Here is a 286,365-nt window from a genome sequence, read left to right on the forward strand (position 1 = left end):
TCACAACAGTACTACAGCTAAGAGATTGACTTTGGCCTCTGGGGTTGCAGTAGGATTTTTGTGGACTGTCATTCTATCCAAGGCTAAGATCAGCCCTGTGTTTCTGGGATAGTCTCTAGCTTGCTGTGACTCTCATCAGGATAAGTGACTTCCTGACAACAGATGGATGTATGGTGCTCATTTTGAGTAAGGTTAAGCATAACGATGACCAATTACAAGTTTGACAAGGTGTCTTTAAACTGTCCAGGCATACATGTACCCTGCAACAGATTGGCATCCCAACTCATGGTGTAGCCCTGCCTTAATTCTATTTTGCATTCATGTATTCTTTGGCAAATGGCAAGCTATTGAAATGACAATCTTATTTTGGGGGAGTCCAGGCAAGAGGGGTAGTGGGGTGGATGGATGACGTAGTAGAAGAGTATGAATAGCTCAGTAAAACTACAGGTGTAAAAAAGGTAACCTGAGAATTGCTAAAGCATGATTTGCTGCTCTTCCTACACATGTTTGCTATATCTGTTTACCAGTAACACATGCATTGATTGAATATCTATCTCAGTCCGGCAGTAGCCCACTTGTGTGTCATGTTTTAGAAATAAATTCATCTCAGAAAGCAAGATAAGACAAGGGAGTGCATTTTAATCACACCAGAGTTTATTTGGATTTCTAGACATGTTCAGATTTTGAGCAAAATTGTAAAGAATAGTCAGAGATTTATTACTAGAGCAGGACAGCTGGGAAGACCTTGTGAGGAAATTCTTCTGTCTGACTTGAGTCAGTTTCACAGTAGGAACGTAGGGAACATTCAGCCTCCCGATTAGTTTAGTGTAGTTTTGGATTGTCCCAGGTTGTGAAGTTCAGGATGATGTGCTCTTTTGGCTGTGGAATGTAGCACCCGACTCCTGGAAAGACAAGGTGAGTAAACAAACAGATGTGCTTAATTTAGTTATATCGAAGCACAGAGACAAGCTAGCCCTGGTGCAGGGATAAGCATGAATTAAAACAGGAACTCAGCTGGACAGAATTCGCAAGGCATGGATTTCATAGCTGTTGCCATTAGAGACTTGCATCATCTTCCCTCTACATCACAGTCACATTCTAAGTTTGTCATTGTTTTACTGGAAACCAAAGCAGGTTAATTTCCAAACTTGCAACATTTGTGATGAGAACAATCTATGCACCAGTTTGCCTGACTGAAATCAACTTGACATTGATCATTCAGAGCGAACATTTCTGATTCTTGGGTGGAGAATGACCAGTGCACAGAACGTCTTTGCCCTTATCCAGGACCCAGAATACTGTGGCAACAGATTTGTTTATTACCACACATTTATTGCTGATTTTCAATCAATTACAGTAACTTCACTGGTGACTCTTGAGTTCTTGTGGTAAGAATGTTTCTCTGCCCATGGTAACACACCCACATGAGCTCACTCGCCCTAAGGCTGTGGATGGGATCCTTTGGGCAAGTGGAGCTGTAATTCTCTAGGTGATGTGTTAAACACTTCATATGATTTTTTTTCTTCCAGTACCGTGAAGCTGAATTAGATAACCAGTTAATGAGGGGTAACAGTAACTATCCTGTGTTTTTGCTGGTATCTGCATTGGCGCTGATAGGTGTTCAGCATGCCAGTGTTTCTGCAACCAAGGAGAAGGCGGGAGAGTCAGAGAATTGAGGCAGTTGTATTGCATTACATGGAATCAGAACTGAAGACAAACATAAGAGAGGTTTCAAACAAGATGAGGCCATCTGGCCCACCTAGCCTGTTTGGTAGCAAATCCTTGACCCAAGAAACTCCTGCAGCCATTTCTTGAAAGAAGCCAGGATAGCGGCTTTAACAACATGGCTGGGTTGCTTGTTCCAGACTCCCACAGCCCTTGAGCTGAGCTCCTGTCCCTTGTCTTCCAGTCAGGACGAGGATGGCGCAGGGCTGTGGCAGGCCTGTCTCTCCCGGTTCTTTGACAGCTCCCACAGGGGTGTGATGGGATTCTCACAGTGACTCACCCCGGTCCAGAGGCGTGTTGGGGTACCTCAGCAGCTGCCAGTACGTGTGGGCCGTGTCGTTCCCAGCCACTCCGTTCACACTCACCAGGTAGGGGCCGTAGTTGATGTCATCCCTGGTCTCAAAGCTGCAGAAACAGACACAGCCTTGTGAGCTGAGCCCAGGCCATTAGCCCACAGCGACAGCTTCTGGCAATGACACAGGCAGCTGGAGAAAGAGCGTTAATTCATACTTCTTGACACAGCCAAGAAACTTCAGAGTGTAGGAAAAATGACCTGCGGTTTAGGCTTCATTCAGAATGGAAGTGTTTCGTATTGATGGAGTCTGCGAGCAGAATCTGTATGTTACTCTGTACCCATATAGTGGTAGCTGCTGTGAACTCCTGCTGAATTCACATGCTAAACTCTAACCTTCCAGCTTGCTTTAGCACAGGTGCTTTTCCCACGCTGTACTGAACTCCCATCTTCTGTTCTAACCTCCTGATGGGGACAGAATGTTTCTACTAAACTCCCTGATAAGAAAGGAATGTGTTAAGTGCTTTCTGAGCCCTGGAGTTTCTTGAGAAAGCTACCTCAAAGACAGGAGGAGAAGGGTGTAGAGAAAAGTGTATATATAAGCTGTCTAGAGCCAGATCCCCTTTGAGCTACGATAACTGCTATAGCTACTATGGTCCTTCTTGTGGTTCCTTGTATGCAAACAATAAAGCTTAGCTGGACGAACGGACACTTCAGGCTCGAATCTCTTGGTTTCTACAGTATAGAAGCTTCAAAGTTATGGTAAATGTAGGTTTGCAGTTCTGCAAAATTTAAATTGTACTCCAAAACTGCCTCTTTTTTTATCATGGAGGTTTTTCTAAAAAAAGAGGGTCCGTTTCTGAGACCAAAACCCATTTCTACAGGAGGGTGTACTGGAACAATGCAACTAAACTACTGTATCCAAAGGTACAGCAGCTGACTGACATAATTATCGCTGCATAGTTTGGAATCACACACTCCAGGATGGTATATAATACTAATATTGATATTCTGTTTCTCATTTACCTTATGTGCTAAATGTAACTAAAATTCTCATTTCATAATCAGTAGGTAATTTATTCCAGCCATGCACAATCGCTCATTTGTCACCATTTTTATTTTTCAGGCTCTTCCTGGTTTCTAGGACAAGCAATCAGAGAACACATTATTCCCCTCTGGAGAAACAACAGGTTATCATAAGACCTAAGTTTTCTGAATATATAGAGGCAGATATTGACAATGGTTTCCAACAGGGACTTGAACCCACAACCCACCAATATGAGTCCAGAGACTTGCTTAGTACTCTACACTGTCCTTTACACTTCATAGTACAGTACTCATCTAAAATGGGCAACGTGACCAAAGACTGGCCATTATTGACTAATTCTGCAGGGGAGCTGTTTCTGCTATATTGCTTTTGAGATACAGGGCTATATTATTGTTAAGAAATCTTTTAACTGCTGTCTGTAACTCCGCACCGATGTGGTGTCCTGACCTGAAATTAGAGTTGGCTTGTTGTATTCTCCACATCGCCCCAAGAAGAGAGCCCCTGTAGGGCACAGATCCTCTGAAGCACAGTGGAGCTTTCTGGTCTATAGCGTTCCACACTGACAACAGAATTGGCGACCACCCGCTAGATTCTGTGGGAAAAAGGACATTCAGTCACTACTCTCACTCCTGGGGACTCTTGCAGACACTCCAGGTTTGTGATTTTGATTTAGATTTAGATGTTAGAAATCATCTGTAAGGCAATTGTTAATACTTTATTACTGACACACAGCTTTTGAGTCCTAGACACTGATTAAAACATGCCTTATACAGGCTGTATTAGTGAAACATGAAGATCATTAGGCATTTATTATTAAACGTAAGAACAGTAGTTAAGTTGTATACAGAGATCGTTCATCATTTGCTAAGTGTTGGTTAGCTACTCACTGTTAATTTGCCTTTCCTGAATTGCTAACGCATGTCTTACAGGTGAGTCCAGTAGGGACTGTGCACTGTATTCTACAGCAAAGGATTACACCCCTTTTCATCGACTTTTGTTTCTTCTTTCTGCACGATGCACCTGTGGCAGCAAAATAAGCCTATTAGTTTGTGGGTTTTTTTTTAAAAAAGCTGCACATGTTCAGCAATCAACCTCAAGTTTCTTTTTATCTGTAATTGTTGCAATGTTTCCCTGCGTTGTACTTATAGAAAATGGTGATTAATACTGGCATTCGGGAATGTTTTCATCTGAAGACCTTTTTAGTGTTTCAACCTGCACTCCATTGATGGACAAAACAAAGGCATTCTTAAACTGGATAAGGAAATAGTCAGATAGAAAAACAAGAGAGTAAGAAAAAGAATGAGTGTAACAGTCCACACCCTTTCATAAGGCGGTTTCACAGAACTGCTCATATAAAAAGCTGTTAATACTGATGCTGTGTAGATAAGTATTAAGATTTTTTTCACAGCAGTACTGGCAGCAGAACCAAATTTTATCAGAGCGCACAAAAGAAAATGCAGTGTGAAATCAAGATTATGTATGCAGTAATTACTACCGAATGATGATTACTGGTTTGATTAAAGAGCTTGTACAGGGTGCAGTAGTTTTCATATCCATAGTCTGATTAATATACTATATGCTAAAGCACCTGCTTGGCAGGGGCTGGTATCTGGGATGTCTTACCTGGCTGAACCAGGAGCACTGGAACCAGCAGCAGCACTGTGGAGAGAATCATGGTCACAGCGAGAGCCATCCTGCTTGACGTCTCAGTCGAATACCTCCTGTGCTGGCTCACTGGGCTACTTACTGTATACCTCCTCTCCTGTAACAGATCTGGGGAAGGAGGAATGGGGTGGGGCCGAGCTTTCAGTACAGATTTAGCTGGTCAGAGAAAGCTATTTTGTTTTTGCTCTGATAGTCTCAAATCTCCCTTCACCTTCTTTAGAATGTCGTTTTAGTTTCCATAGTGTAATGTTTGTTCTTGGACCATTTAAGCTTTCCCAGCTTGTTCTCAGAAGCTTCCCTGTATGGATGCAATATCATCTTTTGAGCGCAGGGTTGCAGGATGCATTTCCTCGATCTGGATCGTTCAGGTTATCCGGTGGTCGCCTGAGGAGCCTGGTTTTTAATCTCATTGGCTTGGTGTGTCATCTCCCGGCACGCCCTTTAAAATCTAGGATACGCTCCAGCATGGCAGATGGGAGGTGGATGGTTCAAATCCAGGCTATGCCAGCAGTGCATGGGGGAATATATTCCTTTCAGTGTGATGGTGCCCTCAGTGGTTTACGATATGGGAAAAACCACCAGCACTTAAGCCAATACATTAATATGTATTAGTTTAATAATACATATGTATTAGTTTAATAATACATATTAATATGTATTAGTCTTTCTTTGGCCTCAGGGTAGCAGAGGTCTGAAGTAGACTGAAGTCCAGAGCAGGGATGACAGCAGCCATTTGCTCAAAGTCCTGCCTGTGCTTCTGGAATAAGCTCTTGCTTTGACCCTCACAGGGATAAATGGCTCACTGATGACAGCAGAACGGATGACTGTCTCCATTCCCCTGAGATACTTCTGCCCTTTGCACCTTTATGGCTATAACTTCCAGGCTTGCTAATCTGGCCCATGTCCTTTCCTTTCTTCAAGGTCACTAGAATCCTTGGACCTTAAAATGCGAGATCACTGACTACTGCTGTTCTGAACGATGTTTTGTTTTTCATATTCAGGCCATTTCCCTGTTTTTTCAAGGCCTAAACTGCTTTAGGTCTAATATTTCTGTTCTGTTTGACCTCAATTGGGATTCTCCAGCTCTTCTTACATCCATTCAATAGTCCTATTATTCTAATTCTTCCTTGTCTGTGTCAGGAGATTTTATGTCATAAAATATCATAAACATTTCTTTGGGCTTTAAAGGGTTTCTGTTATTGAATTGGAACAGTACAACCCTTTAACCTGAAACAGAACAAAAGATAATAAAGCCACCCTTGTCAGGTGAAATTTTTTCTTGTCCTTTCTTTCCAAGTTCCATCCATAAAACTTTTGAAGATATTTTTTGGATTTCTTCTGAATTGAAGGTTGAAGATATCTTCTGGAATATATATTTATATATTTGGATATATTGAAGATATCTTTTGGATTTGACCAGCCATAAGAGATTGGTGCTTTTTTCCTTCGTGCAAGTGCAAGTTTATTTTTATATTCTTGTCTCTGGAGAAATGTGTGCTTGAGGAAAATGTCTTTTAGACTCTGCTCCTCTGGGTTTGGAAGGGATTTATATCTAGATGGAAAAGGAAATAGCTGTGTGAACTAGCTAAGGCTAGGTTTGCTGTGGGAAAAGCTGTCTTGTACACGTGCTGAGTCTTTCAGTTTTCATTCCAGCCTGGCCTCTCATTGACTTGATTGGAATCTACTGTTTACTGAACTGGTCTTGATTAACACTTGTACCATTTTTATACTCGTGAAGATACAGTATAAAAATTACCTCAGTGGACTGTGGCCTTCAAGGACCAGGAATGAATATGACAGGTAACGAAAACGTATTGTTGCCAAACTGAAAAACCAATCAGCGCCTTCTGGGCAGGATAATTAAGTAACCCCACTTTCCTCCAGTGTTCTGAAGACATGCTGGCTGGCTTAATGGGTATAGGGAAGGCAGGTGTGTGCACATGTGTGGCACCATAGCAACAGTGTCAGCGCAGGCTTTCACTGGTTTTAACAGGCCTCTCTAAACTGTCCAGGTGTGCATGTACCTCCCAACAGATTGGCATCCCATCCATGGTGTAGTTCTGCCTTGTTCCCCATGATGCCCCAGTAGTGTCTTTATTACCAAAGCCCAGAAAGAAAAGATCTCTGCATGGGTGTGTACGAGCCTGAGAGGAACACGTGTGTGTCCCTTTTTATAAGAAAAGGAATGTAAGACACTTGTGTTCAGATTTTAAGCAAAGGCTGAAGCTTTGCTTTTCAGTATTTACAAGAAATGCATTTACTGTTCAGCAATACAAATAATTCTGTTTTGCTTGTATTGTTTTGCAAATGGAAAACTAGTGATGGTTGATCTTGTTTTTTGCTAGACTAGGCATAAATGGGTGGTTGGGTGGATGGAAAAGCTGGCAGAACATGAATAGTTCAATAAAACAATCTGCTGTACATAACATAAACAGTCTAAAACTCTGCAAATTGCAAAAGCAGCACATGCTACACTTCCTATGAATATATACCTATAACAGTAACGTGTGTACTGGCCATTAGGACATTAGATCTAACTTCTCCAGCAGTCCACCAGTCAGCACCAGTTAGCACAAGCACAAGACAAGACACGGCAGTGAGTTTTCATAATCATTCTCATACTTTATTGGGACACCTTCAGTGGTTTCATAAAATCATTCAGGATAGTAAAAGTTGTATTCCAGAGCAGGAAAGTCCTGGAAGACCCTGTCAGGAAATGCTTCCATCTCTAGCGAGTCGCTCTTGCAGCAGAGACTTAGGGGAAAGGTCTGACTCCCAGTTAGTTTATTCCAGTGGTCTCCTCTAATCCCAAGTTGTGAATCTCAGGATGATGTGCTCGTTTTCCTCTGGAATGTAGCACCCGACTCCTGGAAAGACAAGGTGAGTGAACAGACAGATGTGCTTAATTAAGTTATATCACAGCACAGAGACAAGCGAGCCCAGATGCAGGGAGAAGTATGAATTAAAACAGGAACTCAGCTGGACAGAATTCGCAAGGCATGGATTTCATAGCTGTTGTCACAGTGAAGAGACTTGCATCATCATTCCTCTACGTCACAGGCAAATTCTAATGTTGTCATCTGTTTTGCTGGAAGCCAAAGCAGGGTAATTTCCCAACTTTCCACATCTGCGATGAGAACTATCTATGCACCAGCTTGTCTGGCTGAAATCAACTTGACATTGATAATCGAAATCAAACACTGCTCATTCCTGGGTGTTGGGCTTATCCAGGACCCAGAATGCTATGGCTGCAGATTCATTTACTGAACATTTATTGCTGATTTTCGTTTGATTACAGTAATTTCACTGGTGGGTCTTGGGTTCTTGTGGTTAGAATCTTTCTCAGCCCGTGGTAACACACCTACGTGAACACACTCTCCCTAGGGCTGTGGATGAAGTCCTTTGGACAAGAGGAGCTGTAATTCCCTAGATTATGTGTCAAACACTTTACATTAATTAATTTTTTCTTCCAGTGCCATGAAGCTGAATTATATCACCTGTTAATGGGGGTAACAGTAACTGTCCTGTGTTTTAGCTGGTATCTGTATTGGCATTGATGCATATTCACCACACCAGCGTTTGTCCAACAGAAGACAAAGTGGAAGGAGGCGTGAGGTAATTACTTTTAATTAAATGTAATTAAAACTGAAGAAATGTTACAAACAACAGGGGGTCATTTTGTCCATCTAGCCTGTTCAGTAGTTAGCAAATAATTGACCAAGAATCTCCTGCAGCCATTTCTTGAAAGAAGCCAGGATAGCGGCTTTAACAACATGGCTGGGTTGCTTGTTCCAGACTCCCACAGCCCTTGAGCTGAGCTCCTGTCCCTTGTCTTCCAGTCAGGACAAGGATGGCGCAGGGCTGTGGCAGGCCTGTCTCTCCCGGTTCTTTGACAGGGGTGTGATGGGATTCTCACAGTGACTCACCCCGGTCCAGAGGCGTGTTGGGGTACCTCAGCAGCTGCCAGTACGTGTGGGCCGTGTCGTTCCCAGCCACTCCGTTCACACTCACCAGGTAGGGGCCATAGTTGATGTCATCCCTGGTCTCATACCTGCAGAAACAGCCATGACACAGCCTTGTATAGCTGAGCCCAGGCCATTAGCCCACAGCAACAGCTCCTGGTGTTAAATCATACTTCTTGACAAGGCCATGAAACTTCACAGTGCAGGAAAATGGCCTCTTTCAGAATGGAAGTGTTTGGTTTAGAAGCTTCAAAGTCGTGGTAAATGTAGGTTTGAGTTTCTTTAAAATTTAGATTGTACTCCTGAAGTGCCTCTTTTCTTATTACCGACCTGAAATTGGAGTTTTCTTGCTGAATTCTCCACATCGCCCCCAGGAGAACTCCCCTGTAGGGCACAGAGCTTTTGAAGTGCAGTGGAGGGGTGTTGTTGATGGTGTTCTCCACCGACAACTGAATCGGAGACCACTTGCTTCTTGCTTCGCTCGATTCTGGGAAGTAAGGACACTCAGTCATTGAAGGCGTGGGTCTTGATGCTGACTATGAAAGTGTTTTTCTTCTTGAGTATCTTTCCAACTCTATTCTCACTCCTGGGGACTCATGCAGGCACTTCAGGATTGTGAATTTTATAGATCTGGACATTGGGAGTCATCTGTAAGCCAGGTGTTTCTATTTTATTACTGACACACAGTGCTAGCAACTGACTAAAACTAAAACAGTACAGTAGGTTGTATTAGTGAATCATGAAGGTTATGTATTTAACATTTATTAACACAAAACAGTAAATCCGTACTGTACCTCTGTAAAGGGGCTGTTCAGCATTATTTGAGGTGGTAGTATGCCAGGAGTTGTTCCTGAATTGCTCACATGGTGAGTCCGTTAGGGACTGTGTATTCTACTTCAAAAATCTGCAGCTATTTTCAAAGACGTTGCTTTTGTTTTTGCATCCTTTACAATTCTCCTCTGGCAGCGAAACAAATCTTTTCTGTTCTTCCTCTTAGTGTCTTACAAAAAAGCTATACGTTTTCAACCTCTTATGTTTTTATCAGGAATTACCTACTCGTTCAATGTTTCTCTGTTTTTTTATTCAGAATGTCATGGGCTAAACTGGCATTTTCTCATGTTTTTGTCCTGCATGTCCTGATGGGCAACACAAAGAATTCTTAAACAGAATAATGAAATATATAGAGAAACAACAAGTTGAAAACTCATGTAACGAAAATTGAATTCCCATGTTATTATCTACTGTTATTCCAACGTCCACTCTCCAGTTGGTTCCAAAAGTCTAAATGCTCCCTCAAATGTGTCCTGTTTCACTTCTTGTCTGACAGAACTAAGGAAAGGGTGTTTTCTTAACCAAATAATTACTATCACTATGGTTACTTTTTCCAGCAGAGCATAATTGTCTCAGAGGGCACAAAAGAAAATGCAGCAAGACAAACATTATTGTATATAATACTAAAGAATGATGATTACTGGTTTGATTAATGAGCTGTACAGGGTAGTTATCATATACAGTACATAGTCTGATTAATATATGCTGAGGCACCTGCTAGAACTGTCTTACCTGCTTCAACCAGGAGCGCTGGAACCAGCAGCAGCACTGTGGAGAGGATCATGGTCATAGCGAGAGCCATCCTGCCTGACGTCTCAGTCGAATGCCTCCTGTGCTGGCTCACTGGGCTACTTATACCACTGCCAGTCTCCCTCTGGGTAAAGTTGATTCATTCCCACATGGTATGTGTGCCCTCTTCACCTATGTGAATTAGCCAGTATGCCTCCACATCTTATCCTTGTGTCAACACTATAAAGCACTTCAGTGGTTATTGGAACACCTGCCTAACACTCCTTTTAATTGTCCTCACTCTATTTAATTGTGATAAGTCGCACTTTGAGGTCTGATTTTGTATTCTTTTTCTTTTCTTGCGCTTTGTGTATGTTTTGGAGTAGTTTCCAGGAATCTTAGTCTGCAGGTTTTTATCACCTCGGATGAACAGCCTCGCCCTGTGCTGCCCAAGCATTTACCGACCTGTGCAAACACAAGGCGCAGGGGAGGCTGAGACGACAATGTCTCTATTGTTTGTCGTGTTTTTGCTCTTTGGTCTGTGATTCTGTTGCTCAACATACGGAACATCAAGGAACTTGAATTGTAACTTCCCTTCTCTACCTGCTAGTGTATCGACTTACAGAACTATGCAGTAAATTGTTGATTACCTATTTCTTTCCTTCTTAGTGATTTTTAAGTTATTTAACTTCTCTATTATTTTTTATGTGATGCCTGTTGAGATTCAATGTATTATTAATATTATTAGTAGTAGTAGTGTTCATTTTCCATTACATCAGTTCTCACAGAATGTACTGGAATATTTATCGGTATGTTTTAGAACCAGGGAGCTATGGCACTCATGTCTCAGCACTGTGGCAAACTAATTTGAACTGATATACTGCTAAAGCATTTCTTTTGATAGCTGACTTGAAGGTTTCTGTAATGGGTGCAGACTGGGGATGGGTGAGGGAGCCGGCTCGCAACTTTTATTGGGCGCTGTTATACAACTGCTGTCAGCAAGCCTCTCCAGCAGGCCTGAAGTCATCGTGAAGAGGTTGAGATGAAGGTAGAACTTCTCATCGCAGTCTCCTCTATGCTCTCTCACCACTCACGTGGCTGGCTAGCGAGTTACCTCCACAGCAACATATCTTCCTCCTTTTGGGGAAGGACCTGTCATTATACTGAACTTTAGCTTTTATGAAAATGTTTTTGTGTGTGTGTTGAGAGTACTGGTGCATCATTCAGGTGGAGCTGCACACTGGTGGTGGTGGAGGGGAGTCCCCATTACCTGTAAAGCACTTTTGGAATATCCAGAAAAGCGCTAAGTGTAAGCAATTATTATTATTAGCAGTAGTGTAGTAGCAGTAGAGTGATAACATTGTAAGATATTGGATAATAACAATATCCTGTGTAATAAAAGCTTAAAATTAACACATTGTCATTTTGCCCACAAAATGTTTAGAAGAAATTATGTGATTCACAAACTTGTGCTTGCTGGCTTTTTTGAGGACTCTTTTCCATTTTTTTTACTGCTCCAACCTAAAATATCTCTAAAGACTCCTTCATCTAGCAGTAATTACCTGCACTATTGTAATTGGAGATGTTTTCCCTTATGTTCGTTAGTGAGGATTCTGTCCATTGGAGGAGATTGATTTTAGATTTTAAATAGATGCAAAATTTTATATTTGATAAAAGAAAGCAAAAATACACAGTATCCTCCTAATAGTTTAGGTTTGCATTTATTTCTATGAGTTACATTTAAAGGCAACTCAATTGCCTTTATTTTTCTCCCATTACAAAGGGCTTTATCTGAAGCTGTTTATAATTTAAAGATTGATAAAAGGTCTGATGGATTTCAGACTCTGAGGACAGGAGTTAGGACTCCTGCTCTACAGGGGGATGGGCAACACTCTATGTAAATATCAAAGGATAAAGGCTCAGAGCATTGTGATTGCCCCTCTGGGAGACTTGTTGAGGATATTTTTACTGCACATCCTTCTCATTCCCCTGCAGAGGTGAATCTGCTAGATCTATTGTGTAAGAGATACTGTTACTCTCCCTATTCCTGATGCTATCACAGATAGATGTGCTCTGAGTCCTTAATGGTACCACTTACCAGGCAGGGATAATAAAAAAAAATAAGTACACAGACCTCACACAAACATCAGGCTGAAAAGGAAAGGAATTAAGTCAGTTCAGAACAGCCACTGCCCCCTGCGTCTCTCTCCTCTCTGATGGATGTTCTGCTCATTTGCAGAAAGTTGGGCGGATAGCAGCACTGTCATCCGGAACTGGGAGTGCCTGGGTCTCACTACTGCAAAACCTTGTCGTGCTCCAGCCATGGCCTGCTCCTGCTTCATCGCTGCTTTCTCGCCGGGTGAAAAGGTATTGTGTGTGGCTGCAAAATCAAATCTTCTGTCTCTCTGTCTGCATTTCTTCACGGGTGACTGTCTGCCTGCGTGTCCGTGGTTCATCTGCAATGCCCATGTCTGCTCATCCTCTTTAACACTGAACTCCTGAGATCGTTGGACAGGACCACAGCTTTTTAATGCTGTATTTTGTTGTTTTTTTTTCCCGAATGTAATTTGTAATTAGTGTGAATGGGATTTTCTCCCTTCCTGATCACAGTCGTATTGAATCATGCAAAACGGTTGTGTGGTAGAATCTAAATTGAAATCCATCAAAAAGGGCATATGACAAACCCCTGTTGTTGTGTTTATGTTGTGGTAAAAAACGACTTGTCAAAATATCTTGTGCAATACCAACAGCAGTTATCTGCGTTGCATAGTTAATTTTTTAGATGTGAAAATGCATGGGTGGGTGGGCGTATACAGTAAAGGGTATATTTCTATTTCTACACACTTTAAATCAATTGCATGTTCTCATAATTCATAAGATGTCAAACACTTTGTGACATCCTGGGTGAGACAGGACTTGCAGAGAGTTTAATTGGCTCTTCTTCCCTCGCAGCAATTGCTGAGACAGCTGACAGACTTTGGGGATGAATGTGGAGAATTAAGAGAATAGGCCCAGTGGTGACAAATTGCTTGGTAACTCTGTGTTTTTAAAGTCCCGTTGAAGATGTGCTGAAACACACCATTGACCTGTAGCAGGATCAGATCAGAGGTGCTCTTGAAAGAGAGCTTTTTGAAAAGAGTTGAGCTGCTACTGGAATTGTTGATGGGGGAAGGAGGTGGCACTTTTTCCTCCAGTTTGGACTGTGAGAGACTATACCATCACTAGAATTTGGCCTCAGGAAGTCTCATTTTCTTTTGTAAGCAGATGGAGAGTTTAAGGGTTAGTGGTTTGTCTATAAAGAATCCAGTTTTTCAGGGGCAGTTGGTATTGACGTTTTGAAAGCTGTTTTTCCCTTGAGTTGAATCATTTAAATCTGATATAGTTTGTTTTTCTTAGACTACGAAACGAGAGAGAATGTATAGACAGCCTAAGGTTAGCAGGACAATCGTCATGGTATTGTATGCTTCAAATATATCACATTCACGTGAAAGAGAGACTATCTATATTAGAGCTAAATGACATACAGTAATATGGCTCAGACCAGATTGGGGACAAATAACTTAGTTCACTTACCAGTGACCTAATGAAACTTTAATACATAAACTTGGTTTCAAATGGTTGCTTGCCTAGTCATTTCATTAATGATAATTTATAAGCGAGAGCATGTCCAGCAAAGGATATACAATGTACTGTATGGATTTTTTATTTTCCTTTGACATTATAGAGTACTTTGTGTTGGTGAGTGGTAAAACTTCTTAACTAACTACATCCTGGTTCCATACTGTAACACATTCAAATGGGAAAAGGTCCAAGGGAGGATGAATACTTTTGCAAGGCACTGTAATTCATTTCTGAGACCGGCGAGGAGATAGTAACGTGAAGTGGGCTCGGATCTCAGGAAAACCTCGGGACCAAGCTGGTAAAAGACCCTCTGTTGATGCGTCAGTCTCTGGGATTCTGTCTTGTCAGTGTTTCCTTACGCTAGGGTGACTTCCTTATCAGGAAATGTGTTCAGATTGAGAATTCTGGATTTAGACCACACCATATCAGCTTGTTTGTTGTCTTCTTATTCCTAGAGCTCTCAAGTAGAGGATTTCTGGTTTCTCTTTTTCTTGCCTGGTCGTGTCCCGGTCCTAATGTGAGCTCACTTGACTCTACTGTGCCAGTTTCGGCAGGATAGCTTAGTAGTTCCCGACTCTAGACCTCTTTAGTTCACACATGATCAACTTTAGTTTATCATAAACACTAAACCTAACCTGGATCAATTCAACACTCCATCCCAGTGAAAAGCTGTTTGTACCTTAAGGAAGACATAGACATAGCAGGATTCCTGCTGCCGAAGGATTGGAGTTGTCAGTTTCTGAGGTGCTTTTAACTCTATCCTTTAATATTAAATACCTATTTTATAGGCTTTTTGAAATAGTCTGGCAGAAAACTTCACCGCTTGTGCTCAGACTGCTGTTTTTTAAGTGGACCGAAGAAATGTTTTTATTCTCCAGCAGGTGTCGCTGTGCTGCCAGGAAAATGCAGTGATTTCCTGCGTACTGTACACTTTCGGAATTATTTAAATGCAAGCAGACGCTAAACAAAACACTTCTTCCTATACTGTAAGGTTATACAAAATTATACGTCCATCTAGGATTGTATAAAAGACGGCAATGTCTACCGTTAAAATTAGTTTATTTCCACGGATAGAGTCACATGCGTTGTGTTCTTGTTCAGGTATAAAAAACGAATACATTTTAGTGCTAGTGTTCTAGGCAGCATTTGAACTGTAAACACTGCTGGATATTTAATAGTGCCTCCTACAGGTGAGCTACACCTGTTAGATTAAAAATACCAATACAACAAACTATAGACCACCCTTCACACCCGCTAGAAAAGCCAAGTTTGATCCCCGTGCCACTCTGTGACGCATCTACTTTACTATCAAGCAAGACTTTAAAAACAAACGTTTTCAGACATCTCTGCTCATGGTGGATGGCTGGTCCTCATGAGCCCGGCAATGCTGCCGCTCGGTGCTTTTTTTCCCCCTCTTGTTAATTTTTTGCGGTTCTTTGATGTTGTCTCTCCTAGGTTTTGAGTCACACGATATTTAGGAGCACGTGTGTTAAATCCAATAGCTGCGAGGGCGAACTGTTTTTAAAAAATATCTTAATCTTTAAAAATATGTTCCTTACGTAGGAGATAATGCAGAAATGAGATTGCTAAAAACGTATTATTACTATACTTTTATATGGTTGTTGTTTGCTTGTTTGTTTACCGCAGGGTTCAAGAAACAAAGCTATTGAGACTAAGAGGTATATCGATTGGACATGTACAACAATGATAGCTCCAGTTATATTTTTCTTTTTCTTTTACAATTGCGCATGGTTTTGACTTTTGCATCGGTTTGTTCTTTCCGCATTTGCATGAGTTTTTTTTTAAGCCGGTTGCCTTGATTAAAAAAAGAAGCACGGCTCGATCTTCAGTTCCGCGGTTTCCTCTCGGATATTCCGACCGCGGTGGGTACCGACCGAGGCGAGGTAGCTTCGCAGTAGTGATGTGGAGGCGGCGCTTGAACGCGAGTTACCTCCGGCCCTCGACCGACAGTAACCCCGGCTCTGCAGCATCGGCGGCAGCAAAGCAGCTCAGCGACACAGGTGCAGGATGTACAGACAGAGCGCGGCTCCAGCTGCCAGATTCCCCTTTAGCGCACATGGATTGGGAAAGGATGATGAGGCATTTCGGAACGAAACGCATTACTTTACCTAGCTCAGCACGCATAGGCGTGTTTCGGATTGGATCTGATCCGTTCCTTTCTCTATTTTCTTCTCCTTTAAAGCACAATAAATATGTCCAGGTCAGCACAAATCGTTGCAATAAATGCACTACGAATGCAACATTATTTTAGCATAAGCTAATATATTTCACTGCGTTCCAGCTCTACTGAAGAAGATTCACAGGTAATATCCCACACGACACATTTTGTCGCTATAAACATGAGCCCCAATACAGAGAGCGCCGATAGCAGATACGGGTAATTGAGTTGCTGTTCCCACACACAGAAGCTGAAATGCTCACAGGTAAGACTTGTTTTTGGAGCTCCTCAGAAGCTGCTGTGGAGTTCTCAGACTTGGATATCAGGACTGTTTTATGAAGATGACTTTCTGGAACCGTTAGGAAAACCCGATGAAGAACTGATAGGGACTCCAGAGTGCTAATGGAGCCGTAATCAGATCCCCAAATATTTTTACTTTGATCTGAGTGAAAACAAATTGCAGCGAAGACGCTTGAGTGCTCGGAGTCTTTCTGCTCTGATCAGACGACAGAAAGACTGCGTGCGATCCCATGTGAAACAGGCATTCAAAAAGCACCAGACGAGTATTTAAGTCCTTTATGTGTAGTTCACTGAGAAGTGAATTGAGACCAAAGGGTATTTTAGCAGTGATGAGCTGGAGACCTACTGTACCAGGGCAGTGTGAGTGAAACATCTTGCTGAAGGCCAGCACAGCAGCATGCCTGCAACTGCAGACTAGGATTTCATGTCCCATTTTGGGTGTCTGCTCTTGCCAGCAGCCATATCACCCTGCAACTCACAACTGGCAGCCCACTGGAGCTCAGCAGATGTGAGCCTGGTCAGTACCTGGATGGGAGACCTCCTGGGAAAAACTAAGGTTGCTGATGGAAGTGGTGTTAATGGGGCCACCAGAGGGCGCCTACCCTGCGGCCTTTGTGGGTCCTAATGCCCCAGTATAGTGACGGGGACACTATACTGTTCAAAGGCGCCGTCCTTCGGAGGAGATGTAAAACCGAGGTCCTGACTCTCTATGGTAATTAAAAATCCCAGGGCGTTTCTCGAAAAGAGTAGGGGTGTAACCCCGGCATCCCAGCCAGATTTCCCATTGGCATTTACCAGTCATGGCCTCCTAATAATCCCCATCTATGAACTGGCTTCATCACTCTGCTCTCCCCACTGATGGCTGATGTGTGTTTAGTGTACTGGTGCCATTGCATCATCCAGGTGGGGCTGCACATTGGTTCTGGTGGAGGGGAGTCCCCATTACCTGTAAAGCTGTATACAGTAAGTGTAAGGAATTATTATTGTTATTTGAACCCACAGCCCTCTGGTCCAGAGCCCTAATAACTACCCTAGTGTATTTTAATGTTTAAGTGTGCATTCAGCACAACTGTCTTCATATCGGGCACCGATATAGCATCCCATACTGTAAATGACAAGTTTACAAGAGAGTGCTCGAAAGCTTTTGTGCAAATGCAAACTTTGCACCCCATCTGTCGTCTGTGAGCAAAATGTTATCATTCCAGCGCCACGCCCTCTTCAGGTTGCTCTGCACCTCCAGCCTAAATGTTTGCAGAAAATCGGAGGAATGCATTTGCCGCACGCGAAAGCGCGAGACAAAGAATGTGCAAAACGAAGATGGTGCCATGTCACGTACCGTATCGTTTCATTACTGAGAAATTATGCATGCGTTTTCCTCAGGGGGCTGAGAGCGCTCAGGGTGTTTGCCTCTCCCCCCTGTCTGTGGGGACTGAGATGAAACGGGAGTTTTTCAGCAGGGGTGGGTGGGTGTACTTTGAATTTCTGCTGATTTTGAACCACTTTTTTTTTTTGCTTTTCTCTGAAGTGCCTTGTCAGGAATAAAGTACTTTCGTAGCCACCTCCCAGCCTTCCTCTTCATTCCTCTGAGAGCGCTGGGTGAAGGATTTTACAGATTTTGTTTGACTTCCTCTTGCATTCGTTAACTGTGTAGTTACCTATAAAGGGCATCTGTGGATCACTGGTGAAAAATGGGGCAGCGCACAGTACCTGATGTATTTGCAACTGCAGGTACTGAAGGAGCTCCTTCGTATTAATTACTGCCCTTCACCACCTCTGGTCAGGGCAAAGTTTGAAGGGGTAGCCAACGTCTACATGTGTGGAATAACCCATTCAGAGCTTACCTTGAAAATCCCAGGCGTCTGAGAATATTTCTGTAAGTGAAAAGAATTTTGTGATTTGTGATCTGCTCATCTGGCAGATCCTATACGGTATATCTTTATTGTTATTTGCAGTCAAGTCTAATATCAGGCTCTCCGGCTCCTATAGTACAGCACCATGTTTGCAACAAAGTCTTTTCTGGGCTGTTTTGTATTCTCTATAGGTTTATGTCCTTCTAGAATCTGTGTAGTGCTTTTTATAGAAATAGCGTTAACATTTCTCCTGGTCGACTGCTTTGGATGCTATTCTGGTTGCCACCACTGCTGTCTGGAACGCTGGTATTATTTAAAAAAGGCTCCTCGAGTGGCTTGGGGTTTCAGTGTCTTGAAGCACACAAACAGGATGCAGTTGGAATGTCTAATGTGTTCAAAAGTCGTCGCGGAATCAGATTAACATTTAGAGCTAGTGTTCGAATCTTATAATGATGCACGACTGACTAAGATTATTGCAGTGCTGACTTCATGCTGCAGTATTGAAAGTACACTCAGCCTGTCGTCTGGCAGATGCTGAGGAAGGCTGCGTCTGGGAATGTTCTGCCCAGCTCTTCATCTGAGGCAAGCTTTGAGCTGGAGAGCCGTTTCTGGCTGAAGCAGATTGAATTCACACCCCAGTGGGGACTAAACCAAGCTTATTAAAAACCCTTCTTCTTTCTCCTTCGGCAGCTTGGGGATTTAAGGAGGAGTTTCCCCAGGATGAGCAGGTTAATTCCTCAGTGGAATTAGGCCTCTGTCAGCAACAACAGGTGCCGTTGCGCAGATCTCTTGGCCAGATTGAAAAGTACAGTATTATAAAGACTATCTGCATCGAGTTTAAATGAGGTTTGTTGTGGACTCGACTTCGTGGCTAGTGTATGGTAGTGGATTCTATGAATCCACGGACATTGTAATCGGTTTAGGTATTGATTACGTTTTTGGAAAAGTTTGAGGATTGAAGGCCATGCGTTGAAAAACTCTCATCTTCGATGGACACAGCTGGAATAGCCACAGGTCTCAGCTCTTCTCTAACGGGGCCACCTGCACAAGAGGGAACCTTTCAGGCTCAGAACGCACATCTTTGACAGGAACGGCTCCCGCTCGCGCTGGCGAGTGCTCTGCGGCGAGAAATGAGCTCGTCTGGTTCTGGCATATCGGCTTGTGCCCCTCCTTCTTGACAGGCTGACTTCCATGCATAAATGTCCCCGGTTGGGGGGAAAACACCTTTACAGGCCTTCCCCTGGAGTTTGAGAGAATGAAAGTCTGAATGACAGCATGAGCAAAACAGCCTTACTTGACTGTCTGGCTGGTGTTTCACATTCTGTGGGACGGGTTGTTTTAAGGAAAGTGAAAAAATTGATTAACTGCAGGCTGGTCTTGTTACACCACGCCCCCCAGAGGACTCGTCATTCCACCTCGCATTCCAGCACGGTTCCCAGTTAGCCCCATTTTCCCCAGCCTATTTAATGCTGTTTCACACTCTCCGCTGGGCTCAGTGTGAGGGTTTTCCCTGGCTAGAGCTACTTCCATTTTCGCTATAACTTACTACTTGGTTTTTGGCTTCCTGACCCTGGTTCCTTGACTACGGCTCCTGGTTTTGGTTTTGGTATTTTGGTTCTTGTTCTGGTTTCGACTCTCGGCTTCCTCATGGCTTACGGCTCTGCTTCTGGTTTTTGAACTTTTGCTTGTTTACCTTCGGCTTTCGGAACCTCGGATTGTTCCATCGACTACGCCTCTGGCGATCGCCCTGGTTTTCTGCATAGGGTCCTCACTACTACTTCCTAACAGGGCTGAGGCCATCCTATTACCTGACTCCCACTGCAAAGGACACTTCAGAACAAGGGCTTCCTTCAGTGACAGCCTCTTAAGGAGCTGTCCTTTCCCTGTCTTTGACCGGCAAAGGCTTGGATTTTCCCTGCAGGTGTCAGCGGGTTGAAGCTGAGTGGGTGTGTCACTTGTTGTTAAGGCCAAAACTTGCTCTGTCTTGGGGAGGAGAAGGAAAGGAACCCCCTTCACACTGGGGGTGTCCCCTCAGATGGATAGTCTTGGTGTGTTGCTGGTACTGTCCACAGAGTTCCTGGGGAATTCAACCCCAATGTACACAAAGAGTCTCCAATCGCATGACAGTCTGTGACTGTAGCTGGAGAGTCACGTCCCTGTTTTAAAGGTCCTGTACCTGATAAGATAACTTCTGAGGCTAGCAACTACAAAACAATTGCTCTTCAAAATGAGGGAGACTTCTCTCTGAACGGAGTGTTGCTTTGCTACAATACTTTTTTTTTAAATCAAATAAAGGTTACAAATAAGAGGAGATCATCTAGTCAGTCTGTTTGCTAGTAGATGGCAGCAGCCATATCACCCTGCAACTCACAACTGGCAGCCCACTGGAGCTCAGCAGATGTGAGCCTGGTCAGTACCTGGATGGGAGACCTCCTGGGAAAAACTAAGGTTGCTGCTGGAAGAGGTGTTAATGGGGCCAGCAGGGGGCGCTCACCCTGCAGTCCATGTGGGTCCTAATGCCCCAGTATAGTGACGGGGACACTATATTGTAAACAGGCGCCATCCTTCGGATGAGATGTAAAACCGAGGTCCTGACTCTCTATGGTAATTAAAAATCCCAGGGCGTTTCTCGAAAAGAGTAGGGGTGTAACCCCGGCGTCCTGGCCAAATTTCCCATTGGCCCTTACCAGTCATGGCCTCCTAATAATGTCTCCTGACCACTGATAGCTGATGTGTGGTGAGCGTTTTGGCGAACTATGGCTGCCGTCACATCATCCAGGTGTATGCTGCACATTGCTGGTGGTGGAGGGGATCCCCATTACCTGTAAAGCGCTTTGAGTGGAGTGTCCAGAAAAGCTCTATATAAGTGTAAGCAATTATAATTATAACTGAGCTCAGAGTTTTGGCTGCTTTTTCTTGAAATAACAATATGATTGGGTAGCTTGTTCTGGACTTCCATAACCTTTTTTTATTTTCCTAAAATAAATACTGTCTACACACGGACACACTCACACCAGGGCCAAATTGCACAGAAGCCATTTACCCTACCAGTATGTGTAACACAGTATACTGTATTTTCTAAGTGAACCTGCTAGTGACGCCCTACCCAGGGCCGGTGTGCGCTAGTGATGTCTGCAAGCCCGGGAGATAAGGCGACAGACTGACTCTCTGCTTCATGGCTGGGGTTTGTGGTGAGCGTTTTCGAGAGTGGAAATGACAGAGGGAGAGCACGAGAACAACAGTGAATCGATGCACGGAGGTGCTGAAGAGGTGCTGGAATAAAACTTCAAGCAGCGAATGTACCCAACGTTTAACGTGGCTGTTACTCCTGCGTCGCTCACAATAGGCGCCGGAGATCAAGTTGCTTTTGCTCAATAGAGTTCGTCAATTGCCCACAAGCCGATAGCGTTTCCTTTTTAAAAAAAATAAATCTCCACGCTGGGATTATTTCCATGAGATTTGTTGTTGTCACTGGAAGGGGGGCTGCTGGTTTTCGGATCAGAGTCGGCTACACTGCAGAAAAGCAAGCTCCGGAGGAAGGGAGGCAGAAGATACTGTCGCTTCACGCGTTGCTCTCCCCTGGAGCCGTACAAGGATGGTCGATTGCAGGCGTTGATCGCCGGACCTATTTCTGCTGTTTTCTTTCGTGGTTTCGTCCTCAATCACCAGCGTCTTTAGCTCCAGGAATGAGTCGGGACCTCGTTTTAATTCTGTAACGGCGGAGTGGTTTGTAGACAGCGGAGCGTGTCTGTCCGGTTTGCGCATCACCACACAGTAAGGTGTGTTCTCCTTATCTTGCGTGGTGTCATTGTTATGATTACAAAGACAGAAATATAGAGAATAGGAAATGATTTATGTAACAGTGCTTTAGTTTATCTGGGATGAGTAAAAGCGGTACCTGGGCACGTTTAGACTTAATGCAACCAGTATATTTTCTCGCCTTGTTTTTCTTACAGGATATGTTTTCATACGTTGGCATTGCACGGAATTTGTACATATTTATATATTTAGGAAATGGATGTGTAATCGTGTCCCAAACATAATTCTACTTTACATAATACTTTATTAATGGACCTACTTGTGTAGGGTATGCGTGCTGTTTTTCATTTTTCAAATAAGAACCGAGGAATGAGTTTTTCCTCTGTTTTTCTTTCGGGGGGTTTTGCTTACCTGTTACTGATGTGGACAAGTGCATTGTTAAAATAACCTGATTGCTTTTGCTCATTGGAAAAATGGTACAACAGGCACAACCCGCATCGGTCCTTGTACCGCGGGAAGCTTGGCGATGCGCATAGTTATGGGTTTGTCTGCGTCGGCTGCAGTTCAGGTTTAATTTTAAGGGGAGCTGCTGTCAGAGAGAGAGATTCAGGGTAACCCAGCCGACCAGGGGGTCGATCGTATTTTGAGTCAAAAGCAGCACCGGAGCTGGTAGCTCCTTCTCCGCCTTCTGTCTGTCTCCTGTGGAGGCAGTGCAGTCCATATGGGTATGAACATACATCCTAATTTGTTAGAATATAAACAGCTGGTAGGAAAGTCTGTAACTGTCATGAAGCTGGTGCTTTGCTGAATAGGTAGAATTGTGTACAGCTGCACTGGTACGTGTTATCCACATGAACAGTAATACAGATGAGTCAGCTGTGTTGGCTACCACAGCTCTTAATTTTGGTGAATGCCTACATAGTAATTATAGCAACGAAACCTGTAGTACGCTAATAGTAATAAGGATCATTGTTTGTACAGTATATCTGTGTGATGTGCTTCGCTGAATTTTTATGTTCTTATATTTTCCTGTGTTTTGTCCAACAACGGTCTATGTGAAGCATTTCAAAGCCATTCCTCTCATTCTCGTTTTACTTCTTGATTGTGTGGAAGACCAACCTGCAAAGATTGCCGTGTCAGTAAAGAGGAACTGTTTGAGCTCAAAGGCATAATCACAGCGCCAAGTGAGTCAATGAGCGCGACCGCTTCCTAACTACACTTTCGCTTCTCTGAAGGAATTAAGTAGGACCCAGTTGACATATTTAAATGGTGTTTTCATTCCAATTAGCCTTGCGCTCGGACTGCTCAGCTGTGTTAAGACACAGATTTAATATTTGTCATCCAAGCGGGTGGCTCTCCTGCTGTTGTTTTGTCTAGTGCTTCACCAATTTCTAGGTTTCACTCGTTGGAAATGCTGCCTACTGTAGTGGGCAGTGAAGGTGAGAATTAAGGTACTCCACTGGACGTTACCTTTCAAACATAAACCCCTCAATAGATGAGCTCCAGACGTGCCCTTTTGTAGGCCATGCCGCGGTCTTCCAATCCTTCCCAGCCCTGTGAGTCCTGTTGCTTTGAGTCTGCTGTTGTGTCTTCATCCTGCCAGCTGAGGACTTCTGGGTCTTAGCAAAGGTCTACTATCTCCGTCTCGCCAGCTCTCTCCCTAACATCATACGTCATATTAAAGCTGGCCCCCTTCCCCAGTGCTGTGGAACATTTTCCAGTGAATATTCCTTTCAGTGTTCTCGGTTCAGTGGAAGGGATCAGACCTCTGATTGAGCATCTCTACAATGCAGTGGGCCAAGCCAGAGGTTATTGTGTGTCGGCCCTGAATTGGTCTTGGGGTTGTGTTGCATGCAAATTACACTATATCACCTTGAAGGCGGCAGACTTTTGTTTCTTGCATGGCTCAACATGATTTCAAAAGGGGGAATCATGGATACTCCAGGAAAACCTGTGTGCGGTTGTTGAGGATTCACTGTGGTGTCATTCCTCCCCCCCGTCTCAGTCAGGCTGATCAGCTCTGGCAGCCTGTACATTGCCTTCTGTCATTACTGGAAGCTGGGATAAGCGTCTCAAGAACATTGTGTTACCCAGCTTTTGTTATCTGGAGTCCTCGATGCCAGCGCCTGTCCTTGCTGGGCTCTCTGATGATGCCGCGCAGCGAATCCACACAAAGCCGTGCTATTTTCATCCGAGACTGAGGCAGACCCGCTCCGGAGGACCTCGCGAGTGGATCTCCGGGCCCTCCGAAACAAGAGCAGGATCCCAGTGGAATTTCTTTTCCATCGAAGGCGTTTCTGGAAAGAAACGGCTGGATCCAGGAACTTCAAAGCGGCTTTGCTGACGAAACCGTCGCCCAACTTGGGCTGTCGCTCCCTCCTGCGTGAGAAGAACAGAGATCACGCCCCCGGCTGTATTTCATTTCACACCAGGGCTGCTCACACTACACTCAGTAGCCAGTGGTGCCCTCATATGAGCTCCAGGGATTAGTCTTTTTTTTTTTTTCTCCAGGTATCAAGCCATTTCCCTGCATCAGCACAACACTGCAGTCCTGGAGAAATAAGATCCGAGCTCTTAACAAAAGGGTTGAAATAAAAGAAATTCCACCGATCGTGCAAGAGAGGGTGAAAAGGAAGAAATGTGATCTGCACGGGCCTAATGTGCCCTGCTGGTGTAGCTTGAAGTGCAGCATCGTGGACATATATTTGAAGTCCTGCGTGTGAATAATAATGATAATTGCTTACACTGATATAGCGCTTTTCTGGACACTCCACTCAAAGCGCTTTACAGGTAATGGGGATCCCCTCCACCACCACCCATGTGCAGCCCCACCTGGATGATGCGACGGCAGCCATAGTGCGCCAGAACGCTCACCACACAGCAGCTCCCAGTGGGGAGGAGAGCTGAGTAATGAAGCCAATTCATAAATGGGAATTATTAGGAGGCCATGGCTGGTAAGGGCCAGTGAGAATTTGGCCAGGACGCCGGGGTTACACCCCTACTCTTTCGAGAGACGACCTGGGATTTTTAATGGCCACAGAGAGTCAGGACCTCGGTTTTACGTCTCATCCGAAGGACGGCGCCTGTTTACAGTATGGTGTCCCCGTCACTATACTGGGGCATTAGGACCCACATAGACCACAGGGTGAGTGCCCCCTGCTGGCCCCTTTAACACCTCTTCCAGCAGCAACCTTAGTTTTTCCCAGCAGGTCACCCATCCAGGTACTGACCAGGCTCACACCTGCTGAGCTTCAGTGGGCTGCCAGTTGTGAGTTGCAGGGTGATATGGCTGCTAATAGGATCTATTCACCAACCGAGCCTGTAATTCAGATTCACATGGAGCTGAACTGAGATCGGTAGCGACCCCGTTTGTGCTACAGTTGTGAGTTCCAGGTTTTCCCTGCCCCAGGTCCTGTGAGGCACGGAGGGGAGCAGGTCTACAAAATCTGAAAAGGTGTTGAGCAAACGCTCAGCTGAGATGCACTGCACCTGCTTTGTGCTTGAGCCAGGGTAAACCAGACGTGCGGATTCCTTTTCCTGCTCCTCATTTCGGTGGGTCACATCCCAAGAACGTGGTGCAAACCGGGCCGCTGTCTCTGTGAGCGTGTGTGGAGGTGGGGAGGGGATTAAGCTCCACTTCCGCTCGGAATTCACTGGGGAGTTGCACTGTCTCAGTCTTCCTAGCAACAGCTAGGGCTCACCCTCTCTCTTCAGCAGGCAGCGGCTGCTGGCAGGGCACAGGCTTCTCTGGCGGTAATGTGCCTCTCAGTGCCTCGCTATCTCTGGGGCTGGGACATGCATTCGTCCTGCCACAGCACCAGAGGGTAGAGCAAGGCTTGCTCTCAACTTAGACTGCCGTTTAAAAAGAGATTTAGGATTTGATTTGATAGATACTTTATTGATCCCGTGAGGGAAATTGCAGTGCAACAGCAGTTTAACACAGTCAACACAGCACAGTGTAACGAAGTGATACAATAATACAATACAATCGGTACAGTCAGTGAGAAGTGCACTAAGAAGAGTAACTCACAGTTCAGAATATACAAAGAACCAACCAGAACAGTACACAAAAAGTTGTATTGCACAATATAAATATAAATGTATTGCACAAGACCCTGGTATATATTGCACAAAAAGGGTTGTAAATAGGAAAAGCCAGATGTAGCAGACAGTTTACTGTTTAGTCCAAAACAGGTCAATGTTGCCCTTCGTTGTACAGTCTTATGGCAGAAGGCAAGAATGACCTCCTGTAGCGCTCCCTGTCGCACCGTGGTTGGATCATTTGCTTGGTGGCATTGCGGCCTCGCAGCACTGGGGTTCAATTCCAGATCTGGGGTGCCGTCTCTGTGGGGTATGTACAGCGTGTTGTCTCTGGGTTTCCTCAGGGGGGCTCTGCTCACCTCCCACAGTCCAAAGTCAGACTGGTAGATTAATTGATTTCTGGGAAAAATGGCCCTGGAGCGTGTCTGTGTTTGTGTGCGCTGTGATGGGCTGGCATCCCGCCTTATGCCCATTGCCAGGATAGACTCCAGCTCCCCCAGAACCCGGAATTGGATGAAGCTGTGAGAACATGGATGGGTTTGGTTTGCTGCACAGTGTAAAATGTTAAGTGCTGAGCTGTACTGTGTTCAGTAGCTTGGCATTTACACTGGTTGACACTGTGTTCACTGTCTCAGTGCTGGAATATCACAGTGCATGATGTCAGGGTCTGTCAGTAGCACAGTCCTTAAGGACAGAGGTGACTTCATCTTTATTACATTTATTTATAGGCCATTTTGCGGCAAACCCAGAGTGGAATTTAGCCAGGACGCTAGTCTTTGTATTAACCCTGCCCTTGCAAAGAATACCATGAGATTTGTAATCGTCAAGTAATCAGGACGGTAATTTAATGTTTAATCCAAAGGATGAAACTTCGTAAAGTCCAGTGTCCCTGGGTGCCACACTGGGCGATCTGTCTGGGAATTTCGGTCCAGATGGAAAAGCGTTGCCTATTGTCTGTTTTCTTCTAGAAGTCTCCCATCGCAGTACGTAATGTGTCTGGCCTAGTTTAGTTTCTGCGTTTTTAGGGAATCAGCTGAGTTCAGATCAGAAGCTGGTAAAACTGTACATAATCACTTTCTTTTTTTTGCAATAATAGTTAGTGGGTAAAGCACACTGATACCAGCGTGGCAAAAAATATTGAAATGACTTTGTCTTTCTTTAGTTGCAGTAAGGCATTGTTTGCCATGCTCTGTTTGTCTCTTTCCCTGCAGTAGGCCTGACAATAGAGTGTCTAGGCTGCTGGGTAGAGAGCTCACAGCACAGCAGGGTGAATATTTAGCCCTGAGTTGTAGATCCCTCAGGCCTCCTGTGTCTCTGTGTCTGCACCTGTCACTCAGACATCCAGCCAGCCTCTGGTATTGACACAGATGTTTGTTTTTCCTTGACATCGCCTGCAGTGTTGAACTACATTATGCCCTATTTGATACGTGCACACATGTTCTCAGAATATACAGTAGATATACTGTAGCAGAGGTGGAATTTAAGTAAGCAGAAGATCCAATATCTGCTCACATATTATAAGACAGGAGCTTTTTACAAGCCCGAACCGTTTGTGTTTGTTCATCTGCGAACGTCCCGTGTTATCTGAGAAATATGGTCAATTAAAATAAAAAGCACAAGCCCTGGTGGCCGATACATTTTATTTTTATCTCAAAAGCCATTAGCAAAATTAAGGTGCCACACAAATTTCCCACCGGGCTGTCAAAATCTGAATTTCTCCCTTAATGCAGTTGACAAATTTTCCTCTTCTCCATCTGCTATGTAATGGGGCTGCATCAAGTCACTCAAGAGGAGACTGCAGGTCAGTGGTGGATAAAGTGGCTCCCCTCCTTCATGTAAACTACTTTGAGGATAAAAACCGCCGTATAAATCCAAGCAATTTTATATTATGCTGTCGTTTTTACAGCAGAGTGGAAAAGACAGCTAGCCGTTTTTTTGTAATGGACCGATCTCTCTCTTTTTCCTTCCATGTTTCGCTTCTCAAAAATAAAACAGTTCATGCTGCAGACCCATTAAAAAGGTCAACTGAGCCAAGTCTCTTATGAAAACGTTTGATCAATGGTTAAGCACTTAAATGGCTCGTCTTGTTTCAAGACGAGAAGGGCTGAGCGCTCACAGCAGGGTTTTTTTTACCTTGAAGCATTAATTTAGCTGCCTGTCTGCTCTCCCACTTATTTCAAAACACTTTTCACTCAGGTGTGGCATTTGTTTCTCTTCTTTCGTTCGTCAAAGTTCAGTTTTGTGTGAGCAGCAGGATAACCAGGGCCAAGCGGAGAGCTATGTGTGGTTTCAGCCCACAGTTCAGATATTCAACGTTTTTAACTGCTGTCTTCAGCAGAAGAACAACCTGAGGTCAAACTATTAATATTCCCAGTAAGAAAACTGGCAATTTACTGCCCAGTGAACAGGGCCCTTCCTTCATCATACCGTGCTCTTTCTTTCTGACCATTGCGTGCTGTTTTAAACTTTTGTTATCATCTTGATGAATCCAGATTCAAAACACAGAGGCAGATTTTCAAATGGGACTGTATGAGCAATAAGGGGAGATAAAAAGTTGTATCCAGTTTCACCCAAGGAAGGGAAATACCTGGCTCTTGAAGAAAGTAATGTTGTGATTCTGTATTATAACAGTGTTTAATTCTGTCCACTTCTTTTCATTAATGGATTGAATCAGCTTGACTCCATCCTCATGCCGGCAAATGTGATTTGAATTAAATGAACTGGTGGTGCAGTGGTTAGCATTGCTACCTTGCAGCTCTAAATTGTTAATTCTGGACTGGGGGTGCTATCTGTGTGGAGTTTGTGTGTTCTCATCATATTCGTGTGAGTTTTCCCTGGGTGCTCTGGTTTCTTCCCATAGTCCAACAACATACTGGTAGGTTAGTTGCCCTCTGGAAAAATTGTGTGTCTAGTGTGCCCTGTGATGGACTGGTGTCCCTTCCAGGGTGTACCCTGCCTTTGTGCCGTTGTATGCTGGGTTAGAAAATGGATGGATGAAATGAACTCGGTGGAATGACATTGTCAATATGCCGTAGAAGTATAGACAGTATTTGCCTGGGGGAATGCAACAGTGTTCAAGACTTTTGTACATACGGATATCCAGATATCTAAAGCAAAATAGCTAAGGCATTCAGTATACTGGATTTGACTTTGTAAATTGATCTGACAAAGCTTTTTGTTATGTTTTCCCACAAAGAGTAACTGATCTTAAAATACAATACAATATTAAAAATGTAGCATTCCCACGAATGACCCGTTTTTCTCCCCGCCCCCCTCCAGGGAGTTGGTATGGCCGAGAAGTCGCTGGAGCCTGGCTCCGTCGGCATCCCCATGGAAGAGACCATATGTAACGGGGGTGCCCAGGAAGCACCACTGCTGACCAGCACTCACCTGAAGAAGGTGGAGAACCACATCACAGAGGCCCAGCGATTCTCCCACCTGCCCAAGCGCTCTGCTGTGGACGTGGAGTTCACCGAGCTGTCCTACTCTATCCGAGAGGGCCCCTTCTGGAGGAAGAGAGGTAGGGTGGCCTGTCTGTGTTTGTGCCTCCTTGTACTGCTTTGGAAATGCTTGGGATGAGAGTGATTGGAGGAGAAAGCGACTGGAGAACAGGAGTCAATCCTGAGCAGCTGTTTTTTTAATGAAAGTAGTTCTTGAATCAAAACCTGTGCAGCTCTTATTCCTGAAATAGAAAAGGGTATATTTTTTGTCCGAGACAGGAACAGAAATAGAGTGATATTTGAACAGTTAAAACCGCTGATTATTATAATAAATGTAGAAATAAATAGAAACCTGTTAAGCTTATTTTAATGAAAGGCACAGAGATCAGGTTAGTTTGAGCTGCACCTTTTTTAATTGTATATTTTTACAGGACAGGCTGCTCTCTGTTTCTGCCTTGGCTATTTTTGTATTTGCACTAGAATTGAAGTGCAAGATCTGCGCTTTCAGATTGTGGATTGAGTTTGAAGTTCTTACACGCAGAAGTGCTGAGGTGAAATTAGACTAATTCTGCCTAAAAATTCTGCCCGAATTTGTCTTTTTTATCTATTTCCCTTTGCTTTCAGCACGCTCGGCAAATCCACAGTTCTCTTGAGCAACGTTCGCAGGGAAGCAAGGTTTGATTAAAGAGCTCCCTTCGGCTGCAGAATGAGAAATTAATTAGGCCAGTGAGAACGTGGCTGCAGTTGTGCTCCTATACCTTTGTTGAGACTGAGAAGTTTATAGTCGGCTGGAATTATAGTGTATAATAAATGAGATTGGGAGAAATGTCTGTACAAAGAGGCACTAAATAATAAAAAAGCACGTGTAAGCAGATCAGGGATTCAAGAGTATGAGAACTGGGAAAAATTAATACTGAATACCTCTGATGCACTTCATCTGTTTGATTCTGTTTTCTGCAGAATTTATTGCACACTTCTTGATAAGTCAGAAAACAGTCTATCAACCCTCATGCATAAACTGAGTGAAGTAAAGAATATACCGGGCAATATGTTTTAGATCGCTTTATTATATTAAAGCTGAAGGGAATTTGGAGGCAGTTCCCACCACACACATGACAGTACCACACTCCTCTCACTATTATTGCTCAAACTGTAGAGTGTGGAATTGGCAACACGATACAGAGCTTCCTTTACCAGGAAAAAATTCTCAACAGATACAAAATTGCCAATTACAGAAGCAACCTGTGTCTATCTGCAGGAAAAATTGGAAAAAATGGCACGGAAGACTATTTTGTCATCATCATAATAATAATAAACAACTTTATTTTACATACCGCCCTATAAAGGTGACTTCTCAAAACGCTTTACGGAATGACAACAACAATAAAAAAAATGCAGAAGATAAGCAGGATAAGAATACACAGTTAGAGGAGACAGTAGATGGTGGTACTGAATACAGTAGGAGCAGAGGGGTGAAGAACGGAACCAGTTCAGTAAAAGCTCTTCTAAAGAAAAAGGTGTTGAGTCTGGATTTGAAGGAGTTTGGAAAAGGTGACGTTCTGATGTCCTTGGGGAGAGAGTTCCAGAGCTTGGGGGCATAACAGGAGAAGGCCCTGTCACCCATAGAGTGTTGACGGGCTTGGGGGACAGATAGGAGACCAAAATTAGAGGAGCGAAGGTTGTGAGGTGGGGAGTAGTGCGATAATAGCTCAGACAGGTACTGTGGTTCCAAGCCATGCAGAGCCTTATCGGTGAGCATGAGGATTTTAAAGTCCACACGAAACTTGACAGGAAGCCAGTGCAAGGACTCCAGGATAGAAGTAATGTGATCACTTGCACTAGACATTCTGGCTGCTGAATTTTGGACATACTTTGGGAGGAGACATATGTGTTAATTAGCTTTTCAGCCACAGTTAGTGATAACGTGGGGCGTAGTCTAGCAATATTTCTGAGGCGAAAGAAAGATGTTTTGAGAGTATGCTGCACAAGTGGGTTGAATGTCAAGCCTGAATCAAATATCACCCCAAGGTTTTTCAATTTAGACTGAAGCTCAAGTACAGTACCATCCACAGATAGGGTTATACAGTAGCATTGGATTTACAAAGTTGATGGGGGGTGCCAATAAGCATCCCTTCAGTCATGTCACAGTTAAGATGAAGGAAATTTTGAGTCATCCAAGTTTTTAAGCCGGAGATGCAATTGGACAGACTAGAGGCAGCCACAGCAGTGTCAGGTTTGGTATGGCTGTATATTTGAGTATCATCAGCATAGAAATGATAGTTGAGGCCATGTGATCTTCAAAGCTGACCAAGTGGAAACATGTAAATACTGAAAAGTAAGGGGCAGTTGTTTCAGTCGGCCATCGCTCATCGCTGATCACGTTTCCTTCCTCGGGGCACAGGACAGAGATGTGCAGAGTTGGGTTTCCTTCAGAACCGAGCTCTCTGGGCTGATTCCCCCTGCCTTGTCCTCCCTGCCCAAGCTGTACACCCACTGACCCACATTCTTCCCGGCTCAGTCCCGTGCCTCTCGTCCTTCTTGTGCTGCTCTCAGCAAATTCATTTCTGGCTTCAGTAAATAATTAATGACGGGCCCAGTATGCTGCTCTTACAAGTGCAACTCAGTCCTGGCCTTACAGCAAGGAGGAGCCGCGGTTAAGAGATCTGCACTTCACATGTTTATCCTGCGCTCTCTGAGCCTCGGTGAACCACTACCCACGGTTAAGAGCACAGCCTTTTTTTCCTGAAAGCGGACTCATCTCAAGTCAGAAATCGAAACCCAGCCTCACAGACCTCACCAATTTTTTTGGGTTTATGTTTTCTTTTATATTTCATTTTATATCGACCCCCTTTTGGAAAAAGGACACTCGTCTTTTTGGGTCGGCAAGCTCTCCTGCGCCTTATAGGCGAGTTAAAGCCGACCGGAGGAGCAGGGTTTCTCTCTGTAAAGTCTCTGCAAGCTTGTCTCTCACACGGAAAACTGCAGTTGTTGTTTTCATTTTCTTTTCTTCTTACTGCGTGAGTGCAAATTCCCCCCAGTGTGACCCACAGCACGCAGTTTCACTGTCAGGTAGCAAACTCAGAAGTCACAGGACACGATAGCATTCACTGCTTTTACCACTTCCTCTTTCTGTGTTTTGCGAACCCTAGTGAGCTTTGCCTGTCTGCCCTGAGGCTGACAGAAAACCTTCTTCTGCTAATACTTGCTTACTCTACATCTCTGTCTTAAATTTCTAAACCATGTTGCATCCCAACATACTGCTTTGAGATTTGAGAATGCTTTTGCTCACTGTGAAGAATAGCTACATAAAAATATCGATTGCCTTAACAATGAGCAGATTTGTAATTCACTAATAATAATAATAATTCACTTTCAGGCACAGTGTTTGTGTTGAGGCCTTTCTTGTTTTGATTCAAAGCATGGAGGAAAACAGCACACACATTTGCTGGAAAGGGTTTTCAGATATATCTTTCTTTTAGCATGTACAGTATCTGTACATTTTAGTCTGAATCTGAAACCTTGCTAGATGTGTCTTGCCAGCTCAACACAAAGAAAATAGATTTCCTCTGTGCTCTTGGTTTTCTTCAGTGATTTGATCTTTTTAAGGCTGAATGTCCCTGGCTTATTATAGTCGTCTAATAGGTTCTCTTGGGCCTGATTTGAATTTTCTATGCAGAAAGGTATGTCTTCACATTGACTGGCTGTACTAGGCCACCTTTAAGATGAACCGAACATTAACCTTAAATTAAAATACAAAATGGTTTATGGTTTCCTGGAAACTCCCACCTTACAAAGCAAGAACCACAGTTCTCTTTCTCTGTTTCATCCTTATAATGCAAAAAGGGTTACGTAATTATACATTTAAATGCCTTTACATCCTTCAAGAAATGTGCATTGTGCTTTTAAAGTAATACTAATACTAATACTTTCTTCTCAAAGTGGCTTTAAAGTAAGAACAGATGAGAAAATGAGAGGAGACAGCAGAATTACACATATAAAGGGTTTGGAATACAGTAATTGTAGGTTTCCAGAAACTGTTTTGAAGTGAATCTCATCATTTTCTTATTTTCTCGTGGCTCATTTGCCGATAGCACCTTTTGGGAACCCGTTCGTCTGTTGACATGGTGCATGACCCCAAAATTGCCCTGTAGGAGAGGTGGAGCCAGTAAGCAGGAGCGGTGTCTGGGAGTCACTGCGTCACCTCGAACTGGCACGATCCTGGCCCACTCACGCAGGCCCGCGCGCACCACCGGAGGGGTCCCAGTCACAGCGGGCAGGTGACCTGACCCAGACTTGACCTCACGGCAAGGAGTCGTCTGCGGCGTCAGCCAATCCGGCCAAAACTGGGTTTCTGAACTTTTCTGAAAAAGAAACCAAAAAACGAAATGGGAGATGCACCCCGTTTAATTGCTCCCTCAGAGATGAAGCCCTCTGCATCTGGATACCGCTGTGCTTCCCACACTGACATCCCCCTCCTTTCCAGGATAGTTCTTCCTTTGTTTCATTCTTCAAAAGAAAGAGAGCTGACTCTCCCTCTGAATCCCCTGGGTCTGCGCGCAGCCAGCCCTGCCTTTGAATCCTCAGGTCACCTTCAGCTCTTGGCACGTGGCTACATTAACCCTGCCCTGCCTCCCTCCTGCTCAGCCTTGAACATCTTGGAGCTTCTCTGCTCCCTGGGCAGGGCTGCAGGTGGGACAGCTGAGCAATAGCAGCCAGTCTCTAGATCTGCATGGCTCTGGTAGACACTACCACTGCAAATTCAACACAATCACCCATCCTCAGTTTTCTCGAGCTGTCAGCTTACCATCCAAAAACACTCACAGGCGTCCATCCATTTTCCAGTTTTCCACTTAAACATTTTAGCCAGTACAGGGTCACAGGCAATCTCCGAACCATCAACTGAAACATAATGAAAAGAGCACAAATGCACAGTGGCGAATGACAGACAAATGAAAGCAGTTAATCACACAGCAGAAATGCAAAGCTCTGAAGTACTCCCGCGTCCGGCAGCTAAAGGAGATAAATGGAGGGAAAGGGAACGCAAAACATGGCAAAAAGAAATCGCACTGCTAGGCTGAACAAGCTAAAGGCAGGTGGGTCTTGAGGAGATCCCAGAAGGTGATCAGAGGTGACGAAGTTCTGATGGTTCTGGGTATGTGGTTCCACAACGGGGCCACCAGAGAGGAGGATGAGAAGAGTGTGATCATTGCCCTGATGAAGCTTTTCTCAAACGTGTGGTGCCTGCTTTCGAGGAGTCTGAAGCAGGCAGTAGATGGAAAAAACAGTTCCCGTCGGCACAAGACGGTGAACCTGTGACTGCGAATGCCGCGGCCGCAACAGAGATCTTTTAAGGGCAAACGCTGCCCGTGAAATTGCTTACATTTTCGAAAATCCGTCTTCCATTTCATTAAGCACCCAGTAATTGCATCAGATTTAGTATTTATCTAATGACTGTCCGTTTGCAATTTTGAAAAGGTGCAAACTTTCAGATGCTAAGCGTTTAGTCCCGGGCTTGAACGCACTGCCTGGGCTGTCAGGGTCTCCACGCTGTTCCGCAGGGAGAGCGTGTGTCCACCTAGCTGATGACAGGGCTGCGAGAGCTGATTTTTCACAGCATCCTGACTGGGAGCTGTCTTCTCTCTGACGGGTTCAGGCCCATTTTGCATACAGGGCCGATGTGTGTGTGTGTGTGTGATGAACAGCTCTTGCTCTTTCCGGTAACTGTGCTGGCCGAGCAAGTCTGAGGTCATCAATAATTGACAAGACAAATGAATCCTGCAGCCTACCGTGGCAGGAAGTGGAGTTAATGACCGAGAGCTCTCAAAAGCTCCCGCACTCCACACTGCAGACTGGAAAGGCAATCAAATGTTGTTTTTCTTCATACTAGGAACGGTAGAATTCTGGGTCTTTGAATCACATCTGGGTAGACAGACAGTTTTGCGTCATGGTTTTTAGGATACACTTTTTTATCCATTATCCCTGTCTACTTCATCCTATAGATGGTCATGGCAAAAGATGCCAATTTATGTTTATGGAAAAATAGAAGTGCAGGTTTATACAAATAAATAGACATTTGTGACGTACGATTTTACCCTCAATGACAAAAAGGACAAGAAAAGGTCAAATCCTGTGAAAAGAATGTGGAAAAACCGTAAACATGAAATATGCTTTTTCAAGACATCTTTTAATCTAGTCAGATCAATGTAGTGATTAATGATCACATAACTGTGCAGCATATGGAAGCACAGCTTTCAGGAGATACGCTGTTGGGGCCACGGGAGGGCCATTAACAGACAGGTAATTGGTTTTTACAATGGGCTGAATCTTAGAGCCTGGAAAATAAGTTCCCGAGAAATTGGGCCAGATCCAAAACTCTCCACAGTAACTCGGAGGATCAGCAACTTTTACAGAGAATGAAGGATAAACAGACTTGGAAGTAGATTTTGATCGGGGCTTGATGTGCCAGGTGTCTTATAATGAGCACTCCCACAGAACAGGAGAGGGCAGATGTAAATCGAAACTAAGGGGCCACAGTAAGATGTGATCATGTCCATTTGTACGTGCATGCAGTTGTTGAACGATATGACTTTAAGGTGGTCTCTTGTTACTATCATCGTGACGCTATTTCAGTGGGAAACAAGCAAGGTTTTAGCCTTCCAGGGGTCTCCTGTTCAATTTGTATGTTTTAGTTGTCCTCATGCTTTGTTTTTTCCTGTATTTGGTTCGGATAGCAGGCTATCATCCATGGAAGGGGTCCAGCGCAGGCAGCTAGCCAGGCAGACAGTGCCAGACTGAGGCAGCAGCATCACAGTGGGGGTGGCAGAGACTCCTTACGTTTATATAGCGCTTTTCTGGACTCTCCACTCAAAACGCCCACCACCGCCAATGTGTAGCACCACTTGGACGATGAGCTAGTACCACACACCAGCTCTCAGTGGGGAGGAGAACACAGTGATGAAGCCAGTTCAGAGATGAGGATGATTAGGAGGCCAGGATTGGTAAAGGTCTTTTCGAGAAACACCATGGGATTTTTAATGACCACAGAGAGTCAGGATCTCGCTTTTACGTCTCATTCGATGGATGGCGTTGTTTTACAGTATAGTGTCCCCGTCACTATACTGGGGCATTAGGACCCACCAGACTGCAGTCTGAGTGCTTCTTACTGTCCTCAGGCTTAGCTTTCCTAGGAGGTCTCCCATCCAGGTACTGGCCAAGATCACACCTGCTGAGCTTCAGCGGGTGGCAGGGTGGAACAGCAGCTGGCTATAATAATAAACCTTTGAGTGAACCACCAGATCAAATGTATTTAGAGTAGGTCCTGATTTTTAAGGATGACGCAGAGGAGGTGATGTGTTTAAAGAAACACATTTTAAGGTTTTCTGGAGAGACGCCAGTCTTTCCCTTGGGCTTCCTTGTTAACATTTCCAGGAAAAGAGTTTTCTGTGACCACTGCAGAAGAGTGTGCCCTCGTGAGGGCTGGAGTCCCCTACAGCCTGTGAAATGAGATTTGCAAACCTGCAACCAGTGATTTAGAGCTGTAGAAACCTAAATAGAGTTGTTACTGAGCTACTGCCAAACATCTCACCCAGCTAAAGCTCTTAAACTGACATGATTTGGCTCCTTTTTGTGGTCTATTTAAACTCAATGTCTGCGTTTTACTACTTACTGCTTTTATCAATTGATATAAAGATCATACATTTTAATTATACAGTATATACTGATGGAAAAAAGAAACGCAACATTTTCTAGAATGAGAATACTATCATTATAGCTTATGTACTTTCACAAAAAGTTGTCAGTTTGTTTTAAGCCCTCTGACCAGCAGTACAGCTTGTGCAGTGAGGCATTGCAACTTTCCAATCACACGAAAGCTCATTAGGTGCACTTTTACCCAATGAGGTCCAGGTGGAACAATGCCTGATCAGGTGACCTTTAAAAAGGCCTTAATTTAAAGCTCAGGTCACTGCAAGAAAAAGGCCACACTTAATCAGTGTTCTGTGCATTCCATAATGCCTCGAATGTCACCAGAAGCAAGGGAGAGGGCCATTGGCATGCTGCAGGCACTATGGATTGTCCCAGCTGTAGAGAAGGTTACAGCAGACCGGCAGGGCAGATGACCGTCCAAGATCTGGTCACCCTTGAGTGACCACACCAGAGCAGGACCAACACACCAGACTGGTCCATCTGAGAGATCGTTTCAGATCTGCCACCCGTACTGCTAACCCAGGAGTTCCCAAACTATGATCCGTGGATCCCTGGAGATCTATGAAGCTACTCTGGTGGGTCCGTGGAAAACATAAATATGGCGAGGAATCGCATTTGAGGCTAAAAGTCTCATCTCCCCCATCTGACATCCTAACTTTGAATCCAGTGAGTCACCACCAGCCACCTCACTAATATACTGTAGACATTGTACACTCACACATAGGTACTGCAGTAGTTATTCGTTAAGCTAATGAATAAGAATGTCACATAAGTTGTGATGTGTACATTACAAATGTCTACTAGGTGCTGATTATGTTTTTGTTATTATGTTGGATTTCCATATGTAACCGTGTCTGTAGTGTTGCAGTGAATGAAATGATATTTTGGGGAGTTAAAGAGGACTCCACATGCTCAAAGTGGTGGACGAGAGCTACTCATCTCCCACCGCAGTGAAGAATATTTCTCTTTGTGGTACTGGAGTTTTTGTGCGTTTAGATTGTAATGGTCAAAAAATATCAGCATCTGTTCTCCGTCCTGACTGCCTCTGTCTCCCAGTCGGGTTTCCACTAACACGAAAGTGCTGGAATGGCTTATGTTAGCTACCAAGGCATAAAATAAAGATTATTCCTCTGGGAATATATTTTCGTTGACAGGGAGCAGTCCTTTGCAACATGCAGGAAAACAAATGAATTCACAGAAAACAGCCTTTGAAAATAGCAGGGTATGTTCAGTTCTGCTTCCTATTAGAAGAGATTAATTTGTTTTGTTTTCCTGTTTTGTTGTTTCGCTGCAATTCTGAGTTTTTGTTTTCCGTTACATGCAAACAAGGGCATAGCACTCCTGTCCACAGCTGGAAGCAAAAACATATATGCAAATCGGATATACAGTATATATGCAAATTATAATAGTAATAGTAATAATCCATCCATTCAATCCCAAACTTATAGACAGGGTGTAAGGCCAGCCTGCACTGTGATGGGCTCCCACACAAGCTGCAGAGACCACAAATAACCTAGCAACTGTGGTTAGAACATGCAAGCTCCACACTGAATGTACACCAGTCCAGAACCACATCCAGGACTGACGGATTGTGAGGCAGTAGTGCTCCCCTATCTCAGACACCACTGTGTCACCTACTGTAGCAGTAATAATAATGATTAGGAATAAAATCTCTCAGTGTTGGATTACAGCTTTTTCTTGCCTGAGGTCTGGTACTCCTGCCTAGGCAGGCAAAAAGCAGGTTGGAGGCCTGAGATTGGCGACGGTGGCAGTGGCTGTGGCTGATTAAAGGTTTGATGTTGGTCCAGCTGGCCAAGGGAGCTAACGTCACTCTGGGTGAGTGGGGAATGAACTGGGCTCTAGCCGGGGGTGAAGGTGACTCATGTTTTCTGTCAGTAGATTAAATCAGATCAGGATCAGCATATAGGTAGGTGGGATGTCGGATGTGTGACACACCGAGCGTGTTGTGTAAGAGCCCTTGTGACCACAAGCCGTGACGGGGGGAGGGCTGACACACAGGCCATCAGATCAAGGGTGATCCTGGTGCATCTGGGCGTGATCTGGAGGAGCAGAAACAGACGTCCTGATTACATCACCTCTACTTGGAAATGGAGTGGAAAGTTAGTCTGAGAGCAGACCTAGTGGATCTGTAGGGGGACTACAAAAGGTTTTTTTGCGTAGCTTCCAAATTTCACCAAAAAAAAAAAAAATGCAACTGATTTTCCAACGCAACGTCTATGAGTGAGGAAAATAGAAATTTTGATTCCAGTTTGATTTCACTGTTGTGTGGAGCTTGGGAGCAAAACACTTAATCAGTAAACAATATCAGTTCTGTAACTAACATGAAACAAACTCTCACTGTCTTCCTTCAATAATGGATATTTCTATTTAACATGTATGCTTTCAACACATCAGTCTTGAACACTGGACCATGCTGTATAGCTCTTCTGAGTCGATGATAATAAAATCCAACTGCATTGCAGTTAAGCCTGAAAGGAAACCCTCAGCATTGAATAATACCTCAGCAGGGCTCCCTGTCTGAGTCAGAGTTTAAGAGCTCTCTTGTACAAACACTAGATTTATATACATGCGCTGTATACCTCATATACTGTAGCAGCTTGCACCCTGTGTTATTCATATGTACATTGTGCTGAATTTAAAACAGTTGCGGTGTTGGTCTTTTTTTTTCCTTCGATTTGGAAGGTAGTGTATTTCTTGGGCTTGATTTTCACAATTGAGTGGGATATGTAGCACGAAAAGAAACGTTATCGCTTACAGCTGCAACACATTCACAATGTCAATATCCGCGAATGAAAACAAATTTCGACAGTGAAAGCCCCTGCTGGTAGCATGTGGGACCACAGCGTCCTGTTGCAGCACATACTGGGAACCTAATCTGGATGGGTTTTCATTCATTCCATTCGGAGGATAACCATTAAGGGACAGTTAAAACTTTCAAAACTCCACTGCTCCAAAGATGGAATACTTGCATTCTATTAATATACGCCCTTCGATCCATTTTCTAAATGCTTCATCGAAGTTTGGTCTTTGTGGGGGAGCCTTAGCCCACCCTGAATGGCACATAGAGACGCAAGCAAGGGCACACATTCACAGCAGGACCAGTTTTCCAAGAAGCCAATTAACCTCGTTATATACTGTATGGGCAGTGTGTATATACTATATATACTGTACCCTAGTTACTATACAGTATATAACCTAGTATCCCATCTTTGGACTGTTTGAGGAAACTGGAGCACCCAGAGGAAACTGACATAAACATGGGGAGAACATGCAAACTCCACGCAGACAGCACTCCAGGACCAGAATTGAACCCAGAACCCCTGAGCTGTGAGGATGCAATACTAACCAAATCGCTTCCACGCCGCCCATTAATATGCATTGCATCAAAAATTATTACAGCTAAAATAAACACTTTTAACTCTAAAGCACTTGTATTCCTAATTTTCCAAAATACAGGTTTAAGCAAGCACATTTAAGAAAATGCCCTAAATGTGACCTTGTTATGGAAGACCAGCTGGCTTTTAAAACACGTCTCAGCACCCTGGGGACTTAATTCAATCGAATACATGTAGCATGGTAGCCAAGAGCCAGACAAGTAAATTGCTGCAAGGTTACACGATTCCCTTAAAAAAATCCGCAATTAAGAAGCTCTGTGCAAAACTGGAGTGTGCCCGCTAGGACTAAAAATCCCACTCTGGAACTTGCATGGCCTTCCGGCCAGAAAATAATTTGAGCAATTTTATGAATTAGCAGCAATTTGCACCTTCGTGTGAAACAGATCTCGGCACTCCCAGTGAAGAGAGATTCTATAATGAGCGTTTCCAGTGGCAGACTCCAGCCTACAGGGAGCAAAGCCAGAAAGGGAAACAAGAGCAAGTGCGCTGAAGTCAGGAAAGGGATTTAGCAGCTTGAATGCTAGATAGCCCAGCACCAGCCGACAGCGACGGACCCTGGTAGACCCTTCACAGAACAGAGCCAGCCCAGCGCTCACGAGCAGATTGCTGAGCTGATCCAGGGACAGACTGGGGGGGGGAGGGCTGGATCGGAGATGTACCAGACGAAGATCAAGAGATCAGCGGGAGGCCGTGGAGAGCTGATCTGTTGTTTTCAGTGGGCGTAGGCTTGTTTTGAAACTTTGAAGAGAGGAACGTCGAGCATATGTAGAATTTCAAATGAGTAGCTATAGGGTTTTTTGGAGGAGGTGTTTTCTCACTTTGAGCCATGTGTTTTCCTTCTAAACGTTTTTTTCCCCTTGTATAGATTTAAAATGTAAAATTTGATTGGGAATATTTTCAAAGGGAGCATGTATGAGCACTTTTGTACTGGTACATGTGTTTTATTGATAGGCCTATGTGTTTGTGGCATGTACTGTATGTGTGAGGGCTTATCTAATGTCTCACATGAGCATCACAATCCCCTGAGAGCTGAATATGTGGGCCTGGATTTACCCTGAAGCTTATAGTGACAGCTGTGATGCAGATGACCTTGTGCACAGCATGAAATCAAACCCTGCCTAAAACAGGAACTTTTTCTTCATCTGTGAGGCCTTAATGGACCATTTCCCTGTCAATCAATCTAGGAGCTCAACCAACCAAAGCTGTGCTTTGAGGAGGGGCTTAGTCTGAAGGGCATTGACACAGAAAGGTTACAGGCATGAGGAGGAATGTAAATTGTCTGGTAGACTCTTACCGAAATGCTGCAGTTCAGGATTTTGTTTCAGAAATTCATATGTTGTAATTAACCTGTATTTAATTTGTGGTCCAGAATACATTACAATATGGTAGGATTTCATTATTAAATTGAGTGTAATTTGAAAATTATTATTATTGTGAGCCAGTGGTTATAGCTGGGGGACTAGGAGAGAGAGGGAGATAGTATGGTCAAGTAAGAGGCCAGAGACTTAGAGAAGGGAGCTGAGCTGAGTAAGACAGTGCACTGAAATGTCTTTTCTCGAGTTTTATACTGTAGGACACTGGCAGGAGGCATTAATCTCACGCGGGCATTCATATTGCTAGCAGCTCTTGCATCAATTGGGGAAGTAAATTTTGGCAGACATTGCTGGAAGAAAGGAAAGCAATGTTCACACCATGACCAAATGTGCATCATGTATCTTGAGTTGAGTACAGGGACAGAAGAGGACTGGAACAGAATGTTTTATACTAGTCAGTATTAACACAGTGTTTCCATGCAGGACTAGAATGGAGATATTCATTGTTTTTACCCAAGGTTAAACCCTGCAGATCCTCTTGCATTGTTTTGTATCAGTTATGTAGACGTTGGTGACGTTAAGCTGAGGGCCAAGCTTTCGTCACTTAAAAAAATCAGCTTGTAACATCCAAAACTCAGGTTTCTCTTTAAAAATATTTTAAATTCAAGGGACATATTGGCTGGGAAACAGCTGTCACCAGTTTCTTGTTCTGGTGTCAGGCTAGCCTCGCGAATCTCTTAAAACAGGGGTGGTGTCAAACAGAGTTTCGCAGAGATCCTGATGCCTTCCAGTTTTTGTTTTAGCCTTTGCAATTAACAAACCAATTAACAGAAATTCTTTGTTCAATATATACGGTTTTTCTTAATGTCTTTTACTCATAACATACAGTTCAGTTAAAGGTCCATCTACCTATCAAAGACTTCAGAGGAGCCTGGTAAGGAGTATTCCAGTTATGTGGCTTGTTAAAATAAATCGACCGGTTATGTAACTGAGAGTTTGGGTGGGGAACAACCCAGAAGAGACCAGGCCCTCCAAGAGCTGAGCTTGAGTTTCCTGGTCTGGAGGGTTGCCAGTCCTCAGGCTCCTCCATAAATTGATTCCCTATTTCCAGTCTTCTCTTTCTCCTGCCTCCCCTTAATTTTCCTCTCACTCCCCAGTCTCTCTTCCGCTGCGTCTCTCATGCTTTCCCGGGCCGAGCAGATCAATAAGAGGACACCGCCGGAGCCAAAAACTCTCTAATATCCAGTGAGAACCAGGGGGAGAACAGCGTCTCCCAGTATCTGTTGCTTAAATATTCTGGTAGGACAGCACAAGACTCAGCTTCAGAGGGGTGCTTTTAGGTGTTCCTGCTTCAAAATGGAAAAGCTCTTGTTGTTTCACTCGCACGCAGGCACCTGTGTCTGATTTTTCACATTAGAGATGCAGCGTAAACCTCTACGGCTCCAAGTGAGCGATCAAACAGAGCGTTATTCGCATTTATTTTCAGCCTCCCCACAAGACGGGTGTTCCGGAAGTGGCCTAACATGGCTGGTGGAGTGAATGAATGAGCCATAAAAACGGGTTTGGCTTGGTCGGTGTCGGCTTTTTCTGCTCTGTTGCCCGCCTTCAGAAACAAAATACAGAGACCACTTTAGAGCTCACAAATTCTAAATTTGTGTTCTTCAAAAGTCTGCTTATCTTGCAGTACTGTACATCTCTCTCTCTCTCTCATTGCCCACAGGTTACAAGGCTCTGCTGAAATGCCTGTCAGGAAAGTTCTGCAGCCGGGAGCTCATTGGCATCATGGGCCCCTCAGGAGCTGGCAAGTCCACCTTCATGAACATCCTGGCTGGATACAGGTGAGGAAGGTGTAGGAGGGAGGCTGCAACTGCATGAGAGAAACACTGGAGTGCCCAATCCAGATCCTGTAGACCACCTCCGGGTTTTTGTTCCAGCCGAGCTCACTGTTACACTTCTGAACCCCTAATGGACTGTTATCTTAAATAATAGGATCGGTTTGATTGCGTTCAGCTCTTAAACATGCCCTTATATTTCATACTGTAAGTAAAATAAAATCCCAAACAGCCTGAGTCGAAACAAAAACAACTTGCAAATATTCCAATCAAGCAACCTGTTAGTAGTTCAGGTGGGGAGCTGCATCAGCATGTGTAGGCTGCAAAGGATAAAAGTAATAGGTTTTTTCCACGCTGAAAAGAGAAGAAAGAAAACACAACGTTTCGGCCGTGTTCCTAAGCTACCTGTTAGTTCAATTCAGGCTTTGAGGTAACGATGCAGTCAGGCTCAGGTGGAATGAAAACCAGGTGTGTGTGTCCTCCAGGACAAGGATTGGGAGCCTTCAAAAAGGTTATTGTGGTAAAAGCAGAAGGGACTGCATAAAGGGATGTTAAATCATACACTGGTACAGTAATGCCAGGGCAAAGAAAAGGATATGCTGTTTGCATGGGAAAATTGACAATGAGATGCAAGAAATTGCTTCAGATTTGCCCATGTGAACATTCATAGACGCCTGCTTTTAATCTTGGAGATGATTTTTCACAGACTTGTTTTCTGTGAGTTTATCTGTCTTTCTGTGACTGTAGTAGTTCAGGTGGGTAGCTGCGTAAGCTGCAAAGGAACAAGTAATAGGTTTATTCTTAAGAAAGTAAACACGTTTCGGCTGTGGAGCCTTCTTCTTCTCCACACCTGAAGAAGGCTCCACAGCCGAAATGTTGTGTTTTCTTTCTTCCCTTTTCCCTGTCTGGGCCTGTTTGATTTTCTATGGGAGTGTTACCGTCTGTCGGTGTGTGAAGGCTCGGAGTGCCGCACAACTGATGCGGAGACAAAACCCAGGAAAATGGCCCAACAAAGAAACTAACTCCAGGCAAACAGGCGCTGTAGGGGATGTTCTCCTTCACACCTACAGTGGAAATGGCCTTTTCTAACAAACCAGAGGCCATCTTCTTTGGAATCAAAAAGTGTATTTGTTTTGGGGCAGTGAAAATGTGCAATATGGAGTATGGATTAGTAAATAAAAGTAGAATGAGAGTCAATGGCAAGTGCCCATGAATGCAGCAATACGAAAATGTGCTACACAGCCATTTTGGCAACTTGCTTCTTTCAAGAAGCTGCCAGATGAGATTGGATCCATTTGCTTCTTACTACTCAACAGGATAGATGGGCTGTGTTGCCTCTTCTGGAATTTAACCATTCCTATGTCTTGTCTTTTGTGTTAGAACTAGAAGCACATCCTTTCCTCTACTAACATGTCCCCCATCTGCTGCAGGGAAACGGGAATGAAGGGTCAGATCCTGGTCAATGGGAAGCAGCGAGACCTACGCACCTTCAGAAAGATGTCCTGTTACATCATGCAAGACGACATGCTGCTGCCGCATCTCACTGCACGGGAAGCCATGATGGTAAGAGCTCACTACGTGAGAAGTCATGACGGTAAGGGCTCCCTGTATGGGACGCCATGATGGTAAGGGCTCACTGTGTGGGAAGCCATGATGGTAAGGGCTCACTTCATAGGAAGCCATGATGGTAGGGGCTCACTCCACTGGAAGCCATGATGGTAAGGGCTCACTGTGTGGGAAGCCATGACGGTAAGGGCTCCCTGTATGGGACGCCATGATGGTAAGGGCTCCCTGTGTGGGACGCCATGATGGTAAGGGGTCACTGTGTAGGAAGCCATGATGGTAAGGGCTCACTGTGTGGGAACCCATGATGGTAAGGGCTCACATCATAGGAAGCCATGATGGTAGGGGCTCACTCCACTGGAAACCATGATGGTAAGGGCTCACTGCGTGGGAAGCCATGATGGTAAGGGCTTCCTGTGGAAGAATCCATGATGGTAAGGGCTCACTGTTGGAGAATCCATGATGGTGAGGGCTCACGTCAAGGGCTCGTATGCAAGCCAGCCCTGGGCAAAAATAGCAAGAGCAAAGCTGTAATTCTTTTTGTAATACTGTGGGGGTTTAAACACTTTGCAGAATAATACATGATTTGTTCATGCACACACATAATGGCTCCTTGTAATGACTACAGTCATTAGAACTAACAGTGATTGCCTCTCTTGCATCTTTGTATCATCCCTACTAGGAATACTTACAAAGCCAAGTTGCAATATTTATGGTTGTTTTGTTTATTATTTATGCTTCATTCTTTGCAGGCAAATGTATAGGACACACACAATCAAACACTACTGCTATTCTATTAGCAGTATTGGAGAACTTTGGAACTGCTTTTTAAATGTGCTTTCACATTTCACAAGAGCCCTCTAGTTGTAAGAATTGTTACTTTTTTGTGAGAAACAGTGAACCACCACTCAGTTTTGGAAAGATGCTTTACTTAATGCGTTTTAATATGCTCTCTGAGGAAAGGCCCACAGCATGCCCCAATATGATTGTGCAGAATGGTTGAAGTTGACTTCCATAGATTTTCATGCGTCATGGTCTTTTTGTCTTGAAGGTTTCAGTCAACTTGAAGCTAAACGAGACCATGGAAGTGAAAAAAGAGCTGGTAAGAACAACATTATGACAACCTATATGATGCCATTGTCTAGGTGGACACATGGCAGGAAAGAGTGGATTATTGTTGGACCAAGGCCATGCTGATCTAAACCCCACTGAGTAGAAACAGCCATGCAGAAGACCTGTTGCATAGCAGAAAGAGATTAATAGAGAAAAAGACGAGACGTTCTAGGGAGAATTTGGTCAGAGCCCTATATCCAGAAATGGATTGATAAAAGCTCCTGAAGATGATAATAACGAAAACCATCAAATAGTATCTGAATCAGTATTTTGAAAGGTTTAAACACAGCTAACTGTCAATCCTCCTGTCAGCCAAGATCTGGAAGAGAATGTAGTTCTATGAATGCTGTATGTGGCCTTGTAGCTTAGCTGTCTCCCACAAAAAGTTGACTTTTAATGTCTTTACATCTCAGATTTCTCATTTGTTTTTACCTATCCCATCTGTGGTTCTCTTATAAAGCATCATTTGTGAGTGATGTGCAAGCAGGCATTTGAGTCCCTTGAAAACTGCCTTGTGAAGATGAATGGGGCACATCAGGAGCTGGCCAGCTCTGCTCCAGCTGTGGCACCGTGTGTTTGGGGAGGTCTGGGTCTGGCAGTGAGGATGTGTCTGTTTGCCGACAGGTGAATGAGATCTTGACGGCCCTGGGGCTGCAGGAGTGCGCTCATACCCGCACCATCTCCCTGTCCGGTGGGCAGTGCAAGCGCCTGGCCATCGCGCTGGAGCTGGTCAACAACCCGCCAGTCATGTTCTTCGATGAGCCCACCAGGTACGCGAATCCTGTGGACACCAAGTCTCCTGAATCAAAATCATCAGCGGCCTGCGAGAGTAAAGACTTTGTGCAAAACTGTCCGAATGCTCTCATTGCTGCTGCTGAGACTCAATCCCGGTCACCTGTAGGGTCCGAGCTTGCACAGCACCGTTCTGAAAAGAACCTGGTGCTTTGCCACAGCAGAGTTTTACACAGTCTGGATTTCTGGGGAAGGGCGATATCACTTCTGTAACCTGCTAAGTACATGGGCTCTTCTGCATCTGCATCAATGTAGAAGAGGTTAATTCCATGCTGAAAATTGGGAAAGTGATGCTATGGAGCCTTCTTCATGTTGTAGGCTTCATCTGTAGCCATGATGCTGTGTTCATGTGGAAAGAGTGCGTTTTCTCTTTCTACATTTCAGCATGAAATTTGTAATGACAAGTGGCACTAGCAGTGGACCAGGAGTCGTAGGAAGAACCCACCTGCTGGGCGAGAGGCAGTTGAGATTCAGGCAAACTATGGGCAGCGACCTCAGACGGAGATATCAAGTGCAGTGCTGCACACAGGCAGGTGGGATGGTGGTGTAGAAGGCAGGGTTTCCAAGCTGAGTTCCCAGCTCAACAGCCAGGCAGGCAGGGATGGAGCTGCACAGCAAGGCAGCCATGCAGCAGTCTCAGAGCTTCAGGCGTGCCAATCAGGTGGGAAAGAGGCAGAAACTCCAAGTGGAAAGGTTAAGTAGGCTAGAGCCCGAAATAAGGAGAAGATAAGACAAGGTCGGTTGATCTGGGTCGCACAAGGGTATGAAGGTAACAAAGCAAGGGGAACCATGGTCAAGGGAACAAGCTTTGGAGATTCAAAGTCAAACTCTGTAATCAGAGTCCCAAGCAACTCTGTAATCAGAGTCCCAAGTCCGAGCAGCTCTTAAATTTCCCTGAATCACCTGGAGCGGCGAGATGGTAATTGCCCTCAGGTGATCTGGGTTTCTTGTCAATTGGTGTCCATGGCAATGAGCGCTGAGTGACAGGTGGGTGGAGCAGAGGTAGCTGCCATGCCAAAAAATGCATTTGTTTTGATTAATTAGAGATTCATTGATGTCAGACTCACCCCGGCTGCTGCTCTGCGAGGTTAATCTCTAATTAATCAAATCAAATGCATTTTTTATAGTGTTCATCCAGCCCTGGTATTGTAGAGAGCTTTCCAAATATGAATATCAAATATCACTAGTTAAAAATGCACATCTAAAAGACAAGCTTTCAGTTTCCATTTAAAAATAAACGTCCTAGAGTTTCTCCTGCGAATGTAAAGGACTTTCTAAAAATGGATCAGCATAACACCTAAAACTCTTTAAACAGTGCCAAGGTACAGCCGTGCTCTTGTTGAACAATCTGGTTCTGGTTAGATACATCCTGATCTGTAAAGCTCTACAGTATATATTATAATTAATACATTGAAGTCAACTGGAAAATGAACAAACAACCAAGGCAAAGACGCAACTACAGGAGTGGTGTGACCTAGGGAACAGGTATGGGTTACTAGCATGGCATCACCGCCCTGACAAATTTGGAGCCTACTGAGTTGGCTTACCAGCAAGCAAGGACTTACAGCTGTCAAGATCTTACAAAGGTATGAACCAGCTAACTCTGTGTCCTTCTGAGCCAGGCAGGTTTTGTTTTCAGAAATGTTTCTCAAGTGAGTCCAGAATGACATCCCGGGCTCTTAACACTTGAGGACAAAGAGTATCAAATGTTCTTCCAAGACGATCCTAGCATGGTTACGTTAGAATATTTAGCATTTAAGAGCAAATCAACAGTAACTCTGTTCTTGTCTGGGTTTAATTCTAACCCATTAAAAGCAGGTCCTTGATTAGATTTCAGTTAGACACACTGTGTGAAAAGACACTGCCATAGCGGTATGGGCTGGGAAACATGACTCCGAAACCTGGGATTCTGAATTGCTGCTTTCCTTGCATGAGCTCAGAAGGATGACTCATTGACATCTTTGTCTCTCTTGCCATCGCTCTCAGTGGTCTGGACAGCGCGTCGTGTTTCCAGGTGGTGTCCCTGATGAAGTCTCTGGCTCAGGGCGGACGCACCATCATCTGTACAATCCATCAGCCCAGCGCCAAGCTCTTCGAGATGTTCGACAAGGTAGGAGCCCAGTGCCCGATGACGACGTTCTAGTGGCCAAAGCTGTCTAGCGTAACGGTTTCACGAAGGGTTAAAAGAGTCCAAGCGAATGCAGTTGCACAGAATCCCCTACTCATACATACACTCGAGGAGACCTTTGGGCAGGCTAGAGAAACTTGACCAAATTAGAAAAACTTGTCTAAGCAGTAATTGGTATCAGTCTAGATAATGATGTTAATGGCAGTCTTTCTGTTTTGTTCTAGCTGTACATCCTGAGCCAAGGCCAGTGTATCTACAAGGGGCCTGTTCCACACCTCATCCCCTATCTGAAAAACTTGGGCCTCCACTGTCCCACCTACCACAACCCAGCGGACTTCAGTAAGTACCCCAGGACGCTATCCTTGTCATCGGCACAGACTTCCAGAGGGCTTTGAAGGAATTTCGTGTTCTGTCCTGTCTTCCTTCTGCTGTGTAATCAACGGCACTTTGGGGATGATCGGGCCTTGTCTAAGAGCGAACTCGAATGAGATAAAACCGTCAGTGATTTCCTGTGTGTCTCTGTCTCTCTCCCGGTCAGTCATCGAGGTGGCGTCGGGGGAGTATGGAGACCTGAACCCCGTGCTGTTTGAGGCGGTGCAGGGTGGGATGTGTGCCATGGGGGAGAAGAAGCCCTCCAGCGACAAGACTGGCACGGCCTCCTCCTCCTGCCCCTCGCAGTGCTTAAGCGTGAGTCCCGCTCCCACTGTCCCGACTTTCCACGTGGCGGCCATAGACCGCGTTCCGAAGATCGCGACTTGTTTAACGAGGCCCCTCCGTGGTCATTGTGTGTGGCGGTACCAGTAGACGGGAATGGTTGTGGTTCAGAAATGCGTGTACCTACTCAGTGAAGGGGGTTTCCTTGCCGGGGTTTCAATTGCACTCGAGACGCATTGCTTGAACCGGTTGGAAAAAAGTCAGTTGACTTTGCTCAGTAATGCCTCCTCTCCGCTCGATGTCGATGTGAAGGCGGAGGAAGGGAGCGCATTTGTTCATTTCCTACGCGTAGAGGTCTGTTCTTGTGGGAAAGTGAGGGGGAAATCCATTAAGAACTGATTCTCCATTAAATAAAAAAAAACGAGCATAACAATAATTATGATTTAAAAACTGATGAACGAATTGAATTTCAACAACTCGCAAATTCTTTTTTTGGAGCTTTAAAGTTCTTCTTTGACGTGTCTGTTCATCACACGGGGCTCGGACAGGAAAATCTCAGCCTCCGAACCGCCAAGACATGATGAACATCAGTGCTGGACCCAGATGTGAGCCATCTCACACGCTTACACAAGCTGTGGAAGATAACTAACCCCATCGGTGTCTTTCTCTGTCAGGATTCTGGCCACATAGAGAGCCACACCTTCGCCACCAGCACCCTGACCCAGTTCTGCATTCTCTTCAAGAGGACCTTCATCACTATCTGCAGGGACACGGTATGAACCCTGAACCTGTATTACTTTACCCTGTACGGTTCCCTTTTATCTTAATTTGGTCTTTTTAAAGCACTTTGAGGTGGAGTTCACTATGGAAAGGCCTCTCTCTGTCTTACAATATGGAATTTATAGTTTTCACTGCACAAGATGACTTACATTTGGCAGATTTTTACATTGAAAACTAATAGATATTAGTGTATATAAGTGCATATGATATGTATTGGTACACTGAAGGCCAAAGAGGAGAAAGTCTCAAGGGCTGACATGAAGAAATGTGCTCTGCTTAGTGAGGCTGTGAATCAGAAGCGTAATGCCTACATGTACATGAGGCCAGCGAGCCAGCTTTAACTGCGGGTGTGTGTGTCTTCTGTGAGTTCAGGTGTTGACGCACCTGAGAGTGATGTCACACATCAGCATCGGAGTGCTGATAGGACTGCTGTACCTCAACATCGGGAATGACGCCAGCAAGGTCTTCAACAACACAGGCTTCCTCTTCTTCTCCATGCTGTTTCTGATGTTCGCTGCTCTCATGCCCACTGTCCTCACCTGTAAGTTATCCTGGTGCTTGGTGTGGGGTGAGGAGTACTTGTGGAGACATGAGGGGGGTTTGAGGGAGGGAGATCTGAATCCTACAGCTGGAATCCTTTAGGGTTCAGGGTGTTCTGAATCCTACATGCTGTAATCCTTTAGGGTTCAGGGTGTTCTGAATCCTACATGCTGGGATCCTTTAGGATTATAGGTGTTCTGAATCCTGCACACTGGGATCCTTTAGGGTTCAGGGAGTTTTCTGAATTCTACACACTGGATCATTTAGGGTTCTGTTCGATGTTGTCCCCCATATTAAGGGAGTATAAGGTAGTGAGAGCCCAACGTACAGTTCTGGATCTCATGAGCACTTGTGGAGTTTAGTTGTTGCAGGGCTCATAAAAAAGAGAGAGGATGGAGAAGAATAGGCCAAGAGAACACCAAGGCTGCCCGTACAGTTTTTGTTTGCTTTAGTATCACTGTTATTATTGGCTTATTTGTCATTAGTAACAATGCAAAGTGTTCTTCTAGCTCTACAGATGATTTACAAAAACATGTTAAGATCGCTGTCTGTTGTTTGTACTGGAGACTCATACAAAACAAAATATCTTTAAATAATAATGACCACGACAATGACGATTCAGTCATGTGAAAGTTGTTGACTAGGGTGCACTCTAGTGGTGATGTGTGTGTCCTTGTGTCTCCACAGTTCCTCTGGAGATGTCGGTGTTTTTGAGAGAGCACCTCAACTACTGGTACAGCCTGAAGGCCTACTATCTGGCCAAGACGATGGCGGACATACCATTCCAGGTGAGCTCAGACATCAGAGACCTGTGAGCGTCAGGCTTGTAGCTGCTGCGCCCTTCGTTGCAAACCCTCTGGAAGCAAAAGGCTGGATCCTGGACTGCTTCCATAATGGGCCCGTTGATTGTTTGCCCATTCATTTCCAGACTCGTTGCAACCATTGATCCAGTAAATGCATTGATCTGTCCAGGCATTTTAAGAGCTTAAATTCCAAACTTTTTTTTTTACAAATTTGCAAGGAGATCATTAAGCTCTCCCTTAAACCGTATTCCGATAAAGTCGTAGAATTTTGTAGACCGTGCACATCTGGGTCTGTTCTCTGAGAAGTGTGCTCTGTTGTGCCCAGGTCATCTGCCCCATCATGTACTGCAGTATTGTGTACTGGATGACAGAGCAGCCCCCCGAAGCTGCCCGCTACCTGCTCTTCGTGGCTCTCTCTACCTCCACCGCCCTGGTGGCCCAGTCCCTGGGGCTCCTCATAGGGGCTGCCTCCACCTCCCTGCAGGTACTCACAGAGCGACGCCGCAGCCTCCGGCGCTGCACAACACGGAGCATTCAAGGGAGCAGGCACTAGCCACCTGCTGCTCTGCCTTTAACAAGATGTTAGAAATGCAGACACTGCCTTGACTGCTTACACAGCCTGGAGTTGTGCCGGACGGCATCCAGTGCCAGATGCAAAAACAGACAGGAATGTGGCGTTTTTGCCACAGTGAGTGTGGAAGAGATGGAAATTAGTCCAAATTTCAGTCATAATTAGGATCATATTTTTTATCTTGCATACAGTTACAGTATATGGCAGTATGTGCAAATCTCCTAAAAACAGACACAGCATTTGTACTCGGACTCTGGATTGCATGCCCTTTCTGTTCACAGAGAATGACAGAGAATGAAATGTATTTCCTGTATGATATCAGATGGTATAATTACTTATCTGTCTCCAGGTGGCAACATTCGTGGGGCCTGTCACTGCTATCCCCGTGCTGCTTTTCTCTGGCTTCTTTGTCAATTTTGACACCATTCCCAAATACTTGCAATGGAGCTCCTATGTCTCCTATGTCAGGTAAGAACAACTATACTGTATGTTTCAAAGGTAATGGCCAGGGGGATCTCTCGTATAGACGAATAGGCTCTTTTCTGTAGCATTGAAAGAAAAACGAGATGCGAAAAGGGATCATTAAAGAAGTGTTGATAAATGAGTGAAAGCAACATTATTTCTGAGTCGCAGGCCTACATCAATTTGTACATCTTAAAGCTCAGCGAGTGAAAAACGATGGTTAGAGAAGATGTTTGGTTGTCCCTTTTAAGGGATTGTTTTTGGTTTGTAACAATTCTGGCCTGGTTTTCCAAAACTGGAGCCACTGAGGCTGAGGCACAGAATGCTACTAGCCGGGTGTAAGACTTTTTCTCCTTTGACCCTGAGTATTAACAGTGCCCTCTTGTGGTAAGGATATGGGCATCATCCCTGACGTTACTGTACATTGCATATTTGATATTTTTCTGCCTGTCTAGACCATCTGTTTTTTTAATGGATTCTGGCCAAGAAGAGACCACAGAAAATTCTGTCACGCAAAGTCCCCCGTTGTGCAAACGACCACATCTTGTCAATATCGCTGTTTACTACTCTTTCTTGATGCATCGGCTTCTCATTGCTATTCTCACACTCCTCTGGGACTCCGTCTGTTTTCTCCACGACTCAGGTACGGGTTCGAGGGGGTGATCCTGTCCATCTATGGGATGAACCGCTCGGAGCTGGAGTGTCCCGGGAAAGTGTGTAAGTTCCAGAAGCCGGAGGAGGTCCTTCAGATGCTGGACGTAGAAGACGCCAAGTTGTACCTGGACTTCATAATCCTGGGCATCTTCTTCGTGGTCTTACGGCTCGCCACCTACCTGGTGTTGCGCTACAAGGTCAAGTCCGAGCGATAGGCAAGCCCCCTTTCTCCAGAACCTCTTTTAAGAAGCAGTCGAGCTGACGTCACAGTGGAAGAAATCTTCTTCTGACATTGCAAAAACGAACCATCCGAGGAGATACCAGAAGTGGGGACGTTCTTTTCCCTGCTACTATTGACTGGGCCGCAGCAGAGGTGTTTGCATGGGGGGGGGGGGTTTCGCACGCGTTCATGAGCGAGAGCTGAAATCAGACACGAGCTTTGTTCCTGGGCCTTTTGTTTTTAAAGGTACTTTGTTTTACAAGAACTCTATTTCCTGGTGGTCTCAGAAGAGATGAGACAATAAAACTGAAGACTATACTGTAAGTCCTCCAGACCTTTGATTTGCTTCCTGTTCTCAGCCAGAGGAAGAAGATCAGACTTTAAACATGTGATCAATATATTGACCTTTAACCTCTTGATGACCTATGGGAGGTAGCTCCTGTGCTGAGATCGCACAAGGAATTGTGAGACATGGAAAACCTAAAACAGATAGACATGACAAGTGTTGAAACTGGAAATGAAGACTTGGTAAAAGTATTTACCTCGCTGGAAAACCGAGCTACCGTTCTCCAAGAATCTTAGCTTTTATGGTTATGCCCCTGGGCCGGAATAATTCACACTCCCATTACTATTCTATCTACTAACCATGCACTTGGCCAATGGAAAGAATTATACAAAAGGAGCATAAAAGAAACAAAAGTATTTTTGGCATAAATTCCAGAAGGTTTGATGACAAATTATTATTAAATTATTTTAAACATTGGGAAGAGTTTTCACCTTTTGAGTGTCAGGCATATGTGGGAAGGACATTTAGAAAGGAACTTATTGGTATATTGTTTTTTTCATTCAATAATTTAAGTTAATGAACATTTGATTGCTTATTGAATAGTCTGGTTTTACCTTGAATTAATTATTTTTTTCAAAAAGGTGCCTGAATCCTATCACTTAAGTCTGGATTTCACACTCCATTCTGTATCAGATTACTAGACCATGAGTTTTATACAGTATGTAAATACCATTGTTTCTTTTTTCTGCATCTTGCACGTTTGTATTAATGCATAGGCAGTTCGCCTCAAAGAAGTGTGTGTGTATATACAACATATATACTATATGCACTCTTAATACAGGAATTATTCAGTTGACAGTATCTTCCATGGGACAGGAGACACTCCCAGCAGGACAAGGTTCGAACTACTGTAGAACGTGAACTGATCTGAGCTTTAACATTTGTCCGCGACGACTGTCACAGAACTGGCTCCACTTGTAGTCTTTGCCCTCTCCTCACATTCCCGGAGCCCCATGGGATATTTCCCCCCAAAAGGCCGACTATACTGCTGGTCTGGAAACACTGACAAAAATTGCAGTCTAGGTGGGACCCCAGGGTATTCACTGCAGCTTCAGTATTTCAATATGAGAAGGACCAGCCATGTTTGCTTGTGGGAGAGAAGCCCACTGTGTTGGGTACCTTTGCACTCTAATGGGCTAAACCTTGGTGTCTATGTAAAGCTCTGGATTCATATCCTGAAACTGGATTTTGTCATTCTAATAGTTACCTTCCTGTGTGTTTTTGTCTTGTTCACATACCGTTTGGGCTGGGTTTGCAGCGTGACGCCGCAACACGTCAGTTAAACCAAGCCTGGGGGAACTTTTCGTTTTCCAGGTCAACTCAAGTCTCCCCAGCCCTCTCTCCCTCCAGGGACTGTGTCACTTGCTCTCTCACCGAGAGCCGTAGGTTTGCTTGTGTGGCTTTTCAGAGTCCAGTTCTCCTGACCCTGAAAAAAAAACAAAAAACAGGCAACGTCTAATCAAAATGTTTTCAACACGGCAAAGATGAGACCGAGCTTGGGACAGAGAAACAGCGAGGCGGGGGGCTGGAATATTGATGTATAGTACCTGCCACATTGCAGTTCTGCATTTGTTGTGACAAATTGCCGTCCTTGCGTTTACAAATTCCTTCTGCAGGTCAGCTGGGCTAAAGTTTGTAATTCATGTGCCCAATTGTGACCTTATACAGTATATTGCATTGTATGGTCTCTCATTTGAATTTTTGAACTAGCCGGGTACTTCAGAAGGAAGCCGTTTCGTATTGAAAGAAATAGCTGTAAATATATTTTAGCATTTAAAAAAAAACAACCCCCGCTGAATCAAAGGGTTGTCACCCGAGTGCGGTGTTACAGCATGCTGGCGTCTTCACGAACTGGGATCCCAATTATGGGATAAACAAGAGAAGTGAGACTACCGGCAACGCTGGCATGAAATGGGAAAACCCGAGGGAGAAGATCAGTCGGAATTCTGTTCCTTACAGGAACGCACACTCGGATGTTTGTTGTTCCTGGAGATTCAACGTGTTCCTGCAAAGAAACTGAATGTGTATGACATGAAAACTAGTCAATTTTGGCTTGTATGTGTGTACAGTATATTCAATAGTAACAAAGACTGAAACTTCTGTGTGGGAGACTGCTGTTCCACTGTTATGGAGCAATCTGGGAGGACTGATCACCTTGTGAAATTCCTAACCCATGTCCTTCTACACTGTATATCTCTCAAACGTTCCTAAATGTGGATTCATTGTCACCTCAGCTCTCTACTCTGTACCACTCTATTGCAAAGCAATGCAAAATGTCTTGAATCCCAATAGACTCTGTTGCTATGAGATGAGTTCTGACTCTAACTATTGTACTTACTATGAATAATACTCATGCTGATAATATAATAATAACTGTACAGTAGCCTAAGTGTTATGCTGTAAAATGTAAATAGGCACTTTTTTTGTTTGCTGAAGTTTTCTTTTTTCCATGTTGGTTTTCGAACTATTTGCACGTTAGAGGAAACTGGATTTAGACAAAGAGAAAAGACGAAAAAGAACAACACAGCTGTGTCACTTTGCTGAGTAACTCATGCAGGAAAGGCATTCTGGGAAAATGGAGTATAGACCATGTTGCTGTAGTTTTCGGTCAGCGGATGCAAGCAAACTGTACAAAGCTTCTGGATTTTTGAAGGAAAAGTTTCACAAGCGAACCGTAGAAGACGAAGAGAAGCTGAACTCAGTGGGATGTAATAAAGTGGTCTCCTTTCCGAGGAAGTATGACATCTTGAGGGATCTGCTGGAGCTACTTCCTGATCTGCAGTGAAGGACAGCAGGCGTAGAGGAATTTAATATGGTAAAACAAGTCTCATCTTGTTTGGAACAGGCATGTACAGTGTCATCTGCAGCATTTTTACCACAACTGTGCATTATCCTTTATGCAGATGGTTTCCAATTTATATTAGTCAGTAACAAGGATATTCTCTTTCCTGGGAACAACTGTTTGATTTGCATACCCCATTCTTCATTTTTAATTGAATGAATTTCTCACAACATAACTTCAGAGCAGAACAGCGTTTGCACAAATGAGAAGGAGAGCCACGCAGACCGCTCTCTCGCATTTCAGGAAGTCCCTCTTAGAAAAAGCAGACTTACCGACACAGTTTCCCTTTTCTAAATTCTGTATCCGTAATGCTGGGAATCCCAGGAAACCAGTGGTCGCTGTGGTCCAATGAAGAGAATGGCAGTACTGGAAGAATGAGGCTCACCAGATGAACGAAGACGAACAGATATGAGATCTCGACTTACTGTAGTCTCAGAGTCAGCAGTTCTTTGGGTCTCTTCTGTGTGCCTTACAAAAGGGACCAATTTTCTACTCGCCCAGTAGATCTCAAAACTCATCAGGCTGAGACACAGCATGAAGAAGACCCAAATAAATTGCAAATGTACTTTTTTTACAGTTGGGAGCGTGTTTGTTTTGAGGGGAGGGGATGTGCAGTCCAAGATCTGCTTCGCCATGGATGGTCACTCCAGCTCTAGAACAAACATAGGGTCCCTTAGATGTTGCTTTGCCAACTAAATAGCAAATGAAGCTAATTTGCTGTGCGGAATTGGCTCCTCTCAGTACGTATGAATCCATTATTTAATAACACAAAACCTGCAGGCATGTCTGCTCTTCTGCAACACGTTTGGCCTGTGTTACTAAAGGTTCTGGCAATTTTGTTTGTAGAACAAGTGAGGGCTTTCCTGAAACTCGTGGAGTGTGTGCTCTGTTGATATTTATATATGTGTCTGTTACAGTATGTACAATCTCTCCCTCTCCAGCCTAGTCCTCAAAGAGTGAAAGCTGTAGAGACAGATAACAGTCCCCCTCCAATTGGCCATCATTGAGAGCTGTATTCTGTCACTGTATCTCAAGTTTGTATAAAGTCAAAACTGCTGTGTGATTAATTGCAGAGACCTGGAAAAGGGAAAAGAATGTAGCTCTGTCTCTTTGTTTGCACTGAGGAGTTTTTCCTAAAAGCCTTAGGCTTTATAGTGAATTTTTTGTTTCACAGGAAGGTTTTGAAATCATAAAATAATACAGCTGGTAAGTACACAGGTTAGGTTCACAGAACATAGCCTCAGGTTTCAGCAGGGATGTCAAAGTTTTAACTTTCAAGACTGTTAAAACGTGTGGTCATGCCTTTTCCAGCACGTATCACGAATTTGAGTGCATCTTTCTCCTGAATCGAGTTACTACCCGACTAGTCTGGTCATTTTGTTTTTGGATTCATAGTGAGTTTGTGCAGTAGAGTTCCATAGGAGAAGCTGTTATTCGAGCTGAGTCAACAGGCGAATGTGAGGCTCATTGGGAAGCACATGAAAACAATAGGACATAAGAAACTGAACTTTTTAAAGTGAAAGCACACTGAAGCAATCTTACTCCCACAGAGCGACTCCTTTTTTAAAATAAACACCATATGTGTGTCATAGTGTCATAATATGTAGTACCTTCCAAATTAACAGGTCACTGTGCGCATAAGTTCTATAAGAAACTCAGTCTTTGTATTTGTATTTGGGCTCCAGTTATGCTTTGTTAAGTAGATCTAGGCTAATTTCCAAACCTGCCACCATTGTTCCACCCCCAATAAAACATGAACCTGAACAATCAGTAGGACATTTAATGCCAAAGGTTTTATTTAGTGGTATATTTAAAAAAAACACCACCACCCTGCCATCTTGTGGCATTTGCCATTGTCAGTAGCGTTTACTTCTCTTGATTTTGTCTCATGTTTAGCCTAGAGTGTAAGAAGTCGCCAGACCTCGACCACCTATCTGCTCTTGAAAGGGTTTGACCAAAAAATGGTTTTGAAGCTTTTCTGTGTCCTATTTGATTTTGTTCTACTTATCGATGGGCCACTATTTTGGACTTTGTTTTTGCACTTTAGATGGAGGGCTTCGTAATGATGATTTCAGGGCTGCTTCCAGTTGGTGGGAGATTAAAGATATTTCAGTCTAAAAGGGACTAGACCATAAGATGTTTATGCAGGTCTACACATCTGGGTGATATATGGTTCCAAAACCAGACTGATTGTTGTCCTCTGTACCTTTTTGCCATTGTGATGAATGTAATCTGTTGAATGACATAATAAAAGATGGCAATTAGATCTGTTCACTGCAGGAATAAGAAGAGGAGCACTTTGACTACTCATTGCTCAGTCTTCACAGGACTTTTTATGCGCAGCAGCGTTTTCCAGATTTTAATTAGTCATTCATTTTTGTCTATCGCAGATTAAGTGGGACTGTTAATTAGTGCCATTTTCTTACACCCTTTCACAATAATAATAAAAAAGACAAATAATTGTGCATTTTAGGTCAACAAGTGGCAATGCATTTTAAAAGCACTTGTGATGTTTTCATTCTCACTGTAAGCAAATGCAAAGCACACACCCAGTTGAACAGATTAAACTATAACAACTGCAAGCATTAATGTGGATTACACCGCGCCCCCACACATACACACATTACCCATTACTGATTAGAGCAGGGGTCTCCAGCCAGGTCCCATACAGCCCCAGTTTAAAAGTATGGCTAAACATGTAAGATATACGGTAGATGAATCAAGTAAATAAATATGTTCAATTAAGTGATCTCTTGTCCTTGAGGGCTGAAGAGTATTTATATTTTAAATGGTCTCTAAATTACTCAATCTAATAAACCACATGCCATTCAGTATTCATGATGGAATTATTAAATGTCTCCTGAAACTGGTGATTTAATGGTGACCTACACAGCCTTCAGGACCAGGGCTGGAGACCCCTGGGCTTCACATTTGGTGTCAATCTGAGGGATTGACGTTGAAAAGGACATCTCCCCTTGCAACTGCACCTGCATTACCTGACACGGGCTTTGAGGTGACTGTGCTACATCAGCACATGCTACATCACCACATCGGATACCTGGTGCTGTGAGTGGGCTAGTGCACCTGTATCATTCTCTAGCGCGCTGTTAGCCGGGCCCCAAGCCACAAAATCTTCACTGCTGTAAAAGGCGTAGTAGATTTTTTTAAATCAGGTTTCATCTTTTTTTCCAGTCATCATGTTGCAAGATGTTCCTGTTGTATTCTGTTAACATGATTACTACTAATAAAAGCATATATTTATATTGTAGCAGCCTGTGCCATGTGTTTATATTGTAGCCTATTCCATACCCCCCCCCCCCAGTCCTGAAATGGACTGATCCTGTGCCCCTTGCCCTTTCCCCTTTGACCCGCCTTTGACCCCTCCTTTTAAAACCCTCTTTGTACCTTGGATTATACACAGGCAACACTTCTCTCTTCTCTTCGCCCTGCCTTCTCTGCCTCCACGAAGAACACGCCTATTGTAAATAAAAGGGCAATAAATTGTGAGAACGCCAGAACGACAGCCTCCCAGTCTCCCTTCTTCTGCTGCCTGCCTCCAACATGCTCAACGTCACATCGGGACAACACTTGTCTAGAAAGGAAACCCTGGGACCGAACAAGGGCTGGGATCGAATCCGTAGTACGGAGTGGTAGCGACGCGCTCGCCCACACCTGGAAGAGACGGTGGATTTTCCCGGTCGGGTATGGCCCGAGCACTCCAGGTTAGCAATAAATTCCCCTGTTGTAACCAGAGACAGTCTGATAACAGGACAGTTCAGAGAGCTGTTCAAAGGGCTGCGAGTCAGGAAGTCACAGGAGACAGCACCCACTCATGGGTGAACGACTGCTGAGATGGAAGTTGGCCAGTAATGCTATCGATGACCCCCCATTCAGGAGGCCTGTATCCTGGGGGTTGGACTTTCTATGGGGAGCCCGCGCCCAGCCGGATCTTCAGATGGCCTCCAAACAGTACCCCTGCATCAGGGTCTGACCTGCACTGGAGCTGACCACCGGCTGGCTGCGTGAGGGTACGTCTCCGGTGCCTCGCCGATGCCCCACCCTGACATGTTCGCAAGAAAGGGCTTAAGCCCCGAGCTCACCAGATGCATCGCCAAGTGTCTCCAGGCACCGGAGCCCAGCTCCCATCAATCAGGATGCCCCAGGAGTGACCACCGACAGGCACACCAGGGAGGACCATACTCAAGAGCCATAGGGGGAAGGTGTGCCAGGGACCTGACCCCCAGCCAAGGTGAGCGTCACCGGAGTCTTCTCCTGCAGTTCCAGCACATCTTCGCGTTGGCACCACAGGACTTCTGCAGTGCATTGACGCTGGGGATGCCCATCCCATCAGACAGCAGCCCTGCTGCCTGTCGGATCAGCGAAGACAGGCTCCCGAGACAGCCCTGGAGGAGACAGGGATAGTGAAATCTTCCAACAGCCCCTGAAGGTCGCAGATAGTAATGGTCGCCTTAGGAGATTCTGGTGGTTCTATGTCGACTACCGGAGCCTGAATGCTGCCACACAGAAAGACTCCTACCCAGCACCTTGTACTGAGGAATCCCTGGACCACCTGAAGGGGGCGTCCTGGTTCTCACCCCTAGAGCAGCTACTGGCACCAGACACCCAGCCCACTTACTCCCTGTGTGAGTAAGGGTGAGTGCCCCACCTGGGGAAGATGGCTAGACGTCCATCTTCTCTCAAAGCTTTCTGGGCTCAGTGCTCTGGACTCAGCATCCAGGACGGCATGTTAAAGCAGCGCTGGGTGCACCCCAACGTCAGGAGAGGAGGGGTGCAAGGTGGCCCATGTCCTCAGTGTCACGAAGACCCTATAACTGGGGGTGGGTCCAAAGAGACTTTGCAGACTTCTGTCTGCACTGTATTGCCTGCACTGCACTGCACGGAAGGGGCCTCAGACCCCATCCTGGGCCTCCCTGTACCCACGTCCCCTGGGGGCCCTGATGGAGATGGTCGCCATAGATGTCCTGGGTCCACCTGCAGCAACAGGTACAGTATGTGCTTCTGGAAAGGTGTCATTTTCCCCACTGGTCACAGGCTTAGGCTCTGCCAGACCAGAGTATGAGGTCTTACAGTAACTGTGGGGGAGGTTTTAATTTTCTGTCCGCAGATCAATTTCCTATGTGTGCTGATTTCACAACCTGTGTACCGTTCTGTCAGGGTGAGGGCTCCTGGTCTATGGTCTACAGGGCCGTCGCCAGAACAATTCGCCCAGGTGGGCATTTGGTTTTAACCGTGGGGGCGGGGGACCGGGGCGCCAGTTTGAGACATGTGACTCAGCGGGCACATACTGTAGTAACGATTTGTTCTGAGCTGGTCTGCGTTCAGGAGAGTGGAAATTTCCTTGTCATTTTTAATGCACGTTTCATGCTCCGTCCATACGGCCATGCGGGTTAAATGTTCCTTTGAAGTGGAGTGTTTATGAATCTCTCTCGCCGGCGGCGTGTTTCCAGTCAGTGGCATGGGCACTGTTGGACTTCCTACAGGGCTAGCAAACTGCTGCGTCGGCTTTGATGCTACAGTATACTCAAGCCGTTCTCGATTGTGGTACAACGAAGATAATAATAAACTTTATTTTATATAGCGCCTTTAAAGATGGCTTCTCAAAGCGCTTTACAGGATGATAACAACAATAAATAAGAAGAATACACAAGATAAAACACAATTACAATATATAGAGGAGACTGTGGATGGTGGTAGTAAGAAAAGCAGAGGGGTGAAGAATGGAACCAGTTAAGTAAAGGCTTTTCTGAAGAAGAGGGTTTTGAGTCTGGATTTGAAGGAGTTTAGAGAAGGTGACTCTCTGATATCCTTGGGCAGAGAGTTCCAGAGCTTGGGGACATAACAGGAGAAGGCCCTGTCACCCATACAATGTAGACGGGCTTGGGGGACAGTAAGGAGGGCAGAATTTGAAGAGCGGAGGTTGCAAGGTGGGGAGTAGGGCGATAAGAGTTCAGACAGGTACTGAGGTGCCAAGCCATGCAGAGCCTTATAGGTGAGCATGAGGATTTTAAAGTCCACATGGAATTTGACCGGAAGCCAGTGCAAGGACTCCAGGATAGGAGTAATGTGAACACTTGCACTAGACTTGGTCAGGATTCTGGCTGCTGAATTTTGGACAGTTTGTTCAGAGTAGACTTAGAAGATACAAATGAGCAATTCTGACCCTGAAACAGACGGGCAGGGTATCGATGTAGAACGACCCGGTTGGGTTTTTCCATCCCTGATTCATCAGGGGGCCGCGGCAGTGGTCCACAAATGACCGGACAGGAGTCTTTATTGGGTACACCTGCTCTGTCTTTAACAGCAAAATTAGCGTGTGCACTTCTGCCGCTGTCGACGTGGAGCACTTTTTCTTTTTCTTTTCCCCCACTTCTAGCCACCCCTTTTCTTATATTCATTATTTAGGCTACTGTTAGCCTAGCTTTCTGATGAACGAAATGAGATTAAAACAATTTCTGGCTACAAACCCGCCTTGTGTGCGTTGCATTATAAATCCCGTCCTGGAACCTCAGATGGGACACGGAGCCCAGCTGCGGGTTGTTGTTTTTTTCAGTCGTCATGACAGAAAAAGAAAATTTGAAATGTTAAGAGTAGTTACAGAAAATATTTTTCAATATTTCTAAAAAAAAATCAACGAAAACATTGTTTCCACGTTAATAGAAAATTATTTTCGGGGGGTAATCATTCTCTTTCTCCTCTTTATCCTGCCTTTCCTCCCTCCGTGGGAAGCACACCGGCTGTAAATAAAAGGGCAATAAATCTCCCCTGTGAACCAGAACAACCTCCTAGTCTCCTTTCTTCCACAGCCTCCCTCAAACACGCTCAACGCAATATGTTGTTTTGTTTTTATTAAGGTGCTGTAAATTGGATGGTGGAAATGATTCAGACTACAGTCCAGCAAAATAAAGGGAATGAAAATGATTTAACCCACTTCGGCCCATCTAAGAGTAGAAATATGTTTTACGCCCTACCGCTCTCGTTTTTTATCCAAAATCGCAGGTCAAACATCTATATTTTGTTTTTATCATTTAGCTTTCTGCTGAGGTTTTAAACGGTCGCAGGACGTCACTGCCAACACATGTAGATGTGTAAAACGGGGAGGGGCAAATCCACTGATACACGTTCGTGCAATGTAGCAAACAGGAAAGTTCAGGGAAAATACCGGTTATTATCGGTTTTTTATTAAAATAGCTACTGGCTGTTTAAGTGACAACGTCACTGCTGCTGTTAAACTGTATCCTAGCTGAAGACCCAAATCACTATCTCGGGTACTGTACCTTTTTTAATATAATCTTTCCTTTCTCTTAACAACACATGTGGGCATGTTAGTTTTCTTTGATCAGTGAAACGTTATAAAATGATGCCGCATTCACTTTTATTATTTTCTTCCTAAAGACACGGAATGGGCGCCTGGGTTAGTTTTTGTTGTCACCCGTTGCTCTTTTTTTTAGTACCGTTTTTGAAAACGGACACGTTTGCATGTCTGTGCTTGGCTTTGGCTTTGCAGAAAATGAGCAGGAGTTCAGTGTTTCTGTTTTTATTTTATTTTCGATTTCCAGCAGGGCTAAACAGTCTCTGAAAGGGTGTTGGGGGAATTTGGAGTAACTGAACTAGAAGGTAGCGCCTAAGTACAGTATGTGCTTGAATTACAGGGTTTAAGGTTGTGGTTTGATCAGTGAGGAAGGCAACACGATACTGTTTTTAGTGATGGTAAACTAAGCACATTCTCTGACCGGCATTGATTAATAAACAATGTAGAAGCTGCAAAGTAAATTCAAAATATTTAGATAAAAATCCTTGCTGAAAAAACTCCGAGCATTTTAATGTAGCGACGTGCGGTGATTGTGTGTAACATGAAGATTGCAAAAACATAAACATAAAATAGGAAACACTTCGTCTGAGTCAAGTATGTTGACATAACATTAGGCACTGTGGGGAAATAAAAAGGCAAATAATGTCAGTCGACATACATAATATTTTCATAGTTAAACCTTAGAATTTAATCAAGTGATGTCATGTTAAAAACTGTACTTGCTAGACCTCTTTTAGAATATTCTGGTCACAATAAGAGAAATAGGATATTTCTATCCTGTGCAGAGAAGAGAGACCATATGCTGATGCATCCCCAGACTCAAATGAATGTCCTATTATGAAAGGCTAAGAGAACTAAACTGTTTTAGTCTTGAACTGAGACGTCTTTGAAAGAACCCTGCGCAAAGGCCTCAAGGGTATCAACCCTAACCCCACCAAATTTAAAATTACAGTGAGAGATAAACCAGAGGACACAGAACCCAAGGTCAAGTGCATTCAGTTGAGAGCAGGTGACACTTCCTTACACAAAAGGTTTATGAATTTCTGTATTGTCATGGAAATGACTCTTCTTTTGATTTAAAAAAATTAAAATGGAAAAAAAAGATTTAAAAAAATCCTCTTATTGGTAAAATCTCACTTGCATAAATAAAGAGGCCTTGTCCTATTCTGCTGCAGGGACCAGAAAACTGTCAGCATACAAAAATCAGACTGTCAGAGGGAGCCACGGAAGTTCTCCATGGTCAATATGTTTCAGAACTTTCCGGAAACATTGCTAGTAAAAATGTAACTTTTTCCCCTCAAATGTGCATCAAATAACAAGGGGGGTTCTAGTGATTAAACTAGTGGCAAATCCAGTGACTTCACTTTTTTTTCTGAGGTTTTTGCTCTTTTGCTTTCGTGAGCAGAACTACACTGGATCACAAATTAATTTTGCTAACGTTTCTTGTGTTCTTTCGGAGGAAGGAAAGACCCACGAAGTCTGATCAGTCCAGAGGTTCAATGTATTAAAAATCACTCTATGCTATTTTTAGGACAGGAATTCTCTCCTGCCCCCTGAAATAACTGGCTTGTGGGAATACCTGTCAAGTCTCTGGGGCTTTGTGTGGTACAGCACTGCTCTGTTAAGTGTTTCATTACAGGGGCTCGGCCCCAGCTCCGAATCTGTTTTTTAACAGGACGGATTCTGCCGGATAGTGTCTGCGGAGGAAAAAATGGAATCCTGCAAAAAGGCTTGAAAGTTTCCTTATAAAAGGGATTCTAGCCCCCAAAATCCCTTACACCTCCAGCACAATATTTTGCAGAAAGCGGATAGGAATTCTGTCCGATCACTTAACACCTAGAAGTATCCTCTGCCGTAAATAATCCTGAAATCCTGTCCGGTCTGCAAGTTTCAAACTTGACGAGCAGTATACTGACAGTGCGATCAGGATCGTCAAAAATCACTGAAAGTCCCTGAAAACAGAGTTTTTTATTAAGAATTGTTGTGCTGTGGAAGGAAGCCTTCATGAAAGCTACCTAACTTGCTGATTGTAGGGGGCAGGGTGGTTTGTGATGGGCCGGTTTAATGAATAAAAAGGGTTTGGCAGTTGCTTGGCTGACTCTGTTGTATACCAAGTTTCTTCATCTTAATCTACATCCTTGCATTTCATATCACACTTTTCATCCTAAAGGATCCTGAAGTACTTTGCACTTGTAACGTTACACATAGGGGAGGATCCCTTCACAACTGAAGTGCATTTTCACTTCACCACCTGGGTGAAGCACAGTAGCCATTGTGCACCAGCATGCCCGCTGCACAAGAGATCAACAGAGGAGCGAGAAATTGCTTCACCAATCAATTAGTGGAATTAAGGGGCAACTTTAAGGAGGTGCGATTGTGCAAACGCAGAATGCAATTTAGCTAGCACACTGGGTTTAACAGTCCTTCTTGTGCAATCAGTGCCAATACTGAAAACTGAGGGGCAGAGCGGTGGCTCTGTGGCTAAGGATCTGCGCCTGTAGCTGGAAGGTTGCCGGTTCGTATCCCGCGGCTGGCAGAGGAATCCTGATCCGTTGGGCCCCTGAGCAAAGCCCTTAATCCCAGCTGCTCCAGGGGTGCTGTACAATGGCTGACCCTGTGCTCTGACCCCAGGCTTGTCTCCCTGCCTGTGTGTCTCGTGGAGAGCAAGCTGGGGCATGCGAAAAGGCAAATTCCTAATGCAAGAAATTGTATAAGGCTAATAAAGTGATGTGATCTTATCTTATCTTAAAACTTTAATAACCAAGTAAGACTTTGATTTAATGTCTGTATCTGTAAGACAGCACACCCTACAGTACAGTGCACCCCTGTCATCATACTGGATCTCCGGTGTGGAAATGTTGGTCCTGAGGACAGAGTGTAAATGTAAATTTTTGTTTGTTCTTCCTCAAACACCACCTATGGCATCTGAATTAACATATACATGATCAAAATCGATGCTTGTACAATGTACCTGTGTTTACTTACTGTTGTGTCGTGCACTGTGGTTCAGAATTCGTTAGCTCCTATTTCTCTTTGGTTCAACGCACTTGTTTGCTAATAGGACACGTATATGATAGACGAGGAATCAGCGCACATCAGAACAGTTTCTTTTACTGTTTGGGCTTTTATCATTAAAAAATGTTCCTTAATGTGTCTTTTGTAAATGCTTTTTTCATTTAAAAAGTTTTGAAAACCCTTCCTTCTACATCTGAAGCGATATGTAAGCATAGAAGTCTGCAGATATCAATCTTAATAGAACACGAGAGCAGAAGACAAAGTGTTATTTTGAGGGCCAGTTGTGAGGTGTTGTCAGTATCACGCGGTGTGTGTTGCGTGTATGTACCCTGTTTCATTTATCTCAAAGATCCCCGTTTCCTGACCAGGACCACACGCTGTTGAAGTAGAAGAGTTGCACAGCCTGCCTCTCAGAAGACAAATATGGGGGCCGAGACAGGGAATGCCTGAGTTTTGTTCGAGATGCAGCAAGGAGATGCTGCATTTTCTCTTGCATCTGATGCAGGGAGGTCAACGGTAATCATGTCCCCCCCAAAAAGATAGAAAATGCTCACTAAGCACAGCCCTTTCCTGGCAACTTTTCACAGAGACAGAGGGAGGCGCTTAGCGGGAGCAGAGAAGGAGGGCCTAGCGTAGTGGCGTGCAGGCCTGTCGCTCCGCAGTGGAATCCTGGGAGAGCAGAGGGAGTCTGGCGTCCCTCAGCGGAGAGGATAAGTGCAGGGAGACTGTGCTGCTTCTGGCTTCTCAATTCGCAGCTGCCGTCCTCTGGAGATCCGGATATGAGCCAGACTGTCAGCGGGCAGCCTGGCTCGTGGCTTGAGAGGTGATTTCACGCACAGGGATTCAATAATCCTGGAGCTGCAGCTGGGAAGCAGCAGCTGCTGTGTTAAGGGCGAGAACAGAGTGAGCTTCTCATAGCTGAGTAGTCTGGTTTTCTATGTAGAGGGAGAGGGTTTTGAGATTCTCATCGTCAGTGAGAGCGGGTTGAGGTTAAAGAAAAAGACTTCATTTTGACTTGCTTGTGAGGGTTTAGGGTTATGTTGGGGTTTTTTTTCTAACTCTTCTACAATAGTTTTGTTCAGCGTACGTTTTAACTGTTTTCAAAAGATCCGAGCTGTGCTTCCTGTAATGTCATTTCTAATATGGGACTGTAGAAATACCAGGTGAAAGAAAGCAAAAGGACGTCTTTGTTTCTTTAAATTTCAAAATTAAGCTTGCTTTTACTGTATACAATGTATTGCTGTATACAATATTAGGAGCTGTGATAACAGACCTTGTTTTCAGCACAGAGACTATTCATGTTGCTTTTAGGTATCAAATGCACAGTTTGTACAAAATTGTTATACACAGGTGCTCTGTCAATAAGAACTTGGCAGAGAGTTATAAACTCTTTTTTCTGTGGTCTGAAAGGTGCTGAGGATATGTATGTAAGTCTCCAATTTGTACATTTGAGCAAAATAGGTGCTGCATAATTCACGCTGAGATCACCTTGTTCTGTTAATTTTTAAAAAGCATTCAAAGCTGCTTATGTTGCAAGATGCACTTACTGTGATTAAGGTATGCTGGCAAGTCTAATATTTTAAGACCCGGAATTGTACTCTCTAAACCACCTCCCAGGCTGTGGAAAAATTGTTTAAAGCTTATGTATCCCACATCTGAAGGAATGAACTAGTTGGAGGTTTTGATTGTGTCCGCGTGGATGGCAGCAGTCATTGTTGTTGCCTGTCAGAACCTGACTTCTCCCAAAAAAGAGTGTTTAATCCTCAGGGTGATTAGAGCTAATCCCTGAGAATGAGCAATGAACTGTAAAATGTGCACTGGAAGAAACTAAGCTGCTACAGTGATAGGTGCTTCGTCTCCATTTGTGGTGTCTGAGTGAATCGGATTTTTAAATGCCAGTGGACAGCCTTTTAACAAAAACACATGCAGCTCGAAAGCAACTCTGTTTGAAAGGATCTTGTAGTCCTATACCCCCAAAAAAACTAGGCAATGCTAGACATGTTCAAAAAGATTAGGAATTAAGTGTTGTAATGCCCTTTGTAATGTAATTATTTAAAAAGTTGTCAGACAGGTCTGGATATTGTCATAGAGGACAGTTCAAATTTCAAGTTTTAGTGTCATATGTACAGTACAGTGCCTGAGTCCAATGAAATGCTTACTTTCATGTTTCTTCACACAACAAATGAACATGAAACAATAGTGTGTGTCAATAACATAGTCAATTTGGCAAATTGGCAGTGTAAAATAAAAGTAGGAGCATAATGCTTAAACATACGGTTAGCAGGACTATACACGAGATCAATACAGAACCCAATAGGAGCAATGGACGATACATTAGAAGGGTAACAACTGAAATCTTCAGAAGCATTCCATTAGCAGCAATGTGCAAAAAAACAAGTAGTATTGCGAGTTCAGAAAGCAGTAGGGTGTAATGTGAGGGTAAGAGGATTAAGAGGCGGTGTTCAGAAGTCTTATGACTATGAGATAGAAGCTTTTATGCTTCTCAGTCTTCTGCCAGAAGGAAGAAGAGAGAACAGTGCATACCCAGGGTGGATTTTAACCCTGAATTATATTGTTTGCCATCCTGAGACCGCGTGTGGTGCAGATGGTCTGGATGGAAGGGAGTTCTGTACCAGGGATGTGCTGGACTATCTCCACCACCTTCTGTGGTTTTCTGCGGACATGAGCTGAGCAGTTGACATAACAAAAACTGTCATGCATCCGGTGAGAACGCTTTCTGTTGTACATCTGTAGAAATTCGTAAGTGTTTGTGAAGACGTACTGAATCTCATGAGCTGCCTGAGGCAGCAGAGTTGCTGGAGTGCTTTTGTGATTACTTCATCCATGTGATGAGACCAGGTCAGATTGTTGGTGATGTAAATGCCCAGAAACTTGAAGCTGCTGACCATCTCCACAGCTTCCCCATTGATATAGACAGGGGTATGGCCTCCTCTTCCCTGCTTCCTGAAATGAACAACCAGTTCCTTAGTTTTGCTGACGTTAAGGGAGAGGTTGTTGTCCTGGCATCATACCACCAAGTCCTTAAAGGAGAACTGCAGTCCTAAATTCTATACCGGTTATTAAATTTTGGCAACAGAATAAATTAATTGACGGTATTGCAAAATTTGACAAATTCCGAAATAAGCACAAACTCATGTATTGGCCATACACGATTTCTTGCATTAGGAATTTGTCTTTTCGCATACCCCAATTTGCTCTCCATGAGACACACAGACGGGGAGAGAAGCTTGGGGTCAGAGCACAGGGTCAGCCATTTATACGGCGCCCCTAAGCAAGGCCCTTAAACCCCAACTGCTCCACGATTCCTCTCCGTACTGGACAGTCGCCATGCTGCCAAAAAACCCTGGTCTCGCCACGGACGAGAGCGAGAGTTTGTGCACATTGCGATGTGAAGTGGCCCTTCCTGCTCACTAGTCGCTGTAATGACTAATGTACATGCAAACAAGTAGAGGTTGTGCAACAGACATTTCACCGCAAACGTGTTCCAACGTGATCTGCATTAACAAGCAAGTTAACAAGTAAGTTGTATTTGTTGGCAAAACCGTCTCAAAGTCAAGAGCAGTATTTCTGTTGGATTAAGATGTATTCACAAGCCTGCTTCACTTTACCAGAAGTTTAGTTGCCTTTGGCGCTGCACATACCTGGAAATTGTCTATTTCGTAATGTAAAGTAGAGGTTTTACACGTTACTGTGTTTTACTTTCACTGTGGTTTGAAATGCTCTCATCAATGCCGATTCTTTCTAACCCCAGCATATAAAAATAGCGTTATAGTTCCCCTTTTACAGTGCCTTGCGAAAGTATTCGGCCCCCTTGAACTTTTCAACCTTTTGCCACATTTCAGGCTTCAAACATAAAGATATAAATTTTTTATTTTATGTGAAGAATCACCAACAAGTGGGACACAATTGTGAAGTGGAACGAAATCTATTGGATTTTTGAAACTTTTTTAACTAATAAAAAAATGAAAAGTGGGGCGTGCAAAAGTATTCGGCCCCCTTGCGTTAATACTTTGTAGAGCCACCTTTTGCTGCGATTACAGCTGCAAGTCGCTTGGGGTATGTCTCTATCAGTTTTGCACATCGAGAGACTGAAATTCTTGCCCATTCTTCCTTGCAAAACAGCTCGAGCTCAGTGAGGTTGGATGGAGAGCGTTTGTGAACAGCAGTTTTCAGCTCTTTCCACAGATTCTCGATTGGATTCAGGTCTGGACTTTGACTTGGCCATTCAAACACCTGGATACGTTTATTTGTGAACCATTCCTTTGTAGATTTTGCTGTATGTTTGGGATCATTGTCTTGTTGGAAGATAAATCTCCGTCCCAGTTTCAGGTCTTTTGCAGACTCCAACAGGTTTTCATCCAGAATGGTCCTGTATTTGGCTGCATCCATCTTCCCCTCAATTTTAACCATCTTCCCTGTCCCTGCTGAAGAAAAGCAGGCCCAAACCATGATGCTGCCACCACCATGTTTGACAGTGGGGATGGTGTGTTGAGGGTGATGAGCTGTGTTGCTTTTACGCCAAACATATCGTTTTGCATTGTGGCCAAAAAGTTCGATTTTGGTTTCATCTGACCAGAGCACCTTCTTCCACATGTTTGGGGTGTCTCCCAGGTGGCTTGTGGCAAACTTTAGACGAGACTTTTTATGGATATCTTTGAGAAATGGCTTTCTTCTTGCCACTCTTCCATAAAGGCCAGATTTGTGCAGTGTAAGACTGATTGTTGTCCTATGGACAGACTCTCCCACCTCAGCTGTAGTTCTCTGCAGTTCATCCAGAGTGATCATGGGCCTCTTGGCTGCATCTCTGATCAGTCTTCTCCTTGTCTGAGCTGAAAGTTTAGAGGGACGGCCAGGTCTTGGTAGATTTGCAGTGGTCTGATACTCCTTCCATTTCAAGATGATCGCTTGCACAGTGCTCCTTGGGATGTTTGAAGCTTGGGAAATCTTTTTGTATCCAAATCCGGCTTTAAACTTCTCCACAACAGTATTACGGACCTGCCTGGTGTGTTCCTTGGTCTTCATGATGCTCTCTGCGCTTTCAACAGAACCTTGAGACTATCACAGAGCAGGTGCATTTATACAGAGACTTGATTACACACAGGTGGATTCTATTTATCACCATCAGTCATTTAGGACAACATTGGATCATTCAGAGATCCTCGCTGAACTTCTGGAGTGAGTTTGCTGCACTGAAAGTAAAGGGGCCGAATAATTTTGCACGCCCCACTTTTCATTTTTTTATTAGTTAAAAAAGTTTCAAAAATCCAATAGATTTCGTTCCACTTCACAATTGTGTCCCACTTGTTGGTGATTCTTCACATAAAATAAAAAATTTATATCTTTATGTTTGAAGCCTGAAATGTGGCAAAAGGTTGAAAAGTTCAAGGGGGCCGAATACTTTCGCAAGGCACTGTACCTCTTTCTTGTACTCCGTTTCATCCCCGAGCCTCCAGTGGTGGTATAGAACGTAAAGATGGAGTTGAGGCTGTGTCTAGCCACACGATCATGAGTGAGCAGGGAGTGGAGCGAGGGACTGAGCACACAGCTCTGGGGGGCTCCTGTGTGGAGGATCAGAGTAGAGGAGATGTTGCTGTTCTCACAGATTGAGGTCTAGATGTCAGGAGGTCCAGGATCCAGTTACAGAGCAAAGTACTAAGGCCCAGCTCCAAGAGCTGGGTGACTAACTTGGATGGGATCATAGTACTAAATGCAGAACTGTAGTCTATGAATAGTAATCTGGGGTAGGTGTTTATATTGTCTAAATGAGCCAAAGCAGTGTGTAAGTGCTATCATGTCGGTATGCAAATTGAAGTTGATCAAGATTGTCCTTGTTAATGTGTCAATGTACACCATCACCAGCCTCTCAAAGCACTTCGTTAGTGTACTTAATGAAGGAACTTAAAACTTTTCTTGGACTAGATTTTCTTGGCTGCAGGGTAAATCTCCCCTTAATCCTGTTTCCTGGGTTGTTGCGCTTGGGAGTGGACTGTGACGATGTGCTCTCCCTGCAGGGGGCGGTAGTGAACTCAGCGGGACGTTGCAGCGCTGGTGGCGCACCCCAGGCACAGAGATGATGAGGAGCTGGGGTAGGGGGTGGCAGGACATCCTGTACAGAGATCATGTCTCTTTCTGGGGTCGAGGTAGGACGTTTCCCGTAGTTTCTGCCATTGGTTTAATTTCTCAGGCATTGCGTTCATTAAGTTGGAAAAAAAAAGTTGTTTATTCTTTGACGCAGGAGTGAAAGTGAGCAGCCGGTCCAGTAAAGTCTATATTCTGATTGATGGGAGACATGTGTCTACTATCCACCACAGGTGAGATAAAAACTTTCTCTCTTTCTTGTGAAGAGCCTTACAGGGTTTTACAAATCCTAGTATATGTTAACTATTTGTGTGCCGTGCTAAAAAATACTCCTAATGCTATGAAGTAGCAGAAATGACCCCTTTTAAATTCATCACCCCGGTGGTACAGATTTGGCCCGGTGGATTAGCAGGTCCTAGCTGAAGGATTTTGTTCTAGGCTTTGTAGGATGAACTTTCCTACTCTAGTTTCGTTTAGCCTGCAGCAGTTCTAAGACTTGGAACATGAAGGAACTTGAGTAATCTTAAGAGCTGCCACGTAACCCTTGAAAATTCCCCGTTGGAAGGTCTTTTCATAAAATACACGAATTTCCTGCTTTCTTCGTCTATAGACATCTGTGTCCCACAGGAGGACAGTGGAGCCGACAGAGAGACAGTCCTTATTTTCTCACTTCTGTGTCACAGATGAGGCCGTTCAGCTCTGGCACCTCTAATCCAGGTGAGCATGGGGCTCTGAGTAACTGCAAACATATGTGGAAAGCAAATCTCATGATCGCTCTCAGTCCTGACTTTTCACACTATTTCCTGTTGCTGTTGCTCCTCACACACCCTGGCTTCGTTGCTAAGTGTGCTGGCTGTGTTCATTTAGATTGTGGGAATGAGAACTGGGGTTGCACTGTAAGGGGATTCCACAGTAGCCGTAAGACCAGTCACACATTGACGGCACAGTGTGTTAGCTCAAATTTGTTAAACATGTGGACCAGGAGGATGTCTCGGGTCATTTTTCCTGCGTCGGATACCTAGGAAGATTCTAGGTTGGTTTTTCTTGCTCTCTAGTAAATGCACGTCATTTTTGGTCCATACAAAAATACAAGATGACCCTATTGAGAAAGTGCATCGGCTTGGATGCGTGCAGGAAAAAATGATATTTGCTTCCTGCTATTTCCAGCAGCACTTCAAAGATTCATTTGGCATGCAGAGAGCAATCTAACGCAGAGGTCACGATGTTTAGATCTTTTCACTTCAAGAGAAACTAGAGAAAGGTGGAAGTGGTTTGCATTTCCTGCCATCATATTTCCTGTTGTGCACGCAGACCCGATTCTGCTTCACAAGCAGAAGTTGACCCAGTGGTTCAGCCACCTACCAAAGGAGGAGAAGCAGTTTGGGGTGCTCTTCTCTCCGGAGAGCATGCACGTTGACCCCCTCATCTTGGAGAGGAACCCCAAGGAGAGCCAGAACGTCGACACTTGGATGAAGGACGTTGGAGTCAACGATTACCAGTCCTCCTTGACAACCGAGCGACTCTTTGATCCCGTCCCCGGGTCCTGCCCGGACCGCGGGCACAACGTCGTTCTCTACGGCGGCGTGGGGACCGGGAAGAGCATGGTGGTGCGCAAGCTGGTTCTGGACTGGTGCGGGGGGTCGGCGCTGTCCCAGTTCAAGGTGGTGATCCCTTTCTCCTGCGAGGACCTCTCCCTGCTGGGCCGGCCGGCCTCGCTCCGGCAGCTGGTGAGGAGGAAGTACCTGCACCTGCGCGACACCCCCCTGCTCAGCGGAGAGGGCGCCCTGGCCCGACAGGTGCTCTTCATCTTCAACAGCATGGAGCAGATGAAGCTGGACTTCCGCCTCTCCACCACCGAGCTCTGCGCTGACCCAGACGAGCCCCTCCCTGCCGGAACCATTTTGGTCAACCTGCTTCGCAAGTATCTCTTACCTGAAGTGAGTGGGCAGGATCAGTGCCCTGTGAATACCAGTCTCGAGGATGGCACGTGTTTTGCCGTTTTGTTACAAGACAATTTGAATTTGCAAAATCATGTTAGACTTTTGAAGCAATTTTTTCTAGCTTTAAGTGGCTAAGGAGTCTCATTTTCTCTATTGACCGACTCTAGGAAAATTGCATATTTAATTGCCTCTGGAAGTGGCGCAGTTTACAAAAAAAGGACTAAAAGCTTTAATCCTGCTTCTCCAGAGAGATTGGCTGTAGGTAAGCAGTAATCAGGTGGCTGTAGTTTGATCAGGTTGCTATGAAGAGTTCCTCTATAACCAGTTCCGATATTATTCTTTGCATATTTAGCATCTGAGACTTGTCAAAGAGGAAGCCGCAAATAAGTGCTCATGCTTACGTATAGTATGTTGTATGTAATCATAGTTGTGTGATTCTTCTGATTCTTCAGGCCAGCATTCTAGTCACCACCAGGCTTTCTGCCTTGGATCGCATCCCGGGAAAGTACGTGAACCGCTACGTGCAAATCTGCGGTTTTAACCACCCCGACCAGCAGAGGGCGTACTTCACCAGCCGGCTGCTGCACCAGGCCAGCGGGGAGCAGCCCAGCCAGGAGGCGGAGGCTCTGCTGCGTATGCTGTACCTCAATCTACAGAGCGAGAGCCAGCTGGCGGCCGCCTGCTTCCTACCGTCCTACTGCTGGCTCACCTGCGCCACGCTGCACTTCCTGCACTTCACAGACGCCAAGGCGCCCATCCGCACCCTCACCGGCATCTACACCAGCTTCCTGAGGCTCAACTTTGGTGGTGAGGTCCTGGAGGCAAGCAGCAGGCTAGGTGGGGCGGGGGGCTCAGAGGACCAGCAGGGCAGCTCCCTGATGTACTACGTGGCCCAGACGGTGGGCAAGCTAGCGTTCGACGGTGTCAACTACAAGCGCACGTGCTTCTCCGAAGAGGAGCTGGAGCAGTGGATTGGCGGCAAGACCAAGACCGACGAGGAGCTCCGGCAGCTGGCAGTTTTCCAGACCGACGTGCTGGACTTCTTCCTGGTGCCCTACGTGGGGAGCTCCCGGCCGGGGGAGGACGTGGGAGAGACCCGCTACGTGTTCGCCATCCCCGCCATGCAGGAGTACTTGGCGGCCCTCTACGTGGTGCTGGGCGAGAACAAGACGGTCCTGGAGAAACTGGGCAAGCAGGCCTCGGAGGCCATCGGGCAGGCCAGCGAGGACCTGACCAGCCTCCTCAACATCCTGTCCAAGTTCCTCCCCCTGAGGATCTTTGCCGTCTTCAACCTGCTCAAGATGTTTCCCAGCCTGTACCGCCGCGTCAGCGGGCACGGCAAGGGGCGGATCGCCCGGACCATGGCGGCGGAGATGTTCCGCAAGGAGGACCAGTTCAACGCCGACGTGCTGGACCAGGTGGAGCAGAGCGTCCTGGGGGTGCAGGGCCCCTTGCCGCAGGAGCGCCAGGAGAAGGAGGCCTTCGAGCTCTATCCCGTCTTCATGGGTGGCCTCCTCTCCTACGGGAACAGGGTGCTTCTGGACCAGCTGGGGTGCACCATCAAGAGCACCGCGGTGGCCCAGATCACCAGCACGCTGAAGAAGAACCTGGTGAAGGAGAGCCAGAAACACCAGCCCCCCGAGGAGATGATGGATCTGCTCTTCTTCCTCTACGAGTTCCAGAACCCGCGCTTCACGGCCGAGGTGCTGGGCTCCCTCAAAGCCATCAGCCTGGCCCGGGTACGCATGACCCCGCTCAAGTGCTACGTGCTGCGCTGCGTGTTGAGCTGCGCCCCCTCCAAGCACCTGCTGAAGGAGCTGGACCTGTCCTCCTGCCACCTGACCAAGGACCTGCTGGAGACCCTCGGCCCCTCCCTCCTGCGCGCCCGCAGCCTCAAGTGAGTAGAGGATCCGCTCACACACTGTCCCAGCAAGAATCAGCTGGTTTGCTCCACCAGTGAGCAACACCCTAATTGCCTTGACAACTGATTCTGGTTATTCTGGTTCAGTCCGTGTTTGACAATAAAACCAGGCAGGCTTTGTGTCGCGTGTGCAGCAAAAGATGAAAGTGCCGTGCGGTTTCAGAAACACTGCTTTATTTACTCTCCAGTGCTTTAACACCGCTGTATTTTAAAAGGTCATTCCAGCATTTTGCAGGTTGTTCTTTTCAGTTTGGAATATTAGGAAAAGCAAAACGAGGTCAGTGTTGGAATTCACGAATATACAGGCTCAGTATTTTTTTTTTTTGGTCCTTGCTAGCATTGCAGATGTCATCTGTCGAAGGAAATGGGGAGAACTCACTGGCCTTGGAATCTTTTTGTAAACATACAGAAACTCACTGGAACGTTTTTAAAAGAGAAAGCCAGCAACGTGATCAAAATCAAAAGGGGTGTGTAGGACGGGAAAAAGCAGTCCAACGAAGATAAGTTGGAACCTGAACGCAGTGCTTAACACTGTGTACAGGTGTCTCGCCTTTTTTTAAAACCTACGAGCCTAAGCAAAGTAGTAAACAGTCAGCACTAACATGGCTCTCTTCATTGTCATATGATCACACTGGACTGAACTTAAGATGCTTTTTCTGTTTTACTTTCTTGCATTTAAAACCGTATTTTTTATGTTTAGTATACATATAGAATACAGTATGTCAAATAAAAATGTCAGTGCAGAATACAAAACCTTGCGTTACACCTGCTGCCTGTGTACTTTATGTTACATAGCTTTTAAAATTTACTTTCATGATCTTAGGCATCTGTAAGTGTAATTTTGTTAATTCTTAATGAGCTTTACGCTGGAAACAGATCCGTAAAGCAGCCTGTGCAGAAACGCACAGTCGTACTGTGTTGAAGCTCAAAGAGTGTGCGTTGTGGAACTCAGAAGTGTGTGTTGTCCTGCCTTTGGTTACCCACAAGCCTGTGCTGGTGTTCTGATTTCCCGTCTGGCTCCAGTTTGCAGTTTAACAACCTGGGCCCAGACGCCTGCCCGCAGCTGAAGGAGCTCCTGTTGGACAGCCGCTGCCACATTCGAACCCTGCAGTAAGGCCTTCCTTCTTTTTACTTCCTTACGCAGCCGTTATGGGATAACCGGCGGGGAGGGTAGAGAAATGAACAGAGAAGTGGCATCTGAAACTGAAACAAATTTTCGGGATGCAGGTAGTCGTGGTCGATGTGATTCGAGCGAACACTTTCCACAGCATGCAGGAAATTTAAAATTCTCCAGGACTGAAGTCTTTTTCACTGTGAACACACTCGAAAGGCATTCTTTATGAGAATTTATGCAGTGCCCAGGAAATTAGGACATTTTTAGGGCCTATGAAGGAGGGAAACACTAGTGACTGACGAAAACAAGCTGAAACCACATACAGTACTTGCAATCGACTCTTGGTGCTCCAAATCAGTAATCATACGCTCTCCTAGTGGCTGTTCTAGAAACTAGAAGGATCGAAGTGATGGTCACTCCATCAATCACATGGTTTAGCATTCAAATAGTTTATGTCAGATCGACGTAATTCAATTGGCGTTGACCCCTCTTTCTTCACATTTCGGAGTGAAAGTGCCTAGGGCCCACGAACACCAAAATCCGGCCCTGAGTTGATAAAAATTCAGAATGCTCTTACAAGCAGAAAGAAAACGAAGAAGCCCACTAAATCTGACTTGAATTCATCCTTAGATTTCCCTGTTGATAATAAAGGTCTTAAGCCAACTCTGATCCTCACGGATGACTTATAGTAAATCGTCCGTGCCGGTGTGCTGCTTCAGTGCCGTTTCTAGAATTTGAGAACTGGAGAGAAACGGACGAGGCAGTCGCGCGTCTCTGTCGCCGCAGGCTGTGCGATAACTCCCTGCTGGAGCTGGGGGTGAGCTGCCTGCTGGAGGCGCTGTCCGGGAACCGCTCGCTGCGCCACCTCTCCCTGATGCACACCGGCATGGGGGACGGGGGCGCCAGGGAGCTGGCGGCTCGTCTGAGAGACAACAAGGGCCTCGAGGAGCTGAACGTGGCCTACAACGCCATCGGGGACAGCGCCGCGGTAAAGCTGGTGGACACCTGCCGGGAGCACCCCACCATCAACACTGTTCAGTGAGTACGCCCACCTGAGCACGGCGTTCAGGGAACAGAGCAGAGCCAGCCACACAGCGCACTGTATCGTTTCGCCTTCGAGTACCGGCAACACCACTTTCAATAATTAGTAGAGGCAGAAGTAGTTAGCGGAATAACCTCTACGTGAAACTGATTTGCAAAGAGTAACAATAGCTGGAAAATAAACTGAAATACATATTATAAACCTCTAAAGTGGTTCTGTTAAAAAAAACATAAGTACCCCTCCCTTATACAGTTTGTTAATTAATGAACTAAAGTATCACTTTGTTTTAGTTAATTGAAACGACTGATCAACTCAAACAACAGTAATCACAAACTTGTAGTTGCCAGGTAAAATGAATGACACAAATCCCTCCTCTGCTTCCGTTTATTCCGTGCTGAAAAGAGAAGAAAAGAAACACAACGTTTCAGCTGTGGAGCCTTCTTCGGGTGTAGGTTGAGGTGTGCCTTCAGACCCGAATAGGCACACACACAGCCGAAACTTTGTGTTTCTTTTCTTCTCTTTTCAGCACGGAATAAGCCTTTACTTGTTCCTTTGCGGCCTACGCATGCTCACGTAGCGACCTACTTGAAATATTTCTCTGAATAAATATAAATATCATTTTCTGGATGTGTGTAATAATGCCTTCCAATGGCTGTGGGAAACGCTCCCCTGCAGTTTCACTCCCATCCTCCAGGGGGCAGGAGAGGAGGGTGCCGTGCTTGAGCCTTGTCCTGTGTTGTTCCCCGCACAGCCTGTACCTGAACCAGCTGAGCGAGGCGGGGAAGCAGTCCCTGCACGCGCGGGCCCAGCGGGGCGAGGGGCCCAGCCGCCGGGTGAAGGTGCTGGCCTCGGTGACGGAGGGCGGGGAGCTCTCTGAGGACTGGCACCCTATCCTGGGCATCATCCGCCAAAACTGCACCTCCTGGGAGAGGCCGCGGGTGCGGGAGCAGCTGCTGCTCTTCCTGCGCGACCTGGAGGGGGGCCGGAGGCAGACGCGCAGCCTGGCGAAGAAGCTGTACTTCCGCAGGGTGGAGAGGGACGTCAAGCAGACGCTGCGCATGCTGGAGCGGGGCGCCCCCTAGTGGGCGGGGGTGGGCACTACAAGTCTATTGCCAGACTGACCATGCATGCCGACTCCCCTCGCATAGCTCAGCCAGCTTTCTGAATCAAACTGGATGCAGGAGGGTCCTTCTCCCTCTTTGACCAAGGACTGCTTCCTAACCTAATCAGATGCTCCTGGGAAATTAAATGGATTCCTTTAATTATTTAGAGTGCTCCTTAACTGGAGTCAAGGCTGCACAAAAGGGCAAATTCAATGATGCTGTTTCCTCTCCATAGCACTGCAAATGCTTAAGTCTGCTGTATGTTGCAGGAGCACAGCATTACAGTACTGAAAGGCTGCACAAACTGGATATGCAGTATCAAAGCCTTGTGCCTGCCTTCTTCATCTCAGGTGAATAATCTGTTGGCATCCATAGGACACAAAACGTGTAGCATAAGAATGTATGTAATAGTAGCATGTGCATTTTAAGCAGAAAATGGCATGATTTTATTTAAGGAAACTTAAAAAAACAGCCAGTGCCTTAAACCCTCACCTGGGACTGAGCCTATGCCTGACAGATTTCTTCCTCTGCTCCTCTCCCGTGGAATATGTCTCTACTGACACTGAGGATCAGAAGCATCTGTAATATTATCATCATCATCCTTAGAACTGCAATACTAGTGACCCAAAAGTATCAAATGGTCACAGATTTTTTTTTTGATGGGCTTCAGCCCCAGGTGATTAAATATTTGAGTGAGTCTGTATATTTCCAAGTTCTCAGTGGGACTCAGCAAACAGATGCTACTAACTGGGAGCACAGACATAAGCACATAGGAAGGGTGACGAGTGAGAGGGGTTCATTCTGAGCATCTGGCTCCATTTTTTATTATTGCCTTAATGATCCGAAGATCTCATCCAGTCATACTGGATGCGGCAAGATGGCTGGACAGCTTGCTCCAAACTCCTGCCCCCCTTTGTGTAAAAAGGGTGTTTTCAGATTTAAATGCTCTTCCTTGTAGTTTCTGTTGATGATTCCCACAATGACCGCATCTAAAGAATCCTCTTTTATCATTTACACATGTGGGCTTCAGTCCCTTTTATATATCTACAGGGTGACTTGGACCATACTGGTAAGTTGTAATCTTGTGTGTGGAAGCTGTCAAATCGGCACATATGTTTTTTGGGAGATAATTTGTTTTTTGCCTTGCTTTGCATCGAAGGAATCCTCTTTTCAGATGAATCCAGGTGGAACACGCCAGTTATGTACAGGAGGATGTGTCTGCTGCACCCTTTGACACTGCTGTGGTGTTGCATGTCTGTAATTGTCCCAAAGACTGCAGAAGCACTGTGCTGCTGGCTGGGAACAGGATGCACGGTGCCTTCGTGATGAAAAAATAACTGGAAATAAAGCAACATTGCACATTGGATAAATTCGCTTGAACCCGCTAGTAATATCATCGTTGTGCCCATTCAGAATGGAAAGATGTCTAGATGCCAAATTAACTCTGGATGTTTCTAAGCAGATCAGAGTCTTTTTGTAGGAGTGGTCTGGCTGTGTCCCGTGCAACATTGTTAAGGCTCAGGAAGGTAAACTGAAGGAGAACAAGTGTTTGTTACACGGACAAGAATGCATCCGTTTTTCACTCTATCTCTAGTTCTTGAATTAATTCCCTGACTTTCAGATCCTGGTTTTCTGTGCCCGGGTTGTGATGCTGGTGTGCTTCTGTAGATGGGGAATTCTGCTGCCTCCTGTCAGAGCAGGGCAGTGGCGTTCCCAGTCTCGCCACTGGAGGGCAGCAGTGGACGGAGCAGTTTGTGACATGCAAATACAGGTCTTCCAGCAGGATGTAATTGAAAATGACTGCAAGAAGAAAAAACTTTGTAGTCGCCAGGGTGTGGCTGAAAAGCAATAACATTCAAGAAATGAAACGTTATTTCTAATGTATTAATTATTTTTTTAATTGTTGTAACAATTACCATCAGAATCTACAGCTGCTGTAGAAAACAGTGTGTATTCGTATAAGTCCAGCAAAACCCAGGGTCTTTTGAACAAGTGCTGATGCCATGGGGAAAAAAGCATCTTTCTCTGGTATTTAATTCCTAATACCTTAACAGTCTAACAGTCATATAGTTTTATTCATTAACTGGCATCATTCTGATGTACCATATCACCTAATATCATTTATATTATTTAAAAGCAGTTTTTGTGGTTCTAATGGATAGTATTTTTTAATGAGCAATTACAAAAAATGAGACTGGACACAACGGTCAGTCTCACGTTTGACTGAATTCATATTTCTTACCAGGAGTGCCCTCTTGTGGCTAGCCTATGTATTGCACACTTGTGTCTACCGCACGTTTCTGGTTTACTTCCCATAGAAAGTTTTCCCTTAGCTTCAGAAATGCAACATAAAGCAATATCATTACTAATACAATCCTTTTGCTAAAATTAACGGGTTTTTTTTGTCTTACTTTTTTGTCTTCAAAAGTGTTTGGGTGTTTTTTGGAAACATTTGTTTTTAAAGAGCTGTAAGAGGCAATCATGAACTAACAGAATGTTTTTCTTGACCCTGAAAAGTGAACACAGGAATATCTGAGCTGTACCTTGTAGAATGTATTGAGCTGCAAGTTCAACAGGGCCTTAAAGACATTGCTAATGAAATATGTCAGAGCATGTGTGCTTTGTCATAGACTGTACATCGTCAGGGGAAAAACATTAGAAGGGTTTCTGTGTTTTTTTGTCTGATATTTGTTTTAACGTACATTAATAAAATATATTTGTGTTCCTTTTTGATGTGGGTGCTCATTTCTTCTTAGAGTTACAAGTGAAAGGGAGAGGTGGCAGAATTGGCCGACAGGCCCCGAGTTCAGTTCTGGATCAGGGTGCTTTCTGTGTGGAGTTTGCATGTTCTTCCTGTGCTCACCAGGGTTTTCTCTAGTTGCTCTGGTGTTCTCCCTCCTTCGTGCTGGCTACCTTCCCTAGTGTTTCTCGATTGCCCCTGTGCGGGCCAGGCTCTGTGCTGGACTGGCAACCTATCCACAGAGTTGTTCCTGTGCTTCTGGGATGGATTTGGGTTGGCGCATTCCTTGCTAGGAAGAAACGGCTTGCTGATTGTGGAGGGGGAGGTGAATCACTTCCTTCATGTTCAAGACCAAGAAGGCAGTCCCTTTAGCTTTCAGAGAGGCAGACAGCAGAACCAACTAGGAGGCCCCTTCTTCCAGGCCCAACCACGTGTGCAGGAAAGTGGAGAGTTTCAGTATTGTACGAAAACAAGAGGGTCACTGCCACCAACGGTTTCATTATAGATGGGAATTAAGCTCCTATTCAAGTGGCAAAGCATTTTCCTAGACTCATGCATGTGTGGTATGTTTGAGGCCTGAAAGAGTGCAGGGATTCATGTACAGTAACAGTTTACATTGCAGAGATCTATCTTACAGGTGCTCTCCTCTCTGGCTCCTGGTTTGTTTCTCCTTTGAAAATCTGGCACAGACGAGCACGGACATGTATTGCGTTTGCTGCTCGGCTAGAATACGTGACGTGACGTTAGGAGAACTCTAACCGGCTCCTCTGGTAGGGTGCAGTGACAGCTCTTTGTTGTGTACTTTACCCCTTAGGGGTGGTGCGGAGGCTCTGTGGCTAAGGATCTGCGCCTGTGGCTGGAAGGTTGCGGGTTCGTATCCAGCGGCCGGCAGAGGAATCCTACTCCATTGAGCCCCTGAGCAAGGCTCTTCACCCCAGCTGCTCCAGGGGCGCCGTATAAATGGCTGCCCCTGCGCTCTGACTCCCAGCTTCTCTCCCTGTCCGTGTGTCTCATGGAGAGCAAGCTGGGGTCTGCGAAAAGACACATTCCTCATGCAAGAAATTGTCTATGGCCAATAAGGTGATCTGATCTCATCTTATAGGGCGGAAGATTCTTTAAGATGGCGTTTGCCATTCTTGTTCGCGTCAGACCCACAGAGGGAGCCGGCTGCAGTGCTGGGCACGTTGCTGGAGGATGCTGTGTCCTTGTGCTGTGGTGTGGGCTGGTTAGGGGGAAAGCCACCAGCTCCTTCGGTGGTGCACTTGCATTGTCTCAGCCTCCGGATTAAACATTAAGCTGGCGGGGAGGAGAGGAGGAGCCCAGGTTACAGATAAACCACTTTTTCCATTTCTCCTTTAGTGCCCCAGGCCTCTGCACCTTGAACCTCTGCTGTCTTCCTGCCGAAGGTCCACTCTCCAGTGCAGCAGCAGCCCATGAAACAGAAAACAGGTGAGCTCCACTGCAATATCGCTTCATCGCCATCGCACTCCTGTTGCTGTTGTTTGAGGAAAGCAATTGATTCGGTTAGCTTTTTTTTCCTCTTGTTCGTGTCCGAGTCTTTTTTTTACGTCTGTTTTCCTTCCTCCCTGCATTGTCTGTTTGGGACGTACATGGGAACAGGCTTCAGTCAGGTGCAGCGTGTTGTATGCAGGGCATCTGGACTGTCCTATCCCTCTGCCCATTGTACGGGTCATTCGGTCATTGCAACTGTCCGTCTCGCAACTTGCATTCTTTCCCGGCCCGTTGCTCCTGCCTTGAAGCTTTTATTATGCTCTTTCAGCGGTTAACAAAAGTCGGAGAGTGACCTCAGTGGTTAACAAAGGCGGCTGGACGACATCATTGGTTAACGAGAGTAGGGGAGTGATGTCATTGGTAAACGAGAGTAGGGGAGTGGCATCCTTGTGGTTCTGTTCTTTTCGGCTGCTGTTGTGACAGTGGGATTCTCAGACGAGTGGAGTGCCAAAGTAATCAAAACTGCATATTCTCCCCATAGCTGTGGTCTCAAGCTCCATGGTGAATAGTGCAGTCCTGTAAAATAACCTTTGCCCCCGAGTGCCTCGGGCAGTTTATGCACTTCAGGTTGCCCAGAACCCATAGAAATGCCACAGTTGTTTGTTTAAATATTTCATTTTGACCTTTGGGGTTTATCTTTGTTTTTGTACTTAAATGTTGTCTTTTAATCCAACTGCAGACCTTTTCTGTTTTCTTTTCCAGTGCTTTCCAGTACATTTCTTGGACGTGTTGTTGATAATTAGATAGCCCCAGCCCAGGCTGCAGTATAACGACGACTCAGTGTGCTGCACTCACTGATGTCTGTTTTCAGTGCTGCTGGTTCTCAGCCCTAATGCTATTTTAACACATTGGTACATACAGTGGCTCTCTTTATAAATTCCCTGGGCACTCTTTTCCTTTACATGTCTGGATCAGAAGTGTTTAGCCAAACTTGGGCTGATATAGGTCTTATCCTGAGCTGAGTGCCATTGGCCTACAGTGCCTAGATCAGCGTCTTCTGGCACCCCATTTCTGGCTGTGCTTTGCTGTATACAGTTATATAAGGAAATAGAGAAGGCCATTTCTCCCACCTAGCCTGCTGGGTAGTTCATAGTGAATTGCTCATCCGGACATTTCTTGAGTTCTGGGTATAAATTTCAACAGGTGAGGTTGAGTAGCATGTTCCACACTCCCACAACTCTTTGTGTAATGACATGTTCTTGTGTTCTGTTCATTTTAAATGTACCTCCATGTGCTTTCCCCTTGTGTTACACTAATGCCCTTGAGTATTTTAAACACAGTTCCCTAGTCATTTTCTCTGTTCAAGTCTAAAACGTTTCCATTTTCCTCAGCCTGTCAGCATACTGTAGGTCTGTAGGACATTCCTTTCAGTCACAGAAAATATCTGGTTGTTCTTCTCTGGACATCAGAGCAGCAATATGTTTTTTTAGAAAGTTGTAACCCAAGCCAGGAATATTTTAAATGATACTGACTAGCGAGTTATACACTTATAAGATAATATCCCTCAACTTAAACACCCAAGTTGTTTTCATTAGTAACAAGTTTTCCCAGTCTTGCAGCTTGTCTAATTATTTTTGAATTTCATCTGCTGCCTCTGCAGTGCTTCCTAAAATTGGATTTCTGAACTTTCAGATGAGTCAGTGCAGTTAAGTGGCCCCATGGTGTCAGCTGTGGCATCATCTGGTAATAGTGAGTCCTACACTCATTTCCCTGTAGTGCAATAACGTTGTTTTGAGGGCAAGCTAACATACTGGCACATGTCGTGGTTTTTAATTACTGCAAACATTATATCCCCCGTGACTGAGGAATTAATGGAAAGCAGGCCTGTCAGTGTTGCAGCACATGATGTGCTGTATATTTGCTCCATGCAAAGATTTCATGCCCGGCACCTCAATATTTCAAAGGCATTATAATTTGATTAAAACTAAAATAAAAGCATTGTTGATAATGCATAATGCAAATAGTATCCACAACCATTTGGAGTTAAAGTAATAAACATGTATGATGCTGATAATTTATTTTGACTTTGCATGTAAGGAAATGTCATTATATATTTACTGCACTCGCTGCACTTGATATTCTCATTATTTCTCACTTGTGATATTGATTTGCCTCTCTTCTTGCTGACCTTTTGTACTGTAACAAGATCAAAGGTCAATAATCAAAGATCATGTGATTAGAAACCTCGACAAAAGTGGCTTATTTTATGGGACGGCTCAACTCATGTTACTGGGAATCATTACAATTTCCAGTCCTTAGCATGTACAGTAAATGTTTGAAGGATTCCTGTAAATATTCAAAGGATTATTAGTTCAAGATTTGTGTGTTAAAGACTGTTTTTCCAGAGAGGGAAAAAGGACAAAAATATTGCAGAAATGTTATTGCATCTACTGTACCTTCCAGTCCAATATACGCATTAATGTAAAGAAGTTACCAACACATCCAGGTAATATGTTAGTGTACTTCACAAATCAAGTAGGAATTTAAGTTTTTAATTGAAGTGAGAAAGAAACTAGACAACTGCTACTATTTTTCTGAAGCTATCCCTTTTGGTTTTGCAAAAATAACCATGTTCAACGTTATCTCTTGAGCTGATAGGATATAATCCACTATGTGCAATCATACTGCATGTTTTCTACTGAAAACAAAAACAAGGTGAAATTTCAGAATTGTGAAAGTGGCTAGGTCTTTTCTGGACAGGTGGACAGGTCTTATCCTGCCAGGGGTCCAGTCAAGGTGTAAAAAGTACTCAACTCATGAAGAATACAAAGATTAAGAGAGCAACAGGCACTGTATTTAAGTGAATGCTCTTTTCAATATTAGTACTGATTTTGCAACACATTGCTCTTGTATTACAATTAGATTGAATTAAAACAGTTTCAGCTAAAGTAGCACTACGCAGCTGTTATGGACTGGACCACTGGACTTCCTTAACTTGAAGTTTAGCAAGATGTCGGAACTTGAAGTTTAATGAGCGCCAGTCACCAGTATATGACACTTTCTGGGGTCTGGTAAATTCTCCCTTTGCAAGAGTATAGTCTGAAACACACTGAGATCCATTTGTGTGAAGATAATTTTAGAGCCTGTTAAGCTCTCAACAGGCTCGCTGATTGTGATGACTCTTGTTTTTATGTTAAGAGGGATCAATATGTGACTCCGTGAAAGTCACCCGAATTTGAGACACTCAGCCACTGTCATTTGCGAGGGGGAAAGACGCTGGTAATTATGCCTCATACAGTCAGTCAGCAGGGGTAATATGAGACTGATGGAGTGCGTACATAAGGTCTGCAGGGACCTAGCCCAGCGCTGCCTAGTCAAAACCTGACCCCAAAAGCTCAGGAAGACAAAACGACTCGAGTCTAGGGGAACAGCTGGGCTCTGCTGGGCTCTCTGGGTCATGCTGTTTGTCGAGATCAGAGCTACACCATGCAAGGCCAGGTGAGAGTTATCACTTTGCAGAGCCCAGGCAGAGTATTTTATTATTTTATGATGTTATTATTATATTGTGTGAGAAGGTGCACTCTGGAGAGTACTGTGTCGAGAAAGAATGCATTTTCTCCTTCGTTGTTCCTTTGCTTTTCCTGTTCTTTAGGAAAGGGCAGTTTTTCCAGAAATGATACAAGCCTTGTTAATTTATTCATAACTTTCAAATGTAATCAATCAATTTCTGTATAATAGGGAACCAGCATTACACAGTATCAGCCATGTGTTTTTACCATCCTGTTAATTACAATTCACTGAGCCGCTCATGCCCTGCATCTGAAGAGTCTGTAGCTGGAGGAATTGGGGGGTTTTTCCACATTGTACTGTGCATATTGACGTGTAATTTGAGATTCTGGACAGCGATAAGGTAGACTTTGACTCACTGATTTAATCACCAGCCAGGGAGAGGGAAGAGAAGATGTAGTGTCCTTGCAGTCTGTGGAAGGTGGGGGGTTAATGATCACACAGGGGCACACAGACAGCAGACTCTCTCATTATACCTACGGTACTGTATGTGTCTATACGTCCCAGGAACTGAACTGCACTCAAAAAATCACTTGCCATATCATTCAAAATGGTTATTGCAGACAATGCGTTTTTTCTAATCCGATGATAAAACATTTATAAACGGCAATGCAGAGTTATAGTCCCATTAAAGTCAGTGAGAGCTTTCATCTTGATTAATGATTAAGAGCACACAAGGTGGTGATCCTCCTTCATTCTGGCTATTGCACAGGGTGGGGACCTGGTGCTGGGTAGCTGGTTGGTCATGTAGACCTCCCAGTTCACGTCTACAGTAGCCCTGCCATTTCACTGTCTGACCTTTTCCCTTTCCAGGGCTGGAGGACGCGATGGAGTTAACACAGTAAGTCAGCCTGTTATCACCTTTTTTAGCTAAACTTTCACCAAACTTCGTCTTCCTTTCCTCAGGACTTTGAGTTCAGCGACTAACTAAGGTACATTGAGTCAGCAGCTTGTCTTCAGTTTGCCAGTGGTCTTCCAGCAGGTTTTAACTCTGTTAGAGAGCACTGCAGCTCCTGGATAGGGAATTAAGATCTGCCTGAGCACCCAGACATGGTAACTCAAAACATGCCGATGGCAGAGAGTGGAGGCTATAATATATGTCTACATTTTTTATGCACTAATAAGATTTCAGGGCCGCTGATTGTAATGTTCAACAGCTTTATTGAAGAGAGTTCCACAATTTTAACTGCACTGGGCTGGGTTGGAGATTGTTGAACGAGATAAGGTTTCATTATCTCTTCTGGAGCCACTGCTGTGTTGCAGTGCTCTGTGGACTGCAGGTTTACATCAGAGCTGATTGAGTTCTTCAAGTACTAAGGCACCACTCCTGCTGGCCCAAGAAATATTGTTTTGTTGTGTGAACAGGATGAGAGTGCAGCAGTGGATAAGCTCCTGTACATTCGATACATTTAAACGTGGTTTTTGGATGCACGGTCACCACAGTTTGCTGGGCGATGGACGTCATTGGTGACTGCCCTCATTGTCTGGAGATCTTACACAGCACAGCGTAAGACGATGAGGAGATTTATTAAGCTGACCAGAGCTATCCGTCAATATCGCACTTCACTCTGTCCAATTCAAGTGTGAGTGTTGTCGCAGGGTGAAAAAGAAAAGTTTTTTTTTTTGGGCAACAAAAGCTGTTTTCCGGAGATAAACCCAAATCTTTGAAGAAACCTTGTGAAAACTCTTTGCAGCCGTGGTAATGTTTTGGAGATTTAATCCTTTGCATGTCCACTCGCCGTCAAATTAGTACATTCAACACTGCATGTTTTTTTCTTGTGACAGGTATTGACATATGTCCTGATGATGCACCTTTTTTTGTCTTGGGTGATAATTAAAATGGTGGCACCGTGGCACAGTGCTTAGCATTGCTGCCTCGCAGCCCTGGGTGCAAATCTGGACCTGGGGTGCTGTCTGTGAGGAGTTTGTATGTTCTCCCTGTGTTTGTATGGATATCCTTCAGGTGTTACAGTTTCCTCCCACAGTCCAAAGACAGCCTGGTGGGTTAATTGGCTTCTGTGAAAACTGGCCCCGGTGTGAGTGTGTGTGCTTGTCTGTGTGCCCTGCAATGGACTGGCATCCAGTCCAGGGTGTACCCTGCCTTGTGCCTTGTTGCTTGCTGGGATAGGCTTCTGCTCCCCCTTGATCCCTGAATTGGATTAAGTGGTTAGAAAATGGATGGATGGATAAGTACAACAGTGCAATGAAATATTAATGCTGAATCTTAAAACATACTGTATAACGCAAGCTTTTATCTGCTTTCTTCTCTTCTTTTTTTCCTCCAGAAAGTTTACCTTTAATCCTAAGGAGGGGATTGATAACCCAGCCCTGGTGATCACTGATGACCCAGGTAGCTCCCAGAGTTGTCACAAAGCAGATACTGACACGTTTGTCACATTTGCTTCACACTCAACAAATTTAGTTTTGAGCAGAAAAAGTCACAAAAAGAGAAAACTCATTTATAGTTTTAAGCTGCAATCTGCAGAACATTTATACTCACCGTGAAATATGACTCTGGCACTCAACAAACACAGATGTGTTTGTTAATGTCCAGTGTTTCTTTTTTTGTCACTTTTAGTGTCTTGGTAGTTCCCTCTGGGTGTATGAATTACTGCTCTGCAGATCACAGACTTTCACTGAGTGGTGATCACTGAGTGTCTGGTGATGACTGAGTGTTTGGCCATAACTGAGTGGCGATTACTGAGGGGTGTTTACTGAGTGTCTGGTGATCGCTGAGTGTGTGGTGGTCACTGAGTGCATGGTGGTCACTGAGTGTGTGGTGATCACTGAGTGTATGGTGGTCACTGAGTGTTTGGTGATCTCTGAGTGTGTGGTGATCACTGAGTGTTTGGTGATCTCTGAGTGTGTGGTGATCACTGAGTGGAGGTTATGGAGTGTTCAGTGGTTATTTGACATGACTGTATGTCAGGTGGCTCAATCTGATCTTTGGCAGATGCGGCACTTTACGGTTTTCAGTCCACCTGTGCTCTGAATGAATTCAACACTTCTCCCAGGTCTTCTGCCAGGTGGTCATTGAAATAATAACATAATCCGCAAGATGCACCTTGGGCAAGATTGAGGCCTTTGATCTCCGGAGATGCTCCTCTCTCTCCCGGAGAGAGCCGCTTGGTTTTCCAGCTGTCACCGCCGTCCACCTGTCCTCCTCCTCTCCTCAGAGAAGGAGAGCGGCCCCGCGCCGCGGCTGTGCCAGATGAGGCGCGAGAAGGGCGAGAGCTTCGGGTTTTACCTGCGGCTGGAGCTGGGCCGCCGGGGCCACGTGATCAGGGAGGTGGAGCCCTGGAGCGTGGCGGAGCGCAGCGGCCTGAGGGACGGCGACCGGCTCCTGGAGGTCAACCAGGACTTCGTGGACGCAGAGGAGCACTGGAAGGTGAGCACGGCCTCTGTAGCTCGGCCGAACAAGCGTTCGGATCCAGTAACGTCTCCCCCGGTTTTTACCGTTTTTACCAGCTGCTCTCTTTACACTAGCTTCCGGTCGCAGGCCTCGTCAGTGCAAAACCTTAGTGCCTTCCTCCCGCGCTTCTGTGGTGCTCGTGCTTGGGCACTGAGGGCGCTGGGGGCCCGACTGTTGTCTCTGCTGCCCCCCGTGGTGATGCAACCTTTCTGCCACCGTCAGAACCCTAGAATCGCTCACAGTCTTCCATAAGAAACTGAAAACCCATCTCTGTAGGATATATCTATCTCCAGAAGCCTGTGATTAACCCCCACTTACTGACCCTTACGTTACTGCTTCCTGTCGGTCAAGCAGCAGTATAACTGCTTAGCGCTGTGCAGCATCTTATCCATTAACGGATGCACCCACTGCAGCTGGCCCGGCTGGGATTAGAGATCGCCTTGGATAAAACCCATCCGCCGAATGAGTGAATGTACCCATGAATGTACCCATGAGTCGTCCTTCCTTCACGCCCGCCGGGCGCTGCGGCCTCTGCTTTGTCCGTCAGGTGGTGAGGAAGATCCAGGCCAGCGGCCAGCAGGTGTCGCTCTTGGTGCTGGGGGGCGGGGAGTACGAGCGGGCGCTGGCGGAGGGGCGGGACCTGCGCGCGTTGGCACGGGAACACCGCGGCGAGGCAACTACCCGGCCGCGGCTCTGCCACGTCGCCAGGGAGCACGGCGCCGGCCTGGGATTCACCGTCTCCGCTGTCGAGGGTACGGATATACAGCCTGCTCTGCCGACGGGGGGGCAATAAATCTTCTTGAGTAAAATAGCAACATTTAAAAACCCCAAAAAATAGCCTCAGTTTTCCAAAGATTACATTGTTTAAACTTATTAGTAAGTAAAAAAAAATCAGTTTTCAAAAGTTATTGTGATTTATCTTACTTTTCGTATTATTTTGAGGTTCAACCTTGGTTCAGCCATGACTAAATCTGTAAATAGTGACATCAGTAAAAATAGGCCATCGTTGGTCTTTTTTCCTCAGCATTTGAACAGGATATTTATACAGGAACAAGTAAAGGTTTATTCCCCACTGAATAGAACAGAAAAGAAACACAACGTTTCGGTTTGTGGAACCTTCTTCAGGTGTGGATTATATTGATAAACGTATCTTACATAAAAAGCGTTATTGGTCGTTAACCGATACAGGCATCTCAAACACTTGCAATGCTTCTGTCTGAAACCCCCAAATCCCCATTGGATCGTAATCCAGACCCAACAAGCTGAGTTCACTGCTCCTGGCTGAGAACAACCGTCATCTGTCCTGACTGGGGTGATCCCCAGCTGCAGTCTTCAACCCTCGACTGTTTAAGCCCAAACCGGGGCAGATGTGTTCATTTGCTTCACTAGTGGAGCACCAGGAACACCCCAACTTGTGACCTTCATACTGAATTCCTGCAGAAAAAAGATGGATTCCTGGTGGGATCACAGCTGTTCAGATGGGCTCACCTGCTGGTGTTGAACGGATTGTTAACCCTCACACTGATAATTGGTGAAGAAGATGAGATCTAAACAGCAAGTTAGTCTGCTGTGTCTTAATTCCAGTGCACTTGCAATTCCCCCTGAAAGTATTCTGAAATGTGAGGCCCTGTATGATGGTTGCCACCCTGTGGTTTGAGATTCAGCATGATGGGGGGCTTGGACCCCACCGTGACGCAGTTGGCTACGTAATGGCTCGTGTCGACCTCTTCCTGGCAGGAAGGAAGGGCAAGTTCGGTGTGACCACCGTGGCGGGGGGGCCAGCGGAGAAGGCAGGAGTGAGGTCCGGAGACAGACTGCTCTGGATCAACGGAGCCTCCGCGTCAGAGCTCACTCACTCCGCCCTCAGCAAGATGGTACGGCCACTCTGTCGCTATTCTGTCCCAATGGACCAATTGTTTTGGAAGGCTATCACAGAGCCACAGCCCAATTATAATAGATGGTGATATTGCACATCAGGTTGTATGTAAGTAGTCTTTAGGTTCCTGTAAAGTATATAGTTATTAAATGGTGGGTTTCTAAGGTGGAAACTTGGCTGCTTTCTTCTGGCAAGAACTTGTATCCCATCCTGACTGTAATACCAAAATCCAAAGAGCCATTCGCAACATTTGTCAGGAGGATGAACAAATATAAATTCTGGGAGGGGGCTTGTAATCTAAATATTAAAAAAAACAAACTTATTTAACGGTGAAAGGATTTGCAGACAGAACAAATACAACTTAAAGTAATTTTCTGTCTTCATCTTTCATTTCACACTTATTTTATTATAGACCTATTTACATCATGACAGCGCAGATGGGAGGTCACACGTGGAAATACAATTACTGACGACACAACACGCAACTAATTACCCACGCAAAAAGATTGAATAGGTTTTGGGTTAATGTCTGCAGCTACAGTTATGAATAAGTTACAACAGTATCAAGTGTTAATAAGCGTTAATAAGTTAAAACAGTGCTCTGTTTTAAATCATGGAAGTGCTCAAAACAGTCAAGACTGACATTTTGACTGACATTCCTGCGATTGATTGATTGATTAGTTAATTAATTAATTAATTAATTTCGTGTGGCTCATCTTCGGCTCTGTTGCTCAGATCAGGACGTGTGTGGACTATGTGACCGTGCTGGTGATCGAGAGAGCCAGCGAGCAAAGCTACGCCCGGCGTGGGGTGTCCATCTTCCCCGCCATGGCGGAGACTCACAATCTGCCCCACCGACCCCGGACGCTACATCTGGTCCAGTGCCCTGCCGGGTACGGCTTCCTGCTGCGCCAAGAGAAGATGCCTTCCGGGCGGATAGGTGAGGGAAGGGGGGGGGGGGGGGGGGGGTTGGGCGCCCTCTGCTGGGCTGTAGCGTGTACTGCACACTCTTCTACAGCAGATGGTACCCGATCCTGGTGCTGGTCACCACACTCCAGTTTTCACTTCATCCCACCTTTGTTAGGTAACTGAAGCCTTACGTGATCCAAGACGTTACTTCATCTGAAATTTTGCATTTTGTTTGTCGTCACGATTTTATTTCACTTCCACGATACTGCGGTTAAAGCTCCAACATGGTTCACAGCTGGGAACGGACAGCTCAAGTGCATCCTCTTATCATTAAGTCACTGAAGGGTTTGGTTGTGGAACTGAGGGCTCAGCTGGAACAAAACCCGATAGGTGTGTGAGTCACCAGCATTGGGGTTCACTGCTGTAGAGGCCACATGCAGTGAGGCCTTCAGGTTAGTGTGAGCCATGAATAACGGAGACTGAGAAAAGGAATAAGAGAGGAGTAAGCATGAGCAAACCTTATTCCTTACCCAGTTTAACCCCTTTTTTCCTTTGTATAATTCACAAAGGACAGCACAAAAACGTGTGAGAAACAAATGGAAGTCAGTAGAGAGAAGGGAGTTAGGGCAGTTCCTCAGTCCTTGTCCTCGCCACCACAGTCTCATCAGGTTTTCTGCCCAGCTCTTTTAATTAGATAATGAACCCCCATCCGTTTCCTAATTACACTTCTGTCATACTATTCCGTTAAGGTTTAAGTTACTGATACAGTGTAAGAGCTGGCGTGGGCTCTCCAGGGGGTTAGTAGGTGAGAACAGCCTAAATAGCTGCACTAACGGGATGAGGAGGTGAGCGCAGTGATGGAGCCGCCGGCCGGACTGGTCTGGGGTGTCGAGCTGCTGGTCCCGCCCTCTGCCCCCCCTGCAGTTCACGCCCTGCGGGAGGTGGAGCCCGACAGCCCGGCAGAGCGCGCGGGCATGCGGGAGGGCGACCAGCTGCTGGCGGTGAACGGCGAGGCGGTGGCGGAGCTGGAGCACGAGGACGTGGTGAACCGAGTGCGCTCCAGCGGCCGGCGGGTCACCTTTACCGCCATCCACAGCCAGGGCGGCGACTACTACTCCCAGGTGAGCTGGGGGGGGGGGGGGCATCGGATCTCACTGCCAGTCAGCCGGCGACACCGTTACCACTCATCAGTCAGCCTGGCTTTCGCTGATGATCAATAACCCCACATCAGTTTCATCCCAGTGCCTGCTTCTGCATTTGACTGCTTAAAGATGCAAACCCAGCTTTGCTTTTTTTAGTTAAACATGAGAACAGCAGTAAGGATACAAAAAAAAGAGGCTATTCAGCCCATTTAGCTTATTTATTCAGGGATCCAAGGATCTTTCAAACTGTTTCTTGACCTTAGCTGGGGTATTGGCTTCAACAGCATGGCTAGGTAGCTTGTTCCATCCCCCTTAGCTGTGGTTAAACATCTGTGTCACCTCCCTTGCGGGCTGGTTCTCTTGATTGTCCTGTGATGTCTGTTGGGTTTTTCTGTGCTCCGCTAGCTGGGTCTGTCGCCCTTGCTTTTCTATGAGGACGACCCTCCCGAGAAGGAAAAGACAGCTCTCGCGGCGCCACCTGCTGGGCCACTGTGTGAAGCGCACTCTGAACTCCCACTCCTGCGGATCTGTCAACTGGAAAGAGGTCCCAAGGGCTTTGGTTTCCACCTTAGCTGTGTCCAGGATGAGCCAGGAACATGCATAGGCCAGGTACTGTACCTGTGAACAAACCGCCAGCCTAGCAGTGAATGTACAAGAGCACAGTGGGTTGTTCACCAATTGCGTAGTTGCTTGGTTTATTAGTTCAGAAATTTGCTTGATAGTTTTTCTTCCACAGACAGAAATGTTTATAGTGGCCAATAAGAATGATAGAAAACTCATCACATGCCCAGTTTAATCAAAGACTAATGCATCACCTGCAGGCTGACAGTATATAGAGTTAACATCCCTCTGTTTGCAAATGAATAGATTACGAATCTCATTAGAAAATTAATCACTGCAGCATTTACAATTGAAAACCATACCTCACTATTTCATTAAATGCAGTTCCAGCTAACCATCAGTGAAAATATTAAGAAAAAAGTCCCAACAGTTATATCACCCTGCAACTCATAACTGGCAGCCCACTGAAGCTCAGCAGGTGGGAGCCTGGCCAGTACCTAGATGGGAGAACTCCTGGGAAAAACTAAGGCTGCTGCTGGAAGAGGTGTTAGTGGGGCCAATGGGAAGCGCTTACCCTGCAGCCTGAGTGGGTTCTAATGCCCCAGTATAGTGACGGGGACACTATACTGTAAAAAAGGTGCTATCAGCTGCAACATGAAGCCCAGGTCCTGACTCTCTGTGGTCATTAAAAATCCCAGGGCATTTCTTGAAAAGAGTAGGGGTGTAACCGGTCCTGGCCAAATTCCCCCCTGGCCTTTACCATTCATGGCCTCCTAATAATCCCCATCTCTGAACTGGCTTCATCACTCTGTTCTCCTCCCCACTGAGAGCTGGTGTGTGGTGAGCGTTCTGGCGCACTATGGCTGCCGTCGCATCATCCAGGTGGGGGCTGCACATTGGTGGTGGTGGAGGGGAGTCCCCATTACCTGTAAAGTGCTTTGAGTAGAATGTCCAGAAAAGCGCCAGATTATTATTTAGTATGGACATAAAAGAGTTTGAAAAACCTGATTCAAGCTTCCTTCTGGAAAGAAATGGAAAAGTGGTTCAAGGCCCTGGCTATAAATCCACTCATGAGCAACACTCAGTAGCCGTGCAGCCCTATGTATTGTGCCCGCCTTCACAGGAGTCACAGCCCTGAATGATAAAGGACTCCCCCCAGTGTTAGTGAGTTTGGCCCTGCCGCCTGGTGCGTCAGAACAGTAACAGCCCCGCCCTGCAGGTGGCGGTGGGAGGCCCCGGCCAGCGGGCGGGGCTCAGGGCAGGGGACGTGGTGGTGGAGGTGAACGGACAGAGCGTGGAGGACGAGCCGCTGGAAGAGGTGGCGAGGAGGATGAAAGAGGGCGGGCCCCGCCTCGACGTGCTGGTTGTGGATCGGCGGGGGTACGGGGCGCTGAAGCAGAGCGGGACGCCCATCACGGCCAACCTGGCTCACGCCACCCAGGTGGGACTCCTGCAGCCCTCCACTCTCACACACGAGCTGGGAAGCCTTGAATAGGCTGCTGCACTAGCTGGAGCTCTTAAGAGCGTCCAAGTCTTTAAGAATCAGGATGCTTTTCACATACTGTACCTTATACATCTCCTCCTATTATATGCTGTGAATGGTACATAAAGTGGCTCTTTTCTGTGTATGGCTAAGCCTGACGATGAGATCTGCATGGCGATAAAATGAATACCTGCCATTTCAATGGGTCTTTGTAAGCAGGAGTAGTCTTAAGCAGCCCAGCGAATTAAAACAAAGGAGAAGTGTGTCTGTTTCTTTAATGGAGACACCACCAGCGTAGTCACCCCCATCCTGCTACACGTCAAGTTGGCCATCACTGGGAGATATGCCCCAGAAATTTGAGCCACAAATATCTTAATTTACTTTTTCATGCCTATTTATGAAAATGTTACAATCGGCAGAACTTGTTTTCTTTAACGGGTGAGACTGACTCGCGTTTTTTTTTCTGTTCTTACAGGTCAGAAAAGGTCCAGATAATTCATTTATATAAAGATCATCCAGCAAGGGCTGAAGGACAAAGAAATCCTTTTTTTTTTGCTCAGTGGGAGCCAGTTGAACACCCAGCTCTTTGGAAACTTCTGCCAGTCTGTACTGAATAAACTTTGACTGGAGTTCAGAGCTGATCCCAGGCTTGGCTGGTGTTGACACTGCAAACCATATCAAGGAACCATATTTACAGAGAGCACACCGAGCTTTCAAAGAGACAATCCGAAGAGAAGTACACATCGCTACCGTTCCTGCAGTCAGCTGGCTGTGTTGGCACGGCAAAACCGTCCCCTTTTCAGTCCAAAAACTAGCAACAACGGAACTGAAGAGCTCCTGTATTGGTTAATGTTCATGGCGGTTCAGTGGCCACTACGTCTCTGACAATCGGGACTCAAATGCAGAGAAAGCAGTTTAAGAAGCGGAAACTGAAACGAGGACAAATGCTTTGTGAACAGTAGAGATCAAAACATATCAGATGATAACAGGCGAGATCTCAGATGATGCAGAATACTCCCGTTCTCCTCTTTAAAATTCTGTCAATAATCTAAAACTGAAAGAAATGCAAAGGCTAAATGTAAATGTCTTACACATTCTATGGGATATTAAATGTGATTTTAAAAATCTTTATTTTCCTAGTTATTATAGATTGACTTGTGAGTCTGCAGAAATACTGATTTTATATTTCTGTTATTTATTGAATTTCTATCCTCTTATTTAATAAAATTGAATATATGTCTGTCCACTTCCTGGTAAGTAAAAGGAAACATATTTGTGACGTGCATTTATGTTGTATGGTTAAAAAGAAGTTACACAGTATAAAGTCTGAATCATTTTTATTCAGGTATTGAAAAGAAATGACATTGTTGCCGTTGTTTAATGCTCAAGTGAAAATGACACAAAATAATGTTTTGTTGCCATTGAAGCATATTACAAAACGATACCACACTTTTGGCCTGTGAAACCAATCTGCTTGGAATGAAGTCCTGAAATTATATTGGTCTGTAAATCACATCCAGAAACTCACTTCCGTGTTTCTGGGTTTAAAATCCAGTTACAGTTATGCACACCTAAACTCACACACTCGGGCCCCCTCAAGCAATCGTGTATATGTTCAAGTCAAGACTAGCTTTTTGGCACACTTAACAGTCCCAGACAATAGTTACGTTTGTCTTTTACAAAGTTTACTAAGGCTGCAATTCAACCTTTAATATTCTGGCATCTTAAATATCGTTTTATTGGGATTTCGCTATCTCCAAATCGGTGGTTCTTACGGACGGAGCTGCTTTAAAAAGGTCTTCCCTTGCCCGAAAAAAACAACAACTTTAGATTCCACATTCAATAAAAGATACACAAGTAACCCAATATGTTTTCGAGGTACTCCAGCACTCTCTGTTCTTGGTGAAACCGCTTTTCATTCGGCGTACCTATATTCCACCGCCCTCCTGTAGTCTTTCCCTTTAAGACACTTCAGCTCCTGCCGTCTCATACTGATGACGTTTTACTCATTTCTGTTGATCGAGGAACTGAGGGTCCTTGTGTAGTACCAAAGGAAAAGGCAAATACGGTGTGATTACTAGAGAGAGCAAAAAAAAGGTGGCCAGGTAAGGCGATCGTCTTTTTGGGCAAGGTGGGCCATTTCAGTATTACAAGAAGAAGATCATAAAACTGGTAAATAGTGATCTTAATGTTTTTATGCCCGGTGGATTCTGCTGGTAACGTGTCGCTGGATGTGCAGAACTGCATTTCCCTCTACTGTCATCGATCTTAAGGTCAATAATCTAAACTTTACTGATAAGGAGGCAATTATATGTTATGTAATCGGTTAGTGTACACATGTTTTTGTTATAGTTGTTATGTTTTGACGGTCACTTTTGATTAAACTGTAACGTAATGCCACGTTCAACTTTAAAATCCACAGCACCTGTCAACTCGCCATATGTTTTAATGTGCTTAAAGCTATGTTTGCGGGATAAATCCAAATTTACATCGCAAAAGGAGTCGTTGAAAGTTACTTCACTGTAAACATCACAACGCTAAATGATTCTGCAACCTTTTCATCTCCTAATTACTCCTGTTTTTTATGAGCTTCAGTTTTAAGTTGTTATTCACCATCGATTAGAAAAAAAAGAAGACAAATTGTGTTTGTGTTATGTTGTAGTAGTGCATTTCATCAGATGCAACGACACTGAAACTGAATTCCGTTTGTGTAGTGCGTACCCTAATTAACTTATTTAAAGCTTTGTCAGTTTCACTGGGGTGTATTATCCGGACAGTGTCAGAGTTGAGATCGCGACGTCTTCATCATGAGGAGGATAAAGATCAGTTATTCACATCAATATTGCAATGATGTAGTGTTTATTAAACATTGCGCTATCGATGTAATTGATCGACGAAATAGTTATTTAAAAACCCTGCATTAGTATAGGTGATAATGTGTGGACGTTTATGCACAAATAAGACAAATAAATAGGACTTCGGTATTCTTCCTATTTTTAAATGTGCTTTCCAACTAAATGAATGTGAATGACCTTCAAAATTATCTTGGAAACATTTATTTTTAATAACTTTAAAGTGCGTACATCTTTTATGAATTTAGTGGTGTTACAGTTACATAACGTCGTAATCTTACAAAACGAGCTCATGGCCGGGTTCAGTCCTCTGCCATGGGCACTGTTTTTGATTTATGTATTAAACATGGTGGTGCTGCTGTGTGATTGTGCCAGTCTACTGTATCTAATAACAGGTAACAGAAGTTCAGGGACAGACATTAGAGAAGGGCTGTCAGACTCATTTGCTGGAGGGAACCGTGTCTGCTGGTTTGTGGTTCAACCTACATAGTGTAGTAAACAGCAGACCTGGTTATTATCTTAATTAGACACCACTTGACTTTCGATAACCACTTTATCCAGTTCAGGGTCACAGTTTACTGTGACATCTAAAAGGTTTTTCTTTAGGTCTTATACAGTTGATCCCTAAAAAAAAAAAAAAACACACTTTAGGAAACGTGCAGTTACCTATATGACACCTTCAGGCGTAGTTAGAAGTCTTAACAATCATGCTGTTAATGAAATAATTTAAGCAGCTGAGAGCTAAGTGAGAGGACAAAATCAAGAGCGCGGCAGGCCCCTGTTTTAGAGAGTTTCAGGCAGTGTTTTTCACTCGGGGAGGAGAACACAGGTGCTTACTCAAAGAGGGAATCGTGGCAGCTGCAGGTGTTTTTATTAGAAGTCACAGCTTCTAAGAATATTCAACTGTGAACAGCGAACGTCGAGAAAGGGGCTTTTAACAGTCTGGAGGAGACAAATGAGCAGCATCCCAGCAGTGGTATCATCATCATCATGTCAAAGTTGTTGTGAAGAGCAGACTACCTTCATCACAGTTGTGGCTCGTGTAATTACACTGACATGGGAGGAGACTATGCTGAGGCAGCAGTCTAGAGAACATGAATGCAGTAGGTAACTTGGATTACCTACCGTGTGCTGCTCAGAGGCTGGGCATTAAGAGGAATATGACGATAGCGTCCCTGTGCCCTTGTTTCCAGTGTAGCTTGACGTGGTCGGTCTGTGGCTGTGCACAGTCTCGGCTGACTTGCTGTGAGTTACCTGCTGGGGAAAAAGATCTTTCCTTTAAGAGTTCGCCTTTTACTCTTTTTGGTTCGCATTGATTTTGGAGGGTGCGGCATGTCACTGTGGAGAATGCATCGTCATTGTCTAGGCTGAGAGGAATCTACTTGAGATGCTTTGTCACTGTGACCCCCAGGTCTGATCTAACTGCACTGTAGACACAGAGCAGGGCTGGACCTCTCCCGATGGTGGAGGGGACTCATAAGAAACCAATTAGCTTTCTGCAGCAATAGCCAGTGCTCAGGACAGCTCCCTGGCCTTTAGATATTGCTCCAGTTTGGCAGGGTGCCCCAGGTGCCAGAGAACACCTTTTTTTTTTTACATTCTGAGTCTCAGTCACATTGCAGGAGAAAGCCCCACCAGCCCTGTTATTATGCTCAAGCAAATGAATAGGCTTTTGTGTCTTGGCAGCACATCGACAGAGGTAAGAAATTATTAGTTCCATTTCTACCTAGACTGTTCCCTGGCAGTCATGGTGTGCTGCAGTGGTGCAGAGTTCAGTGTTCTCATACAGTGGGGTACGGGAAGAAGACCACGCGTCCCCTGTCTGTGTGGCTGTGTTGTGCAGTACCCAGCCTCTCTGGTGAGCGCAGGTCTCCTTGCTTATGTACAGGTGCTGATTGATTTAGAAAGGTGAAGTGTGACACAGTGGAGTCTGTGTGTGCCTGTGTGTCAGTATTCTGAGCCTTGGAGTATTTGTGTACATGTGCAAGCTAAGAGTCAGCTGGGTTAGTTCATTGATTGTGTCAGCCAGTGCAGTGGGGTGTGAGTGAGTTACTTCTCAGTCAGTGGTGGGAACTGTCACTGCAGTGTGTTTGTACGCAGTGTCTCGAGGATTGTCTGTTTGTGCACAGTGTCACAAGGGTTATGTGTTTGTGCGCAGTATCACAAGGGTTATGTATTTGAGCACAGTGTCGCGAGGGCTATGTGTTTGTGCGCAGTATCACAAGGGTTATGTATTTGTACGCAGTATCACAAGGGTTATGTGTTTGTGCGCGGTGTCACGAGGGTTATGTGTTTGTGCGCAGTATCACAAGGGTTATGTGTTTGTGCGCGGTGTCACGAGGAATATGTGTTTGTGCGCAGTGTCACGAGGAATATGTGTTTGTGCACGGTGTCACGAGGGTTGTTTGTTTGTACACAGGCTGCTGGGCAGTGCCTGTGGATGGAGTTGCTGCCCCAGTGAAATGACCGACCAGGGCAATAACAACCAGAGCTTCTCCCGAAACCCCTTTGCCGCTCTCTTCAGCTCCGTGGCCGATGCCAGACAGTTTGCATCTGGACAGAAACAGCTGCAGGAGCACACACAGCCTCCACGTGAGTCCCATCCCCATTGCTGTTACTGGCAGTGCCCTGATGCGTGTTTGGACGGTATTACCTGGCGTACACAGTTCCCATACACCAGTGCTTACTCATACAGACGAGCTCCAGTCTTGCTCCAGACGAGCAGACAGTATGGGCACAGTCATAAATTACTTTTATTGTAAATCAAGTGATATCTTATCACAAATTCTAAAGTGCCCAAACAGTCCCCAGAGGAACACACAGGAACAAATTAGTATGTGCGTGCATGTTATGGGGTGTGATTGCAGGAGTGTCCGTAGGAGTGACCATGTGTGCGTGCTGTAGTGGGGAGTGATCGCAGGAGTGACCGTGTGTACGTGCTCTAGCCGGGAGTGACCGCAGGAGTGATTGCAAGAATGACTGTGTGGGCGTGCTGTAGCGGGGAGTGATCGCAGGAGTAACTGTGTGTGCGCGCTCTAGTGGGGAGTGATCGCAGGAGTGACCGTGTGTGCGTGCTGTAGTGGGGAGTGATCGCAGGAGTGACCGTGTGTACGTGCTCTAGCCGGGAGTGACCGCAGGAGTGATTGCAAGAATGACTGTGTGGGCGTGCTGTAGCGGGGAGTGATCGCAGGAGTGACTGTGTGTGCGCGCTCTAGTGGGGAGTGATCGCAGGAGTGACTGTGTGTGCGCGCTCTAGTGGGGAGTGATCGCAGGAGTGACTGTGTGTGCGCGCTCTAGTGGGGAGTGATCGCAGGAGTGACCGTGTGTGCGTGCTGTAGCGGGGAGTGATCGCAGGAGTGACCGTGTGCGCGCGCTCTAGCGGGGAGTGACCGCCCGGCCCGCGCTGCCCTGTTTCAGTGGACGACTCGGGGGAGAGCACGGAGGAGTCGGAGAACTCGGTGTCGGACAGCATCGACGACAATGACGACTCGCTGGCCGAGATCAGCCGCTCCTTCCGCTCCCAGCAGGAGCTCTGCCAGCAGCTCAACGTCAACCACATGATCCAGAGGATCTTCCTCATCACGCTGGACAACAGTGAGTGCCCCCCCTCCCTAGCGCCCAGGTGCAGCCCGGCGCGGGTACTGCTGGCCTCGAAGACAGAGAGCGCTTTGTTTCCAGCAGGGAGCTCTCACCTGGGTAATCGCTGCTCACTGATAGAACGCTTGCTCGGCCCTTGTTGGTGCTCTGACGCTCATGCCAGGTGGAATGACTTATCCTCGTTACACTGAAGGGAAGGCAGGGGCTGTCTGACTCAGCCGAGCGGATCTGCCATCATATCATTACCGCCTTTAGAGAACAGCTGTGCTCCTGAAGCACAAACTGGGATCCAGCCTTCACCGGCTTTATACCTTCTTATTAAACCCCGTGGCCTCGCTCTCCCCCTCTCTGGGTGGCGGTGCGCTGTGCTGCAGCACATGCCATCAATCCTGGCGCAGGCAGGAGCCCTGCTGACGTGCTTGTTTCATCTGCGGCACCTTCATGATGGAAGCGCTGTTTAATTCCTTAATAAAACAGGGGAAAACGTTTTCAGCTGCAGCTGGGTTACCGACTATCTCAGGCACCTGTGTGCCCAGATTGATCAGTCCGAAACCCGATGCCTCGTTTTCATGATGCCAGTGTTAAACAGCCTTTCTAAAACAGGCTGTTGCAGCGCTTTAGGTGTCATTTACTAGGCTTCTAAAGTGAGGAATATGAATTATTTTCTAGACCTCGGCAAAGTCCGTGTTCGGCACCGTTTCCTGGGAGCTTCGGTCTCGGTTCCCTTTGATCAGAGCAGTCAAATCCAGCTTCTCGGGAGCTGCATTAGATGATACGGACTCTTCCAGTCCGTCATGTTGCATGACGTCGGTGCACCCGCCCTTAGCTGACCCCTAAATAATGTGATCAGTCTTGCTCCCCAAGATCATTCAATGAATTTTGAATGCAATACAATTGCAAGGAAGAGCCCGCTCATCTGACCAGGCTCCAGTGACCCTGGTCTTGCCCTGCGTGTTAGAAGGGAAGCAGTAGGGTCTGAGTTTGTCTCTGCTCTCTCTCTGGGTGAGCGAGTAGCCTCAGCCCCTGTCTGTGTGCGGCTGTGCAGGTGACCCCAGCCTGCGGGGGGGGAACGGGATACCAGCGCGATGCGTCTATCTGGAGGAGATGGCTGCAGACCTGGATGGACAGGACTGGCTGGACATGGACAACATTGAGCAGGTGGGAGAGTGCTCTGGTAGAGACATGCATTCATGTATCTCTAGATACTCTGGGCCCTATGTTGTATAACACCTCTCACACACACACACGGGCATTGACATGGCACTTATACAAAATAGGCATCCCGAATTATATGTGGTGCACTGTGCCATGTAAAACACATACACAGGAGAACTTTCTTAATGACCAGGCAAGATGAACTATATTAGAACATGCGAATAGTTACAAACCACTGGTGGCCCATCTGGCCCATTTGGAGGTTTTGATCCAAGGATCTCATCCAGCCTCTTCTGGAAAGAAGCCAGGATGTTGGCTTCAACGACACGGCTGGGCAGCCTGTGCCATACCCCCACCACCCTTGGGGTAAAGGAGAGTCTCAGTTTTTTTTAAAGGCACGTGGTGTCCACTTGTGTCCTCTGGTATCTGCTTGACTGTTTGATCTGAAGGATTTTTAATACTTCTATGTTCAAAAACCAAGAACGTGGAGTTCCTTCAGCCCACCGGCCGCAGGATGTCACTTTAAACGCAGAGTGGCTCTGCTCGCTGTCCTATGGTCTGATTCCTGTTGGTGTAAGAGCCAGACCTGTAATTTTAAAGCATATCGCCCGAAACAAAACCAGACGCAAGAAGAATATACACAAACCGGGCACCCTGCCACAGAGATGAATACCAGCAGGACACAAGGACACACGGGAAGACACCGTAAATTAAACAGAAGGAAAAATGAAGAGTCAGTGGGTCACTTGTGCTGTATTCATTCCCTAACATCCAGTTATTTTATACTGCGCACCCATTCCTGGGATTTCTGTCTGCTCCTCTCTCCACTGCAGGCCCTGTTTAACCGGCTCCTGTTGCCAGAGCCAGGAAACCACCTGATCTTCATGACCTCCTCCAGCGCGGTGAACATGTCGGCGGACCGTGACGCTGGAGAGAAGTGTGCGGTGCCCTACCTCTACGCCTGCTATCAGAGAGCCAAGGAGGAGGTAGGACGGGGGGCCGGGGAGAAGGAGGTTTCCAGGCCTGGGCCAGGCAGGTCGTCTCGCAGTGGGGAGGAGGTGTCGGGATCGAGCCCACTTGACGGCGGCTCTGGTTTGGTGTGGGAAAGGTCGCTTATCTGAGTCCCACCTTACCGCCATTCCTGAGAAGCTGACTCAGAGGAGCTAAGCAGCTCCAGGAGGTTAGTTTCAGTGCAGTGCAAGAGGAAAAAAACATATTCTCAACTTTTCGAATACATAAATGTAATCAGAGAATTATATCCTAGCAGGAAATGCTACGAGTTGCAGACGCCCTTAGTGAGGGAGTGGGGTGGTGGCCCAGGGGTGAGCATTGCTGCCTTGCAGTGCTGGGGCCCTGGGTTTAATCCCTGGGGTGCTGTTTGGGTGGAGTCTGTATGTTCTCCTGGGTTTCCTCTGGGAGCTCCGGTTTCCTCCCACAGTCCAAAGATATGCTGGTAGGTTAACTGGCTTCTGGGAAAACTGGCCCTGGTGTGAATGTAAGGGCCCTAAGATGGACTGGCACCGCTGCTTGTCAGGTTAGGCTCCAGCGTCCCCAGTAACCATGTATTGGATAAAGTGGTTAGGAAATGGGTGGATGAAAGGGACACTTAAGTGTGCCACATGAGTCCAGGATAAAAGCACTGGATTCAGGGGTGATAATCAATCCAGGGACGAAATGATGAGAGGGGAGAAAAACCATGTTTTCTACTCAGTCCCGATTTCTCAAATCAGTTATTACATTTCAGTAACAATTAAAATTCATTGATGGTATAGAAATTTTTTTACAAATTTCAAATTAAGCACAAAATACCATGAATTTTGTGAAAGCACTATAAATCGCCGTGTTGTCGCAAACCCCTGGTCTCGCCACGGACGAGAGCGAGAGTTCGCACGTATAGCGACACGAAGCGGCCCTTCCTGCTCACTAGTCGCTGTAAAGACTAATGTAACGTGACGTACGAGAGAATAAGTTCAGGTTGGGCAGCAGACGTTTCACTGCAGTCATGTTCCAACTTGCTCTGCATTGCAAAGTTAACAAGTAAGTAGTATTTGTCGGCAGAACCATCTTGAAGTCGAGAGCAATATTTCTATTGGATCAAGAAAGATGTATTCGCAAGGCCTGCTTGTTTACAATGTCACAGAGCCGCAACACATCATGGGAAATTGGGTTGCCTCGGCCTGAATTGCGGAACATGGCGCATTCCTGGAAATGTAGTCTAGTTTGTGGTCGGAGGTTTTCCAAGTTACTGTGTACATTTTGCGTGGATTCTTTCTAGAAAAATAGCGTTGCAGTTCCCCTTCGCACCTCTCTGACGGGTGCTCACTGTCCAAACGTCCAACCGCGTCCCGCACTTGTTGTCCCCCAGGTCACCAAAGTGCCAGAGAAGCTGCTGTCGTACGCCGTGCGCTGCAAGAACCTGACCGTGTCCAACGCCCGCACTGTCCTGCTTACCCCAGAGATGTACGTCAGCCAGAACATCTACGAGCAGCTGCTGGACCTGCTGTTGGAAGGCGTGAGCGGAGCACGTGAGTTCCCAGGACCCTGAGGGTGGGGGGGGGACCTGATTGGAGGGGTGTTGTGTTATTATTTTACGGAATTGGAGGCAGCTTTTCAAAACGGGACTGCCTCGATCATGCACTGTGGCGTAAGAACTTGCTGTTTTCTGAATTTGCAGTGTTTAGATGACCCGTGCAGAATGCTTTGTTTTCTGCCGAAGAGCGGGGCTCTGCCCTCAGCTCCGCGGGCGACCTCATGCATCCCCCCTTCTGTATCCTCAGAGCTGGATGAAGTGGTGGAGTTTGTGGAGGAGGTTATCGCCGCCCTGGTGGCCGATCAGGAGGTGCGCACCTTCGGGGAAGTGATGGTGCCGGTGTTGGACATCCTGCACGGTCGAATAAAGGACCTGGAGCTGTGCCAGCTGCTGCTCTACTCCTACATGGAAGTGCTGCTGTACTTCAGCCGCCAGAGGGACATTGCAAAGGTCGGGTGTCGCTGCCACCAGCACAGGCCGAGACAGTGAGGGCGTTTATAGCAGCACACATACTGTAGGTGCATAGCAAAGACCTCAAGGGCCGGGCTTCAGTTCAGAGTAATTTAAAAGGGCATTTATAAAATTCTTGTTTTTAATGAGTTTTCTGGGCACATTCTGTTGAAAAACTATTTCTCCTGTGATAGAATTATTAGTAGAACATTGTTAGACGTGCTCAAATAATTATAAGATTGTGCCATATTTTATACCACATATATATTGAATCTGCTTAAAAAGAGTATTTTCTGAGAGGAGAAATAGAATTGCTAGTCTAGAAATTGAGATGCTGGAAGACGGTTGTTCCGTGCAAGACACTGTTTGAGAAATAACCAGGTTTCAGCTTTCTTCAAGATCCTAACACCTTGCTTCACCCTGCAGGAGGAACAATCCAGCTGCCCTGGAGTTTCTCTCTGTGTTAAGTGGCATGATCATGAAGCAGCTCAACCACAATCTCGCTTTCTTTCTTGTTCCAGGTATTGGTTGAGCACATCCAGCCCAAAGACCCCAACAATGGGCTGCAGTACCAGAAGACCCTGCTGGGGGCGGTGCTGAACATCTCCTGCCTGCTGAAGACCCCCGGAGTGGTGGAGAACCATGGGTTCTTCCTCAGCCCCTCGCGCTCCAGCCCACAAGAGATGAAGGTGCAAGAGTCCAATATACACCAGGTGAGACGAGCTCTGTATCTGTCTGTGCCTGCGTAGTATTGTAGGGAAACATAGTATCTGGCCGAGGAGTCTCGAACTGTGGCTGAACATTGCAAACGAAAAAGACGTACTTCTTTCATTCGTGAAAGTGCTCGTTTTCCGAGCAATCCGTGATGAGGTTTCGCATGGGACCAGGCTGTGATTTCTTCCTGGTTCAAAGTGCGCTCAAAGGACACCCCTGACTCCTGCGGCCCTCTCTCTGCTCTGGCTCCCTGCAGTTCATGAGCCAGTTCCACGACAAGCTCCACCAGATCCTGAAGAACCTGCTGCAGCAGTCCACCGAGATGCGCCACCTGCTGCTCTCCTGGCTGGGCGGCTGCCTGCAGGCTAACAGCGGGCGCGCCAAGATCTGGGCCAATCAGATGCCGGAGATCTTCTTCCAGATGTACGCCTCGGACGCCTTCTTCCTGAACCTGGGGGCTGCCCTGCTCAAGCTGTGCCAGCCCTTCTGCCGACCGCGCTCCGCCAAGCTGCTGACCTTTAACCCCACCTACTGCGCCCTGAAGGAACTGAGCGAAGAGGAGCGTCGGAATCGGAATGTGCACGCCCGAGGTCAGGCCAGGACGCCGATAATAGCTTGTATTGCATGATTGTAGAGTTCACTGAACTGATGTGTGCTACACCTGACATGTGTGGTACTATAAGCATGACTTAAAGGGTTGTTAAGGCATTAAGATTCTATGTGACCAACTTATGGTACTAAGACAGTTCTCTGCTGTCTGACTGAGTCCAGAGTAGCTACGAGAGTTCGCTGCTGTCTAACGGAGTCCAGAGTAGCTACGACAGTTCGCTGCTGTCTGACAGAGTCCAGAGTAGCTACGAGAGTTCGCTGCTGTCTGACTGAGTCGTGAGTAGCTACGACAGTTTGCTACTGTCTGACTGACTCCAGAGTAGCTAAGAGAGTTCGCTGCTGTCTGAGTCAAGAGTAGGACCTTTGCTACTGTCTGACCAGCTGAAGAGATACTAAGTGTGCGGTTCACTCATTAATTTAGTCTTTACCGTCTCTTTGATCAAGAATTGGCACTACTAGACAATATTGTATGCTAAAACTTAAATGGCTGGATTGTGTGCACTTGGGAGGAGTCACCCTACACTTCCTCATTCTCCCCCGTGTGCGGCCACAGGGTTTGTAGCTGTGAGCCAGGATGCGAACAACATCGGGTGGGTCTGGCAAAACAATTTTGTGTCAGGTGGTGTCAGAAAATAAGAAAACAACAATATTGGCTGGTGCAGAACCTCAGGCATTACTAATCCCTTGAGCTCAAAATGTTTCAAATCTCCCTCCGTCGTGTGTTTTCTTCCTGTTGCCTTGGCAGGTCTGGATAAAGAGACTTGTCTTATCCCAGCTGACCCCCAGCAGGTGGTAGAGTTCCCCCAGTCTTACAACCTGCTGACCGAGAACCTCATTCTCACTCAGTCGGCCCTTCACCTGGGCTTCCACAGGTACGTGCCGGTGCTGTTTGGCTGAAACGCCCGTGCCGAGTGGCCCTTCCTGTCACGTTGGCCAACTGGGTACAGTTTGTATTCAGAACTATAACCCTTTGGCGCTTACAAACCCTCTGTGATAACTCAGGGCCCCGCTTTCCTTTTTTTTCTCATGTGTAAGAAAAAGTACCTAAGCATTTGAAAGCGATCTGACTCAGCTATTGTTACTGTGAGAGTGTGGAGCAAGCTGCCCCATCCATCAAGCCATATGATTGAAGCCTATACCCTGGCTTCACTCCACAAACAGGTGGAACAGATCTCGGGATCAATTAAGCACTAGCAACCTAATGAGTTCGATGCGCCAGGTGACCTCCTCTTTTTTGGTTCCTTTTTCATTGGTTTTTATATTTAACCAAAAATTGCAGTGGCAGGTTTGCATTTTTAAGCGGTTGAGTATGCAGGCATGCCTTTGGATGACCCCAAAGATTATTTTGCTTGGATGTTATTGCATACATTTCACTGAAAATGTCTTAGTAAAATCTCTGCCTGGGTTACAGATTCTGGTTTGCAGCCCTGCTTGTGTTCTTACTGGATCATTGCTAAGACACCTCTTCCTGTCTGGAAAGGAAGTGGCAGAGTGGCGTGCATGTTTCCCCTGTCGCTGCAGCTGGTGCTCACGCTGTCTGCCGTGATCTGCCTCCCCGTCTCCCCAGGCTCCACGATCAGATGGTGAAGATGAACCAGTCTCTGCACCGGCTGCAGGGCTCCTGGCGGGAGGCCCAGCGGGGGCCCGGCCCCGGGGCCGAGCAGCTGCGCGAGCAGTTTGAGCGCCTCATGACGGTCTACCTGTCCACCAAGGCGGCCGCCACACAGCCCGCCATGCTGCAGTGCTGCCTCAACCTGCAGGCCTCTACCGCCGCCCTGCTGGTGCAGCTGGGCCTGGGCAACGTGGGCCCCGAGCACGTCGAGCTGAGCTTCCCCTTGCCAACCGTCACCAACAGCCTTCTCTGTTATGTGCCAGGTATGTGCCACCTCAGCCCTGGACCACAAAGTGTGTCAATACTTAGGACTGCCAGCTGTCAGTATTCAGAACAGCACTGATTGTATTATAACAATTGCTTACACTTATATAGCGCTTTTCTGGACACTCCACCCAAAGTGATTTACAGGTAATGGGGACCCCCTCCACCACCACCAGTGTGCAGCCCCACCTGGATGATGCAATGGCAACTATTGTACTGGCTTATGCTCACCACACATCAGCTATTAGTGGGGAGGAGAACAGAGGGATGAAGCCAGTTCATAGATGGGGATTATTAGGAGGCCATGATTGATAAGGGCCAATGGGAAATTTGGCCAGGACGCCGGGGTGACACCCCTACTCTTTTCGAGAAACGCCCTGGGATTTTTGATGACCACACAGGATCAGGACCTCGGTTTTACGTCTCATCTGAAGGATGGCACCATTTTTACAGTAGTGTCCCCGTCACTATACCGGGGCATTAGGACCCACACAGACCGCAGGGGTGCCTCCTACTGTTTCCTCTAACACCAGGTACTGGCCAGGTTTACACCTTGTTGAGCTTCAGTGGGCTGCCAGTTGTGATCTCCAGATGAACACACAAACCACGTGACACTGCACCCAGCTGCAGTGAAGCACGGTTACAAACCGACGAGTGCTTTGCCCTGACAGATCCATGAGCTGATAGTGGTTTCAATGGGAATATTTTTGACAAGAGCACCTGTGTTATCTGGGAGATTGTAGCAGGGTGTATCTCTTATGTTTTAACATAAATGTAACTAACAAACTCTATGTGCTGGTTGCGATTTCATAGAAGAAAGAAGGCGGTTTAACACTTTTTAATTATAGTTTAAAGGGCAGGTACTGAGGTCAAGCATAGAAATTCCAGCACCTCTGTCTGTAGTTCTGGAATGTGTAGATAAACAGGTGACGTCACTTGTTGTCCAATGTCACTGGTAGGAAAACAAAAATAAAATCTGGGGTATGCTAAGATTGTTCTTATTCACAGTAAGGTAATTGTTATACATGACCATGTTTAATGTATTTGAACAAGGAAAATGAAATGTAATAATATGGTTTAGCCCATCTATAACCCAGGTTTGCACTAAGCTAGTTTTACATTGGAACAAGTAAAGGTTTATTCCAGGCTGACAAGAAATGCAACGTTTCAGCTGTTGGAGCCCTCTTCAGTTTGCTCAAACCTGTTTTCTTTCTTCTCTTTTCAGCATGGAACTAACCTATTACTTGTTCCTAGTTTTACATTGGTTGGGAGATCAGGAAGAAAGTCTCAATAATGGATAAGGGAGCAATCTGTCTCTGTGAGGCCTCGCTGATTTTCCCTGAGAAACATAGTGCTCATGACAGTGATGCCAGTTAGTGGGATCTGATTACTTCTCAGTTATGTACTGCCCGTTCAAGTCTCTGAGCTGTCGCCAATCTACAATGCAAGAGTTTTTATTTTTGTCTTAACATCTCAGCTATTTTTTTTAGCCTTACAGAACTGTATCTGTTTTTACATGTATTGAATTCTTTCAATTTTGTATTCCAAAAAAACCCAGAATTCTTTGCGGAGAACATGGGCGACTTCTTCATCTTCCTGCGGCGTTTCGCGGACGAGGTGCTGGAGACGTCGGCTGAGTGCCTGGAGCAGGTGCTGCACTTCATCACTGTGTTCATGGGCAGCGAGGACAGGTAGGGGGTCGCATCTCAGCATTTCTTTTAAACACGCCTGGGCGTCAGCTTCGACAGCATGGCTGGACAGCTTGTTCCACACTCCCACCACCCTTGGAGTAAAGAAGTACCTCCTGTCCTTGAATTTAAAGGGGAACTGCAGTCCCAATTTCTCAGACTGCTTATTAAGTCTCGGTAACAAGATAAATTATTTGGCATTGTAGAAAAATCGAACAAATCCCAAACTAAGCACAAAATCGGGATCTTTGTGAAAATACTGTAAGTCACCATGGCGTCGTAAACCCCTGGTCTCGCCATGGGTGAGAGCGAGAGTTCCCACGAATTGTGACAAGAAGCGGCCCTTCCCGCTCACTAGTCACTGTAAAGACTAATGTAATGCGATGAATGAGAGAATAAGTTCAGGTTGTGCAGCAGACATTTCACCGCAGAAATGTTCCAACCTGATCTGCATGCAAAGTTAACAAGTAAGTAGTACTTGTCGGCAGAACCGTCAAATACACACAATATTTCTATTGGATTAAAAGAGATGTTTTCACAAGCCTCTTTGTTTACAATGTCACAGGGCCGCATCACGTCATCTGAAATTTTGTTGCCTCGCTCTGATCCGCAGATTGTGGTGCTGCGCATACCTGGAAATTTAGTCTATTTTGTCATGTAAATTAGAGGTTTTACAAGTTGTGTCCATTTTACTTTCGTTGTGGTTTGAAATTCTCTCAAGAATGCTGATTCCTTCTAACCCCGAAATACAAAAATAGCAGTGCAGCTCCTCCTTAAAAGCTCTTCCGCTTTGGACCTGCGGTGTAAATCTGCATCCCTGCAAGGTGAAGATAAACCCACTGTGGGCGTGTGAAGATCCTGTAGCACAGTGCCTGTGAGTGGGTGCTGTTCTGCTTGCATTGTACAGTCAAGAAAACCCCTAGACTCAGGAGAGCTAAGCGTAGTTTTTGAACGTTTAAGTTCAAATCCCTGGGTTTTGTTCCACCTGAGCCACTGTTAATGTAATTAATGATCACAGTTCTCACATTTTCCGTGTTATGTGTGTTTTTAAACCTTTTGGATGTACCAGGGTTGGTAGTCACTATATCAACAGCTATATCACCCTGCAGCTATATCGCCTGGTCAGCACCTGGATGGGAGACCTCCTGGGAAAAACTAAGATTGCTGCTGGAGGAAGTGTTAGTGGGACCAGTAGGGGGCGCTCACTCTACTGTCTGTGTGGGTCCTATTGCCCCAGTATAGTGACGAGGACACTGTACTGTAAAAAAGACGCCGTCCTTCGGGTGAGACGTAAAACTGAGGTCCTGACTCTCTGTGTTCATCAAAAATCCCAGGGCGATTCTTGAAAAGAGTAGGGGTGTTACCCCGGCATCCTGGCCAAATTTCCCCCTGGCCTTTGCTAGTCATGTCCCCAGCTATGAACTGGCTTCATCACTCTGCTGTCCTCCCCACTGAGAGCTGGTGTGTGGTGAGAGTACCGGTGCATCATCCAGGTGGGGCTGCACACTGGTGGTGGTGGAGAGGAGTCCTCATTACCTGTAAAGCACTTTGAGTGGAGTGTCCAGAAAAGTGCTGTATAAGTGTAAGGAATTATATTATTATGATATATGATGATGATGACAGAGGTGTGGGCACTGTGTGAGAAGTTCTCGCGTGCCCACCGGCAGGATGAAGAACCCACACCTAAGGGCCAAGCTGGCAGAAGTTCTGGAGGCAGTGATGCCCCACCTGGAGCCCGTGGCACCCGGTCCGACCCAGTCCAGCATGTTCCAGCGCCAGAGGGTCTTCTGCTCGTACCGCCACGCCGCACAGCTGGCCGAAGCCCTCATCGCCGTTTTCGTGGACATCGAGTTTACTGGTAACTCCTCAGGCAGTTTCTACCCTATAATGCCCCAGCCTGCCCCAGTCCCCTGTCCCAGGTGAAGGAACTCTCAGTCACCCTGGGCCGGGTTTGAAAAATGATTTTCACGACACACTAGCTGTGTCATTTGATTAAAAAAAAACAAACAGTGGAAGGAAACACTTTCTTCTTTAAAAGAAACTTTACTTCTGTAAAGGCGTTGTGTTTCTAATTGGAAAAAGAAACTGAGAGTGGAGGTCATGTTTTTTCTTTTTGCGGAAACTGAAATTGATCTAATGAAAATGATCTCTTTACTTGATTAACCAGCTGTAAACAGGAGCAACAGCAAAAGTCCCCTTGAACAAAAACCTCAGTCCAACGTGTCTCTTAGGAATGGCGAAAACTGATTTGGACTCCTTGGTCTTTCTGTAGTATACTCTCTCGAAACTACTGAAGTTCAACCTTGTGGTTTTACTGTTGCCGTGAAGTCCCTGCGTCGAAATACAGTAATTCTTTCTGTACATTACATTCTTTCCTGGAGGAAAAACGGCTAAAAAGGAGGAGCTGAACAAAAGAAAAAACAAATCGTCTGATACAACTTGTTTTTGTTCATTTCCTGCCCACATTCGTGATACAGTTGTTGACAATTTTAGTCTGTTCATCTCGGGTCTCTGAGGTGTTTTGTTTTTTTCTTGAAGGTCCTGGCTGTATCCTTGTTCTGCCAGTTCTCCTTCATTTCCCCCTAAGCTGTCTTCCAAGTGCCTGTTTTTTCATTGTTCTTGCTGCTTTCTGTCTAGGGGACCCCCACCAATTTGAGCAGAAGTTCAACTATCGGCGGCCCATGTACCCCATCCTCCGATACATGTGGGAGCAGGACAACTACAGGGAGAGTATCAAGGTACAGACACCCCCCCCCCCCCCCCAAGCCATGTCCCTACACCGTTTTTCGTTCAGAAAAAATTCCCACCGTTTCAAAATCTGAAACTATTGCTGGTGACTGGAGTATGTGATGCGGTACAATGCAGCGATGCTCTTCTCTTACCAGGTGGATTGAACCTGGTGATAAATAAGAGATGATTTTCGCCCGTTTGCAGAGCTCATGCAAAGGGACTTTCTGCGCGCATTTCCTGTTTCGCTGTGTAGGGGTGACTTCCTGCTCTGCTGTGGTTGCAGGAGAAATACCCAAGGATGTGTTTGCTGTACACAACCTGTTTTTCTTTGCCACTGATGCAGAGTTTCATTCTGTCCCAGAGGTCATAAGACAAAAGTAATTCAATGCATTGTTGTGACATTAACTCTAGATCTGATGGCTAAATTAGAAGGTTATGGATCTGGTAAATAACTAGTAAGTCTTATTAAGATTTTGATGAGGAGGAGGAAGAAAATACATATTATCTTGAGCTTTTAATGGAAGCAATGTGTGAGCTGAGAGGCCGTTTTATTCCGTGGTGAAGCATGCACTTGCTCACACGCTGAGGAACGTCTGGGCGGTCAGTTGATCAGGTTTGGTCTTGTGCAGCGCTTGGCCGACTACGCCTCGGAGAACCTGGAGGCTATGAACCTCCCTCTCTTCCTGCGCTTCCTGAATCTGCTCATGAATGACGCCATCTTCCTGCTGGATGAGGCCATCCAGGTAGGAGACCCAGGCTGTACGGGCAGGAAAAAAAACAACAAAACAGCTTAGGCAGCTTCAGTAGGAACATTATTTCAAAAGCCTAAGACACTGCAGAGCACTGGTGGTGCAGTTTGAGGTGAGTGAGAGCGTCTTGGCTTACTGGATTGCAGTGACCGCAGTAGGGGGCGTCATGCTGCGTTCAGTGCTGGGGGCATTGCAATCTGAAAACGATGCACATGGTTCAGGCGACCATTAAGAATGGATCATGCAAGCTGGAGGAGCATCGACTAATTCCTGATTTGGAAAAAAAGGAATTGCTTCATGCCATTTTTGAAATCAAATATAATCAAAATCACTTTGATTCGCCAGTACGTGTCAGGTACAGGGATTTGTACCTTGGCACATGTGGAACCTGCTCAAAAGTAAAATTCAAACAGGTGCAAAAGGAGCATTAACATTACTGGCATAATTACATTGGACAATATACAAAAGATGAGGAGACACAAAAAGTACAGACGTGTTGTGTGCTCACAGTACAGTACAGAAGTGTGGAACATGTAGACATTACAGTATATATAAGACCCTTATTACAGTACAGTGCAAATGTCCAAACAATAGACAATGTAGGATAATATAAGAACGCAAGAAGGTAGCAGGGATGTGGGGTGGCGGGCTTCTTCATCTGCTGACCGAGCGGTGTTTGTCATTGACCAGTTAGTTTCCTTTCCTCGCTCGGCTCCTTCCTGCAGTACCTCAGCAAGATCAAGGTGCTGCAGATCGAGAAGGACCAGGGCGAGTGGGAGGCCCTGACCCCCGACGCCCGGCGGGAGAAGGAGTCCAGCCTCCAGATGTTCGGACAGCTGGCCCGCTTCCACAACATCATGTCCAACGAGACCATCGGCACGCTGGCCTTCCTCACGTCCGGTGAGAGAGAGAGAGAGAGGGGTGGTGGGGAGAAGGAGTGGAAAGGTGATACAAGTTCTTATAAAAGCTGTGAAACTGTAAATGGTACCACTTCAGCAGAACCTTTTCCCTTGAGCCGAGTAAGAGTCGTACGTTCTGTTTCTTCGTTTTAAAAAAGGAGTGACAGAATTGTAGCAATCTGAATTTCAATCTGAAAAATTGTCCCCGTCCCCCCCCCCCATCAAACAACTATGGATGTTGGAAGATAGCGAATCTGCCTTTTTTTATCTTCTGTCCTTTCTGTCTTTCTGGACGATTCAGAGATCAAGGTCCTGTTTGTCCACCCTCTCCTGGCCGAGAAGATCATCTTCATGCTCAACAACTTCCTCCAGCACCTGGTGGGTCCCAAGATGGGCGCCCTGAAGGTGAAGGACTTCAGCGAGTTCGACTTCAAGCCCCAGCAACTGGTCTCGGACATCTGTACCATCTACCTCAACCTTGGGTATGTCTCCCAGCTGTGGGCGTTCACCTGTTCTTTCTTTGTGACTAGTATGGGAATATGTACAAGATGCCCTTTTTTTCTTCCTGTTATTCAGTCAGTCAGCGCTTGTTTCCCATCACAGTGTCTGAGTAGCTTCTGCAGGAAACCAAACCGTTTGACAATCCTGCTGAATTTGTGTTTGATTCCATTCTAAAATAAACTCCATTGTTTTTCCGACCGCCCCGCCTGGAAAGCTTGGGTATGACGCCGCGAGCTTTTATTTTCCTGTCCTCCCCCAGAGACGAGGACAATTTCTGCGCCACGGTCCCAAAGGACGGACGCTCGTACTCGCCCACCCTCTTCGCCCAGACCGTCCGCGTGCTGAAGAAGATCAACAAACCGGGCAGCATGATCGTGGCCTTCAGCCTGCTGGCTGACAAGATCAAGGTGAGCCCAGTGCGCGAGTTGATCTGATCTGCTTGTCGGTGGAGACAAAGTGAGGCTTGCGTCCATATTGGCCTGTCCTGCTCCTCCCAGAATCCTCCAGGAGGGCCTCCACTGTCCTGCCCTGACATTAGTATATGCCTGTGACGATTTAGTAAGTGAGAACTGGGCAATTCCTTACACTAGGCAGAGGCAAAAGCAGGAACTGCCGTGTGTTTTCGCTCGTGCTTTGGTCCAGCTTGTAAAATGACCATGCCGTTGGTCGTTTGTGAAGCGCCTGGAGAGAAAAGTGGGGACAGGTGAATGACTGTCCCAAGTTGTGGCTTTAAAACAAACGGCATAACTTCGGTTTTTGAAATCCTGATCTTTGGCTGCCCCGTTAACGATGGCAATGCTTTGCGCCCAGTCTGGTTTTATTGCCGCCCGCTATGAGAAGCCACTCACCCTGTGACTGTATCCCTGTTTTGTGGTGCCCAGTCCCTGGCTGACATTCAGCAGCAGGAGGAGGAGACGTACTACGACGCCCCCGATGAGTTCCTGGACCCCATCATGAGCACCCTGATGCTGGACCCCGTCATATTGCCCTCTTCCCACGTGACCGTGGACCGCCCCACCATCGCCAGGCACCTGCTGAGGTCTGCCTCTCCGCCCGTGTCTCTCGGAAATCCGGCGTGCTCGCTTCTAGGATCGGTGCACCTGGTTTGACGTGTGCTTGCTTTTTCGTAAGAGAGTAGTCAGTGTAAAAGGTGAAGGAACAACTTGCCTGTTGGGTTACTCGCGGTTTATTGGTCAGGGGATCTTATTCCTTTTTGCAAAAACCTCCCAGGAAACCGGCTTCAAGTGAGTGTGTGTCTGGTCATATCCGTGTCTGTCCTCTGTGTATCTGTGGGTCTGCTCACATGTGTGTCTGACTGTGTGTCTGAGTTTCTAATTGAGCTTTGGAAATTTTCAAACTGAAGGCAAATGTTTGGTTTTTGTTATAGCTTAACACTTTTATCCCAATGTTTTCTTTGGATCACTGGAGCGGTGCTGCTTAAAATGAAAAAAAGACACGCGGTGATATATTTTAAGGTGCCATTCTCCTTTAATGGGGGAAAAATATTTGGCTTCGTTTCCCAAGTTTCGCTTTGTGGTGTTCCCTCCAGCGACCAGACGGATCCGTTCAACCGCAGCCCCCTCACCATGGACCAGATCCGGCCCAACGAGGAGCTGAAGGAGAGGATCCGGCAGTGGCTGGAGGAACGTAAACAGGAGAGGCTGCAAATGGGGCCTAGTGGGTAGCCTGGCAACCGGCCTGCCGTGCCCCTCTTCAGAAACACTACAGCATCCCGCCCCCCACTGCTGCAGCCTTCCCGCACGCGCTCACTTTCGCCTTCTGACATCATCCCCGCCGACAGGATGTGGAGCCTTCCACCTGGAAGGAATTCAGAACCGGACATGGGGGTGTGGGAGGGTGCTGGCCTGTAATTTCTTGATTCAGACATCCGTGTTTGTGCCCAAATGCCTCATGCAGGTTAGTAAGGGACGCTCCGGGAGAAAGAGGCGTTCAACTGGAGCTTAGTGCTGAAAAGAATAGGTTTACACGGCTAAAACGATTGTTTATTAGCTAGAAAGGATCTGCTTCTGGAGGGCCAAAAGTCTGACATTTAACAAATGAATTATTATCACTGAAGCATACCTTTATTTTAAACACTAGCCTAAGGTTCAGACATGCATTGCCTGTGGGGAAAAGTCTGTCAAGATGTTTAAACTCACGGAATACTTTTTTTTTGCAGCTGGAGCTTGGTGTTGTCACATGTTTTTCTTTGAGGTAACCTGCACAGCAATTGAGACCTTCACACAAAACCAACCTTCACATGTCTATGACGCTGACTGTATTCAGTAGCATATTATTTGGCCCCGCTTAGGCTGTAGATAAAACATTGTATAGGGAAAGAATACAGAAATATTTCATGTATTGTTGATAGCATATATACAATTTCCGGATCAGGTAGGCAAATATTTAGCATGGTATCCAATCTACTATATGTTGATTCAATTCAATTTTAAAGGCAGCCTGTCTGCTTTCGGTCAGATCCATACATTTCCGGCAGGTTTTCCTTGGCCGTCTCAGTCATAACCAACACCTTTACTTCCAAAAATGTGCTGATTTCTGACCGGTTTGGGGAGTGACTCAGTCAAGTGCGAACATGCAGACGGTGGATTCATGCAAAAACCAGAACATCTACATGAATCTTCAGATGTAACAAACCCTGAAAGAGACTGGTGGCCCTTTTAATCTGGCAGGCCATTTCAGATGCTTAACAGCTGGGCTTCGGCAGTGCAGCAGAGTTCTCCTTCTTTGTGATACAAAAGTCCGGGAGTATTGCAAAAAAACGTTAAGGCAAATGTGAATCCATTGTTTCCATTTATTTTGGTGTGCTCTGTGCCTGTTGGAACCGAGTAAGGCAGCAGTCTTCAATTATTTTTTGTTTAGAAATCTGTTATTGTTACTGGAATGTATGGTTATTTCTGTATTGTATGATGAATTGCAAGCTGTGGCTTCCATTTGTGCTTAAACGGAGGCACAGGGAGTCTTTCTTAAAAGCAAGGGAATTTCCCTGATCCTGTTTTTTTTTTGCGGTGCTTTGGCGATTTAAATGTGTTCACGAGGTTTCGGTTTTTTGGACTTTCTGGGCTCTGTCAGTGTAAACCGCAGAGTTCAGTCATGTTTTTTTCTTCACTAGGCGAACCCAATGACCTCGGTCAATCAATAAATAAAACCATCAGGAATTCAGAGTCCTGTGAGACCAGTTACCCTCCTGACCGGGGTAAAACCCATCTCACAGTGCTAACAACTAACATTTGCTGTAAAAATCATTATGTACTGTAGTAGCTAAACCCCAATCCTTACTATAGGCTTACTCATGCCTCGACCCTTTCCCTAAGTTTGACAGTGTCAAATAATGTGTTATTCCTGTTTATAACAACATTAGTAACATGTTAATGATTTCTGATAACTTACCCTGTGTTGCTAGCGTCCCAGTCGCTTCTCTTATGCTTCTGCCTGCTGTAATACAATCAGCCAAGGAGTCTCTTATCAACACCTACCCTTGAACATGCACTGTGACTGTGCCGGGTCCGGCATCAATGTTTTAAATTGCCCTTTCTGATGAATCAAATGAGGAAATAGTACACAGTTTATATTGTTGGGATGCAGATTTAAAACGAGGGGGGGAGGGGAATTAAAGCTATTCTCCTATAAGAAACCCGTTTCATAGAGAAAGCATCAGGAGCCTCATTTCGTGTTGAGTGCCCTTTAAGAAATCAAAGTGGAGTAAATCTTACTGTGTGTGAACTAAATGGCGGGTTTAGTTAATGGGATGCAATAGAGTGTTGTCAGAAAGACCCCCTTTTACAAGCATTTCAATTTGAGGGGCAGTGGCGTAGGATTCTGGAAAGAATATATAACAAGGCCAAGATTTTCCTGATGCCTGATATTCTGGTGGACGGAGAGACTGACAGGTGTCCTTTTGGTTTCTTTCAAGGAAGTTATAGAGTTCACGAAGGAGTTCAGATTTCACAGCGCGAATGGAACCGGAAGGCTTTGGAACTTTACTTCTAATATTGAGAAAAGTGGCTTTAGGGTAGATGCAGGAAATCTTGAAACATGCAAATTTACTTTATTTTTCAGTAGTTTAAAGCTCATGTTGCTTTTTGTTTTTTGGGGTTTTTTTTTTTTTTTTTGCCTTTACTGGGAAAGAAGCAAGGGAAGGCACAATGCAGAGAAAAAGTTACACCTTTCATGTAGCAGTGACATGCTTTCAAGATAGGCTCTTTAGAAAATAAAAATACAAAAATTCTATAAATAAGAATTGTAAAAAATCATTATATGTATTATTTTTAAGAATTTTATTAAAGCTCATATTGATTGCTTCAGTTTCTTGCATTTCTTTTCTACTTCGATGGTACCTTTCTCATTCCACAGAAGCGTGGTATCTTGTATTTAGATTAGCAGTGTTATGTGACTGCCGAGTGTGTTAGTAATGCTGTCAGGATGAAACAAAACCAGAATAATACCATTCTAAGGCAGTGGTGTACATGCCTTTTAGATCTGTCTCTTCAAACAGGGATTAACATATGTTGGCACTTTTGGTAAGAGAGAACCCTAGTCTTGAGGGTGAATTTTAGGACTTAAAGTTGCATGTTGAAAAATGGGTATTTTAGGAATTCTCCCAATGATTGTACCCGACAACCTGGGATAGAGTATATTTATAATATTGCATTATCGTTAGTGATAATAATATGGCCAGCAGCCATATCACCCTTCATCTCACAACTGGCAGCCCACTGGAGCTCAGCAGGTGTGAGCCAGGTCAGTACCTGGATGGGAGACTCCCTAGAAAAAAAAAAAACCTAAGGCTGCTGCTGGAAGAGGTGTTAGTGGGGCTAGCAGGGGGCGCTCACCCTGTGGTCTGTGTGGGTCCTAACGCCCCAGTATCGTGACGGGGACACTATACAGTAAAAAGGCACCATCCCTTGAATGAGGTGTAAAACTGAGGTCCTCACTCTCTGTGGTCATCCCAGGGTGTTTCTTGAAAAGAGTAGGGATGTTACCCCCGCATCCTGGCCAAATTTCCCCCTGGCCTTTGCTAGTCATGTCCCCCTTAATAATCCCCAGCTATGAATTGGCTTCCTCACTCTGCTCTCCTCCCCACCAATAGCTGGTGTGTGTTGAGAGTACTGGTGCATCACCCAGGTGGGGCTGCACATTGGTGGTGGTGGAGGGGATCCCCATTACCTGTAAAGAGCTTTGAGTGGAGTGTCTAGAAAAGCGCTATATACGTGTAAGCAATTAGTAGTAGTAGTAGCATTAATGGCAGCAGGATAGACACTCCACCCCATTTCTAGACATTGGAATTACAATCTGTCAGCTATCGTTACCTCAACCTGCATTAAATAATAAGGCCTATTATTAAAGTTCATATTGCATGCTTTATCAGCATCTCCGTGCTGCCTGATAAAAAATACTGTTGTTATCCTTTAAGTTACAAATTACCCTTATTGAGCGGAAAGGTTCAAGTCAGAGCTTGTTTCAGAACAGACTGAAGGGTTCGACAGTGGTGTCCTTGGCACAATGTGTGTTCCATGATTCTCCATGTGTGATCCATTTATAGAAAACCGGGCCTATCATCTGAGCCCCAGTATTATTTATTCCTAAAAAACTCAATTTCTCTCAAAGCTGCAATGTGGTTGTCACTCTTTCCTTACTTAAGTTGTTAAAAAAGTCAGACGTCCGCGTTTTAAAGTAAGACCGCTGTACATCTGTACATTTCTGACAAAGACTTGTTTTTTTTCGATCTACAGAATTCAAATCACATCGTTTACTTTATCCAGTGCCACTGTAGTAGCCAACCCATATTACACACGCACACTCGATGTCGCCATCTTTAAATTGTCCACCTCACTGCCTATATTTTTTAACACACAGTTTATTGTAATTTAAAAGATCTATACATAATATCTTCAAAAATGACAAAATTGTGAATAGGCTCGCGGATAACATTTTCTTTTATGAGGTCTTTATAAAGAAGATGGCGGATTTTATAGCAGGCATATGTGTGGACGTCAATCTTCCGTGGGTCCTTGGAGTGGAGGTGACATTCAGTTCGGACAGAGTGGGAACCGGCGAAGGTGTCTTATGCCGTTTTAAAGCAGAAATTGAAGTCATACCTCCCGGATAAAATGGCACAGGCGGCCCAAAGACTCGTTAAATCCGTGGTCACCAAGACACCACAATTAATAAGCGGTGAGATTCATTTTGTTCTGAAATTGCAAGAGTCAACTATTCTGAGTATTACAGGGAGGTCTGTCCATTTAGGCCAGACCTTTGGTTAAAATTACAAAGTAGTTTATACAGAAATTAAAGCCTATGCATTTGACTTTCTATTTAAACCATTCTACGGATATTTCTTGTTATATGTTTATCTAAGCAGCTTATTTAAACCGTGCAAGTACCTATAGACTACGGTAGTTTAGAATGTAATTCTGGCTGCAGCGTACGATCAAAAAACCGGGTTGCGTACGACAAATGCATTTATATAAAATAGAAAACACAAACTTAATCATTTTAAAATCAGATGAGTTACCACGACGTTCAATATAGTGAAACTGTGCGATTCATTGTATTTTTTCCTTGGCCAAAACAGCAAACGTTTCTGTTGCCTTGGTTGTGTGCCGGCCTAGCTTCCAGAGTTTCTATTATTCTTACTAACCCAGCAAACGGGAGGTTTGACATTTTGATCTGTCGCAGTTCAAATCATTCTGCTGGAGCACTTGGCTCAACTGCTGAACCCTGAATCCTGGAGTCCTGCACTAATCGATCTTTTCAGTGTCCGTTTACTCAGTGGGTTCCGAGGAGAGCTGCCGTCGGCATTTACCGGTGGTTTAACTGTAGTGTTTTCAGTAGCAAGTGTTGTTCTTTTCCAGCAAGAACAGACACCTTCAGTAAAAAAAAAACCCAAGAGGAGTATTGCTGTGTGATTTGCAGTGATGTCAGATTAACATGCTTTCTTCCTGGTGGCGTGCAAAGGGAACAGTGGTCAAGACTACCAATGACAACTGGGTTAGCTGATGCCCAGGAAGGCTTTCTGCTATGGTTTCTCACTGATAGGAGCCACTGATGCTGTGTTGCAGTGCTTTCACGTAGTCCCGTTGAGATTAGCGATGTAGTTTACACTGCTGAGGAGCAGAATGCTCTCAATATATCGCACAATGCCATATATCTTTTTAAAGAATTGGGAAAATTTAGTGATTTAACAAAATACACATTTTAGTACTTTAGTACTGCCTATATTTGGTGCTCTCGTTCACTGAGATTCCGTTCTGACAGTCCTGATACAGCCTCTTGATTTTCTTGTACTATCAGACCTGAGAAATGGTGAGTAGCTCGTGTGTAGCATGAGATTCCCACAACATGGTCAATGTGGCAATGATCTTCTTTAGTAAGATTATAAGAGCATAGAAAGCCTGCATCAGACCAGAGGCTAGTTTGTGTGGTTGTTAAAACCAATGTGAGGATTTCTTCCAGTCATTACTTGAAAGAAGCTACTCTATGAGCTTTGACACCACGGCTGGGTAGCTTGTTCCAGACTCCTGCAACCCTTTGTGTAACGGAGTGTCTGCTGGTCTCGGATTTAAATGCATTTCTCCTTAATAATAATAATCACCTACTCACACGGTGCACATCTTTCACCTTCCTGCAGGATCTTCACGGGTTTCCGAGACGGAAGGGAGGACAAAAGATGGTTTGTAGTGAAATAGTTTTCATGCACTGCCGTTTTTGCCTAACGCCCTGCTTGTCTTGTGTTTTCAGCTACAGTGAACTACTCCAAGCCCCGGCTGGCCACATTCTGGCACTATGCCCGCGTTGAGCTGGTTCCCCCCACCCCTGCAGAGATCCCCCAGGCTATCGAGAGCGCCAAGGGGCTCGTCAAAGCTTTCCAGACTGGCCGACTTGCCCAGACCACAGTCAAGGTACTGTACATGCAGCTCCTGGTGAAGCTCAGTGGGTTGGCTTAAAGGCTGAAGCTCAATTGGCCATCTCCAACAACTCCGCATTAATTTTGTTGTGTTAGAACTGGCGTGTGTTCCTGCTTTCCTGGTTAGGAGCAGCAAATTTGGGATTTTTCCCACCGGCTTCCAGCTATGAACGCTGTGTCCATGCACTGGGGAGATGGCTCTAATAACCAACGCCACCTTCAAACCACTTGTCTCCTAATGTGTCCCGGGCAGTACAGCCCCATGGGGGAAGTTCACAGCCATTTGGATGTGAGGTGCATCCCTCACAGAGGGCACTGCATGCTGGTGTGTGCCCAGGTAGCCACAGGGGTGACTGTGTCGTCAGGAGAGCCCTGGCGAACTAATCCCTTCCTGCCCAGGGCTGAGCTCAGCTACCTGTGTATCGCTGCCTGGGGAATCCCGATCCCAGACAGCAAGTGTCATGACCCAGGCTCGAACCCTTGATCAAAGAGCACAATCTGCAGTTGGGCAGGCACCTTTCCTGGCTGGGCCACACGGGATGCTCTCAGACTTTGTTTTGTTGGGAGAGATGCATACACATTGTTAAGATTGAAGCGATGAATGTTTTGTTTTAAGTTGAAAGCTTACAAGAACCCCCAAATCAAAACTCGGGTGTTGTTCTGCACATTTGCTGTCTCTGAGCAGAAATATATGGGGAATTCTTTAAGCAGTCTCCCCTCTGGGATGTTTGATCTTTTATTTTGCAAAGGGCTTAAGCAGAATTATTTCATGCTCTTGATATTTTTAATTATGGGAATTGTAAAAGAGTAAACCTCTTCATTTGAACAGATAAGAATGATGTCTTAAAGGAAATTATTCTAGACCCAGGAATGGATATAAGTGTGGCTTGTTATATACAGTACAAGTTAATTTTGCTTTAACTTTGTTCATCTGGTGTTGTACTGTAGAATTGACAGTAAACTGTTCTTTGCCCTGCTCCTAGGACGCCTTGAGGAACGGTCTGGTCGCCACAGAAGTGCTCATGTGGTTCTACATTGGAGAGATCATCGGGAAAGGCAGTATTGTTGGATACAATGTGTAAAACATGATCTGTTCCATTGTAGAGTTTTTCTGCTGAGCTTTGTACACGCACTCACCTCCGGGTCCAACTGCTTGGAATCCAATAAAATCTGTATGTTCAACGACAGTACTGTGTGTTGATGTTCCTTTTGCTGTAGCTGTCAGAATGTTCCATCCTGCTCTGCATATTTACGAGTCCGAGTGTGTGACCGCGTGTGACTCAGGTTTCTGTTTTTTCAGGCCTCGATCTGAAGACGTGGACAAACTCCCTCCTTGCACAGTCAAAATAAATTTCTAGTATTAGACGATTTTCTTTATGAGCACCTTTAAAGGAATTCAGAAGCGCGGTATGAATCCAAAGTATGTTTCCTGAGGATCACATCTCAACAGCGGGAATATTAATAACATAAACATATAGAAACAGCTGGTTTCTATATGTTTAGAATTTTAATTTAGAACAGCTTTGCAGTTTTCAGGACAAGCTGTGCATTTGGAAGCAGCTGGACCGGTAAACTTTTCTCTTCAAAACCTTTGATATTCTTTATTTACTGTTCTCGGCTTATGCACATTTAAGAAGTTGCTTCCAGTGCACCATTAGTTCACACTCTTGATAAAATGCAATGTATAGACACTTGGATCGATCTTCTGTGATTAATGGTGCTGTGGGTTCAAAAGACACTTTGCAGGGCTAAACGTGCATTTGTCGTTGGATGACTATCACAGTTGCTTGTTCTTCTCGTTGGCTCACACAAGCAGCTCCTGAATTTTCATATTGAAAATGTGAATTTCAATTGGTTTATGCGGGTTCATTTCTTATCCCTTTCACTGCCATTACATATGCCTCTCCTCTGAAGGCAGGACAATAGTCCAGATAACTAGGTATGCAAAACAGCCCATACACCGAATCCAGTCTCTGGGCCACACAAACTGCAGTTAAAGGATACTGTGTTAAATATAGGAGAGACATCATCTCTATAGTCCTTATGCCTACCCACACAGGTGCCACTAAATCGTGTACAAATTAGTAGTAAACATGCCTAAATATTATAATATAGTAATCGAAGCTCACTTGTGAAAAACCCAAGGTGTTCGATACCTGTATCGTTCATTAGCGTTGTTTTCCCTCACCTTGCTAGGATTCTGCACGTGACATAATTATCGCCTTTGCTCGTCAGGTGCGCTCCTAATAAATGCGAGTGTTTGCGCATGGGCGCGTTCTTTTTTTTTAACAGATGCTCTGAAGTTGGGTCTGTTTGACACGGCTGGTGAAGTTGTCTTGTTTTTGCTTTTCCAGGCGGGAAGTATCGGGACTCGACGAAGGGAGCAGTCCAAGTCCGGAATCGGGGGAGAAGATGTGTGCTTTGTGGCGACTGGGTTGCTTTAGTCTTCCTAACCATGTTAGTGTGTTTTTCTCCATCTCTGACCACTCTATTGGGTTAATCTGCTTTTCCTGGGATTGCCATGTCATTTTAGCTGCGGTTCATCGGGTTGGAACGGGACTGTTCAGCTTGTTGCATTATGCGAGCCTTTTTAAAAGTCTTGTGTTACGCACGACGCTGAGCTGCATGGACGGTCTTTTAAAAAATGTATCGAGAACGTAATTAATAAAGGTCCAAGTGTTCAATACTCCATTAGCCTTGATATCGTCCTTCCTCCGATTAGAACTTTCCTCTGGTAGGACCTGTAGTGGCCCTGCCCACTGAATGGAGATGTGCAAAGGTTTCTGACTGGGTTTAGGTGGCGAGTCCGGCCAGGGAATTGAGCTCCCTTGACGTTTCTTTCAAACGTGATGTATGAAGTAATTGTTTTTTTTTCCCCCGTTTGCACGCCTGCTACTTAGTCTTTCTGGATTCAGACAGTGTATGTTTTTATTAGACGGGCGGCCCACGCACCACAATAAATCGAGGATCTGTCCCAGTTTCGGGTTTCTAAAGATCGATTTCCTCGCTTCGATTTCATGCTTTAAAGTTATTCGAAATCTCGTGAAAATCTCGCAAGGTTGCTAACCCCCCCCGCGTCCCTTTGGTTCACCCTGGCTGTGTATAGAGCATAATCTTGACATGGTTAATTATACTTGTAATTGTTCAGCTTTTGTTCCCGGGCCCAGCCCAGGACTGCGCATAGGCGAGCACAGCGCAAGTGCCGCTTACGGACGAGTTATGGAAAACACACGATCGGGGCTCCCCCTCATCCCCGCCCTGGAATCTGAATACGACATACTGTTGCTGCGCTTATGTAATGGTTGCTTGGTGAATACACAGGTTCGGGGCCGCGCCCCCTCAGCACCCTGATCTTAGGGCAAGCAGGCAGAGTGTAAAATGGCGCACAGCTGTCGGTGGCGGTTCCCCGCTCGGCCCGGAGGGAGTAGCAACGCGGGCAGCGGGAGGAGAGCGGGCCGGATCAGGGTCACCGCCTCGCTCCGGACTGGCTCCGGGCCCCAGCCGAACGCGAGCGGGCTCGGGCCGGGCTTTGACGCCGCGTTGCAAGTCTCCGCTGCCATCGGCAACAACCTGCAGAAATTTCGGGATGTTTTTGGGGAGGCGAGTGGCTCCAGCAGCGGAGAGGTAAGACAGCTGCGAGCTGGGGAGACAGTGGCACAGGGCGGGTTGGGCGAGCCTGCCTCCGAGCGCCTCCCGCATTGACCTCCGGGTCCAAATGCTGCAACTTTTTTTTTTTTCTTCCCTGCTACCATCTTCTCTGATCATGTGCTGTTTTCCTCCCAGGCGCTGGGGCTGATCTTAGTGGCGAACTATTTCAAACGCGTTAAGTGATGTTTGGAGAAGGGGAGGAAAAGGAAAAAAGGTGGTAGTGGTGGTGGTGGTGGGTGGGAGGTCTCGTTTGATTCAGTTATTTAATGGGAAAGGACGGGTTTGATGGGAAGCAGATACGGGATGCAGCGCAAGTTTATTCCGGGGTTGTGCCGTTGTTTGGGAAGGGAAGGGGAGAGGGGGGGGGGTTGGTGGTAAGAGCTGTGGGATACAAGCGATCTCTTATTCCCCCCCCCTTCTGCGTTAGGGGCAGTTAGGGGCTGCTGCAGATGGATGCTGCTCCGAGGGGTTTTAACGATCGGCGCGGCTCCCCCTCCATTGTGCGGCGCTCAACTTTGCGCCGGGGACTGGACGGGCTCCGCACGGCCGTCGGGTCTGGTGAATTTGCAGCTGCGTGGTTCCGCGTCGCCCGGTCGCCTGAGCTTGCGGGGCTGAGCCGAGAGAGAGGGAGACGAGTCTCCCTCCGCCACCCCAGCCCCAGCCCCAGCCCCAACCCCGCCGCCTTCCCCAGCGTTTGTGACTGTGGCGACAGGACGGAGGGAGGGAGGAGAGAGAGAGAGAGAGAGAGGGAAGGGGGGGGGATGAAAACAAAACGTCAACTCTCTTTCTTGACTCCGGGGTCCGCGCTGGCCTCTCAGCCCCCCCCAGAACCCCGCTGTCGGTCCTGAACCCCCCGGGCTGTTAAAAGCCCAACTTTGCGGTGGCATCGGGTGGTGGGGGGGGCATTTCCCTCCGATGGTTGTTTTCGTCTCCGGGGGCACACGGTGCTGTGCCCGACAACACCGCGAAAGCCACAGTGTGCCAACTGGAGGGCTTCTTCTCTTCGTTTTTGTTTTTAGCATACGCCACAACGTCGCCCCCTTCCCGACTGCACGCCTGCTTAGTTTTTTTTTTTAAAAAACGGGCTGAGCCTCGCGTCGCGCCCAGCGCTTTTCTGTTTTGGGTTTTTTGGGGGGAGGTGGTGGGGGAGATACGTATCGATAAACGTTTGTCAGTGTTTTAGTCGTGCCTATGTGCGGAGTCCGTCCCGCTCCTCGTGTGCCCATTCACTCCGGTGCGCTGCGCTGCACGCCTACTTCCTCTGCTACGTCTGACAGTATCGGTGCTGATACATGAGAAAATGGGAGGTGGACTATCTCCCCCCCCCTCCCTCTGCATAATATATATAGTGCGTAGCAGCGAAATCATGTCGGCAACGTGCTGGCGTTGTACAGGATGCGATATTTGGCGAATGATAAATATCCGCGGAAGAAGATGGCAAGAGTCGTTGGCTTATATATATATATCTAAAAAAATAATAACAGGGGAAAAGGGGGGGAACCGAGCTAAAGTACTGGGGATTGTAAAGCTATAGCAACGAGGCACAGTTTGACATGGAGACACGGTGTTATTTTTTTTTGTTGGGGGGGGGGAGTGTTACTGTGTAACCGCCGTCTTCCCTTTCTGTAGCAGAGGAAAAAAAACAAACAAACAAACAAACTACGTGCTCTGAGCTGCGGGGACAGGTGAGGGCCGTTTTGAATGAGAAACCTCCTGCGCAGCGAGAATTAAATATTTGCTTCGCAGGACTGAACTGTCAACAATCTCGCGTTAGCAGCTACATCACGGTGAGCGTCTCGGCAAGGAAGAGGCTGTGTGTGACCGTTGGCGTCTTTACGCCAGGGGTATATTACTTGGCTGTGCCACAGGAGTGGCTGGATTTAGTCGTAACTGCGCAGCACAGAGTCGCAACCCGTCCTGAAGTGAGGATGTGGTTAGAGGGTTAACCCGAGTGTATGCATACATTAATAAAAATCAGGCGGAGCTCAGCTGTCGTGATTGTTGTTTTTGCTTTTCGACGAGGAGCGCTGGGTTTGCTTTTAAAAGACTCCCAAGTTCCCCCATGCAGGACGTTTCCCATCACCAACCCGAGAGTTCAAGAGGGGATGGAGGAAGAACCTGGGAACCGAAATTGTAAATATAGGCTCCTGAAAATGACTAATTATTAACTGGAGCTTAGTTCTAGAAATCCAGATAAGTTCTTTCTTTGTCTTCTGCTGCCCGCTTCATCTTTTATAGTATGAGCAGCAATAAAAGTGTTTTATTTCCTCACAGGAAACTGATACCACCTACTTTCTTGCCCTGTTCTGTTATTTTGCAATGAAAGTAAATTTGGGGTTACCCTCTCCATTCCTGGGGAGTCCTAGATCAGTTAGTTTTAAGGGAAACCCCTTAAAAAAAGTAACCAATTTTTAGAGTATAGGAACTTGTAAGTTATTGATCAGGTAGTCAAGTCATTGGTTTAATTAAGGGAAGTCTGGTCCTTGAAGCCTGAAGGATAGTTGGCGTGGCATAATCTCTAAATTGCTTAATTTTGAAAACATGTCCTTTAGCGATTGCAGTTAATTTTTTCCATTTTTTTTAGAGGATCTCAATTTCATGCCAATAGAGAGATGATTGTAAGCAAGAGAAGGTCCTTCAGTGCACCCTGCCGATTTGGTAGCTGGTAGTTAATAGATCAGAGGATCTCATCCAGCAATTTCTTCAATGACATCGGGGAATTGCCTTCAGTTGTTCCATACTCCCACCACCCTTTGTGTAAAGAAGTGCCCCCTGTTCTTGATGTTAAATGCACTTACACATAGTTTCAACTTGTGTCCTCTGGTTTGTGTTTCGCTGTTTATTTTGAAGAAGTCCTCTGTGCTGACTTTGTCAGTGCCTTTGAGAATTTTGAGTACAGTCCTTTCTGCTATACTGCGATAGTTGCGCTATACAAGATGGCGCAATAAAAATAACAGGGCTTATGGGGAACAAAGTAGGGCTGGGGCAGACCACCAGAAATATTACTCAAAATTGACACAGATATAGTAGTTAGACTAACACAAAGGATAGCGCAGTTTAAATAAATGTAAATTTAACACTTTATCTTGACGAAAATTATGATAACTCGATAGGGGTGGCTGAGTTATGAAGACGGGGGCTGTGGGGTCCTCACTATCACCTTCACCTGTTGTTGTGCAGGGTTGGGACAAGAAATTATTAATCCAGATGGTTCCTTGTATTCTGACTGTTTCTTGGGGGCTGGTTTAAAAAAAGACAACTCATTTTTGCTGCTTTGCCATTTTTCTTCTTTCATAAAGGAGCTGTTCATAGGGTAAGACCTTATTCCACGAACAGCTGTCCTGCCCCGTTCTGCATTGTAGTCATCGTCTTCTGAGAGCGGCGACTGCTTCTCAGCTGCCCTCAGGATAGGAGACGAAAGAGAAGAGGGAAAGCTCTTGTGGTACTGCATCCTGGACCTCTTCTTCATATTCATTGTCCACTTCCCCCTCAACAACCAGCTGCAGAGAGTTTGATCTTCTGTCCTCTCAGGAGTCGCTCCATCTCCTCAAGTGGCTGTGATCTTACCGATTTGCTGGGACCCAGGCTTGTTCCAGCAATACAGCTTGCTTTAATTTTTTCTGCATCGTCTCGGACGGTGCGTACCGTCGACTCCTTAACGATATCCCATGTCCTTTCTCTACGTTCAAAACCCTTTATAATATCTAGCTTCTTTTTGAGTGTTAAAGCCTTTCTTTTACGTTCACAATCTGCAGTTTTCTCACCAGGATGCTCCCCGTAAACATCCTTGTCACTTTGTCCTCCCGGATTGATGCCTGGCACGGCAAAATTTGCGGAAACCCCCCCCCCCGAAAATGACCTCTCGAAAAGCACTTCACAGCGAAGCAAGGGAGTCGACTGAGCATGTGATGTTGACGCGGAGACTGTTGGCATAAGCGTTGTGTTCCTCCACCCACCACGTCACTTAAAGTGTTGGGAATGGAATCGCTTAATAGCCAAGACATCTGTGCGAAAGTTCGCGTTTTCCGAACAGCGTTCACCTATTCATCAATCGCGTTCCAGCCAATTCGCGTTGACAAAACACACGACATAGCAGAAAAGACTGTACTTGTATTGTGGGCCCTCTTAGTCCAATCTCTTCAAGACTAGAAAGGTTCAGAGAACTGGATTGGGGCTGTCCAGGTGTAGGGATACCCCCGATTAAGACTGAAAGTAACTTAAGCATGTGGGTGAAGAGGAAAACGTAGTTCCAAGCATTTAAATTCAGTAACAAAGTTCCCCAAATGTTTGACATCTCTTTGTAAACTCCTTGTATTGTTATTTCGTGAAAATGCACTGTTCTGTGTGCGTGGTTTATGCTTTGCAGGGCTGTCAGTCAGCGCGTTACTGCTTTTCCAGCTGTTCAGAAGCCCCAGTGGTTTAAAATCCAAAGTGCTGCCTGTCCACTGTTTGCTCCCTTAAATGACTAAAGCTGGTACAACTTGAACCTTTTCTGTTTACTTTGCCGAAACCTGAATCCAACACCTTTGAGCCAGAGCTGACGAAGAGTTTGATTGTATTTTGTGGGCTCCGTAAGTGGATTTAGCTTGCCACGATATAAGGGCTCGCGTATTTAGTTTTTGGATTGTCCCTCTTGGCAGTGTTTTATACATCGGAAGAAGCAGGGAGATCAGTGCAGGAGTTTTTTTGTGCAGTTTGGCTCTATATGACAGTGTCCTTATCACTCTGTCACTTTATCAAGAGAATTTCTAAAGAGAAGTTTCTGGCTTTTTTAGTTGTACTGGCTCTGAAGTAGTGCTTTCCATGATGGCAAGACAACCAAAGAAGATTTGAAAAGGAGACTTTTTTTTTTTTAAATGAGCCTGACTCTTGATGCACGGGTGCCGGCCAGAGTAATTTTAAAGACGGTGGGTGACTAGATTTGTATCGGAGGGCACTTACGGTCTGCAGTTGAAATGCTTGGCCTGTTGAAACCCACTCATGCCCAGTGGAAATGCAGTAGTCTACATTTACCTGGAAATCCCAAGCTTACATCAAGTGATTGTTTTTTAGAAGTGCCATATGTAAGCATCTGAAAGCCTGCTCTCATTTGTGCCTGATGTGTCCGATTAGGCTCATGTGCTTCTGTTCTCCCATAGCCAGCTCCTTAAGGTATGAAATCCCTCTTCTCCCACCCCCCGCAAGGGACATTTTGGACTAGCCAAGGCAACTCAGCTGGCATGGCTTTGGGAAGTAGGAGGAAAGAGGAGCACCTAGTGGAAACTGCCATAACCATGCAAGCTCCACACAGACAGATGCCCGACCTGGACTCGAACTCGGGACCGCGGAACTGTGAGGCTGTAGTGCTCGTGATCTTGCCGCAGTCTTGTGTTGAGTTACAGTTTGCCCAAATGTATCGAGGCTCTGTGTAAATGGCCATTCAAAACCTTGTGATTGTAACGCAGGGACAGTGATGTCCAGCCTTTTTGTTCTGAGCCGGGTGCTGTGGTGCTGTTGCTCCATCCCACAGCAGCAAAGAGAGTCTACAGAGGATGGCAAGACAGGGACCATGACCAGTCCAGATTCAGAGGGGAGGTTTTCCTGGGAGGTGAAAGCAGGAGGTTGCTGGTTAGGGCATGTGGTGAGGTGCTTGTTTAAGTCCAGTGAATCCCATTCCTGAGCCCAAGTGTCTATATATATATAAATGCCAGGACAGTAAAGACCCCATGCCTATTGGGGAATTTAACAAATGGCAGCCTACAGCAGAAACTCCTACTACGCCTCCGCCCTCTGGAATGACTCTGCGCCTTGTAACAGCTGTCCATAGTCATGCTGCTGTGTAAGAAGTTTGAAACTTCACAGCACAGTTTCCAAATGAAACCTGGACTTCTCTCTCGCAAGTTGTGAGTTTTGGGAGTTAGGCCGAGGAGATAATTATTTTCGGGGGGAACCCGAAAGGGACAGAACCTCTCTCTCCCTGTTCTGTCGTTTTCCCTTCTGACAAAGCTGGCCGGCCCCCCGCACGCGGACATGTGCCGGCGAGTTCTGCAGCCAGGGAAATGTGGGCCTTTTGGAAAGCCAGTCCTGCAGTGTGGGAGGCGGCCTGGTGTGTCATAAGATACCTGACGACTGGCCAAGCGCGCGCGGTGCCAAGAGAGAGGAGACTGTGCGGGAGGGCCGCTCCTCCTCCTCCTCCTCGTCCTGTCTGCCTGGCTGCCCGTGAAGAGCTGGCACGGAGCTTGAGCTGACCGGCCGCGGAGGTGTGGAGTAGGGGGACGAGGACGGCACACACCCCAGCCCGTCCCAGTTCTCAAATCCCAGAGGAGTTCACGAGGCGGGGAAGTGAACGCAGCTTTGTGACGTCGCTTTTCTGGGGGGGGCGGCCGCTGGCGTGCCCGGGCTGAATTGTTCCGCCTCAGCGCAGCCTGCTGAGTTGGCACCAGAGCGCGGGGCCAGCCTGCGCGTCGAGCAGGAGGGCACCTCTTGGCAGCCAGACGCTGGTTGCCCAGACCAGTTCTGTCTGCTGGAACCCACACAGCCCAACTTTGTCCTTTTTATCTTTGCCCTTTTAGACACAACTCCCGACCTTGGCTCGATAGAAGTGGTGGAAGGAGCTTCTTTGCTAACTTGTTCTGGGTTTCTGTAGTGTCGGTAGAGATCTTATCTGAGGTGTGACTCTCTTTTTGTTTTGTTTTTTTTGGTGCTTCACTTTGAGGGTTTGCGTCGGAACTCACTGGGGACTTGTGTGAAAGTACAAAAGCATCAGGCTGTGCTGAATTTTGCCCCCTAGGGCTGTGACTGCTTTTGTTCCTAAAACTGGCATACTTCTATTTGTGTCTGTTTGCTCATCCGTTCTCAGCTGGGGGTGGTTACATATATAATTCTGATTGATTGTTTTCTGCTGCGAGCCTTCTCGGATGGAAATCGGGTGAGAGGTGGGACACGGCAAAGTAACCACAATTTAAATGTGTGCTGGTAAAGGGGTGAGTGGTAGCCATTTAATTACAGACTTTGATGTCCAATTAATGTCCGGACAGCTCTTGGTTGGTCGAATTAGATCAACCGGGCTGTAAATCCGAGATTTAGGTCAAAACTCAGTTGATCTCATTGCCCCTTTGACTATCCTGAGTATCTCCCCTGCCACAGGGAGCTGATGCTCTGAGAACAGCAGATTTGAGGAGGGTTAACCGAACTTCTGTGCCCAAAAAGAAAGCCATCTGTCTTTTCCTCCCCCCCCCCCCCCCCCCGCCTCTTTCTAATTGTCCCGGTCAGCGCGAGAAGGGAAGAGGGTGTCTGGCGCTGGTCTCCCCAAAGGATGCAACTGGAGTTGTCTGACAAATGGGACAAAGCTGGGAGAGGTCCGAGAGAGTGTTCCCACTCCCCGCGCGCGAGGCGGGTGAAAGGAGTGGTGAATAACAGGAGGACTGCTTACCCCCTTGGGTTTGTAGCTGGTAGGAGTCCAGCAGGTGCAAGGCCTCTCTATGTGGGGCAGTTCCTCCCCTTCCTCCCCCTCCTCCTTCTCCCCGCCACTCCCCCCAGACAGAAGAGGCAGCGTGTGGATCGTAGCGGGAAGCTTTGTGTCTGCTTTTGATCTCCGCTTTAATAACGCGGCGCCTGAAAGCGCACGGGCGCTTTGGTATCAAAGATGAGGAGATGAGGCGCGCAGACCCTTGGGAGATCAGTCACAGGCTCCCGTTCCAGTCTTGCTCTTCTCTTGCTTGTAGAAGGCAGGGTTTGAGCCCCCTGCACCCAGCGGCCTGGTCCGGACAGCTCCGGCGGGTCACACATGGGGCTGGTCTCCTGTGGCCCACCCGTACCTAATGAGACAGTGCGTCTTGTGTCTGGGGAACGGTCCGATCTCTTTTGTCGAAGCCTGGGTGATCTTTGCCAGCTGGGGGCTTACGGCTGAGGTGAGCGAGAGTTCAGTGTCGGTCCCCTCCTCCTGGGTGCATGCTAACACTGGTGCATAAAGCAGTCAGCTTGGCTTGTAAAAGGTTTGGCTTTTTTTCTTTTTCCCTCTTACGGAGACCTGTGCGGGCGCCGGTTTGAAGCAGCAGCCTTTCTGTGTCCTAGGAGTCCTTTCCCTCCGGTCTGACCACGGTTGCCGGCGTCTGCGGCGCACACAGCCATCAGGAGTTTCCCTGTGTCAGGATGCTGGTGTTCCAGCGGGATGATGTCATCACCAGATATGAATGAGCTCATTCTCCACTGAAGTTCCAGGAAGAGCGTTAGCTCACCGTGCGTTATAAATCCGAGACGGCGCTCGTGACAGATTGCCCTGCGTCCTCCTGACCCTCGCGGTCTGATTTCAATCCAAATACAGTGGTCCTCCTTTTCATGTTCATGCTAGGCAGCAGTGAATCTGTGCCTGGTGCCCGAAAACGTTCGTTCTGATGCTGTGCAAAGCCCCCTGTCGGTAAAAATCCAACGCTTGTTGTAGTCTTCCCTTAAAGTTGGAGCTGGGTCGGATGTGTTCAGGTCTGCCGTTTGTCAAAGAAAAACATCGCATGCAGTGTCGTGCCTGTGACAAGAAATTGATTTGTGGGATGCGGTCTGAGAAACTGAGATTGCAGGTGCGCACAGGCCTCTGATGGCCCCCAGCCTGCCAGTGAGCCGAGTGACTTGCAGAGTCTGTGATGTGAGCCAGTAAAGCTAGTGGAAAGGCAGGCACGTGGGCACCTGCTTGCAGTAAGAGAAATGCATCACGTTCGAACCTGGAATCCCCCTTTAGTGGAAAGAGATTTTTTTTTCTGGTCTGGTGAGTCAAAGTAAGAGCTTGTGGTAGTGATTTAAAAGCATTTTTGTGCCTTTGACACAGATCTTTAAGGTGATGTCCACAGTAAAGACGGGCATGGGAGTCTAGTGCGATCGTCCTGAATCGGATTGCTGGTGTAGTGAAGCAGCCTTCAAAACTGCCGGAAGAAAAACTGTTTCTCATTTCATCGCATTGGCACCGAGAGGGCATTCCCGCGTTGTTCCGAATACCGTACTGCTGGACGGCGCTCCAGACGGGCAGGGGACACCGACCTGTCCGGCTGAACGCGTGCGAGTGCAGGACGGCCGTCGGAGAGATGGATAAACAGGAAGCTTCAGTCCTCCAGGGGAGGCCTCTCCCTGCGGGGAGAGCACAGGGCCGCGGTTCCGCGCGGGGGGGGGGGTTCTCGCCGACCTGTTTGCGTTAATAAACTACTCGAGCTTCCGCTTCTCAACGGCTCGAGGCTGGCAGTTGACAGATCATTGCCCAGATCGAGTCAGAGCGAAACCAGCTCGTCTGACCTGCCGCTGCTGGGATGTTGTGGAAAGTTCACTGCTTATCTCCTCCTGCTGCATATTGAGCAGCCTGCGCCCTGGGAAATATCACAGCTCCTGGCACGCCTTTCCCTCTTAAACGCAGCCGCCACGCATTTACATCTCCAATCATAGATTCGTTTCAGTTATCTGAATTTAAAACCCCGCATAGCTGTGTGTAAGGGCGGTTTTTAACCACGCACCTGCTTGCGGTTCTTTGTGTTAAACCCTCAACCCTTGACATTCAAGTCCCGTGCATCGTGGGTTTGTGTGGGCTTTGGTGCGTCAGGAATTCACAGGTCTCTGGTTGGCGAGCTGGGTTGCTGGTAACCCCTTCGGTCTGGTCAAGAAGAGGTTCAGTTAACAAAGCCTTGTGGGCAAAGGTTAAGGTCATGTGTTCGGCTGGCATCGTGTGGTCTTACATCATTTGAAGGGGCAGGTTAAGAAAAAGCCACTATATAAACAGAATTAAAAGGTTAATTTCATTTTGTTCAGGGCTTTTTGTATTCTAGATCCTCAGAGCCCACAGCTCGGGGTCATCCCTGTCAGTGGGGGTTCATCAGGAGTGTCATTTTGTCTTAGTGCTGGCTCTGCAGCTTTGGAAAGGGCTGTACTGATCCAGCAAAGCTACCAAGAGGTGGAGATGGGCAGCCGATTGCTCAAGTGGCTTGAGAACATGAGGAGACTACTCCCTTCAGTGACTACAGCTGTGCACCGCTTGGTAGCTATTGACATGTTTGACTTCTGCCTTTTTTTCCTAATTTTATGACCTTGGACAATCTTCCTGTAGTCAGCATATTAGAGTAGAGATCTCCAGCCAAGGGGCCTCAAGCATGTTTTGTAGATCCACCTAATCACCTGTTTCTAAAGAGGGCTGACACTTTCACGTTTATCGATCCATTGAGCAAGTTTTGTGTTCAAACAAGAAAGTTAGTTCTTAAGGGCAGATGCGTATTCTGTTTTATGTGGGTCGTGGTCCCTTAAGTACTTAGTTTAACTAATCACCTGCTTCTTGTATGAAAGTATTGTATATTCATGTACAATGTGTGCTTTCTTATTATTTAGAGGACAATGGGTTGAACTTGTCTTCAGTGAAAGGCCCGCCTAATAAGCTGATCTGTAATCTGGTTTCCAGCAAAATATTTCTGTGAACAACCCTTTCTGTATTTCGCTGAAGCCTGCGCCCTTCACTGTGAGCGTCTCTATTGGAATGACATACTTTAGGTAGGTTAGGAACATTTGCAAAGGAGAGGAAGCTATTGAGTCAGTCTAGCCTATGTGCTAATTAGACCCCAGGATTTTATCCAGCTGTTTCTTGAAAGCTGCTGGGGTATTGGCTTTAACAGCGTAACTGGGGTAGCTTCTTCCAGACCCCCACAGTCCCTCCAGTCTTCAGTTTTCAGATACACTTGCCTTTTTTCAGGATGTTTTTCACGTTGACTGCTGTTGTGTATGTCCAAATGGGACTGTTTCACTGTTGGCATCATAAATCACTTCATGTGAGAGAGCCAAATTTGCATGCGATGCTGAATCTGACAGCCTTGGGGGTTTGGTTAAAGCAACCATGCATGCTTCTCCTAGATAAACTAGTTAGGAGAAGCCTTTGCATTTCAAAAAATAATTCATTTACGAAGTGCAGCCATTGTGTTTTGCCTCTGTCTCCTGGTTATGTTCGTTCTTGCCCATGGTTTGCTTTCAAATGCGGGTTTACAGCACATTTGTCAGAATGTAAAGATCTCAGCCCACGTTTGCTAGACCAAGCTGTGTGTGAAGGGGATGGACAACTGCCACTGAGCATAAAATATAAGGTAGTCTGTATGAGGTTAGAGTCCTTTTAATACCAGCTTTGGTTTCCAAGGAGTTACAGCAAGATAAGGTTTGTGAAGTATGAATAATACTCCTTGGATAAAGCAGTCATGAAAAGAATTGATTCAGAACCAGATGGAGGCTTCAGTCTGTGATGTTGAGTTCTCTTGATCGTGGCTTCCTGGACCAGTGCAGAGCCCGAGTCCTCAGAGCAGGCCAGCATGCCCCAGTAGCGCGATTCAAGGCTGTGAGCTGCTCGGATTCTCCGGAAGGTTCCTCCTCCTGCCCTTCGAGGGTGGTGAGCAGGCAGGAACGGGAAGACCGCCTCTGCTCGGCTCCTCGCTAGGAGCACGGGGGAACGGACCGGAATCAAGTCGAGCCAGCGGAGGCAGCGCGGGGATTCCTTTGGAAAACGCAGCCGTGCCCTTCCGAAAAGGGGCATGCTCCAACGAGCTGATGGGAAATTCCCTGCTGGGCCGTGACAAGCTGGTTCAAGGGCAGGGAACACCTCTTCTTGGGGAGGCACAGCACCAGGTGGCACGCCGACGACAAACCCGGCTCACAATTGGGTCGACTAGAGGTGGGGGCGCGTTTCCATGTAGGTATGGAAATGTCAGAGGTTGAGTTTTCCTTTCTGATAGGTGAGTCGAGTCTGGCGATCAAGAGGTTGGCTTTCCCCACCTTTTTTCAAATGAAGACTTTAATGCTGGAACACCATGCTGACAGAGGACTGTGCCGTCAAAATAAAAATAATAGTTCTTACACTTATATAGCGCTCTTCTGGACACTCCACTCAAAGCGCTTTACAGGTAATGGGGACTCTGCAGCCATACTGGGGCATTAGGACCCACATCGACTGCAGGGTGGGCGCCCCCTGCTGGCCCCACTAACACCTCTTCCAGCAGCAACCTTGGAGTTTTTCCCCAGGAGGTCTGCCATCCAGGTACTGACCAGCCTCACGCCTGCTGAGCTCCAGTGGGTCACCAGTTGTGAGCTGCAGGGTGATGTGGCTGCTGGTAGCTGAAAGTCGTATCCAGACTCTGCTCTGCTCTCCACCTCGTCCGGCCCGGCCTCTTCCTGTCCAGCCCCTGCGACCCCTGCCTGTCCCTCTGCCTGCGCTTTGGATGCCATGGGGGCGTCGTACCTGTCCTCGCCCGGCCAGCTGCTGGCAAGTCTATAAATAAATCATGAACTCATTGAATAAAGAATAAAGGGCCGAGCACTGAGCTTGTCAGAGTACGAACAATAAAGCCCTTCTCTCTCTCCTTGCTTTCCCGTTCCCTCTCTCCGACTGTTTTTTTTTAAATCCGTTGCTCAGAAACAATAGTCTTACTGTGAAGCCAGGTACGACGCGCATGATGTCACTTGTTTCTACTCCAGGCACCCTTTCTTTTGGTATACTGTTTACCTGTCTTTCTTGACGGTTTTCAAGGCGTTGCTGCGGGTTCGGGTTGTGGAGACATTGCAGATTTGCAGCAGGGAAATACGAACTCGGGGTGGGGGGGTGTTGATACAGTGTTCCGATTGTGAAAAAGTAATTATATTTAAAAACCTGGGTCAGTGGTCGCTCTCCATGACTGATGATGGGGAAAGCACAAGGCTGGGTCTAGATTCAGCAAGTGGATGTGAATGAGTGATCTGTGGTACCTCAGCACATTGAGGGCTTGCCTTCATTCTCTACAGAGGCTCACCCCTTGTACAGCTTCGTCAGAACTCATCATCTGGGTCACGAGAACGCCCCCTATAGGATTCATGCATCCAGGGTCTCCGTAGGTGGTGGCCTGTTGGGTAATTGAGCCTGACTCTAACCTGCCTGCAGTTTTTTTTCGCTCTTCAGATGAGAGGTATGGCTCCAATTAACTACAGCTGTAATCTACCACTCCAAACTCCAGCCAGCCACACACAGACACAATCTAGATGTGTGTTTGAGAACCAGGAGTATTGACAGAAGAGCATGTTTGTAAAAAAAAAATGGAAATAGACATATGTTGGAGCATTTCCAGCTTCATTCCTGTATACTGTTTGAAAGTCAGCAACAGTTACTTTACCTTAAGCATGACTCATTATGAGTACCAGACCTGATTTAATTTGCTAGCAGTAAGTGTTCAAAATTTCAGTGTCTTTTAAAACTATGGTGAAGGTACAACCACCTGCATCAGGCTTTGATATTTTCCAATGACCAGTCTCGAAAAACAATCGATTGCATGGGTTAACCTGTTAACCATTTATGGCTTGAGTTTGTGGTTTTCTCTGAATAATAGAAGTGCTCATTGTATTGTACGAATGGTCCCTGTGAGAGAGATAACTCAAAGGGTTTTCATTGTTGAACACTTATTTACAAGCAACGTCCTGACAGGCCGTTTAACATGTTTAAATCCGGTAAACCTTTTTTTCTGTTTCTTTGTCTGGCTTATCCTTGTTGTAACCCGTGCTTAAGCCGCACAGAGCTTAATTTCACTGACACATTTGGCACAGCCAAATGTTCCTTAATTGTTTTGAATAGTTAATAAGTAATTCTGTTAAATACAAAGCAGGCTGTACCCCCCGACAAGAGGGACTTAAAAATGCAGTTAAATCTGAGAACAGGAATTGCTTCTTTGCACAAAGAGTTGTGGAGGTATGGAACAGGCTGCCCAGCTTGTGCTGTTGAAGCCGATACCCTGGCTTCTTTCACGAAGAGGCTGGATGAGATCTTTTGGTGAATGCCAGCTGCCAAATGTCGTTCAGTAGACCTGTGCTGGAAGGGATTGGAATGTTTTTTGTGATATATTGCCCTTTCTACCGTGCTGCTTCTTCAGTAATAACAGCGGTTTTGCCGTGAAGAGCTGCACTCTGAGGAGTCTCGGGCAGCGTCTCTGCACGCGTGAGGTTCCTGCGGAGTCCGCAGATAAGGGGCACACGTGTGCGCTGAGGGGCGCGCAGCTGGCGCCATTTCTGTGTGGTTTTTTTGGGGAGCTCCGGATGTTGCTGTGCAAACGGACGGGCAGGAAGGTGGCAGCAGATAGAAGCGGCACTTAGAGAGGTTCCCCCGCACGCTGAATTCCCAGAATCTCTCTAACTGCCGCTCAAACGGTTTACAAAATGTGCCTAGCTGTGTAACAGCGACAGAACTCACATTACCCGAAAGCTCGATGTGTAGCTTTCCGTCCTGTATTGTTGATTCTGTCTCTCCCTTTTTTTATTTTCATTTGTTTTTCGTCCTGTAGCACAGCAGATGTTTAGATAAGGCAGAATGCAGCTGAACAAGGTGCTTGTGGGGATAAATGGAAATGCGTCCTTATTAAAAGCAGAGTACAGTTTTGTAAAAGTCAGGTAAAGTGGTAAAACGTCAGAAATATCTCTGTGTGTTAAATAGCGCAATATTATAATAATAATAATAATAATCCTTTGTATTTGTACTGCACGTTTCTATGATAACAGTCACTTCACAGTCTTTAATGATTGCAGTTTGCTGTTGTCATCGTACATTAGGACAGATTGTACAGGTATCTGTGGTCCAGACAGGCTGGTTCTGAAGAGCAGTACCGGCGTATGGAGCACTGGTTACAGTTCTGGATATGTAACTGCAAGGTCTTGGGTTCCAGTCCCAGGTGAGACATCGCTGTTGTACTCTGCAGAGTGGTGCTTCACCCGAACTGCCCAGCTGGAGGAATGGGAGCCAATATTGGTTGTTTGGGATGAAAGCAGCAGGCAGGTAAAGGAGTTGGGCCCTCAGAAACGGAGGATAAGCAAGTGTAGGAGACGAGCGAGAGGAAAGGAGTGACTCATCGGCCACTGCGAGCCGAGGGAAGGGAAGGAGAAACAGGGGGACCACCTGAGCTAGAGAGCAGTACCAGTATGTTAAGACTTAATCGAAAACATCAAGGTTTTTGGGTGTGTTTTTTTTTCTAAAAGATTTGTGCGGCAGAAAAACGTTTCATCAGACCTCAGTAACCCGTTACGCGCAGTTCCCTGCTCTCGGTTTTCACAGTCGCCACATGAAACGGCTCTGAGCTTGTTTTGATCTCTCTGTGATTTTCTGTGCAGCACTGGGTGAGTCACTCCCTGTCACTCCGGGCCTCGTCATCTGAGACCCTCAGTCCCGGAGCACGTACTCCCCAGCGGAAAAGCAGGAACTTGTTGACCTTGCTGCAGTGAATCCGCCTGGTGGGAGATCGTGGTGTTCACTGCGTCTCCGGATACCCCAGGGAACCAACATCCTACTGGTTTTGGATTTGTAAAATGCGAATAGAGGAGAGCAATTCAATCTCAGTTGTTGATTTCCTTTTGTTGGGAAATAAAGAAAAATACTCACTGTCTGACTCTATCCAGTAGGATTCTCAAACAGTAAAGTACGTGAACGGTTTATTTGCGATCAGACATCATTCAGGATGGGCAGGTGAGCCCGAGCAGTAGATAATTAGAATAAACCTACAAGAACTGCAGCTTCAAAGAACTGAAATGAAGTGTGTTAGAAAATAAAAGCAATTTTTAGCAATTAGTCAACCTCAAATGCTAGTATATGTACTGGGTGTGGGTGGTTGGGTAGGGGGACACTTTAGAATATTCTGAAAGATAAGTAATGATTGTAAGGCACTCAAATTGGAAAATTGAAAGGAAATTAACATGGTATTATCTATGGGGCACTATGTACATGTAGTATAGATGAATGCATGGTCAGACCACAGGAACAGCTGGTTGCACAGAAGGGGAGAAAACTCTACAGCAGTTACTAGACATCTGGTAGCGAGAAAGACTTAACACAAGATTTTTGCGTTTGTTTTGTGCCTCACTGAGAAATAAAGTTTGGATGATGAGCACAAAAAGCACAACGACCTGCTAGTACCATAACAACAGCAGAAGGAACCATTTACAAGTGTTAGCAGTGGAGTAGCTGTAGGAGGATGGAAGTCAGGAATGAATGAAGGCAATGAGTAATCTGCGTGCTTTGACTGGGTTGAGCAAAAATAACATCCTGCTGCCTAGAGGTGGGCTACAAGCAAAGTAAACAACAACTGAAGTGAAACAAGCTGTTCACCGTCTCGCTGTTAAAGGACTATTTTATCTGCCAAGCTGTGGCACGAATCCTTCTTACCATGTTAAGCATCAGCAAAACAATAATTTGATGAGCAAGGGTTGTACCAGTTGCCTGGAGACTCCCAGATCTCACAGTCGCAGCTGAGAGGGTAGGTGGAACTGGGAGTGCAGACAAAATGGAAATATGTGCAGGGACTGGACTTGGGTAAAGAGATGCTGAGGTTTGGGATGAGCAGCTGTTCATTCTGGAACCAGATATAGCACTGGCAGTGTGGGAGGGCTTGTAGTCTGTGGTACCTCCCAGATGATTTCTCGGATCGAGGAGAGCTCACACTCCGGAAAGTTTGTGTCCGACGAGTGGCCAAGCTGTGGCTGAGGATCTGTCATTGTATACACATCTGATTGCCAATAGTTTTAAGGTTCGACCTTCCAACGCCTTTCTGTACCCACACAGGCCGAATAAGGTCAGAGCCATCGATCTCCGGCCCTTTCCTGTTGGAGGTGTGGCAGGTTTTTCGCTGATGTCAGTGCAGGCCTGCAGATTCGCCCCGAGAGGACGCTTTGCCCTGGTGTGTTTCGCAGCCTCGGGAGTATACCAGTAGCTGTGGGCTAGTGACAGCTGGGCCATCGATTTTAACCTCTGAGCTGAACAGGCGCATTGGCTGATGCCCTGGCTTGTTGTAATGGTGGTGTGAACTGGGTGCATCGTATGCCCTAAAGGTGTGATCCAGTTGTACATTGTCGTAATTCCCCCCCCCCCCCGCATTTCATGAGATGCAGAGGTGGAGGCTACTGCCCCATAACAAAGTGTTGGGGCATTTCGCTGACTAAGGTCTTGACCATTCTCAAAAATTGATGTAGGCTTGTCTTCGGGCCAGGGGGCCTGCCTACATGCTGAGGGGGGTGCAAAACCATGGTTAAATATGGGTCCCTCATGACCACAGTGGTAGGTGTGTGGACCAAATGAGCAGATGCATTGTGGATGCTGATTCATTAGGTAAGCCCTCGGTGTCCGATGCTAGTGAAATAGTAATGATGGTGGAGCACATGGTGAGCTCTTGCTCGAGAATGCATTGAAGAAAAGAAACGCGACATGCGGGCCTTTTTGTTACAAAAAGTTTAGTGCTCTACCCATCTGTTTCCCGCATCTTGTGGTGAAGCAGGTTTGTGTCATTCCTAAAAAGAGCCTGCGTTCCTGTGGAATAACGCTGCTGTTTCTACCGGATAAGAGCCAGAATGTGTGGCTTTCTGGTGGACGGGTGGCTCTGAGCGAGGCTGATGAGAGTCAGAAGGCTGGCTTTGGTTTCCTTTCACTCAGCTACCGCCGTGAGCTGTTCTGTCGCGCGTTTTCTGTTTCCTCCTGCGGCCCACCCCCCACACTTATTCCTCTTCCCAGCGACACTTTGCCCCCCTCTTTTCCTCCTCTTTGTCACCTTGTGTTCAGTTCTGATTTCCCGAGCGTATCCCCTCTTATCGGCCCTCCTCCACCCCCACCCCCCTCACCATTTTTAACGAGCTGCGCCTTTGCTTCCCCCCCCTCTCCTCGCGCGCGTAGGTGTGCGAGTTCTGCCGCGAGGGCGCCTGTGTGTGTGTGTGCACGCGCGCGCGTTGCGACCGTATGGCGTGTCGGGCCCCTCCGCGAGTCCCTTTGTCGGGGTGGCGAGGCTGCGGGGGGGCTCCCCTCCCTCTCGTCTCCTCCTTCTGTCTCCCTCAGATGTCCCGGGAGGTTGTTTACATCTCGCAGCGCTCCTGGCGTGACGGGGGAGGACAGGCTGGGAGTGTGAGCGCGAGAGAGAGAGAGAGCCTCGCTGTGCGGGAGAGGTGTCAGTGTCTTTGAGGGCCGCTTGTCAGAATGACTTCAGGCCATTGATTTTTCTCCCTCCCTTCACGCCCGATACCGAGCACTTAAGGCCTTCTTAAAAGCTGCTGCGTTGTGCTTGTCAGCGGTATGTTTGACCTACGGTTCAGTGTTTCCTAATCGTTTCTTTTCAACAGGAGGGGCGCGGGGCGAGGGTATAGAGACCCGTGCGATAAACCAAGAAGCGAGTTGGCCCTGCTCGACAGTCTGAGTTGCTGACGGGGAGTCTTGGGTGTTGTTTCTGGACCCGAGGGATTGGAAAGTGTGGTGCTCCGGTGGGCCCGAGTAAGGCCCTTATTGGGAGTGTGGTCTAGTTCGAGTTGGGGGAAAAGCTGTGGTCAAGCTTGAGGGTCTGCAGGGGCTGGGTGGGCATGCCCCCCCCCTTTGAGATGGGCATTGGCTGACCCCCCCCCCCCCAGAACGCCAGTTACACTGAAGAGAAAATCGCAATTCCTGCGAATATATGTGCACAGTTGTTGCAGTTCAAAAGGCAAAAAAGTGTTGGAAGTATTCCTCCTGCTTCTGTGATACCTTCAAGTCTTAAGCGCAGCATGTCGGAATGAATTTGTGCAGCTAAAAACTGAGGTTGCTCATACGAACAGAGTCTTGCTGAAGGTGCTGGTAACTGGAGTACCAGTGTGGCCCAGTGAGTAGTGTATAGGAAAAGAAACACCTTTCAAGGACAAAATGAAAACCAATAACGTTATTTGCTTTCAGTCTTAGTTGGTGCTTAGTTGGATCCTCGTTCATCCTGGCAGCAGAGCCGGAGAGATTTGTTTACAGTATTTTTCCCCGGGAAGCAGAGAAGACGCCCGGTGAGGTGACCTGGCCTCTGAGCTTCAGACAGGTATCTGTAGCAGCGGCTGTTGCTAGGCTGCGTGATGCAATTGGTGACATCACACAGCAGGCATCTGTGCTGGGGGCAAGATTCGCTGTTGGTGGCTGAAGTGAGGAACAGCCTTCTGAGCCCTGGTGAAGCAGTGTGTACTGAGTAATCACGGACTTTGAGTTTCACTGTGATGATGCAGGTTTATACTGAATCCAGGAGAGATCGCAATACACTTGTGCTGTGCCTTCTTTTATGTACATTTTATTTCAAAGTGTGCCCTTGCTTTAATTTTTCACAAAGTGATGTGATGTTCAAGTAGGGAACTGCGTCAGCTTGCGTAGGCTGCAAAGCCACAAGTAAAGGTGTATTCCATGCTGAAAGAGAAGTAAAGAAACACAACTAAAGAAACTATGGGCTTGGAAGAGATCTTTGATCCTCACAGCCCTGACATGTTCCCTGAAGCAGTCTCCCAGTCTTCTTCCTGCTTCACCAATGTAGATAGCTGGGCATTTTCTGCAGGTGCAGTAATTAAGGTTGCTGGAGGTGCAAGATGTCATCTGAGTGATTGGGAATTGTCCAGAGGGGCCTTGAATGTGCGTGGTATTGCATATATATTTACAGGGGATGCAGCGAGTTTTTATGTTGATTTTATGTTGTTTTGTTGTTTTTTTTAAGAGTGTACTTTTAATTATACCCGTAAACATGAATATGACGTATATTTTTGGGCACAAGATTATACGCTTTTGCTGGGGTGGTGAATTAGAACTGTTTTTCCATCAGTGAAGCGTGAATGAGTTCAGTGAAGGGCTTCCTAGACGCCTAAATTGGGATAATCTCTGCCTGACCTTACAGTTCCAATTACCCCTGGACCACAAGATAAGTGCACATCTGCCCTTATCTCAGCCTCCTGATAAACCAGATCAGAGTCAGATAAGACAGACTTGACTTTCATTTTCTAGTCTCTGAATTTCTGTATGAGAACCTTCAGAAAAATATTCCTACAGCTCATCTGGGTACCGAGAGCTCGTTTGTGCCTAGTCTCTTTCACGCCAGTCACTGTTTAATGAAAGTTGAAGCTGATTCACATGTTGATGTGAAAACTGGGTCTGTTTAAATTGATTGTTTTTAGGCAATGTGTGTGTTGGACTGTGGCCTCTATTTAAAACAAAATGCCATCTCCTCTTGCAAAGGGATCATGGCTTGTCGATGTCAGTGAATTCTGGCCCGGTTCATAATGTATACCTCAAACCGCACCAAAGTTGTCTGCGACTTGGCTGTGACTGTTAAACGACAGACCGCGACTCAGTTTCGTTTTATAAACTTGGTGTAGAGATATGACTGGACAGGAGTTAAAGCCCTCCACTTGCCCCTTCCCAACACCGTGGCAATCAGCCGTCAGTTGCATTCTGGGAATCCTCAGACACGACTTCCTGCCAAAGTGAGCTGCTTCTGCTAAAACTGTGACTGGCCGCTGAGAGTGAGGGGTGAAGATTTTGAGCATCCTCAGTGCCTCGCAGGGAAAAAGCAGGAACAGTGTCCTTATTCATCAGCCTCGAGTTACAGGGGCACCATTTCTAAAGGTTCATCATGTACAAATGAGTCACAAGCATTGGTTGGAGTATCGTAAAACATTTGTTTGCTTCTCTTCCAGCCTTTTTGTTCCCATTTTCCTACAGATTTTAGCGTAATGCTTTTTTAAATATATACATTTCTTGATTAAAGGAGACCAAAGCTGGTGGTTGTTGTTGTTGTTTGGCTTTTGTAGCGGTTGCACGATCGAATTTCTAAAGTCATGAGTAAATGCATTTTACAGTGTGTCACCTTTCCAGGCACAGAGAGCCATCTGGCCATCTGGGCTTGGAAGAGATTCAAGACTTTTAGGCAGCAAGTTTTCTTTTTTTTTAAGTTGTTTTTCAGTGTTTTTTTATGTAGGAGTGCGTGTTGTGTACAGTCAGATTTCTTTGAAATCTGTTTTGAAAAATATGCAATATAATGCAATATGCACTGTAAAAAAACATAAAAGTAAGTGAAGAATCTGGGTCTTGTACAGGCGTGATAGCAGCTCTTCATGGCCACAGAAAGCTGGGTTTTTGTTCTTCTATAATGTTGGTTAAAAGCCAGTGGTTTACAAAAATGAGCTGTCCTGGTGCAGTTTTTGATGTGTTAAACTGTACTGGGAAGCCCCTTTGATTGTGGTCTGCATTGGTCATTTTTGGTTTCCTGCTGGGGGTTTTTGAGCTCTGACAGGGGTTGTGATGGGGGTAGACAGGGTCTTGTCTTGAGAATGACAAGGCAAATGAACTGTCAGCAGAAATATAAAGAAAAGGAGATGATGGTGGTTGAACTGAAGGACAGAACAAAAGATTCTGTCTGTTTGCCCTTTGCTGTTCCTCACTTACACAAAGGACAGAGTCATATAGTTTAAAAGACTATTTTAACGCGCTTAAGTCACTGTAGCTGTTAAGCGCCTAATCTTGAACTTCTGTGAAACAGAATGAAAGAAACCGGTTGAGTCAGCAGACAAGTGCAACATCAGACCTCCCCAACTTGTCAAGGGGATTTAATTTCTTGCGCTGTGTTTTAGGCATACCGTGTTCACGGATGACTTGTACAGAAACGAGAGCTTTCATACCATAGCCTTAGCAGCCGCTGTCCAGCAAAAAAGTGATACTTCTGTGATTCTCATGAATGGCCATGGCACAACTTTTCAGATTTTTGAATCAAACCATTCGTCACACGACCAGTAATTCCTGCCGCCTTGTCTTCTTTGTGCATCAGTATGTGATATTTTGAAAGTCTTTGTTGATGCGCCTTGTAATGTCTTGATTATGTGAGTTGTTCCCTTCTGTTTTTTTCCCCGTTAGGAAGAGACGTTTTTAGGATTTGGTACACACCATGAAAACAGAAGGATACACAGCTCGGCGAGGAGCCCTACAGGTATGGAGCTTCAGTGAAGTCCGTGACCTGTTATGACCTTTCACAGTTCTTCTGAACTTACATTCAGATTAAACAGGGGTATTTTGGACTGTTCAGTTTTTTGTGGTCCCATCATAAACATTTGGGTCATGGTTTTTTTTTGGCTCAGGATTGGGGGAATCCAGAAGTGCTGTCACTAATGTGACAGGCATGTTCCTTAAGCAGTTCTTACCCCCTAATAATAATATTAATTGCTTACACTGATATGGCGCTTTTCTGGACACTCCACTCAAAGCGCTTTACAGGTAATGGTGATCCCCTCCACCACCACCAGTGTGCAGCCCCACCTGGATGATGCGACGGCAGCCATAGTGCGCCAGAACGCTCACCACACATCAGCTCTCAGTGGGGAGGAGAGCAGAGTAATGAAGCCAGTTCAGAGATGGGGATTATTAGAAGGCCATGATGGATAAAGGCCAGGAGGAAATTTGGCCAGGACGCCGGGGTTACACCCCTACTCTTTGCGAGAAACACCCTGGGATTTTTAATGACCACAGAGAGTCAGGACCTCTGTTTTACGTCTCATCCGAAGGACAGCGCCTGTTTACATATATACTTACGCCCCAGTCACTGTACTGGGGCATAAGGACCCACGTGGACCGCAGGGTGAGCGCCCCACTAACACCTCTTCCAACAGCAACCTTAGTTTTTCCCAGGAGGTCTCTCATCCAGGTACTGACCAGGCTCACACCTGCTGAGCTTCAGGGGTTTGCTAGTTGTGAGTTGCAGAGTGATATGGCTGCTGGCTAATGATACCATATTAGATACTAGAGGTTCCTTCAAGTGGTCTTCCCAGAACAGTGCTGATTGTCTGCAGCTCGGTTCACTTCTGATAGGTTTCTGATGGGTTCAAGCGATAGGTGCTAATGACCTGAGCCCAGTTCGATATTTAATGAGAAATCTTTAAAGGGGAAATGCAACTCTGTTTTTATATTTTGGGGTTAGAAAGAGTCAGCATTGAATGCATTTCAAACCGCAATAAAAGTAAAATGTACACAGTAACTTGTAAGACCTCTAATTTATACCACAAAATAGATTACATTTCCAGGTATATGCAGCGCCATATGGCGTGATTCACAGGCTTGTGAATACATCTCTTTTAATCCAATAGCAATATTACTCTCGACTTTGAGATGGTTTTGCTGACAAATCCACCTTGCATGTTAATATTTGCTGCAGAACCCGTACCTGTCCGCTCGTAAAACACATCACATCTGCAGATGTGACTAGTGAGCGGGAAGGGCCGCTTCACGTCGCAATTCGTGGGCACTCGAATGCAAGTTTGCGACAACGTGGCGACTTTCACAAAGTTCCCGATTCTGTGTGAAATGTGTGAAATTTTTCTAGAGCTTCATTTATTTTGTTTCCGAGTTTTAATAACTGCTCTGAGAAACTGGGACTGCAGTTCCCCTTTTAGAGAAGTCACCTCTTATGTTGTTTTCCTTGTCTTTGCAGTCAAGTCTCGTCAGGAAAGAAAACCTAGGGGCCGTCCCCCCAGGATCCTGACCACACAGAGGGAGGCCACGGCCTTCGACTCCTCTCCCTCGCCTGCTACCTCTCCCCACAGCAGATCGGAGGGCCCCGGCCGGCCCCCGGAAAAGGTGAAGAGGCCACCGGGGAGGCCGCCTGGCTCGGGAGAGAAGAGGAGAGGCCGCCCTCCAGCTTCTGGAGGCCACAGGGAATGGCAGCCCAGGAGCCTCTCTGGGGCAGAGGACAAGAGCGTGGCACTGCAGCAAAGCCTGGGGGAAGCCCCTCGCAGAGACCTGGCGGAGGATGAGAAAGAGAAGAAGGCGGCGAAACGGACGCCCCTGGGGTCCGTGCAGCAGCAGCACCAGCAGCAGCAGCAAGGAGTGGCCAAGCTCTCCAAGTTGCCCAGGATGGGGCGGATCTCCAAGATAACCAAAATCAAGCGGCTGCGCAGTGTCAAGCTGGGCCCCCTCAAGTCTCGGCTCAAGGCGATCGGGAGGAAAGGAGTTCCGGTACCGGTGGTGCCAAGGCGAAGGCGAGGGAGGCCGCCGTCTGCCGAGCGTCTCAGGGCTCAGGCCGCCGCCGCCTCCTCCATACAGGTCTCTGCCTCCTCCGCTCCGCAGTCTGCTCTCGTGGAGGCAGCGTCTCTCAAGCAAAAGACTTTCCGGGTCCGAAAGGAGAGGGATTCAGGCTCTCCCCAGCAGCTCAAGCTGAGGCCCTCGCAGGCCCTGGATGCCCTCACCGCTGCTGGCCCTGTCCCCCAGACCCTGTCCGCAATCTCTCTGCTCTCCACTTCTCCTCCGCGGCCGGGGTCAGGCAAGGCTGTGGGGGTCCGGCAGAGCCCCCGGCGTATCAAGCCGGTGCGCATCGTCCCGCCTTCCAAGCGGCCCGATGCCACCATCGCCAAGCAGCTGCTGCAGCGTGCCAAGAAGGGAGCGCAGAAGAAGAAGATGCTCGAGAAGGAGGCCGCAGCCATCGGCAGCCAGGGCTCCGCCGGCATCGACTCGGGCATCAGGAGGCGGAGGAGGACGCAGCTGAAGAACATCCGCCAGTTCATCATGCCGGTGGTCAGCACCGTCTCCCTGAGGATCATCAAGACACCCAAGCGCTTCATCGAGGACGAGGGTAGCTTCGGCCCCCCCCCTCCCCACCTCAAGATGGCTCGGCTGGAGGCTGCGCCCACCACGGTGGCTTCTCTGCCCCCCTCTTCCTCCGTACCCGTGTCCACTGCTGCTGCCAGTGCTGCTGCTTTGGGTGGAGCCGCTGCTTCTACCAGCACTCCTACACCTCCTCCTCCACCAGGCCCCAGTGTGAATGTGGCGGCCGCCGCCGCCGCCGCCGCCGCCACCCTGCTCAACAGCGGCAGCTGCAACAACAGCACCAGCAACGGGCGTTTCAGCAGCAGCGCGGCCTCCTGCGGCTCCAGTGCCGTGTCCCAGCATTCCTCGCAGCTCTCCTCGGGGGAGTCCTCCCGCTCCAGCAGCCCGAGCCTGGACTCCTCCAGCGACTCCCAGGCCTCGGAGGGCACCCAGGCTCTCTCCGAAGAGCCTGACCAATCCCCTTCTTCCCAGGGCGAAAGGGAGTCTGGGCTCCTTCGCGTCTCCCGGCCGCCTTCCCCGCCATCCGAGCCAGAGAGAGGCAGGAGGGGCCGTCGGGGGCAGGGGATCGGGAGGGGGACGTTGACGTCGGGCGGTGGGGGCAGTTCGTCCGGTCCAGGGAAGAAATCGACAGTAACCGGCGCCGTGGTGGGGGGGTTGCTGTCGTCCTCGGCGCAGGTGGGGTCACAGCAGGCCTCCTCCACGGCTTCTTCTTCTTCGTCTCCCCCGCCGCCCCCTCTCCTCACCCCTCCCTTGCCGCCGCAGCATCCGCAGCCGGGCTCCGCCACGACTGCTGCCATCGCGGAGCCTCACCCGCATTCCCCCTGGATTATGCCTCACCCCATCGCTCCCTTCATCTCTGCTCCTCCGGTGGTGTCGCCTCTTCAGGAGAAGCGGAAGTCAATCCTGCGGGAGCCCACTTTCCGCTGGACCTCTGTTTCCCGCCCCGACCAGCAGTACTTCTCTTCCGCAAAGTATGCCAAGGAGGGCCTCATCCGGAAGCCCATCTTCGACAATTTCCGGCCACCCCCCCTGACCCCCGAAGACGTGGGGCTGGTGTCCCCCAGCTCTGGAGGTGGAGGGGGTGTGAGCGGTGGGAGTGGGGCCGGGGCTTTCTCTGCGTCCGGCGGGACGGCGGGAGCTGGCAGCCGTTTCTTCGCTCCCCTCCACCACCATCGCCACCAGCACGACCATGCTCCCTCGCGTTTTGAGCCGTCGCTCCACAAGCGCAGCCCCCTGCTCCGCGCCCCCCGCTTCACCCCCAGCGAGGCGCACTCCCGCATCTTTGAGTCGGTCACCCTCCCGGCCTCCAAGGGCGGCGGCCAGGGTTCCCTGTCATCCCCTCTTCAGAGCTCCTCCTCCTCCTCCTCCTCTGCCAGTAGAAACCAGCGCCGGTGTAGGAGGAGGAGGGTCTTCAGCCCCTTGCGGGGCCAACCCAGGTCACCTTCGCACTCCATGACCACCCGAAGCAGCCAGTCCGGGACCCAGGTGGGAAAGACCCCCGCTGAAGTCTCCCCCTTGGCGGCTTCTGCCACGACAAGTACCACCAGCAGCTCCAGTTCCTTGCCAGGTGTTGCCATCAGTTCTCTAGCCACCAGTGCCTTAACTCCTGCCTCTTTCAGCACCTTCTCGCCAGGCTGCATGGGTCACCCGACCGAGGGGACAGCGGACTCTTATCAGACTTGCAGCAGGAGACAAACCGGGGGGCTGGGAGGAGCAGGAGAGTCCTTCTCCTCCGGAGTGGGAGTGGGAAGCAGCCCTTCCGTCTCCTCCTCCTCGCTTTTCCCTCTCTTCGCCACCAGCCCCCCGGCCACGGGAGGAACAGGGAAAGCGAGCAGGGAAAGAGGCGTCTCGGCATCCCGAGAGTCGGGTCCCAAGGAGAAGGAGAGGGAACCAGAGAGACCCAGGGACAGGGAGAAGGAGAATAAAAAGGAGGCCCGGAAGGAGCGGGAGAGGAAAGGCAAGGGTGCTGGAGGAGAGGCAGCCGCGCAGGCCAACTCGGCGCCCATTCTCTTCTCTCTGGACGCCAAGGAGAGTGAGGAAGCCCTTGCGCCTTCTGCCCCTAAGAAGACTCCCGGCAGGAAGAAACCTGTCTCTCTCGACCCCAGTAGCGAGGCACCTCCGTCTCTGGGGCCTCCAGATGGGACGTCCCATGCAGCCACCACTCCTCCCACCACCAAGGGCCGTCTTTCCAAGAAGGGCAGGTCGGCGGAGAAGGGCCAGGAGGCCGACGCTGGCGAGAAGGAGAAGGCGAAAGGTCACTCGCAGGCCACGGCCCCAGCTCAGCAAACCCCACAGCCTGGCCTGCCCAGCAAACAGGCCCCAGTGCCCTCCCTGGGGTCCATGCTCGCCCAGGTGGAAAAGCAGCAGGTGGCAGACAGGAGGGTGGCTGGCCTCCTGAAGAAGGCAAAGGCGCAGCTGTACAAGATTGAAAAGAACAAGTCTTTGAAGACGGCTGACCAGCCCAAAGCACAGGTAAGTTGTTGGCAAACACCCCTCGGGTTCACCTAATGTGTTAACACCCTCCAAGCCGGGAATTTGTTGTTTGCGGTGCCCTTTTCAAAAATTCTCTCCTCCCCGACCTCTAGCCACTGCGGAATAAGCATGTGCCATTTATTTTATTTTGGGGGGTTTTCTAGTGCTAGTTCCAGGTGTTCCCCTTGTCCAGACATGCTCCAACTTGCCTGTTGTGCAGCCCAGTCATTTGAAAAGCAGTCAGTTTGCTGAGATCTGTAGTGAAACTAGCAGTGCTTCAGTTGAAACTGAAAAGAGCAGCGGGCAGCATCTTTGCTTTCCAGTAGCTGCAGGCTGCAGTGTTCTGAAATGATTAGACCAGGTGTTTTTTTTTGGGGGGGGTGGGGTGGGGTGGGGCTGAAGATCAAAAAAGAAAAAGAAACATGCATCCTGTTTTAATGCGGAAACCTACAAAAAACAAAACAAAACGGTGCCTCGGGTCTGTGTAATTTAATCTAGTAGATCTATCTTGTTTATGGATTGGAATTTATTGTTTAGATCTCTTTTTACAGATCTGCCTTCCCAATTTGTCCACACTTGTGTTATGTTATGCCACACACACTTGGGATAGGATTATGTCTCTCCGACACGCGAGATATTTGTCATTTGACACTCGGCAGGCTCCATAATGTGCGACAGGAGAGCTTGTGACTGGAGGGGCAGCACAGCTTTCTCTTCTTGGCTGTTTAATCCCAGCTCCCACCCGGCTGGGTACAGTCACCTGGGAGAGTCCCCTTCATAGGTGGTTCAGGTTTCCTACTTTTTAAAATGCCCGCCATACCTTGGACATTGTAGCTTGGACATTTGTCTGCAGAAAATTAAAGGGAAAAGCAATCCAGTCGATGTGTTAAGGACAGTCCGTTCGCTCTGTTTTTTCGACACCTGTTAAAAGGATGATTCAGAAATGTCAACATCTGTTGTAAAGTTTGAAGGGAGCTGTAGCTGGTTTTGCCACGTGTTTCCTTGAGTATGCTTGTAACGTCACAGCCCTTTATGCCGAGCGCTCTCTTTGCGTTGCGACAGGGCCAGGAGAGCGACTCCTCTGAGACGTCGGCTCGTGGGCCGCGCATCAAACACGTTTGCCGGCGGGCGGCCGTGGCTCTGGGCCGGAACCGAGCTGTTTTTCCGGACGACATGCCCACCCTCAGTGCCTTGCCATGGGAGGAGAGGGAGAAGATCCTGTCTTCCATGGGAAATGATGGTGAGATCTCGAAACTGGGTTCTTTACCGCACCCTTAAAGGGGACCTGCAGTGCTGTTTTAATATTTGGGAATAGAAAGAATCGGCATGGATGAGTGCATTTCAAACCACAATGAAAGTAAAATGTACACGGTAACTTGTAAAACCTCCAATTTACAACATTTCCAGGTATGCGCAGCCCATGTTCTGTGATTCAGAACAAGGCGAAACAAAACTCCTGGTGATGTGATCCTGCCCTCTGACATTGTAAACAATAAGGCTTTTGAATACATCTCTTTTAATCCAATAGAAACTTCGCTCTCGATTTCAAGATGGTTTTCCAGAAAAATACTACTTACTTGTTAACTCTGCACGCAGATGACGTTAGAATATTTCTGCCTACTGCACAGCCTGTACTTATCTGCTCTGACATCTCATTACATTAGTAATAACAGGGACTAGTGAGCAGGAAGGGCCGCATCACGTTGAGACCTCTTGTTACCCCCTGTTAATTACCTCCTGGAAGGATGTGCTCTTAAACATTTTGCACTATTTTGGAAGTATAGAGAGTAGAGGCCTGGTTCGGTGCTTGAATTGAAGCAGAGGATCAAAGTGATAGCTGAGCTGCCGCAGTTTTGAGTGTTTCGAGTGGGCTTCACTAACGCGAAGGCTTGTTCCCCTCTTTTCCGCGCAGACAAGTCGTCAGTGGCGGGCTCCGAAGAAGCCGAGCCCCCGGCCCCCCCAGTCAAGCCCATTAAGCCAGTGACGCGCCAGAAGGCCCCCCAGGAGCCGCCAGTGAAGAAGGGGCGGCGTTCGCGGCGCTGCGGGCAGTGCCCGGGGTGCCAGGTGCCCGAGGACTGCGGCGTCTGCACCAACTGCCTGGACAAGCCCAAATTCGGGGGGCGTAACATCAAGAAACAGTGCTGCAAGTGGGTGTTGTCTGTCCGGTGTTGAACACAGTGTGGGACATTCCTGTTCAGCTCTCAGTTTACTCAATCGAACCCCTAACAGACTTCAGAAGAGGATTCTCTTAAGGAATTTTCTATCCTCATCCTCTTATTTTCCATCCTCCTTTATCTTTATCCTCTCTTGCATTTAAGAGGATTCATTGGCTGTTCCAAGCTCTCAGAAACATGTCAGAGGTCGTCGTTTAACTGTTGCATTTCATAAATCTGTAGAGGAACCCACATTTTTGATTAGAAAAAAATGCACAAATATTCTGATTGAGAAACATATTGGTTCGATTGCAATTATTGATTCAGTGAAGCAGTTAAGCTCGGCTGGAATGAAGACCAGCAGGCGTGTGGCTCCAGGACCAGGTCTGAATATCCCGGTCTATGACAAAACCCTGCAGTTGACTTGAGATTTGGGAAAAAAAACTAGATATATCTGAACTCATCAGCTGTTAATTTTCAGAATTCTGCGATCTGTATTTTTTTATAAAGTGGTTTAATCTTTTATTCCCCCATAACCATTAAAAACAAAAATCCAGTGATCGCGTGCGGAACCACAGCTCAACTTCCTGGCGAGTTTGCACACGAAACTAGGCGCATTTTGAAGACAAGAAGGCGTCGAGGGCTATCTGGGGATAAAGCAGTCTCTTCTCCCTTTTTTCCTTTCCAGGGTGAGGAAGTGTCAGAATCTCCAGTGGATGCCTTCAAAAGCATACCTTCAGAAACAAGCGAAAGGTCAGTGGCCTGAAGACGTGTCAGTTTCCCATGTTAATGGGTTTCACGGCATTAATATTCCCATCAGGATCGGAGAGCTCTGCGGGTCCAGTATTGCCTGCAGCTTATGTTATTACCATTACAGATAAAAGCTGTATCTACAGTATGTTTGAAGAGTACTAAGGTATTCGTGGAGCAGTGATAGTTCATGAAGCTCACTGTACAAAGGAGATGAGTATTGAATGTGATTGTGGTTCTGATTCATTTTTTAACCTGAAACGGACGTGATAGGGTAGTAATGTGGAGCAGGGGTCTGGACTCTGACCCAGAAGGTTGTGGTGCTCAAATCCTGGGTAGAACGGTGCTGTGCCCTAATCTTTGCTCAGATTGCTCTGGTAGATGCCCTGCTGTGTACGTGGGTCTCCACATTACCGTGTTCGATAGCCCATCTGGCTAGTGAGTTTTAAAGGTCAAATTACATCACTGTGTCACATTGCCTGTATTACAATGAGACACATTCTTTACTTTATGAGATCTCTACAGCATCGTTCTTGTTCTTGTTTTCTTGTTCTTGCCATGCCATGAATTATTGGTAACTTTTTAGAGAGTTCTGTAATCAAACCCACTGCAGATCTACCCACTGATGGTGAAGCTGCTTTGGGGCATGCTTCTTTGGCGCTCCATTCATATATATTTTTTTGATTTCCTCTCCAGCAGCAAAGAAGGAAAAGAAGAAGACCAAAGCGCAGGAAAAAAAGGAGCCGCCGCATTCCGCCAAGACTCAGTCGTCAGAGACCAATCAGAAGCCAGCCCCGCCCCCCTCGAGGGAGGAGCCCGCTCCTAAAAAGAGCGAAACCCCTCCCCCAAAGCACAGTGAGCAGAAGCAGAAACAGCCTCCACCTCGTCCACCGAGCCCGTCTCAGAAAGAGGCTTCCCAGCCTCCCAGTTCTGCCCTGCCGCAGGACCCCAAACAGCCCGTGGCGCCCCCTGGTGGCGCCTCCAGGAAAGAACGCAAACTACCCCAGCCTACCCCTCCGCCTGCCTCTCCCCACGTCACCCCTTTTCCACCGCCGACGCCACCTTCCCAGCACCAGCCCCAGCAAAGCCCAGCCCTGTCAAAAAAGGAGGGTTCTAGCAAGACGCCGCCGAGCGAACTCAAGAAGAAGCAGCAGCAGCAGCCGAGCTCGACTCCGTCAGCGACAGAACCAGGTCAGGGCTCCCCAGTAGGGCTGTCAGGTCTCTGGTAACACGAACAGTCCCCTGCTTATGTGTTTGTCAGGGCTGATCCTGCCTTTTGCTCATGATATTGCATTTTCTTAAGAAACTGTATGTTGTTTTTTGGCGGTTAGGTTGTCATTTCCTTGTCCACTAAATACTAGATGCCTAGAAAAAGTGCAGCATAAGTCAGGAAGTACTGGAAACTGCTGGACTACAGACGTTAAGGCCAACTAAGGCCTTGCCAAGCAGGGATTTTCAGAAATCTTTTTGCTTTTTGCAGATCACCAGCAGTGTCACATGCGGGTAGCCCTCTACAGTGGTTTCACTTGTCAGCCTCTTGCATGTCGCTGCGGAGGTGGTGTGCAGTATTCCTGCTGTGTGCTTGATCTATTTTTTTTGTCTTTTCGAATGCCTTTTCAGTGTCGGAGGTGAAACAGCCGAAGAAGCAGGGCATGCGATGCATCCCGCCGCCCAAGCAGAAACCCAAAGAAAAGGTAACTGTGCCATGCTGTTCCCCCCCTTACCGCCGTGCGCCCCCTGGGGGTGAGGGGGGGGGACTCAGGTCAGGGCTGAGAAGATTGAGCAGTGTCTGGGCTGCCCTTGGGCCAGGAGGGTATGCAGATACCTTGAGATCCCTTTCCGCTTTGAACCTGCAGTGCTCTCGGTTTGTTCAAGTGAGACGTTAACCCGAGGCAGTGAAGCAGTGTAAAGCGAAAAGCCAGGAAGCTACATGACCTTCAGGGACTGGGGTTGTTCGTGTTAAACTGAGCTACACATATTGGCCTCCGTTGGTTAACTCTCGCTGGCCTTAGTTTCATGCGTTTGCGTGATTTATTATTTGCGCATAGAGAGCTAGCAGAGCAGAGCGTAAGGGTGGGACGCCAGATAATTGCAGTTTCACCCACAGCAGGTGCCGACTCCTAATTGTATTGGAGCATGGAGTGAGGCAGCCTGGGAAAAGTATGTTGCTCTAGGGTTTCGGCGTTTCTGTCTGCAGGGGAGGCTTCAATCCGGTCGTGGTTTCAAAGTCCTCTGCAACCCTGTGCCAGTTTATCACGTCCGTAGAGCAGCGCAGTGTCGGACCTGAAGCTCCCTGGGGCTCCCTTCACCCTTGTCCTACCTCCCCTGTCCGCAGGAGAAGCCCGCGTCCACCAAGCCCGAGAGCAGTACTTTAAACTTGCTGAGCACTCCCTCGACTGGAGGCGGCTCCAAGCAGAGACCGCCCTACGACGGAGTGCATCGCATCAGAGTGGATTTTAAGGTAGGAGGCCTGCGGCCACCCTGAACCACATTCTGAACACTTGGAAGGAGTCAATGAGGCTTGGTGGTGACCAATGGCAGCCCCATTGTTACTGCATGGAGTACACACATAGGCCGCAAAACTACAGATAAAGGTTTATTCCATGCTGAAAGGAAAAGAAAAACATAACGTTTCGGCTGTGGAGCCTTCGTCAAGTGAGGGTTTTCTTCAGTCTTTAGTGCTGGGCTGCAAATAACAAGCCACAGAGTCTGAAAATACAGTCTGGTAATTCTTGATGATGCCCATTGAGTCAGTTACAATATGGAGCTTTCTGACCAGTAAGGGCGGATAAGGTTGCTGTATAAATGGGGAGCACTGCTGATTGCGTGTGAAAGAATCAGGGCTAACGAGCAGGCAGCCACTTCAGAATTTCCTGAACGATGACTCAGACTCATGCGTAGTTGGTATGAGCTTGTGACTTTCTCCTCTCACAGCAGGCTTCTGCAGGAGCTGTGTAGCGGAAGGAGGAGGAAAGCTCCCCAATGTGCATGCATTTTAAGACTTATATGTCAAGGAAACTTTTTCATTTTCACCTCACACCCATTCATCCTAGCAACTTGCAGTTAAAATATTCTAATGTATTCACCTATTTATGAAACAAGGCTCATTTTGTTTTGTTGACAGTCATTTGGTGTGCACGCTGTCAGTGAGGTAAAAACTGAGATGTGCGCGATAGTAAACGAACAAGCCTGATCGCTGCTTGTGCAGTCTGTCCCTGTGCGAGACTGGTCCCTGCGTGGCAGGTCAGGTCTAAGGGCAGTGCTGAGTGCTGTTGCTATGGGACAGGCCTTGCTGAAAGCCTGTGTGGTTTTTCTCTGCAGGAGGACTATGACATCGACAATGTATGGGAGATGGGCGGGCTCAGTGTCCTCACCTCTGTGCCAATCACCCCCAGGGTCATCTGCTTCCTGTGTGCCAGCAGTGGCCACGTAGAGGTGAGACTGAGGCAGGAGTGTGCTTCCCAGACACCAGAGCGAGCGTGGCAGCAGTCACCAGGAACTGGGCAACCCTTCTGTTACTGTCCACATTCCTTAAGAAGGGAAAAACAAATCAGAGAGATGCCGTTTTTTCTTCAGAGAGACCCTTAACAGTAACAGTGGGCCACTATAACACTGACGTATATAGCAGTCCATTGATTTAGTTTTCCAGTGGCTTAGCTCTGTTTTTTGTGCTGTTCGTAATGTAATTTTATTTCACCTTTCTTTTCCACAAACATTGGGATTGGTTTTTTGCAGTAAAGCACTGTGTGACATCAGTCCCTGATTCTGTTAGCTTGTTTTCATGGTTTTAGGTGAGGGACAGGGCCTAATAGTTTGTGGAACTGAGCTTTTGCTGTGCCTCATAGTGGTATTATTTGGTTGGTCAGGTTACTGGTAGGCAGTCTGCTGACACCTCAAATGGGTGTAGAAACCAAATGTGAAAAAGACAGTCACAGAAGGGAGCTTGTTCACCGTGCTGGACTGAATGTGCTTCTCTCTCCCCAGTTTGTGTTCTGCCAGGTGTGCTGCGAGCCCTTCCATCTTTTCTGCTTGGATGAGACAGAGCGCCCCCTGCAGGAGCAGTGGGAGAACTGGTGCTGCCGGCGCTGCCGCTTCTGTCACGTCTGCGGCCGTCAGCACCAAAAGACCAAGGTGAGGAGAGGGCGCGCCCTGCTGCCTGGCGGTCTTGTCATTCCGATCTTCAAATGGGCGTGTATTTTGGGGAAGGCTCAAATATGACGACAAACGGAGTTGCTGTGCATCTCGACAATCCTTCCTAATTCATCGAACATTAGAAGCGTTCTGTAATTTCACTGCGGTTCTAACAGTTGGGATACAGCAAGACGGTTAATGGCGTGGTTGTGGGATTGACAGTCTGTGCCTGTGTGTGGTCTGTCCCTTAGCAGCAGCTGCTGGAGTGCAATAAGTGCCGAAACAGCTATCACCCCGAGTGCCTGGGACCCAACCACCCGACCCGCCCCACGAAGAAGAAGAGAATCTGGGCAAGTACAGTGTTTCACACGCGCTGCCAGGAGCTGCTGAATCCTGACAGGCTGACAGGCTGCCTGAAACGGGCTCTGCAGCACAGCTGTATGAGCGAGCACAATTCCACGCCATGATTCACAGACTTGTATCCATCTGGACAAGAACACAAACTGATTCCTTTATTAGTAATAGGATATGGAACATGAAGCAGTAAGATACAGCAGCTAACTAGAACTAGATGACTAAACTAAACTAGATAACTGAACTAAATAAGATATAGCAGCTAACTAGAACAAGAAATTAACTCATATTTCCAATATGCCAATGTAAGATATTTTTCACTATAGTTCTGTGCATAATTGGAAGGTATGGGTGTTTCACTGATCTATATTGAGAACTTAACTTCAGCCTAAGGAGCAGTATCGCCAGCAGGGCCAACAATATTTGCACATAGCTGTAGCTTGGTCGCTGTGACAGTGACGGCCGCATTGACCTGCATGATCAGAACACATCCGCAGGTCTGTAAGAGAACTGGAACTTGTCAGGAAATGTTTTTTTTTTTGTCTTACAAACAAAATGTCTTAGGTAAAAGACAAAGAAGCTCCCAAAACGGAGATTGCTTTGCTCTTGATTAGCTGGGAACTTTAAGAAATGTCTGAACGTACACTAGGAACCTGGGTTATGTCTGAGCTCTGGTTGTGTCTCTGGGGGCCTTTGCATTAACGCCTGCCGCGTGCCTTCTCATCTGTCCCGCAGATCTGCACCAAGTGTGTCCGCTGTAAGAGCTGCGGCTCCACCACTCCCGGCAAGTCCTGGGACGCCCAGTGGTCACACGACTTCTCCCTGTGTCACGACTGTGCCAAACTCTTCGCAAAAGGTGAGCCAGGCAACCGCAGTTTACTACTACTAATACTAACTCCTTACACTTTTATAGCTCATTTCTGGACAATCCACTCAACGTTATACAGGTAATGGGGAATCCCACTACCACCACCAATGTGTCACCCCTTCCTGGATGATGCGATAGCAGCCAGAGTGCTCCAGTACGCTCAAGACGCATCGGCTCTCAGTGGGGAGGATGATGAAGTGATGAAGCCAATTCATAGATGGGGATTGTTAAGAGGCCATGATTGGTAAAGGCCAGGGGGAAATTTGGGCTGGACACCGGGTGAACACAGTGAGGTGGAGGTCATGATGGCAGCACACCATGCAGCTCAGTTTGGACCAGGGTGACATTCTTCCTGTCACGCCGCAGCATATCAGAATCTGAACGTGGTATTTTTCCCCACTCGTGTTCGCAGGTAATTTCTGCCCAGTGTGCGACAAGTGCTACGACGACGACGACTACGAGAGCAAGATGATGCAGTGTGGGAAATGTGACCGCTGGGTTCACGCCAAGTGCGAGAATCTCACAGGTAATGGGCCTCAGCAGCCAGTCTGGCTGTGGTCGGTGTGTCACTGACCGTTGCTGGCTGACTAGTCTAGTTATGTATGTTGTTCCGTGTAAGCCACAAGTGGGGTCTGAAATATAATTGTCATGCCTTGATTAATATGGTGAAGGGAGCAGACTGTGCATGTCCCACACTACCCAGACTTATACAGATTATGGGGAGAGATGTAGATTTGTTTTCAGCCTCTCTGTGAAATAATGGAAGCTTGTCCATGCTGTCTTTAGGAGTTTGAGGAGGTAGCTGTGTCAGCATATGTTGGCCGCAAAACTACAGATAAAGGTTTATTCCATGCTGAAAGGAAAAGAAAAACATAACGTTTCGGCTGTGGAACCTTCTTCAAGTGAGGGTTTTCTTCAGTCTTTAGTGCTGGGCTGCAAATAACAAGCCACAGACTCTGAAAATACAGTCTGATAATTCTTGATGATGCCCATTGAGTCAGTTACAATATGGAGCTTTCTGACCAGTAAGGGCGGATAAGGTTGCTGTATAAATGGGGAGCACTGCTGATTGCATGTGAAAGAATCAGGGCTAACGAGCAGGCAGCCACTTCAGAATTTCCTGAACGATGACTCAGACTCATGCGTAGTTGGTATGAGCTTGTGACTTTCTCCTCTCACAGCTGGCTTCTGCAGGAGCTGTGTAGCGGAAGGAGGAGGAAAGCTCCCCAATGTGCAGAAGCAGAAATCCGTTCGGCAGCAGAGACCCAATGTTAGGAGAGGACAAACGGCAAACTGGAGGCTGGAGGTTCATTTGTTCACGTGGACGCCCTCATTCACGCCCCCTGTGTTTGTTGCAGACGAGATGTACGAGATGCTGTCGAACCTCCCGGAGAGCATCGCCTACACCTGCATCAACTGCACGGAGCGCCACCCGGCGGAGTGGAGGACCGCGCTGGAGAAGGAGCTGCAGGGTTCGGTGCGGCAGGTCCTCACCGCGCTGCTCAACTCCCGCACCTCCACGCACCTGCTGCGCTACCGTCAGGTCAGTCCGCCCGGGGGGGGGCCCTTGTCCGTCGCGGGACGCCGCGCAAGCTCCCCCGCCAGCGACGTAGCCGTGTGTCTCACTCTAGGAAAGGCCCTGGAGTCACGGATGTGCCAGGAGCTGACATGACTTTGGCCGGCTAATCCCAGTCCTGCGTGGACTGCGGTCACCCAGTTGTCCATTCAGGGAATCCCAGTTACAGTTGGCCAGTTACGTGCCCCAGACTGGAACGCATAGCTCAACCTGCATTTCCCGGATAATATTCCGACCAACTGTGCTTTTTTACCGTGATTTAAAGCACTTGGATTAGTGAGGTGAACCATAGTTATGTTGTTCTGAGCCCAAACCCAGCTGGGCGGCTGAGAAGACGGGTGAACTGAGTGGCATCTTCTCGATCGGCGATTAAGTAGAAAAAACGGAAAAGGATTCACGCGTTCACAAACACACCCGGTGCCCCCCCCCCCCCCAGCCCCTCCACTAACCACAATACGCAGCGCTTTCCAGCAGAATCAATGTGCACAGCCTCTTTTGGATTTAAAGAAACTTCCGGAACATCCCGGCACACTCGCATTCTGGGCTCTCATACCCTCTCTCCCCTTGACCTCTGTTGTGGCCCTTTTCTGACCGCCCACCCTGACCCCTGGTTGCTCCCCTGCAGCCAGTGATGAAGCCCCCAGAGTTGAACCCAGAGCCGGAGGAGAGCCTCCCATCCCGCAGCTCTCCGGAGGGACCCGACCCGCCCGTCCTCACTGAGGTGTCCCCCCCCAACGACTCGCCCCCGGACCTGGAGTCTGTCAAGAGGAAGATGGAAACGGGCCGGTACAACGCCGTGGTGAGTCTCTGCTTTCAGACATCCTGAGACACTACTGACAAAGGCCAGGCAGGGCCAGAGAGCAGGAGACTCTAGCACAACGTTCTCTGGGTCCTTTCTCCCTTTTCTTCTGTCCTTCTCCTATTAGGTGTCCGCGACATTCCCTGTTTTTAAAAACAATTTCTTCACATTTGTTATGTACCTGCGGTCATACCAGTCCTTATGCAAAAATGAATCATTTTTAGTTCACAACCACACAGGCCCCCTCAGCCACAGGCCGGAGTGTGAGTGTTTCCACGAATAGGCCGGAGCACCTGGGGCAGATAAATTTGTCTTCCGTGCGGCGTGCATGCGGGCGAACCGGGAGTCCAGAGGTAAAGCTCTCCTGTCTGTCTGGGTGTGTGCTTCCAGCTGGAGTTCAGCGACGACATTGTGAAGATCATTCAGACGGCCATAAACTCGGATGGGGGTCAGCCAGAAAACAAGAAGGCCAACAGCATGGTCAAGTGCTTCTTCATCCGGGTGAGTGGAGAGTCTAGTCTGAAAAGTGAAGACTCCTGGCCTTCAGTGGCAAATCTCACGTCACTGTTATTCATCAGGCATCTTTTGCTGACATCTAGAGATGGGCCTCACTGCAGCCAGGCAGTCTCAGAAAGTAGTGTGGTTCGGGAAAAAAAGGGATTGTGTGGTCAACTGCTTTCTCTTATCTTCAAAACCCTGCAGAATTTGCCCATTGTCCATTGACCAGTTTATGTAAGACGTCTTTGAGAAGCCCATTATCCTGTAAGCACTTTATCTGCTGTTGATATCTTGCTGCTGTTGAACCTAGGGGGAGGGGAGGATACCTGGTATTTTGTGTGTGGTGTGAATAAAATAGACCAACATAGGCTGTTTATTTCCGGCTCTTATGTAGTTATTAGAAATGCTTTCTGTGGTAGAAAATAGCAAGCATGATGTGAAAGATAATGCCCACTCCTTTCCGCTCTGAAAGTTTCTCATATGTCCTCTTATAAAGCCGACTCAGGTCTCTTGCTTCTTTGTTGACGTTTAAAGTGACCTTGGCTGTTTTGTGTTTCAGCAAATGGAGAGGGTGTTCCCCTGGTTCAAAGTGAAGGAGTCCCGGTTCTGGGAGCCGAACAAGATCTCCTCAAAGTGAGTATGATCTTTGTTGTCATGGCAGAGAGCTCTGGAGGCATCACCGCAAGTTCTGCTGTGAGGATTCCATAGGCATGGGACATTCCAAATGAGACCAGAAGAAAAGCCTGTGGCGAGTCTCTCTCATTTCCTTACTCGATCGTTCGTTAATGAGACGAGCCGTCTCTCGTTCCCAGCGCGCCACCTCCCACAACGTTGATGTAGTCAGTGTATTTCAAATAGCAGCAGCTCTGTGCATTAAGAAGTGCCGTTTTGCACCCCAAAAGACATGCTGATTAAACATCTATCTTTATAGAAGGAAGAGAAGAGCTCATGGTCTTTGTTGCAGTCTGGTTTGGGGTCCATTTCATTTTTTTGACTCCTCGGTCCCTCAGCAAATGACTTATGGAATGGGATTTAGAGATCACAGTCTATTCAAAGTTTACAAATACCCTGCAAAACTAATACACGATGAAAAGTGCAAGAAGATTTTGCACTTTGTCTGTTAAGCGAGTCAGTGATCGTCGCATTTAAGTCGAGAGATTTCGTGTCAGAATTCTACGATTCCATTTGTCAGCCCTTTAGGAAATTTGTTCATTGCCGGGCTCAAAGGATTGTCCTGCTTGGTAAGTCATTACGATCAGAGGTGGAATGAAAACCAGAGTTCTCTGCAGTGCTTCAAGGACTGGAGCTGTCCCATGCTGAAGAGCAGTGGGAGTGGGGCGTGTTGTGTGGTCTGTTGCTCAGTGGTTGCTACCCCAGGGCTGAGACTCAGACCCTCCAGGGACTGCACGGTGCCCTTCCTGTCTGCACCTGTGTACAGAGGTAGCTGTTTTCCTGCAGAACAGCGCCGGTTGCTTTTGGGGACACTGAATGTTCTGTTGAGTATTAGCTTATATAGAGGACAGGTGGGAAAAACACAAAGGTCACCTTGTTGACTGTTTTAATATTAAGTGTACTAATTTAAAGTCAAGGTAGAATGAAAGTAAATAGCACTTGATTCCAGACAGAAAGAGGCCCCCCCCAGTGCCAATTACAAAGGAATAGGAGACATATTCCAGTTTTGGGTCATGTTTTAAGTAATTTACAATATGCAAGCCTTGATGTGTGTATTGTGGTTTTGGGGCTTCTTCAAAACCTAGCTGTTTGAAGTTTAGGATAAATATAAACTAAAAACGTTTTTTCTTACTTACTGATTGTCGTATTTACAGTTGTTTTATGCAGCTTTACTGAAGAATCTCAAGTTGGCAAGCGGTTTGTACAGCGATGTAGCATGACTGTAACGTTGCCTGAAGGTGTTAGCTGTTGGTTTGCTGTGCAGAAAGGCTAACCTGTAATCTGCCGGACCAGCAGTGTATTCTAATGGGCTGTGCTTCCCCATCTCTTCTTCTCTCTCTCCCTGCAGTAGTGGGCTGCTCCCCAACGCAGTGCTGCCCCCCTCTCTCGACCACAATTACGCACAGTGGCAGGAGCGGGAGGACATCGCCCGAGCCGAGCAGCCGCCCCCCATGAAGAAGATCATCCCTGCGCCCCGCGCCAAAGGGCCCGGAGACCCCGACTCCCCCGCGCCCACGCCACCCCCGCCTCCCCCGCCTATTCGTGGTGAGAACTCCCGAAAGAAGAGGGAAAATTTAACAGGGCGAGGAAGGACATTGTGCCGCTGTTACACTGTAGAAGACGAGAGACTCTGAGTGTGTGAAAGGGAGGGCGTGTTTTTGCTGCTGTAGGGTTTAATGCCTGCTCAACAGGTCTTGGAGCAAAGGTTCTCTTTGGAAAACTTGTTGTGTTAAGTTTACCATAGTACAATTCAGGCTTTTACCAGCATTTGTATGGCTGTACCATGCCTTTACTATGTTTTCCTACCTTGGACCATGGGAATGCTGTACTGTACACAGCATGCCGTCGAAACAATTAATAATAATAATAATTTCTTACCCTTATATAGCACTTTTCTGGACACTCCACTCAAAGTGCTTTACAGGTAATGGGGATCCCCTCCACCACCACCAGTGTGCAGCCCCACCTGGATGATGCGATGGCAGCCATTGTGCACCAGTAGTCTCCTTGCTGTTTGAAAAGCGTGGGGCCTGGCGCCGGAGCAGGCGTTGGAGAAGCGTGCAGCTCGAGTGTGGTATTGTGTCTGTTCCAGAACAGGCTGACGTCTCTGTGCTTTTCCTGTCAGGCGCGGACCTCAGTCGAGAGGACAGCCCCGAACTCGCCCCCCCGCCGGGGGTGAGCGACAACAGGCAGTGCGTCCTGTGTCTGAAGTACGGCGACGACAACACCAATGTGAGTGTTGCTGTTGCCCACAGACGGCACCACCGCCTCACTGACTGCATGGCATCACCAGCCTTTAATGCCATAATGCCCGGTTTTAAGCCACAATTGATGATTTAAAGGGACATACAAATATATGCTAAAAAAACGAGCTGTATATACTGTATGCTGGAAGTCTATATACTATAGACTGGTTGTGTATACTGTATACTGGAATGGGAATGACTATTTGAAGATTGCCCTGTGTCCTTTCTGGACAAAGCCTGCTGACGGGTGCTGTTTTATTTTCAGGATGGTGGGAGATTGCTGTACATCGGACAGAACGAATGGACCCACGTCAACTGCGCGCTGTGGTCGGCGGAGGTGTTTGAGGATGACGATGGCTCACTGAAGAATGTCCACATGGCTGTCATCCGGGGAAAACAGCTGGTACGAGCTGGGCAGGGGGCAGGCGAGAGCTTATTCCAATCCAGTTTCTTGCCGGTTTGGGCGTGTGGATGAAGACACGGCACCTGGTTTTACTTGTGGAGCTGTGAAATGGTTATAATTTCCGATTCTTTAAGCATGCAGTGAGAAATTTGTCTGTAAGCAGGTTTCCTCTTCACTTCCAGAGCTGAGAGTTGTCAGCTAAAGATAAACCATTCTTTTATGGTTTCCTTTCACTGTATGTGTCTGCAACCTTGTGGAATACGGTACTCAAGTCTGCGAATAGCGTTTCAAGCCATTCTGTCGACCTGTGTGAATTCCTGGCTCATGGCTGTCCTGTTCCACCCTGCCAGCGCTGTGAGCACTGCCAGAGACCCGGGGCCACAGTGGGCTGCTGCCTGACCTCCTGCACCAGTAACTACCACTTCATGTGTGCCCGCCTGCGGCACTGCGTCTTCCTGGAGGACAAGAAGGTGTACTGCCAGAGGCACCGTGATCTCATAAAGGGCGAGGTAAGGGGTTCCTGTGACCGAACATGGTTTTACAGTTCTTTCAGGATGCTGGGAACTCCTGTACAGAATCTCTCTCGGCACCTTTTCAGGGTTTTACTTCATGGTCTTCAGTGCAGTTGACTACCTAGTTGTATGGTTTGTTACAGGCCTTACACTATGCAGGGTTTTTCCCCACAATTTAAGACACCTGTAGCTGTGGCAGTGGTTTATAAATCTTTAGTCTCCTTTAGTAACCAAACTTACAAAGGTTTGCATAAAGCCGACGACAGTTTTGCACGCAGAGCTAGGGATCCCCAAGTGATGAAACCAGGGAATAGTGCTCTGGTTCGAACCTGGGTCATATCACCAGCCAGCTCAGACAAGGGTTGCCCAAAAGGAAACTGGCACACAGTTGGCAGAGTGCTGCCTGGGTAATTTGGGCAGTCGTTGGTCAGATTCTCCTCTATTTTCCTTGAAACCATGTCTCCCGAGACCTGTGGGGGGTGCTCTTAGGCTTGCAGTGATAGCCGAGAGCACCGCTGCTCGTCAAGTGCAAACCAGCTCACCTGTAAGGCACTGTGGCTCTTGCTGGCGTGCGTGTCTGCTGGTGCTCGTTCTCCCCCTACAGGAGTCACAGGCAGAAATATCCATCCATCCATTTTCGAACTGCTTCCTTCTGGTGAAGGTCAATTCCAAATTTCTAAAAGTATGCAACATTTGGTGTTCCCTGTAGATTGTACATTCAAGTGTATTTGAGTGATAACACTCCCCCTTTCTCTGCGAGCATCGTTATTGGATCACTGCCAGTGCCAAATGTATTGGATTAGAAACCAGCCTCAGTCTTGTGATTGCCTGTTTTCGGCTCTTGCAGGTGGTATCGGAGACTGGGTTCGAGGTCACGCGGCGGATCCTGGTGGATTTCGAGGGGATCAGCCTCCGGAGGAAGTTTCTTAATGGCTTGGAACCAGAGAACATTCACTTGATGATTGGTATGTCTATGTTTGTCTGGCAAGCTGAGATAGGTCACTGTGCCTCGGCTAGATGTCAGCTTCCTTTTGTCAGATATGTTACAAAGCCAAATTTCCTCAGTGTGGTTTAGTACCAGACCCGTAAGAGGTCAATCTAATGTAGTACTTGCTTTTCAGTACACCCTGTGGTGTACTGTGTTTTTGGTTGCTAATATATTTGTTTTGTTTCCTCAAAGAAGTTGGTTTTAAAATAGAATGCGTCTGATCTTGGGTTTTTCATTCATTGTGCTTCTGAAGGGCTCCACATGAGCACTGGATTTTAATTCTGCTCGATTCTGGATAGGGCCATTTGGATAAGTTGCTTGTTTTTTCTGCCTTCCTGTGGGATGCTTAAACAACAAGCCCACTTTCCAAAGCTGGCTAGATTACCTAGCGTTTCTGAATTATCCATTTGTGCTTGAGTGTGTTGGCATTCCATTGGGTGTATAGTTCTGCTTTGCACCCCCTGATCAGCGTTGGATAGATAGAGGGAGGATGCTTTTTAATAATTTGCTGTGTTGACAGGTTAGCTGTCAGTGTCACAGACCCCCTCTGGTGTCAGTGGATTAATCTCTTGGAGTGTGATGGTCTGACTAGGGCACCACAGAAAAAGAGTTTGATGGAGTGAACTGTATAACCATGTGTCTCGTGTTTCTACAAAGGCTCCATGACTGTTGACTGCCTGGGGATCCTGACCGAACTCTCTGACTGCGAACGCAAGCTCTTCCCCATCGGCTATCAGTAAGTTCCAGTCTTCAGAGATCTCGTTCAAAACGGCAAAAGTAAAGAGGTTTCCCTTTGCTTGGTCTAGTTAACAAATTATTTTTGAGGAGGGCTGGGCTTTGCATATACCCCTCTATTTCCCAAAGGTATGCATGCAAAGTTTGACTTCCGTTATAAAAAGCTTAGCTGCAGGTCGAAAACCCAACCGTGAATAATGCAGAAACCAGAAATAGCCTGACAGCAGTTCCTGCACATACATGCTGCTGCAGAGTAGGCCCTCTGCTCTGAATGACGGAATCTCAGATCCCTGAATGTCGCCGTCTCGCTGTCCTGACAGGTGTTCGCGAGTGTACTGGAGCACCCTGGACGCCCGCAAGCGCTGCGTGTACACCTGCAAGATCCTGGTGTGCCACCCACCGGTGGTGGAGGCCGACGTGGACAGCACAGTGGAACGGGAGGAGAATCGGACCATCGCCCACAGCCCCCCACCGGTCACAGGTGAGAGTGGGGTCACAACACCGTTCGACCGCAGGGAAGAATGGATGTGCTTTTGAAAGATATGCTGTGTTGACAGGTTCTGTTGTCGCACGTTCCTTGTTGGCCTCGGTGGGTTAATCTCTCTGACAAATACAGTGTGATGGTCACCTTATCCTGTAGGCCACTGTGCTCATGTGTCATTGATCAGAGTGTGGGGCGTTGCTTGACATTGTGGTTCACTGTTCAGATTGGTACATCCCACCCATCCTCACAACTTGGAGCAGTGTGTTCATGAGTCCACTTCAGTCCTAAGGCTAATCTAAGTATGCGTGGCCCAATTCTTATTTTGTTCACAATATTCATTTTTTGTTGCCTTTGAATTGATTGGTACTTGAGCTGGACAGAAAACTCATCGTTCACATGGGTTTGGCCCTAGACGAGGTGGAGCTCGAAGGGCAAGGTGGTGAGACGCTGTCTTTCTTTTGCACAGACGTTGAGATGTGCCCACTCCCCGGCTCTGTGGCACCTGCGCGCCCCGCCGACAAAAAGCCTCTCCCGTCACCCCAAAAGCCACAGGCAGCCACCCGCAACAGGCACCCCAGCTACCCCCCCTGTCACAGATCTCCCAGCTCCAGGCCTCTTCCTTCTGCAGGTAACTGCACCTTGTAGGCATTCATTGTCTGTTGAGTAGCAATTAAGAACATTTGACAATCTGAAAAATTGTCATTGTAGGAAAACTATATGGTTTAAAATGCACAATCCTTTAACAATTTAAAGATTTAATAATGTAAAGAATCCACATTGATGAACTCCATTCAAATCCGTCTCATGTCTTGTTGTTTTCTAGGGGACCCCTCTCCCACAACCCATGAGATAGTGACCGTGGGCGACCCCTTGCTTAATTCCGGCCTTCGGAGCATCGGGTCCCGGCGCCACAGCACCTCCTCCATCTCCCCGCAGCAGCCCAAACAGCGGGTCACCTCCCCTTCGCGGGGTGGAGGGCCTCTGGGGAGGTCGGGGGGGTTCTCCTCCGCCCCCTCCCTCTCCTCCACCCCCCGCGAGCCCGGGAGCTGGGATGCGGAGAGCCGGAGTGGTGGTGGAGGGGGTGGTCACGCCCGGGAGTCCGGGAGCCTCAGCCCTGGGGCCTCCCGGAAGAACGGGAGCAGCACCCAGGAGAGGAAGGGAGAGGGCGGCAGGGAAGGCGTGGGCAAGTCAGCGGGACAGAATTCCACGAGTGGCGCGGCACTGCCGTCGCTGGCCAGAGAGAGCCAGGTGTCCCCTCCGGTGGCGACGGCTGTCCTCACCAGCCACAGGAGAAGCAACAGCAGCTCAAAGACCGAAAAGGGGAAGCAAGGCAGCACCAAAGACGCGGCTCCTTCAGCTGGGCTTAGCCTGGCATCCAGGCACCATTCGGCTGCGCTACCAAAGGATGCCAACAGCAGCGAGCCAGTGAAAGATGGAAATTCTACGGCTGCGGTGTCCTCCAAAGACCTTCCAAAACCTGGCTCTCCTCCTCCACCTCCCCCTCCTCCTCTTCCTCTTCTGCATCACAAAGGTGGGGTGAAGAAGCCCCGCGAGCAGCTACCAATGCCCAGCGCACTGCCCGCGGTAAAGACCGCGTGGTCACCGGGACCAAGGCCAGCAGAGGACACCGTAAAGCGCAGCTTGCTGGCAGCCCCACCCCCGGGGGCCAGCCACGCGATTCCCAACCCCAAAGATAAACGTTCCAAAGTGAAAGCAGCGGGGGGCAAGGAAACGATGAAGGAGAAGGAGAAGACGCCCCAGAACAGTACCACACAAACCTCAGACCCCTCTGTCACGGAGTCTGTGAGTAGCAATGCCAAAGGCTCTGGGAAGCTGGACCCTGAGAATTTTGAGAGTCCCGTGGGAGAGAAATCTCTGAAGTGTAAAGAGAGATTTCCTGGTTCAGAGAAGAAGACCAGCAGCACGAGCGCCCCTGGGGGGACGCAGCACAAGTGTGGCTCAGAAAAAGGGTTCAAAGCTTCACAAGCTCACACAGAAACATCGGGGAAAGAGGCATCGGTGTCCCAGAAGAAACGCACAGTCAAGGTGACCCTTACGCCCTTGAAAATGGACCCTAATGGGACCAAAACCGTCAGCAGTTCCTCTACCACGACCACATCAACCTCCACGTCCTCTGCTCCCCAGGGCTCTCACAAGAAATCGTCGCGGAGCCTCCTGTTTTCTCCGCCCTGCGTGAGCTCGAAGAGCTCGGAACTGGAGGCCCAGCACCCGCAGGACGAGGGCGTGGCGCATCTCCTTGGTGCCCAGCACAGTGCTGGGGACGATGGGGTTTTTCAGAAGGACAGCCCAGAAGGCGCTGCTGAGCACGCCCTTCAGGACGGCAGTGGCGACAGCAGTTGTGGAGTCAAGCAGCACGAGGACGACAGCGACAGCGCTGGATCGGTGAAGCGGCGTTACCCTCGGCGCAGCGCCCGTGCGCGGTCCAACATGTTTTTTGGCCTGACACCCTTCTATGGCGTTCGGTCCTACGGTGAAGAAGACATTCCCTTTTACAGCAGCGGGGACTCCTCTTCGGGAAAGAAGCGGTCAGGAGGCGGGGGCAGCAAGCGAGCAGCCGAAGGGCAGGTGGACGGGGCGGATGACATGACGACTTCCTCCTCGGGCGAGAGCGGAGAGGAAGAGGAGGGGGTCGTGGGCCAGGGCAGCGACGAGGACGCTTATTACTACAATTTCACTCACACTATTATCAACCCGGGTCGTGGGCTGACCCCTGAAGGAGGGTTAGAGCAATGCCTTGGAAGGGACTCCCAGCTCCATGGCTTCCTCAAGGAGGAGTCGGGAGAAGAGGACCGGATAGGGGAAGAAGGAGGAGGTAGAGCAATGGACCACTTGGGCCGCCCACAGATTGGCCAGCTGGACGGCGTAGATGATGGCTCAGAAAGTGACACCAGCGTGAACGCCACTAGCACTGCTGCTACCTCCTCCACATCGGGCAAGACCACTCAGAGCACTGGCAAGAGAAAGAGCAAAGACAGCCGGGGAGAGAAGCTGGATATGGGGTCATGTGAGGATTCGGGCACTGGCAAAGAAGCCGAAAACCGTGGTGGAGGAGCTGGGAATAATGGTGGTGTCAGCAACAGTCGAGACACCAGAAAGAGCCTGAAGGATGGAAACAAGCTGGAAAACTGCCTTCCTCTGAGTAGCGTGAAATCACAGGGGCAGGATCCCCTGGAGGCTCAGCTCACCCTCAACACAGAGCTGTTGAAATCTGACTCGGACAACACCAACAGCGACGACTGTGGCAATATCCTCCCCTCCGACATCATGGAGTTTGTGCTCAACACGCCTTCCATGCAGGCTCTTGGACAGCAACCTGAGACCTCTTCCTCTGAGCTTCTGTCTCTGGATGAGGGCTTCGGGCTCGATGGCAACCGGGGCAAGGACATCGGCCTGTTTGAGGACTTCTCCCAGCAGCTGCCCAGTACTGAGCCCGTAGAGAGCGGAGTAAATGCTTCCATTCCTGGGGAAGAGCAATACGACCTCCCACTGGAGCTGCCCTCTGACCTCTCTGTGCTGACCACACGCAGCCCCTCGGTGGCCAACCAGAACCACAGTGCCCTGATTCCTGAGCCCCCAGAGCGCTCCATCCTGTCTCTGCCTTCAGAGGAGGTTGAGAAAGGTGGTGACAAATCGCGAGGGGCCACCAGTGCTTCCAGTGAGACCCAGCAAGGGGGAGCAGGTAGCGGGGAGTCACAAGTCACAGAAGGCCACATGACCCCAGAGCATTTCATCCCCACCCGTCTAGAAGGAGACCGTATGACCAGTCCACCAATTGGTCAGGTTGTGGAGCCTAGCAGCGATTTAGCCAGAAGTTCTGGTACACCTGGACTTCCCAGTTCGCCTACCATCCCACTGCAAGGGCAGAAGTACATGCCTGCCACTGCAGAGAGTCCTGGCCCGACCCAGGTAGCAAGCACCGCCGTTCAGACCACTGCCACCCATCTCAAGCCTGGCACAGAGAAACTGATTGTGGTTAACCAGCACATGCAGCCCCTCTATGTCTTTCAGACTCTCCCCAATGGGGTCACTCAAGAGATACAGATCGCGCCATCAGTCAGCACAACTGCTGGCGTCATGGACACCAGCTCCTCAGTCTTGGCGTCAATGACTGGAGGATTGGCGCTAGCACCAAGTTTGAACCCTGGAATATCCACTTCTCAGTCCATTTTCCCTACTGCTGGTAAAGGCTTGGTTCCCATGCCCCATCACCCCCAGATCCATGCTTTTGCAGGTGCAACGCAGGCCAACTTCCCGACTGGAATTCCCAGTACCACTTCCAGCCTTCGCATTGGGGTTCAGCATTCCCAGGACCCCCAGATGCTTGTCTCTGAGGCTGGTCACCGGCCCGAGCTGGCTGCCGTGGCCTCTTCCATCATCTCCAGCTCTACATCTAGCTCTCCCTCCTCTGTTGCACCCGCTTCAGGCCACGGCAAGAAGCGCCCCATTTCCCGGCTCCAGCCACGCAAGACCAAGAAGCTAGCACGCTCGGGGACCCAACCAACGTTAGCCCCCTCGGAGGTTGCGCCCAACATGACCCTCATCAACTTCTCACCTTCCCAGATTCCTGCAGGAATACAGGGGCAGTCCAGGCTGGTGGAGCTGGGCACTCTGGCTACAGCAGCAGCAGCTACGTCTCACCGGACAGTTCCCAACATCATCAAGCGCCCCAAATCCGAGGTGAGCGCAGTGTACTTTGAGCAGGCACCTCTGTTGCCCCAGGGTATGGTTGCCCAGGCTGGACAACCAGGCATCCTTGGGCACGAGTCTTCCACACACCTGGTACCCTGCACGATGTCTGGTCTGAATCCCAACCAGCCTGTGCTGAATGTTGTTTCTATGCCAACCAGTGGGCCTGGCAACCTCCTGGGACCAGGATCGGTATCCCTTAGCACCCCTGGGCTCCTTGGACCAGCAGACATCACAGGATCCATCAGCAACCTAATCCTCAAAGCCACACAGCAGAGTCTGGGCCTCCCTGAGCAGCAGATGGTGCTGCAGCCTGGGCCTGGTATGATTTCCCAGCTAAGTGGCCCAGCTCCGACTCCCAACACCAGCAGCATCTGCGTCCTGCCCTCCCCTCAGGCCATCAGCATGCCCGTCGCCCAGCCGGCCGACCAGGAAGGCAGCTACCACCTGCAGCACTACCCAGTGACTCCGCTGCTGGCCGATAAACCTCAAGCGCTCGACCACGGCGCCAGCGCCAACATATCAGCCCCCACGCCGCTAGCGCCCAGCACTGCGGCGCCGGAGAGGGTGCGGACGTTGGGCACCTCAGCGCAGAGCTCGAGGGCGACTCCGCTCTCGCGGGCCTCGGACCAGCAGCAGGCGCACAAGACGGCGACCGCAGGAGCGGGAGCGGGAGTAGCAGCATCAGCAGCAGCTGCAGCACTAACTGCTGCGGCCAGCGAGGCCACCGGGAAGGGGAAGATCAAGGTGAAGCGGACGCAGCCCAGCCCGGATAAAGGCAGCGGGAAGAAGCACAAGCCGATGCACGTGGACAGCCCTCGGGAAAAGCAGGGGGCGGCCAACGCCGGCAGCCGAGATGCCTCCGCTCCAGGGTAAGAGGGAGAGTTTGTCCCAGCAGCAAAGCACAACCGGCATAGTACCACTGGGGTCAGGTTGGGATTAGCTGGTCAGGGTTGGGATCCCGTTGTTCCTGTGACTTGCTGGACACCTGCGGGTCTGCAGTGCCGTTGGTGAGACATGTTTCACGCACTCCTGTCATGGGGGAGGGATGAGGTCTGAAGTGGCTAGCTGTGAAGATTGTGGAGATTGCAGTATGTCTGCAGGAGAGCGTGAAAAATAGATGACGGCTCATTTTGCAAGCTGAGAACCTTGCCTTTGCTTTTGTTTTTTTACACCTCTCGCTCAGCAAAAAAGTCAGAATACACATTACACCCAGATTTAATCACTGATAGTTCGATCACGTTAGACCCAGATCATATCGGTTTCTCCACCCGTGTAACTGCAGTTTGATTGCGGTTTCCTGAAGATGCATCTTCTCTCGACTCAGTGGGAAGCTGCCAGCAGGCTTTGCAATTGTATCATGTTCCATGTGGGTCTTAAACCAGTTCCTCTATTCCACTTGTCTTCCATAATACAAGCAATTTGTTAAGCATGTGGTGTAGCTACTCGTGGAAATATATCCATATGGCTGAAATCTAAAGACTTGTAATTGTGTGTGTTTCTAGGGCTAGACGTCCTGTCTCTCCTGAACCTATGGATATTGAGAGGGAGGCGAGGAAGGGGTGAGTCCTGCATAGTGCGAGTCTGGGAATCGTCTCCCAGGTTTCACATTCTGACTGAGCTGTCCCAGTAAAAGTTCCGTCTTTCTACCCTGCTGTGTCCTCTCACCCTTTCCATTAAAGATACAATGCATCAGGATGTTCAACTGAAACGGCTCTCTTGCTGAGAAGTCCTGTTGCTCATTTCGCTTGTGTTAAATTGTGTTTGTGGAGTAAGAATGTGCATGTCTCACTGCCTGCCGGGGTTGTGTGCTTGCAGTGATGCTCCTGATGGAACCGTGGCACTTCCTGCCCAGGGTACCAGCGCTCTGGAGACCCCCGAGGAGAAACCCAAGGCCACAGGTGAGCTGCGCCTGCGCACGGTAGATCAGTAAATGCTTGCACGGCTGCAGGAGTTTTCTTCAGTCCTCGCTCCTCTTCCTGATCGAAAGACCACGTCCGTAGCAACCGCAAAGTGATTTGTGAGCAGTCCGAGTGCTCGGAGTGTAATAAAAAAGGGATACCTGGCTAATGTTCCACTCTCGTCTCCGCCCCGCGCCGCGTCAGTCGGGGAGCCCCGGGCTGTGGGGGCGCAGCAGAAGGAGCAGGAGCAGCAGCAGAAGGATAGGCCGGCCGACAGGAAGCCGAAGAAAGGGCTAATGTTCGAGATCTGCAGCGACGACGGCTTCCAGATCCGCTCGGAGAGCATTGAAGGTGACCTCTGACCCCTGTTTTTGTCCATTGTCGGACCTCCTCATCTCCTGAGTTCACGCTTTTTATTATTAAGCCTTCTTTTTTGGCCTGTTACCCTACAGATGGCACTCAGACACAGTAAACACTCATTTGCATTACGTTAAATCAGAAGCCTTTAATGGTTTAATTAATTGACTGCTTTAAATTGCTGTACTTCAGGTTTTGATGGAGATGCCTTTTTCAATTTGTCTTAATTAAATCACAGCAGCTTACAGCTCCTGTTAATGTTCTCTGGGGTTTTGTTTTGTTTGTTGGTGCTGATGACATTGCTGTTGCACATGCTTTTTTTAAAGAGAGATTTCTGATTACTGCTCAATAATATAGAAAAAAGAAAACTGAGTCTGATTGCCACTCCGTACACACTGAGCCCGAGGCTGGAAGAGATATATTTTGGTGGTTCTTTCCAAAAAACATGGTTCACCTGCATTGTTCTTCATTTAAGATTTGTAACCACAACAAAAAGAGCACAAGAGCATAACAAAGGTTAGAAACGAGAAGAGGCCAAGACTAGAAGGGGTAATTAGTAGTAACTTATTGATCTGAGAATCTGATCCAGCTTGTTCTTGAAAGACAGTACACCTGGGTAGCCTTTACATAAAGAAGTGTCCTGTTCTCAGTTTTAAATACACCTTGTAGTTTCCAGTTGTGTTCTTTGGTTCTTGTTTTTCCTGTTTATTCTGAATAAGTCCATCTAGTCAGTGTGCTTGAGGATTATGAATACTTAAATCAGGTCCCCTCTTTGTCTTCATACATCAAGACAAAAGGATTCAAATCTTTTAGCCTGTCAATGTCTGACACTTCCTTAAACCCAGGTATGTATCAGGTTGCTGTTCACTAGACTGATTCCAGAGCATCAGGATCATTGTGCACTGTGGTCACTAACCTTGTACACAGTATTCTTATTAAGGAATAATAAGGTCTCTGCACGATTAAAACGGTTATTGATGGTTACGGTTATTAAAATATTGACAGTAATAATAATTATAATAATAATAAGATTTTACTTTGTGTGGTTTTATTTTTTAACATTCTGTTTGTTTCTTAGATTGTTCAGTGGTGCATTATGAGTGTATATAACCGAGAAAACCCTAAAAACAGAAGCCATAGAGCCAGTACAGGAGGTGGCAGGTGCTTTATATATGGATCTTGATGCGTGCTGTAAGCCATAGAGAGTTTGTGTGTTGGTGTTTTTCCAGTTTTACGCTCACACTCGGGGCTTCCACTTCAGAAGCGATACACTCTTCCTCAACTGCGCCTCTTGTCTCTTCCTTTCCTCCCTGTAGAGGCCTGGAAGTCCCTGACTGACAAGGTGCAGGAGGCACGCTCCAATGCCAGGCTGAAGGAACTTTCCTTTGAAGGTTAGCCGTCCTGCCCCGATCTCTGTGCGACTGAGTTCCCTAAATGTCTCATTCCTGCCCTGAAAAGATCTTCACCTATTGGTTGTGAATCTTTTTCCCATTCGAGGTAAACAATCAAAATAATATTAAGTAGAACGGACATCAAAAGCAGGATGAAGCTTGTATTAAAGGATCTAATTCCCATCACACAGTTCTGGGGTTTAGACAGAAATTTGCATGACCTGGTTTTCTGGAAGAGCTGATAAACGTCCCCTACTTGACTTAATGTGACTTAATGTTCATTACTAAAAACACTTCTCTGTATATGGGGTTTCAGGGTCCATTCAAATCCAAGATGTAGCGTGTTGCTAAAAGATAATGTGAGTTTGTTTCATTGTGGGTTTCTGGGTTGCACAGAAATCTGCTCAATATCAGTGAGGGCACACGTGCCTGAAAGGGTTGCTTTCTCCTGTATCCTCTCTTGTACTTTACATATCCAAGCCCTATCAACCCTTCAGGCCAGAGCATCCCCTAGCGATGCTGGTTTCCATTACACAGCTGTCTCTGCAGCAGGGACTCGAACCCACAAACGCCCACTTCAGAGACCCCAGACCTTTCCACTACGCTATATACTGCGTTGTATTGTAATGCAAAACAAAGCATAAAAATCTGAGCCTTCATTACAGCCTCTAGACGTTCAGGGAGTAAACATTCCCCTAAGTTCAGGCATGCGTAGGCTGCAAAGGAACATGTAAAGGTTTATTCAGGTGCGACACCTGAAGAAGGCTCCACAGCCAAAACATTGTGTCTCTTTTCTTTTCAGCATGGAATGAACCTTTACTTGTTCCTCTGCATTCTCTTGTTTATCCTGTAGATCAGTAGCTTTGAGCTAGTCTTCTTCTGCAGATGTTCTTTTTGAACAAATCCAGAATTCTAGTGGGCAGAAAAGAAAAACAGGAGCTCAGTCTCTAATCACGATACAACCACAATGTATATATTTCTAAGTAGAGTACAAGAACAAGTTATACAGGATAAGAACAAGGGCTTTGTAAAAAAATGTACTACTGGGTGAATTGGAGCACAAGATGGAGGCAGCAGAAGGCACAAGGTTTTACAGGGTTAGCCGCCCCCTGTCCTCACTCTTGCTGCCTCGCTCTTTCTCAGGGGTGAACGGCCTGTGGATGCTGGGGGTGATCCACGACGCCGTGGTGTTCCTCCTGGAGCAGCTGTACGGCGCCCGGCACTGCCGCAACTACAAGTTCCGCTTCCACAAGCCAGAGGAGGCGGATGAGCCGCCCATCAACCCGCACGGCGCGGCCAGAGCGGAGGTCAACTACAGGTAGGCGGCTGCAGGAAACCGCGCGCGCGTGCAGCAGGGCGTGGCGAGGGAGCGCGGCGGTCGCGGTGAGGAACGAGCGGGCGAAACGGACTAGTGGGGCCCCAAGACTGTCGATCCCAGCTCCTCTAGGCCCCCTCGCTCGTGGTGTCATTCCTCGTCTTCCCATCTCTTCCTTTCAGGCGCTCGGTGTTTGACATGTTCAACTTCCTGGCCTCCAAACACCGGCAGCCCCCCAAGTACAGCCCCCACGACGAGGAGGAAGAGGAGGTGCAGCTCAAGTCTGCCCGGTGAGTGGCTCTGTTTGGGGATTCGGCGCTGCCCTCTCCTTGGCCTGAGGCGGGGCCCCTGTGTCGGACTATTCACCCCTTCTTTTTATGCTGTGGCTCTGTCTTCCATTAATTTCTTCTCAGTCTTTCTCTTCCCTCCTTCTCCAAACAACAAAGCCCGTTGAGAGGACCGACCAGTGATTCTCTCGGTCTTTTTTTTTCTGCCAGCCGTCCCACCAGTATGGACCTGCCCATGCCCATGAGGTTCAGGCACTTAAAGAAGACATCGAAGGAAGCGGTGGGCGTCTACAGGTAGGGGGTCCGTTCTGCAGCGTGCCCGCCCTGTGGACGTGGCGCTTCGCGAGCGATTGTGGGCGTCGGCCCGTGCAAGCAGTTTCGCACTGGTGCAGTCCCTCTGGGGGCTCTGCGTCTCATTCCGAGTCGCCCTTTGCACACCGAGCACAGGAATCCAGAGATGTGTCACTGGGCTCTGAACTGTTACTCTTCTGCATTTCCACATCAGATTCTTCAGGCGTGGTAGCATGGTGGCAGGCATTGCAGCCTCAAAGCTGCCGGGTTTAATTCCAGCTTGGGGTGCCTGTCTGTGTGGCGTCTGCATGTTCACATGTTTTTGTTTTGCTATCCTTTTTCAGGGAGGGGTTTGGAGAGCATTTCATTCTTGGCAGGTGTGCTCCCGGTGCAACCAGCCCTGTCTATCATACCACAGAGCAAAAGGACTAAAATGGTCCAGTGGCCCAAACAGCCTCTTCTCATCTGATGTGTCATCATCAGCGGACCAGCTAGTAGGAGCTGTTTAGTTAGAAATAACGGCGAGCAATTAAGAGGCTGTGTAACGTTCTGTGTGCTGCCGCTGCTCGAACCAGAACCCTTGAAGTAGGATATTTGGACACTTGGAACTGATTAGGTCTAGACAAGCAAGCAGATCGATTGAGTCATGAATGAGCGGTGGAGATGCAGGGCTCGGCTTGAGTGAAAACAGGCAGACACCATGTTCCTCCAGGACCGGGGCTGGGCACCACTGGTGTGCAGGAATCCAGTTTGAAGTATTACAAGGGAGCTGGTGCAGTGAAAGTGACCTCGCTGGCTTCTCGTGTGTCCATCAGGTCCGCCATCCACGGCCGGGGACTGTTCTGCAAGAGGAACATCGACGCGGGGGAGATGGTGATCGAGTACTCGGGGAATGTCATCCGCTCCGTCCTCACTGACAAGCGGGAGAAGTACTACGACGGAAAGGTGAGGGGGCCCGGGATGCCTCCGAGAGCAAAGACGGGGACATGGGTCCCAGGGGAGTGTCCTGCAGTCCTCCGCGACAGAGCAAACAAGTCCCATATGCCACAACAGGCCCAGGAAGGCTGGCTTGTCTCCCTTAATCATTCTCACCAGGCCTGTGCATTTATTTCGGCTTCACCCACTTAGCAGCTGCTGTTTAGCTATTAAAGAAATTGCCAGCCTTTTCAGAAACCATTTCTGTCATTCAGCCATATGAATTTCGCCATGCTAGAACAGAAGCATTTCTGTGTACAGTAGCTTGGAAGTCTGTGCTGCAGCTTGCTTGTATATGTCATGCAGTGTAACATGGGTCAACTAGATACATATCAGGCGTATAAAACAGCGTTTTAATTCTGTGCCACATACTGTCTAGACCTATAGTGCAACAGAAATCTTATTCCATGCAGATTTACAAATATTTTAGGTTCCAAAAGGACTACAGACAGCTGCTTCAACTTGGCAGTGTGCTTTAAGACAGGCACCTACACTAATTGCAAAACATTGGCTTCAGTGGACTAGGCCGGCTGTTCCAAGCACCATCTTGAAGCTTGAGATCAGTCGTGCTGCAGGTTGCACATGAAGTTCCAATGCAGGGTATGATCTGCCGACGCGCTCCCGTTCTTTTCCGTGACTTCACATCCCTTTCTCCCACGCCAGGGCATCGGCTGCTACATGTTCCGCATCGACGACTACGAAGTGGTGGACGCCACCATGCACGGCAACGCGGCGCGCTTCATCAACCACTCCTGCGAGCCCAACTGCTACTCGCGCGTCATCAACATCGACGGCCAGAAGCACATCGTCATCTTCGCCCTGCGCAAGATCTACCGCGGCGAGGAGCTCACCTACGACTACAAGTTCCCCATCGAGGACGCCGGCAACAAGCTGCCCTGCAACTGCGGGGCCAAGAAGTGCCGCAAGTTCCTCAACTGACGCGCCGGGCTCCCGGAGAACCTCTCGCCCTCTTGGGTTGGCCATGCCAGTCGGCGGCAGCTCCGGCTGTCAGCCGACCCCTGCAGAGAGCTTTCAGGGCATTCTGGGTTGCTACTGGTTGATGGTGCGTGGGGAAAGCAGGGATTCTGGCCTGTTAACTAGTGTCGGTGTCCTGTCTCAAAGTGCGGCCGCGCGAGGTGGCTGCCAGGAATTTCTCGCTGCTCGTTTTTTTCAAGGAAGAGAATGGGGAGGGGATGGAGGAGGGTGGAGGGTGTCTGCTGGGTCAAAAGGCCTCCATCCCTATGGGGGAGCGTGCAAAACTTCTTACCTGTAGACACAACAGATAACATTTTTAAAGATGCTGTTAGTGTGTCCCCCTGGCCCTTTCAAAAGCAGAGTACTTTTGCTTGTCATTTATTAAAGAATAGCGTCCCTCCCCTTCCCCCCAATCAGTTTTGACCAAGCAGGTGAACTTTGAACTCCTGATCTGATTTTCTGGGGGTGAGGTCTTGTCTCTGGAACTATGACGCCACACTGGGTACCTAGTTTTGGTTGAGGCAGGTAAAGCACTGATTAACAATACAGGAATCGACCAACAGTAGACACCTTTGACATATGATAAGTGCAATTTGGGAAAGGGAAAGAGAAATCAATAGTAAAGGCAAACACACTCCCCTATCTCTCAACCTTTGAATGTACATAGTGGCGTATGGCGAGTCTTCGTATTAGGAGATGTCATGGGTCCGTTTTGAAATTTCCTAGTTGTGTTTCCGATACACTGTATATACTAACCCTAGTTGTAACGTCTGACAAGTCATGACCATTGTGGGGTTTTCTTTGAACACTAGAGAGCGCAATGGTGCCCAGTGGGGCGCCGATCGTAGCCCTGTAAAGGAAATCTTGTAGATTTTATTTTTTTCAATTCTGATATTCCGAATAACGACGGCAATGGGTCTGTATACTACATGAGAAATCTGACAGGGGTTAAGCTGGATGGAAGGAAGCCAGTGGCACTCGATCTCTGACGGACAGTGCCTGTTCTTGAGAGGAACACAGAGAGCTAAGGGACATGAGCGCTTCTCCTTTTATTTCTTACACCTGACATAGGAAAGGACTACATTGTCATCGACTCGCCTACGCTGCCCACTCCACACCGCCGGGCTCTGAGCCCCACAGAAATTCCACTCTGACTCTTCAGCCTGTTGCCTGATCGAACCTGTACCCAGTCTGGTTCAACATTGCAGGGGGTGGCGTTTTCTTTGACCCTCCAGAAAATTACGTCATCTGATTTAGGAGGTGAGAACATGTGGCTTGAGCCTAAATGCTCTAAACTAGCAAAATATTGCAGTTCAAAGAAGGGTATTTCCATTGTAATAGCATGATCTCTTGGGAATTTTTTAAAGGATAAGACTAATGTCCATGAAAAAGCATCGTAGCTCCAAGTACTATTTCCAAACACAGACTGCCAAAATATTTTCAATTATCTTTTAGACATATCCATAGACTGACCCATTCAGGTCTCTCTCTCTCTCGTTCTCTTGACTGATATTAATATTTTTGTTACGCAATTCATGTTTTCTCTTTTTAAATGTAAATAATATGTATATTTTTCTACACGTGAGACAAAAAGCGCTTAAAGGTGAAAAGCACTTAGTGATTGTATTTATTTTTTTAAAAGAAACAAGTTGTATTTATTTTACTGAGGTCCTCTTTTGTAGGAGACGAAACAAAGTTTACAAACACTGACGCTTTGGTTGAGAAATTTTATAGATCTTCTTATATGTTGTTTTTTTTTTTAAATGTTATTTAATTTCTCATAGCCTGTGGCTTTCTCGGTTGTTAAAAAAACAACAGCTGTCCCTGTCCCTCAGTTAGCAGTCCTCCTCCTAGCTCTGCCTGGTTGGTCTTTGCAGATTTCCAGTATCGATTGTGACCGTTTTCGAATAACTAGACATCAGCAGTAGGCGAGGTGCAGCAAAGTGTGTAAACTCGACCTGTTTACCTGTTTTAAGTGCAGCAAACCAGCCAGTCTGGCACCCTGATTGAGAGAAAATAACAGCGTGTCACTCCTCTTGCTTTTCAGTCCACGGTCAGAGTGGACGTTGCCTCCAGGATTGTAGCCGCTCTTGATGAAATACTTCGAGGAGTGTGAGAATTCTTTGGGGGCTTTTTTTTCCCTTTTTGATTCCTGCGAAGGGATGGTTCACTCGGGGAAACAGCCACGATCAGTCGCTGGGGCTGGGGTGGGGGGAGGAATGAGGGGGTCCGCCTCACAGGGAGATCTTCCTCGGTGGAAGCAGCCTTCGGATACCTGTGCTTGCCTGGGTGTGGCGCTGCAGAGCAGGGTTGTCAGTGGGCCCAACTCGAGAGCTGGTCTCCTCTTGAGTGTCCTCGTTTTGCTCTTTTTAAATTCCTCGACGGGGGTGCTGTTGCTCCACACCTCAGGGTAGCTTGCCGGTTTCTCCTTTGTCTCTCAGTACGCGGTGGGGGGGGGGGGGGCGGGTTGCCTTTTCATTCCCATCTCTAGGAGCTTTCGTGACACTCTGGGTCTGGCTTTTACGTGTGGCGAATAGAAATCCAGTATTCGGCAGCAACGGGGGGGGCACCGAGATGCCCGTTTAAAGATCCTGAAAGCCTGGGGCTCGGTTTCTCTTGTGGGGGTGCCATTCTACATCGGTCCCAGCCTGGCGTGCCGACAGAATCCCGAAATTGCCCTCCATTCAAGAGGAAACAGTGGGCTGCTCTGCTGTTCTTTTCCCCACTGTTGTCCTCTTTCAGTCCCTCATTAGAGCAGCGTTTTGTACACCCAAACTGATACAAAAATAAGACCAAGTAAAATAGCACTTGTGCTGCTGCTGCCGCCTTGCCCCTATTGCAGAAGGAGCTGTGGGGGAATGAGGGATCTGTCCCCTGTCCTACAGCTCTGATCTTTGGTCAACGAGCCTAGTTTGAATATCAGATCTGGGGCACGGTGACCATTTGTTGAAGAGAGAGAGAGCTTTTTTTTACTACTAAGCCCAGACCAGGACAAAACTGAACAAGATGACACTCTGAACCTCTTTGTCACTGGGTTCCGTTCACTTGATTTTTAACTCCAGAGCCCGTAGGAAGGATATTTTTGGTGGTCTTTGGGAGTCGTTTTCTTAGTGCCGCGCTGCTGTTATGTTTCCTCCGACGGCGCTTCATAGTATCCCATCCAACTTGGGCCGCAGCTGTATCTGCAGAAGCCCTGAGCGTTAGGGAGCCAAATTCTTCCTTACATACCTCGGGAGGAAAGAGCTCTGTGAACAGAGCGCTGGGAAGCTGCTGTGCGCACACTGTGCTTAAAGAAGTGAGCACACCAGGCCAGTTCTGAGTTCTTGTTTTTGTGTTGTGTATTTTTGTTTTTGCTGTTTTGTGAACTGTATGCTGTTTTTTTTGTTTTTTTTTTATCCGAGAAAGAAGATGCAGAATTCCTTAAACTCCTGACCTACCCAGGCTCCCAGTTTAAGCAAGTTGCACTTGCGGTAGCCTGTATAGCACTTACAGAGTGAGAGGAAAACTTCATACATAGGAACTCTTGTGTTTTTGTTTTTAAGTTCAGTTAAAGAATGGGGGAGAATTCTTCATAGCAAGACAGTGACGCTACCCCTTCGACATCTCTCGGCTCTAGAAACCAAAGCAACAATGACTGTTGCCCGAGAAATCTAGGACCATTTTTTTCCATAAAGGAGAACACAAAAAACAAATCGTCCCGAGAGACGTAATTATTTCAGGGATATGGTCAGCTTTTTTTTTTCCTGCATCAGAATACTTGCTCACCGGCCTGTCTGGATGGAGTTGGTGTTCAGAGGGAATTCTGCAGCTCAGCCTCTATTGAATGTATGTTTCAATTTCACACTGATCACAGCCACCCAGCCTGCGCTGGTTGTTCTGTTTAAAAAGGAGAGAAAAAAAAGGCAAAGTTAAATCAGTCCTCGAGCGATTGTACAATTAAGGCCTTTGGTGATTTTGTGAAAATTAAAGAAACCGATTAACATTAATGCTATTAATAAGGGCTTGGTCAGAGACTTTTCCTTGTGTAATGCATTTCAACACAATATTGCAAGAATGCTGTCCTCTTGGATTGAAGCAAGTCATTTTGGTCAGTGCCTGAGAGATGAACTCCACAGGGGTGCTGAGGCAATTGCAGTTCTTCACACATCACCTTGGACAACCAGTAACTCCTTCACATTGCCAGTTACACTATATATATATACATTTATATAAATATAAATAGTATCTCATACTTCAGTGTCTACACAGTATATGGAATGGACAAACTTAGTTACAAATAGCAAACAGCAGCTTACTTAAGGTTAATTGCATCTTTCAGTGTACTCTATAATGGTTTTTGTGTTACAGATACTACTATACTAGAACTAACGTAACAGCAGCTTGTAATTAATATCAAATATCCGTTATCCTGTGTCTAGAGGCCTTGTCACAGGGCCCACTGCGGTTGTTTTTTTTTCTTTCTTTTTAAAGGAACGACGATATTTATATTACGAAACTATATATGTATAATGTGGTTGTGTACCTGTTGAAGTCAGCCATTTGACTCTCGTGATTTTAACTTGTAGTAAAAAATGAATGTTTTATTTTCTTTGGACATATATTTTTTTTTTACAGGAATTCTTAATCTTCGACCGCTTTCTTGATGTGGTAACTCAATGTGTTGAATAGTCAAGGCCATAGAAAAAGTTATTTTTGATCTTTTCTGTTTCGGTTTTAAAAAACTCACTGATGGGCTTCTTTTGTCCTCCTGCTCCCCCACCTTCTGATAGGTAAGGCTTCATTTGTAGTTTTTATTCATTTTTTACGTAGTGTTTTATAATAAAGAACTATAGAATTTTTATTTATTGTTTTTTTTGCAATTATTTTCTAAACTCCAGGACAGTGACAGTTTAGGGTAGGGCAGTCAAATGAATCTTAAACTTTTATATGTGTAGTTTTTAAGGGTCTCTGTACCGCATTGGGAAGTGACGCGCTAAAGGAGGATGGTGGGGGAGAGAAGGAAGATGAACAGATTTTTCTTTTTTTTTCTGTGGCCTTTCACCAACACTCTCCTTGTCTTGCCTTTTCCCACGTGAGGACTTTCAACTTCTAGCGTCCTGCCAGAAACACCCTGCCCTTTGCCCTTTGCCCCTTGCCCCCTGCGTGGTCATGGCAACTATAATAACCATGGTGATGATGATTAAGTGTTTGTTTCTCTTGAGTTCGTAGCTCATCAGTGTTATCTAATATCGCAGAAATGAAGGAAAGACCGTTGGGAAAAAAAACTGAAAACTACTTAAGACTGAATGTAAAATAACTGAAAAAAAAATTGTACATAACTGTAAAAAGGAAAATTTCTAATCATGTTTATTTTCTATGCACTTTTTTTTATTTAAGTGATAGTTTAAATAATAAACATGTTCAGTTTACCCTTTCATGTCGATGCTTCTTCACTGGAGTCCCTTGTTCCCTTCTTCTCGCCCATTTCTTAGTATGAACGCGTCTACTTAAAACTGAAAAGGCATAAAACAGAATTATTAGTGTCTGAAAAACTGCTCGAACATTTAGAAAACTTCAAGAGTGTGTCAAGAAGCAACAGAATTGAATTCTAAGTTCACTTCGGTTTTTTGGGTCTCCCTTTCCACAGGTGAGGTTAGCTGGAGTCCTTCCACTGGAACTAGTTGCTTGTGTGCCTGTTCTCCCTGTATCACAGTGGGTTTCCTGTCACAGCCCAAGGCTATCATGTCTAAAACTGTCCCCTGTATGCATATGAGCACTACAGCGGTCTTGCATATTATGTCCAATCCAGAGCGTATGCTGTCCACTGACAGGTCACCGCAACCCTGCATAGGGTTAAGTGGTTAGTGAAAACGGATGGTTATTACAGTCAGAGGTAATGCATCCTATCCCACGTTTCATAGCGAACTTCTGCTTGCTCATAAAAACACTGTTCGTATTGTAAGATTTATACAAGTACATTTTTGACTGGCTGACAAGTCCTAATAAAGGCAAACAAGACGTTACACTTGTTTTCTAGAGCTGTAAACGGGTTGTAGCTGATTTAATATCCATCCATCTCTTGGCAGAGTATCTATTCTAATAAGAGAGGAGGAAATCCCTTCCAAGCAGCTATAACCACTGTTCTGTGCTTTCATTTAATACTTTGAAAATGTTACATATTATTCTTATTTCTGATTTGCTAGCATTGCTGTCATTTTTTATTTCAATGCATATTTTTATGTGAACGTAATTAAATGACACTAGGTAAAGAAAATACTTCGCTACAGTGTCGGATTATTTATAAGTTGAAAACGTTAGCGATATGTTAGAGTCTGGTCAATGTGGCGACTCGTCTGGAGGAGCGAAATCGCCGCGCACGGAAGAACAAGTACTTGTGCTGTTAGGGTGATTTTTTTTCCTGACGACTGTTTTGTCTCCAGTCGGTAGATCTGGGGGTGCACCGGGGACAAACTGGTAGTTTAAGAAACGGGTAAGGAATGACGCCTTCAATTGTTAAAGCGCTGTTTAACCAACAACACCTGGTCAGCTGTGGCTGGAGTCGTGCACTGCAGTGGAGGTGCGGTCCCGCTTGGGTCCAACAGGCGGCGCTGAGCTCCCTCTTAACTGGCGTCAGCTGCCCCATGGCGGCCTTGTTTCGGACGACATGACAGATGGTTTCATGTCAAAGCGACAGCGTCTGGGGTTTGTGAAACACACTGCAGAGGACATCGGCTTTAATTGTTTTTTCCCTTTCTGACAACATACCGTGGGATACCGTGGGAGAACGAAAAATCCTTAAGGTACGTACACACCTTTTATTGAACGGTAAACACAGCTCTGTATTCCGAGTTTGAACTATGCGGACACCGATAAATGAAGGAGTAACACTACTGTTCTTTAGTAATCCCTCCACGTGAGCATTTGTTTGTAGATTACAGTGTATCGACAATGAGGCTGGTTTGTCGGTAACATTAACGCCTGATCATTATCTACTGCAAGCTGCCGATATTGTGAGCTGTAATTGTGCTCAAAATACGGGACAAGGGACCTTTTTCTTTTCTGGATTTCGGTTTGTGAAACCCGATTTAGGTACATTAACAAACACGATGCTCTTGCCCTCTTTTCCGGAATGACACATATTCGCTGAACTAAAACTGGCGGGGAGATCACACATCGTGCATGCAATTCACATACTGTACTGCGATTAAACAACTTCACTGCGTCCCGCATGACCACGTCTGTACACTTACACGAAAGTAATAACATATCTATGATTCTCAGGGATCCAAGGTAGCAGAGAGGCAAAAGAGAGCAGCTTACCTATTTTCTTTGATGATTTAAATTTAAAATTACAAACTACAAATCATTTAATAAAGTGTGAACCACTAATGTGTTCATATCGGAAATTATTTTTATTTTGAGGTCTATAGTCTAAAACACTAGTACTCCGTGTGCATGTACTGCACTCTGAGATCTATACGGCCAGTGGCTACAATACAAAATCGACACTATTAAATATATTCAGATAAGTTATTGGTTTCTTTATCTTTAGGCTGCGGGATTTAAACCAATATACAGTACTAGAATGGTGTTTGCTGGCTAGTATTGGATTATAAAGTTAGATTTTAGTTTGTGCTGAGGTTTGGGTATTAAGATATAGGATTGGGCTGAGAATTACAGTACAGTATGCACATTTACTTCATACCTGAATCAATACAGTAAGTGTTCTTGTCCATCACACCAGGTTTTTGTTAAGATTAAGGTACATCAGTTTCACGTTCGCACGCTGTGAGTTTGTAAATTCAGAACTTGTCATGAAAGGTGAGAGACAGAAGACAGCAATGGCATCAGTTTGCTAGAATCAGCTGGTTAAACACTGAGCTGTCAACCTCTTTGTATCTCCTGTATTTAAAAATTTTTTTGCTCCTAGCTGAATATTTTATTTTTCTTTTTATGAGTGAAAGTACCTTGGTATAAGAAATGGTATTAATAAAGCAAACCTAGGCATTGTGTAAAAACAGACTTTCTAATGAAATTGAATTGCTCTAAAGCTGCAGTATAAACTTCTCTTCAGCACCCTAAACAGCTCCTCCTGTCCAGCCAGAACAAGTACTCTAGATGGTATGAAAGTTCTTAGCTCATTCCCTGTAAGAAAGCTGTAGCACAGAACAGTATACTGTATATCCAAAACGAGCAAACAAAGTTCCAGTCCAGTGAATTCTTCTGTTCAATATCAAGATCCACATTGTTGTTATAGTAAGATGTATTATTTAACTACCAAGCAAATAATTGTAATTTCCTTACACTTATATCGTTAGGTGCTTATATACTATACATATATAATTATATAGTGCTTTTCTGGATACTCCACTCAAAGCGCTTTAAAGGCATAGTGCGCCAGTACTCTCACCACACATCAGCTATCAGTGGGGAGGAGAGCAGAGTGATGAAGCCAATTCAGAGATGGGGATCTTTAGGAGGCCAGGAGGAAATTAGGCTAGGACAACAGGGTTAACACCCCTGCTCTTTTCGAGAAATGCCCTGGGATGGACTGAAAGACCTCTTCTTAGCCTTCTCTTAAAGGAAACACCAGATATGCTTGATGAAACAGCTGTCTGTAGACCTCTTGGAACCTAAAGTATACGCAATTCTGCATGGAATAAGAGTTGTGTTGCACTGAAGCTCTACACTGCATGTTCAGATGTGGAGTAGGATTAAAGGGAGAAATGCTTTTTAATGTGTATGTATGTAGTTCACTTAAATGGGTTCAATCCCCGAAAGAAAAAAGCTCATCAATTTCCCTACGGGATTAATAAAGTATTATCTATCTATCTAAATTCTAAGTGGGATTTATTTTTCCAAGCCCTTGGATAAATATAGTGAGATTCTGGGTTAATGTACTTAATGCATTAATGCACAAAAAACATTCTGTCTACATTAAAAGTGTTCATCTTTCCAGAGTCCTCAATCAACATAGACAGAGAGGTAATGATTTGAACACCTGTTAAATATATTTTGCTTTATACTGTATATAGATATAGAGATATTACAGGCACTCGTCTAAGTCACTGATTATGTATTTTTAGCAATGTCAATATTTGTTTTTTTATGTTTGTTGTCACTGGAAGTTTTTTTTCTTATAGTACTTATTATAATATAAAACGTGTTTTTATATATGGATGAAATGATCTCTGTTACAGGCACACATAGGCTGAAAGTCCACTATGCTCTTTCTTTCATACCTCAGTCTAATTTGCTCCTACAATACTGTGATTGTATTTTTCAGGGTTGGACTTTGGAGAATTCTGTGGCCAGCCTCAGGAATGGACACTGATGTCAGCTGGCTGGTGTTTGTGCTGAGATCATCCTTTTCACTTTCACTACTGTTTGTCATACAATAAAACAATATTCATCCTCCTAGTTACTTGTTTGTTTTCTTGTCATTTGTTTTGATTCTTTAACAAACCTTCTGTCTGTGACCTGGGCTCAATTCCTTCATGGCCCTGTCGGGACCTGTGTGCAGCAAGACATCTAGAGCAGTGACTCTGAAGTCTCTCAACGCACTAGGATCCAGAATATCTCTTTCTTTCATTCATGTTTTATTCTTTATGACTGAGAAAACCATAGCCTATGTATGTGATATTACTGAATTTGAGAAATAGCACAGAACGACCTAAAGAAAGTTCAGGGGGCTACAAATTACAGGACATGCCCTGATGCAATTACACAACACAAGTGCCTAATGGCAAAACAAGCAAAAGAATTGTTACTTTCTGCAATTCCTTAAACATTGAAGCAAAACTATCAACAGTATGCACCATTGAAAACTACACTAAACACTGTGCAAGATCATAGCAGCTCTATGTGATTTGCTGGATTAAGCAAAGGTATAAACATGAGCTATAATCGGATACATAACACCTATAAATCTAATGGGAAAATGTAATTTTAAAATTACTTCACGCTAAATCTGATGATGCGTCTCTTTGGGTTCAGCTTCGCTCATCCAACTATTAAAACTCCGTCTTATTGCCGACAAGTACTGCGACATGAATGTTTTTCGAACAATAGTTTATGAATGAATGAAAAAACGTTTTTCCCCCCGAGGCTCTCCACATTTTAGTGAATGAAGTGCCATTTTCACGAGTTGTTGTGGCTCGTATGGTAGGGCGACTGTTTGGGGATACTGACTGACTGGGTTCGAAACTTGTCGTCTCCACAATTTAGGGAGAGTTTTTATCCAATAACGAAATAAAAATCCCAACACATTTTTAAAAATAATAGAGAAAAAAATAGCAAGAAGAATACTTAGTTTTTCCCCCCTCCAACTATGCAAAATCAAATGAATTGATATCAATGACCACGTAGCACTGGCCGGCTTGAGACACTGTGTAGCTCAATCGATTTAGCCACCGACCGCACTCCACAACCGCAACAGCAGCCCACGATCGAGTCCCCGTTCTCTTGAGAAGCTTTCTTTAAATTAAAATAAACTGTCCCTCCCTGATTGGCTGCGATCGGCTACATCTTGGAACACTGTGAATGGACAATATTATCCTTAACCCCGCCCACTGGAACACCTTCTCTATGTCATACCTCCGATTGGTCCTTGTAAAGCAAATACCACGCCCCTTACAGCTAGCCACGCCCCTGCTTCAGTACGGACAAGGCCCTCCAAGCGTTCACTCGCGATGGGTGGGTGGCGTGGTACAATCCTCTAACCCCACCCTCCCCGTGACCCCACAAACCCAAACCACAAATCCGGAATAAGCATCACAGTTTATATTCACTCATTTATTACAACATACGAGGTTATAAAAGAAATTACAGAAACGTTGGTACGTTGATAAAGTGTCTAGTGGTTCACATTTCTCAGATACCTTTTTTCCTCCTTTTCTTTCGTCAGGGTTCAGGTTATAAATGGGGGCGGTTCAGACCACCCCCCAAAAACGCCCGTGCAGACTGGGGTCCCGGAAAGAGGAAAAGGAGGTGAGGCCGGTGTCCGGTGGCTCGTTGGTATATCGCTGCTCTCCAGGTAGAAGAAGCGTCTTGCTCGGCTGCCGATTCAAAGCACAGAAAAAGCATTAAGCATTTAAAAAAAAAAGACGATTAACCTCTTAGACTTCTCCGGAGAAAAACAATTCTAAGCTAGTGAAAGTCTCTCTAACTTGAATCCTAACAGTGGGAAAGGAGCAACATGGGGTCCGATTGCAAAGTGGTTTGTTTTTAAAATTTCTCGTCACACCGAGGGTTTAAACTTTCTCACCGCGTTGCACCAAGCCTGGCTGCAGTTTCCTACGGTAAATTGCAAGTTTTCCCCTCGTTAAAGCAAACCGGAGCAGCAGGCGAGTCTAAATACACACCGTCCTGAAGAAACGCAATCCAGCCGCTCCGGTCCTGCAGCTTCACAGTCCACACCGCTCCAAAATCAGAACTTGGATAGAGGGGTCGGTTAGAATTAGGATGTCGTGTCCAAGCTTATTCTCACCGTAGCAATACAAAATGCCGACGTTCCCGTGAAAGTGGTTTTCAGCCCTGTTAGAAACCTGGCGTTAAGCTCCGTTTACCTCTCTTGGCCTCCAGGAAGAAGAGACTCGGACTCACCTCGGCACACGGGTCGGTCTGCGCTCCGGTTCCCCAAGCCGTGGAATATCCTACAGCCGCCTTTTAAAGCCCAGAGACTCGCCCAGATACTGGAGCCTCTAACTGAACCGAGTAAATGAATATTGTACAGCTAAAATGGGTAAGTTGCAAGTTTTAATTTATCAAGCACAAAAGCTATAGGCTCAGTTTCGACACCTTGTTTCTTCCTGAACTTTCCTGTGTTTGCAAACTCGCTATTTTAAAGAGCTACCGTTTAGCTAATAATGATGAACGGCTATTTATTCAAAACTAATAGTAGATGCTCAACACCTGTAACAATTAAGAAACGCCCAACGGGTGCGGATCTCGGAATTGGCAGTGCCCCGCTTTTAACACGCAAACTTCCAAACAGCCCGTTCGAAATATCGCAGTTTCAATGGGACACTTTATTAATCTTCATATGTCCCACGTGTTCTTAAATTGTGCAAGGCAACACCTCATTTCAAAAGCTAGTTAAGATACTCACGCTGACTTTCCAGTGCTCTCCACTGAAGTCATGTGATGCAACCGAGCCATTAATTACCATTAATTCTGACAATAATTAAATGGAGCTGGTTTTAATTTAACTATAATGGAGTGGACTGGGGAGGCTGCAAATAGAGATATCAAATAACCATTCATGCTCTTTTATAAACAATCACACCCCTTGTAAAAATAGGGAACAAGTGGATGTTAACCCCCATGCTGAAAGGACAAAGAGAATCTACTGTATCTATGAAGCATGCTCCACAGCCAAAGCAATCTGTTCAGCATGGTTACCTTTACATACTGAGGCTGTTTGACACTAACTGCATTAACATAAGTGCTCAAATTCTGTAGCTAATCACCCTTCGCTAATGACTTGGATCGTTTTTCTCATGGAATAAACAGCAAAAAGAATTCTTACATTATGGCACAAATACATTATTTTGATTGGCCCTGTCCATCAAACCTCTCCTGTTAAAGTGTATTGCTCAACTGAGAAACCTCACCTGGAGGCTATAAGTAAAAATGAGTTTTGTCATAAGTTTCCTGTTTTGTCTGAAAACTAACAGGCCTGAAAGAAGGGGCTAAGAGAGCACTATACAGTGTCCTGCAAAAGTCCTGTGCCAGCCAAGTCTAAACTATTCTCTTTATCATCAAGCAATCTGTATTTGTGATCAAAAGATTAATACCAATTAATACCATGTACCATACATTTTACTTTTGGGTAATTCCATGCATACATTTGATCATCTCAGAAAAAATACATTGTGCATTCAAGCCAGGAAATTGAAAGAAACATGAGTATTGAGACACAGGGATGTGCAACCAAATACTTAACATGTAAGGCAAGAACTGCATGAAGTTCACTGCACTCACCCAGAACTTAAGGTTAGAAAACCTCATGCCAGGCCATGTTTCACAGACGAGGTGGTGTTCCTTGGACTATCTGCATTTCCATCCTTTCCACATTTCCATCACCCAAGCAATGGTGTACCTTGGGCATCTCTGTCCATGAACCTTTGCTCCAAACTCTACTGCCTCATCTTTGCACTGAAGCCTGGTGGAGGTAACATCATGGCCGGGTCATTCATGGCCACCCCTGGAACTGGCTGCCTCCTCTTTATTATTCTTGGATTTATTGGTACTATAAAGTTTACATAGGCAGACAAAATGATTTGTAGACACAAATATTTACATGTTTTTTGGATGGCATCTCAAAAGGCACCTTGATAGCGACCCAAAAACATACAGCCAGGGCTTAATTTTTTACATCTTAAATTGACAAAAGTCAAGCAGAGTTACATTTTTAACAAACTTTGGTAAGCTCGATGGATCATGGACTTCATGACGTTTTTGTTTCAATGGGATACGCAACCATAAACTAGTTCACACAGAAATTAATTTAAAACAAATGTCTCAAAACTCATGGCTCCAAGAACTCTTTGGTTTGGGACCAAAGAAGAAAAATATTAATATGATCAAATGCATGCATGGAATTACACTATACATTTTTGGATATTGTAATGATTCAGTTGAGTTTTCTCATAATACTTTTGGGCTATACATCATTGAATGAAGTACTTTTTCTCTCTGCAGCCTGTTTGCTTAATGTGTTTTACAAGTGAATTTTGATTACAAAATAGAAGCTTTTACAAAAGCCTAGAGTAGTTTTTGATATTAGGCTAATGAGCAGTACAATACCCTGGAACTGATGTGACTTCAGTATTGTGTAAGCATGCCTCACTTTGCACAACCCTGTTTTATACAAATTCACTTATTTTCTGAATGTAACTTTAGTATAAAACTACTCAACTTCCCATAGGAGTGGACAGGAGGGGCTGAGAGCAGCTTTGATCCCAGTTTTGGATTTCCCAAATGGTCAAAATGATACTCTGAGACAGGACAGGTTTACACTTTAACCACAACACAGCTTACCATTCATGCTCCTTTGTGCTTTATTTACTTCAAGGCAACACGTCTATGGAATGAGGAACAAGTGGAAGTTAACACCATGTTAAAAGGTCAAAGGAAGCGTTTTGGCTGTGGAGTCTCGATGTATGTGTGCAGGCTAGGCATCACATTCCAGTAAAATGACACTTTGAGAAAGACCAGGACTTTCAAGTTGCACTGAGACTGAAAGCAACTACTTTACCTGCATTAAACGGATTAACTTGACAAAGCATGAGTGTCACATCACAGTCAACAAAGATGACATGCAAAATCAGCAGCACTATTTTTACATTTCATGGCTTTTATATCAATAATTAACATCCTCTTCAATGATGGTGTTGCTGGTTCCTGCCAGTCTCCTGCTTACCGACAGCAACCTCGCCACACAGCCTTATTTGTTTGGGGAAACTATACAGCTGCAGGGAAAGTGTTTTTGATGTGGCATAATCTGAATTCCAAAGTTAACGGTATGTGGGATTTTCAGGTCTACCACAGTTCTACAGTTGGGGATCATTTTAGCGTCTGATATCTTGCTCATCAAACCTGAAAAATTCTCCACAGCCAAAACCTGTTTATTTTTTTTCCATTTCAGCATGGAATTTACCTCTACATGTTCCTTCGCAGCTAGCAGACTGATTCCTCTCTACTTGAGTTGCATTAACTAAGTGTTTTCCTACAGAATTTGAACACTCCTTTTACTAATGAAAACCAACAACCTATTTTAAAAAGCGTAAAGAATTCTCATGAATTAATCACTCATTTGATTGACTTCATCAAACACCTCCTGTCAAAGTGTATGGATATTATGGGACCAAACTGAAAATGCATGTTTTTCATTTGACATGTATAGATAACTAAGTTGTTGCTAGGATTCATCTTGTTGAATTGAAAACCATAAAATTCTATCATTTACCTTGGAATTAATACACTTGTGCTTAAGCGGATTACTGAGGACTAGAACAGTTCAAACTACCGTTAAGCAATTTGCATGTGTGATAATGAAAAATACAATGTATATTTTATTGTAATGTACATTATATGCATTTTATGCTAATACAGTATGCTTGAATAACAGTAAAGTGTGCTTTATAATTATTTATCACAATACAAGTTTCATGCCTGCAAAGGGAATAAAACAAAGCACCATTTTTTCTTATGACTAGTATGGAACATTTATTAGTGTTTTAATATTACCTTTGTGGTGTAGGGCTCAGCAGCCCAACAGTGCACTGGGACAAATGTCACTTTCCTATTGTAGAGCTATGCGTCGTTTAGTGCAACACGATTTCATCCTAATTCTTTATAGAATTAACATATCAAAAACCACAGAGCCAATCCTTCCACACCACGAAGCGGGTGAAGACCACGTCGCGTTCAGCCCTGCAGCGCGACGTGAACACACCTGTGTCTCTTCGTCATGCAGAATGAATTAATTGCTCGATATCGCTAAATACACTGACGCTTGTTAAGTGATAAATCGTTAAAATGTAAAATGTATAAAGCGGAATATGACATCTTAAGTGCATTACCATTGGCTTTGATTTAAATAGTAACAGTAGTTACTACAAATAAATAACTTTTAAAATGTAAATAAACAGTATACTATAAATAAATAGTTTAGTTTAATAAATAATAACATTTTATACTATAAATAAATAACTAAAGTTTAAATAGTAACAAACGGAGGATTAAGTTAAACCTAAGTTTTGCTTTCCCGTTAGAAGCACATTTATTAGTTTTCGCGTCCGTGGATGCTTGATGACTGTTTATAACCCCTCGTTCTGCGCGATGATGATCTTCACAATTCAGTTGCCGAGCGAACTACGGCTGTACTAACAAATTCCTCTCTACAACACTCTGGAAATCCTACACCGTGTTCTCCGCTCTAATTTACTGGGACCCCACCGCGTGTCCGTCTCCCCAGTCTGACGCTCTTACCTGTCTTTATTTTTCCAGGACTCCCTGTCTCCTCTCCTGCCGCCGGTACAGAGCGCACTCCAAGCTGAAGCCCCTGCAGTGGGACAGAGAGGAAACGATCACGAAACGATTCTGAAATTTGCCTGACAAACTGTTTTTCTCCCGTGACCAGTTCTGGTTTGTACGCTTTGCTGTGCATTGCAACAGTCTCTGGTTTGTACACCACAACTCTTAATAAAAAAATTCTAATGGCTTTTTTTCCATTCTCCTAGTAACATGTATTAACAAAATCCATGAAAATAAAATATTTGGGTTGGGGAGGTGGGGGGAGCCGGAAATCTAAATATTCATGAAGGGTGTGGTCAATATTGCTAAAGACCGCTTCATATTTAATACGTGGGTGTTGTGTTGCATTATCCATAAGGTGGTGTATGTAAAATCAAGCAAACTAGAGACCACCCATGAAAATTACGAGGTATTAAATAGTATTATTTAAATTAACGTTTGTAGTAAAGTTAACTGACCTATTTATCTGCTGCCTAAATTCCTACTAAAACATTTTAAATGAGGTGAATCGGGTAAATTTATTTGAATGAAGTCCCCCCCACAAAGTACAAATAATCCTGAAATAATGCACAATAATTGAACTTTATTTTAATTCGGCACAGAGCGAACATGGTGTTTTTTAAACGTATTCCATCAATTTTATTGAAAACGGTGTCTTGAGCTCGGCTGAGCCAGTAGTACTAGCTTGCAAAATTGCTGTTTGTTTTTAAAACATAAAACCAAAATAAAAACGCGTTCGTGTGCCAAATTAAAATACAAAGTAGCTCGCTGCTGTTAAAGAGCTACTTAGATGCAACTGAGGGGTGTTTCCTCCGCCATCTTGCAAATCGGCATGCAAGCACGACAGAGCAGGAAAAACTGTAAGATATAGCTTTTTACTCACTCGTAAAAAGTTAAAAGCGTCCATATTTGTCACTGTTAAGATGGCAAGCTCTGTTTTCAAGCTAAAACATCCAAAAGTAGGGGAAAATGTGAGAAAATCGATAAAACCAAACGGCTTCATTATGGGAGAACCTTCGGAAACAATTACGAGGGGGCGGGGCTTGTATAAATACAAAGCTCGCCAGCCAATGGGAGTCCGTGGTATCATGACGTCACATCAAAGCCTATTAAAACTAATATTAATGAACAACCCTGGTGGGCAGAGACATAAATTGTTGTTTCGCTGATTTATTGGTAAATATCGGGGCATGTTCAAACCTCTTCCGCGCGAAAGGAAGGCAAGTATTAAATTGGACCCCGCATTGTGAGAAACCGGTACAAACGGATTTTAAAGTTTTCTCCTTGCTTTTTAACCTGTAGTCCCGCTGTTCGTGTTCGCTGTAATGTGGTGCAACTTCACACATTTAAAAGCAGCTAAAACGCACAGGAGAGCCTCTTGTGCATGTAAACACCTTTTCAGCAGCTCTGGTTGAAATATATAAGAGTTCAGGTCATATTTGTAAACTATCTTTCTCTGTGCAATGTGTTTTGGTGGTGGTGTTTCATCAGAACTTGGAATTCACACCGCTCTGCTTCCACAGCCTCGTCAAGTCTGTTGGGCAACTCACTGGTACCCTGGTTTGACCAACAGGAGCGAGACATCAGCTCTGTAACCAGACGTCTCCAGAGCTGTATATAGAGACTGTATACGTGACTACAGGTCTGCGTGGGCTTCATCACCTGACGGCAATTAAGAGTAACAGCGTCTCCCTTGAGTTCATGTGGCGGCGCGCTGGAAATTCAGGCTTCTGAAAAGGTCACATTTACTCCAGGAGGAAAAATCATTAACGACTGTTCTTATTCAGTGCGGCTTGAAAATCAGTTAAAAAACAGTTCAACCTTTATTTTATCTCCGGCTTTCTCATGAACGCACTTGTCTGGCATTCCAGCTTTCAAGGGAGTCTTTGAATTCACCTCCAGCCTGCGGAGGACTGAGACTGAAGATTGCCAGTGCAGTCAGCACCCGGGTCTGTGGTTTATAGAGTACGTGGTTTATTTATCCACACCGACACTCACTCACAGCAGCTGCAGCATTGAAGTGACTGGTGGGGATGTGGAAATCTCATTCAGTTAATTCTGTAATTGTCTAGAACTCCATATTTTGTCCCTGCCTCAACATATACAGTATATCTCATCATCATAGGGACATCCTATGTTTAGATAAAACAGATTTATATGGTCATTTGAGATGCACAGAAAGATTGCTCCTGATCAGTCTGGCCTCTTGAGATTCAAGATCAGTCTTGAGTTTCCCAGTAACTCGGTTGAACTCCTCTGCCTGATGTGCTGTGGAGCTGCAGTGATAATGGCTGCTGCCCATCATTCAGCTGCTGCTGCACTTCAGTGAGAGATAGAGCCAGTCACCTCCTAGACGTCAAGTGCCTTAGAGCCCATCGGAACCAAAGGTACGTATAAGTACGGTTATTGAGTTTAGTTAGTAATAATAGGCTTTCAGTGACTGAGTGCAACGGCTTATCTTCTTAAGAAGTTCTAAAAGTCCTGTTTTGCAGTTAACCACACTTTTGCTTCCAGTTTCTTTTTTTAAGTCTGTTTTTGATCCTAATGCTTTTCTTGAACTTTTCTGTGTTCAGATTTCTTTTTCATAGTGACTTTCCATATAGTTTCTACCTTTCTAATGTTAATTCTCACTTGGCAAGTGTACTCTTATCAGACTTTTTTCTTCTCCAGTCTCCTTTTGAGTTTCTCTGGCAGTGCAGCTGCGATCAGAACGGTTTTAGGATGTACCTTCTCATTTCTTGCATCTTAGATTGGTTCACTGACATCACAGACTCTGGGACATTTATACCTATTGTCTAGTCAGGGACGTCATCTTGCGAAATGGATATGTTTGACACTTTCCTTTACTATGAGGTTCCACTGTGTGCGTTCCTTGACTCCTGCAGAGGAGAGCACATTATAACAACTTTAATGGTTGCTTCTGTAAGTGGTGTTGGTGAGCTGACAGGCTTCCCTTTGGATTCTAGTACATTGGCAGCTCCTTTTTCTGCTTCTTTCCAATGTACAATGTACTAATTTGCTTTTAAAGATGTGACATAAAGGCATATGAATGATGTTTTTGAAGACACTTTGTCCTGGATGTCCCTTACATCTGAGAAGTACAGTATTTCTCATTGTTGTATTTGACAGCTTACATAACTAAGATTTATCTAGCAATTTGTTGGATCATGAGTATTTAAGCTTATAGTGTGCATTTTCTTACAAGTATATAATTCTGACTCTATAGAAAATGGAGAGAGACAATTCCTGCAAAACATGTCATAATATATATATTTCTATATCACATTGTTGATAAGTTCTAACATTTCTGGATAACAACCTCTCAGGTGTTTCATTAAATACTTTGTAAATGTTTTATATGGGTTAAACCCTTTTGAGATGTGTTTGCAATTGTGTTACTTCTTGTAAAGATTTTACTTAGACTTGAGTAAATGATACTTGGTCAGAACACAACAAGTTTAAATCTGTTGTCAGATTATTCTCTTGAGTTTGCTCTTCCACTGCCTCAAACTCAACCTTCTTCTTCAAACAGTCCGACGCCGTTATCCCAAGTGGCCAGGTGTGACTGGGGTGGTGTGGACCCAACTGGGTCCCACAGATATCTCTCACCGGGAAGCTTCATTTTGTGCCTGGCCTGGTCCACAGATTCATGCAGAACACGTTAGGTGAGATAAATAAATCCCTATATCTGTGACTGATCAATTTCTTATGACAAGTCCCTTCACAGTGGTATAATTGAGTATATGTGCATTGTCTTTTGCTTTCAGACTTGAATATCTCCTCTCTTGTGGAAAAATCCTGTACTTTGGGCCCCCTGGACAGAGGAAACTGTCAGGACTGCCTTCTGGTGGAAGAGTACAAAATACAGGTCGGATTATCTCTGCTCTTCCAGGACACACCCCATGTTGTACAGTACAGGGTTCTGTCACAGCTTCAACACACCAGTCACCTCACTCATGTACTCTGCTGGCTGGCTCTGACACAGCAGCAGGGTTTGTTAGGTTAGATTCAAACACATCAGAGCACTGATCCCAGCGAGCACTGGAACCTGTACAACCCCCAGCACAGCGGAAAACAGCCAGCACCCAGCCTGGAGCACTGTGTCACCACTGCTGGCTGCTTGCAGTGTCATGTTTCAGGTTAATTGGAAATAAGTTACAGGTTTGTCTTTGCTAATATAACAAATTGTATTTTAAATATTTATTTTACTTATTGTTTGAATTTACCATTGACCAAGGTACAGTATTATATAAAACTGTTACTGGAAATGGTCAAAGTTTGGTAGTTTTTTTTTTCTGTGTGGTAGAACACCTTTCACAAACACTGTAAATAAAGCCATAGGTACTATAATGTAGGAAACAGTACTATGTAAAAGAAAACTTTGGAAGAATCCCCATTACTGTGAATTAAACTGGATTAGAAGCTCACCTTCAGTATTGCTTGTTGTAGCAGAGTGGGTCTCTTTGCTGTGCCTGCAGGAGGTGACACAAAGGTGTGGATTTGTGGGGTCTAGGTTACTGTGCAGTTGGAAAGCAGGAGGAGGAATCGTTATCTTATTTAGTTAAAATGTACACATTAAAATGTAATCTTCGAATGTACAACATTAACATCTGCAGTGGCAGGAACACAATGTATGCACTGTATTCATACACAGTCTTTTGGAAGATGTTTTAAATTGTGTTAAAAATTGTTCAGTATTGGTTGTTTTTTTAATCTTCTTTTTACTTGGTTCCCAGCACGGTGAAATTCAGTCAGAGCGCTGTGTCTCCACTGCTTGTTTGCAGGGTCATTTTTCAGATGCGTTTGAAGACATACAGTATTAAAAGTTTATCTGTCCCAATATAACAGAAGTTTTCAGGTTTTTTTATTTACTGTTGATTAAACTACTGCATAACACCACAAAAGATTTAGACGAAATGGGTAATGTTTTTTTTTCTGTCTTGCATAATTCATACCTTTACAATAACTGTTTGAAAACAGAGCCATAGGTGGTATAATAAAGGACTTATATTACTGCTGTGTCTCTACCAAAGAACAATATAATGGTTACAAACAAGAGCAGGGATTTGGAATATCAAGGCTGTTTAAACAATGTAGTAAACAGTTATATTCAGTGATGAACAGAGTGGTCTTAAGCGAAAAGTGTAATTAATGAAATGCAGTGGCCCTGTATTTCACCCCTTGCAATTAAGTACATTATAATTCCTTATTGTAACACTATAACATGTTTTAAAGTTGGAGTTTGTGCCATTATTAGACACATTGATTTGACCCTATAATGCCAAAGTGAAAACAAAATTATACAGATTTTCCTAAATGAATTTGAAATCTAAAACTGCAAGAAATATTTGCACAAGTATTCACCTCTCTTGAGTCAATATTTGGTAGAGACACCACTGGCAATTCCAGTCATGAGTCAGTTTGGATAGGTCTTTACTAGCTGTGCACAACTGGACACTTTAATGTTTGCCCATTCTTCTTTGCAGAATTGCTCAAGCTCCTTCAGGCTGGATGGGCTCCGTTGGCGAAGAGTGATTTTCGGCCACTCCCGGACATTGACTTTTTTAAGCCACTCCAGTGCGGCTCTGGCTGTATGTTTTGGGGTCATTGTCCTGCTGGAAGATGAATCTTCTCGCAAGTTCCAGGTCTCTTGCAGACTGCAGCAGGTTTTCCCCAGGAATCTCTGCACTTTGTCTTCTATCTTCACAGTTCTTCCAGGTTCTTAAGCAGCATGATCCTGCCAGCACTGTGATTCACGGTAGGGGTGGTTTTCTCTGATGTGTGCTGTTGTGCTTGCACCAAACATAGTCCGTTTTGACCTCATCAGACCATAGAATCTTCTTGCATTTGGTCTCAAAGTCTCCCACATGCCTTCTGGAAAACTGTAGTTGAGATTGGATGTAATTTTGTTCAACATTAGCTTTTGTTAAACCCCAGCTTTGTGAAGCTCCCAGGCAATTGTCATATTAGTACAGTTTGCCGCACCTCAGCCATGGAAAACTCGAATTCCTTTAGAGTTGTCTCCCTGACTAGTGCCTTTCTTGACTAGATATTTTTTGGGGATGCCCTGTTCTACACAGATTCACAGCTGTGCTGTATTTTCTCTATTTCTTTATATGGACTTTACTGTCCTTTGAGGGGGATATTCAATGCTTTGGAAATGTTCTTGTACTCTTCCTCTGATTGCTTTTCAATAACCTCGTCCCAGATTTGCCTTGTTCCTTTACCTCCATGATGTAGTTTTTATTGAGAGCTGTAGTTCTCAAATGTAGGTCAGTATATTTAACCTGAATTAATATGAAACTCCATAATAGCACACAAGAGGACTCTAAAGATAGCCGGTTACACCAGAGCCTGTTTAGTTGTGTCATAGCAAAGGGAGTGAATACTTTTGCAATCACTTATTTTATATTTATAATTAATTTAAGATGATCTGTTTATGTCATTATGTCAATCAATGCTATAAAATCCCAATTCAATATATTATGATTCCATAAAATGTAGAAAAGGTCAAGGGAGGTGAATACTTTTGATAGCCACCGTAAAACTTATCTCACCAGTGTCTTCACACAGGAGATTTTTTACGAGTTAGAAGTAATTTTGAAACATGGTGTACTTTATAACTAATGGTATTTGATTTATTTCAGACTTGCCTCTGGTTTTAAAACCAAACACATACGTATGAATTTCTAGTGTCTCTTTACAACATTTACCTGATGCCATCTTTTACAAGAACAAAGATCACATTCAAGATCCTACACTGATCACTGTAGTCAGGGCTTTGCACTCTTTTACAAAGTCTCTTGAAAAAGAACCGGTGATTGCTGTGAATCAGATTTCAAGTTTGGTTTCTGCCTTAATTTCTTTGACATCAAATTGATTTAAATGATACTCCTTAGCAGTATCCCATGTAAGCAGCCAGGTTGCGTAGTGAAAAATGTTGAAGCTTTATTGATGGGAAAACTAATGTGCTTTCTCAATTCTCAACAGTGTTAAGAGGCCTTTAGTCTCAGCCCCTGAGCTGGGAGGAGCATGAGGACCATCTGGACAGTCAACACGGGCTTCTGCATCAACCCCAGGCCTTTAGCCCAGAGGACGAGGTGGTCTTGAGCAGCACTGGGTCATGTGAGTAAGAGGCACTGATGCAGGGCATAGCCTTTTAGAAACATTTAAAAACAGAGCATTCCTAAACATAACATCCTGAATAACTGTTTAAGTGAAAAAGATACAAGTGTTAGGGAGCAGGTGAACATGTATCAGTCTGTATATACAATGTATGTAGTGAACATTGTATCAGTAGATATACATTTTGTTTTTAAAAATACACAGGTCTGGACACGAAGCAATAAACTAAACCTTAATGAACAATCTGCAAAGCTTGTCTACCTCCCTTTGTGTCTCTTGTACGTCATTAATTCTTTTGTGGTTCATTTTTTTCACAAAACACAATGCCTTGTGTTGTGTTTCTAGTTAAAGGGAGGGGGTTACATAAAGAATGGTTTTGCTTATGACTTCACCTTCAGAAATATTTATTTCTAGATTAAATTTCAAATGCTCTCTCACTCCGAGTTCTATAGTTTGTGAACGTAACAATAGGAGAAGGGGACAGATTATTTTCCACCTCTTTCTGGTCAAGTGGTCTTAAGTTATTTTATTTGTGCTTTCAGGGTGAGATTTACTGTAGAGATAGATTCTACTTTAATATTTCAAAAGCTCATTCCTTTAATTTTTTAGGTGATAATAGATGTAAAACATGAAGATCTGTTCAAGGCATCTTGAAAGTCTTTTTCTTAAGACACTTAAGATCTCTTCAGTTTACAAGAGTGGTTTAGTCTGTACATTTATTGTCTAATGAGATATGGAATGAGATTCAGTGCTGGAAAGTAGGAAGTTACCTCTGCTGTGAAACAGGTTTAATTAAAGGTATTGTACTGGTGCTCCATGACTGTTTTACACACAGGCCACTGCTTTCTGCTCTTGCATGGCCTTTGGAGAGTGCTGTGCTGTCACATGCACTGTGATTTTAGCTGACTGCTAAAATATAGAATAGATAAATGTAAACAGCTAACCACTATTTACATTGTGTGGCTTAATCAGGGGTAGGAGGCACTAAAAGTAGCACTTTTTGTTACATGAGCCACTGTGATGGGAACAACGGAGCTTTGCCAAGCGAGGCTGGCCCCTCTCTAACCCAGTCAGGTACTGGAGAGAAGGTTCGAGTCACGCTGTGGTGATGCTGAACGAGTCCAGGTCGGGCTGACCGTTAGGGGGAGAGTGGACAGATTAACGGTTCCCAGCTCGCGCGCTTAGTTTAAATAAGCGAGGAAACTAACCGTCTCCTCGCACAGGGCGGCCGTTCGTTTGCGGCGAATAAAATCTGGTTCTGGAAAAACTCTCGGCGCTCCTTACACTTAGTACTCGACTTCCTTAATATTATCTAGGAAAATGACTTAAATCTGTATTAGGTAACGGCACAACTAGTAATATTCAGTCTCATTTAGCTATGGAAACATTGTTTCAGTTACAAATAGGATGTTGCCTGTTTTTAATACTAAGTCAGTTCTTAATTTAGGTAAACAAGGACAACTAAATGACTGAAACGAACCGTCGCTTCTCCCCCTTCTTTATTTATAGTTGCGGAGATCTGATTCTTGTCGGCACTGGGAGCCGTTTTAACGGAGGGGGTTATAATAGGTAGCGAACATCCTCTCCCGCAAGAGGAAAGTAAATGGGTTTAAGGGTACTGGCTAGAAACCAGGAAAGAGAGGAAATGAAGGGAAAAAAAGGAGAGAATACAAGACTCATTAAAACTGAAAAAAAATGCAAAGCAAAAGAAAAAAATCCCTCTCAACTACCCCTGAAAGTTACACAGAACTTACTTTAAAACGGGCAGTAGATTTAAGACAGCTGTTGCAGTTGTTAACGTTTTAGAGTCTCACCTGTTGCAGTTGTTTGTACCCTTCACCCCGCCCCCATACACACTTTCGAAGTAAGCACTCAAAAGAACAATTTTATTGCAGGAAAAAAAACCACGTCCTTCGACTTTTACTAGCCACATTTAGTGGTGTCCGGCGCTGTGGCTGTGGCTACAGGCGGGCCTCCTGCAGCCCAAGGAGACGAGACGCCGTGGAGTCGGAGGCCGGTTGGCAGCTCGGTGCTCTCCAGGTTGGGTCTTCCTTACCTGCTTTTTGAGAAACGGCCCTTTCCACACAAGAAAAAAAAAAGTGACCGGCCTTAGTTTTTGCAGCATAAAAAAAAAAAAGCAAGACGCTTTTTTTGCAAAATCATGCAAGTGTTTAATCCTTTCTCCATCTGGAGGGTTCTGTGCTCTTTAACCGGTCTTTCCCCTGCTAAGTTACTCGTAAATTCACTCAGTAGGAATTCCTTACACTTTTATTGCACTTTTCTGGATACTCCATTCAAAGCGCTTTACATGTAGTGGGGACTCCTCTCCTCCTCCACCACCCGTGTGCAGCCCCCACCTGGATGATGCGACGGCAGCCATAGTACATAGTCACCACACACCAGCTATCAGTTTTATTTAACGTTTCACAGCTCAGGTCAAACGACCAGGAGCGCTCCCAATGCGAATACAAACCTTGGCACGGATTTAAATACCACCGGTCCCTGCAGCTTTGGGTTAATACAAAAATAAAACGTACCTTCTCCTCTCCAACCTGGCAGTATTCACCTCTCTTCGGATTCACCGCCGGTCCGTTCCCGGTCACTCGCTACACCGCAGGTCGGCGTTCAGGTGCTCCAACTGCTCAGGGGGTGGAGAGAATCAACTGCGTTTCACCCAGCTTGTCTTCAAACACGGCGGAGGAATCTGGACAAGTAACAGAAACATTAACTTTTAAAAAGGACGGAAGTTGATGCTTCAGTTTTAACAAGCGTCTCACACACCCATCGAAATTCGTAGGAGAAAAGTTCCACTTCAGACGTCTTCGGTCGAAATCCTCCTCTCCACAGCCTTCTCTCCTTTCTCAGTAAACCCTCTATTTAAAGGCAAAGACGCCATCGAGCAGTTTTTAAAGGACACTAATTGAAGCCTGATACAAGATTAATCAAACCTGGCTTTGATTAGTGGCCTCTAATTATTTAGAAATATCTAAAGCGCGGATTGGATCATGGAGTTGGCCGTGTGCGCTCTGGAAACTTTGCAAACACGAGGCTTTCAAACGCAACCCATTTGGCGAAAAATCCCACTCGATGAGCGATTGGTGAAGTAATCTTATCGATTAGGTTTCAGATTTGGATCAAGCAGAAAAAAAATACTGTTAGTGTCTGACACTCAGTCTCATCTGTGATTACATCATGAATTGACAGAGGGTGCCCTCGGTTGACGCTTGTGTGGAAACCCTTTCACACAAACCCTTCTGGAAATATAAATATACTGTATCATGTCGTGACACCTTAAAGGAACTAAAGGGATACTCTGCCCAGACACCAGCGAGGGTATTGAACATTTAAATTAATTTGATCCCTCATGTAGTTTAATAAATTGAATTTTGAGTCATCTGAGTCGTTTTGTTTAAACTCTTTACGTAATCTAGGACATACAGAGTCCTCAAACTCTATTACAGATTCTGACACCTTACTCTGCTGTAAGATTTGTGCAGTTTAACATGTATACTGTAAACCAAAACGTTTTGCAAAGGCGACTCAGTAGCCTCAATGCTTGAAAAGCGAGCAAACAGGAGGAACTGTCTCGTCTCAAAGTTGTGACTGGGCTTTATGCTGAATAAGAGAGTTACATGGCCGGTCTTCTGCGTGGCCGGCCTGGTGGCTCCGTGGGCTAACCCATCGGACGCTTTCTAAAGTTCAGACAATCGGATCGACTCCCAGAGACGCTGGTGAGATGAAAACGAGCCCCGAGCCTCCCCGTCAGTCTGAGATCTAAGCCCCGGGTGTAGCTCTCGTGCTGTCGGGGTGAGTTTGTGTAGGTGGCTGTTCTCTACCACGCCGGCCGTTTTGGGGGGTTCCATTTTCGGGGCCCTCCAAAACAGGGTAAAATGGGGGGTTTAAGTCCTTTATGAATGAATAGTAATTAACTGAATTCTAAAAAGCAGCCCCTTATACCACTGAGACACCTGCAGGACAGGTGTGGCACTAGCAGTGAAAGAGAGGTGCAGTCCTAACTAGGAGCGGCAGGGGTCCCTATCCAGCACATTTCTCTTGATTCGATCAGCTGGCCGCAAGCTAGAAGTTCCCGTCGAGCACAACCTCGTAGGGGAGTGTTACTGTTTTAGGTTTTCTGAGAATCCTTAGCCGACAAATGTTTTATGCATGATCTGGTGAGTTGAAGTTTCTGTTTATCTCCAGTAACGTCAGTGTTGAACCCCTTGTAACAGAATCCGCAGCTGTCCGTCAGGACCGGAGCCCGCCTCCAGAGTGACCTTCCTCAGCGGACACGCCCCGTCCACCTGTTCCACAGGTGCGCTCGGCAAGATGGCGGCGGGACGAGTTTCTGCGGCTGAGCTGCGTTTGCGTTTTATTTCGAATTTTCTTATTTTAATGTAAAAAATCAAATTTCACTTTGGGGAAAGCAAGATGAAAGTTTTTTGTTGTTAATTGTATTTGTTTTTCTCTTTTCTTTGTGTTTTAGGACGCCGAAATGAGTGTCCTGTCCGTTTGAGCGTGCTCTGGAAGTTTGAAAAGTTTGTATAAAGGTTCTTATACTATCATTCATTGAGCTTTCATTGTGTGTTTTTAAAATATGGAATCTCTAGGTCTGTAGGTGTCTGAGGCTGTAGTTTTTCTTCAAATATTTGCTTTTTAAAGTCCTTAGCTATGTAACGTCCTTTTGCGGATTGGGGCTATAAGAACGTGTTTCGTTCCGAAATGATACAAATATTGTCACGATTAAACCCACTAATTCGTTAGCCTTTCATTTCTCCAGGTGCCAAAAGGATTTCAAGAACGGGATACAAGTTATGAAAAAGTGTTTTTTAACGGTAAGTTATATTCCTACCTTCCGCTATCCTGTTAATATTTGTGTAACTCGTTAAGACAAAACGATATGCCTGCATTTTCACCCATTTTATTTTATTTCGAATTTTCTGATTTTAAGTGCAGAAATTCAAATCTCACTTTCAGGAAAACCTGACAAAATTCTACTCTTGTTGTTACTTTGGTTAGTTTTGTTTGTTTCGGTTTAATTTGTGTTTTAGGACGCCGAAACTAGTATTCTGTCCGACTGAGCTTTCTCTCGAAGGTTTTTCATCAAGGGTTCTTATACTATGTATCGTTTAAATGTGTTTTTTCCATCATAGTTTCTCTTGGACGTGCTCCATTAACGAAAAACCGTTTTGGTTTGCCTTACAACATTTGCTTTATGAAGTCAGTAGCTGTGTAATCTCTTTGCTGATTCAAACGCTTTTATAACGTTTTCTTCTCTGAGACTATAAAACATTTAAGGATTAAATGAACTAATTCGAATTTTTTTCTCCAGGTAACAAAATAAATTCATGAACAGACCTCCAGTTACGAAGAAGTGTTTTTATAAGGTAAGTTATATTCCTGTCTTCCGCTATATACTTATATTTGTGTAACTCGATAAGAACACGTATTTCCCAGCATTTTAACACTTGAACGGGTTCATTTTAACCACATAACTTCTTTCGCTGTACTTTTGTTGAATAGAAACAAAAAGCTGTAGGGCTCAGGCTATTTTCTTCATCTATTGAATCAATGGAGGAAACGGGCAATACTAACAAATTTTAACGGCGGTTTGCAAAGCAGGGAGTTAAATCGAATGTGATACGCGCTCTAAGTGGCAATTAATTTCTTAATTTCTTTTTTGCAGCATTTAATTCTAATGTGGCTGAACATATTTTCTGAAAAATGGAGTAGTGGGTTGGAATGTATCCGTGATTTCTCATGAAATTACCCATTGCTTGTTTATTGAATTTGGAGAGTGTTTGTGAATTTCTTTATTCAGGCAGCATATTTAAAAAGATAACAGGCATCGTAACATCAAGTGAATCGATTCTGCAAATCCGATATCTTGTTAACTTGATCTTTTTTCTTTGTTTTCAGCTCTGCGGCTCCTGATCCTCAGCGCTCCGACGATCTCGTCTCCAGCTCCACTCCAGCAACTCGTCGTGCGTTGGCAAGTTATTCTTGACAATGTGTGCTTTTTCTTAAGTTTTGTTTCTGACACCAATGACTTTATCTATAATGTACCAATTCAGTGTTTGCATCTTGCCCTTAGCCTGCATGTTTCCTGCTGACTGCTGCTGCTCTGTGTTGTGTGTTCTGTAATAATTCATTCTGCAAATCCCGTGTTTTGTTAACTTTTTCTTTTTTCTTTTGCCTTCAGTTCTGCGGCTCCTGATCCTCAGCGCTCCGTCGATCTCGTCTCCAGCAACTCTTCGTGCGTTGGCAAGTTATTTTTATTTTTGACACCAGTGCCTGTAATGTACCGATTCATCTTGCCCTTAATGTCGTTATGTTGCTAAACTGTTTCCTGTTGACTGCTGCTACTGTATGTGCTGTGCATTGTGAAATAAAAACCGTTGATTTGCATTTTCTGAATTGTCTGCTATTTTTTCAAGGTGTGTTGGAAGGGTTTGCTCTGGGCTGGTGTCACACTGCTGTAAGTTTTTGGCTGCAAAATCTGGAGAGAGCACAAACAGTTTCCGAGAAACGATGCGAGGGGTTGTTTTGTACTTTGCGCCACGGCCGCAAGGGGACACCCTATCGCATCGTGACTTGGAAACTGCGGGGGCTACCCCCTTTTTAAGTCGCTCCAGATTTTCCCGCCTTTTTAGATAGTCTCTGGGGGGTTAGGGTCTCTAGGAGGGAGCCTGGGTACAGCCCCTAGGGGAGGAGAGGGGAGGGAAGCTCTAGCCAAGCCCCCTCACTCCCAGCTGAGAGGAAGGCGGGCTGGAGGTGGCTTCGGCCCGAGAGAGAGGAGGCACCCAGGGCGGACTCAGCCTATCAGTCACAGCTTGCAACCAACAGACTTCTAAGTCCACACCAGGAGACCTGCCTCTCTGCAGGGACCTAGGCCACCACTAACCTGCCTTCCCCTCCTGCTGGGAGTGAGTGGGCTTGGCTAGAGCTGCAGTCAATCGCCCAGCCCCTCTCTCCAAAAAGAGGAGTAGACGGGGCTGGGTTTGAGTGATGGGAGGAGACCACGCCCTGAAAGAGCCCCGGTATATACTAAGTTTTTTGGCGGGAAAATCTGGACAGACTTAACAAGGGGGTAGCCTCTGCAGTTTCCAAGTCACAAAGCGATAGGGTGTCCCCTTGCGGTCAGTGACAACAAGGAAAAAACAGCCCTTCGCATGCTTCTCGGAAACTGTTTGCAAAATCTCTCCGCCAAAAAACTCACCAACACCGGGGCTTTTCAGGACCAAGGGTGTACACAACTCTGCATGAGAACAGAAACAACAAAACACATCAAACTCCAATCAACAATTTATTGAGCGAAAATTGCATACAAAACAAAGCATTCCAGTACGAGCGATGCACAGATTCGAAGTGAAAATGAACACCTTTTAAATTACAAAGGGTCAAAGCAAGGCTATATTAACACTAAATACTTTTTACAATTAAACAGAGTACAAAAACATTAGCATGCAACATTAAACAACGCATTCCAATACATACGACAGATGCACAGGATCTGAAGTGAAAAGTAACATGGGTTTAAATTACAAAGTGTCAAAGCACGGATACATTTACGCTAAATGCTTTTACAGTTCAAGTAAAAAAGGTACGAAAAGAGTTGCACGCAACTACAGTACACGGAAAAGCACAGAAACATATGGCACGTTACTGTTTCTCCAAGGGATCAGTCGAGGCAGCGACCAGAATGAAGACTGGAACTTCGTTAAATTTCCTGCAAAACAACAGAAATCAGCATTAGCGGTGCTTTCTCGAAATTATCCCAGCTAGTTAGACCGAGCTAACCGACGCGCCCAGAAGATGAGCTTAAAAAGATCTACAGTTGGAATAAAGCGCTTAACCTGGTGTAACGGGTAACGTTCCCGTTTAACAGGGTATTGAAGAAATCAGGCCTGCATTTAAAGTGTGAGAATACCGAAAGCACAGCACAAGCAATAAAGCTACAGTATATCTATCAGATAGAAACTAAATTCTACTGTTTTTACAATTTCCTTTTTGATTCACATTCAAAATGTTCTGAAAAGGCTGGAATTAACACACGAACAAGTGGTCGCAATTTTGGCAGAAAATGATTCCTATAAACAGCAGACCTACACTGCTGTCGGGTCAAAACCACTTCTGCCCTGGAGAAATCTATTATCTCCTAGTTTGAATCTTCTGAGACAGTGCATCACGTTTTTCCAACAAGTTGGAAGAATAGTATGTAGTGTACTTCAGTATGATACGTGTAAACGAATAAAAAGGTTTATACTTACATAGATAATTCCAGCAGCTGAGTCAAGCTTGTCCTGCCCGAAGACTCCAAACTGGAAACACAAGAACACATTTAGACGGCATTCTAAAGATATTTTAAACCCAAGTTTCTTAGTAGAATACGGCGTTTTCACCAGAACAGATATTTCAACAATATACGTGTAAATAAATTAATAAAATGTTTATACTAACACTCCCATTATTTAGTGCGAATCATATCCAACCCGAAAAAGCTCAGCTGAAAACACAAAAACGGAATTTAGAATGTAAAGTATTTAAATTAATAAGTATAAGTTGAAAGCGGTGGTTTTACCACAAATACAAGCTAATACACAACTTCTGTGGAAGATAATAAAATGACTTTGTAATTCTTGGTAGGCTACTTTAGTTTCGAATAAATGCACACGCTTTTTTGTGAGCAAAATTTATAAAGTGTTTGATAAAGAAACATTAATTTAAAACAAACGGAAAGGCGACGTTTTCATTCTGTGAATACAGCAGTGTCTTTATTTCTGCAACAGAGCTTTTCTTCGATGTAAAATACACACTTTGTCTTTGTAGCACAAGTGGTTTGTTAAAAACGCGGAGAGCTTTGGAAAAGAAAAGACAGAGCAAAAATGGCTATTTAGCTCCCAACGAATATATGTATTTCTCACAATTTTCCTACGAGATTTAGACTACATAATTACAGGAATGAAATACATTTTATCTACGTACGAATAAAGGAAAAGTTAAAAAATCCACGAAAAGCGGAACAAACTCACCGAGCTCCCTTCTCTCTCGCAGAACCCGGCGGACAGGTGGGCGGGGCGTGGCCTGCGGAGGATGTCATGCAAGTGGGCGTGGCTACCTGCTGACGGTGCAGGGCGCTTTTTTTCTTAGCTCCGCCTGAAAACTCGTGGAAGAAATCGAGCATATTTTCAGAAGCCCCCCAGTTAAACTTGTAACACTTTTTTTCCATGGCCATCAACATACATCTTATCCTTATCCATAGTATTTGAGGGCCAGAGGAATAAGAATGAAAGAAGTTAGAAATCTGTTGGCGAGCAGTGGGGTCTAAAGTTCATAGCAAGACACTTATTCTTATTGTTGTGCAACTTGATTTATCTTAAAGCTGTGCCCAGAAGTGAGATTTTTTTTCATCTGTAAATGTTTATCACATACTCAGTTTACTACCTCTGTACTTATTATGAGTCATGCCGCTGATGTGTTCATTTAAGAAATTACAAGAACATGAGAACGTTCAAATGAGAGCACAGTATTTGATCCACGTCGTCCTTTTGATTTCTGGTGCCAGTTTGATTCCAGAATCTCATGCATCCATTGCTCGGAAGAAGACAGCCTGTTGGTGTGTACAAAATGAATGGATCACCTGTGCCATTCTCCCACAACCGATCTTGTAAATCCACTTCCCCAAGACATCTTTTCATGTTTCCCTTGGTTTGTGTCAAAGTAGTTTGCATTGTATTGCTGCAACGTAATTTTTAACTGGTTAACTGCATTAACAGGGAGTACTTAAGCATTAGCACACGTGCAATGAACTGAAGTACATATTATATTCAAAGAAATTCAAATTTCTCAATCGCAGTGCAACCCCAATTTGTAACTTTAATCCTTACCCTAACCATTATATATGATAAAAGATCAGGAAAGCTTGAGTTTACAAAGGAGGAGGTGGAAGAATATTTCACACAGTGACCCCAGACTACATGGCTACACTCAATAATGCAAATTAACTCACCATTCCTTTTGAAGAGTCGGAACCTACCTGGTGGGAGATGAACAATTTCCTGAAAAGGTCCGGAGCAGGATCAGTGCCAGAGCCAAAGGATCACAGACACTGCGAGAGACTCAGGCAGAGACTCCGGAAGCTGTTGAAAGAGGCAGGGAGGAAGAACTACCTCAAAAAAAGCCGTCTGTTTGCCGAGAGATGCTTCAGGGCCGAAAGAGGACTCAATGAATCTCAAGCAATTCCATAACTTTTCACTTCTTAATGCGGAAGATAAAATTTGTTTCGGAATCACAGTAAGCAGGTTGAACAGGTTCATGTTGAACAACAATTCTATTGATACATCTGTACAAAGGGATGGCATTTCAGGAGTGTCCAGCTCCCTGGAACATGCTAGCATTATTTCTAAGATCACAGGAAGAGCAAAGCAGAATAAAGGAGACCTTGCAGTCCAGTGGTTAGATCTAGCTAATGCCTATGGAGTTAAACTGTGTCTCACAAGCCATTTCTCACCAAGTTAATATCCTACCATATTCCAGCTAGGTTTTATGAGTTCTTCAAAGACTACTTCAACTATTTTAAGATACACATCACAAACAAGGACTAGACTATCACAGTCTAGAAGAGGTTGGAGGTAGGCATCATGGATGCACTATATCAGACATTCTATTTTCTGTAGAGATGAACCTGCTTGTGAAATAAGAAGAGAAACCAAAGAGCTCATTACATGGGCACGACTGGAGTTTAAGCCTGCAAAATCTAAAAGTTCAATTCAAGTTTAGTACACTACTGTCACGCCCTGTACACCTAGAGGGTGCTGCTCTTCTGTCCTGTTCCTAGTTCCCTGTGATTATTCATGTATTTCCAGTGTGTTTAGTTGTGTAGCCTATTTACTTCCTGTGTCTGCTCTGCTCCTGGCTCAGCATTGAAGGTATGGATGTCTTGAATCCCGCCTTGCACTTGTCTTGGGCTGGACTGGTGTAACACATCAATTTCCCTTTGGGATCGGTAAAGTCTTATCTAATCTAATTTAATCTCTAAGCCCTAATAGAATAACAATGAGCTGTGCAAACATTTCAAAATTAAAGTGCAGAGTTCCTGCATCTCACAGACTCCAGGTACTGTAGGTGATGTTGCAGAATCTAGTAGTCCGTATCCTGAAAGACCTCAACCACTTCCCAGAGTGGAGGAAAGTAAACAGAGGTTGGGCAGGACAGGAAGGGTTGACGAGGATTTTTACGGATTTGTGTTTCAGTCTAGAGAAGTAGAATGAGTCCACAGAGGGAAGGTGTTTTCCACCACCTCTACAATCTTACCACTGGTTCATGTTGATGAAGAGTGGTGAGGGTGCTCCCTTTGCTTTGCCTAAAGTCCATCACAAGTTCTTATGTTTTACTGACATTTAGTTCCAGGTTATTTAGGTTAAGCCAACTAATTCAGCTACTTCATTCCTATATACCAACTCATCATCATTTCTGATGAGACCTATAAGAGCAGCACTATCAGCAAACTTGAACATTACGACTGACTCTGAATGTTTTATACTGTCGTGTATGTACAGAGCATAAAGGAGAGGTGATAAGACATAACTCTATCTTTATCAGAAAGAAAGTCCAGTAGCCTACAGCACAGAGTCTGATTGATACCCATCTATGCAAGCTTATCAAAAAGCTTGAGAGGGAAGATCATGTTGAAAGCAGAACTGTAGTCAATAAAGAAGGTCCACGTACAGTATATGTGCTGGGCACATCTACATGCCCCAGGGAGACTATGTCCACTGTGTCCACTGTGTCCACTGACCTGTTTGCTCTGTAGGCAAACTGGCAAGATCCCAAGTGCACGTTAGGCAGGAAATTGACAATGAGTCATTTGAGAACTTTTGTAATAACGTGCGTCAGATCTGCTGGTCTGTAGTCGTTGAGGCAGCACACAGAGAATTTCTTAGGTACTGGAATTACAGTAGCCATCTTCAAGCAGTGTGGTACCTCAGTCTGCTTAAGAGAAAGATTGAGAATATGTATAAGAATAGATCAGCAAGCTGATTGGCACAAGACGTCAGTGTTGCTTCAGTGTAGCTGTTGATACAAGGTCAGGCCTAGATGCTTTTCTACTGTTTTGTAGCAGTTCTGTCGTACATCATGCACCTGAATAATAATGGTGGCTGGAGAGGCTCCACTGGCTGTCTAGGTGCAGACCACTGCCTGCTGTTTTCTGCATCAAACTTACAATAAATTCATTCAGCTTGTCTGGGAAAAAAGGATCTTCAACTGGAGTGGTTTATTTCACCTCATAGTCAGTGATTAGTTAAAGGCATCACCAGATGCCTCAGTTGTCATTGGTAGTTTATTTTCTAGTTTGTTCTTATATTCAGCTTTGGCCTACTTTACTGCATGCTGGAATTCATATATACTGGTGTTGACATCAGTATCATCACTTTCTTTGAAAACCCTGTTCTTCTTTTCCTACAGGGTTTTAATTTCCCTGCTGACCCAGGGCTTATTTTTACTGCACACAGTGAACAATTCATAAGGAATGCATATACCCTCACTACAGAGAATGTGTGATGTCATTGTGTCAGTGTGCTCATTAAGATCACAACAGCCTCAGTCTTGAAACAGGAGCAAGTTCAGGACAAATTCTGGTTTAAGAAGATACCACCCCCACTCCGGAGATAAGGGGTCTACCTGCCAAGTATAAGGCCTGGTATTATCAACACTCAGTTCTTCGTGGACTCCACTGGCCTCTCCTTGTCAACAAGGTATCTTTATCAATGGTGGAGGTGCTGGAGAGGAAAATCTCAGGTTATGGCTAGATGTTCAAGGAAACTTTTGAACACCTTGCAACAGTCTCTACAGCATAGGTAGCAAGTTACAGTTACTAACATGATTAGTGGTAGAAGAGTTTAAGGCAATGAAGAAGCAGGGCAGCTGGATATGCTGGGAAGTTATAAGGGAGAAATCACTGACATGGCAAGACAACTGGAACATGGAAGAACAAGGGATCAAATTTCTGCTTTGCTCAGTTTATGATGTTCTGCCCACATTACCCAACTTCCACACATGGGGGCTGGTAGAGAGTCCTAATTTCACACTGTGTGGAAGGCCAGCTAGTCTACAGCATGTGCTCTCCTCCTGTCAAGCTGGTATGTCAGATGGGAGATGTAGGTGGTGACAGGAGGTGGCAACAGGATCAGATCTGACACACCTGGCAACCAGACTAGAGATGGCAAAGAGGAAGCCAAAACAGCTTACCCAGGGTCCTAATTTTATCCACTTTGTCGGGTCAGGAGGTTCTTGTAATGTACAGGAAAACGAGTACCTATCAGGAGTTCTGGTAGTGATGATCTCATTGTATTTATGATATATTAATACAATGCCCTCCAAATTTATTTATTTCCCCAATTAAATTAAGGAACGATAACATTACATACCAAGATGAGTCATGGATAATATTACTGTGTCTTGAGTAAATAAATTGTTTATAAAGAAATTTTCAAGAACATTATATACTGAAATCATAACAACTTTGCACAAAGCCATACAGTAAACAATCAAGTTAATCTCTTGAGGTCAGGAGAAAATTTGGGCTATATTTCTTCATACTACTGTGTTTGTTTATTGCAAATGCTCCTCTGGCAGGGATCACACTAACAAGACATCTCCTTTATTGTACTGTGAGTCTCTCACCTTTCTAAGAGGGAATATGTATGAAAATATACGAATATATTTTGGAGGAAGATGTCCATGGTCCATTTCCCATCCCCAGCTTTTTAAAAATGGTAGAAGCAGTAAAAGCAGTTAATTAATAATGGGTTGTGTCTGAGTAGGGGAAGCCACAAGAAGACAATGATGATGCCACCTTTTTAGGGGAAGAAAGGATTTACAGAAATCAAGGGATGAAAATGAAAACTCACAGGTGATGGGTTGTTTGAGTACATGAGGAAAAAACAAAACCATAATTAGAAACGAATAAGATGTTATTTCAGACTCTACTGATCATTCAAAACAGTCATCCTGCTAGTTTATTTAAATGCCTACTTACCAAGCAGAAGGACCAGTTCTCAGTGAAAATGGAAGGAAGGTGTTCAGAAGGAAAAACACAGTTAAAAATCATCAGCCAGTACAGGGCACCAGAAATACTGGAAGGCACATTTTGTGTCTCAAAGCAATGCCTTAATCTACTTCATTAACTGAAATTACAACACTCTCTATCAATCATGATTATTTTTAAACACAGATGACTCAGAGAGCAAAGCACATTTTTGTAATGGTCTGCAGCCCTGACTTTCTCCTTTGCGATACAATAACTGAGAGCTCCATTTAAAATCACAGCAGGCATTGGCAAGTGTTCTGACACAGTAAGAGAAATAATATTGGGTGCTGAAGTGATTTAAGAGTTAAAATCACAAATCTGTATATGTATAAAGGAATGCCTATACAAAAGATATTCAAATAATTATTTTTCTCTTTTAATCTAGTTATAGTGGAATCCTAAAAGGTCGAGAAACCATGTTTAAGCAAACTTTTTTAAATCACTGTGGTAGTGTCTCTAGAAGGCTTCGCTGGAACCTGCCATTTTGGCTCAAGTCCAGGCTGTGGTGTTTCTCTGAGCCAAGATGGCTTCTGAGCAGGCAAGCAGGGAAGCAGGTGTCCGTTATTGAGCTAGACACACCTAGGCATTCCACGTGAGGATTTTAGGGCTTTGGGATAGGTTCCCGTGAAATTAGCTAAGCCTGTGTAATTGATGAAGAGGCTTATAAAAGTGAAGCCTGGGGTGCTTAGATATTTAGCTTGTGCTTTAAGTTGGAGAAAAAAAATAAGTTTGTTTGTTATGCCTGTTGTATTGCTGATGTTCCTGTAGCATTTAAAAAAAAAAATCAGGATGTGTTTGGGGAGAAGTGCAAGATGTGAGGAGTTGGTCAAATTCTGCCGGAGCACTATTACAGGAGCTAGCTGATCTGTGTCAAGTTGAGGTGAGTCCTAAATTGAGGCTAAACTACCATTATGGAGCTCCCGGACCGGGGTGTTGAATGCAGCACCCTGAACAGTTGTACATACAAGAACATGAGGGAGGGGGGGGGGGTAAGCTGGGTTTAGAGAACTTCTGCCGTTTTAAAAGCCCTCCTTTTAGATGGTTAGCTTTTTTTTTGGCTGCTTTTTAAAACCGCTGTTTTAAGTAAAATTTTCACTCATTCCACACGCATCAGGTTTCTCAAACTCTCACGCAGTAAGTAATTATCCTATAATCCTCTGCCATCACCATTTTAGTTCCTTTCTTGCTCACTTGTCTTCCTGAGCTCCCGTAGTGCGCTCTCGTCTTCTCCGGTTGTGGGTTCTTTACGGACTTGCCTGTTTCTTGGTTATTGCTCTCGCCTTTCGGAGTTGGATTTAACTAGCTTCTACTGCCCTCTACTGTTCTTTTGGTTTATTGCTCGTTTTCTGGATTTTGGGTGCTTGGCGTTTAGGACTTCCAGCTTACTGTGTGGCTTCCCTTTTTTGACCCTGTACAGGTCTATTGTCTTGTGATGCTATGGAACGGTGTTGTAAACAGACTTCATGAGTATGTACAGTATTGTTGGTCTGAAGTGGACACCTGAGAAACTCCATCTTGCATGTGTTTACAGCACATACTGTTGTGGAATGGCTCTTGGCTAGAGGAACCTTGAAGAATGTAGCTTTGCCACAAGAGGTCCATTCTAAAGGATTAAGCTTCTAGGCTTTCATGTTGATCTGGAAGCAGCTTGTCGTGGGATATGGAAACTAAACTGTATAGTTACTAAGGGAGACATAATGGGTCATGGTTGTGCTTGGCTTCTTAAACAGTGGAGAAATTGATAAGTGGCAGTCTAATGACCCTCTTTTTTTTTTTTTTTGTGCTTAAGTGAGCTTCATCATGGCAGTATCCTCACTGGATAAGCCTGTGAGGTGGTGTGGAAGTCTATCGGAAGACCAGAGGAGCCGTCACTGAGAGCTACATTGATGCTGTGGATGCTCCCCTACCTTGAGCCCTGTGACCACTGGGAGAAAAAATGGAGACGGGGACCTGAGGCTCCACTGAGAGGATGGGATGAAGAACAAACCTGGTATTGGTGTGATCTGTCAAGTGTTTGATCCTGTTTGTGTAGTCACTGTCATGTCTATGCAATAAAATTAAAGGTCTACTGGAAGCTTTTTTTTTTTTGTGTACAGCCATTACCTTATACAGTGTGAGCTTTATCTTCAGTGGCACCAGAACACCAGGATCATCTCGGATGCTTTGACCTGAAGATCAGTGGAAGGGTAATACTCCCTCAGGAGTTCTTCAGACTGCATTGCCACCTGCTGTCAACTGTACAATTTCCTTGGTGTATGGAGGGGTTGGATTCAGTACTCATTAAGTCTTATTTCTACTTGGAGTCTACAGTCATGAAGTAATTAAGCAAAACAATGTAGAGTTGTAACCTTTCTATTCTAGTTGTATGACCATTCAAGTGTCATACATAACATCTAGGTTATGTTCACTGGCTACTTGTAATTATAACTGATGCTCAGATTTTACCTGGGCCTCTCAAGCTGCTTTTTGGGGAGCCTGAGTTAAGTTCCTTATGTTGGGGGGGGGGGGGGGGGGGAATAAGGAGCAGGATTTACAGCTGTTGTAAAATTAAATTTACACTAGCTAGTGGCAGCTCCTTCCAGGTAAGGAGCACCACCCAGTGAGTGGTCAAAGTTATTCCATTATTTAACTTTCCCAGTGCACCCAGTAATATGGGGGATGACTTGTAAAACCAGCCTTTTTTTTTCCCCTCTAGGAGTGGAGACCCTTCTCTGGTCTAACCTTTTGTAGAAAACTCTACAGCAGGTTGCAGTAGTGGAGGACAGCCTCTGGTAGGATTCCAGTATGGAGTCTTCACACACTTCTGAAATACCAGCTAAGCTACACTGCATCACTGGAGAAACAGCCCTGCAGTATTTGCAGAAAATGGCAGCTGGGTTTTGTTGAGTGCTGTAGTAATACTCTTAACTGAGAATTTCATAAACCTTCCCTTTGTCACACAGGCACCGGTTTCTGGGATGTAATTAGACAGACACCAGAGCTGTACTTAAGCATTTGTAGATCAAATATTCTCATCTTGACTACTGTCATTTCAAAACTGAAGTATAAGTCAGTACTTCTTCTGTGGTAGATGGTGCTTTTCATCCTGAAGTATCTAGGCAGGGATTTACTTGGAAATGTAAATGCAGCAGTACCTGCTGTGACACCAATCACTCTTTGCCAAATGACTCTCTCTACCAGGTAGAGGAGTGACAACTAGAATAAATGGGAATATTAACAAGGACAAGTGATTAACCTAGACTGGAATTTAGTGAGGACAACAGCGTTAACACCCCTCCACTTCTGTCTTAACCTCCCCCACCTAAAACACATTACCGAAATGATAAAACCTCTTATAGCAGTGAGATAAAAGAGCGCCACAAAGATCTCTACTAATAAGTTTTTGTGCCACGTTCGGAAACCAAAGACAAGCTCTATCGTCAAAGGGGGTTGGAGTACCTGTATTTCCTATTGGTCAGTCTTTCATATACTGAGGACCTGTTTCTATTGGTCAATCAGAGGAGGCGTCTATTCTTTTCCTATTGGCCTGACGTGAGCAACCAATCAAATCGTTTTCTAGATAGCCGGTAACAACGCTGGGTGACCATCTTCATATACTCCTCAATGAAAGAGGTCATGTTTGAAGTTCTTTAAAGTACGGAACTGGTAGAAGGACGGACACATTTTAAGTTAAATAGAAGGCGACCTTCTAACGTCTGAATATTTTTACGTCATCACGTCTTCGCGTTATAATCGCCACGAACGTGTTAAAGCAGATCTCTTATATGTACCATGTTTGCCAACACCATCCACCTTTAGCGAACGTTTTTCGTGTGTATATAGTAGGCATATAGACATCATTAAAAGGTTCTCATATCCTGTATGGTGTATTTCGATCGGTGTGTTTTTGGGCAAACTCGTAGGTTTCGGGGTAACTGCTAAAAGACCCTGGAGCTGTGTTTTACGGTGCGGCCACCACCGTGTGTACAAATAGCGCACAATTTTTGAAAGTTAGTGCTCACCGAAGCAGGAGATGATTTTTAATTATGAGTCAGGTAACTACAATAAAAATTAAGAAAAAGTGTCATTTACAAGCTACAGTGTGACTGTTTAAAAGGAATAAAATCTGATTGCATTCTTAAACGTGCCGTTATTGACCAAAAAAAAAGTTAGCTATTGCCTACACTTGAAGCAGGCCTTCACATTGATGCAGAGCTGTAAAACTGTAACAGACCATTAAACGTGCTGTAAGGATGACGGCTTTTCCATTCAGGCAGAATTGTAACAGTCCAATAAGCTGTAGGGATGATCCATCCACCGTACATGCACAAAATACAAAATGGAAAAAAACCCAGATTCCTCCATATCAGGAATTCGGGCAAACAGTACCTTAACCTTGAGATTTATACCGAATGCCAAGAGCGTGCAAGTGAGGTGAGAGAATTTAGAAATGCCTATATCTGTGACAGTGTTCACTTTCTAATGAGAGAAACTGAAACTTAGTGTTCACTTGCTAATGAGGGGACTCTCTCCAGTTTTAATGGAGAGTGTGTGCATTGTGGTTTATTTCAGACCTGAAAGCTTCTTCTGGGAAGGAGAGATCCTGCACACTGAGCTAGTTAGAGGACACAGCTGGCACAATGCAGGTAGGAGTATCTCTGCTCTGCTGACACAGCCTGTGTTTTATAGTCCAGGTTCTTTTGCTCAAAGCCCCCTGTCTAATGTAAGGCACTTTGTCCTTCTCCAGCAGTGTTTGAGTATGAACTGGATTCTCTAGCTGTAGCTCTGTCCAGCTGCTTCACTGGTAGAATGCAAGATTGTTCTTGATTTTCAGGACTGTGAAACAGTTATCCAAGGAAGGTAAACGTTTGATGTTTAGTTTCACATCACTTTGTTCTAAACTATGAATTTCTGTTTTTATCACTTTTGTGATGCTGCTAGTACTGCACCGTACTGAATGGGAAGACCTTTAAGAAGAGTGTTGTAGATTTCACTGAGAATTCTGATTGCATTAAGATGGTGGAGTGGAGGTACCGCATAGTAGAAGACCAAAATGATGACAGAAGTGGAATAAGACACAGGTGTACTCCTACCTGCAGGCCATATAAATCGAACTCAGAGATGACAGAGAGTAGAAAGTGCAGTGCTTACTGAAGCCAAGCTGCACAGAAACTACATCCGACTGTATTTGGTAATGTAATTCCCTAAACTAAAACTAAAACATAGCAAAACAAAGGAAGGGCAAGGGAGGAAGAGAGAAGTGGAAAAAAGAGAAAGGTGAATAAATAAGCAGGAGACCCCCCGGTAGTCCTTTTTAAAAGAGACTGATAGATGATGAGAAAAAGGGAGAGATAAAATGGGATTAACAGGCACACAGGTACTTTTTGAATTCAAGGAAGGAGGTTTACTGATGACTAAGGAGAAGGAATAAAAGGAAGACCCGTTTCTGAGGCAGTTTATTTTTATACTTTTAAGAAGATAAGGTTGAATCAATTGTTTTGTGAGAAAACTGACCAGACTTATTTTTCTAACTTTCAGAAGAAAGGTATGTTTTTTTTTTAAATAAAAAAATAATTGTTTCCCACAGTTTTTGTGAAGTCTTTTTTTAAACAGGGTATACCACTGTCCTCAATATAGAGGTTACTTTTTCAGAATATACCAACCAGCTGGAAATGAATCCTGTTATTTTCCAAATACTTTATTCTAGAAAATAAAGATTTGTTTAACTGGTCTCAGATATCATTTACTAATCGACCCGATAGATAATTCTAACCCCCATGGTATCACACTTTGTAGTTTTCATTGAATACCTATCACCTAAGTGTAACATATTTCAATCTAAAGTCTAGCATTTCAATTTTTAATGTAAAGCCTGACATTACTTTTATGTTCCTATTTTTTACAGCAGCAGTCTGGCCTCCTGAAATCTGAGCTGCTGCTACACGTCAGTGACCCAGGAGAGCCGCACTGAGGAGTGGGTGAACCTACCCAACCTTCCCTTATACAGGCAGATAAAAGCATGTTATGAACATGAATGTTGTGATTTTGGGGCCACTTTGTCAGAGCAGAAATCCATCACTAGCATGTGTACTGTTATTCTAGTCTGCTTTAATTGGGTTGGGTTTGTCTGACAGTTTCTTTTATCACAGTTATTTGAGCTCATAATATGCCTTTATCCACAGCAATATAATTCATCATACACAATGATTAAACAATATGCTTTGTATTGATTATATTTTCCTCCGGCCTTGAGCAGCTGTCCTTCCCTGCTGCTGACACTACAAAAAACCTGTTGATACTTGTTTTGAACTTTGGGAATTGTATTTGTATCTTCAGTTAAACAGGTGTGTCTGTATATGTGTGTATATACTGTATGTGCTCTGGGAGAGTGTCAAACTACCCTGGCAAAGGCCAGTTACTATCTGAGTAATACAGAGGGACGTTGGGCAGGTTGTTAACCTTTACTTTTGTGAAACAGACTGAGATGTAGGCTTGTAATGATTTTCAGTATCAGTTCCTATTTAGGAAGTGCACACAAAATTGTTATATAGCAGTTTTAGTTCTAGGTAACCTTGTCACATAGTGAAATCTGTTTTCGTATTTACTGATGGAAAAATGATTTTATTTCCAGTGATTAATGATTGTATTTCTCAATTCTCAGCAGTCCTGTCAGTCACAGGCCTTTCCCCTGAGTCCCTGAGCTGGGAGGATCATGAGGACACCTGGACTTATTTGTTTTCCAGTGTTTTGGCATCAAGGTATTTTTTGATTTTGTGTTTTATTTTAGCAGGGTAGACCAGATTCCCTGATATAGAGCTTATTATTTAAGAATATACCTGCGAGAAGAGGGTGTTTTGTTTTTCTGATTACTTTTCTCTCTCTAAAATCAAGGCTTGTTTGTTGAACTGGAATTTGTCTAAGATGTGGTCTGGTCTTGAGTTCCATCTACTAATCTCCCTGACTGATAACTGTAACCCCCACGGCATCACACTTTCATTTAGTTTTCATTGAATACTTATTACCTTGTGTAAGAGCAACACGTTTCAATCTAAATGCTAGGGTTTCTTTCTTAATGGAAAGCCTTATATAGCTTTTACTCCCCTGTGTTCTTGCAGCAGCAGTCTGGCCTCCTGAAATGTCCTATTTAATTCCCTCGCAGTCCGTTCTCACTCCTCCACCTGGTCTGCGGTGACTGAGCTGCTGCTGCATGTCAGTGACCCAGGAGAGCTGCACTGAGGGGTGGGTGAAGTGGGTCCCCTCCTGTGGGTGAAGTGCCCTGGGCTCCTGTGATGTGAGTACTTTATCAGCGCACCTGGTAGGGGTTCTTGAAGAGCTGTAGGTCCTCTATAACTGTGGTGAATTTGCATTACTGGCTTCCTGCCATGTTATGAAAAAGCATGTTCTGTTTTTCTGTCATATATACTTTGTGTGTGGATGTAATATATTCCAGTTTACAAAGTACATTTCTTAACTCCTGAGGTATATTTACACTGTATATCCTAGGTTATGCAGGACTCAGACAGGACACTGCCACTCATGCTCTTGCAGTTTTATGTGGGTTCAGTATTGCCAACAGGTAGTTTTACACGATCCTTGACTTACTTCTGCACTATGCAAGTTAATTCCAACCTCACTTATGCAGCCAGATAAAAGCATGTTATGAATTTGAATTGTTTGATTTGGGGGCCACTTTGTCAGAGCAGAAATCCATCACTAGCATGTGTACTGTTATTTTAGACTGCTTTAATTAAGTTTGTCTGGCAATTTGTTTTATCACTGTCATTTGAGCTCATAATATGCTTTTATCAAAAGCAATATAATTCATCATAGATAATGATTAAACAGTAGGCTTTATATTAATTATAATTTCCTCTGGTCTTCGGCAACTGTCCCTCCCTGCTGCTGACACCCCATTCCTCAGAAAACCTGTCAGTACTTGTCTTGAAATCTGAGAATTATATTAGTATCTGTAGTTAAACGTGTGTGTCTGTATGTGTGTATATATACACTGTATGTGCTCTTGGAGAGTGTCAAACTACCCTGGCAAAGGCCAGTTACTATCTGAGTAATACAGAGGGACGTTGGGCAGGTTGTTAACCTTTACTTTTGTGAAACAGACTGAGATGTAGGCTTGTAATGATTTTCAGTATCAGTTCCTATTTATGAAATGCACACAAAATTGTTACATAGCAGTTTTAGTTCTAGGTAACCTTGTCACATAGTGAAATCTGTTTTCATATTTACTGGTGGAAAATGATTTTATTTCCAGTGATTAATGATTGTATTACTCTATTCTCAGCAGTGCTGTCACTCACAGGCCTTTACCCTGAGTCCCTGAGCTGTGAGGATCATGAGGACACCTGGACAGTCAACACAGTCTGCAGCTTCACCTGCATAAGAGGTCACTCTTAACAGCAGTTTCTTACATCATTAACAGGGAGTTATGATGCAGGGTTTTCTCTTTCAGTGGATTAAAAAATATCACATTCCCAGTTTGTGGAACAAATGTTGATATAAAAAGTTTGAATTGTTAGGATAACAATACAGTGATCATCATATCACTTGATACACATTCTCCATGTTCAGTAACAGGTCTGCACCTGGAGCAACAAATGTTAAACCTTTTTATGTCTCTTGTATTTCAAAGAATCTGTTCATACAGTAGTTCAGTGTTTAATGTTTTGTGAAAATAGAGGAAATGTAAACTGCCTTAGTAAGAAAACTAAGAATGGTTTTCTTATATTTGTCTTTTTCTGAGTAAAGTCCAGTTTCTTCCTGGTTGTGTCTATGCTGTGGGTAGTGTACAGATCTCTTGGAGAACTGGATGGAGATCAATGCTGATTTACATTTGTTAAATATGTGCCCTAAAGTAGTGAAGAATACATATTGCTTTGAGGAAACGATTTTGAGTTGGATTCTGCATCATACACATAGAAAGTTAATTCCTTGAATGTTAACATTTTATTTTTTTCCCCGTCACTGACCGATAGTTAAATGTTTGAAGAGTTCCCGAGTAACATGCACACGCCTTAATCTTTAAAAGTTAAATTGCTTCAGTTCTGGGTCGGTCCTCAAAATATCTACATAAATGTGGAAGAGTGTTCAGAACTATAGTGTTGCACAGCAGATTACGGGGGTGTGTGTTCAGCACTACATAAGCTCCTGATTAACCATGTAATGCTCTTTTAGAAGTCTGATTTGCTCATACAGTGCTGTGATGATTTTTCCCCATGGTGAGCTCAGCCACAGGAAAGCACATTAAGGTCCCTGACTTGTTTGCATTCTCTTTCAGGTTCTGGTCAATAACACATGAACCATTTCTACACAGAGCACTTTGCAATTAACATTGGAGTCTCTTGTTCTTCCCAACTTCAGCTGCTCAACAATCTACATGTTAACAGAACTGGGATCTGAGCTGGATCTGCCAGCAGTAGAGCTCAAGGCTGGAGCTGTTCTTCCAGATCTTTATCATTGCCAGCAACAGTTTGGGAAAGAGCAATATTTTCCAAAAGAGGACTGCAGGATTAAGAGTGTATTTTACCAGAATTATGATGCAAGATCATTTTGTTAGGTGCTTGTTCACAGGCAGCATCCTTTTGTGCACATACAAGCAACTGGGGTTTTACAGTCAAGTTGCAAGAAAGAAGCTGATGCAGTACATAAAGAGGAAGATGAGGCAACTAACTTCATGACCGACGGGCACCGTGAACAGCCTGCAGCGACAAGAGAAATAGCTGTAGGCTCTTTAAAGAGATGGGAAGATCGCACATGGAAACTGCTCGTCATAGATGAGGTAACCCCGCTTCAGATACATGAACTCCCCCCCTCGAAATTCAGTCATTAAGAAACATTAATTTATTGAAAAATTAAACAGCTGTACAGGCGTAACGAATCCAGCCGTTATTAGCCAGTATTGAACATCGCTCAGGCGGTCAGGGGTCTGGAGCCCCGGGAGAGAAAATGCTGCTCTTTCAGGACACAGCCGGAGAGACGGTGGGTAACCGGGGACCGCGAGGTGAGTCCGGCTGCTCTCTGGGATCAACTACTGCTTGAACACAGGAGAGATAGCGTTTCACATTTTAATACCTTTAGTCACAAGTTTCGGCCTCTCGCCACAGCCGATACAAAGGTAGCACCACGTTTTGAAGGCACAAGTAAGCGGCTTATTCGCAGGGAGAAACGTCAACCGGATCCGAGATTTCTCCAAGTACAAACACAAAGCTCTTTTAACTTGAAGCCAAGAGGCACGATAAGCAGAGTGCAGACCGGTCGGATTCTCTCACCTTCGCCGCTCAGCTTCCCAGTTTCACGCTACACGGGAGCTCTGCGCTTCGGTCATCAGACGGTTGTAGAGGACAGGAAGGCTGGGGAACTGGAGAGGAGAAACTGCATTAAATAAGAGCCCTGCCGAAACACGAGCAACGTACCTGGCCAAGCATTAAAACATAGCTCGCACTATTGAATGGTATAACATTTTCACCCTTTTACAAGTAGGAAAGTTGTTGGCTTAGTTGTAATTCAATTTTTTTTAATGCAAGGTCATTTTCTTTATTAATCTGAAGCTCAGACGCCTCCTCTAGGAAGATACACTATATACTGTACAGATTTCGGTTACATAAACAAAACATCGCGGAAACTTTCCTTCTGCTGCAAAGCTGCTATTTAAAGGCAAAGACGCAATCCGTCTGCCAGAACAATTTTTAAAGAGACTAATTGAAGCTCGATAGAAGATTAATCACACCTGTCTTCTGGATTTTAATTAATTAGAAATGTCTAAAACACGGACTGGATCCTGGAGTTCGCCGTCTCCGCTTTGAAAACGCATTCTTTCAGACGCAAGTAATTTGGAGTACAATCCCACTCCATACTTTTAACAGAGCCACTGATGAAGTAACCTTATTCAAACTTTAATTGAATATTTACGATTTGTTTATTCGTTTTCAATTCAAAATACTTTATTCATCCCCAGGGATTCAGATCATGAATAGTAAGAGGTTAGAAATTAGCGTCATCCTTGCGTCAGAAACAGTTTCGGAATTTTTTAGCTTTGGATCAAGCAGTAAGAATTTTACTGCTACTGTCTGATAGTCAATCTCACCTATGATTACTGTACTGTACATCACTCATTGACAGTGGTACCTCAACAATGTACACTGTCTATATACCTGTATACACGGTGTATAACACTATAGTTTTGATAACTTTAAATTAATCAAAATGAATTTGCACATCTCACAGAGCTTAGAATTATGAGTTAAACCCCTAAATACCTGGTGCAAACTGCTTCTGCTAGTTCAGTGCCAGCCGTCTAATATTCATAGACAACATGTTTACCACCTGCACTCTTGCATTTGACCATAATAACTTTATCTTATAGTATATTAAATAATAGTATATAAAATAGCAATAAAAGGATCGAGATGATATCCATTGATTACAAAACGAGTTATTACATCATCACTATTCTGTGAAATATAAATGTATCATGTCGTGACACCGACCAGTATAAAGGAACTAAAGGAATACTCTGCCCAGACATCAGCTGACTATAAAACTTTTAGATTAATGTAATCGCTCATGTAGTTTTTTTTTAAAGTTGTCTTTAGAAACATTTCAGGCATTGTGTTTAAAAAAATAAAAACTAACATTTTAGTCTCTCAGACTTCACGTCTGACTCATGACATACAGGCTCCTCCAACTCTACTGCTAATTTTAATACTTTATTTTTCACTGTCGTTCGAAAGGTTAATCACGTCCAGTCGCAAAAAAAATAGAAAATTACATTACAAAGGCGTCTCAGTAGGCTTAATGCTTGAAAAGCGAGCAAACAGGGGGAACTATCTTGTCTCAAAGCTGTGACTGGGGTTAAGACTGAATAAGAGAGTTACATGGCTGGTCTTTTGCGTGGCCGGCCTGGTGGCTCCGTGGGCTAACCCATCGGACACTTTCTAAAGTTCAGACAATCGGATCGACTCCCAGAGACGCTGGTGAGATGAAAACGAGCCCCGAGCCTCCCCGTCAGTCTGAGATCTAAGCCCCGGGTGTAGCTCTCGTGCTGTCGGGGTGAGTTTGTGTAGGTGGCTGTTCTCTACCACGCCGGCCGTTTTGGGGGGTTCCATTTTCGGGGCCCTCCAAAACAGGGTAAAATGGGGGGTTTAAGTCCTTTATGAATGAATAGTAATTAACTGAATTCTAAAAAGCAGCCCCTTATACCACTGAGACACCTGCAGGACAGGTGTGGCACTAGCAGTGAAAGAGAGGTGCAGTCCTAACTAGGAGCGGCAGGGGTCCCTATCCAGCACATTTCTCTTGACTCGATCAGCTGGCCGCAAGCTAGAAGTTCCCGTCGAGCACAACCTCGTAGGGGAGTGTTACTGTTTTAGGTTTTCTGAGAATCCTTAGCCGACAAATGTTTTATGCATGATCTGGTGAGTTAAAGTTTCTGTTTATCTCCAGTAACGTCAGTGTTGAACCCCTTGTAACAGAATCCGCAGGTGTCCGTCAGGACCGGAGCCCGCCCCCAGAGTGACCTTCCTCAGCGGACACGCCCCGTCCACCTGTTCCACAGGTGCGCTCGGCAAGATGGCGGCGGGACGAGCTTGTGCGGCTCGAGGTGCGTTTGCGTTTTATGTCGAATTTTCTGATTTTAAGTGCAAAAAATCAAATTTAACTTTGAGAAAAGCAAGATGAAAGTATTTTGTTGTTGCTACTGTTGTTAATTGTATTTGTTTTTTCTTTTCTTTGTGTTTAAGGACGCCGAAATGAGTGTCCTGTCCGTTGGAGCGTTCTCTCGAAGTTTGAAAAGTTTGTATAAAGGCTCTTATACTATCATTCATTGAGCTTTCATTGTATGTTTTTAAGATATGGTATCTCTAGGTCTGTAGGTGTCTGAGGCTGTAGTCTTTCTTCAAATATTTGCTTTTTAAAGTTCCGAAATGATAGAAATATTGTCACAATTAAATTGAGTAATTCGTTAGCTTTGCATTTCTCCAGGTGACCAAAGAATTTCAAGAACGGGATACCAGTTCTGAAAAGTGTTTTTTAACGGTAAGTTATATTCCTACCTTCCGCTATACTGTTAATATTTGTGTGGCTCGATAAGACAACCCGATTTGCTTGCATTTTCACAGATATTTACTAACTATATGGCTTCTTTTCGTTTCGTTTGTTAAATGGAAAAAGCAAACTCTAAGACGCTGGTTCTTCAACTATTGAATTCATTGTGTAAAGATGAATAATGCTAACAAATTGTAACCACGGTTTTTAAAGCAGGGAATTAAATCGAATAGGACAAGTGGCACTTAAATTTAAGCTTAAATTTATGAATAGAATTGAATGTTTGTGGCTGAACGTGTTTCTGGAGTTTCTTGGAGTAGTGGGATTGGGATCTATCTTTGCTTTCTCATTAAATAATCTATTGGTTTCTCATTGAATTCGATCGTATTTGTATATATCTTTATTCAGGCACCGTATTTAAACGTTTATTAATTAACTTCAGAACATCGTGAATCCATTCTGCAAATCCCGTGTTTTGTTAACTTGATCTTTTTTCTTTTGCCTTCAGTTCTGCGGCTCCTGATCCTCAGCGCTCCGTCGATCTCGTCTCCAGCTCCACTCCAGCAGCTCGTCGTGCGTTGGCAAGTTATTCTTGACAATGTGTGCTTTTCCTTAAATGTTACTTTTGACAACAATGTTTGCAATGTACCGATTCAGTGATGTATCTTGACCTTTATGTCGTTATGTTGTTAAACTGTTTCCTGTTGACTGCTGCTACTGTATGTGTTGTGCATTGTGAAATAAAAACCGTTGATTTGCATTTTCTGAATTGTCTGCTATTTTTTCAAGGTGTGTTGGAAGGGTTTGCTCGGGGCTGGTGTCTCACTGCTGTAAGTTTTTGGCTGCAAAATCTGGAGAGAGCACAAACAGTTTCCGAGAAACGATGCGAGGGGTTGTTTTGTACTTTGCGCCACGGCCGCAAGGGGACACCCTATCGCATCGTGACTTGGAAACTGCGGGGGCTACCCCCTTTTTAAGTCGCTCCAGATTTTCCCGCCTTTTTAGATAGTCTCTGGGGGGTTAGGGTCTCTAGGAGGGAGCCTGGGTACAGCCCCTAGGGGAGGAGAGGGGAGGGAAGCTCTAGCCAAGCCCCCTCACTCCCAGCTGAGAGGAAGGCGGGCTGGAGGTGGCTTTGGCCCGAGAGAGAGGAGGCACCCAGGGCGGACTCAGCCTATCAGTCACAGCTTGCAACCAACAGACTTCTAAGTCCACACCAGGAGACCTGCCTCTCTGCAGGGACCTAGGCCACCACCAACCTGCCTTCCCCTCCTGCTGGGAGTGAGTGGGCTTGGCTAGAGCTGCAGTCAATCGCCCAGCCCCTCTCTCCAAAAAGAGGAGTAGACGGGGCTGGGTTTGAGTGATGGGAGGAGACCACGCCCTGAAAGAGCCCCGGTATATACTAAGTTTTTTGGCGGGAAAATCTGGACAGACTTAACAAGGGGGTAGCCTCTGCAGTTTCCAAGTCACAAAGCAATAGGGTGTCCCCTTGCGGTCAGTGACAACAAGGAAAAAACAGCCCTTCGCATGCTTCTCGGAAACTGTTTGCAAAATCTCTCCGCCAAAAAACTCACCAACACCGGGGCTTTTCAGGACCAAGGGTGTACAGAATTCTGCATGAGAACAGAAACAACAAAACACATCAAACTCCAATCAACAATTTATTGAGCGAAAATTGCATACAAAACAAAGCATTCCAGTACGAGCGATGCACAGATTCGAAGTGAAAATGAACACCTTTTAAATTACAAAGGGTCAAAGCAAGGCTATATTAACACTAAAGACTTTTTACAATTAAACAGAGTACAAAAACATTAGCATGCAACATTAAACAACGCATTCCAATACATACGAGAGATGCACAGGATCTGAAGTGAAAAGTAACATGGGTTTAAATTACAAAGTGTCAAAGCACGGATACATTTACGCTAAATGCTTTTACAGTTCAAGTAAAAAAGGTACGAAAAGAGTTGCACGCAACTACAGTACACGGAAAAGCACAGAAACATATGGCACGTTACTGTTTCTCCAAGGGATCAGTCGAGGCAGCGACCAGAATGAAGACTGGAACGTCGTTAAATTTCCTGCAAAACAACAGAAATCCGTATTAGCTGAGCTTGGAATAAAGCGCTTAGCCTGGTGTAACGGGAAATATTCCTGTTTAACAGGGTTTTGAAGTGTGTAGAGTACCGAAGCAAAATACAATCAATACAGCTACATGTGTCGATTAGACAGAACTACCACATTCTACTGTTTTTCTTCCATTCTGGTTAGCATGTTCTTTTTCTGAAACAGCTGAATTAACTCGCGAGCAACGAATCCAAATCTTTATTAGCGCTGTTATTTTAATTGTTGTGAAGCAATTTGGAAGGCAAAACGGTTTTTTCTCAATCTGTATTTTGCGCATCGAAAAAGCTAATGTGATCGCAGTTTTAGCAGAAATTGCTTTCAATAAACAGAAGGCCGATAGTTTTGTTGTCGCTTCAGAACCGTATCTGCCGTGGAGAAATCGAATCTAATACTGCCTAGTCTGAGTCTCCTTTTCAAAAGGTGCATCACGTTTCCCAACAATAATTTTTGTAAATTAATAAAATTACAATAAAAGTGTACTTCAATATGATACGTGTGAAAGAATAAAAGGGTTTATACTTACATAGATAATTGCAGCACCTGAGCCAAGTATGTCGTGCCCGAAGACGCCCAACTGGAAAACACAAGAACACATTCCGACGATCATTTAAAGATAATTTAAAGCAAGGTTTCTTAGAAGCAAACACCAAGACAGATAAACCAGAAAATATTTCAATAAGATGCGGATAAAGAAACGAATAAAGTATTTATACTTACGTTTATACTCCCATTATTTAGTGCGAACCATGTTTTGCCCGAAGATCCTAAACTGAAAACACACACACAAAAAAGCAGGATTTAGAATTGGAATACTATTTAAACTGAGAAGTAATCTTTACAAGTGAAATGTTTATCACGAATATAAGGACATAATCACCTAACATACTCTGGAATAGAATGGAAAAAGTGCAATTCTAGGTTGGCTAACTTCGGTTTTGGGTCTTGCGCAGGCTTAATTTTGCGAGCAGAGGTGTTTGATAAAGATTAAGATAAAGAAACTCACAGAAAAAGCCAATTCAAATGTCTTTACGGCTACAACAGAGCTTTTCTTCGGCGTAAAAGAAATATGTTATCTGTGTAAGACAAGTGGCTTGTTAAAAACAAGAGAATCGTGGGAAAAGACGTTAAAAATGCAATTTAGCCCCTATCGAGAATACTTGTTTTCCCCCTTTCTCCTGTGAGGTGTAGACTATATAATTACATTAGTTAAATTTTATTTACATTCAAATACAAACGAAAAATTAAAAATAACCATAGAAAACGCGGAACAAACTCACCCAGCTCCGTTCTCTCTCGCAGAACCCGGCGAACAGGTGTGCGGGGCGTGGCCTGCGAGAGATGTCATTCAAGTGGGCGTGGCTACAGGCTGACGTTGCAGGTAGCTTTCTTTTTTTTTTCTTGACTTTTCCAAAACGTGCGGAAGCAATCAAGCACGTTTTCAGAAGTACCTATTAGTTACAAGTTTCAAAACCCTTTTTTTTCCCATGGCCATCAGGTATATTTAATCCTCATCAGTATTTGAGGGCCTCAGGAGTATGAATGAAAGAGTTTAGAAATATGGAGGTGAGCTGTGGGGTAAAATGTTTACAGCAGGACACCTACTGTTCTGTAACCTGATTTATCTTAACACTGCACCAAGAAGACATTTTTCCTCTGTAAACATTTATCACACACTCAGTTTACTACCTTTGTACTTCTAATTAGTCATGCAGCAGATGTGTTCATGTAAGAAATTACAAGAACATGAGAAAGTTTAAGTGAGAGGACAGTATTGGATCCATGTTACCCTTTTGGTTACTGCTCTCAGTTTTGTATTGTCATGCAGAAATTACTCGAAAGGAGACAAGCAGTTGGTTTCAACAAAATCGTTGGAAAACCTGTGCCATTCTCCCACAACCCTTTGTGTAAAGAGCTAGAGATGACGGCTACACTATTTAAACCAGATGAACCCACCATTCCTTTTGAAGAGTCGGAACCTACCTGGTGTGAGATGATAAATTTCCTGAAAAGGTCTGGAGCAGGATCAGTGCCAGAGCCAAAGGATCACAGACACTGTGAGAGACTCAGGCGGCGACGCCGGAAGCTGTTGAAATCCGTAGGGAGGAAGAACTACCTCAAAGAATGCTGGCTGATGGCAATGGGGTGTGAGCTCTTCAGTCATGATTTCCCGAGCTCAATGAGCTTCAGCTCTAGATCTCCCCCTCCTGGGAGAGGTTTCTTATCTCCTGGAAAAGGTTTCCCAATCGCACACTCACGAAATATTTTCTGTGTCACTAGTAGGGATTTCCAATCCTGGTCCTGAAGGTCCACACACCCCCTGGTCTTCATTTTTCAGAGTTTCATGACCTAATTGAAGCTTTAATTGAACTAACAGCTTGCTTGAGTGAATTATGTTCAAGTTTTCACAAGCTTTCAAGGAGCAGCAGTGGAACACCCTTCACTTGGTCGGTCCCATGAAAAGACCAGCTCTAATGTCTCCTTTGCTTTACCGGCTGGTAACAACCAAGGCAACAACAACAGCAGCAACCAAGGCTTCTACTCCTCAAGGGCTTCCTTGCAGCTCAATGACTGTACTTGATCTCTCTAGCAGTCTCCCTACTCCTAGACACCCCTCCAGGAGCCTCCTGCTCCCTCCCTGAACAGGAGTCTCCTGCTTCCAGATGATTCATGGTGCCTCCTGCTCCTTCACCGTAGGCACTGGTCTGCTAATGAACAGGTCCTCCTCTAGCCGCTGACATCATCTCCCACCACCAGTGGTCGGGGACTCGCACAACTTGGTGTGTCCAACGTGTCACTCGTACACTCAGACTCAACTCATTCATTACATTAAGTCAACAAATCTCAAACAATTAATAAACATTTCACTTCTTAATGTGGAAGGTAATTTATTTTCTCAATTTTGGGAAGCAGGTTGACTAAGTGCATGTTGAACGAAATTCTATTGATACTTCTGTATAAAAGTGGCATTTCAGGATTGTCCGGCTGCCTGGAACTGGTAAGAGCAGTGGAAATGAAGAAGGAGAGCCACTGGATACACTGGAAAGGTATAAGGGAGCGATCGTTGACCTGGCAAGACATCTGGAATATTGATGTACAAGGGATCAAATTTCTGCTTTGCTGTTGATGAAGTTCTGCCCACAATAACCAGCCTCCATACAGGGGGCTGGTAGAGAGTACTAATTTCACACAGTGTGGAAGACCTGCAAGTCTAGAGAATGAGACTCTCATTCTGTCAAGCAGGTCTGTCAGATGGGAGAAATAGGTGGCAACATGAACAGGTTCTCACACAGCTGGCAACTGGACTAGAGATAGCAAAGAGGAAGCCAAAACACCTTACCTAGTGCCCTTAGGGAAATATCAGTCCCTCATCCTCGAGTGTCAGTAAAACAGATGGAGAGTATGGAGTCTTCCAACTGATGCTGGCTATAGGGGTTTTGCAGGACAGTCAGTTTGGACAGGACAGGGGCTGCTTGTTGTCAAAGAAGCAGGAAACAAAGATTAAGTGGCCAAAATCACTAAGCAAATAAATGTAGTATCCTCACGAATCTGGTTTCCAAGGAATGAGATTTGGCAAGCTAAAGTAAACTGCAGGAAGCCCTGTGTTAGTTAATTGTAAGTGCTTCTCTTGCAGGTATTACACAAACACGATATCTCCTATAGCATCCCGTGAGTTTCTGTCCCTAAAGAGAGGGGATGTATGAACATTTTGGAGGAAGATGTTCATGGTCCATTTCCCGTCCCCAGCTTTTTCAAAATGGTGGAAGCAGACAAAGCAGTTAATTAATAATGGGTTGTGCCTGAGTAGGGGAAGCCAGGAGAAAACAATGATGATGCCACATTTTCAGGGGAAAAAGGATTTAAAGAAAAAAAGGGATGAAAATGAAAACTCATTCTGTGGGTGATGGGTTGTTTGAGTACATGAGGAAAAAACAAAACCATAAGCAGAAACAAATAAGATGTTCTTTCAGACTCTACTGATGATTCAAAACAGTCATCCTGCTAGTTTATTTAAACTCCTACTTACCAAGCAGAAGGACCAGTTCTGATTGAAAATGGAAATAGGGTGTTCAATAGGAAAAAAACAGTTAAAAAATCATCAGTCAATAGATGGCATAAAAAATATTGGAAGGCAAATAATATTTCTCAAAGTAATGCCTCAATCTATTTTTTAAACTGAAATTACAACAATCTCATCAGTCATTACTATTTTAAATATGAAGGACACTATTTGCAAAGCCTGTTTTTATAGTGGGTCTGCAGCACTGACCTCCTCTTTGGAAGACATCAGCTGAGAACCCCATTCCGATCATAGGAGGCATTGACATCCTCTGATGCAGGTATTAAAATCAGATTGAGTTCTGAAGTGATATTATATTATATTAAAGATATAATCTCTATATGTATAAAGGAATATCTAAATAAAAATAATCAATTCACTATCTTTCACTCTTAAACTTTTTCTGAAATAGACTGAGGATGCTGAAAAGTTTAGAAAGAACACACTTCTAATATTGTTCAAGGAAAAGTTCTTCAAACAATGCTGAGTGTCCCTAAAAGGCTGTTATAGGAAACTTGCATTCAGGATGTGCTGTTTCTCTGAGTCAAGATGGTTTCTAAGCAGGCAGGGAGTTTCGAAGCAGGTGTGTATTATTGAGCTAGACACACCTGGGCATTCCACATGAGGATTTTAGAGCTTTTGGGATAGGTTCCAATGGAATTACTCGAGCATCTGTGATTAATGGCTTATAAAAGTGAAGCTTGGGAGGAAAATATTGTGCTTTGAGTTGGAGGGGAACATAAGAATTATTTATTGTGAGCTGTACTATCAATATTTCTGTGGCTCTGGAATATTGAGATCTGGTTAGTGAGAAGATCAAGATGTCAATGGCTTGGAATATTCTACCAGAACACTGTTACTGAAGCCAGCTGATCATCGGTGGGAGTGACAAGCTGTGCTGTGGCTTGGAAATGCAGTAAGGGATGCTGTCTAGAAGGGAGTGCCCCATGTGCTGAGATGGTGTATGTGCACCAGATCATGGGTCAATTCCGATGGGGTGGGTTGAAGTTGCGCATTAAATTGCTTTTGCAGAACTTCTGTTCAGTGATGATTTGTGTAGATGTTGAAGGTGTTGCATTCAAAACCAAGCAATGTGGACAAGGTGTGTTTAATGTTTCAATATTTTAAATACTTGCTTTAGATCAGGGTTAGCTGGCTGCTCTTTTGTACTGCCCCTGGAGGCAGTACATTCTTAAGCACAAGACTGAGCGTTCTGCAAAATTAAGGCTTTGTGACTGTGTACAACACCTTAGATTGAACCATCTCAAATGGAGAGCCCTGTTCAGGTGGGAAGAATGGAGCCCGGCAGCTGAAGCTCTACAAGAGGAATGGGCCATCCTCAACACTGCGTCTGTAAAGGGGAACAATGTCTGGCTTGTATGGTGATCCTCTGACCTGTCATGTCTTCGACCCTGATCCTGTAACAACTGTATCATGTCGTTGCAATAAAATTAAGGTGTCACTGGAAGTCTCTCTTGTATACTACCATTACCTTCTATGAATTGTCCTCTGGTGTTATGGTAGCACTGGATAATCTCCAATGCTTTATTGATCTGAAGATCAATGGGAGGACAGTAATTGATGATAACACTATCTTCAGGGATAGCCTTTCTTAGGCAACAATGCCACTTGGAGGAACATTGCTATATTGTAATATGTATAATGAGGGAATGTTGGGGATATATACTGCTTAGGTCTTAACAGACAAATCACACCATGAACTGACCAAGGAGCTTCAGTTATGCAGTTGTCACACCAATACTGCACAGATAAAATATCCTGAGGCTGTAGTTGACAGGACCAGGGTAGCACAGCTTATCAGTGCTGCTAGAGCTCAGCAGCCAAGGTGACAAGCTGGGAGCTGACAGGGTCTGTTCCCACCACAGCTGCAGGGCAGTTTCCTTCTTCAAAGATGCAGAATAGCTTAACTGGCATTTCCAAACAGTGTAAAGACCCAGCCCTGCAATCCCACCATAAGCTGCCCCAGTGACCTTCAACTCTTTGAAGATCTGTTTCCTGCAAGATGCTGGACTAGTGCAGGGATCTCCTACCTCATCCAGAAGAACACCAACTGAGGCAGTGTTCCAAGTCACCCACTGTTAAACTAGGAGCACCTGGGAAAGTTATTGTGCTGTTTATGTAATTTGTTGGCTCACTGATAAGATCTCCTTACCTTGCTGGGTTTTCTGTTTTTTTTTTCCACCAACTCTTTCAGAATTTTACATTTACTAACCTGCATTGGTTAGAGCAGGTCCTTCAATAATCAATTAGTAGTAAATTATAGAACCTGCTGAGCTCAGACTCCCCAAAAGCAGGGTTGAGAGAGTCTCTGCTTAGTCTAGAGCATACACAGTTTTGTTACTGAAGTACATTTTTCGAGTCAACTATTTTAATTTATTAGATGTAATTGCTGTCTGGTATATGGCACAATTACCATTCTTCTTGAGATATTTTGTATAAATACTTCATGTAGTGTGCATTTTGGAGGTGTGCTGGAGGCAGGCGTGTAGTTACTATGTAATTTAGTATTAATACAGAATGCAGGAGATTTTACAAAGTTTGCATTATTGTCACGTATGCAGACATGTCTTTAGAAATACTTGTAGAGCAGAGCTGTACCTCAACATTACAGGACCTCACCTTCAGTTTTTGAAGGATTTATCCTACTGTAGTCATTTCACTACTGCTCAAAAGAAGTACAAGACTAAGTCCTTTTTTGTAGATTAGTGTTTGCCAAACAATGCAGCAGTACCTGGTGAGATGCACCGACAGACCTTCTACTAGGTACAGAAATGAGTAAATAAATGGGAAACATTAACAAGCTCAGGTTGTTAGTCTAGACAGGTATCTTGCCAGGATTCTTGGGGTAACACCAATACCGTTTAATCGTTAGTGACCTTGCTTAAACATACCATCCAAATGATCAAATGTTTTTCGGATAAGATGGAAAAGCGCCACCAACAGGTCTCTCTCACCCCACACAACAATTGCAGAAACAGAATAGATTTCCAGGTTCTGTTCCAATCCTAAGTAGGCTTAGTCTTGCTTAATAAAAGACCAAACTACAGGGTTATTTTCCAGATCTGCTTCCATACTGAAGAGGTGAGGAGGTTGTACCGGGCTCAGCTCGGAAACCAGATGCCTAGGTCTATTGTCAGCTGGGTGGGGGAGCTGAAGTACATGTACTTCCTATTGGTCAGCTGTTCATATACTGAAGAGCAATTCCTATTGGTCGATAAGAGGAGGCATCTTTTCAATTCCGATTGGCCAGACATAAGGAGTTGAACAGCCAATCATATCGTTTTCTAGGTAGCTGGTGACAAGGCGAGATGACAATCTTGATACACTCCTCTATGAAAGTAGATATGTTTGAAGTTCTTGAAAGTATAGACCTGGTAGGATAACAAAATCACTGAATCACTTTTACATCTTCATAAAAACTCTTAGCATTAAAATTACCACAAATTAGTTAGGCAGAGCCCTTATAACTATCATGTTTGACAATAGAATCCACCTTTAACAAATATTGTGTTTAACTGAGCTGCTAAAAGAACCGTGTGTTACATTGTGTGGTGCAGTGATCGAGAGATGCGGTCGCCACAGTGTGTACAAATAACACATAATGTGAACTCAGTCTTTGTTATTGTGCTCACTGAAACAGGAGTGTCATAGATTTCTCTGAGACTTTTGACCACAGATGGCAGAACAGAGGTACAGCAGCATAGATCGCCGCAATGACGTCACTAGTGGAGCACTACACAGGTGTGCTCCTACCTGCAGGCCATATAAATCGAACCCAGAGATGGCAGAGAGTAGAAAGTACAGTGCTTTCTGAACTCAAGCTGCACACAAACTACATCTGACTGTATTCGGTGAGTATATGATTTCCCATTTGGAAAAGGAGATAAGGAGAATGTGTTGGAAGCAGAAAAGGTAAAGAGATAAGCAAGAGACCCTCAGATAGTATAAGACAGTTATAGACAAAATTAGAGTCACCAGACCTGGAACTCCCCATCTGTTTCTTTAACAACCAGCTACCTGCCACGGGAGTTTAGGCAGGTGTTTGTAGCTCTTGTGTATATTCCTACTGATGCTAAATATAAAACTGCCTCTGAAATTATTTACAATTATATTCAAGACCTTGAATAATATGCCCCGAAATTCATTCTGGGAGATTTAATTGGCTGTTTGCTTAAGACGTATTATTATCAATACATAAAAGGCTACACAAAAGGCTCTAAAACATTAGATCTCTGTTATTGAAACATTAAGAATGCCCATAAAGATCTTATCAAACCACTGACAGGATGATCTGATCTGTTTGCCTATTACCATTGTACCGGCAGAATTTAAAAACAGTGAAGCCAAAGAGCAGACTCATGCATGTGTGGGAGCATGAAAGAGTCCAGGCTTTGCAAGGCTGCTTCGATTCAACAGACTGTGAGGTGACTGTGAGGATGTTAATGACCAGGCTGATGGTATCGCCTTCAAATAAATTTGTTGTGTTGAAAATGTGATTTCATCCAAACACATTTTTAGCTCTACAAACAGTAAAGATTAGAAAAAATTGCCGGTGAAGAACTTTTTAACATGTAATTGAGCTCATTGGTGTGTCTCCCCTTACTATAACATCTGAAGAAGTGGGGAGTGGGGTTTTTGCAAATAAGTACTCCAAAATCAATGGGCCTGGAAAATCAGGAAGGCAATACTTTGCAGAAATGTCCTGAACAACTTAGTCCTGTATTCTGTTAACTTTCCCAAAAGTAACTGGAATATTTACAGTTCTGAGTTTGTGGAAGACATCTGCAGTGATATCATTATCTAAAAGAACAAAACCTGTTGAATAAAAAGATTTCCATCCTGAAAACTTAAGTTTAGTTTCAATGAAATGTTTTGAACAAAAGTTGTGCTCCATCTTCATTTGGCGAACAGTGCCCTCAAGGTCCCTTAACCGTTTGTGTACAGGGTGACACAAGCAGTGGAAGATGAGTCTCTTGCCTTGTTAAATCAAGTATAAAAGCATTTAGAAACCTCATCATCGTGTGTGCACATACAGGACGTTTTGTTACTAATTAACACTATTCAGGCATACAGGTTGATAGTGAAGATTCTGGATATAGGAGTACATCATACACTAACACGGCGGATGTACAATTTTCTTACTCATTGGGAACAGTATGTATGAGCGATCCTGGGGAAGTCTCTCATCATCAGCACCAGCACAGGGGTAACCCAAGGCTGTGTGCTGTCCCCATTGCTTTTCACACTGTACACTGAGGATTGTGTAAGCCACTATGTCAACTGTTCGAGCACTGGCTTTGAGGATGATGCCACCTTGATTGGACATTCGAATGATGACTGATTCAATTACACACAGGAGATACGGTAAATCCTTTTTCTAATTGGTGTCAGGATAATCCATGGTTTTTAAACACAAAACAAAGGAAATGATCGTTGAATTCAGGAAGAAATGTTCCTTTCCTCTGAACTCTGTAACTCTGAATGGAACAGATAGTGAAACAGTAAAAGAATATAAATACCTTGGCACTATTATTGATTGTAAAATAACTTGGATCGCCAATACAGAGGCAGGGTTTGAAGATGCAGCAAAGGTTGTATTTTCAAAGGAACGTTGTAATGTAGAAAGCCCAATGTTGACACTATTTGTCAGAGTTTTATTCCGGGTATTTTAACCATTAGTATTCAGAGCTGGGGCGGTGCCTTGTCCTTGCAGAACAAAAACAAGTTGAACAAAGCGATCAGGACTGGTGGCAAGATTACCGGCACATCCTTGGGCTCAATAACATGTCTAATGGAGCGACATATTATTAATCTTGCACAGAAAATCTTGAATGTCCCCTGTCATTCATTCTTTTTAGATTATACTCCCCTATCCCCTAGATGGAGGTACCAGATCCCCTGTATAAAGACTAGGCAAGTCCTTACTTCATTTCGACCTGAAGGCATCCAGTTGTGGGGCAATGAAAAGATCTTTCAGAGGTAGGGTTCCTATTGTTATTGTTGCTATTTCAGACACTTTACTAGCTAATTGTCTGTTTTTAATCTTATGATACAGGATCGAGCTCTGACTGAGCAATGTTGTTAACATGTTGATTTGCATCATAGTATTGCACCTTTGTTATATTGTATTATTGTCATATATGTTGTATGTTATGTCCTCTTGATCAGCAAGACAAGCTGCCTTTGGGGCAATAAAGGTTATTTCACTCATTTAATTCATAGTACTCTGTAGAGGAGACTGAAAGAGGATGAAGAAATTGAAAAGATAAAATGGGCTTAACAAGCATGCATACTGTAGTTTCTCTCTGAATTCAGGGTTTAATTATTAAAGAAAGGAATATAAGAAATGCCCATTTATTAGGCAGTTTATTTTATATTGGTAAGAAGAAAAGATTGAATCTATTTTTGAGGGAGAAAATTGAAGCATTTATTTTTCTAGCTTTCAGAAGATTTGTATATTTTGATCCAGGAGAATGATCTGTTTTAGAGTGTTTTGGTGTCAGGTCTTTTTTTTGTTATTGTGTTTTAATTTATCACAGTAGACCAGCTTCTGCCATACAGAGGCTATTTTTGAAGAATATGGCTGCCAGAAGGATTTGTTTTATTTTTCTGATTACTTTTCTCACTCTGAAATGAAGACTTGTTTTTTGTAACTGTAATTTGCCTAAAGTGTGTTCTGGACTTGAGTTCTGTCTACCAACTGACCCAACAGATGACTGAACCCTCACAGTATCACGTTTTCATTGAATACTTAGTGCAACATATTATGAGGCTGCGATAAACTCGTCAGCAGTGGGATCAGGTCCTCTTCACGGATGAGTCACTCTTCAGCCTGTTCCACTCAGACGGGAAGGATAGAGTGTGGAGGAGGAGGTGTTGAGTTTCTGTTTTCCACCAGTATATATGTATGTGTATGTATATGTATCTGCAGTTAAACATATGTCTGTATTTACACGCTGTACTGTAGGTGCTCTGGGGCAATGTAAACCGAGCCTGGAAAAGGCCAGTAACTGTCTGTGTAACACAGAGGGATGTTGAGTACGTTTTTAACCGTCACTTTTGAGAAATAAACTGATATTTAGGTTATAATGATGTTCAATATCAATTTACTACATTTAAATGGACATGCAATGGTTACATAATCAGTTTTGGTTCTAAGTAGCCTTGTCGCATAGTAAAATCTGTTTTCATATGTATTGATGGAAAAAATTATTCCATTTCTATGGTTAATGATCCTCAGCACTAATGAGAATTGAAAAATACAATCACAGTAACAGCAGTTACTTACTGTACATCATTAAGAGGGAGTTATGTTGGGGGTAGGCTGGGGGTACTGTACAGATCTCTTTGGGGAACTGGACAGAGATACATACTGTATTGATTTACATTTGATATACATTTGTCCAAAGTAATGAACAGTATATTTTGTTTTAAGGAAGGGCCCGAGAGTTGGATTTCATGCACATTAAAAGTGAATTCCTTGAATGTTAAAAGTTTATTTTTTCCTGTTACTGAATGATAGTTAATGTTTGAAGAGTTAAGTACTTCTTCCTTTCAGCATATACAGATCTTTAAAAGATAAACTGCTTCCATTGAGTCCGTTCTCTAAACCTCTACTTAAAAGTGGAACAGCGTTCAGAGCTGTAGGATTGCAGGTGTGTGTTACAGCACCACATAGGCTCACGATTAACCATGTAATGCTGTTCCAGAGGACAGTCTGATTGGTTCTTAAAGTGCTGTGATCATTCCCCCCCCCCCCCATGATGTGCTCAGCCCCAGGAAAGGATTTCAAGCTCCCCGCCATATTTGCATTCTTTCTCAAGTTCGTGGCAACGACACATGAACCATTTCCACACACACACACCTTTGTAATTAACATTAGAGTCTTTTGTCCTTCCTGAGTTGCCAATTGCTCAGGGGTGAAGCTGTGAACAGGACTGGATTCTGAAATAGACCTGCCAGCTGTAGAGCTCAAGCTGCTGTTTCAGATCTTTATTTCAAGCACCCGTTTGGCCAAGAGCAGTATTTACAAATAGTGGGAAGCGAGATTAAACTCTATCCACTTTGATGTGCAGATTCATTTCATTTAAGATACAGACAAGTAACGGCTGTATTTTACAGCCGAGTTGCAGGAAAGACGCTTGCGCAGTAACAACGACAGAGGAAGACGAAGCACCCTGAACAGCCTGCAAGGGAAACATTAAAAAAAAAACTGGCAGGATAATCAAAAGTGGAGAAATTCACACAGCTTTTAAAAACAATCCAAGGACACGAGTTTATTGCAATAACTAAACAAGAAGACACCGCATAGGAATAACCCGGCTGGCTGTTAATATCCAGTATTGAAGATCGCTCAGCCGGTCCGCAGTCTGGAGCCCCGGCAGAGGAAGCGCTTCACTTTCAGGACACAGCCGGAGAGACGGTGGGTAACCTGGGACCGCGAGGTGAGTCCAGCTGCTCTCCGGGATCAACTGCTGGAGAAAAAGCGTTCGCGTTCCAATACCTTAGTCAAGTCTCGGCCTCTCGCCATAGCCGATACAAAAGGTAGCACCACTTTTTGAAGGCAGAAATAAGCGGTTTATTCGCAGGGATGTGTGAAGCGGTCAGTACGGGGGTGGGGGAAAAAAAAAAGCTTGGCTCCATTTTCACGAGGTAATTCCCCCACCCAAGTACAAGCACACGACGTGCTTTCACGTTTAAAGAGTCTCGATAAGCAAAGCGCAGACCGGTCGGATTCTCTCACCTTTGCATTCGCCGCTCAGCTTCCCAGTTTCACGCTACACGGGAGCTCTGCGCTTCGGCCATCAGAGGGTTATAGAGGACAGGAAGGCTGGGGAGCTGGAGAGGAGAAACTGCATTTAATAAGAGCCCTGCCGAAACACGAGTAACAGACCTGACAAAGCATTACAAATACAGGTAGCAAGATTAAGGAGTAGCAAAAACGATACGTTGTAATTCGCCCCCTGCTAGCGGTACGCAAGTTGTTGGTTTATTTTCAATTAATGTTTCTTTGAAAACTCGAATGAATTTCCAAAAGTACAGCGAGTTGCTTTCTTCCTTACTCCGAAGTCCAGATGCCTTCTCTCGATTACTTTTGAGCTATTCCTTCCCTCATACAAAGAGGCTTTGTCCGACATGATTTTTCTTTGGCTGCAAAACCCCTATATAAACCTAAAGACGCCATGCAGCTGCCAGAACATTTTTTAAAGGAGACCAATTGACGGCTGATACGAGATTAATCACACCTGGCTTCTGGCTTTTAATTAATTAGGAACGTCTAGAACACGGACTGGATTCTGGATTCGGCTGTCTCCGCTTTGAAAATGGTCCTTCCCACGCAAATAATTTGGAGTACAATCCCACTCCACATTTTCAGCTGAGCCGCTGATGAAGTAACTTTATTCAACTTTAATTGAACATTTAAGATTTGTTTTCGATTCAATTCAAAATACTTTATTCTTCCCCAGGGATTTAGCTGGTGAATAGTAAAAGGCTAGAAATTAGCGTGATCCTTGCGTCAGAAACAGTTTCAGAATTCCCGTCTTTTCACAGTAAGAATTAAACTGCTGCTGTCTGACAGTCAATCTCACCTGTGATTACTGTACTGTACATCACTCGTTGTCAGTGGTTCCTCATCACTGTACACTGTGTATATACCTGTTTATACCTGTGTACACAGTGAATAACACTATATAGAATTTTGATGACTTTTTTAATTAATCAAAAAAGTGCCAGCCGTCTGATATTCATAGAAAACATTTTCTAACCACCTGCACTCTTTTCGCTTGACTACAGTAACTCTCTTATCTTATAGGATATTGAATAGTAGCTTCTTATATATGATAATAAGAGTGATGTGATTATCCACTGATCGCAAAACTAGTTATTACATCCTTATCACTATTCTGTTTTCTATGCAGACACTCGTTCCCATTCCGTTTACGTGCATAGCTTTTGATTTTTTCATCTTTCATCTGAGGGAATAAAACTTAGATATGGAACCTTGTCAAACGCCCATGGAAATATAAAGAGATCATGTCGTGACAACTATTAGTATAAAGGAACTGAAGGGATACTCTACCCAAACACCAGCCGAGGCATAAAAACATTGAGAACAATTAAATCATTCATGTAGTTTTTTAAATGTTATCTTTAGAAGAATTTCAGACATTTTGTTTAAAAAACATTCACATTTTACCCCCTCTGACTGAACAGGGGGAACCGCATCGTCTCCTAAGTGTGACTGGGGTTAAGACTGAATAAGAGAGTTACATGGCTGGTCTTTTGCGTGGCCGGCCTGGTGGCTCCGTGGGCTAACCCATCGGGCACTTTCTAAAGTTCAGACAATCGGATCGACTCCCAGAGACGCTGGTGAGATGAAAACGAGCCCCGAGCCTCCCCGTCAGTCTGAGATCTAAGCCCCGGGTGTAGCTCTCGTGCTGTCGGGGTGAGTTTGTGTAGGTGGCTGTTCTCTACCACGCCGGCCGTTTTGGGGGGTTCCATTTTCGGGGCCCTCCAAAACAGGGTAAAATGGGGGGTTTAAGTCCTTTATGAATGAATAGTAATTAACTGAATTCTAAAAAGCAGCCCCTTATACCACTGAGACACCTGCAGGACAGGTGTGGCACTAGCAGTGAAAGAGAGGTGCAGTCCTAACTAGGAGCGGCAGGGGTCCCTATCCAGCACATTTCTCTTGACTCGATCAGCTGGCCGCAAGCTAGAAGTTCCCGTCGAGCACAACCTCGTAGGGGAGTGTTACTGTTTTAGGTTTTCTGAGAATCCTTAGCCGACAAATGTTTTATGCATGATCTGGTGAGTTAAAGTTTCTGTTTATCTCCAGTAACGTCAGTGTTGAACCCCTTGTAACAGAATCCGCAGGTGTCCGTCAGGACCGGAGCCCGCCCCCAGAGTGACCTTCCTCAGCGGACACGCCCCGTCCACCTGTTCCACAGGTGCGCTCGGCAAGATGGCGGCGGGACGAGTTTGTGCGGCTCGAGGTGCGTTTGCGTTTTATGTCGAATTTTCTGATTTTAAGTGCAAAAAATCAAATTTAACTTTGAGAAAAGCAAGATGAAAGTATTTTGTTGTTGCTACTGTTGTTAATTGTATTTGTTTTTTCTTTTCTTTGTGTTTTAGGACGCCGAAATGAGTGTCCTGTCCGTTGGAGCGTTCTCTCGAAGTTTGAAAAGTTTGTATAAAGGCTCTTATACTATCATTCATTGAGCTTTCATTGTGTGTTTTTAAGATATGGTATCTCTAGGTCTGTAGGTGTCTGAGGCTGTAGTTTTTCTTCAAATATTTTCTTTTTAAAGTTCCGAAATGATAGAAATATTGTCACGATTAAATTGAGTAATTCGTTAGCTTTGCATTTCTCCAGGTGACCAAAGAATTTCAAGAACGGGATACCAGTTCTGAAAAGTGTTTTTTAACGGTAAGTTATATTCCTACCTTCCGCTATACTGTTAATATTTGTGTGGCTCGATAAGACAACCCGATTTGCCTGCATTTTCACAGATATTTACTAACTATATGGCTTCTTTTCGTTTCGTTTGTTAAATGGAAAAAGCAAACTCTAAGACGCTGGTTCTTCAACTATTGAATTCATTGTGTAAAGATGAATAATGCTAACAAATTGTAACCACGGTTTTTAAAGCAGGGAATTAAATCGAATAGGACAAGTGGCACTTAAATTTAAGCTTAAATTTATGAATAGAATTGAATGTTTGTGGCTGAGCGTGTTTCTGGAGTTTCTTGGAGTAGTGGGATTGGGATCTATCTTTGCTTTCTCATTAAATAATCTATTGGTTTCTCGTTGAATTCGATCGTGTTTGTATATATCTTTATTCAGGCACCGTATTTAAACGTTTATTAATTAACTTCAGAACATCGTGAATCCATTCTGCAAATCCCGTGTTTTGTTAACTTGATCTTTTTTCTTTTGCCTTCAGTTCTGCGGCTCCTGATCCTCAGCGCTCCGTCGATCTCGTCTCCAGCTCCACTCCAGCAACTCGTCGTGCGTTGGCAAGTTATTCTTGACAATGTGTGCTTTTCCTTAAATGTTATTTTTGACAACAATGTTTGCAATGTACCGATTCAGTGATGTATCTTGACCTTTATGTCGTTATGTTCTTAAACTGTTTCCTGTTGACTGCTGCTACTGTATGTGCTGTGCATTGTGAAATAAAAACCCGTTGTTTTGCATTTTCTGAATTGTCTGCTATTTTTTCAAGGTGTGTTGGAAGGGTTTGCTCTGGGCTGGTGTCTCACTGCTGTAAGTTTTTGGCTGCAAAATCTGGAGAGAGCACAAACAGTTTCCGAGAAACGATGCGAGGGGTTGTTTTGTACTTTGCGCCACGGCCGCAAGGGGACACCCTATCGCATCGTGACTTGGAAACTGCGGGGGCTACCCCCTTTTTAAGTCGCTCCAGATTTTCCCGCCTTTTTAGATAGTCTCTGGGGGGTTAGGGTCTCTAGGAGGGAGCCTGGGTACAGCCCCTAGGGGAGGAGAGGGGAGGGAAGCTCTAGCCAAGCCCCCTCACTCCCAGCTGAGAGGAAGGCGGGCTGGAGGAGGCACCCAGGGCGGACTCAGCCTATCAGTCACAGCTTGCAACCAACAGACTTCTAAGTCCACACCAGGAGACCTGCCTCTCTGCAGGGACCTAGGCCACCACCAACCTGCCTTCCCCTGCTGCTGGGAGTGAGTGGGCTTGGCTAGAGCTGCAGTCAATCGCCCAGCCCCTCTCTCCAAAAAGAGGAGTAGACGGGGCTGGGTTTGAGTGATGGGAGGAGACCACGCCCTGAAAGAGCCCCGGTGTATACTAAGTTTTTTGGCGGGAAAATCTGGACAGACTTAACAAGGGGGTAGCCTCTGCAGTTTCCAAGTCACAAAGCGATAGGGTGTCCCCTTGCGGTCAGTGACAACAAGGAAAAAACAGCCCTTCGCATCGCTTCTCGGAAACTGTTTGCAAAATCTCTCCGCCAAAAAACTCACCAACACCGGGGCTTTTCAGGACCAAGGGTGTACACAACTCTGCATGAGAACAGAAACAACAAAACACATCAAACTCCAATCAACAATTTATTGAGCGAAAATTGCATACAAAACAAAGCATTCCAGAACGAGCGATGCACAGATTCGAAGTGAAAATTAACACATTTTAAATTACAAAGCGTCAAAAGCAAGGCTACATTAACACTACAGACTTTTTACAAGTAAACGGAGTACAAAAACATTAGCATGCAACATGAAACAACGCATTCCATTACATACGACAGATGCACAGGATCTGAAGTGAAAAGTAACATGGGTTTAAATTACAAAGTGTCAAAGCACGGATACATTTACGCTAAATGCTTTTACAGTTCAAGTAAAAAAGGTACGAAAAGAGTTGCACGCAACTACAGTACACGGAAAAGCACAGAAACATATGGCACGTTACCGTTTCTCCAAGGGATCAGTCGAGGCAGCGACCAGAATGAAGACTGGAACTTCGTTAAATTTCCTGCAAAACAACAGAAATCCGTATTAGCTGAGCTTGGAATAAAGCGCTTAGCCTGGCGTAACGGGAAATATTCCTGTTTAACAGGGTTTTGAAGTGTGTAGAGTACCGAAGCAAAATACAATCAATACAGCTACATGTGTCGATTAGACAGAACTACCACATTCTACTGTTTTTCTTCCATTCTGGTTAGCATGTTCTTTTTCTGAAACAGCTGAATTAACGCGCGAGCACGAATCCAAATCTTTATCAGCCCTGTTATATTAATTGTTGTGAAGCAATTTGGAAGGCAAAACGGTTTTTTCTCAATCTGTATTTTGCGCATTGAAAAAGCTAATGTGATCGCAGTTTTAGCAGAAATTGCTTTCAATAAACAGAAGGCCGATAGTTTTGTTGTCGCTTCAGAACCGTATCTGCCGTGGAGAAATCGAATCTAATACTGCCTAGTCTGAGTCTCCTTTTCAAAAGGTGCATCACGTTTCCCAACAATAATTTTTGTAAATTAATAAAATTACAATAAAAGTGTACTTCAATATGATACGTGTGAAAGAATAAAAGGGTTTATACTTACATAGATAATTGCAGCACCTGAGCCAAGTATGTCGTGCCCGAAGACGCCCAACTGGAAAACACAAGAACACATTCCGACGATCATTTAAAGATAATTTAAAGCAAGGTTTCTTAGAAGCAAACACCAAGACAGATAAACCAGAAAATATTTCAATAAGATGCGGATAAAGAAACGAATCAAGTATTTATACTTACGTTTATACTCCCATTATTTAGTGCGAACCATCTTTTGCCCGAAGATCCTAAACTGAAAACACACACACAAAAAAGCAGGATTTAGAATTGGAATACTATTTAAACTGAGAAGTATTCTTTGCAAGTGAAATGTTTATCACGAATATAAGGACATAATCACCTAACATACTCTGGAATAGAATGGAAAAAGTGCAATTCTAGGTTGGCTAACTTCGGTTTTGGGTCTTGCGCAGGCTTAATTTTGCGAGCAGAGGTGTTTGATAAAGATTAAGATAAAGAAACTCACAGAAAAGCCAGCTCAAATGTCTTTACGGCTACAACAGAGCTTTTCTTCGGCGTAAAAGAAATATGTTATCTGTGTAAAACAAGTGGTTTGGTTAAAACAAGAGAATCGTGGGAAAAGACGTTAAAAATGCAATTTAGCCCCTATCGAGAATACTTGTTTTCCCCCTTTCTCCTGTGAGGTGTAGACTATATAATTACATTAGTTAAATTTTATTTACATTCAAATACAAACGAAAAATTAAAAATAACCATAGAAAACGCGGAACAAACTCACCCAGCTCCGTTCTCTCTCGCAGAACCCGGCGAACAGGTGTGCGGGGCGTGGCCTGCGAGAGATGTCATTCAAGTGGGCGTGGCTACAGGCTGACGTTGCAGGTAGCTTTCTTTTTTTTGGCTATTCCTGGTTGCAATCGAGCACGTTTTCAGAAGCATCCATGTGTTAAAGGTTTCAAAATCCTTTTTTTCCCCATTGCCATCAACAGTATTTGAGGGCTACGGGAATATGAATGAAAGAATTCAGAAATACGGAGGTGAGCTGTGGGGTCTAAAGACACCTACTGTTCTGTAACCTGATTTATCTTAACACTGCAGCAAAAATACATTTTTCCTCTCTAAATGTTTATCACACACTCAGTTTACTACCTTTGCACTTCTAATTAGTCATGCAGCAGATGTGTATATGTAAGAAAGGAGTCTCAGTATTTTTAAAGACTTACAGCCTTAGTCACAGAACTATGAATATCCGCAACACTAAGGCTTTGCGGATATGAACAATACCCTCCATTGAACCATCTCTCATGGGGACCTGGAAAATCCATGTTGGTCCTGGCAGCACACTATTGTGGAATCACATCTTTGCCTTAAGAGTCCCACACCAAGGGACTAGGTTTGTAGGCTGTATACAAGGAGTCCAGTTGTTTCTGTCCTGTGGATACAGAAATCCACCTTGACACTGCTGCACAGTCAGGAAAGAGAGCCCTACACTGAAATCCCAGGTAAGGCACTGCTGTACTTGACTGTTGTATGGGCAGAAATTTAAGGTACTCTGGATAATAGTTTCAGTGTGACTGGTCAGTGTAGGAATGTTGTTGGTATTGACCTGTTATTCTGAGACAATGCTACATTGACCAACAGTGTCAGGGGTTGGTCATGTAACCCCTTCCTTTCCAAGAGACAAAGGAGAGGTGGCTGTGGGTCTGTCCCAAGCTGGAGCCCTGTTCAGGTGGGAATAATGGAGGAACAAGTGGAATGGGCCATCCTCAACACTCGTCTGTAAAGGGGAACAAAGATGTCTGGTTTGTATGGTGATCCTCTGACCTGTCATGTCCTTAATCCTGTGACAACTGTATCATGTTTGTGCAGTAAAATGAAGGTCTCTCTTTTATACTGCCATTACCTTCTATGAACTCTGTCCTCTGGTGTTGTGGTACCGCTGGATAATCTGTTTTGAGCTGAAGATCAGTGGGAGGACAGGAATTGTTAATAAAAGTATCTTGAGGGGTAGTTTTCTTAGGCAACAGTGCCACCTGGAGGAAAACTGCTAGATTGTAATATGTATAATGAGGGAAGGTTGGGGATATACTGGTTAGGTCTTAACAGAGAAATCACACCTTGCTTCAGTTATGTAGTTGTCACACCACTACTGCACAGATGAAATATCCTAAGACTTGCACCTGTAGATGAACACTAGTATTGACAGGACCAAGGCAGCACAGGCTCACTCAGTAGGAGAACAAGACGCCTGTGCTCCTGCAGGCCATGTAAATTGAACTCAGATGTTTAACATGGTAAAGCACAAACGTTTTAATCTTACGCCTTAAACTTTCCAGATCTGGAACTACCATCTCTTTCTTTAACACCTACCTGCTATGGGAGATTGGGCAGGTATTCGTCACTCATGTGTGTATTCAACCTGATGCAATTTATAAAACTGCCTCTGAAATTAAGTTAAGACTATGAGTAAATATCACTTGATGTCCTGAAATTAATTCTGGGAGATTTTAATGGCTGTTTGCTTAAGCCTAACTATCAATATGTAAAAGGCTACACAAAAGGTTTTAGAAAATTAGATCTCTGCTATGAAAACCGTAAGAATGCCAAAGTTCTTATCAAACCATTGACAGGATGATCTGACCTAAATGATCTGTATACTTATTACATCGTACTGAAAGAATTTAAAAACAGTGAAGCCCAAGATGAGAATTGTGTATGCATGGGATCATGAAAGTGTCCAAGCTTTGAGTGTACATGTGCAATGGAAGGTAATTGTGTTAATGACCAGGCTGTTTTCTCCAATATATATTTTGTATTGAAATGTAATCCTCTCTAAACAAATTATCTACGCAAACAGTAAGCCCTGGGTGACCTCAAAGATGGAAAAAATTGCTGGTGGAGAAAGAACAGGCATTCAAAGCTAATGATAGATTGAGGGGAATAGTGATTCAAAGGAAGATGTAGGAAGAATTGAAACAGGATTAAAGAGGTTATAAATCCAAGGTGGAGAACCTAAGGAATAGAAATAATGTGCAGGAGGTGTGGTATCAAAACCATGATTGACCAGGTCTCCCATAATAGCTTGCTTCAGCACACACCCCGCTGTAAACGAACAATTGTTTTGCTTGGTTCAAGAGTAGCAGACCAGCAGAACCCATTTTCAACGTGTAATTGGGCTCACCGGTGCATCTCCCCTTACTATAACATCTGAACAAGGGGGGGCGAGTGTTTTTCCAAATAAACACTCGAAAATCTGGAAGGCCACGCTGTGCCAAAATGTCAAGAACAACTTAATCCTGTGTTCTGTAAACTTTTCCAAAAAGTCACTGTACATATCTGCGGTTCTGAGTTTGTAAGAAAACATCTGCAATTTTATCTATAAATAAAAAAAAAACTTGTTGAATAAAAAGATTTCTATCCTGTAACATTAAGTTCATGTGCAATGAAATGTTTTGAACAAAGAGTTTTGCTCCATCTTCATTTGGCAACAAGTGGACTCAAAGACCCCTCTCAGCTTGTGTACAGGGTAAAAGGAGCAGTGGCAGAGGGGTCTCTTGCCTTGTTAAATCAAGAATACGAGCATTCAGAAACTACATCATCCCATGCGCAAATACTTTTTGCTGACTTTTCGTCGGCACTTAACCCTATTACACTTGAAAAAAAAACGCTTATATGTTCAATTATTTCACGTGAAAATATTTTAAAATATTTCAAGGTCTGCATGTGTGAGACAGAAGTTTAAGTAGGGAGCTGCATCGGCATGCGAAGGATGCAAAGGAATGGGTAAAGGTTTATTCCATGCTGAAAAGAAAAGAGGCACAACATTTGAGCTGTGGAGCCTTCTTCACATCTCATTTGAACAATATTGTCTCTACCTCTTTCGACATTCTTTCTTTTGCACAACACTTGCAGAATTGTAGGGATACCAGACCGCAGAAAGAAAAAACCCAAAACCTTACTGATTGAAAGGAAGCTGAAATGACTAAGAAACCAACAAAATCTTCATTAGTTGTCTGAGAGCCCAAAATGTTCATGCCATTTTCTTTAATTTCCTTAAGGGTATTTTATCACTCTTTTTCTGTACCTCACTATAGGGAGTGCTGGTCCTGGAATATACCTGCTGGGTTTCATTCCAAATAAATTCAATTACTTAAGTGAAGCCATAACAAACATTTGCAATTTTGTTTCAACTCACAGGTGTGGAATTGTATGCGAATGTATCGGCTGTAATGTAATGGATACAAGACAACCTCCAACATGTTTAAGAGCTGGATCAGGATAAGGATTTGGAACTCCCACCTTATTGTGCAGAAGCCAGCGAAAGGTACGTGTTTATACTGCCCTCCAGAGTCTGATCTTAGTACAGTGTTTAATTTTGATTGTTAGCTGGTTTAAGCTTTATTGTTACTGGTATTCCCTAAATAAATGTCAACTACTAAATGTAACTGAACTGATTTTTAATGCCACTAATTTACAATCAAGAAACCCTGAGAAGTCCCAAGAAACAAATCACTACCAGTGGATTGTATCATAAATATGCTTTCAAAGTGTGCACATCTGTGCAGACAACACATACTGTGGACAAGCTGAAGTGTAGCTGTGCCTTTAATATTTTAAGATTGAATTGTAGAATAGTTTATGTGGACATTACACCTCCATTAGAATATGTGTCTTGGAAAGAACAGCCCCACACAGACATATTTGAACCCCAATCCTTAAGGCTAAGATGGGAAAACTCCTTGTTTTCTTGGGAAAAGAGTTCTGCAGAATATTCTAATACAGTTTCTCAGTTTAATTTCCAGCATCTGTGTCTGCAGTGTTTAAAAATCAGTATTTTTTCCTGGTGTCCTTCAAAAGAGCATGTGTTGTATTACCCTAAATGCTTGTTTTATTTTTGTCTATTGAGGCGATATTTCAGCCTTCACAAAATGCAATACCACTTACTTTTGCAGTTGACACTTCTTTCATCAGGGATACATGCATGTTTCATAATAAATCAAAAGTAACCAAAGAGTTTGTGTTGATTACAGGTTAAATCCCATGCTTACAACCATTCGGTGCTGAACTGAGGCTTTTTAACAACATCTGTAGAGGGCAGTAAAGGACTACATATCTAGAGAATCAAGGGCAAAGTTAAGCAAAGTTTACTAGATGAAACTTGGTTGGTACAGTGTATATTTAATTCAGAGGATCCTGTCTTGAAGTACAGAGTAAAGGAAAACATTAAATCTATTACCATATCTACATCAGCTATGAAAACACATTATCGGTTTTCCACAAGGTAGTAAATTATGTTTAATATTTACAGTATAAACACAAATGTAAAATTATATGGAATATGATGCAGCTCTGCAATGTGCCGATAAAATGGATAATTGTTTTCTGTTGCACTAAACAAGGTGACGTAATGGCAGTTTCTTGCTTGTGTGGAGCCTATGTTGCTAACAAAACTGCTCCATCCTTTCCTGAGCCAGCTGACATCTGTGTTAATGACGATAATGAATCATTCTCCTCTTTGGCCCTTTCCAAGATGATATTTCACTGATCCTGCATTTCCCTGTTGTCAACAGAGTATAGTCTGTGCACATTCCAGCCTTTGTGTTTGTGTGATTGGTGATCCAGCCAGATGCTGTCACTTTTCTTCAGATTTGTCCAAAACTCAGGGTTAAATGGTCAGTGTGTGAAATTTAACTGCAAATATCACTCACTGCAAAAATAAGATAAGATAAGATCACTTTATTGGCTATATACAATTTCTTGTATTAGGAATTAGTCCTTTTGCATACCCCAACTGAGACACACAGGGAGAGAAGCCTGGGATCAGAGCGCAGGGTCAGCCATTTATACAGCACCCCTGGAGCAGAGATTGCATCCTTTATTTACCTTTCACCAAAATGGAAGGTCAACTGATTCTTTTTTTTCTGTGTGAGAAAGAATTGAGTCTGTATGGCTCCATCATAAATCTCCTCCATGTTTACACTCCCTCTCATAGGCTCCATTCACCTGAGGCTGGTCTCCTACTCACTGTACCTACAGTAACACTAACTCTCAGACTGTGCCTGTTCTGTCACTGCTTCTCTTCTATGGAATACCCTTCCTCCGACTCTTTGAGAGACAAATTCTTTGACTCTCTTTATATCTAAATTCAAAAATCACCTTTTTCACTAGGGCTTATGTCTGACATTCCACAATTCTATCCTGTGTGTTTCATTTTTCGTTTTACTATTTGTTGTACTTTCTTACTCTTTTTCTTTATCACTATGTACAGCATCCTGTGGAAAGGCTCTTTATAAATAAGTTATTAGTTATATTGTCACAACGTGCGAGACAGTTTCATCCTGTTAATTTCACCTGTAATGAAAGCTCTACTCAAGCCTTTCATTAAAAAGTAGAGCTAAATGAATAGCAAAAACAAAATATACTGTAGGCTTATTAAAATTACTTGGTTTCTACATACTATAATAGAAACTGTGGGAGGAACTCCACCAACATATTTTCTCCAGAGCTGCCAGAAGATCTTCCAATGTCTTCCAAAAGGAAAAAGCCACTAAGTCACAACTTGATGAATACATAAGAGCCTTTCATTTGTTTGTCTCCCAAAGACCGTAAATCACAGCTGATGTCTTTCTCCGGACCAAGCAAATAAAATATCAGCAACAAAATCTGGCTGACAGTTCAATTCTCTCTCTTTGCAAATTTGCCTCCCGAAGACAAAGGGCAGCACAAAAAGATTTTGTGATTGTCTTGTTTTTCAAAGGTTTCTCTGTTTGCTTATCACTCTCAGAGAAAGCAGATTTTTCATCTTCTTGAGGAGAATTACTTACATTTTATAAAGTGGAGCTGCGTTATCAGATACAAACAGCAGATTTATATCCACACACATAGGCTTTGCCGAGTATGAGCACTGAATTACAATACACACTTTTCTATTTTGCAGTTTTGGAAACAGAAAGCAAGTTCTTTTAGCCTTCTCACAATTTGACTGAAACCAAGGCAATATCTTGATTAATCTTTTGACTGCTGTTTCCTGCATGATAATACATATAAATCCTTACAATTGAGAAAATGACCTTCAGTTCACATCACCTAAGGACCTACTGTACTGTAGTCTACACCAAAATCGTGACTGACAAGAATAAACAAAGCTGTATTTAGAAGCTTGGTAAACACAATTAGAGACATGTTGCTAAATCTTCTTTATGTTGCTTCTGCATCTGATGGTACCAGTTTCAATCACTGATATATGCAACACTGAAACATTTATTTCTTAGGTAAGAAATAAACTGGACAATTATATCTTTTATTTCTCTTTGCTGCTATATCACATTGACCAAATCTGATCACTTCCTCTTAACAGCTTTTGAAATATGTCTCTTTACATTTCTGGTGCCAGAGACTGCACGGTAATTGAAAAGTATAAAGTACAACCTGGCGCCTTAGCAGTGGTTCCAGCCGATCAGATTATATAATGGGTTTACTGTATTTTTTTAATAGCAGTCAAGGGAAATTGAAAACCTTCTGGCACCTGTCCATTTAACACAAAGAACATTTTTGCACAATACATACCATGAAAGCCAATCCTTGCCTACAACAATAAAGCAGTTGTCAGAAGCACACAAGAGCATTAAATATTTCGGGAAGCATTTGGCCATGCAAACGACTTCAGAAAAAAAAGTCCAGTCCTCATAAACACTATCATGAGCCTTTTATACTCATCTTCTGTACATATTTGTGCTTGTTTTCATGCACATGAAAATTAATAGGTATCCTCGCAACTCTGGTCAATAAGTGACGTGGACACAATTCAACTATAAAGCTGAAGACTTAGTTCTTCATTAAATCAAAGATCCGAACACTTATCCTTATCATTAACACAGTGCTCTTGCCCAGCCATGACAGGCTATAGCACAACTACACAACAAAGATTAAAGGTCAGTATTCTACCAATCGCATTTTTCAAACCAAGGATGTGTTTCAAGCCAGCCTCTTCATTTACCAGTTGAATCTTTCTGTCGCCCAGTGGAAACTTTCCACCAAGCACTGGGTTAACAAATTGCAACTGACAGGCCATAATCTAGGCTTTCTTTGCTGGTTTTTGTATTGTAGCCCAATGCATCAATTTCCCATCGTTGTTTCACTTTACAAATTTCTTTTGACAGTGAGGGAATAAATAAGGTCTTACATCGGCCCACTTCTTATTCAAAGGAAGAAAATTCAGTTCTCCTTTAGTATTAAACCTTACTTCCGTTTTGGATTATGGAAGAGATGCAGTATTCTGTTAAGGCATAGTAAAAATGCTATGCTCTCAATGGAAGGGTATACACATTTATGTAAGAAAAGAAACTTGAGACAACAGTGGAAAAGGCCAGAATACAGGGTTTTAATTGTATATCAATTAATTTCACAAATGAATGATCTAAATATGAACAGTGCATGATAGTTTACAGCTGTCTGTTCACAAAGGTTCACTTCGACCAGCATTCACTTGTTATAGGGTGTCTGAAACAAAGTGACCTTTGAAGGTGGTTCTTACGGCACCAAACACTGACATTGCCTGTCAGCACACTTAATTAGAGAGAGGAACTAAGCAGAGTTGTTCTCGGTCAGCGATACGGATCTCTTGAGTACAGGAAGCAGAAAGAAGCAGGGAAGAATTTGTGGATATTGGTCAAGGAGATGATGGAACTGTAAGATCAGCTTAAAGTGGAAAAGATGGTCAGATGCTTATATTCCTAATTCCTTGACGCCAAGAGTTTCCTCACATTGGGAATCTTTGCCTTCGTTCCAGCCAGTGTTTGCTTGCTTGAAAAGGTTCCTCGGTTCGTGTGTGCTGAAAAAAAAACAAAAACAAAACAGACATCGTTCTTCTCTCTCAAGAGAATAAAAAAAAAGAGATCCCTCCAGAAAAAAACAAAACGCTGCTGCTCATTTCTTGTCCGAATTAGAGTATGAACCATATCTGAAATAATTCAGTCAACACACGTGTTCTATACGCTTCTACACTAATCGCCGCGTCGTGGTCCGGTCCTCTCGCTCTGCTCACTTGTCCGGATGGCGAGTGAAAAACCTGAAGAATCGCGCTCGGTACAAGAAGTCTTTTCCTAATGAACTGAAATTCTTCTACTGCTCAAACGCCTTGATGTTAAGAGGCCTTGGCGGCAGGCACTCAGCTCGCCCCTTCCCCTTGCAGCGGGGGCCTTCGGAATGACAGCCGAAACGTGGGAACGGCTCCGGCTCTGCCGCTCCGGGCCGCGGTGTGAAATGGCCACAGTGGGAATGGCACCTACCTACAGCAGTTACTCTTACCACTGCAGTTCTTAAGCCCCTGAGGGGTTTAATGCTCCCAGATCCCAGAGCCTTAATTAGTGGATTAGGGGAGCTCCTCCGTGTCTGTCACACCAATCTTTTTTCTGAAGGTAATGATTCATATTGTCATAAATCTGCCATTAGTGGACAAAAGGGGGGGGGGGGGGGATGTCTCCAGGCCCACTTCACAATTCTTTTGTGACTCGGAGGTGGACTGTCAAGGGGAGGACAGCGAGATGGACTCTTTTTTGTTATTTTTAATTTCTTTAATTTCTTTAAGCAGCGTCAGAATGTTTTTTTTGTGTGTGTATAACGAAGCAGAGTGCCGGAGAGCAAATTTACAAACGGCTTTAAAAACAAAAACACACGTTTAAAAAAAGAAAATGAAGGGCAAAATATTTGTATACGTGCTCACGGACTGGGTTTTAAATGACCGATTAGAAATTTGGAATCAGAAGATTAGTGGTAACGGTTTGGAAGTTCAGCCTTCGCTTTTGGAACTTGGAACTTTTGCCGAGACTGGGCTACCAAGCCACTTTAAAGCCATCCGATTTCTTCTGTGCATGTGACTGTCCGTGTCTGCCCACAGCTGTCTGTCCATGTGTGGATCTGAATGCCTGGGGTGGAATAATTCCAGGATGGAAAAAGAGCTGAGTGCTTTCCCCCCATGTATGGGAAGCCAGCCCCCTGACAAGCCAGCTTAGAATGAATTCCCTGAATCCCTTTGATGTGTCCCTAATTCACGTGTATGATTTGGTAGTCGAAATGGATAATTGCATAAAGGCAACGCATTAATCCACCAGGCCACCCAGTGCCCACTCTTTATGGGAATTTCAAAAGAACAGGCATACTCCTAGGAACAGCTTAGTTGCCACTTAGTAATGAATGGTGGGAAACCATTGAGTCAGACTGGCCTTTCCTAACAAGTCTTTCTGTAAAAAAGGCTTTTTGGGACATTGACAGGTTGAAGCATTTCGTTCCAAACTCTGAGTTCGCGCAGCTGAATTTTCTGGATGAAATAGACACCTCAGACCTTTATCTGTCTCCTGTTAAAAATGAGTCACTAATTAGTGACACATCATTAGAGAATGTGTAACTGGACTGAAAAGGTCTTTGTTTGTCTGTGTATATGTTCAAATATATTTCGTTCTGCGTGTGACTAAAGCATGGCGTTTTTCCTCTTCTTTTTAATTCTACGCAAGAAAATGTCTCCTTGTGACCTGAAACTTTCTCCCGTGTAGTTCTGCTATTTGCAGTGTGACTGCAAATTTGTCTGTGGTCTTAAGACATTTCCTTCTTTCCCTGTGTTCATGCGGAGAACTTACAGTATGCATTTTTATATATAAAGAGTGTCGACATTAAATAAAGGCTCACACGAAACAGATATGATCCCTGCCTGATTTTTTCCTAACACGATTGAATGTGTAAAGGATTTCTGCAGACGTATTCCTGTTCCACAGTGCATTGTGGGTGGAGGGAAGGACATGAGTAATGCAAGACAAAGTAAAAGAAATCAGGTTTTACCAGGCAATTGGAGACCAATCCTTTGTACTGTATGTGTGGTGTTCTTAATCTCTAATTAGAGTGGAGCTTTGGGCCCAGTTCATATTTGGGTCTAAAGTGAGTGCCGTTACCCCACAGTCACTCACCCCTTCATGGTAACCTGGCCACTTCACTGCATCCTGCTGACAAACTGGTCTTCAATTAAAAACTGCACCAATGACTCATTTGAGAAGCCAGTACTGCATTCTATGTCCACTGAAGCATTTGTTGAAATTTTGAGGGGTGATTCACTGTTATGCTTTAGACATTCCTGTTCTGCTCTGATAAAAATTCCCTAGGAGGCCACTCCGTTATTATTATTAATTTATTCAGACATTACAACTATCGAAGTAAGTTATCCAAGGTAACTTACTTCCAAAACAATTACTTAACCGCAAAATATTCATGGGGTAGAGGGCCAAAAAAAAGTTCAGTATAAAGCATATTGCGAGTTATAAAGTAAGATGTAAGATTCAGCAGTCATTACACATTCAGGGACAGGTCAGAGTATGTACAGGTGCAGCTGAAACTTTCTGAGTCTTGAGAGGACTCTGGTCTCAAAAACAAGGCTTGGTCGTTACAAACATCTCAGGCCTTCAACCAAGGAATACCTCAGAGTGAACTGACCACTGTGAAGGTTCAAGTCATGCTTCGGTCTGCGATTTCTTAAACAAGAACGGTATTTTTTGAAAAGTGGACCTGATGTGCTTCGGTGCCATGCACTGCAGGAAGGGCAAAGTGTGAGAACGGGGCTTCACAGAGCTCTTATCTGGAGCCCCAGTTCCTTCAATCTCTGGCTCTGGAATCAAACATCCTTTCATGTTCAAGCAGGCCCGAAGCTGTGGAGTCATTCCCCCTGGCAGGAAATGCCCAAAATTATCATTATCATCAATATTGTTACATTTTTTTTTTGCAGTACCTGGGGCAGATCTGAGACCGGCTCAGAAAAGACATTGTCAAGTTCAAAGTGCCACGAGGACAGACAACAGCTGTCGAGGGCTTATGACCCTTTTTTCACATTCAGAGATCAGAGTCAGGTGAAACAAGAGTGACACAAGGTTTTGGCTTGTGTTCAGTTTAATTTTTCATCAATGATTGGCTCGGCTTTTATTTTAAGATGCTGACAGCTCTACTTGCTAATAATACAGTAGTCAGAGCAGGGATTTATGCACAAAGGGCGAATTGCATGTCACAGACTTGCCAAAATAAGTGGCAGCAGAATTTAAATGACACTGATATATCTCAAGCCTGCTTTATAACCAGTTACATTTGTTTTTAAAGAAATGCTCACATACCTTTTTTAGCAAAATCCTCGAATAAAGCAAAACTCTAGGACAGCAATAGCCGATACCTACTCTACAATGACAGGTTGTTTCAGGTCTGGCTTTACATACAGGAGTGGATAAATTAAATTGTACTTTTTATCCACGATGGTGTCATAGTTCTAAGGAAAAATAAATCCAAATTCATATAGCATGGTGTCTTATATGGACTACAGGGTGCATATATCTAGTATTCAAATCGAAATTAATTTTTGAATTTTAGTTTCAGAAGTGCCAAAATCTTGATTTATACCTTCCCTGACACTTGCAAAATGTGCTCATTTATGTGTCACACAAACAAATTCATGGTCCATGTACAATTCTATTGTACATCTATTGTATATAGGTTATGGAGAAAAAGCAAACTATTTCAATGGAAAATATGCTGTTGGCTTTTTTTTTTCCAGTCAATTACCGGCTTTGAGCACTTGTATTTGGCCTTCAGAGAACGTCACCTGAATGACAGTAGTGCCTTTGTCTTTCATGCACAACAAAGGATTTACAGGCAATAACATCTTTGTTCCCAGTTGGCACCAGGCCTGGGTTTGTCTGATCTACATTTATGACATATTAAGGTCTTTCTTCATGAATCAAGACAGCTCAAGTCTCGACTATGGTAACATTACTGGCTGGCTTCTCCTCGAATTTGTTGTATTTACGTAACAAAAACAAAACGTACATGTCTTCACCGGTTTCCCCAAAATATATTTTTTTCTTCAAGGAACACTGCTACCCTTGATACAAAAGCACACGCCCTAAATCAGTCTTCCTTTGTCTCCTGTGGATTTAGACATTTTGACTTCGGTAACTGGAGACAGAAAAGACCAACTGGAACACGGCTGAAAATGAGAAGATGGCCAGAGAAATGCGTAATGTTCATTAAAAATCATTATTTTTTTGAATGTACATCTGAGGCCAAACTCTAGTGTCATTGCTTCAGGTTAACGGGCACATTTCTCTGACATGTTGTTTCCACGGTTTGAAAACATCAGTCTGTCTGGGGTGCTGTACCCATTTGAAAAATCCACAATAACTCATTGACTGTGTCAGATAAGCTTCATATCTTCACTGCAATGCACAATTCCACACTTCACACTTCTGTTTTTTCACATCCCCTGCTCTGTCCTGCACATTTTGTAATCAATCAACCACCAGTTTAATGCAGAGCATCGAGCCTGCAAGCTGCAGAATTAATTTGTACTTGTTTGCAATGGTGGTGAACGTGGATCAAGGGAGTCTGTTGAGGAAGAATCTACAGTACAAGCCTCTATCAAATAAAACGGGGTCATTTTCAAGTGCTGCATTTTCTACTTTACAGCTGAGGGGTGGGTGGATGTTTCGATGCAATCCAGGCCTCAGTTTTAGATTCTGGGAACAGAAAATCATGGCTTGGAATTAGACGTTTCTCCAGATGAAAAATGGCATTTGTTAGTGATCAGGCTAATCATTTCAAGCCAACAGATCATGAATGCAAGGAGGGAAATCCCTGAGACTGTGTGTCTGTCAGGCGCATATGTCATTTCTTCCTTATTTCACACCATTACATTAAACAGTGTGAAATGAGCTTGAGTGAATGAATCATGTGAAATGAGTAATCTAACGTCTTCTCAAATGCACTTTATGTTTTGTGAAACAGCCATAAAATATTATATATATATAAATTATTATTTATTTCTTTTAATATCTTGTTTTAATCTATTTTTATCCCTGTTTGAGTAAATTACTGATGTTTTTTTTATTTATTGCACCTCTAATAAAAGAGTAAATCTGTTTTTCTGACAAGAATAAAGACGAGTTTTGTTGTTAGGCAAAATATTGAACAGTTCTAAAATACAAGCCAGATCAGGTCTTCAAACAGACACTGCTAATAACAAGGTTTTTAAAAATAAATCAAAAGAATAAATCTTGAAATATATTTAATAATATATATGATATAGAACTAGATTTTTTTGGGAGTAGGGATATTAATAGCATCATCTTTATTGAGAAGGTAAACATTAACAAGGCAAATTGCTTACATTTGTCTTGAGATTAATTCACACACTTTCAGTTTACTTTTGACAAAGTTAACTTTACAAAGCAAAATAGACTAGATGGGTATTTTTTACATTCATTGTGTCACAAGTCAATTGAGGCTTTTTTTGAAAAGCAATTCTCTTGTTTTTTTTTTTACCTGGGCACTTTCTATTAAATTGTCTTGTAGCTCATGAGGAGCTCAAGTGTTAAGTGTTTCAGATATAGTTTTTTTTTAATTTAAAATTTTCTTTGGGGGGTTTGCTAACAGTTTTTTTTTGCTTTGTTGTGTTGTGTTTTTGTTTTTGTTGCTCTGGCTTGTACTCAGTTTGTCCATTTCAAGTGCCGAAGCAACTGTTGCTTTCCAGGGCATATGGAAAACATTGTACCAGAACACTAGAATATTTATTATACTTTGGAACAATTTAGTATCAGCCTTGTCCTGGTGTTATTTATTATTCCATTATAGAGAACTTAATTAATGGGACGTATTTTTGAATTCAGGCTCATCTCGATTCTTGTAGAATTTGTAAAAATGTATTGCTTAATTTTCAGAGAAATTCTACCCTACATTATACTCTACAGCATAAAGAAACAATCAGCGCATTATAGTGCATTCTTAAAACCTGGTAAGTAAGCCTGATCAGGGTAAGCTCTATGCAGTGTTCAGTACATCACATGTTGTGGAGCACAACCCAGTTTCATGTGTTACAGAGGATAAGGATGTAGGTCTGGACCTTAGCTAACCCAGAATAATATGGCAGTTTACAGTCTGTTTAGGAAAGATTTACAGATTTCAATTTATCCCACAAACACACATTATATTCTAAAATCATGGAAGAACCACAGGGTGTTTTCTTTTTATTCCTCTTGATGGACACAGGCAAATAAATTTCTCTGCATTTCTTATTTAGCATGAGCTACAGTAACATCTCCTACAAAGATGTATCCTCTTCTTTGGGTACATGACCTTTGACCTAAACTGGGTACAGTCCATTATGTTAATATTGCAGTTCCTTAAACTAGTATGGCTGATCCAGTCCACACAGAATGTCAGCTAGTGTTCTATTTTGTTTCAGAATAATCAGATGTCTTTTTTTCCAACACTATTTGCTAACATCTAGTTTCTTTATGCATGCACTATATGTCAAGGCCAGGGCTGAGTCATGCATAAAAACGCAGCTTATAAGTTGTTTTTCTATTAACGCAATGTCCAGCTGTCATAATTTCCATTTAATTTAATTTTTTGTAGGATCCAAAGCACAATTCACCTGAATTAGAGGAAAGCAATACATTACTACAATGATATACACTGTATGTGTTTATATTTTTTATATATTTATATGATATATATGTTTAGCAGATGCCCTTATCCAAGATGATTTGCTATACATCAATGAAATGTGCAATAAGCTATTGAAATGAAACATAAGTTCATGACAAGTTGCAAGAGGGACAAAAGCATTTCACCAGGAAGAATGAAACTGTAAAATCTAATACAATATACAGACTGTGTGGAGACCAAACAATGAAAGTAACCTGGCAGCCTGCACTCTGTGGCTACTTTGAACAGGAGACTCACGTGCCATTCTGACAGTCAAGTACTTAAATGACAGCCACATGTCTGCTGTACCTGCCTTGATGTGAAAAGGAATGTAAACTTTAAATAAGTCATTATGTAAAGGCATAATTGTTCTGTTGTTTGTAATACCTTTAGGGGTAATGCAGACTGTCAATAATCTGAGTGAATGCCATGAACTGTGCTGACATCCATCAGGTGTTTGGAACACTTCGTCCATAAATATAAATAGGCAAAATTTAGAGGGATTTAGTAGAATAAATAATAAGGTAATTTCAATATTTGACTCAGGGTTTTATCTATGAAAAATGGGGATAGTTGTTATTCATCTGAAATATTCCCACTAGATGTCTCTGTTTATCTGTGAAGCAGCATTGCAGAAACCCGGCCATGATATCGTAGTCCAGCAATGCCTTTCAAACTTCATTTTGAAGCACTTGCTATAGGTACTGCATTTATCCCCCTAGAAGCCTTGAGTTGCCTTAATAGCGTGCATCGCTGTCTTTGTAACACACGCCAGCTGCAGTGAAATATCACTGATTGAAATTTACAGTCTAAATGAGCATAATGTATCAGCAGGCATCCCTAGTGGAAAAAGCGAATAGCTCCAGAAACAAAATTATCATATAAAGCTTTATTTCGTTTAGGTTTATATTAGTGGAATGCCACAAATGCAGAGCTCACCCTTCATTTGCTTTTAATGCAGTCTGTCAGGGGTCTGGTTGCTGTATAGGTGTGTCATCTGTATTAAATAAATCACTGGAAAAAAGTGGCTTGAAGATGTTCCAAAAACGAGCTTAATTTCAAGATGAGGTTGCCACTGTTTTTTGTTGAGCGAGAGTAAATATCTACTTTTTTTCAACAGGATCTACAGGACCATTGTGTAAACCCACCGGTTTCCAGCTCTTTTTTTGGTTAATAAGAATCAGATGCTAATTTAACCACTTTCTAATGTTCTACAGTAATCCAGAATTAAACTGAAGGCTCCTAAATGGCTGTAATCAGCTCTATTTCACTTAACACCATATTGAAAAATGAGCTCAATTTAATCTGTTATTATGAAAAATCTAATGAAAATTCTGTAAGCATTCTCTGCCAGTGTATCAAAATATAATACACGTGTAATGTGTCACCAATTGTTAGAGCAGAGGCACTGAGTGCTTCCGGCCAGATATTTCAGCCAGGTTCCAAAGTCTACCTCCTCATCCTCACTGTGAAACCTGGGGAACAAGTCATGCAAGCTCAGCATTCACAGGGTGAAGTACAGTATAGCAGATCTCCTTCAGTGCTGGCGCTACGCTGGCTCGTGTGAACTGTCTGTATCAGACTAGAGGAAGTGGGTTTTTGAGGATCACCACAACAAAAGTGATGGGGGTCTACCACACTTCTACTTTACTGTGCTGAAACACTGACAACTTAAAGCATCGAGACCCTTGAAAGACCTGAAGTCATATCACCAACCCTGTCAGCAGAAGGTTTTCCATATCAAGAGGGAAGCACAGATGCACCAAAGACAGAGTTCTCTGCAAAGGAGGCACCGCCAGCATTGAGACTATGATCATCAGCTCCGTTGGGTTGGCTGTGTTGTCAACTGTCTTACACAACAAGGTTCTCTTTGCCCGGCTTAGCCAAGGCAAGTGCACCAGAGGAGGCCTGAAGCAGTGCTTCAAAGCAAACTTGAAGACATTGCACACCAAAATCAACTCCCATGAGGTGGTGACCCTTGACCAAAGGAGATGGAGGAAGAACCTCTGGGAAGTTTCCCAGGTGCCAGAACAAGGAAGCAAACGGGAGCGTCGGAGAGACCTCACCATGACCAAACCACACAGTACATGACCTGTATCACCCGACATCAACATCCTGTGCGAGCATCCCGTATTGTCGGTTACCTTCAGATTCATGGAAAGACAGGATCCTCAACTGCAAGGAGCCGCCAGTGAGTGAATGAATATTTCAGCCACAGCCCAGTTCAAAAAACTGTCTGTATGCCACAGTGATTTCAAGCCGGATAGTTTAACTCTAACTTACTTGGAATACGAGCAGCGTAGCTCTAATAAATAATCATTAACTTTGTTTTAAACAATGACAATGGACAGGTCTTTGTCTGTTGCTTTGAAATCATTATAATGCCACTGAAAAGTTTCAAGGAGAATTACAGAGCAAATCTGATTAAAACACAATTTTAGAAAAGCACTGAAATCTACTGAAATTATCTGGATTAGGTTCTATTGCTGCCACTAAGCATTACTAGAGAGTTCTTGCCACTACTGTTCGAACACTAATAATAGAAGCCCAGGCTGCAGACATTAAACACAGAACTAATTGAACTTGAATAATAACTAATAGAACCCAAATCTATTTAACATGAACCTGACATCGTCGTTTTCTTGATGGCTTTGATCCTAGGGGTTTCATACATTTTAAGTAACTGCAGATTTCGAAGAAAGTATGAGTCAGACATTGTTTTCTCAATAAATATGTGTACGCAGTATACCGAGTTAATGAGTCTGTTGTTTAACAAATAACCATGTCAAAGGAGTCACAGACATGCTGCAGACATTTCAGTGGGTTTGGGGGTGGATTATTGGAGCATCAGAGTGAAATTCCTGAGCTCAGTATCCATAACATTCTCTAGAAACAGTGATGTCAGCTTGCCTGAAGGACTCCATTACTTTGGCATTATGCAATGCTGTGTCTTATCTATGCACACAATAATATAAACGTTACTTCATCCTCTTTTGGCACTTCCTGCAGACACAACATGAAATCACTTCATGCTGACTTTTAGCACTGAAAAATATTAGTTTCTGCGGCAGTTGTTGTTTGAACAAATGGGAACAATATCTCGTCTACCTAAGGGAGTCTGAATCATGATGTTCCAATTTGTACTACTCAAAATGTTGGCCGACTTCTTTTTTTCACAATTATTGGCCCAAAAGTCCATTATCGCTATAGGCAAGGATACAATCGCTGATAATTCCAGGCATTGTTATCAATAATAATTCTGTTTCACAGTTGGCTGTCATATTCTACGAAAACCTTGTAGGTTATGTTGATGCCCGTCCTCTTATCTGTTGTTATGTCAATTCTTTTCTGTTCTACAGGCACGATGAAATGGGGTGTAGAATAAACCACAGTGCTTTGATGTCCAGTAATTTGCTGGTGTATTTAATTATCCCTCAGGGTGGTATACTACACATGTAAGGGTTCCATAACAAAATGCATAAAACATGCCATGGGCTTGTCTGTTCTTTTTGCTTGTTGTCTTAGGATTGAGTCTAAACTGTGACTCATGGGTTGTTGAGAGTTTTGGAGTACAACACATTCTCTCACATACACAGATACCGTGTTCTGGAACAAAGGCCACATTCACAAGGCATGATCATTCACATGATCTCCTTCTACGTTTTTTTTTTTATTAATTGAAATCCAGAAAAACGGAAAAGAATGGCTTGGAAATAAGGGATTACAGGATCCTTTTCGAGGCTTGTAGAAACAAAACATCCAGGCAACCCTGCCTATTCACAACTTGCCAGCTGCCTCTTCACCTCTGGCCCCCCTCTCAATCTGCAAGCTGTTGATCTCCAGATGTGTCTGAAACTACTGAGCTCTGCAACGCAGCACACCCAGTCGTCTTCTATAGCCTCATGTGTGATCGAGGGCAAGCTCTGAGTCTGCCTCACTGTACTGCCCTATTACTTAATCTATTATTTTTAAAAAATGAGAACTGAGGCTTCTTCTTCTTTTTTTTGGACAATGTATTACTTGTGAGTCACATAATTACACATTCCTCCAATTTGTTAATGCTGTATATTACTGCCTCTGGCTTCTAGCCTCTTGATTTCTCTTCTACTAAAATCAGGCAGCTTCCACTTGTTCAAAATGCAGCTGTGAGACTGCTGTCTCACCGCCATTGCTCAACGCACTGCACAGGTTCAGAAACCGTCACGTTGGTTTACTGAGAATCATCACCTTGATACTGAAAAGGCTTTTTTAATAAACACAAACTCTTCAAGGTGAAAGTCATTTATAACGTCAGGAGCTACTTATTCCACATCCTGGTATGTTCTTTGAGATACGTGGATTTTTCACTCTCTGAAAAAAACAAACCGTCTGAACCCAGCTGGAGATGAAGCCTGCTAGCGAAGCAGGCCGCAACACTGGGTTCCTTTAAGTCTCAACTGAAAAATTGTTATTTGAATGCGCTGTTAATCAGTGTTTTTATTTTTATTTTTTATACATGTGGTGAGATTTCCGGTGGTTGCTCTATTAGTAGGCCCATGTATTCGATTTATTTTTCCACTGGTTGCCATGGTGAAGAGTGTCCGTAATGGAGACGGCCTAACATGCTTGCCATGACACGGCATTCTCTTGTTTAATAAATTGTTATTTTCAGACGCCTCACATCTCTGTTTCTCTGTATGTGGTGCATTTTTGTACACGACATCTTTGTCACTTTGTTCTTCATTCAATTTGACCTGACAAATTCAAAGGGGTGGAGGAGTGATCGAGCTCAGGCTACGAGGACTTTTGCAGAGTGTACTTTTCTCCTGAAGTGAAACATCCTCATTAAACTTGCATCTCGAAGGTGTTAAGAATAAACTGCCCCATTGGGCTGAGTTATCTCCTCTCATTTGTAACCTTTAGTATGGGATTGATTCCACTAAGGTCATAGATATCTCTGTAAAGACACAGTTTTTCTAAATTTTGTGCAAAGCATTAAAGTGGAGAAAGCAAGCTGGTCTTTTTTTTCCTGAATAACTGTGTATGGCAGACGTTTTTAATCTTTCTCTAGCCACTCCCGTCTGACAGAGGTTTCCATTTAAAACTCTTCCCTTATTCTCCATCATCTGGTAGACACTTAACCCCTTAACTAAGAAAATATTTGCATGCCCATGTGTCAAAAAGCCATTGCAGCTTAGAGCTTATTTCAAAAGCACAGCTAGTGTTCATTCTATGTCTGAATGACTGTACTCTTAACTTAAATTTAAACAGCCATGTCAGTTGAGTTAAGAGTCTTTTCTGTTCAAAATACAGCTGTATGAAGTAGTCTGACCTACCTGTCTAGACCTGCCTTTCTTCTGTCAAACAGGTGTTATGGCACTTGGCAAAATGTCCAGAGCTGTTTCTTATGAATCACAGACATTGGAGAAGAGTCAAGGAAAGCTGACTTCATTAAATGGCTTACTTTTCACTGTTTGCTTTCAAAATGCACGAAGAGGACAAAGCCGAGTTTATTCTGTTCTTATGGTCTGGAAAGAACTGATTTCATTTATGGTATAAAAACGCAACTTCCACGGAATAGTCCAGATATTTGTGAGAGCAGGACAGGAGCTTCAAATGCATCCATTTAAAAAAAAAGAAGTCATTAATGAAACTCAACTTTCAGACTTTGCACCCTCACAAGCAGGAATTATGAGTTGTTTATTGTTTCTTACATAAATATCTCTTTTTCTGCCATTTTAATATGAAAAGTTGGTTATGTACAGTATATACTGTATTTGTATATACCTATTGTAATAGGCAATAACTTTTTTCACAATAGAGGGGGAGAAGTGCTTCCTTCTGCATGAAGGAAAAATCTCTGAGCTCCAATCGCCCGGATCTGTGAAAGCTGTCAAAGGAATAAGAAAAGAATACAGGTGGAAGTGTCATTAACTTTCTCAGTGGCTGAAATTGAGTTTAGTAACGTTAGGAGGTGTTTTATTTACGACGGGAAGGAGCAGTCTAAACGTTTTCCCCCAGAGACTGAGGGGAAAAAAATGTTTCACTTCTGTTTTTAGTGGAATTGCAGATTCTATCAAAGCCAGTTACTCTCCCTATTGGAGTGCATATTGCAAACTCTACACATGCAAGTGTCTAAACGATTACATTTTTGCCTCAGTCAGGAGTTAATAGTGCGTTCAGTACAAAATTCTACATTTAAAATGCTTGTCATCCTTTCTTTGTATTTAATTTGATTATGTGCTTCTGAAAGTACAGTATGTGACATGACTGAACAATGGATCTCTTAAACTATGTAAATATTCACACAATATATATAGATAATTCAACTTTTAAACTAGGATTTACACGTATATAAATGATCCAACTTTTAAACTAAATTTTTAAGCACAGAAATAATGCCACTTTCACAAGCATAGTTTAATGAAATCTAGGCGATGGAAACTCTCGGCAATGATTCTGCTAAGAATATTTTTTCACCTTGTGTGAATTCTTTGTTGAATACAGTGTGTCGGGGTGTTTGCGTACTCCTAAATTGAAGCTTCCCTCGGTGTGAAAAAAATAATGAAATGTCTGAGGTGTTAATGCTTCCTGAGTTAATTTTCAGCTTGATGACAAGGAGCTGTTCATTCCTTTTCCCTGTAATTTACTATGTACAAACTCAGTCCTGGAAATTTGAGTCTGGTTGGGCCGGGGAGTATTCAATAAAGCCGACTGTGGCTAAAGACCTTACTAGCTGCACCTTGTTCCTATAGTGACATCAGCCACAGAGCTTCTGTTGCCATGGAATTATTAATAGGCAATTTAAACGAAAGAACAGACTGGGGGGGGGGAGGAGGGAGTTGTATTTGGAATAAGGATTTTTAAAAATAAATTTGGAATGAAAAACACAGTCTAGTGGAGTAAAACTCATAAATATATAAATGATCGTGGAGGGAAAGTCACAAAAAATATTTTTTTTTTGTGTGCCGGCAGTGAAACTTGGTGGGGATGTTCCCTGGTGGTTCAGGAATATATGAGAGAGCGCTTGGCAAGCTGGCTCATGAAATACAACCCCAGCAAAGTCCGGGGATGCAGGAGTTTTAGATCTCGCCCGGCCGCACGGGTCCGTTCCTGACGTCAAGCTGTTTGGACCGGGGCTCGCGTTCTTTCGCGAAAGAGGAGCCCAGGGGCTCCGCTCACTGGCGCGGCCCGGCCAGGCTGCCGATCAGACTAGCCCGCGCATCTTCTGGCTTTCCAGGAACTGCACGTTCAGACCGGCGGATTTGTTTTTTTGGCCACCACAAAAAAACAAAACAAAATCTCATCTGTTTTCCCCACTACATGATTTCGTTATCTACCTGTCGGCTCCTCTCTCTGTCCCCGTGTAAGATGTCGCTCTGGTTGGGCGGTAGTGTTACCGGCTGGGAAAGACTACACACAACCCTCCTGGGAGAATCTCCACTCTTTTGGTCATTTTGTCTTTTAGCACGCAAACCTACACCTTGCAGCCAAACAAGTGCAGCAGTGGTCACACATAGAGAAGCTTTCTATATCCTGCGAGTCTCAGGTGCAGGTGTCAAAAATAAACACCTTGAAAAAGAAGATTATTTTATTTGTTCACCGTGCTTGCTTGGAAGGCACAGTGCATTGTAAAATCCAATGAGCGGAACACCCTTATAAGGCCACCTCTTACCCAGTGTGTTTTCCGAAACTCTGCTGAGCACCGCACATCAGATAAATAATCATTAAACCCAGGACCATGGCTTGTCATATGCTGCTTGGTTATACAAAGCAGACACAGATATGAGAGTTACAGTATATGAGATTGACTGGTTCCAGATTATGGAGTGCTCCTTTTCCACTAACCTGTAAGGGAAAGCTCTCTATATATGGTTGACAATAGGCTGGGGGTCAGAACTGGCCTCTACATATCATTCTCAGTTTAATGAAGTTCATGTGGTGTTTCCACAGCAACCAGGATGCAGCATGTGCACCAGCAAACCGTAAAATCTGCAGGTTCAAAAGAGAATATATCAAAGAAAAGAGCAGTCGAATATCTCATTTCGTCATTACACATATGATATACTGTACTGCCGTTGGGGATCTCAAGTATTGTCATGTTCCGTGTTTATTTTCAGGTCTGGGGAACATATTTTTTTGGAAAATGAAGTCACTTACAGGATGCCAAGTCAATCGGAATTTTTTACAGATGCCATCACATCTAGAAGTGAAACACTGCTCCCCATCTAAAATCTTCCCATCTGGGAAGTTGCATGTCCTTTTAAAGTCAGGCAATACGGTACTGAGGACATTTTCAAAACAGTCACTACCTTCTATAATATAATATAAAATAATTTACTACATCTGGCATTTTAAACTTAATGCCCCTTGCTACACTTCTTGAAACAGTTTATCTTTTACTATTTTAATTGAACTGTTTTTTGAAGGAGCTCAAAGAGCCTTTAAGTGAAAGTCAAACTGTATATGTTTTGCTGTGAATTGCAAACTAAGACTCATAATCCTGATGTAGAAAAGGCCTATCGAAAACTGATATTTGAAAATACTTTCTGCTGTGTTTTCACATCAGAATAACATGCACTGCCTTTGTCTGACTTCAAAAAGCACTGTAATATAAAATAATTTACTACATCTGCCATGTCAAACCTCATGCCCTTTGCTACACTGTTGATATAACCGATTAATAGGCTGGTGCCTGAATGAGCTCAGACAATAAACATGCAGCTTGGCAGCTCATAGTTAATTAAAAATGTGACCTACATATAAACCTTGACAACCTATATTTTAAGACGGTGACCCCTAAATATCCATGTAAGCTGTCCTACTTACTAACTCAGTTATTGTACTGACTTCCACTAAGGGCATGAAAGGTGCTTAGTCTCTCTTTTCAATGCCTTGTGAGTGTTTTATTCCAATGCTGTGCCATCTCTTTCATCTCTGCTATAAGACACCTCCTCCAGATACTTTTAGGTCTGCCACAAACACTGCTTGTTTGAGGGCTCCAGAGCTGTGCAGAGATGTAAAGTTTGTTTTTATTAGTGTGCAAAGAGCCAGGTCCCTTTTCTGAATTTCATCTGCTCCCTCTGTCCTTTCTCAAGCTCCTCACTTCTGTTCCAGGTTGAGTACATTTGCAGTGTTGACTGCTGATATCTGTTGCCATGTCACTGTTGTAGCTTTTTTGTCGTGATCTTGACTGCCTTCTATACACAGTGCTTGTGCAAGCAAGTGTTTGCTGAATAATTACTATGCTTGTCTTGGGAGGTTATATCATCTGCCAGGCCATATAATCACAAAAAATCTTTTTCATTGGAAACATTATTTTGAAGGATGGTCAGTGGCATCATCATATCAGGAACTGTAAATATCTAAACAGGGTGGTGTTGTACAGCAACGAGAAGAGACCTGCTCTGAACTTCCCTTAATTTTATTTTCTGGATTCTCTGTTTATGAAATGGTTCTGTGTTTACAGTGTTTTTCTTATTTATTTGATGAGGTTAGCTAGTGTTTATTTCAAGAAAGAAATTGGCAAGAGCTCTAGGTCTAATGAGGTGTTAAGTGAAAAAATATTCTCATTATTTAGGTCGCCTGTCCAAGCAGCCATGGAAAGGATCATGTTGTGCATTAACCCTGTTTGTTTTTTTTAAATGTTGCCATATTATTACCATACTCTTGGCATAACGATGTTTAGCATGCTTTAATTTTGCATAGAAGCGTTTATTCCTGGTAACGTTTCTTGACTCTCTAGCATGTACAACATGTACTGTTCTGTTCCCCAGGCATGAAATTACAAACCGTTTGGAATGGCAAATTTAGGCAGGAGGTTCTCCTTGTGCCCACTTTATTGAATCCAAGCATGTTGGCGGGAGTAAGTTCTAAAGTAGAAAAGAACAGAAAAGTACCAGGTGTAGAAATGAGGAAACAAGTTAACAAGTTAACAGCCCAGAACTCGGGCTTTGCCACTCCACAATTACTAGGAGGTCCCTCCGCATCCTGCGGTGGTGACAGTGGTGAGAGTTTGCACAGCGGTTGTGTAGTGAGTTGGGGACTCAGTGACTGTAGTGGGTTTGTACACTACAGTCTCACTGTAGTGTACAAACCCACAGTTGGGGACTGTAGTGAGTTGGAGTGAGTGAGTGAGTCCTGAGACAGCGGAGACAAGGAACAGGAAAGTGAGGTGGTGACAAACCCTAGGCAGCTACAGTATATCAGTGTACTCAAAAGCCTTATGTCAGTAAAGGCAGATTAATAGACACATTTGAGTGTGAGTGTCCATCCTGCCAAGAAGAGAGATTGTTTGAGATATAAAGGACATTATCCTCTGCTTTTGTGTGTCTGGATACACAAAGTGTATTTGGGATTGAGGACAGGGGGTACTGTACTTGTATACCTAAAGGGTGTTGTAATCAAGCTGCCCAGCTATGCTGTTGAAACGCATTCACCAGGATAATTTCAAGAAAAGGCTGGGTGTTTCCATTAGCAATGAGCAAGATGGACCCAAAGGCCTCTTCTACGCGCCTGTTCCATCTGAACTCTGTTGGAAACACATTGTTTTTTCAGGTTGAACGTTTTGCAGATATACAGTATCACACTACAGTTTCATCCAAGATAACTTTCCTGCCATACTGTGAAAATGTGCCATCTCATACTCCTGCCCACATCATCTGGAAGTCATAAATGGTCGTCCTCTGTCTTCTTATTTTATAATTTATAAAATATAAATGACTAAAGTTACAAACCATACAGTGGCACATCGGATATTACAGACTTTCATTTCTGTTTTATCTACTATCTGCAAAACAGTCGTTGCAAATATTTATCTTTCCTACAAGCCAAATCCTTTTCAATTATGTTTTCCTGAAAAGAAAATGAATACCGGTTTTCCAAAATGATAGATTTACCTTTAAAACTGTTACTTAATCCAATTTCCACTGTACCAGGCCCATAAACTTTAACTGGTTACATTACAAGAACAGTAAATCACCTTGTAAATACTTTTCCTTTTCCACTCAAAAGACGTTTTATCAAAACAGTCAGCAAAGATAAAAAAAAAATCCTTACCCTTTTCTTTATTTAGTTATTTTTAGCAATTTTTTTTCCTATTGTCTGCTTTATTAATTTAGGTAAAGCTAGAGAGCATATGGAGTCAAAATGGGATTTACAGAGCTGCATCTGTGTAAGATTTCAATAGACACAGGGTTTTAAGAGTAACGTATAGTAGGTTGAATGTAAACATAGAAGTTGCACTTAATGCAACTCCTTTAGGCTGAGCTGTTCCATTTTGCCTCATTTTACATCTTACTGGTAATGGCTGAGTTGGAGCCAAAGGTTTTTAAAATGGCTGAAATCTTTGCATGTTCGTTGAAGTATACCCTGGTCCAAGTGGCTTTTGCACTATGGCCCATCAGCCTTCAATAAAAAAATCAGAGCTTTCTTTTCTGTTTCCGTGACTGGTAATTTCTGGGAAACACTTGGCGAATTTACTAGCTAAATATTGTTTTTGCTTTTTTTCACTCACTGTAGTAAAATGGGACCTCTACAAGACATTGGCCGTAAATGAACAGAGTTCATGTAGGGTCTAATTCTATGCTGAGAAACCTGAACAGAAAAAAATAAGGCTGGAATTTATCTACACACAATAGAAAAATGTTTTATTTTAACACTGCATTTGTTAACAGATACTGTTGTTCTGGAGATTACCCTACTCATGACATTGCTTGGGCTTTTTCAAGAAACGGCTGCACAAGATTGTGAGATCTTTAAGCTACTAACAGGGAATCAAGCTTAGATGGAGCAAATGGCTTCCTTTGGCTCGCAAACTTTTTCTTATGTTCTTATGTAAGATACAGCACCAGAGGTTAAGTGTGTGCATTGAGCTGGAATAGAAATGTCCCAGAATTGTAAAAGTTCTCAAACACACGGATCTCAGAGCTTTCAAAATCGACTACAAACCTTGACAACGTCTGGGCTTCAACATAGCCGGGCTTTAATAATTCTCCGGTAGCACCACTGTATTTGTGCTGTGTTCATACTTGGCAACTGAGCATTTAATTATACTCTTATGAAAAATGCTTCCACTATGATTCCCGTAAAACACACGCAGCCAGGCAGGCTGTACTAGAGACAAATGAATAGGCTACATCTGCTAGCTGACATAAAAAGTACTGGAAAATGTCACAGGTGTCGTGGGCTTTTTACTGTCATCGGCATCAGGGTCAGTTTTCCATTACTCCCTAAAAATGCAATGGAAAGTGCCTGCCGTGAAAAAATGGAAAATCTTTTCAGACGAATGGAATCTGAGAAGCTGCCTTTCCTACTGCACAGATTCCTTGCCAGAAGCATTGTTTAACAAATACGATGATCACATGGTGTGGGCCTGTCATTTCCTCCTGTTTACCGTGCTGGAAGTGTTGCGCACAGATGTTTTCGAGACCAGTTGTCTAATTTACCTATTTTTAAAGCCTTAGAATGATACTCTAAATTGGTGACCTACCTGTACCAGGCTGTTAAAAATAATCGCTATTCTAGGACCACTGTACCTGTCTTTTAGTGAACCGGCATTTTAGACTTCACCAACTAGACTAAATTTGGTATTCAGACTCTAGAGGATGATTAAAAATGCTTTTAAAACCTTCACTGCTTTACAATCTCCCTTAAGTGTAAGATGTACTTCCGTATTCACCTGTTTTTCTGGTTAAAATACTCATTGTTCCTAACTGTCCCTGGCATCATGATTTTTTAAATGGCACAATCTATTATAATGTTACTTTACAAGCCTTTTAGCATTGGAAGGAAGGTATATATATTTTCCGATTACATCGGGGCAACTCGAAAGATACTCTGAATCATGTGGTTCTTGAGAATCCCATCCAGAGATTAGATAAAGAATGGAGAAACTCATACACTGATGACAATTTTGATTAATAGTGAAAAGCAAGTCATTGAACCAGCGCCTCACCACTCAAACCTGTCTGAAATTGGTTTAGGGAAGGTGAATGAATGACTTTTGTGGAGTTTGTTTCAAGTTATTGAATTAATGTGCATTTGCTGCACAGCACAATAGGGTGGATTGTTATCAAAGATGTGACATAAATCCAATGTTTTGAAGTAACTTCACCAAGGGAATCAAATGGCATATGTTTTTATAGTCAATAGAAGTTTGCATTCATAGGAGGTTTTGCCAAATTGTGAAATAGGAAAGGCCAAGAGTGCAGAGCAAACTATTGAACAAAAGGCTTTTCAAGTACTGTAATCTGAAAAACCACTCCTGCTCATTGAAACCTAGTTTTGAAAATCTCATGAAAAAAACAACATGGACCACATACTGTATAGATAAATGAAGTGTTTCAAGTAACGTTATAAAAAAGAAAAAAGGAACATCTGTACTTTAGAGAGTAATGCCATACTGTGCCAAAGTTGGCATACTTTTCACAGGAGTTTTTTTTTTAGAGACCCAACAGCTGGATTAACTGACGCTATAAATGCGATCTGTTGAGACAACACCTGCACTTGTTGTTTGTATTTGTTTGCTTGAGCTCTTTGTGTTGGGATACAGACCAGAAATTATGGTGAAGTCTATATCAAACAAATATGAAAAAGTTTTAGAATGTGGTTTGGTTTCTAGTGGAAAGTCAACAAGTAGCAGCCATTAAAGGAGGAATGGAAATCTTGAATCAAAGGATGATAATGTAAGTATTTCATATTTGTTCAGATTTCACCCTATATTATGCATGCAGATTTTTCAAAAATAACTGATAGGGTGATATTAGCATGACTGAAGCAAGACTTAGACCCTCTAAATTACAATATGGTTCAGGTTTTAGAAATATATTGTACACACCCCTTAATTGACTAGTATATTTTAGATGTTTTTATTCTGTACAATTCTTATCAAAAAGAGACTAAAAATGAAGGCAATTAAGGTCAACAATATCCAGCATTGCTCCTTCAGTTCTCTAGTATCTAAATGATCCCAGTGAATCAGCTGCTTAATCTGTGTTGTTAATAAACTCCATATGTCTGTCACACTCTGCGGTAAGAAAAAAGCTCTACACACCATCATTCAGTCTCCAAATGTTGACTGGTACTATATGGTTAGAAGTGATAGCTGCTGCAATTAGAATTTTGCACTTCAGCCAGACGTGACAAGTGTACACAGTGTGCCACTTGCTCACTTTTATCATACTTTTATGCTTTATTTTATATACTTTATTAAATTGGAGGTTTTGCTTCTGCGTGTGTGGTATAACAGTGCCAAGGTGACTTGGGTTTCAAGCAAAACTATAAGAATGTATAAAAAAGGGTAGTTCTTAAAACAACTCTTCATGACCCAGGCAAATTTAATCCTCCCCATTTCTAAAGATTAAGTTGAGAGATAAGACAGCTTCCTGGTTCTTTCTGTATTCAG

General features: G+C 44.8%; 8 protein-coding genes and 1 long non-coding RNA gene across 12 annotated transcripts; 7 read left to right on the forward strand and 2 right to left on the reverse strand.

The window, feature by feature from the left end:
• Nucleotides 1-742: 742 nt before the first annotated feature.
• On the reverse strand, nt 743-4,779 carry LOC148816800 (transcobalamin-2-like). The gene is made up of 4 exons (XM_088939749.1): nt 4,689-4,779; nt 3,513-3,657; nt 2,006-2,130; nt 743-902 (listed from the first exon to the last, which is right to left on the reverse strand). Exons 1-4 carry the CDS (start codon nt 4,756-4,758, stop codon nt 823-825), a joined length of 420 nt encoding a protein of 139 aa, XP_088795875.1. The 5' UTR covers nt 4,759-4,779; the 3' UTR covers nt 743-822.
• Nucleotides 4,780-7,327: 2,548 nt separating this feature from the next.
• LOC148816801 (transcobalamin-2-like) lies at nt 7,328-10,354 on the reverse strand. The gene is made up of 4 exons (XM_088939750.1): nt 10,256-10,354; nt 9,023-9,179; nt 8,657-8,781; nt 7,328-7,597 (listed from the first exon to the last, which is right to left on the reverse strand). The coding sequence occupies exons 1-4, from the start codon at nt 10,323-10,325 to the stop codon at nt 7,533-7,535; spliced, it is 417 nt and encodes a 138-aa protein (XP_088795876.1). The 5' UTR covers nt 10,326-10,354; the 3' UTR covers nt 7,328-7,532.
• An 18,933-nt stretch (nt 10,355-29,287) lies between these two features.
• On the forward strand, nt 29,288-54,053 carry LOC148816802 (ATP-binding cassette sub-family G member 4-like). Its single transcript, XM_088939752.1, has 14 exons — nt 29,288-29,522; nt 43,596-43,713; nt 45,138-45,270; nt 46,322-46,372; nt 47,008-47,153; nt 49,162-49,285; nt 49,528-49,642; nt 49,842-49,990; nt 50,632-50,730; nt 51,110-51,278; nt 51,965-52,065; nt 52,406-52,564; nt 53,001-53,119; nt 53,757-54,053. Exons 1-14 carry the CDS (start codon nt 29,291-29,293, stop codon nt 53,980-53,982), a joined length of 1,941 nt encoding a protein of 646 aa, XP_088795878.1. The 5' UTR covers nt 29,288-29,290; the 3' UTR covers nt 53,983-54,053.
• Nucleotides 54,054-62,065: 8,012 nt separating this feature from the next.
• On the forward strand, nt 62,066-83,467 carry nlrx1 (NLR family member X1). The gene is made up of 9 exons (XM_088939991.1): nt 62,066-62,179; nt 73,553-73,681; nt 73,777-73,852; nt 74,230-74,336; nt 74,931-75,556; nt 76,012-77,456; nt 78,504-78,590; nt 79,381-79,632; nt 80,388-83,467. Exons 1-9 carry the CDS (start codon nt 62,134-62,136, stop codon nt 80,716-80,718), a joined length of 3,099 nt encoding a protein of 1,032 aa, XP_088796117.1. The 5' UTR covers nt 62,066-62,133; the 3' UTR covers nt 80,719-83,467.
• Nucleotides 83,468-84,872: 1,405 nt separating this feature from the next.
• On the forward strand, nt 84,873-98,979 carry LOC148816804 (Na(+)/H(+) exchange regulatory cofactor NHE-RF4-like). 2 transcript variants are annotated; one of them, XM_088939947.1, is made up of 11 exons: nt 84,873-84,928; nt 89,312-89,339; nt 90,784-90,848; nt 91,675-91,886; nt 92,458-92,662; nt 93,648-93,784; nt 94,522-94,726; nt 95,620-95,816; nt 96,243-96,446; nt 97,618-97,839; nt 98,357-98,979. In XM_088939947.1, exons 1-11 carry the CDS (start codon nt 84,913-84,915, stop codon nt 98,387-98,389), a joined length of 1,524 nt encoding a protein of 507 aa, XP_088796073.1. In that variant the 5' UTR covers nt 84,873-84,912; the 3' UTR covers nt 98,390-98,979. The 2 variants fall into 2 exon arrangements, with proteins under 2 accessions (XP_088796073.1, XP_088796074.1); XM_088939948.1 differs by having other exon boundaries at nt 96,273-96,446.
• A 919-nt stretch (nt 98,980-99,898) lies between these two features.
• ube4a (ubiquitination factor E4A (UFD2 homolog, yeast)) lies at nt 99,899-122,550 on the forward strand. Its single transcript, XM_088939992.1, has 20 exons — nt 99,899-99,986; nt 103,153-103,325; nt 104,151-104,327; nt 105,376-105,488; nt 106,319-106,471; nt 107,851-108,010; nt 108,263-108,465; nt 108,987-109,178; nt 109,436-109,769; nt 110,534-110,660; nt 111,356-111,663; nt 113,223-113,355; nt 115,020-115,210; nt 115,990-116,090; nt 116,712-116,825; nt 117,557-117,731; nt 118,032-118,212; nt 118,491-118,638; nt 119,113-119,270; nt 119,781-122,550. Exons 2-20 carry the CDS (start codon nt 103,196-103,198, stop codon nt 119,914-119,916), a joined length of 3,234 nt encoding a protein of 1,077 aa, XP_088796118.1. The 5' UTR covers nt 99,899-99,986; nt 103,153-103,195; the 3' UTR covers nt 119,917-122,550.
• A 1,696-nt stretch (nt 122,551-124,246) lies between these two features.
• Nucleotides 124,247-127,342, forward strand: atp5mg (ATP synthase membrane subunit g). The gene is made up of 3 exons (XM_088939993.1): nt 124,247-124,423; nt 125,990-126,150; nt 127,139-127,342. The coding sequence occupies exons 1-3, from the start codon at nt 124,360-124,362 to the stop codon at nt 127,235-127,237; spliced, it is 324 nt and encodes a 107-aa protein (XP_088796119.1). The 5' UTR covers nt 124,247-124,359; the 3' UTR covers nt 127,238-127,342.
• A 2,183-nt stretch (nt 127,343-129,525) lies between these two features.
• Nucleotides 129,526-191,368, forward strand: kmt2a (lysine (K)-specific methyltransferase 2A). Of its 3 annotated transcripts, none has more exons than XM_088939994.1 (36): nt 129,526-129,779; nt 151,444-151,516; nt 153,011-156,594; nt 157,657-157,834; nt 158,507-158,741; nt 159,436-159,500; nt 160,194-160,688; nt 161,118-161,191; nt 161,833-161,958; nt 162,819-162,932; nt 163,482-163,628; nt 163,880-163,978; nt 164,718-164,838; nt 165,263-165,376; nt 166,209-166,393; nt 167,052-167,225; nt 167,616-167,726; nt 168,283-168,356; nt 169,744-169,940; nt 170,521-170,627; nt 170,907-171,044; nt 171,395-171,553; nt 172,404-172,521; nt 173,202-173,280; nt 173,600-173,760; nt 174,230-174,391; nt 174,587-179,342; nt 179,976-180,032; nt 180,289-180,371; nt 180,576-180,722; nt 182,045-182,119; nt 183,263-183,437; nt 183,617-183,724; nt 183,932-184,015; nt 184,828-184,957; nt 185,651-191,368. In XM_088939994.1, exons 1-36 carry the CDS (start codon nt 129,534-129,536, stop codon nt 185,924-185,926), a joined length of 13,227 nt encoding a protein of 4,408 aa, XP_088796120.1. In that variant the 5' UTR covers nt 129,526-129,533; the 3' UTR covers nt 185,927-191,368. The 3 variants fall into 3 exon arrangements, with proteins under 3 accessions (XP_088796120.1, XP_088796121.1, XP_088796122.1); XM_088939995.1 differs by having other exon boundaries at nt 163,883-163,978; XM_088939996.1 differs by having other exon boundaries at nt 160,197-160,688.
• A 1,211-nt stretch (nt 191,369-192,579) lies between these two features.
• On the forward strand, nt 192,580-195,361 carry LOC148816808 (uncharacterized). Its single transcript, XR_016094693.1, has 2 exons — nt 192,580-192,741; nt 195,228-195,361. It is a non-coding gene; the product is annotated as an uncharacterized LOC148816808 (long non-coding RNA).
• Nucleotides 195,362-286,365: the final 91,004 nt, after the last annotated feature.

Source organism: Atractosteus spatula, chromosome 22 (genome assembly GCF_055471065.1).
Source record: "Atractosteus spatula isolate fAtrSpa1 chromosome 22, fAtrSpa1.hap1, whole genome shotgun sequence".
NCBI lineage: Eukaryota > Metazoa > Chordata > Actinopteri > Semionotiformes > Lepisosteidae > Atractosteus > Atractosteus spatula.

What these genes read in the sequence shown, in the direction of transcription:
- LOC148816800 (XM_088939749.1), bottom strand. Translation starts at nt 4,758, where the DNA reads ATGGCTCTCGCTGTGACCATGATTCTCTCCACAGTGCTGCTGCTGGTT. An exon ending in CAAGCCAACTCTAATTTCAG is followed by an intron (nt 2,131 to 3,512) that starts GTCAGGACACCA and finishes CTGTTTCTGCAG; the next exon opens with CTTTGAGACCAGGGATGACA. An exon ending in CAACACGCCTCTGGACCGGG is followed by an intron (nt 903 to 2,005) that starts GTGAGTCACTGT and finishes TTGTCTTTCCAG; the next exon opens with GAGTCGGGTGCTACATTCCA.
- LOC148816801 (XM_088939750.1), bottom strand. Translation starts at nt 10,325, where the DNA reads ATGGCTCTCGCTATGACCATGATCCTCTCCACAGTGCTGCTGCTGGTT. An exon ending in AGCGCTCCTGGTTGAAGCAG is followed by an intron (nt 9,180 to 10,255) that starts GTAAGACAGTTC and finishes CTTACTTCCCAG; the next exon opens with AATCGAGCGAAGCAAGAAGC. An exon ending in CAACACGCCTCTGGACCGGG is followed by an intron (nt 7,598 to 8,656) that starts GTGAGTCACTGT and finishes TTGTCTTTCCAG; the next exon opens with GAGTCGGGTGCTACATTCCA.
- LOC148816802 (XM_088939752.1), top strand. Translation starts at nt 29,291, where the DNA reads ATGGCCGAGAAGTCGCTGGAGCCTGGCTCCGTCGGCATCCCCATGGAA. An exon ending in CTGCACGGGAAGCCATGATG is followed by an intron (nt 45,271 to 46,321) that starts GTAAGAGCTCAC and finishes TTTGTCTTGAAG; the next exon opens with GTTTCAGTCAACTTGAAGCT. An exon ending in TGGCGGACATACCATTCCAG is followed by an intron (nt 52,066 to 52,405) that starts GTGAGCTCAGAC and finishes TGTTGTGCCCAG; the next exon opens with GTCATCTGCCCCATCATGTA.
- nlrx1 (XM_088939991.1), top strand. Translation starts at nt 62,134, where the DNA reads ATGGAGATGGTCGCCATAGATGTCCTGGGTCCACCTGCAGCAACAG. An exon ending in GTGTCTACTATCCACCACAG is followed by an intron (nt 73,853 to 74,229) that starts GTGAGATAAAAA and finishes CTTCGTCTATAG; the next exon opens with ACATCTGTGTCCCACAGGAG. An exon ending in CCCACCATCAACACTGTTCA is followed by an intron (nt 79,633 to 80,387) that starts GTGAGTACGCCC and finishes TTCCCCGCACAG; the next exon opens with CCTGTACCTGAACCAGCTGA.
- LOC148816804 (XM_088939947.1), top strand. An exon ending in GATGCCTTCCGGGCGGATAG is followed by an intron (nt 94,727 to 95,619) that starts GTGAGGGAAGGG and finishes CCCCCCCTGCAG; the next exon opens with TTCACGCCCTGCGGGAGGTG. An exon ending in ACCTGGCTCACGCCACCCAG is followed by an intron (nt 97,840 to 98,356) that starts GTGGGACTCCTG and finishes CTGTTCTTACAG; the next exon opens with GTCAGAAAAGGTCCAGATAA.
- ube4a (XM_088939992.1), top strand. Translation starts at nt 103,196, where the DNA reads ATGACCGACCAGGGCAATAACAACCAGAGCTTCTCCCGAAACCCCTTT. An exon ending in CCTTCTCTGTTATGTGCCAG is followed by an intron (nt 111,664 to 113,222) that starts GTATGTGCCACC and finishes AAAAAAACCCAG; the next exon opens with AATTCTTTGCGGAGAACATG. An exon ending in TGCTGGATGAGGCCATCCAG is followed by an intron (nt 116,826 to 117,556) that starts GTAGGAGACCCA and finishes TCCTTCCTGCAG; the next exon opens with TACCTCAGCAAGATCAAGGT.
- atp5mg (XM_088939993.1), top strand. Translation starts at nt 124,360, where the DNA reads ATGGCACAGGCGGCCCAAAGACTCGTTAAATCCGTGGTCACCAAGACA. An exon ending in GACACCACAATTAATAAGCG is followed by an intron (nt 124,424 to 125,989) that starts GTGAGATTCATT and finishes TTGTGTTTTCAG; the next exon opens with CTACAGTGAACTACTCCAAG. An exon ending in TTGCCCAGACCACAGTCAAG is followed by an intron (nt 126,151 to 127,138) that starts GTACTGTACATG and finishes CCCTGCTCCTAG; the next exon opens with GACGCCTTGAGGAACGGTCT.
- kmt2a (XM_088939994.1), top strand. Translation starts at nt 129,534, where the DNA reads ATGGCGCACAGCTGTCGGTGGCGGTTCCCCGCTCGGCCCGGAGGGAGT. An exon ending in CTCGGCGAGGAGCCCTACAG is followed by an intron (nt 151,517 to 153,010) that starts GTATGGAGCTTC and finishes TTGTCTTTGCAG; the next exon opens with TCAAGTCTCGTCAGGAAAGA. An exon ending in TCATCCGGGGAAAACAGCTG is followed by an intron (nt 171,045 to 171,394) that starts GTACGAGCTGGG and finishes CCACCCTGCCAG; the next exon opens with CGCTGTGAGCACTGCCAGAG.